Genomic DNA, 288,358 nt, shown 5'->3' with positions numbered 1-288,358 from the left:
TTTAGTTTAGCGAAAATAACTGGAAGGGAAATGATTATAGGTGGAGAGTTTTCTGCAGTCATGCTATTAAGATTTAAAATTTGGAAAATTAAACTTTATTTAAAATTTATAGTTATGTTGCAAAAACAAATTCGATTCTTATAATTTTAATTAGCCGACCAGTCTGTGTAGGGGGCAGGGAACTGTCCTTGCATCAGAAAGGTTCTGGGTTCGCATCCCGGGCAAGGCATGGATGTTTCTTTCCCTCTATCTGTGTTCTATGTCCTTTCTCCTTTGTGTGTGAATGTGACCCGCCCTATAAACGGGTTGTGGTAGTGTGACGTGGGCGACGCTGTTCCACCGCCGTGGCTTCGCCACAGGTGCCCACTAGGTAACGAAAAGATAATTAGCAGTTCTGGCACTTTCTGTGGCCAATGGACAATAGCTCCAAGTGCCCGCCATTAAAAAAAAAATAATAATAAATAAATAATTTTAATTATCATGATTTATATTCCATGGCGTGCTTTCAACAATAAATTAGATGCTGTCAATCTAATTATAACACTTACGAAACAATTATAAGAAAAACTGTCTTGTAGCCCTTGTCTTTATTTCAGCAATATTTGAAATGTTGCATTTTGTCAGAAATATAAGTTAAGATTTGAAAGTAATAGGGGGACTGGAAATTAATGTCGTTTTTCCTGCCCATTAAATGTTCGTTAGTCTTAAAAGCCAATTCATTCCTTTTCGATCCATGTCGATTAATTTTCTATCTGGTATTGAGAGGTTGTTACTAATGAGGGAGAATATATTATTGATTAAAAATAAAATCTTGATACGAAATATCAAATGCACCAAAAAGACATTACTTTCTGGTCCCCCTAATATTACAGATTAACCGACTTTAAAATCCCCGTTTTCTAAAATGTATAGGATTTACAAATATATTTTCATTATTTTATACAAACTCTAAAATCAATATTTTATATAATTACAAAAATACTGTATTTCGTAAACCTCGAATAACTCTCTATTATTAGATTACTGGCATCATCAGAAACACTAAGAAACTAGCAATGAAGTTTCTGAAAAAACATTCAAAAATTTACCTTTTTAAAAAAATTATTGTTAGAAAATCTCAGAGAGGGAAAACGTGGGTCATGACAGTGGATTGCAATGTTATTCCGAGTTATCCAGGTGTACCTCAACCTTCCAAAAAATTCTTTACTACTGTTTTTAATCATTATACTTAAAAAATGAGAAATGAAAGTTAGATATGGACTGGGCTACAAATAGATTTTGAATAGAAACCCACTAATTTACTAAGAATATTACTTTACTCTTAGGATATCTTAACTCCAATCTTACTTCTCTCCAATAGGATATCTTTACTTTCCTCCTTCTGTTTGTTATATGAAAATAAATGTAGCATATTTTGGTTATTACTAAACGAACCGAAGTATAAATTAATTCAAATTTTTCTTTTCAAATCTGGTATCATGCTTAATAATTTAAATAACTTTAAAATATTCCAATAACTGATATTTAAATAATGTAGTTGAAATTTTCCTGAAAAGCTTTAAATAGGAATAGTTAACAACAAATTTAACTGCAATCCAACTTAAAATTATTATTGTTATTTTTCTTCTTTTTTTCAAGTAACAACCGAATTTTAAAAATCATGAAAAATTTTGACCGCAATCAATATTATTGATCAATATTTTCCGACGTAAAGCTACCGGAAGGAATTAACGAATGAATCCAATACGAGGACAAAACTAATGAAATAAATTGTTCAATTATAGCAACAAAAAAAATTTACAAAATAGGACTAAATGTATCAAAAACAATGATAAGAGTACGTCTAAGAAAAGGAATAAGTATATCCAAAAATATTGCATAAGTATTTTCAAAAGAATGGTATGAGTATATCCGAAGAAATTGATTGAGCAATAGCTTAACTTTAAATTATTATAAATCTTGAAATTACGAAGCAAAAACAGATTTATTTCGTCAATTGATAACATTTTTCAACATTATTATAGGATCACTTAATACATTTGCGTCTTTTTGCTAAAGTTGAAAATTCATTTTAAATCAGAGTTTGCAAAAGAAGAACTAAGGAACTCATGGATCAAGTATTGGGAGAAATTTGACTTCGTGGGGGACTTTTTGATGAAACTAGATTTGCGTTACATGAAGAAGAATATCAAGAAAAACTCCCACTGTAAGCCTGATTGAAGAGGGACATTAACCAATGATTTGTCTATCACCGAGGATATTTTACCTCAACACTGTGGTCAGCGCGAGTCGGGTGCAAAATTCGAATCAACCAGCCATTGCCGGAATTTGAAACTGGTTCGCCTCATTGGGAGGCAAGTGCTCTATCCCCTGTCCCACAACTGATCTCCTATTTTTATTATCCTTTTGCTACCACTCAGCAAAGTCTTTCTCTACGATCGTTTTTAAGTAGGCATGAATGCATCTGCTATGCTAAGCTGGCCTGCACTCTCAGAAACCTAAAAACTGGTTCTTAAATTTCAAAATTAATACATAAAATTAAATATGCGGAGAATAGAAGTACTTCGCAGAGATTCTCTAATATTTTTTTTAAATAATTAGAAAGCTAATGAGGTGAGTTCTCGAATGCTCTTTTAAAAATGTTGCTACCAGTTTTTAGTTTTCTGAGGACCCTGGTTACCTCACGCAACGCGGCAGTGCAGTGGTCCACATGTCTCAGCAAAAAATGTGGTTTATGTAGATACTGTATCAATAATTTCCTTTCTACGATGTAGCTTGAGTTTTAAAATTACCACAAACGCTTGAATTCCGTAGAATGAGGCAAGAAAAAAGTTATATTATTATAATGTCACAGATGATAAGGCTTTACTTCCCCGTTACAAAATATATCTGTACAATTATACTAAAAATAACATAATATAAAATTACAAAGGACTGCGGAAAAAAATTTCAGTCTTTATGTTCCATTCTACTTTAATTTAACATAACCGAGAATAACTTTGCACAGTCAGAAAATTGAAATCAACGATAATCATCATATAATATGATTGGACTCCCATTTTTTATCAGAAACTTTCCATCTAGAATTTAATGAACATAAAATAAAAACAATTTGACTCAAATTCCATAATTCCAATTCTATGAATCAATAATTACTGAGTGATCCTTTATATCCTTGAATGACCTATTGAATACTTAGTTTTATCTAATACATAAAAAGTGAAAGCATGAAACCAATATATTTTAGTGGTAAATATTTTATGTTTCAAAAAAATATTGACAAAAAATTAATCACAATCTTCAATTAATAACAATCTTTAACAAAAAATTACTACACATGAAATTTTCGACCTACGAATGATATGCTCTTTTTTTTTAAATTTTATTAATAGTTTTAAGATGTTGGTGAGCTTATCTCTTCATTAAAAACTATCAATTTGATGAAAGATGTTCTATGTTACTCTTATGTTAGATGCTATAATATTCTAATTCAAACGCGTTTTTCTAAGAGCTATCTTTTTAAAGTTTTCAAGCATGTTTTTAAATAAGTTATGAACTAGCTACATTGTCCATAATAAATTCGCACATTACGTATCTTTTTTTAAAAAAATAATAAAGTAAATAATTCTTTTTATTACTTTTTTATAACACATTGCTTCGTTTCATTAGGAAAAAGCCGAACATTTATGTACTAAAGCGAGTAAACTATTTCGATAATTAACCTTAAAACAGAAAATTAAAAATTCTCTTTTAATATAATTTTTTTAATTTTATTTTTATTACAAAAATTTAAGCGCATCATATAATTTGCAACATAGAAGAAGTAAGAACCACTGATACTATCTCTTATATAGTTTTCAAATAAAACAAAATTCTTTGTACAAGTTAAAGAATTTTTCATTACTTATTTTGCGACCATTTAAAAACCATTTTTATTCAATCATTCCATGTCAACAACTACGTGTTTACTTAATTAAGCAACTATCGTAGTTATTTAATTAATTTATTCACTCTTTTTGTTTGATTCTTTTAATTTTCAAAACAACTCTGAAGAGTTGGGTTAAAAAGTGTTTAATTTAAATACTTCATAAAGCAGAAGAATAAGTAAAACAACTTATAAAAATTAAAATATATCATAAAAACTAGATAAGAAACATTCAAGTAATTTTCTCTAAAGAAATCATGTTTTATTAATACCCAAGTACAGATCTCGACAGTTTTCAGTTTATCTCTTTTTATTAGATATAATATTATCATTTTGATAATAATGCATTTCAAACAAACTCTACGTATTCCATGCATATTTTACCAAATAAAAATGTTTAGCGGGTAGTAAAAGGGTATCCTCTTTTCTCTATTATTTTATTCTCAGACTATTTACAATGACGCGGAAGTAACACTCCCTCCTCCTCCTAGTTGAGGGGAGAGTAAAACTGGTTCTTGACTCCCGACCCCCTAAGAATTGTTTCCAAACAAATGCCAAGAGGGATTTTGGAGACCAGTTTTTTAATGCTTTTGTAATTTATAATATTATTTTTATATTATTAGTTTATTTTATTATTAATATTTCATTATTTTCAGTTTATTTGACATTATTATTTTTTTATATTATTATTTTTATTTTCGTCTCAATGCTTTAGCATGAAAAGCATACTTATTAAAGTTAATTTTTAATATTTTTTTTTCCAAATTTTGTAAAAAACTTTAAAATTAAAATCTAATTTAATTTACTTTTTAATTCAAATATATGACACAAAATAAGATTCATCGAACATTTAGGTACTCATAATTACTTGAAATTATCTTCGAATAAAGATTTTTATGAATGTGTGTAAAAACTTTTCGAATAGCTTAGAAACTTCTCGAGATATAACAAGACACGTAAAAAAAAAAAATTAACGTTAAAGATTGCATTCCTACTTAAACTATGAGGGCCATATTTTCCATAGTGGCTACAAGGTGACCAGTGTCCTCAAAAAAACTAAACTGGTAGAAAATTTTTTTTAAAAGAACATTCTAAAATTTATCCTTTTACCTTTTCAATTGTTTCAAAAATATATACATCTTTTTCAGACACTCTCGACGAGGGGCTTCTGTTCTCAGAATATTTAATTGCAAAGGTTAATCATTGGGTTTTCAAATGCACATTTTTTAAAATTTTAGCAAAAGTTTTATTTAGTTTTCTGAGGACGCTGGTCAGCTAAGAATACCCTCCTGATCTTCAGAAATTCATCAGAAATCCAAATCCGATTTAAGAAAGGGTATACTTATTCAGAGAAAGTAAGTTTTTGTATCTAATTTCAAAACTTAAAATATAGTCTATGCTTAACTAGCTCTCAATACTGAATAATCCTAGCACATAAAATTGTAACCACTAGCCCGAAGTTATTCATTGAATTCGCAATTTCATTTTGCGCAATGTGCGCTTGAAGTTATCACAGGATTGCAAGAGTCTGGAAAATTTTACAAAGTGAAAGAAAATATTAAACGAAACAAAATTTTTCATTTTAATAAAATAAAAAAAATGGTCGTAAATCAAATATGTATGTTAAAATTGTTAAAATCTTATTTTGAAAGTGGAATTGAAATTGGTGAAATTTTAAACAACAGCATTTTTTAAATATTTCTGGACCATAGTCATCCTGCCGTAACAACACGGTTTACGAAGGTTAATAAAAAATTGCTACTAAGGAGAAATTTAAATTCAACAATATTACAGAGCCAGTTTTTTGATTTTTTTTATCCTTGTGGAATACTTCATTATTTATTAACTTTATTTACATTATTAAAAATCTTGGATTTTAGATTTACATTAAATTAGGGTGATGTAATGTTGCGATGTTAGTGTGATGCGTTAAAAAATAATTTCGTAAGAAAATTTCTTCGTTAATTAGTCGACTGTTTTATATTTGTCTGAACATTTTATACACAATAAAATTTTAAAAGCTAAGCTCGTTTGAAAAGAAAGTCTGCTTCAGAGATGTCTGCTCCGAATTTCTTCATTTTAAAGACCTTAAAATGAAAACCTGATACTAAACAGACACTTGAGATAAAAAATTGGGTAATTTTCCTAAAATACGCCTATTTAAAAATTATAAATGAATAAATTTGAAAAATTACTAATCCGATCTTACTTTACTTATGGATTGATCCATTACGACCTTATGGATTGATCCATTATTTCATCGACATCCTCTTATCTTAAATGAAAAATAAGCAATATAAAATTCATTTGTAATTTTCTTTTCCTTACACATTATTGGAACATTTTATATTTTTTATCGACAATATAGTACATCCATTCTTCATACAATTTAATGTACTTTAATAGAGTGATAAATCACGTTTTGAAAGAGTTACGGTCAGATGACTTCATAAAAATGAAAACAATAACTCATTTTGAAATTATACAAAGTAATTCAAAACTAGAAGAAATAATAACCTGGTTGGTTAACTCTAATTGGAAATACAATCCTAACTAGATACTTCTTAGAGTCTGACGCAGGTACTGCGTCAACAGTCACGCGCAAGGGCTGTTCGAAATGAAATTAAACTATGATTCTATCATTGGAAGAGAAAATATGGACTCATTTTGGATGAAGTTTGAAAATGCTAAGCTTAAATTAAATTATCATTTTCCTGTTTAAGATTTTATCCGAAGTTTCATATTTAAGGGGCTATTCTTACTGTATGCGAATATCCTATTGTAACAAGCAAGAAGTTTTTCTTGAAGCAGTTTCTAATAATTTTCACATGCACGATGAGAAACCAAATGCTAAGGAAATGGGCATTAAGTCGTGCTCAGAATCTGATGATGAGACAAGCAATGGCATGTCTTTCTGCATATGCGTTAGCATGTCTTCTAGGATCTAAGCAGTGCTCACGTTACGAAACTTACGGTAATTCCATCACTACTCAGAAAAATCATTGCTTGATTAAAGCAAGATCTTTGGTTTGGTTTGAATTTCTGTTGGATTCCTACTTTATTATCAATATTATTATACCTCTGACAATCGTTGCCGCTTGGGTCGCGATGTAGCATCTGCGTCAGCCCCTAGAAACCTTCTAGCAATGGATTTGTGTTTTCGACACCGCGTATTTGATTTCAAACTGTTAAATGTACAGTGTCACGTACTATTATGCATTCACAATATTTCATGAGGCTAAAAACCAGTATGATAATTAGATTACGTATGGTCACAATAGTTTATGTAGAGAGCGAACGAAAATTTAAGTTCTTTGATGTTAATTTCCTTTTCTGCATAGTATGCCATATCTCATGAACTATTTAATATCTTTGCACACTATTACTGACGGTCAAATATTGTTTAAATCATGAGGTATACAAATTTGTACATCATTTTCAAAGTACGTTGTTGTTATTCATAAAATACGAAATTTTGAGTGAAATCGGCTGAATCGTTTTTGAGTGATAAAAAATTGCTTTCCTAAATTTCATTTCTCTACTAAAACTAAAAGATGCCAAAATTTCTATCATACAAGTAAGACTCAGGAGGATTTTCACAAAAAACGCAAATTTCGAAAAATTTCTTCAAAAAATTTTAATAAGATAAATGGGGTGAACAAATTTAATGTTTAGTACACGAATTCTTCGCATAGTTTTATATAAAAAAAAAGTGCAGTTAGTTATGATTTTTGCAAATTGAATCAAGGAATTCAATAATTTGAGTTCAAAAGTTTATAAAAATTATATTTTAAATACTATTTCCCCGACTGTAAATCTTGTTATGTACAGTTAAAAATGATTTTATTTAATATAGCTAAATTAACACAGTTAAATTATTCCGATTTATTTACTAATGTAGCAAGACTTATTTTAAGAGACATATTTAAAGAATAAAAAAAACTCAATTAGTTAAAAAAAATGTTTTAAAAAATTCTTAAAAACCTAACAAATACCTGAAGTTACCCCACAAAATCTTTGTAAATGGGTTTTTTCTGGAATACAAATCCATTTTTTTTTTCAAACTATGTTTGAAAGCCAAGTGACTTTTTAAATAACACTTTTTTTTCTTTTTTTTTTACTTTTCTTATTTCCGTTTTAGACAGTATAACTTTGCATATCAGCCATAGTCCATAGTAGCCCAGTAAAAGCTGTTTTTTCTCTTTTCTTCTTCTTTTTTTTTTTTTTTTTAAATTTTTTTTTTTTACAAAAAAGTGTTACATTGTTGTTGCTCTGCTACACACATTTGTAGCAATAAAACATGTACAAGCCATATTTTTGCTAATTTTTAAAAACGTAGAATAGCTATAAGCATCAAAGCTACTTGATAGCTATAAGCATCAAAGAAGTTTAATTTTAAAGTAAGACTTCTACTAATATTTTAATATGCGTGAAGTATAGTATTTGTTAACAATTAAGGAATGCAAGAATTATTTTCTGAAATATTGAATTTAAGAAACACCGCAAAAATATTATGAGAATGTTGCTCTAATATTATTATTATTTTTTGATTTAACGTTCTAACTTGCCTTTTTTTAATCAAAAAATTATTTTCAACTTATGAGTAGCGAAACAATGAACTATGCGTACTTCTTATAAGAAAAAAAATAAAAAATAAAGTGTTTTTCTATCAACTTAATGTCAAAGTATTTACGCATATTTACAATTCTTAATCATTTATCGCATAATTGGTTTTTCTGTTATTTCCAACCTGTGTTAATACAATATAATAATAGTTTCTAATTTTATCGTAATCATTTTCCCCCAATCTTTTTAACATACAAAAAATTTTGGTCTGGAGATTTCCTAAAATATATGTTGAAGCATTACAACTTATACTAAATACTGTAAAATAATTTTTTAATCGTAATATTTATTCTTGAAACTACTATTTTTATTCATTCCAGTTAAACTGTTAAGAATTAAAACTTCCTAAATCATGAACATGATTATGTAAAAACGACTAGTTCTTAAACAAGGAAACTTTCATGTGAAACGCGAAAATTTTGTAGAAACAACGTGTAAACTTCCACAATAGTTTGAAACTTATTTGAATTGTAACTCACTGAAATTTTAATCGCTCCCACGAAGATAGCATTTGTACCCTGAAGGACTTCCGTAAATAAAGTTCAAAATATTTCTATGGTCTTTCCTTTTATTTTACTTACTATGATTTTTTATTAGACGTTCGGTGCAGCGTAACCCCTTTCAGCTTTTTCTCATCAAGCTTTAAATTCAGCCAGCTAAAATGTGATCCACAATACTTAAAGTTATGTTTCTTTAATTCTTAAAAAGAATTTATTTATTCTGCTACAATGCAGTTCAAGAATGGCAAGCCTATTGGGGAAAAGTGTCACAATCAGTAGGGGAAAAGATTATGCGTGACACAAAAAGAATTATAAAAATGTGAAAAATAATTATATACTCTGATCAGTCGCGTCTAAATACTTTCAAATCAAATAATTTACATTTAATTAGACTAAACATTTCAATTCGAAGAAAAGTATGCAAATCTAAATGAGCTTCGTTATTTATACTCCGTACTTTTAAAATTATATCTTGTAGAATTATCTATGATTTCTTTTTCAAAGTTTAAGAATCTGCTAAAATTATTATTGTTTTTTTTAAAAAATTATTACTTCAATTTTCAAATTAATTATAAGTTCAAAGATCCAATTTTTTTTTAATAAAATTTACTGTTGCTGATATTTTCAGAGGCATTGGTCAATATTTAACCACTCAAATATATTTCTTGAAAAATAAAAATTTATGCCCCCTGAAAATGCACATGCTGCCCCTGCATTTTTTTTTCTTTTTGCAGTTCCTTCAACTTCAATGCGAGCATATGTAAAATAAATACATAAGTAAATCAATAAAAAAATTAATTTTAAATAAAAAATTTTTAAATAAATAAATAATAAAAAGAATTGCAAGGAGCATGTTAGCACCTATTATTTCTTGCGTTGTGAAAAACTTGTGCTTAACCAATTCAATGAGAGCATTATTCTGCCTTACATTAATATCCTATCTAGATTGATTTAATAAGTTTACAAATTTTTAGTATAGAATGAAGTAAAAATGGCAACTTTTTGCTTAATTATGTTGACTGAGTTTGAGCGTTCCTAATTGTAGTTTCAACAATTCAATTTTAAGTCATTTCAATAATTCAATTTATTTTTGAAGAAGTTAAATTGGCATTTTATTAATGTATTTTTGAAGTTGGAATTTAAATGTCTACTTGTTACATGAGCTGGAATTTGTTGTTTCTTTTCTTATTTTTGTTCTCATTGCTGTGTTAAAGTAATGCATTCGAGTAAACAAATATAAGTGTAAAGAGTGATTTTCCTAATTTTCCATCAAATAAGAAAATATATGTTTATTCACACAGTTTTAAGTAATATGAAAGTCTCTCGAAAAGGAATTTCCAAAGGGTAAAGTACATGTGTTCTATTTCTACAAAAAGAGCTGGAATGCAGAAAGCGCGGGAATTTCTCCGAATCATCTTTTCAGGAATTAGGTAGGGTCCATCCATGTCCATCCAGCACCAACCTTTCTTTGCCCCAAAGCATGGGGGAGGGGAGACTTCCCTCTCTTTTCAAAATGAACCGTCAAAGAGAAGGGTCAAGCTGATAAATACTATAAGGACAGTGACCTTTCTGTCATAAATGCAAACAGTAAACACTTTCCCTTACACTGAATATTCTAATTGTTAATGAATAATGCTTCGACACCTTTAAAATTATAAATAAAAATGCCAGTATTTATCAATGTTTCGATTTTTTATTATAATTTATTTTATTATTATTAAAATTCTAGAAGCGCCAAACTTCCCAACTATTTCTACAATTTTTTAAATATCCGAGACCCTTTCAAAGATAATTTTTAAGCGAAACTATTATGTTTTTCTAGTTATCATTATTAGTTATTTTTTATCTAGTTATTATCTAGTTACTTTTTCTATACTGCGCACTAGAATAATTTAAAAAAATACTAGTTAAAAATGAAAAACGTCCTCATCTATATTTTGTAGACTTATATAAGACAGTGAGGGAAATGGCTAATTATAAAGCATAAGAAATAAAAAAAACAATTAAAAATTGCAATTATAGGGAGACAACAGGAGGCAAGGCAAGGAAAGGAAAAGGAAACGTTGCTTTAGTTATCTTATTTCCTAAAATATCTTTTTTTTTCTTTTACTTATATCTTATCTTATCTTATATATAGTGTTTTATATATAGTGTTTTATTTATAAGGATATCAAATTTTTTTCACAGTGAAATAAAATATAGACCCTTACGAAGTAATTAAAAAAAAATTTCCACTATATGCAAGGCAATGCACAAAATGAAATTTAGTATTTTTTTCTCTAAATTTGAATTCTCGAATGAAAAGTCTTAAAACTTTCATTTTATTTTGAATAAAAATCATTTTTAATTAAAATAATTCAACATTTCTAAAAAAAAAAGTTGCAAATAATCCCACAGAAATTTATCCCTACAACCAAACTTTAGAGCATGTATAAAGGCATGAATTTCGTGTTCTTAGGAAGCAAAACTTCAAATAATAATGTTTTTACATTCCAATAATCAGGAACTATTTAGCAGCTACTGTTAAAAAAGTAGAAACGTTTATATAATGTAAAGCATGTGAAGAAAATTTGAAAATCCTAATACATCAATTAAAATGCTAAAACTTTTCCCTCAACGAAATTATCACATTTTAAGCTACAATAAGATAACCAGGTCTTTCTTTTGAGCCGGACTTATTTATTTCATACTTTTTTCATTATTTTGTATTAATTTAGGACAAAATAAATGATTATAATATCGTGCCTTTTAATAATTTTTGGAAATAAAAAACAACATGAAACACCAGTTGTATTGAATTAAAGTCATTAGATCTAAGCTAAACAGTTAGCCATCGTAGAACTTTTTTTTACTTTACAGAATTAATAATCCATACATTTTTGAACATGAATAAAAAAAAAATGTCAGGCCACATTTTTTGGATTTTATATTTTTAACCAAATATAAATCCGATAAACTGACTTTTTTTTAGTAACTATTAAACTGTTTTTTACACTCAAAAAATACCAAAATATATTTTTGATCGTAATTAAAGCGTTAAAAATATATATACATAAGAGACACCGATGATCCATCTGGATCAAAAGGTTAAGAAACAATTATTTCTTAACCCTTTGATGCAGTTGGAAACAATTATATTAAGGAACAATTATATTGAAAAACAATTATTTCAAAGGGTTAAAACATCTTCCTTACATCGGAAAGGTTCTGGGTTCGAATACCGGACAAGGCAAGGATGTTTTTTTCATTTTCTGTGCTATCTGTCCTTACTATGGGAGCAACATTGGCTCACCTAATATGGTGCATTGGAGGAAAAAAATAATAAATATCTCAATCAACGCTTCTGTTTTGGATGTTCAACATTTTGTTACTCTACGTTTTGCTCTCAAAAACTATACGACTTAGAAGCGTGAAAGTTTAGCGATTTTTGTAGTGAACGGTAAGGTGTTTTTAGAATGACGCTTAGAATTTAGATCTATGGGTATTTAGAATGACGTAAATTTTGTGTTTCATAATTTTTGACTTATAATTGTGTATAAGAAAGGGGTAGGTTGTTTTGCTAACTGCAACAATATTATTCCAAGAAAAGAAAAAATTAGATAACAAAAGAAGCTAATAAACAAATCAACTCCATTATACCAAATGATGCAGAATAGTCCAGCCCAACAATCAGTTTTTGCGGCTAGTAAATATATTCCCACTTTGATTTTTGGATATTATTAAACTCCTTTTTTATATTACTCAGACTCAGATTTTAATATCTCAGAATGCTCTCAGCAGAAGAAAAGAAAATGTAATGTTTTTTATTAGTCTTTAACATTGTTAAGATTTTATTCTTTAGCATGCTTTTGTTTCACGAGTATGAGTATGAGTATCTTCCTTTTAATATTCTTTTGTTATGCTGGCATTCCTAAATGAAATTCTTGAATGAATTTAGTATTAACAAAATTTATTGTTTTATTTCATATTTTTATTTTAATTTATTTAATATTAATCCTTCAATATTTTTCATTTAATATTTGTTCGCATACTATTGCTAAAAAAACCTGGAAACCTGGAGTGGTAAGATCTTGCTGCAATGTAATAAATAGCTAAAATTTTAAATTTTCGTGTTCGTCGGGAGTTTTTTGCTATCTATATATTACACTGACTAATAAGATGAAAATAATTATAGTTACATGATGATTATTAAAATAATTTTTAAATTTTGGATAATTTAATAATACAATTTTAGAAATGTTTACAAAAAATTGGTATGTGATTCTCTAAAGTTGAAAAACAACAAACTATTGAACTATCAAATTAGTTATATCTTCTATTATATTGTTTTTAATCCCTTAAGGATGTAAATCGCGTGATTCTTTCTTCACTACCCACGGTATCAAAATTTTCTCTCTCTAGTACCCCAAAATCACAAAGGATGGGTTTTTTATACGTTAGACTCTTATTACATATTGTATTCATATGTATACATACTCTTTAGTGCGTATACTCTTGGAGTATTTCGGGCTGCAAAAGTTCTTTCTCATTTTGAATTCGGTTAATAATCAATATTTAGATTAAAAATTATATTGTCTCATGGGAAAAAATCTCAAAAGTTTCTAGGTATGTGTACGATGTATATTAACAATATTGATTTCTAATGATCCTTGATTCCCTAATATAACACCATTTAATATCTTTCAGTCGAAAGTTATTTAACAAGAGGCATTTTGTATTAGTAAGTGAGTGATCAATAAGAACAAATAAACTAATTACTATAATTTAGGAATATAGGAAATGAATTAATGAATGATTAGAAGGACCGGTAAATTTGCAATACGGCTATAAATCTGTGACGAAATCAATGTAATTCTGAATTGGAGAGGGGTCAGTGGCTCGTACTGGGTAAGGGAGTGAATCTGTGATTGAACTAATCAAAGAATATGCGATCAGTTTAAATTTGAATCAATTTGAAAATAAATGAATAGAAAGACTTAATGTAAATCTTCGAACGAATTTGGGAGGCCGCAAATTTTCTCGAACCTATTTTTATAACTAATTCCGCTAAATGAATTCACTAAGTTTAGTCGCAATGAACTTAGATAATAGTTAAAAACTAACTAGAATGTTCTAATCACATTGCTAGAAAGTTGTAATTTAATCGCTGAGTCAACCGTTAATGAATGTAGTTTTTAAAATAAATTGAAATAACTGGATCATCCATGAAAAATTTCAATTTTAGGTTTAAATTCATTATGGATGAATACATCATAAATATTAATTAAATGCTGATTTCGACTTAAATTTCTAAATCAGAATCTAAATTGTTCTAACTCAAGCATGATAAAAAGAAGTAAATTTAGTGTTTCCCGTAAAGTATATTTAGCTAATTATGAGATCTACTGAAATTTTCTTAATAGTGTCCCTCCGAAATACCTTGTTAGCCAACTCAATGCACGTTGCTGAAATATCTGATTTTAGAATTGTTATATATTAGTCTGAATTTACTTCAAATTTTTTTAAACAATTCTTAGAAAATTCGAAAATATGCCTGAAAATACCATTTATTTATATTTAGTTTTTTAACTTCAGGTTCATTCGTTCAACATTGATTTTCATTGCTTTTAAAACGTACATTTACTTTTTAAAAGGGATCTATACAATAGGTTTTCGAAGCGGATTCTGTGTGAGAGTATTTAAAAGAAACCCCTCTTGACTAACCAGATGGTATAATCTATTTGTCCACCTGTTGTTGGAAATATGTTGTATTCGTTTCGGGATTCAGAGCAGAAAAATAACACAATTAATGACTAATCACAGAGAAAGGAATTTTTAAAAAAAATCATTTTTTTATTTAATCTGAGAATTTTTAGCTCTCATACAGCATTTGTTCGGTTAGAATAGCACTGGGATTGATCGCATTAAATTTGTTCCTGTATTTTTAAAACATGCATTTTTAAAGTCCTCAGTTGCCGGCGTGTATTGCAGGAGTCCGCGGTTGCCGGGGTGTATAGTAGAAGTCCGCGGTTGCCGGGGTGTATAGTAGAAATACACAGTTGAATGAATGTATAAGTAGTTTTTGTTCATTGCTCTTCTTATTAGAAATAATTTCGCTGTTCTATATGTTTGCAGTAACACCTTGGTTGCTGATTTACAAAAATCTTAGATTTTAAGAGGTTTACATTCACATATTTAGCTTTCGGAAAAGAAACTAATAGAATATTTAAGAGTTTCCTTGATTTTGATACTTAAGCATTCCCCTTTCTTCATTCGCTACTTTGCAGTTGAAAACAACTTTAGTTATGGACATGTTATAAGTTTCATCAATAAAAAAATTAACACACTTCTTAACTAAATATTTAAAAAAATGACAAGCATAAACAAATTTTAAAAAAATTAACAAATTAAATAAACAAATTTTAAAAAAACTATAAATCATGAGAACAAAATATCCGTGATGCGCAAGGAACTCCAGTTTTATAGGAATGGTACTGTCATTGTAGTCTGCATTACGCGCACCGACCGCCTTTACTTCCCAAATAAGTTTATTTTTATTGATCTGAATCTGGATGAGCTTTAATGTGCGACCGAGTTTAGTGCCCTAACATAAGCAAAATAATGAAAAAGTATGGTATTTGAGAATTGAAGGGATGTATCTTAAATTTTAAGAAAATTTAATTTTTAAAAGCTATAAAATAGAGTCTATTTTGCCATATAGTTATTAATTTTCATTCGAGTTGTCATATTTCTAGGACCAAAAAGGTTTTAAAAAAATTCAGCATCTAAACACGAAATATATATTTTTTTTTTGCAATAACATTCAAATAAAATGTAAAACACAAAGTATAAGCATCTCCTAACTAAATGATTTAAAATTTAAATGACTTGGAACAGAGTAATTCTGTGAAAATGCATGCTATGCGACTTTTTCTACTGAAGGTCCTCGATTAGCTGTGTAAAGTGTGTATGTTGTGTATGGAAGTCCTCGCTTACCTTGCAAAATTGCCTACTTCGAAAAAATAAAAATATTTCAAATTTGAGCATAAAACTATTATCAACCATGTATTAGAATATATATACCCAAATTTTATCAAAATACACCCATTATTAACGGAGGTCCTCGGTCGCGGGTACCGGCACACACGTCCCCGGTTGCAGGCTCTTGCGTACCTGTGTGTGTGTGTGTGTGTGTGTGTGTGTGTGTGTGTGTGTGTGTGTGTGTGTGTGTGTGTGTGTGTGTGTGTGTGTGTGTGTGTGTGTGTGTGTGTGTGTGTGTGTGTGTGTGTGTGTGTGTGTGTGTGTGTGTGTGTGTGTGTGTGTGTGTGTGTGTGTGTGTGTGTGTGTGTGTGTGTGTGTGTGTGTGTGTGTTGGCAAGGGCCGGCAAACGAGGACACACATAGGCAATTTCACCGTCAAACGAGGACCTCGTGCCAACCGAGGACGTCCTCGGTTAGAAAATGGTATTTTCGTACTCAGGGGGTCATGAAATAGTCCCAGAAAAATTTTTAGCAAAATCTAATTTTGTCCTCGATTGGCAGCATTTATCAAAGTTGTGTATAAAGAGCCGAGTCGAAGTGTGTATGCGTGCAAAAACGACGTCCTCGGTTGGTCGATAAAACCACACGTTCAGCGGGGGTCCTCGTTTGCACTTAAAAACCGCCTTCTCGGAAACACACACCCCGGTCTTTTTCGTATTTAACGAATAAGTATGAAACAAATAAAGGAAATGCTTAAAACATATTTACGTACGATGTTAACTGATTTCATTTCATTTTTATCAGATAAATGTAGATGAAAGTTCATCAGTTAATGTATAGGAATAAATAATCGTTTCTATTTGAAATATTATCACATCCATATTAACTAGTAACTTTTCCTTAGTAACTTTTTTGGTATGTAAGAAATGCATAGAAACGTTTTCACGCAATTTTAAGAGAAATTAATGATTTTCTTTACTTTTATTTCTCCGAAAGTGTATGTATGTTTATAGCGAAGAACATGTTAATGAAAAATAATACCGTTAGCTAGTCATTATTAATTAAAATGCAGTAATTTAATGTTAAATTGTTATCTTAAAAAGCTCTCCTTTTTTAAATTATTTTTTTCTGTTAAATTCAGATGATTTTAACATGAATTACCTTTCAAAATAACAGCTTTTTAAAAATTCGCCTTACACATATTTTAATGTTTACACGCGTTTCGAAGAAAACCATTTTCTTAATTTTCTTGTATGATAAGACTTCTTTTAATAAATTGTAATCGAATTATTTTTATTTTGTTGGTAAAATAATCTAGTGATTACATTAGAAGCTTTTAAAAATTTATATCTGACATTTTCTTAGGACTAAAATATTATTTAAGTCTCTATTATTAATTAGAACTTATTGGAACTATACGTTCGAAAAAAAATAAAATTAAACATATTTTGTAATTAAATTTAATATTCGAAATAAATTGTTCTAAATAAAAAAAAACGATTAAGCTTTTTGCTTTTTAAATGGATTCTAATTGAGATTAAGCTGGAAATCAGTTTTAGATATTTTCTTCAAACTAGAACTTTATTATTTTAAAGAACTTAGCGAAAAACTTTCGTACACACAGCCTGCAATACATACAGCCAAGCGAGGACCTACAATACACACAGCCAATCGTGGACCTACAATACACACAGCTAATCGAGGACCTGCAATACACACAGCTAATCGAGGACCTACAATACACACAGCTAATCGAGGACCTACAATACACACAGCCAATCGCGGACCTTAATTACTCGCGGCTAATTGAGCTTTTTTAAGGGATAATGAGGAGTGTCTAATTTTATTAAGATTAGTGACTAATCATCCATATGATATTGACTTATACTTTAAGGCTTTGTTAGTGATATTTTTTCCATCAGACTTTAATTTAAATTAATTTTAAAATTGCAAACTAACTGAAAATGCTCTAATATTAACTAATGCTCGGCAATAATGCTCGGCAATAATAAAAATCAAGATCCTACTTTTTTCTTATCTCGTTTGAAGGTATCTTTATTCGGTTCTATTTTGATTACAGAGGTATTTAATATAAATTTATTGAAGATATTTCCAACTTTTTGAACTCTCACAAGCAGTCAAAAATATAAAATCAAAGACATAAAATAAAAGCTGAAGGTGGGGTCCCTTTATTATAATTTCTCATGATGTTATCTAATTACGCTACATTTTTTGATAAGCATGTTATCGGTTTACAATCAATAAACGATAATTAAGTTATATTTGCTTATAAATATTTTTTAAGTATAACTACTTCCTATTAACTAGAATAATAAATAGTTGAAAAACATGCAAAATAGTTGAGCAATATTAGAGAGTCATTTTTCGCACTATTTCTACACTTTTTCTTCAGTGAAAAACATTTAAAATATTTTTATAGTAGCAACAAATTAAGTAGATAAATTGGAGTAAATAATCAAACTAATTTATTACATTTAAATTCCAAAAAAAAATAAAATTAGAAATTGTTACATAAATAAAATTAATGTGGGAATTTCATTTATAGAGGATTTAAAAAAGAAATTCGGGATACTTTCATAATTATTTTTTTAATTTGATGCGGTAGCATAGCAAAAATGAATGCGTAGAAGTAATAGGGGTTGATGAGAGAATCGATCAGATCGAACAGATTTTATATATATATATCTGTTGGTTGGACGGTATTTCTATGATGGTTACATAACTTAAATTAGGAATAATATTCTTAATTTTTTTTTTAACAGTCGATGAACAGCCGACCCAATGTAGGGTATACGTCTACCATCTCCATATCCTTCCAATTTTTAACCCAAACCAGAAGACTAAGGAACTCATGGATCAAGTTTTGTGAGAAATTTTACTTCGTGAAGGGTTTTTTGAAGTAACTAGACCGCTATTGCGTTAGATGATGAGGAAAACCACGAAAACCTCTCGCAGTTGGACTAATTGCAAGGGGACTTTAACCCATTATCCGTCTACCACTGAGGATATTAACTCAGCTCTGAGGTCGGTGCGAGCCGGGTGCAAAATTGAAATCTACCAGGCATTGCCGGCATTCGAACCTGGTTCACCTCATTGGGTGGCAATCGTTCTATCCCCTGACCCCAACTGCTCTCCTAATTTTATTATCCTTTTGCTACCACTTAGTAAAGTTTTTCTCAATTATCATTTTTAAAGAGCCATGAATGCATCTGCTATGCTAATCTGGTCTACGCCCTTAGAAAGCTAAAACCTGGTTCTAAAATTTCAAAATTAGTGCATGAAATTAAATATTCTTACTAATCAAATAGAGCAAAATTAGATAGAACAAAAATACTTAGCAAAGGTTCTCTAATTATTTTTTGTAAATAATTGGAAAGATAAAGATGTGAGTTCTCGAATGCTCGTTTAAAAAGATTGCTACCGGTTTTTAATTTTCTGAAGAACCTGGTCACCTTACGCAAAGCCGCAGTGCAGTGGTCCACATACCTCTGCAAAAAATGTGGTTTATGTAGATAATATATGAACAATTTCTTTCCTAAGACATAATTTAAGTTTCAAAATTAACATAAATGCTTGAATTTCATAATTTCATAGAATGAGACAAAGATATATATATATATATATTTATATTATTATGACACAGATGATAACGCTTTACTTCTTCTTTACGAAATATATTTGTGCAATTATGCTGCAAATAACATAATGTAAAATTACAAGGGGCGAGAGAAAAAATTTTCAGTATTTATGTTCTATTTTTCTTTCATAATTCAGCATTAACCAAAAACAACTTTGCAGTGTAAGACAATTGAAATCAGCAATGGTCACCGTATAATATGAATGGCTTCCCATTTTTTCATCAGAAACTTTCCATCTCGAATTCACTGAACATAAAATAAAATAAAAATTTAATTCAAATTCCATAAGTCCAATTCTATAATTCCAAAATAACTGAGTGATCTTTTATATCCCTGAATGATCAATTGAACATTTAGTTTTATCTAATACATAATAAGTGAGAGCATGAAACCAATATATTTTAGTTGCAAATATTTTGTGTTTCAAAAAAATATTGCTTGTTAACAAAAAATTACTATACATGAGATTTTCTGCCTACGCATGATGTACTTATCTTTTTCTTTTAATTTTATCGATCGTTTTAAGATTTTTAGTTGATGAGCTTATCTCTTCATTAAAAACTATCAATTTTATAAAAGAATATTCTTATGCTAGATGTCAAACGCGTTTTTCTAAGAACTACCTTTTTAAAGTTTACAAGCACACTTTATTCTTTTGGATTATTTTACTGCTTATGCACATTGTTTACATTATTAAAAATCTTGGGTTTTAATTTTACAATCGAATAGTATTTCCTACTTATCTGCCATGCGCTAAAATGGTAGTTATTTAAATAATATATTTGATCGTTTTACTTGATTTTAACTACTTCAGGAGTTGAATAATAGTGTTTAAATTCTGCCTTATTACATTATACAGCAGTTAAAAATGTTAAAATATTTCTTAAATAACAATTTAAGAAATATCTATGATGAAAATATGGCTCCTAATTGCCTGTGTTTAAATCTAGATAAAAAAAATTTTCATTCTTCAGATATTATGTTTTCATTAAATATCATGGAAATAATAATATATATAAATTATTTTTATTAGCTGAGCATTTTTCTGAAGAAAAATGTTTACAATCCTCCTTGAAAGGGGGGGGATGGGAGCAAGGGGGTTGTGATTGTTTACAGTGAGAGACTAAACCATTCTTTGCCTGGAAGCTAAAAGGGGAGCGGAGTGATTAAACTGGTTCTTCACTGTGCACATACTCCTTTTGCACAAATGACTTTAAAGAGCTTCTTTTTTAAGTCCAAGAATTCCAAAATTTTATCGGAATTGGTATTACACACAAAGTGAATAAAATATTTCTTATTTTGCTGCAATCATAATCATTTTTTTTTTTCTATTTTTAATTCTTTGATGATGTATAACTGAGTTATTCGCCAATTTTGTCCATAAGGTTTTGACGTGGGAAGTACGTTTATAAGAATTAACTACAAATAATTCATTCCCCCCCCTTCAAATTTCCTAAAAATTACGGAATATGACATTCCAATTTTTAGTAACTTTCTTAAATCCCCGTATTTTGCAATAAATGCGGTTTTCTAACATTTAAGCACTAATGGAAAATAAAATATCAAATGCAACTGCTCTTCATAATTTTAGTTGAAACTATAAAATATGATAAATCAGTTACTTTAAATATTTACTAAAAATTTTAAAGAAATAAAAATAAATTTGTATAAAATTTATTAAAAAATGAACTTTGGAAATTAAAGACGATATTTATCCAAATCACACAATAGATGTGCTAAGAGATTTTTATCTAAAAATTAAATTGACTCGCTGTAAGTTTTTCGCAATTAAGATCTAGAAACAATTTTAAATATTCTGAAATGAAGCCTATTGTCTGATTCAACTGTAGATCAAATATTTAATCAAATTAACAAAATAGCGATATTTTTGTTTCATGAATACATCGTTATGCTTGATGAAGGAGAGAAAAAGGTAAAAATAACATAATTAAACGTAATATATTCAAAAAAAATTATGTAATAATTTGATAGTTCATATAAGCACTTTACATCACTTTTAAAATTAAACAACATAAACATACTCAGTTCCCCACCAACCCAAGGAACTAAAATTATGGTTTGTATAACCTAAAAATGAGACTTTAAGAGACACAGAAGTTCTAAAATGAATATATACATAAAATCGTCGTACCGTTAATCGTTGTATAAAAAAGTCGATTTCAAAAAAGTTATTGTCTCCAACAATGCAGTTTGAAAAATTTTTGTTTCGAATGTGCTTCTCATTTTCAAAACTTAAAAACGATTGGCTGAAATTTTGTAATATCAAAATTTTATTGATGCGCTCTTTAATTTTCGAGTTACTTCATGTAGAAATTAAAGAAATTTTTTGTAGGATTGTAATTTAGTTTAGCGAAAATAACTGGAAGGGAAATGATTATAGGTGGAGAGTTTTCTGCAGTCATGCTATTAAGATTTAAAATTTGGAAAATTAAACTTTATTTAAAATTTATAGTTATGTTGCAAAAACAAATTCGATTCTTATAATTTTAATTAGCCGACCAGTCTGTGTAGGGGGCAGGGAACTGTCCTTGCATCAGAAAGGTTCTGGGTTCGCATCCCGGGCAAGGCATGGATGTTTCTTTCCCTCTATCTGTGTTCTATGTCCTTTCTCCTTTGTGTGTGAATGTGACCCGCCCTATAAACGGGTTGTGGTAGTGTGACGTGGGCGACGCTGTTCCACCGCCGTGGCTTCGCCACAGGTGCCCACTAGGTAACGAAAAGATAATTAGCAGTTCTGGCACTTTCTGTGGCCAATGGACAATAGCTCCAAGTGCCCGCCATTAAAAAAAAAATAATAATAAATAAATAATTTTAATTATCATGATTTATATTCCATGGCGTGCTTTCAACAATAAATTAGATGCTGTCAATCTAATTATAACACTTACGAAACAATTATAAGAAAAACTGTCTTGTAGCCCTTGTCTTTATTTCAGCAATATTTGAAATGTTGCATTTTGTCAGAAATATAAGTTAAGATTTGAAAGTAATAGGGGGACTGGAAATTAATGTCGTTTTTCCTGCCCATTAAATGTTCGTTAGTCTTAAAAGCCAATTCATTCCTTTTCGATCCATGTCGATTAATTTTCTATCTGGTATTGAGAGGTTGTTACTAATGAGGGAGAATATATTATTGATTAAAAATAAAATCTTGATACGAAATATCAAATGCACCAAAAAGACATTACTTTCTGGTCCCCCTAATATTACAGATTAACCGACTTTAAAATCCCCGTTTTCTAAAATGTATAGGATTTACAAATATATTTTCATTATTTTATACAAACTCTAAAATCAATATTTTATATAATTACAAAAATACTGTATTTCGTAAACCTCGAATAACTCTCTATTATTAGATTACTGGCATCATCAGAAACACTAAGAAACTAGCAATGAAGTTTCTGAAAAAACATTCAAAAATTTACCTTTTTAAAAAAATTATTGTTAGAAAATCTCAGAGAGGGAAAACGTGGGTCATGACAGTGGATTGCAATGTTATTCCGAGTTATCCAGGTGTACCTCAACCTTCCAAAAAATTCTTTACTACTGTTTTTAATCATTATACTTAAAAAATGAGAAATGAAAGTTAGATATGGACTGGGCTACAAATAGATTTTGAATAGAAACCCACTAATTTACTAAGAATATTACTTTACTCTTAGGATATCTTAACTCCAATCTTACTTCTCTCCAATAGGATATCTTTACTTTCCTCCTTCTGTTTGTTATATGAAAATAAATGTAGCATATTTTGGTTATTACTAAACGAACCGAAGTATAAATTAATTCAAATTTTTCTTTTCAAATCTGGTATCATGCTTAATAATTTAAATAACTTTAAAATATTCCAATAACTGATATTTAAATAATGTAGTTGAAATTTTCCTGAAAAGCTTTAAATAGGAATAGTTAACAACAAATTTAACTGCAATCCAACTTAAAATTATTATTGTTATTTTTCTTCTTTTTTTCAAGTAACAACCGAATTTTAAAAATCATGAAAAATTTTGACCGCAATCAATATTATTGATCAATATTTTCCGACGTAAAGCTACCGGAAGGAATTAACGAATGAATCCAATACGAGGACAAAACTAATGAAATAAATTGTTCAATTATAGCAACAAAAAAAATTTACAAAATAGGACTAAATGTATCAAAAACAATGATAAGAGTACGTCTAAGAAAAGGAATAAGTATATCCAAAAATATTGCATAAGTATTTTCAAAAGAATGGTATGAGTATATCCGAAGAAATTGATTGAGCAATAGCTTAACTTTAAATTATTATAAATCTTGAAATTACGAAGCAAAAACAGATTTATTTCGTCAATTGATAACATTTTTCAACATTATTATAGGATCACTTAATACATTTGCGTCTTTTTGCTAAAGTTGAAAATTCATTTTAAATCAGAGTTTGCAAAAGAAGAACTAAGGAACTCATGGATCAAGTATTGGGAGAAATTTGACTTCGTGGGGGACTTTTTGATGAAACTAGATTTGCGTTACATGAAGAAGAATATCAAGAAAAACTCCCACTGTAAGCCTGATTGAAGAGGGACATTAACCAATGATTTGTCTATCACCGAGGATATTTTACCTCAACACTGTGGTCAGCGCGAGTCGGGTGCAAAATTCGAATCAACCAGCCATTGCCGGAATTTGAAACTGGTTCGCCTCATTGGGAGGCAAGTGCTCTATCCCCTGTCCCACAACTGATCTCCTATTTTTATTATCCTTTTGCTACCACTCAGCAAAGTCTTTCTCTACGATCGTTTTTAAGTAGGCATGAATGCATCTGCTATGCTAAGCTGGCCTGCACTCTCAGAAACCTAAAAACTGGTTCTTAAATTTCAAAATTAATACATAAAATTAAATATGCGGAGAATAGAAGTACTTCGCAGAGATTCTCTAATATTTTTTTTAAATAATTAGAAAGCTAATGAGGTGAGTTCTCGAATGCTCTTTTAAAAATGTTGCTACCAGTTTTTAGTTTTCTGAGGACCCTGGTTACCTCACGCAACGCGGCAGTGCAGTGGTCCACATGTCTCAGCAAAAAATGTGGTTTATGTAGATACTGTATCAATAATTTCCTTTCTACGATGTAGCTTGAGTTTTAAAATTACCACAAACGCTTGAATTCCGTAGAATGAGGCAAGAAAAAAGTTATATTATTATAATGTCACAGATGATAAGGCTTTACTTCCCCGTTACAAAATATATCTGTACAATTATACTAAAAATAACATAATATAAAATTACAAAGGACTGCGGAAAAAAATTTCAGTCTTTATGTTCCATTCTACTTTAATTTAACATAACCGAGAATAACTTTGCACAGTCAGAAAATTGAAATCAACGATAATCATCATATAATATGATTGGACTCCCATTTTTTATCAGAAACTTTCCATCTAGAATTTAATGAACATAAAATAAAAACAATTTGACTCAAATTCCATAATTCCAATTCTATGAATCAATAATTACTGAGTGATCCTTTATATCCTTGAATGACCTATTGAATACTTAGTTTTATCTAATACATAAAAAGTGAAAGCATGAAACCAATATATTTTAGTGGTAAATATTTTATGTTTCAAAAAAATATTGACAAAAAATTAATCACAATCTTCAATTAATAACAATCTTTAACAAAAAATTACTACACATGAAATTTTCGACCTACGAATGATATGCTCTTTTTTTTTAAATTTTATTAATAGTTTTAAGATGTTGGTGAGCTTATCTCTTCATTAAAAACTATCAATTTGATGAAAGATGTTCTATGTTACTCTTATGTTAGATGCTATAATATTCTAATTCAAACGCGTTTTTCTAAGAGCTATCTTTTTAAAGTTTTCAAGCATGTTTTTAAATAAGTTATGAACTAGCTACATTGTCCATAATAAATTCGCACATTACGTATCTTTTTTTAAAAAAATAATAAAGTAAATAATTCTTTTTATTACTTTTTTATAACACATTGCTTCGTTTCATTAGGAAAAAGCCGAACATTTATGTACTAAAGCGAGTAAACTATTTCGATAATTAACCTTAAAACAGAAAATTAAAAATTCTCTTTTAATATAATTTTTTTAATTTTATTTTTATTACAAAAATTTAAGCGCATCATATAATTTGCAACATAGAAGAAGTAAGAACCACTGATACTATCTCTTATATAGTTTTCAAATAAAACAAAATTCTTTGTACAAGTTAAAGAATTTTTCATTACTTATTTTGCGACCATTTAAAAACCATTTTTATTCAATCATTCCATGTCAACAACTACGTGTTTACTTAATTAAGCAACTATCGTAGTTATTTAATTAATTTATTCACTCTTTTTGTTTGATTCTTTTAATTTTCAAAACAACTCTGAAGAGTTGGGTTAAAAAGTGTTTAATTTAAATACTTCATAAAGCAGAAGAATAAGTAAAACAACTTATAAAAATTAAAATATATCATAAAAACTAGATAAGAAACATTCAAGTAATTTTCTCTAAAGAAATCATGTTTTATTAATACCCAAGTACAGATCTCGACAGTTTTCAGTTTATCTCTTTTTATTAGATATAATATTATCATTTTGATAATAATGCATTTCAAACAAACTCTACGTATTCCATGCATATTTTACCAAATAAAAATGTTTAGCGGGTAGTAAAAGGGTATCCTCTTTTCTCTATTATTTTATTCTCAGACTATTTACAATGACGCGGAAGTAACACTCCCTCCTCCTCCTAGTTGAGGGGAGAGTAAAACTGGTTCTTGACTCCCGACCCCCTAAGAATTGTTTCCAAACAAATGCCAAGAGGGATTTTGGAGACCAGTTTTTTAATGCTTTTGTAATTTATAATATTATTTTTATATTATTAGTTTATTTTATTATTAATATTTCATTATTTTCAGTTTATTTGACATTATTATTTTTTTATATTATTATTTTTATTTTCGTCTCAATGCTTTAGCATGAAAAGCATACTTATTAAAGTTAATTTTTAATATTTTTTTTTCCAAATTTTGTAAAAAACTTTAAAATTAAAATCTAATTTAATTTACTTTTTAATTCAAATATATGACACAAAATAAGATTCATCGAACATTTAGGTACTCATAATTACTTGAAATTATCTTCGAATAAAGATTTTTATGAATGTGTGTAAAAACTTTTCGAATAGCTTAGAAACTTCTCGAGATATAACAAGACACGTAAAAAAAAAAAATTAACGTTAAAGATTGCATTCCTACTTAAACTATGAGGGCCATATTTTCCATAGTGGCTACAAGGTGACCAGTGTCCTCAAAAAAACTAAACTGGTAGAAAATTTTTTTTAAAAGAACATTCTAAAATTTATCCTTTTACCTTTTCAATTGTTTCAAAAATATATACATCTTTTTCAGACACTCTCGACGAGGGGCTTCTGTTCTCAGAATATTTAATTGCAAAGGTTAATCATTGGGTTTTCAAATGCACATTTTTTAAAATTTTAGCAAAAGTTTTATTTAGTTTTCTGAGGACGCTGGTCAGCTAAGAATACCCTCCTGATCTTCAGAAATTCATCAGAAATCCAAATCCGATTTAAGAAAGGGTATACTTATTCAGAGAAAGTAAGTTTTTGTATCTAATTTCAAAACTTAAAATATAGTCTATGCTTAACTAGCTCTCAATACTGAATAATCCTAGCACATAAAATTGTAACCACTAGCCCGAAGTTATTCATTGAATTCGCAATTTCATTTTGCGCAATGTGCGCTTGAAGTTATCACAGGATTGCAAGAGTCTGGAAAATTTTACAAAGTGAAAGAAAATATTAAACGAAACAAAATTTTTCATTTTAATAAAATAAAAAAAATGGTCGTAAATCAAATATGTATGTTAAAATTGTTAAAATCTTATTTTGAAAGTGGAATTGAAATTGGTGAAATTTTAAACAACAGCATTTTTTAAATATTTCTGGACCATAGTCATCCTGCCGTAACAACACGGTTTACGAAGGTTAATAAAAAATTGCTACTAAGGAGAAATTTAAATTCAACAATATTACAGAGCCAGTTTTTTGATTTTTTTTATCCTTGTGGAATACTTCATTATTTATTAACTTTATTTACATTATTAAAAATCTTGGATTTTAGATTTACATTAAATTAGGGTGATGTAATGTTGCGATGTTAGTGTGATGCGTTAAAAAATAATTTCGTAAGAAAATTTCTTCGTTAATTAGTCGACTGTTTTATATTTGTCTGAACATTTTATACACAATAAAATTTTAAAAGCTAAGCTCGTTTGAAAAGAAAGTCTGCTTCAGAGATGTCTGCTCCGAATTTCTTCATTTTAAAGACCTTAAAATGAAAACCTGATACTAAACAGACACTTGAGATAAAAAATTGGGTAATTTTCCTAAAATACGCCTATTTAAAAATTATAAATGAATAAATTTGAAAAATTACTAATCCGATCTTACTTTACTTATGGATTGATCCATTACGACCTTATGGATTGATCCATTATTTCATCGACATCCTCTTATCTTAAATGAAAAATAAGCAATATAAAATTCATTTGTAATTTTCTTTTCCTTACACATTATTGGAACATTTTATATTTTTTATCGACAATATAGTACATCCATTCTTCATACAATTTAATGTACTTTAATAGAGTGATAAATCACGTTTTGAAAGAGTTACGGTCAGATGACTTCATAAAAATGAAAACAATAACTCATTTTGAAATTATACAAAGTAATTCAAAACTAGAAGAAATAATAACCTGGTTGGTTAACTCTAATTGGAAATACAATCCTAACTAGATACTTCTTAGAGTCTGACGCAGGTACTGCGTCAACAGTCACGCGCAAGGGCTGTTCGAAATGAAATTAAACTATGATTCTATCATTGGAAGAGAAAATATGGACTCATTTTGGATGAAGTTTGAAAATGCTAAGCTTAAATTAAATTATCATTTTCCTGTTTAAGATTTTATCCGAAGTTTCATATTTAAGGGGCTATTCTTACTGTATGCGAATATCCTATTGTAACAAGCAAGAAGTTTTTCTTGAAGCAGTTTCTAATAATTTTCACATGCACGATGAGAAACCAAATGCTAAGGAAATGGGCATTAAGTCGTGCTCAGAATCTGATGATGAGACAAGCAATGGCATGTCTTTCTGCATATGCGTTAGCATGTCTTCTAGGATCTAAGCAGTGCTCACGTTACGAAACTTACGGTAATTCCATCACTACTCAGAAAAATCATTGCTTGATTAAAGCAAGATCTTTGGTTTGGTTTGAATTTCTGTTGGATTCCTACTTTATTATCAATATTATTATACCTCTGACAATCGTTGCCGCTTGGGTCGCGATGTAGCATCTGCGTCAGCCCCTAGAAACCTTCTAGCAATGGATTTGTGTTTTCGACACCGCGTATTTGATTTCAAACTGTTAAATGTACAGTGTCACGTACTATTATGCATTCACAATATTTCATGAGGCTAAAAACCAGTATGATAATTAGATTACGTATGGTCACAATAGTTTATGTAGAGAGCGAACGAAAATTTAAGTTCTTTGATGTTAATTTCCTTTTCTGCATAGTATGCCATATCTCATGAACTATTTAATATCTTTGCACACTATTACTGACGGTCAAATATTGTTTAAATCATGAGGTATACAAATTTGTACATCATTTTCAAAGTACGTTGTTGTTATTCATAAAATACGAAATTTTGAGTGAAATCGGCTGAATCGTTTTTGAGTGATAAAAAATTGCTTTCCTAAATTTCATTTCTCTACTAAAACTAAAAGATGCCAAAATTTCTATCATACAAGTAAGACTCAGGAGGATTTTCACAAAAAACGCAAATTTCGAAAAATTTCTTCAAAAAATTTTAATAAGATAAATGGGGTGAACAAATTTAATGTTTAGTACACGAATTCTTCGCATAGTTTTATATAAAAAAAAAGTGCAGTTAGTTATGATTTTTGCAAATTGAATCAAGGAATTCAATAATTTGAGTTCAAAAGTTTATAAAAATTATATTTTAAATACTATTTCCCCGACTGTAAATCTTGTTATGTACAGTTAAAAATGATTTTATTTAATATAGCTAAATTAACACAGTTAAATTATTCCGATTTATTTACTAATGTAGCAAGACTTATTTTAAGAGACATATTTAAAGAATAAAAAAAACTCAATTAGTTAAAAAAAATGTTTTAAAAAATTCTTAAAAACCTAACAAATACCTGAAGTTACCCCACAAAATCTTTGTAAATGGGTTTTTTCTGGAATACAAATCCATTTTTTTTTTCAAACTATGTTTGAAAGCCAAGTGACTTTTTAAATAACACTTTTTTTTCTTTTTTTTTTACTTTTCTTATTTCCGTTTTAGACAGTATAACTTTGCATATCAGCCATAGTCCATAGTAGCCCAGTAAAAGCTGTTTTTTCTCTTTTCTTCTTCTTTTTTTTTTTTTTTTTAAATTTTTTTTTTTTACAAAAAAGTGTTACATTGTTGTTGCTCTGCTACACACATTTGTAGCAATAAAACATGTACAAGCCATATTTTTGCTAATTTTTAAAAACGTAGAATAGCTATAAGCATCAAAGCTACTTGATAGCTATAAGCATCAAAGAAGTTTAATTTTAAAGTAAGACTTCTACTAATATTTTAATATGCGTGAAGTATAGTATTTGTTAACAATTAAGGAATGCAAGAATTATTTTCTGAAATATTGAATTTAAGAAACACCGCAAAAATATTATGAGAATGTTGCTCTAATATTATTATTATTTTTTGATTTAACGTTCTAACTTGCCTTTTTTTAATCAAAAAATTATTTTCAACTTATGAGTAGCGAAACAATGAACTATGCGTACTTCTTATAAGAAAAAAAATAAAAAATAAAGTGTTTTTCTATCAACTTAATGTCAAAGTATTTACGCATATTTACAATTCTTAATCATTTATCGCATAATTGGTTTTTCTGTTATTTCCAACCTGTGTTAATACAATATAATAATAGTTTCTAATTTTATCGTAATCATTTTCCCCCAATCTTTTTAACATACAAAAAATTTTGGTCTGGAGATTTCCTAAAATATATGTTGAAGCATTACAACTTATACTAAATACTGTAAAATAATTTTTTAATCGTAATATTTATTCTTGAAACTACTATTTTTATTCATTCCAGTTAAACTGTTAAGAATTAAAACTTCCTAAATCATGAACATGATTATGTAAAAACGACTAGTTCTTAAACAAGGAAACTTTCATGTGAAACGCGAAAATTTTGTAGAAACAACGTGTAAACTTCCACAATAGTTTGAAACTTATTTGAATTGTAACTCACTGAAATTTTAATCGCTCCCACGAAGATAGCATTTGTACCCTGAAGGACTTCCGTAAATAAAGTTCAAAATATTTCTATGGTCTTTCCTTTTATTTTACTTACTATGATTTTTTATTAGACGTTCGGTGCAGCGTAACCCCTTTCAGCTTTTTCTCATCAAGCTTTAAATTCAGCCAGCTAAAATGTGATCCACAATACTTAAAGTTATGTTTCTTTAATTCTTAAAAAGAATTTATTTATTCTGCTACAATGCAGTTCAAGAATGGCAAGCCTATTGGGGAAAAGTGTCACAATCAGTAGGGGAAAAGATTATGCGTGACACAAAAAGAATTATAAAAATGTGAAAAATAATTATATACTCTGATCAGTCGCGTCTAAATACTTTCAAATCAAATAATTTACATTTAATTAGACTAAACATTTCAATTCGAAGAAAAGTATGCAAATCTAAATGAGCTTCGTTATTTATACTCCGTACTTTTAAAATTATATCTTGTAGAATTATCTATGATTTCTTTTTCAAAGTTTAAGAATCTGCTAAAATTATTATTGTTTTTTTTAAAAAATTATTACTTCAATTTTCAAATTAATTATAAGTTCAAAGATCCAATTTTTTTTTAATAAAATTTACTGTTGCTGATATTTTCAGAGGCATTGGTCAATATTTAACCACTCAAATATATTTCTTGAAAAATAAAAATTTATGCCCCCTGAAAATGCACATGCTGCCCCTGCATTTTTTTTTCTTTTTGCAGTTCCTTCAACTTCAATGCGAGCATATGTAAAATAAATACATAAGTAAATCAATAAAAAAATTAATTTTAAATAAAAAATTTTTAAATAAATAAATAATAAAAAGAATTGCAAGGAGCATGTTAGCACCTATTATTTCTTGCGTTGTGAAAAACTTGTGCTTAACCAATTCAATGAGAGCATTATTCTGCCTTACATTAATATCCTATCTAGATTGATTTAATAAGTTTACAAATTTTTAGTATAGAATGAAGTAAAAATGGCAACTTTTTGCTTAATTATGTTGACTGAGTTTGAGCGTTCCTAATTGTAGTTTCAACAATTCAATTTTAAGTCATTTCAATAATTCAATTTATTTTTGAAGAAGTTAAATTGGCATTTTATTAATGTATTTTTGAAGTTGGAATTTAAATGTCTACTTGTTACATGAGCTGGAATTTGTTGTTTCTTTTCTTATTTTTGTTCTCATTGCTGTGTTAAAGTAATGCATTCGAGTAAACAAATATAAGTGTAAAGAGTGATTTTCCTAATTTTCCATCAAATAAGAAAATATATGTTTATTCACACAGTTTTAAGTAATATGAAAGTCTCTCGAAAAGGAATTTCCAAAGGGTAAAGTACATGTGTTCTATTTCTACAAAAAGAGCTGGAATGCAGAAAGCGCGGGAATTTCTCCGAATCATCTTTTCAGGAATTAGGTAGGGTCCATCCATGTCCATCCAGCACCAACCTTTCTTTGCCCCAAAGCATGGGGGAGGGGAGACTTCCCTCTCTTTTCAAAATGAACCGTCAAAGAGAAGGGTCAAGCTGATAAATACTATAAGGACAGTGACCTTTCTGTCATAAATGCAAACAGTAAACACTTTCCCTTACACTGAATATTCTAATTGTTAATGAATAATGCTTCGACACCTTTAAAATTATAAATAAAAATGCCAGTATTTATCAATGTTTCGATTTTTTATTATAATTTATTTTATTATTATTAAAATTCTAGAAGCGCCAAACTTCCCAACTATTTCTACAATTTTTTAAATATCCGAGACCCTTTCAAAGATAATTTTTAAGCGAAACTATTATGTTTTTCTAGTTATCATTATTAGTTATTTTTTATCTAGTTATTATCTAGTTACTTTTTCTATACTGCGCACTAGAATAATTTAAAAAAATACTAGTTAAAAATGAAAAACGTCCTCATCTATATTTTGTAGACTTATATAAGACAGTGAGGGAAATGGCTAATTATAAAGCATAAGAAATAAAAAAAACAATTAAAAATTGCAATTATAGGGAGACAACAGGAGGCAAGGCAAGGAAAGGAAAAGGAAACGTTGCTTTAGTTATCTTATTTCCTAAAATATCTTTTTTTTTCTTTTACTTATATCTTATCTTATCTTATATATAGTGTTTTATATATAGTGTTTTATTTATAAGGATATCAAATTTTTTTCACAGTGAAATAAAATATAGACCCTTACGAAGTAATTAAAAAAAAATTTCCACTATATGCAAGGCAATGCACAAAATGAAATTTAGTATTTTTTTCTCTAAATTTGAATTCTCGAATGAAAAGTCTTAAAACTTTCATTTTATTTTGAATAAAAATCATTTTTAATTAAAATAATTCAACATTTCTAAAAAAAAAAGTTGCAAATAATCCCACAGAAATTTATCCCTACAACCAAACTTTAGAGCATGTATAAAGGCATGAATTTCGTGTTCTTAGGAAGCAAAACTTCAAATAATAATGTTTTTACATTCCAATAATCAGGAACTATTTAGCAGCTACTGTTAAAAAAGTAGAAACGTTTATATAATGTAAAGCATGTGAAGAAAATTTGAAAATCCTAATACATCAATTAAAATGCTAAAACTTTTCCCTCAACGAAATTATCACATTTTAAGCTACAATAAGATAACCAGGTCTTTCTTTTGAGCCGGACTTATTTATTTCATACTTTTTTCATTATTTTGTATTAATTTAGGACAAAATAAATGATTATAATATCGTGCCTTTTAATAATTTTTGGAAATAAAAAACAACATGAAACACCAGTTGTATTGAATTAAAGTCATTAGATCTAAGCTAAACAGTTAGCCATCGTAGAACTTTTTTTTACTTTACAGAATTAATAATCCATACATTTTTGAACATGAATAAAAAAAAAATGTCAGGCCACATTTTTTGGATTTTATATTTTTAACCAAATATAAATCCGATAAACTGACTTTTTTTTAGTAACTATTAAACTGTTTTTTACACTCAAAAAATACCAAAATATATTTTTGATCGTAATTAAAGCGTTAAAAATATATATACATAAGAGACACCGATGATCCATCTGGATCAAAAGGTTAAGAAACAATTATTTCTTAACCCTTTGATGCAGTTGGAAACAATTATATTAAGGAACAATTATATTGAAAAACAATTATTTCAAAGGGTTAAAACATCTTCCTTACATCGGAAAGGTTCTGGGTTCGAATACCGGACAAGGCAAGGATGTTTTTTTCATTTTCTGTGCTATCTGTCCTTACTATGGGAGCAACATTGGCTCACCTAATATGGTGCATTGGAGGAAAAAAATAATAAATATCTCAATCAACGCTTCTGTTTTGGATGTTCAACATTTTGTTACTCTACGTTTTGCTCTCAAAAACTATACGACTTAGAAGCGTGAAAGTTTAGCGATTTTTGTAGTGAACGGTAAGGTGTTTTTAGAATGACGCTTAGAATTTAGATCTATGGGTATTTAGAATGACGTAAATTTTGTGTTTCATAATTTTTGACTTATAATTGTGTATAAGAAAGGGGTAGGTTGTTTTGCTAACTGCAACAATATTATTCCAAGAAAAGAAAAAATTAGATAACAAAAGAAGCTAATAAACAAATCAACTCCATTATACCAAATGATGCAGAATAGTCCAGCCCAACAATCAGTTTTTGCGGCTAGTAAATATATTCCCACTTTGATTTTTGGATATTATTAAACTCCTTTTTTATATTACTCAGACTCAGATTTTAATATCTCAGAATGCTCTCAGCAGAAGAAAAGAAAATGTAATGTTTTTTATTAGTCTTTAACATTGTTAAGATTTTATTCTTTAGCATGCTTTTGTTTCACGAGTATGAGTATGAGTATCTTCCTTTTAATATTCTTTTGTTATGCTGGCATTCCTAAATGAAATTCTTGAATGAATTTAGTATTAACAAAATTTATTGTTTTATTTCATATTTTTATTTTAATTTATTTAATATTAATCCTTCAATATTTTTCATTTAATATTTGTTCGCATACTATTGCTAAAAAAACCTGGAAACCTGGAGTGGTAAGATCTTGCTGCAATGTAATAAATAGCTAAAATTTTAAATTTTCGTGTTCGTCGGGAGTTTTTTGCTATCTATATATTACACTGACTAATAAGATGAAAATAATTATAGTTACATGATGATTATTAAAATAATTTTTAAATTTTGGATAATTTAATAATACAATTTTAGAAATGTTTACAAAAAATTGGTATGTGATTCTCTAAAGTTGAAAAACAACAAACTATTGAACTATCAAATTAGTTATATCTTCTATTATATTGTTTTTAATCCCTTAAGGATGTAAATCGCGTGATTCTTTCTTCACTACCCACGGTATCAAAATTTTCTCTCTCTAGTACCCCAAAATCACAAAGGATGGGTTTTTTATACGTTAGACTCTTATTACATATTGTATTCATATGTATACATACTCTTTAGTGCGTATACTCTTGGAGTATTTCGGGCTGCAAAAGTTCTTTCTCATTTTGAATTCGGTTAATAATCAATATTTAGATTAAAAATTATATTGTCTCATGGGAAAAAATCTCAAAAGTTTCTAGGTATGTGTACGATGTATATTAACAATATTGATTTCTAATGATCCTTGATTCCCTAATATAACACCATTTAATATCTTTCAGTCGAAAGTTATTTAACAAGAGGCATTTTGTATTAGTAAGTGAGTGATCAATAAGAACAAATAAACTAATTACTATAATTTAGGAATATAGGAAATGAATTAATGAATGATTAGAAGGACCGGTAAATTTGCAATACGGCTATAAATCTGTGACGAAATCAATGTAATTCTGAATTGGAGAGGGGTCAGTGGCTCGTACTGGGTAAGGGAGTGAATCTGTGATTGAACTAATCAAAGAATATGCGATCAGTTTAAATTTGAATCAATTTGAAAATAAATGAATAGAAAGACTTAATGTAAATCTTCGAACGAATTTGGGAGGCCGCAAATTTTCTCGAACCTATTTTTATAACTAATTCCGCTAAATGAATTCACTAAGTTTAGTCGCAATGAACTTAGATAATAGTTAAAAACTAACTAGAATGTTCTAATCACATTGCTAGAAAGTTGTAATTTAATCGCTGAGTCAACCGTTAATGAATGTAGTTTTTAAAATAAATTGAAATAACTGGATCATCCATGAAAAATTTCAATTTTAGGTTTAAATTCATTATGGATGAATACATCATAAATATTAATTAAATGCTGATTTCGACTTAAATTTCTAAATCAGAATCTAAATTGTTCTAACTCAAGCATGATAAAAAGAAGTAAATTTAGTGTTTCCCGTAAAGTATATTTAGCTAATTATGAGATCTACTGAAATTTTCTTAATAGTGTCCCTCCGAAATACCTTGTTAGCCAACTCAATGCACGTTGCTGAAATATCTGATTTTAGAATTGTTATATATTAGTCTGAATTTACTTCAAATTTTTTTAAACAATTCTTAGAAAATTCGAAAATATGCCTGAAAATACCATTTATTTATATTTAGTTTTTTAACTTCAGGTTCATTCGTTCAACATTGATTTTCATTGCTTTTAAAACGTACATTTACTTTTTAAAAGGGATCTATACAATAGGTTTTCGAAGCGGATTCTGTGTGAGAGTATTTAAAAGAAACCCCTCTTGACTAACCAGATGGTATAATCTATTTGTCCACCTGTTGTTGGAAATATGTTGTATTCGTTTCGGGATTCAGAGCAGAAAAATAACACAATTAATGACTAATCACAGAGAAAGGAATTTTTAAAAAAAATCATTTTTTTATTTAATCTGAGAATTTTTAGCTCTCATACAGCATTTGTTCGGTTAGAATAGCACTGGGATTGATCGCATTAAATTTGTTCCTGTATTTTTAAAACATGCATTTTTAAAGTCCTCAGTTGCCGGCGTGTATTGCAGGAGTCCGCGGTTGCCGGGGTGTATAGTAGAAGTCCGCGGTTGCCGGGGTGTATAGTAGAAATACACAGTTGAATGAATGTATAAGTAGTTTTTGTTCATTGCTCTTCTTATTAGAAATAATTTCGCTGTTCTATATGTTTGCAGTAACACCTTGGTTGCTGATTTACAAAAATCTTAGATTTTAAGAGGTTTACATTCACATATTTAGCTTTCGGAAAAGAAACTAATAGAATATTTAAGAGTTTCCTTGATTTTGATACTTAAGCATTCCCCTTTCTTCATTCGCTACTTTGCAGTTGAAAACAACTTTAGTTATGGACATGTTATAAGTTTCATCAATAAAAAAATTAACACACTTCTTAACTAAATATTTAAAAAAATGACAAGCATAAACAAATTTTAAAAAAATTAACAAATTAAATAAACAAATTTTAAAAAAACTATAAATCATGAGAACAAAATATCCGTGATGCGCAAGGAACTCCAGTTTTATAGGAATGGTACTGTCATTGTAGTCTGCATTACGCGCACCGACCGCCTTTACTTCCCAAATAAGTTTATTTTTATTGATCTGAATCTGGATGAGCTTTAATGTGCGACCGAGTTTAGTGCCCTAACATAAGCAAAATAATGAAAAAGTATGGTATTTGAGAATTGAAGGGATGTATCTTAAATTTTAAGAAAATTTAATTTTTAAAAGCTATAAAATAGAGTCTATTTTGCCATATAGTTATTAATTTTCATTCGAGTTGTCATATTTCTAGGACCAAAAAGGTTTTAAAAAAATTCAGCATCTAAACACGAAATATATATTTTTTTTTTGCAATAACATTCAAATAAAATGTAAAACACAAAGTATAAGCATCTCCTAACTAAATGATTTAAAATTTAAATGACTTGGAACAGAGTAATTCTGTGAAAATGCATGCTATGCGACTTTTTCTACTGAAGGTCCTCGATTAGCTGTGTAAAGTGTGTATGTTGTGTATGGAAGTCCTCGCTTACCTTGCAAAATTGCCTACTTCGAAAAAATAAAAATATTTCAAATTTGAGCATAAAACTATTATCAACCATGTATTAGAATATATATACCCAAATTTTATCAAAATACACCCATTATTAACGGAGGTCCTCGGTCGCGGGTACCGGCACACACGTCCCCGGTTGCAGGCTCTTGCGTACCTGTGTGTGTGTGTGTGTGTGTGTGTGTGTGTGTGTGTGTGTGTGTGTGTGTGTGTGTGTGTGTGTGTGTGTGTGTGTGTGTGTGTGTGTGTGTGTGTGTGTGTGTGTGTGTGTGTGTGTGTGTGTGTGTGTGTGTGTGTGTGTGTGTGTGTGTGTGTGTGTGTGTATTTTTAAGGCATTTTAACTTTTACTCCACGTTGGTAAGTGCGTTTTCTATTTTTTTTTTATTTCAAACTCATTTTGAATTGTATTTTTATTTTTTAGAAATATCGACGCATTATAAAGAGTACTTTTTATCTTGGGAAAATTATTTTTAATTTTGAAATATTTTATTTACCATCGTAAAGTAATGCGTCCTAAAGAGAACTTCTACGCTTTCATATTAAAAATAATTTCTCGATAACCGGTTCCGAACCGGAGTTCGAATTCCAGCGATGGCTGATCGATACAAATCCGCATCCTGCTTGCACTGACCACAGTGTTGACGTGAAATATCCTCTGAGGTAGACGTTCTCGTGGTCTTCCTCTCCATGCAACGCAAATGCAGGTTAGTTCCATTAAAAACTCTTCCACGAAGGCAAATTTCTTCCAATACTTGATCCAGGAGTTCCCTTGTCTTCTGGATAGGGTTCAAAATTAAAAGGCTATGGAGTTGAACATTAGTAGTCGTGAACCCAAAAGAAATTGGGTCAGCTGTTCAACGACGGTTATAAAATAAATTAAAAAAGCAGGAGTGTGTGCAGTTTTGAGCGAGCTACTATACTCTTTAATGAGTACACGTGGCTTTCAAATTCGACTCTATTTGTTTCGGAGCTATTTTGACACATTTTTACTCAATTTTGAGAAACCATTTTTACAGTGCACTTAAATAGTTTTAAAAGATATATGGCAGTCATAAATGAATGCGAAATAGGAGAAAAGTTAAATATATACCTTTAGAAGAACATAAACATTTATCAGAAAGTCATTTACGTGGAACAAATAAATTCAACATTTTGAGAATTTCATAAAAAGAAAACCACATACCACATAAATCGTAATATCTACAACATGCAGGCGCTAGTCTAAATAATACTCGGTTTGCAATACAAGAAATTTGTTAAAAAACAAATTTGAACGGATATAGTAACTCTTGAAGCGTGAAAATAATAAAGCTTTTGTGTTTCAGTTTAGATGTTAGAGCCAAGAATGTTTTATTTTGCTATAAACCATATAATTCTTTCTTAGAATATAAAATAGTCACACACCCCGGTGGGTCCCATACAATAAAACGATTCATAAAATATATTTTTTTATTTTTGTATCTTTTTGTCTCCTAGATTCAATAATTTGTGTTAGAAAGAAATAGAAAAAGTTTGATATTAAAGATAAATATTTTTTGAAGACGCGTTTCTAAATATTTTGATTTCTTTCTATTATATGCGCATTCAAAACATCAGATACGTCAAAATATTGTATTTTTTTAAAAGAAAAGTGATGACTTAATGAACTTTATCTTAAATTTTCTGATATGTTTTTAAAAAAATATTTTACAGCTTGATTAACAAAATGAAGAAAAAACATTTTGAACTCTTCAAAGAAAGAAATAGAACTTTAGTAAGAAATAGAAAAGTTTGATATAAAAGATAAATATTTTTTGAAGACACGTTTCTAAATATTTTGAATTCTTTCTATTATACGCACATTCAAAACATCAGATATGTCAAAATATTGTATTTTTTTTAAAGAAAAGTGATGACTTAATGAACTTTATTTCAAATTTTCTGATATTTAAAAAAAACAAAAACATTTTACAGCTTGACTGACAAAATGAAGAAAAAACATTTTGAACTTTTCATTGAAAACATTTTCAACATCCGTTTTAATCATTTAAGCGCGGAATTATTCTTTAGACAAAGAGTATATAAGTATATTATATATATCACTTATATACTTACATATTCTTATATTATATACTTATATAATATATATATATATATATATAATATACATATATATATATATATATATATATATATATATATATATATATATATATATATATATATACATATATATATATAATATACATATATATATATATATAATATACATATATATATATATATAATATACATATATATATATATATAATATACATATATATATATATATAATATACATATATATATATATATAATATACATATATATATATATATAATATACATATATATATATATAATATACATATATATATATATATAATATACATATATATATATATAATATACATATATATATATATATAATATACATATATATATATATATATATAATATACATATATATATATATATATAATATACATATATATATATATATATAATATACATATATATATATATATAATATACATACATATATATATAATATACATACATATATATATAATATACATACATATATATATAATATACATACATATATATATAATATACATACATATATATATAATATACATACATATATATATATAATATACATATATATATATATAATATACATACATATATATATATAATATACATATATATATATATATATATATATATATATATATATATATATATATATATATTTACATATATATATATTATATACTTATATATACTCACTTATATATTCTTTGCTTTAGATATCCCCCAGCCCCATTATGCGGAATTAAAATCAAGCAAATGACGTGTGTATTTTACAGTGATTGACCAAAATTGGTGGTTGATGACTTCCACCAGTGAATGTTGACAATCACATAGTCGCTTTGGTAAATGTCCGAAATATATACTACATCTAATTAAGTGCCACTGCCTGGTATACATTTGCCCGGTATGGCTTAGATCAATGTTTTTTTAAGATTCAGTGCCACTGCCCGGTATCATTTTACTGGTACTGATGTTTCTCCTAAGCTATCCCCAGCAGATATTAAAATATCGAATAAATATAATAATATCAAATCGGATGTAACAAATATTTCGGACATTCACCAAAGCGACTATGTGATTGTTGACATTCACCGATGAAAGTCGACATTCTCTTGATTCCGTTCATTCTCGATAACGTATAGACGTCTAACGCAGGTCAAATGATGCTATTATAAACTTTACGAGAAACGAGGAAGGTTTGCATTTTTAATTAATTATAACTTAACAATTGATTTTTGAAAAGATTATTCTTATTATAAACTTATTAAAAAAACTGTCAAATTCTCAAAAAAATAATAAAACGTATAAGATACAATATAAGAAATTTTTTTTAATAATTTTTTAAAAATTGAAAACTTTCGAGCATTTTGTAAGATAATTTGACTATATTTTCATACATTTTTCTAAAGAAAAGCGGCAAAAATCCCACTCCTATTGCTCAGAGCTTCATGGTCCTTTTTTCGTACTTAAGCATTATACTATAGGTTTATTATTTCCTGAGGAAATAAGGTCCTCCAGATCCTGGTCTTCGTTAGGCACCTTAGTTATTTACTAGACGGTTTTATTTTTCTTACAAAAAACCGTAGCTCTGCTCTTTGCAGACGAATTATTTTAATGTCTCTTTCTTGCCAGGACATAGTTCTTCACTCAGATCAAATTTTAATAGTGAAATATATTTTTAAACAATAAATGTTGACTTGTATTGAGTAATTTTAGTAATTTAGTTCCTTTTTAAAATCTTTTATATACAAAATGAAATGATGACAAGAATTACCGAAAATACATAACTTTAAGAGTCTCAATTTTTTCCCTCTCAGTTTTGTACTTGAATATGCGAGATGCGAGTAAAATTCAGAATTAATAAGATTTAGCACTCTCGTAATACTTCACGCTTACGTACGTAGGGTTCTGCGCAGCGCTTTCGTTACTGAGTTTGCGCAGAATCTACGTACGAGAGAGTGTGGGATGTTTTGTGAGAGTGAAATTCTCCCTAAATATCTCTAATTTAAAGTTGAGATAAATAAAATTGATATTTCGAGCTTAGCTATTAAACAATTTATTTAACTCAAGATCGGTCTTTCAGCATACCCTAATGCAATGAAAATATTATTCATAATAATCTTCATCAAAATTATCGATATATCATCAAAATTATCGATATATCGACGATATCAAAATTATCGAGTGACAAGCAAAATAAATTAATCATTTTTATATACAAAATAAAATTGTGAGAAGAATCTCCGAAAATGTAAAACTTTAGAAGTCTCAAATTTTTTTGCTCCACACTGTACGTACTTGAATGATTGAAATACGAGTGAAAGGGCACCTCACGCTCACGTACGTAGGATCTGCGGAGCGCTTTTGCTATTGAGTTTGCGCAGAATCTACGTACGAGAGAGTGCGGGATGTTTTGTGAGAGTGAAGCTCTCCCTAAATATCTCTAATGACAGTTGGAAAAAAATAAAAATTGATATTTTGAGCTTGTTATTAACGAATTATTTAACTGAAGATCGGTCTTTCAACACACTCTAGTGCAATGAGAATATTATTCATAATCGCCTTCATCTAAATTATCGATATTAAAAGTAACTATCAAAATAAAGGTTACGAGAATTTTAGAAGAAAAGAAAAGTGTTATATCACTACCCCCAAATAAATAATGAAAATGGAGGTCAGAGTGATAAAAGAGCCGGCGCCAGCGCAATCACTCAACTTAAAAGCAATTACTAGAGTAATTACTATCCTTCTTATTCAACTGATTCAAGTATGATTATAGAAAAAGGAAAAGTGTAGCAACTTTATATTCACAAAACAATCTATTACTTCCAAAAAGTCAACATATACGCGTAATGAATATTAAAATAATAAACTATACTAAAAGTTTTTTAAATTTTTTTAAAATTTTTTTAGCATCCGTCGTTGAACAGTCGACCCAATTTTGGGTTTACGAATACTAATGCTCAACTCCGTAGCCTTGTAATTTTGAATCCAATCCAGAAGACAAGGGAACTCCTGGATCGAGTATTGGGAGAAATTTGCCTTCGTAGAGGACTTTTTGATGGAGCTAACCCGCATTTGCGTTACATGGAGAGGAAGACCACGAGAACCTCCCACGGTTTGCCTCACGGCAAGGGGACTCTAACCCATGATCCGTCTACCACTGAGGATGTTTCACGTCAGCACTGTGGTCGGTGCAAGCCGGATGCGGAATTCGTTTCGACTGGGATTCGAACCCGGTTCGTCTCATTGGAAGGCGAACGCTCTATCCCCTGAGCCATCGCGGCTCTATACTAACAGTTTGAAATGCATTGCTAAGTAGAAGTCAATTATTTCAATACTTTTAATATAATAAAAAAACTGGTTCGTTGCATTTACGGCTAACGATGCACCTGGCTGATAAAAATCTAGCATAGTTCAAAGCAAATAAGGCATAAATATATCATTATTTTACTGTATTTTTGTAAAAAGTGCAAAATAAAAAGCAGAATATTCTGATTAACTTTTGAGCTAATGATCGGATTTTTAGGTTCTAGGACTAAATCTTGATTGATCGAGTGTCTGATCTAAATGTGCTAATTAATTAGCGCTGGCGATATTTTAAATTTCAAAAACAGACACGATACTTTTTTTGAATAAACATACATTTCTTTTCGATGGATTCCGCTTCCTGAACCTCAAGATATCTGACGCAAGATATATCAAGATATCTTCCAAGATATATCTTGATATATCTTGGAAAATATGTTCCCTATAGTTCGATCAGGAGAGCGATCCAGTGACGACAGCCCTTAATGTTAATTTTACGTTTTGCGTATTTCGTAATATCTCAAGAATTTTCAAAGCGAATAAAAAAAAATAAAAAACTCAATGCAGAATATAATTTTTAACATTTATTTACTATTTTTTAACATTCCATTTAACAATGGTGAAGAAAACTTTGAATTATATGGTATACAACCTTTTGCATCATTTTAAGGAATAGAATTTCATATGACGAATTGCAAAATCTGAACCTAATCGGTCAATAAGTTCAAATTTTTAATGTTTTCAATTAGCTTAAAAAGTTCTCCAGATGTAACGAAATGCGCAAAAAGGTAAAATTAACAATAAGGGGTCAAAACTTTGGCACACCCTCCTGACCAAACTATTAGGACCATATTTCCCAGATTTCGGCTAATCCCTATAATTTGGGGATCAAAAACCCGAATCCGTTGTAAAAAAGTATGCTTATTTAGAAAAATTACATTTTTGTGTCTGATTTCGTAACTTGAAATATCGTCTGCACTTATTATACAGTATATTTGAGATCACCTCTTCGAACCATTAAGATTGAGTCCCAGAACGTGAAAATCCGATCATTAGATCAGAAGTTATTCAAGGTGGTCTGTTTTTTTTACGCACTGTACATCCTTTGCATAAAAAGAACTGAAATTGTTCCGACTTTTCTCGTATAAATTGGTGACGTCAATTGCTTTCTTCATCTCTTAGTTGTTCGACAGCTGCTCATAGATAAACACGCACGTTGTGTATTTTGTTAAGTTTGATTAATAATCATAAATAATTTGGAATCATCTTTATATAAACGAATTTTATAATTCTGTGCAAAAGTTTTCGATTCGCTTCTTGAGATTTGGCGAAATATGCAAAAATTAAAATGAATTACGGTTATTCCATGGTTTTGACAACTCTCCTCGTTAAAATATTGATACCATATTTTTCAGATTTCTGCTCTTCACACAGTATTTTGAGGGTTAAAAATTTTAATGAGTCGAAAAAGAGGTATGTTTATTCAGAGAAAGATGGGTTTTGTGTGCGATTTCGTAACTTAAAATATCGTCTGCTCTATTATCGTCTACAGTGAATTTAATCATTAGATCAATACTTGTTCAGGATGCTCCGTTCTTTATTTTACCCTCTGTACTTATTCAAATAAATTTAAATAATAAATAATTAAAATTGCATTCTTTTAATATAGGATATCTGGTATCACTTTGAGAAAGCTTTTATAATTTTTTAGAGACGTTGTTTTATAAAAATATTATTTTTACCGCTTGTAGACTTAGAAGATGGGAATTTATTTGAGCCTTTTTAAGAACAATAAGCATTTACATGAAATGCCGTTTTACCGTTTAGTAAACCTTTTATAATATGAAATTTCATCTTATAATTTGTATGAGGACTTAACAATGTGAAAAAACAAATTACCAAGTTTTTATTCAAACGAAAAAAAAATCATACGGTAAAAATAAATATTAAAATAAATACAAAAATAAATATAAAAAAGATTATCTATTTTAATCTTTTTTCTTTTTGACAGAGTACAATTATTGAAGGGAGGAAAACAGGGAAGACAAATTCTAAATATGCTTTTATTACTTCTTATATAAACTCTAAACTCACGGCAGCCCATAGAGGATCAAGACCTACTGTGATTATTTCAGTTTTCTTGACCTTGGGCTATAGGGTGCAGGAGCATGTTCTGGTCAGGAGATCAATCGAACGCGGAACCCCCAGTGTTCAGCTCCCAAGCATGCTTGGTACTCATTTATCGATCCACCGAACTATGAAAAGCTGAGTCAACCTTGCCCGGCCAGAGGATTGAACCCAGGACAAGTGGCACGGAAGCGCTCCCGCTCACCAACCGGGCTGTTGTTGTTGTTGTTGTTCATTTACGTCACACTAGGGCTGCACAATGGACTATTGGCGACGGTCTGGGAAACATCCCTGAGGATGATCCGAAGACATGCCATCACAATTTTGATCCTCTGCAGAGGGGATGGCACCCTCGCTTCGGTAGCCCGACGACGTGCACGCGAGGTCGAGCACTTTACGGTAGAACAGTTTAACGAGGACCAATACCGCACACCCTCGGTCCCTACGCAGGCTGATCCAAGTGGTCACCCAACCGCTCACTGACCGCAGCCAGTGATGCTTGACTTCGGTGATCTGCTGGGAACCGTGTCTTAACGATCAGTCCACTGCGGGACCACCCACCGGGGGTCACTTTTATATAATTTTCCAAATAAACTAATGGTGCATCTTAACTCTATTCGGCAGTGTATTTCAAAATGCAAGTCTGCCATCCAATCACAATATGATACAAAAGGAATGTGGTATTTTGGAGTCTCCATTTTATTTTTTTCTGATAGAACCAATTTTATACCAATTATGCAATTGGCATTATTCGAAAAATAGTTTAGTATTACACATTCGTCTGAATTTAGGCTTTTGATAAATATCTTTGATTTTACGTAACTTAAACTAAAAAACTATTTTAGCCGTGATGGTTCAGAGGATAGAGCATTCGCCTTTCAATGAGGTGAACCGGGTTCGAATCCCAAGGATGGTAGGTCGATACGAATTCCGCAACCGACTTGCATCGACCGCAATGCTGATGTAAAATATCTTCAGTGGTAGACGGATCATGGGTTAGAGTCCCCTTGTCATCAGGCTTACCGTGGGAAGTTTTCATGGTTTTCCACTCCATGTAACGCAAATGCATGTTAGTTCCATCAAAAAGTCCACCACGAAGGCAAATTTCTCCTAATACTTGATCTAAAAGTTCCCTTGTCTTCTGGATTGGGTTCAAAATTACAAGAATACGGAACTGAACATTTGCAGTCGTAAACCCAAATATTTGTGTCGGCTGTTCAACAACGATTATAAAAAAAAACTTTAACGTCATCCAAATCAGTTTTCATTAGTTTACACAGTAACAAACTAAAAAATTACCAATTTCGAAAAATTATCAATCACTTATTTCTCCGAATCAATTAAGCAACCCTTTTTTTTTCAATCTCTTCTAAAAGGCATAGTGCGGTCGCAAGACATCAAAATTTTCTTAAGTAGACACAAAATAAATAAAGAAGAAAAAACGCAAATAAAAAATTTTGCATAAAATCCAAATATGCTGCGGTAATTCTGTGGTAGTAGGCGAACGTTACGTTCGCCTAATACCACAGAATATTGCAGTTTTGCGAATTCCAAATGGTGTCATAAAACTTGAAGATCGTCAAAGATTACAAAATTAAAATTTTATTATTTATCTATCCTCTAATAAAAATTTAGGGAAATACAAATACTTTCAGATAAATAATAATACAATCTTGCAATTTTGAGATAAATAAAGGAAATATAAAAGCAAGCAGCATCCTTTTTCTTTTCCTTTCATTTCTTTTTTCATTGTCTAGTTCAATGATTAGTCAAAGATAACATTGATATTATATATATATATATATATATATATATATATATATATATATATATATATATATATATATATATATATATATATATATATATATAGTTTAGTATAGTATATATAGTTTTGACCCCTTAATGTTAATTTTATTTGTGTATTTCGTTGTATTTCGAGAACATATAAACAGAATTGAAAATTTTTTGCACACAATTATAAAACTCGTTTATCCAAAGATAAACCCATGCAAAAAATAACTTTAAAAGAATATTTATATTTTTTTATTATTTTATTTAATAAGGGTTGAAAAATTTTTGAATTGTAAGGTACACAATTTTTTTCATTATTTTAAAGAATATAATTTCGCATATCATTATATAAAATTTGAGCAAAATCGGTTGAATAGTTCATGAGAAATTGTGCTTCAAAAATTGCAGATATTTAAAATTCGGTTTCTCAGGAACTATTTGACCGATTTTGTTAAATTTTTTATTTTGCCTTGTAAAATTATGTTCTTTAAAATGATGCAAAAAATTGCGTACCTTTCAATTCAAAATTTTTTCGACCATTATTAAATAAAATACTAAATATTTACTAAAAGTTACATTTTGCATGAAATTTTCTTTGGATAAACGAGTTTTATAACAGAGTTCAAAATTCTTTCAATTGGGTTAAAAAGTTGTCGAGATGTGGAGAAGTACGCAAAAAGTAAAAGTAACTTTAAGAGTTCTCAATTTTGGAGCGCTCTTCTGACCAAACTATTGGGGCCGTATTTCCTATATTGAGGCTACCCCCTATATTTTGGGGATCAGAAATCCTAATCAGTTGAAAAACAGGTATATTAATTCAGCGAAAGCACATTTTTGTGTCTGATTTCGTAACTTTAAACATCGTCTGCCCTAAATAATTAGCGTATTCAAAGTCACCCACTCGAACCATTAAGTTTGAGTTAAGATCCGATCATTAGATGAAAAGTTATTCAGGGTGGTCCGTTTTTTTTTTTTTTTTTTTTTTTTGCGCACTGTTTGTAGATACAATCAGAGCCAGTAAAAAGGAAAAGGTACATCGGCATACTAAACAGATAGTTTCGATTTATGCGGTCTTACATTTACCAGAAATCATATATTACAGAAGAAAAAAAAGAAGCAGTTTACCAGGCTTATAATGTTACATTTCACAAAAACAGGGAAATTTCGATGAACTTAAGCAATAACAATACACAGTTCCCATGTCTTACAAGAAAAAAAAATCCTTACGCCTCTCTGCGTTTGGGTTTTTGTGGCCTAGCATTTCTCAGAAATCAAACATTGCATACAAAAAACAGTGTTCCAGTTTATGATGTTATATTTCACAAACATTAGAAAATCTCTATCAACCTAATCAATACCAAAACGCAGATTACAAGTCTTGCAAAAAGAAAAAAAAAATCCTTACGCCCGCTAAAGCAATTTCTGTCAGAAATTCAATGGAACAGCAGCTGTCAGAAACAGCAATCTCAATATTACGTTTTGGGTGTCATTTTATAACGGTGAATACATTGTTTTATTCATCTATCTTATTCCTCAGTAGCAATTTCGTTGGAGCGACTCAAAAACATAATCTAGCAACAGATAAGGTGGAAATTTACGAGAAAAAAATTGAGTGGGATTTAGTTTGAAACAACATGGGATGAACTTATTGAGATTATTTTATCATTTAGCAAGAATAAGTAGCAACTAACTACTTGTTTTTTCCTCCCACATAAAGAATAAAATTGTAGATGATGTCAAATCTGTGTACTTGGAAAACGCAAGATGGCAGATGGGGTGGAAATTCCCGTTGTCAGACAGTTTAAACACTTATAGAAAACTTGTAAAAAACGCGCAATTTCTTCTTAGGGTCAAGATTACAGGGTGACTCTTGTTTATCCTCAAATAAATTTGAATATTTTTTGCATAAGATGAAACCTCTACTCAATATTAAAACTGAGACTGATTTATAACTTGTTGGGTTGAGGTATTACTATCTTAATGGTTTTATCCTCTCTAATTATGATGGCGCCTTCTGCTTACATTTAATTTTTTTTTTTCATAACTTCTGACCACCCTAATTTACAATAACATATCTCAGATATTCTTTAGTTTATCTTTTATAATATTTTCATCACTGACCACTAAATAATTTAAATTTGTTTCCTTCCATTTGGAGGGAAAAAAATCAAATTTTTAATGCTAAGCAACTTGCATACACTCTAGGGTAGCGGTTCCTAATTTATTTTACCTATGGAACCCTAAATGATAAAATTTTCTGCGGAACCCCAACTGATTAAATAAAATATATGAAGATAACTGTGAAGGCATAAGCCAATAAAATACTATTTTATTTTGAAAATTTAATTATAGAAATGAATTTTTTAAATTTTCTCATCGTTAATTATCCTAAATTAGATTTTAAGAGTCATGATGGATCTGGGGATAGAGTGTTTGCCTTCCAATGAGGTTGACCGTATTCGAATCCCAGCGATGGCTGGGTGATACGAATTCCGCATCCAGCTTGCACCGACCACAGTGTTGACATAAAATATCCTCAGTGGTAGACGGATCATGGGTTAGAGTCCCCTTGCCATCAGACTAACCATGGGAAATTTTCGTGGTTTTCCTCACCAAGTAACGCTAATGCGGGTTAGTTCCATTAAAAAATCCTCCACGAAGGCAAATTTTTCCCAATACTTGATCCATGAGTTTCTTTGCACTTTGAATTGGTTTTAAAATTTCAAGTCTAAGGCTTTGAACATTAGTTGCCGTAAAAAAAAAAAAAAAAAAAAAAAAAAAAAAAAACACCAAAAAGTGGGTCGGCTGTTTAACGACGGTTATAAAAAAATAGATTTTAAGTCCTACAGTTAAATTCACAGTCCGGGAACTTTATCTAGAATTGTACTGAATCTGCTTTCGATGAATATCCATAAGCTGAAAACAAAAAGAAAGCAGAATTACGGATTTCTTTAAAAGGAAATCTTAAAAAAAAAAAAAAAAATATAGCAGAATTATGGATTTCTTTAAAAGAAAATCTTTTAAAAAAAAAAGAAAAAAAAAGAGCCGTTATAAATGCTGAAAATGGTTAACAGAGAAACATGTTTCTTTATTTGTGAATTTAGTTATTTTATACTGATTAGAAAAGCTGTATAAGAAATACTAAAGCAATTTTTTATAAATTAATGTCCATTTCATAATTACTTCAATATACAATTATTACATATATTATTTATTTCGAAAAAAAATTGCTATTTCTTTTTTTATTGGCATTCTAAATTTTATTAATTTCGAAAACACAACCGAAATATTAAACAGACAACGGATTATTGATTTGAGTTAAATATAATTTAAAATTTCAAAACAAATACTGGTTGAAAAAAGGAACTTCTATCTCTCGGAACCCCTCGACCTTTACCACGGAGCCCTGGGATTCAGCAGGAACACTATTTGGGAACAGCTACTTTAGTGTATATTGGTACGGAAAATCTTTTCATACAATTTGATATTTCTTATGAATGTACTTACGTCATAACAAATAAAAAGATTTTAAAGAAATGCACTTAAAAAGCATTTGCACTAGAATTTAATAAGCGTTTTTACAAGACCTTACAACATAAATGCATGTTTTTCAAATTTTTAATGATGCCTGTGAATAATCCTAAGCAATACACTCCTAAAAAACCATGAAACTATGAATTACGATTTATATTACAAAAGTTTTATAATGGTTTTGTTTTTACAATAGTAATTTTTAGATGGATTAAGAGCAAAAGCAGCTACATATCTTTTTCCACATTTCTTATTTAAAACCATTTTGAACATAGGTGTTAAATTAAGTTCTGCAACAAAACTAGTCCTCTTAAAGTAGGGAAGTAGTTACTACAATTCCGAAGTAGTTTGTAGTCAAAAAAAGTAATTGTAGTTAACTACATTTGTAACAAAGTAGTTGCAGTAAACTACAAAAATAATGTAGTTTTTCCGACCATTGAGTTTTGAAGAATATCCATTTTTCTTAACACGCATTTCAATCGATTCAATTGAATACGCTCTTTGAACCATTTAAAACCATTTTGAACGTAGGTGTTAAATTAAGTTCTGCAGCAAAACTAGTCTTCTTAAAGTAGGGAAGTAGTTACTACAATTCCGAAGTAGTTTGTAGTCAAAAAAAGTGGTTGTAGTTAACTACATTTGTAACAAAGTAGTTGCAGTAAACTACAAAAATAATGTAGTTTTTCCGACCATTGAGTTTTGAAGAATATCCATTTTTCTTAACACGCATTTCAATCGATTCAATTGAATACGCTCTTTGAACCATTTAAAACCATTTTGAACGTAGGTGTTAAATTAAGTTCTGCAACAAAACTAGTCTTCTTACAGTAGGGAAGTAGTTACTACAATTCCGAAGTAGTTTGTAGTAAAAAAAAGTAGTTGTAGTTAACTACATTTGTAACAAAGTAGTTGCAGTAAACTACAAAAATAATGTAGTTTTTCCGACCATTGAGTTTTGAAGAATATCCATTTTTCTTAACACGCATTTCAATCGATTCAATCGAATACGCACTTTGAGTTATGTTTATTTCTCAAACATGTTTGCGTCTAAAATATAAATGCACCTACAAAAAACATTTTTTTCTCGATTCAGGACCTCTATTAAACAGTGTTAACGTAGGTTTAAGAAACCTGTTTGAAAATTTCTAACAGCCAAAATAAGAAAATTGTTTAATTATTATTTCAATCCGTGAATAGCAGACAAATAAATACCGACTAAATGAAGATTTATCTGCCGTGCAATTATCTTGGAATAAATAGATAAATGATAAGTAATCAGACTGTCAGGTAACTCATTATGAGAATTATAAATAAAAGTGTTTTACACATACAAAACACCCAGCGTCCTAACTTTCGCAATTATATGATCAATGCGCTGTCGATGGCTGATCATTATTTAAATTAGGGGTTAAAATAATATTGAACTCTAGGCCTTGAGATAATGCAAAAACATACTGCTAACCAAACAAAAGTACTTTATTCAGTTTATGAAACCTTTTAATGCTAAATACCTATGATTATTATCCATTAAAATGGAATAATAATTATTTTAAAATCACTTAAAAAGAACTTACAAATTGTAAAATGTAAACCATATTGATTAATAGTAAAAGGTATTTCATCTAATAATCAGATTTTTATAGACTAAGTTCAGGGCTCAAATGGTTAATTTGGCTTTGGAAATAGGTGTTTTTGTAAATAGGTGAGAGATGTTTAATTACCTTTTTCCTAACTCCATAATTGATTGTTTTAAATCTTTTGGTCATTTATAACTTGAAATAATAGCTTCATTACAACATGCAGTATTATGAAAAATACAAAGTTACGCAATTATTATAATAGATAATTCATTTATACCTTTTGTACCTAGAGAAATATTGAAAAAAAAATAACTAAAATTAATTAACTAACGCTTCTTTAAATGTTAATAAAATAATAATTGATTTCAATTAGTTTTTTGAAATCACTTTTGAAATTATTTGTATTTCTATCCATGTTTGACATTTTTTTTGGTATTGTTAATGAAACAAAACTGTGTTAATGATATGCAAAAAATTAATTACTTTTACTTTGGGATTCCGTAGAGTTCTCTTTCTACAACAATAGAAGATTAATTATGTTATTTTTATTGTTCGTGAAGTAAACGAATGTTTTGATCAACAAGTTAACCAAAACTCTAATCTACATATAAGTTAAATAAAACTTAATTCAACAACCAAGTTAAGAGAACTTCTAATTAACACGAACATTAAATTACTCGATGGCTATAATTTTATTTAACTAAAATTCTAATCATCAAGTAAACTAAAATTCTAATCAGCAAGCTAACTGAAAGTCTAAAAAAGTTAGTTAACTAAAATTCTTGTGAACAAGAGAGTTAAACTACTTGTTGAATAGAATTTATTTGATGATTAGAATAACAGTTTACTTACATTTTAATTAAAAATTTTAGTTTACTTACTTGTTGATTACAGTTAACTAAAATTTCAATCAGGAATATAAACTAAAATTATAATCAAATAATTACGAGGGTTGTTTTTTGAGTAAAAGCTGTTTTGTTGAGTACGCTAATAGGTGACCCGTGTGTCGCAACGAGTGTTTGTATCGTATCCTGGTATTTCTTGGGAACAACTGCGCTCAGTTGCAGCTGCGCACTGTGGGCCAGAAGACCATGATCTTTGGCCAAAAGTCAAAAATTAAATTTTCAACTAAAATATGTGTAGGTAGTTTTATTATAGTCCAAATTAAATATTCATAATCATTCCAAACATTATAATTTACTTTTTGGACCGACGAGAGTACAATGTAATGAAATATAGGCAATTTTTTTTTTTTTAAAAGTAACTTTTAAATTTTTATTTCAGAAAAATATATATAGGAATTTCACCTAACTGTTACATTTTTATCAGAGTAATTAGTCTGAAATTATAGTACAATTTTTCAATTTGTTGGATTAGTTAATACTCTTGACAAACTTATAGTTTATATCTTATCATTGGACATTTTACAATGTTTGAATGACTTTCGAAACTTAGTTCCAAAAAGTTCCACGAGGTAATTAGCTAAACTTTTTTTTCTTGTCGTCTTTGATGTTTCTTCTTTCAAAAAAACCTGTCCATTTTGCCCGTATTGCAAAGGTGGACTATATATACGGAAAAAAAAAATTATGTTTTTTTCATGTTTTCGCTTTATTTTGTTCGCGCTATTTTGTAATATTACTTCGGATATATAATTTGTTTTTCATTTTTAATATAAAATTACGAAAATTATTATATTTTCATTGCTATATTTAGTTATTTAAACGTACTATATTATTATTATTTTTTTTTTTTTTTGCTCGCCATATTTCATCCGCCATTTTGTTTTTTGTGTATTTTTAGTGTATTTCAAAATTTCAACTATAAATTCAATTTACCTGCACATAAAAACCCCTAAATAAGAACCCCAAATTTTGATTTTTTTTTTTATCGAAATACTAATTTTGAAACGAAACCTTGGATGCTGGCCCACTGTGCTGCGTAAGTAAACAGTACAGTCAGTTTTGTGTTTTTAAAATGTTCAAATTTAACAAATTGCCCGCGACACACGAGATACGGTCAGTAATGAGTTTTTAGTAGGCAAAAAACTTGCCTGCTGCATACATTCACTGGCAGATTTGTGAAATTACGATTTGTGAAGTAACGAAAATTCACTGCCATGCTGACAGGGAAGTTTGTTACTTTATGACAATGAGTCTCTCCGCAGCTCAGATCCCAGCTTTATTGCACTCTTTTGGTTGGGAAGTTTTGCCCCACTTCTCTCTACAGCCCAGACCTCGTGCCGAGTGATTTTTATATTTTCCAATACTTCAAACATGATTTTGGCGGCAATCACAACAACGATAACGAATACGTGAAAACGGCTGTGACCTCTTGGTTAACGGTTCAGAGGATAGAGAGCTCGACTCCTAATAAGGAGCCCCGGGTTCAAAACACAGCGATGGCTGGTCAGTAGGGGAAAATTGAGCGTTCAACCCCACTTTTTTTACTATGGGATGAGCGTTCAACCCCACTTTGGGTCGATGTCCTCTTTTACTCTAGTTCTATGGGATGAGCGTTCAACCCCACTTCGGATCGATGACCTCTTTTACTATAGTTCTATGGGATGAGAGCTACACCCCACTTCGGATCGATGACCTCTTGTCTACGAGATCCCCTCTTTAGATAAAGTTTCATCAAAAGGAAGATTTTTATTATCTCTTCTTTGGAAAGTGGAAGAATTATTTTTATTTTCGGGACATAGAAATTTTTCGCAAACTAGTATATTTTATTATGCTTTCAATATTTAAATTAATTTGTGAATTATTATTTTCTCAATTAAGCATTATAATTTCAATGATTTAATTTTAAAAATGAGCCTTCAAAGATTACATTTTTATTAATTTTATACTATATAACTAAAAATTCTAAACTAATTAAATAGTTTCATGATCAGAATGTTTATATTTAATTAGTTTTCTTCAGTGAGTTCGCTAATGTGAAGAGGAACGTTTTTTTCCCCAAGGACTTAGAAATTTTTCGCAAGCCAGTATATTTTTCCTATGTTTTTATTATTCAAATTAATGTGGGAATTATTATTTTCTCATTAAAGCATTATAAAAACATTAATTTAATTTCTAAATGAACCATTCCTTAGAGATTAAATTTTTACCAATTTTAAATGATATGTCTAATAATTCTAAACTGATGAAATAGTTTATTAGTCAGAATGCTTGTATTTAATTAGTCGAGATATAGTAAATATGTAATAATCATTCTAAGAGTTCTAAGTATATGTAATAATCATTCTAAGAGAATATGTAATAATCATTCTATATATAATCAGTTGAAGAAAATGGTTTAAAAGTTCGAAAAAACTTGATGAATTTGTCTACTCATTATCAGTTATAAAGTGTAATTATTATTCATTAATATTTTAATGAAAACTAATTAAGTCACTAAAACTCGTAATTCATATTTTAATGAAAATCCGTTAAAACTCGTTTGATTAAGGCAGTTCTTGGAAATGTCGATGAAATACTAGCGTCTTTATCATTAACCTAAGAAAATTAAGTAAACTCATATCGTCACTCTGAAACTGAAGTTTTCGATAACTATGTCTTGTTTTTAATCATCTGCGTTCCAAAACACTTCAGATTGGTTGTTAATTTGAAGTTAGAAAAATATTCAAAATGTTTGTACTTTGAAAATTTCCAATGTTATTGGTACTTGGAAAATTTCTGAAGTTCTTCGTACTTTGCATAACTTTCAAATTGTTTTGAGTTAGAAAAATTTAAAATTTTTTTGTACTTAGAAATACCCTGAAGCTGTGTGAACATATAAAATTATTTTAGTTGATTAATACGGTACCCTGGTAGTTATAAATTTTCATTAAGCTTGATGGGAATTTGAAAAACTTTAAATTCGGATGTATTGTTGGTAGAAAATTTCCGAAGTTGGTTGTGCTTTGAATTATTTTTAAATTGTTTTAACTCCAAAATATTTTCGAAATTTTTGTCCTTAGAAATATTTTGTAGTTTTGTAAACATGTAAATTTTTGAAGCTGGAAAAAATGCATTTAAAAAGTAGCAAAAGTTTACATTTTAAGTAATTTTCAACTTGCTCCGGCTTAGAAAAATTTTACAATTATATGTAATTGAAAAAATTCTGAAGCTCTTTGAACATAGAAAAGTATTTTAGTAGAAAAGAAACGCGTTTATTTAAAATCACAGAAGTTTAGTCACGGAAAAAATTCGAAACTGTTTCGGATTTTGTAAAATCTTCTAATAATCTGCAGTTTTCTTCAGTGAGTTGATCGCTAATGTGATGAGGAACGTTTTTTTTCCTCAGGAAATTTTTCGCAAGCTAGTATACTTTTCCTATGTTTTTATTATTTAAATTAATGTGTGAATTATTATTTTCTCATTAAAGCATTATAAAAACATTAATTTAATTTCTAAATGAACCATTCCTTAGAGATTAAATTTTTACCAATTTTAAATGATATGTCTAATAATTCTAAACTGATGAAATAGTTTATTAGTCAGAATGTTTGTATTTAATTAGCTGAGATAGTATATATGTAATAATCATTCTAAGAGATAACTATACATATTCAGTTGAATAAAATGGTTTATGTTTTCATTACTTAAATTAATGTTCGAATTATTATTTTCCCATTGAAGCATTATAATAACATTAGTTTAATTTCTAACTGAACCCTTCTTTAGAGATTACATTTTTACCAATTTTAAATGATATGTCTAATAATTCTAAACTGATGAAATAGTTTATTAGTCAGAATGTTTGTATTTAATTAGCTGAGATAGTATATATGTAATAATCATTCTAAGAGATAACTATACATATTCAGTTGAATAAAATGGTTTATGTTTTCATTACTTAAATTAATGTTCGAATTATTATTTTCCCATTGAAGCATTATAATAACATTAGTTTAATTTCTAACTGAACCCTTCTTTAGAGATTACATTTTTACCAATTTAAAATGATATGCCTACTAATTCTAAACTGATGAAATAGTTTATTAGTCAGAATGTTTGTATTTAATTAGTCGAGATATAGTAAATATGTAATAATCATTCTAAGAGATAACTATATATAATCAGTTGAAGAAAATGGTTTATGAGTTCGAAAGAACTTGATGAATTTGTCTACTCATTATCAGTTATATAGTGTAATTATTATTCATTAATATTTTAATGAAAACTCGTTAATTAAGTCACTAAAACTCGTAATTCATATTTTAATGAAAATCGGATAAGAGTTTGGTGTTAAAAAATGTTAGATTTGATTCGACTTTTCAAATAATTTGCACTTTTAAAAAATTCCGAAGTTGTTGGAACTAGAAAATTATTTTAGTTGGAAAAAACAAGTATACAAGAAGTAACAGAATATATTTTTTTTCCAAATTGTTTTGACTTTGAAGTTTTTTAAAATTATTTATACTTTGAAATTATTTTGAATCGGATCGTGTTAGAAATATTCTGGAGTTACATGTACATAAAATTGTTTTTAGTTTGCAAAAATGGCTATATATCTAGCAGCAGGTGTTTGGTCGTGGAAAAGTTTTTGTAATTTGGAAAATTTTCAATTTCTTGGTTTTAAAAAAATTCTGAAGTTGTTGGTATTTCTAAATTTCTGAAGTTTTTTAAGAACAGGTATATTAAGAATCGCAGATGTTGTAAGTAATACTGTCGTACTGTTTGTAAAAACTCTTTGTACTTTGAAGAATTCTGATGTTGTTGGAACTTAGAAAATTTCTCAAGTTGTTTGCTCCTTAAAAAATTTTAAAATTGTCTTGACTTTGAAAAATTTTAAAATTGTTCGTACTTTGAAAAATTTTTACATTTTTCGTACTTCGAAAAGTTTCGATGGGAAATTCTGATTTCTTGAAAATTCTGAATTCTTCTTGTTTTGTACTTAGAATTGTTTTTGAATTCTTTGAACATAGAAAACTATTTTAGTTGGGAAAAATGGGTCTATAAGAAGTTGCAGTATATTTAAAATTGTTTAGACTTCGAAAAATTTTCAAATTATTTATACTCTGAAAAATTCTTACTCTGCAGGTTTTAGAAATATTCTGAAATTGTTTGAACCTAGAAACCTTTTTTTAGTTTTTTTTTTAAAAAAAAACCCAGATAAATAAAGAGTCGCAAAAGTTTGAAGTCTGAAAAATTTTCAACTTGCTTAGATTTTGAAAAAATATTCAAATAGTTTATACTAAGGAAGATTTCTAAAGATGAGTGAAGTCTATAAAACGTTTCAAATTTTTGTACTTAAAAATATTCGTAAGTTGTTTAAATGTAGAGTTTTCTTTTCCTTTAAGTTGGAAAAAAAACGGATTTATAAGGAGTAGCAGGTGTTTGGACGAGGAAAAATTTTTGAACTGTTTCGACTTTTAAAAGTTGTCAAATATTTCGTGCTTTGATAAATTCTGAAACTTTTGATTTTAGAAAAACTCTGAAGATGTTTAGAATCAGGAAAATTCTGAAGTTCTGAAAAAACGGATAAATAAGGAGTCGCAGAAGTTTGAAGTTAGAAAAAGTTTAAACTTTTAATACTTTGAAAATTCTGATGTTTTAGGTATTTAGAAAATTCTGAAGTTGTTTGTACTTTGAAAAACTTTTCTTTTTTTTGTACCTAGAAATATTCTGAGGATATGTGAATTTGAAAATTTCTGAAGTTGGCAAAAAGAAAATGTATATAAGGAGTTGCAGAATTTTAAAATTAAAAACTTTTTTTAACGTGTTTCAACTTTGATAAATTTTCTAATTCTTTGTACTTTGAACAATTCTTAATCTGTTGGTTTTAGAAAAGTTCTGATGTTGTTTGAACACAGAAAATTTTCTGAATGTGAAAAAAACTGCTGTATAACGTATAGCAGAAGTTTGTTCTTTGAAAAATTTTCTAATGTTTTGTAATGAGAAAAACTCGGATATGTTCATTACTTAGAAAAATTCAGAAAATGTTTTACCTTTGAATAATTTTCAAATTCTTTTGGCTTTGAAAAATTTTCAAGTCGCTTGTATTTTGTTTAAACATAGAAATTTATCTATGTCGGAAAAAGCAGCTTTATTACGCCTAGCAGAAGTTTGGTCTCGGAAAAGTTTCAATATGTTTCAGCTTAGAACATTTTTCAAATTACTTGCACTTGTTGGTTCTAAAGTTGTTGGTACTTGAAAATTTTTTTAAATTGTTTTAAGTTAAAACATTTAAAAAATTTCGCTACCTAAAATTATAATGAAGTTGTTTGCACTTTGAATAATTTTAAATTGCCTTGACTTCGAAAAACTTTAAAATATTTTTTCTCCGAAATATTCCAAAATTGTTTGAATATAACACAATTTTTGAAGTTGGAAAAAATGGGTATATAGCGAGTCAAGATGTTCGGTCTAGGAAAATTTTTCAAATTGCTTCGATTTTTGAAAATTTTTTTGAATTGTACGTACTTTGAGAAATTATGAAACTCATGGTATTTTGAAAAATTCTAAAGTTATTTGTACCTAGAAATTTTTTTAATTTGTTTTGATTTAATTTTTTGGTGATACTTTTAATGTTTTTGGTACTTTTAAAAATTCTGAAGCAGTTTGTACTTTGAATAATTTTAAAGAGCTTTAAGATTTACAGAACTTTCAGACTGTCAGTACTTAGAATTATATCTTAAGTTGTGTGAACTTAGAAAAATATTTCGAACTATTTGGACTTTAAAATATTATGATATTCTTTGAACGTAGAAAACCTTTTAAGTTGGAAAAAATGGCTATATGCTGAGAGTAATCAGTAATACCTAACGAGTGGGGTTGAACTCTGATCCCTGCTAGGGAAGCGGATTGTAGCTCTTGAGTCATTTTCAAACTGTTTTGACTTTAAAAACGCTTTCGAACCATTTGTATTTAGAAATATTTTGCAAATGTTGATACACAGAAATTTATTGAAGTCGGAAAAAACAGTTATATAACGAGTAGCAGAAGTTTGGTCTTGAAATGACACTGAATAATTTTCAAATTAGCATATAAGAAGTCGCAGAAATATTTTCAAATTATTTTGTCATCAAAAAAATTTTCAAAGTGTTAGTACTTGAAAAAAAAAATTTCTGATGTTATTGGAACTTTGAAAATTTCTAAAGTTGTTTGTACTTTGAATAATTACAAATTATTTAGACTTTCGTAAACTTTCAAAACTTTTGTTCTTAGAAATAATCTGAAATCGTTTGACCTTACACAATTTTTGAAGTTGGAAAAATTAGCAGATAACGACTCATACTTGCTTAGGTCTAGGAAAATGTTTCAAATTGTTTCGATTTTAGAACAATTTTCGTAACTTATGTACTTTGAAAAAGTATGAAGCTGATGGTAGTTTGAAACATTCTGAAACTTTTTTTAATCAAAACAATGAAACAGCATTAAAAATGGAAACAGCTTCAGAATGTTTCAAACTACCATCAGCTTCATACTTTTTCAAAGTACATAAGTTACGAAAATTGTTCTAAAATCGAAACAATTTGAAACATTTTCCTAGACCTAAGCAAGTATGAGTCGTTATCTGCTAATTTTTCCAACTTCAAAAATTGTGTAAGGTCAAACGATTTCAGATTATTTCTAAGAACAAAAGTTTTGAAAGTTTACGAAAGTCTAAATAATTTGTAATTATTCAAAGTACAAACAACTTTAGAAATTTTCAAAGTTCCAATAACATCAGAAATTTTTTTTTTCAAGTACTAACACTTTGAAAATTTTTTTGATGACAAAATAATTTGAAAATATTTCTGCGACTTCTTATATGCTAATTTGAAAATTATTCAGTGTCATTTCAAGACCAAACTTCTGCTACTCGTTATATAACTGTTTTTTCCGACTTCAATAAATTTCTGTGTATCAACATTTGCAAAATATTTCTAAATACAAATGGTTCGAAAGCGTTTTTAAAGTCAAAACAGTTTGAAAATGACTCAAGAGCTACAATCCGCTTCCCTAGCAGGGATCAGAGTTCAACCCCACTCGTTAGGTATTACTGATTACTCTCAGCATATAGCCATTTTTTCCAACTTAAAAGGTTTTCTACGTTCAAAGAATATCATAATATTTTAAAGTCCAAATAGTTCGAAATATTTTTCTAAGTTCACACAACTTAAGATATAATTCTAAGTACTGACAGTCTGAAAGTTCTGTAAATCTTAAAGCTCTTTAAAATTATTCAAAGTACAAACTGCTTCAGAATTTTTAAAAGTACCAAAAACATTAAAAGTATCACCAAAAAATTAAATCAAAACAAATTAAAAAAATTTCTAGGTACAAATAACTTTAGAATTTTTCAAAATACCATGAGTTTCATAATTTCTCAAAGTACGTACAATTCAAAAAAATTTTCAAAAATCGAAGCAATTTGAAAAATTTTCCTAGACCGAACATCTTGACTCGCTATATACCCATTTTTTCCAACTTCAAAAATTGTGTTATATTCAAACAATTTTGGAATATTTCGGAGAAAAAATATTTTAAAGTTTTTCGAAGTCAAGGCAATTTAAAATTATTCAAAGTGCAAACAACTTCATTATAATTTTAGGTAGCGAAATTTTTTAAATGTTTTAACTTAAAACAATTTAAAAAAATTTTCAAGTACCAACAACTTTAGAACCAACAAGTGCAAGTAATTTGAAAAATGTTCTAAGCTGAAACATATTGAAACTTTTCCGAGACCAAACTTCTGCTAGGCGTAATAAAGCTGCTTTTTCCGACATAGATAAATTTCTATGTTTAAACAAAATACAAGCGACTTGAAAATTTTTCAAAGCCAAAAGAATTTGAAAATTATTCAAAGGTAAAACATTTTCTGAATTTTTCTAAGTAATGAACATATCCGAGTTTTTCTCATTACAAAACATTAGAAAATTTTTCAAAGAACAAACTTCTGCTATACGTTATACAGCAGTTTTTTTCACATTCAGAAAATTTTCTGTGTTCAAACAACATCAGAACTTTTCTAAAACCAACAGATTAAGAATTGTTCAAAGTACAAAGAATTAGAAAATTTATCAAAGTTGAAACACGTTAAAAAAAGTTTTTAATTTTAAAATTCTGCAACTCCTTATATACATTTTCTTTTTGCCAACTTCAGAAATTTTCAAATTCACATATCCTCAGAATATTTCTAGGTACAAAAAAAAAGAAAAGTTTTTCAAAGTACAAACAACTTCAGAATTTTCTAAATACCTAAAACATCAGAATTTTCAAAGTATTAAAAGTTTAAACTTTTTCTAACTTCAAACTTCTGCGACTCCTTATTTATCCGTTTTTTCAGAACTTCAGAATTTTCCTGATTCTAAACATCTTCAGAGTTTTTCTAAAATCAAAAGTTTCAGAATTTATCAAAGCACGAAATATTTGACAACTTTTAAAAGTCGAAACAGTTCAAAAATTTTTCCTCGTCCAAACACCTGCTACTCCTTATAAATCCGTTTTTTTTTCCAACTTAAAGGAAAAGAAAACTCTACATTTAAACAACTTACGAATATTTTTAAGTACAAAAATTTGAAACGTTTTATAGACTTCACTCATCTTTAGAAATCTTCCTTAGTATAAACTATTTGAATATTTTTTCAAAATCTAAGCAAGTTGAAAATTTTTCAGACTTCAAACTTTTGCGACTCTTTATTTATCTGGGTTTTTTTTTAAAAAAAAAACTAAAAAAAGGTTTCTAGGTTCAAACAATTTCAGAATATTTCTAAAACCTGCAGAGTAAGAATTTTTCAGAGTATAAATAATTTGAAAATTTTTCGAAGTCTAAACAATTTTAAATATACTGCAACTTCTTATAGACCCATTTTTCCCAACTAAAATAGTTTTCTATGTTCAAAGAATTCAAAAACAATTCTAAGTACAAAACAAGAAGAATTCAGAATTTTCAAGAAATCAGAATTTCCCATCGAAACTTTTCGAAGTACGAAAAATGTAAAAATTTTTCAAAGTACGAACAATTTTAAAATTTTTCAAAGTCAAGACAATTTTAAAATTTTTTAAGGAGCAAACAACTTGAGAAATTTTCTAAGTTCCAACAACATCAGAATTCTTCAAAGTACAAAGAGTTTTTACAAACAGTACGACAGTATTACTTACAACATCTGCGATTCTTAATATACCTGTTCTTAAAAAACTTCAGAAATTTAGAAATACCAACAACTTCAGAATTTTTTTAAAACCAAGAAATTGAAAATTTTCCAAATTACAAAAACTTTTCCACGACCAAACACCTGCTGCTAGATATATAGCCATTTTTGCAAACTAAAAACAATTTTATGTACATGTAACTCCAGAATATTTCTAACACGATCCGATTCAAAATAATTTCAAAGTATAAATAATTTTAAAAAACTTCAAAGTCAAAACAATTTGGAAAAAAAATATATTCTGTTACTTCTTGTATACTTGTTTTTTCCAACTAAAATAATTTTCTAGTTCCAACAACTTCGGAATTTTTTAAAAGTGCAAATTATTTGAAAAGTCGAATCAAATCTAACATTTTTTAACACCAAACTCTTATCCGATTTTCATTAAAATATGAATTACGAGTTTTAGTGACTTAATTAACGAGTTTTCATTAAAATATTAATGAATAATAATTACACTATATAACTGATAATGAGTAGACAAATTCATCAAGTTCTTTCGAACTCATAAACCATTTTCTTCAACTGATTATATATAGTTATCTCTTAGAATGATTATTACATATTTACTATATCTCGACTAATTAAATACAAACATTCTGACTAATAAACTATTTCATCAGTTTAGAATTAGTAGGCATATCATTTTAAATTGGTAAAAATGTAATCTCTAAAGAAGGGTTCAGTTAGAAATTAAACTAATGTTATTATAATGCTTCAATGGGAAAATAATAATTCGAACATTAATTTAAGTAATGAAAACATAAACCATTTTATTCAACTGAATATGTATAGTTATCTCTTAGAATGATTATTACATATATACTATCTCAGCTAATTAAATACAAACATTCTGACTAATAAACTATTTCATCAGTTTAGAATTATTAGACATATCATTTAAAATTGGTAAAAATGTAATCTCTAAAGAAGGGTTCAGTTAGAAATTAAACTAATGTTATTATAATGCTTCAATGGGAAAATAATAATTCGAACATTAATTTAAGTAATGAAAACATAAACCATTTTATTCAACTGAATATGTATAGTTATCTCTTAGAATGATTATTACATATATACTATCTCAGCTAATTAAATACAAACATTCTGACTAATAAACTATTTCATCAGTTTAGAATTATTAGACATATCATTTAAAATTGGTAAAAATTTAATCTCTAAGGAATGGTTCATTTAGAAATTAAATTAATGTTTTTATAATGCTTTAATGAGAAAATAATAATTCACACATTAATTTAAATAATAAAAACATAGGAAAAGTATACTAGCTTGCGAAAAATTTCCTGAGGAAAAAAAAACGTTCCTCATCACATTAGCGATCAACTCACTGAAGAAAACTGCAGATTATTAGAAGATTTTACAAAATCCGAAACAGTTTCGAATTTTTTCCGTGACTAAACTTCTGTGATTTTAAATAAACGCGTTTCTTTTCTACTAAAATACTTTTCTATGTTCAAAGAGCTTCAGAATTTTTTCAATTACATATAATTGTAAAATTTTTCTAAGCCGGAGCAAGTTGAAAATTACTTAAAATGTAAACTTTTGCTACTTTTTAAATGCATTTTTTCCAGCTTCAAAAATTTACGTGTTTACAAAACTACAAAATATTTCTAAGGACAAAAATTTCGAAAATATTTTGGAGTTAAAACAATTTAAAAATAATTCAAAGCACAACCAACTTCGGAAATTTTCTACCAACAATACATCCGAATTTAAAGTTTTTCAAATTCCCATCAAGCTTAATGAAAATTTATAACTACCAGGGTACCGTATTAATCAACTAAAATAATTTTATATGTTCACACAGCTTCAGGGTATTTCTAAGTACAAAAAAATTTTAAATTTTTCTAACTCAAAACAATTTGAAAGTTATGCAAAGTACGAAGAACTTCAGAAATTTTCCAAGTACCAATAACATTGGAAATTTTCAAAGTACAAACATTTTGAATATTTTTCTAACTTCAAATTAACAACCAATCTGAAGTGTTTTGGAACGCAGATGATTAAAAACAAGACATAGTTATCGAAAACTTCAGTTTCAGAGTGACGATATGAGTTTACTTAATTTTCTTAGGTTAATGATAAAGACGCTAGTATTTCATCGACATTTCCAAGAACTGCCTTAATCAAACGAGTTTTAACGGATTTTCATTAAAATATGAATTACGAGTTTTAGTGACTTAATTAGTTTTCATTAAAATATTAATGAATAATAATTACACTTTATAACTGATAATGAGTAGACAAATTCATCAAGTTTTTTCGAACTCTTAAACCATTTTCTTCAACTGATTATATATAGAATGATTATTACATATTCTCTTAGAATGATTATTACATATACTTAGAACTCTTAGAATGATTATTACATATTTACTATATCTCGACTAATTAAATACAAGCATTCTGACTAATAAACTATTTCATCAGTTTAGAATTATTAGACATATCATTTAAAATTGGTAAAAATTTAATCTCTAAGGAATGGTTCATTTAGAAATTAAATTAATGTTTTTATAATGCTTTAATGAGAAAATAATAATTCCCACATTAATTTGAATAATAAAAACATAGGAAAAATATACTGGCTTGCGAAAAATTTCTAAGTCCTTGGGGAAAAAAAACGTTCCTCTTCACATTAGCGAACTCACTGAAGAAAACTAATTAAATATAAACATTCTGATCATGAAACTATTTAATTAGTTTAGAATTTTTAGTTATATAGTATAAAATTAATAAAAATGTAATCTTTGAAGGCTCATTTTTAAAATTAAATCATTGAAATTATAATGCTTAATTGAGAAAATAATAATTCACAAATTAATTTAAATATTGAAAGCATAATAAAATATACTAGTTTGCGAAAAATTTCTATGTCCCGAAAATAAAAATAATTCTTCCACTTTCCAAAGAAGAGATAATAAAAATCTTCCTTTTGATGAAACTTTATCTAAAGAGGGGATCTCGTAGACAAGAGGTCATCGATCCGAAGTGGGGTGTAGCTCTCATCCCATAGAACTATAGTAAAAGAGGTCATCGATCCGAAGTGGGGTTGAACGCTCATCCCATAGAACTAGAGTAAAAGAGGACATCGACCCAAAGTGGGGTTGAACGCTCATCCCATAGTAAAAAAAGTGGGGTTGAACGCTCAATTTTCCCCTACTCAGGGTTATAGTGTACCCTACCACAGGAAATAATTATAGGTCAATTAGGGGGTACACAGAGTGACCCTAAAGTTTACTATGTATGCCTATGCGAAATAAAGTGTTCTGAGAAGCTAAAAATGAGGAAATAAGCGTTCTAAAATGCTTTAAAAATTCAAAGACATTTTTCTATGTTAACTAACGGCACGGTATCGGACCTTAATATTGACCTATAATTTTTAAATTGGACCAGGTATTATATTACAGGGTAATAGTGTACCCTACCACAGGAAATAATTATAGGTCAATTAGGGGGTACACAGAGTGACCCTAAAGTTTACTATGTATGCCTATGCGAAATAAAGTGTTCTGAGAAGCTAAAAATGAGGAAATAAGCGTTCTAAAATGCTTTAAAAATTCAAAGACATTTTTCTATGTTAACTAACGGCACGGTATCGGACCTTAATATTGACCTATAATTTTTAAATTGAACCACGTATTATATTACAGGGTAATAGTGTACCCTACCACAGGATATAATTATAGGTCAATTAGGGGGTACACTATGTATATTTTAAATAGTGCATTAAAACAAGGAAATACGAAGACACTTTTCTATGTTAACTAACGGCACGGTATAGGACCTTAATATTGACCTATAATTTTTAAATTGGACCACGTATTATATTACAGGGTAATAGTGTACCCTACCACAGGAAATAATTATAGGTCATTTAGGGGGTACACAGCGTGACCCTAAATTTTACTATGTATGCCTATGCGAAATAGAGTGTTCTGAGATGCTTAAAAAGAAGAAATAAGCGTTCTAAAATGCTTTAAAAATTCAAAGACATCTTCCAATGGTTAACTAACGCAAGGCGCAATATCAGACCTTAATATTGACCCATAATATTTAAATTGGACCAGGTATTATATTACAGGGTAATAGTGTACCCTACCACAGAAAATAATTATAGGTCAATTAGGGGGTACACTATGTATATTTTAAATAGTGCATTAAAACAAGGAAATACGAAGACACTTTTCTATGTTAACTAACGGCACGGTATCGGACCTTAATATTGACCTATAATTTTTAAATTGGACCACGTATTATATTACAGGGTTATAGTGTACCCTACCACAGGAAATAATTATAGGTCAATTAGGGGGTACGCAGAGTGACCCTAAAGCTTACTATATATGCCTATGCGAAATAGAGTGTTCTGAGATGCTTAAAATGAAGAAATAAGCGTTCTAAAATGCTTTAAAAATTCAAAAACATCTTTCAATGGTTAACTGACGCAAGGCGCAATATCAGACCTTAATATTGACCCATAATATTTAAATTGGACCAGGTATTATATTACAGGGTAATAGTGTACCCTAATACAGGAAATAATTATAGGTCAATTAGGGGGTACACTATGTATATTTTAAATAGTGCATTAAAACAAGGAAATACGAAGACACTTTTCTATGTTAACTAACGGCACGGTATCGGACCTTAATATTGACCTATAATTTTTAAACTGGACCACGTATTATATTACAGGGTTATAGTGTACCCTAAAACAGGAAATAATTATAGGTCAATTAGGGGGTACACAGAGTGACCCTAAAGTTTACTATGTATGCCTATGCGAAATAAAGTGTTCTGAGAAGCTTAAAATGAGGAAATAAGCGTTCTAAAATGCTTTAAAAATTCAAAGACATTTTTCTATGTTAACTAACGGCACGGTATCGGACCTTAATATTGACCTATAATTTTTAAATTGGACCACGTATTATATTACAGGGTAATAGTGTACCCTACCACAGGAAATAATTATAGGTCATTTAGGGGGTACACAGCGTGACCCTAAATTTTACTATGTATGCCTATGCGAAATAGAGTGTTCTGAGAAGCTTAAAATGAAGAAATAAGCGTTCTAAAATGCTTTAAAAATTCAAAGACATCTTCCAATGGTTAACTAACGCAAGTCGCAATATCAGACCTTAATATTGACCCATAATATTTAAATTGGACCAGGTATTATATTACAGGGTAATAGTGTACCCTACCACAGGATATAATTATAGGTCAATTAGGGGGTACACTATGTATATTTTAAATAGTGCATTAAAACAAGGAAATACGAAGACACTTTTCTATGTTAACTAACGGCACGGTATAGGACCTTAATATTGACCTATAATTTTTAAATTGGACAACGTATTATATTACAGGGTAATAGTGTACCCTAATACACAGGAAATAATTATAGGTCAATTAGGGGGTACACAGAGTGACCCTAAAGTTTACTATATATGCCTATGCGAAATAGAGTGTTCTGAGATGCTTAAAATGAAGAAATAAGCGTTCTAAAATGCTTTAAAAATTCAAAGACATCTTTCAATGGTTAACTAACGCAAGGCGCAATATCAGACCTTAATATTGACCCATAATATTTAAATTGGACCAGGTATTATATTACAGGGTAATAGTGAACCCTACCACAGGAAATAATTATAGGTCAATTAGGGGGTACACTATGTATATTTTAAATAGTGCATTAAAACAAGGAAATACGAAGACATTTTTCAATGTTAACTAACGGCACGGTATCGGAACTTAATATTGACCTATAATTTTTAAATTGGACCACGTATTATATTACAGGGTAAAAGTGTACCCTACCACAGTAAATAATTATAGGTCATTTAGGGGGTACACAGCGTGACCCTAAATTTTACTATGTATGCCTATGCGAAATAGAGTGTTCTGAGAAGCTTAAAATGAAGAAATAAGCGTTCTAAAATGCTTTAAAAATTCAAAGACATCTTTCAATGGTTAACTAACGCAAGGCGCAATATCGGACCTTAATATTGACCTATAATTTTTAAATTGGACCACGTATTATATTACAGGGTTATAGTGTACCCTACCACAGGAAATAATTATAGGTCAATTAGGGGGTACACAGAGTGACCCTAAAGTTTACTATGTATGCCTATGCGAAATAAAGTGTTCTGAGAAGCTAAAAATGAGGAAATAAGCGTTCTAAAATGCTTTAAAAATTAAAAGACATTTTTCTATGTTAACTAACGGCACGGTATCGGACCTTAATATTGACCTATAATTTTTAAATTGGACCACGTATTATATTACAGGGTAATAGTGTACCCTACCACAGGAAATAATTATAGGTCATTTAGGGGGTACACAGCGTGACCCTAAATTTTACTATGTATGCCTATGCGAAATAGAGTGTTCTGAGATGCTTAAAATGAAGAAATAAGCGTTCTAAAATGCTTTAAAAATTCAAAGACATCTTCCAATGGTTAACTAACGCAAGTCGCAATATCAGACCTCAATATTGACCCATAATATTTAAATTGGACCAGGTATTATATTACAGGGTAATAGTGTACCCTACCACAGGATATAATTATAGGTCAATTAGGGGGTACACTATGTATATTTTAAATAGTGCATTAAAACAAGGAAATACGAAGACACTTTTCTATGTTAACTAACGGCACGGTATCGGACCTTAATATTGACCTATAATTTTTAAATTGGACCACGTATTATATTACAGGGTAATAGTGTACCCTACCACAGGAAATAATTATAGGTCAATTAGGGGGTACACAGAGTGACCCTAAAGTTTTCTATATATGCCTATGCGAAATAGAGTGTTCTGAGATGCTTAAAATGAAGAAATAAGCGTTCTAAAATGCTTTAAAAATTCAAAGACATCTTTCAATGGTTAACTAACGCAAGGCGCAATATCAGACCTTAATATTGACCCATAATATTTACATTGGACCAGGTATTATATTACAGGGTAATAGTGTACCCTACCACAGGAAATAATTATAGGTCAATTAGGGGGTACACTATGTATATTTTAAATAGTGCATTAAAACAAGGAAATACGAAGACATTTTTCAATGTTAACTAACGGCACGGTATCGGAACTTAATATTGACCTATAATTTTTAAATTGGACCACGTATTATATTACAGGGTAATAGTGTACCCTACCACAGGAAATAATTATAGGTTATTTAGGGGGTACACAGCGTGACCCTAAATTTTACTATGTATGCCTATGCGAAATAGAGTGTTCTGAGAAGCTTAAAATGAAGAAATAAGCGTTCTAAAATTCTTTAAAAATTCAAAGACATCTTTCAATGGTTAACTAACGCAAGGCGCAATATCAGACCTTAATATTGACCCATAAAATTTAAATTGGACCAGGTATTATATTACAGGGTAATAGGGTACCCTACCAAAGGAAATAATTATAGGTCAATTAGGGGGTACACAGCGTGACCCTAAAGTTTACTATGTGTGCCTATGCGAAAAAAAGTGTTCTGAGAAGCTTAAAATGAGGAAATAAGCGTTCTAAAATGCTTTAAAAATTCAAAGACATTTTTCTATGTTAACTAACGGCACGGTATCGGACCTTAATATTGACCTATAATTTTTAAATTGGACCACGTATTATATTACAGGGTAATAGTGTACCCTACCACAGGAAATAATTATAGGTCATTTACGGGGTACACAGCGTGACCCTAAATTTTACTATGTATGCCTATGCGAAATAGAGTGTTCTGAGATGCTTAAAATGAAGAAATAAGCGTTCTAAAATGCCTTAAAAATTCAAAGACATCTTCCAATGGTTAACTAACGCAAGGCGCAATATCAGACCTTAATATTGACCCATAATATTTAAATTGGACCAGGTATTATATTACAGGGTAGTAGTGTACCCTACCACAGGAAATAATTATAGGTCAATTAGGGGGTACACTATGTATATTTTAAATAGTGCATTAAAACAAGGAAATACGAAGACACTTTTCTATGTTAACTAACGGCACGGTATCGGACCTTAATATTGACCTATAATTTTTAAATTGGACCACGTATTATATTACAGGGTAATAGTGTACCCTACCACAGGAAATAATTATAGGTCAATTAGGGGGTACACAGCGTGACCCTAAATTTTACTATGTATGCCTATGCGAAATAGAGTGTTCTGAGATGCTTAAAATGAAGAAATAAGCGTTCTAAAATGCCTTAAAAATTCAAAGACATCTTCCAATGGTTAACTAACGCAAGGCGCAATATCAGACCTTAATATTGACCCATAATATTTAAATTGGACCAGGTATTATATTACAGGGTAGTAGTGTACCCTACCACAGGAAATAATTATAGGTCAATTAGGGGGTACACTATGTATATTTTAAATAGTGCATTAAAACAAGGAAATACGAAGACACTTTTCTATGTTAACTAACGGCACGGTATCGGACCTTAATATTGACCTATAATTTTTAAATTGGACCACGTATTATATTACAGGGTAATAGTGTACCCTACCACAGGAAATAATTATAGGTCAATTAGGGGGTACACAGAGTGACCCTAAAGTTTTCTATATATGCCTATGCGAAATAGGGTGTTCTGAGATGCTTAAAATGAAGAAATAAGCGTTCTAAAATGCTTTAAAAATTCAAAGACATCTTTCAATGGTTAACTAACGCAAGGCGCAATATCAGACCTTAATATTGACCCATAATATTTCAATTGGACCAGGTATTATATTACAGGGTAATAGTGTACCCTACCACAGGAAATAATTATAGGTCAATTAGGGGGTACACTATGTATATTTTAAATAGTGCATTAAAACAAGGAAATACGAAGACATTTTTCAATGTTAACTAACGGCACGGTATCGGAACTTAATATTGACCTATAATTTTTAAATTGGACCACGTATTATATTACAGGGTAATAGTGTACCCTACCACAGGAAATAATTATAGGTCATTTAGGGGGTACACAGCGTGACCCTAAATTTTACTATGTATGCCTATGCGAAATAGAGTGTTCTGAGAAGCTTAAAATGAAGAAATAAGCGTTCTAAAATTCTTTAAAAATTCAAAGACATCTTTCAATGGTTAACTAACGCAAGGCGCAATATCAGACCTTAATATTGACCCATAAAATTTAAATTGGACCAGGTATTATATTACAGGGTAATAGTGTACCCTACCAAAGGAAATAATTATAGGTCAATTAGGGGGTACACAGCGTGACCCTAAAGTTTACTATGTATGCCTATGCGAAAAAAAGTGTTCTGAGAAGCTTAAAATGAGGAAATAAGCGTTCTAAAATGCTTTAAAAATTCAAAGACATTTTTCTATGTTAACTAACGGCACGGTATCGGACCTTAATATTGACCTATAATTTTTAAATTGGACCACGTATTATATTATAGGGTAATAGTGTACCCTACCACAGGAAATAATTATAGGTCATTTAGGGGGTACACAGCGTGACCCTAAATTTTACTATGTATGCCTATGCGAAATAGAGTGTTCTGAGATGCTTAAAATGAAGAAATAAGCGTTCTAAAATGCCTTAAAAATTCAAAGACATCTTCCAATGGTTAACTAACGCAAGGCGCAATATCAGACCTTAATATTGACCCATAATATTTAAATTGGACCAGGTATTATATTACAGGGTAATAGTGTACCCTACCCCAGGAAATAATTATAGGTCAATTAGGGGGTACACTATGTATATTTTAAATAGTGCATTAAAACAAGGAAATACGAAGACACTTTTCTATGTTAACTAACGGCACGGTATCGGACCTTAATATTGACCTATAATTTTTAAATTGGACCACGTATTATATTACAGGGTTATAGTGTACCCTACCACAGGAAATAATTATAGGTCAATTAGGGGGTACACAGAGTGACCCTAAAGTTTACTATATATGCCTATGCGAAATAGAGTGTTCTGAGATGCTTAAAATGAAGAAATAAGCGTTCTAAAATGCTTTAAAAATTCAAAGACATTTTTCTATGTTAACTAACGGCACGGTATCGGACCTTAATATTGACCTATAATTTTTAAATTGGACCACCTATTATATTACAGGGTAATAGTGTACCCTACCACAGGAAATAATTATAGGTCATTTAGGGGGTACACTATGTATATTTTAAATAGTGCATTAAAACAAGGAAATACGAAGACCCTTTTCTATGTTAACTAACGGCACGGTATCGGACCTTAATATGGACCTATAATTTTTAAATTGTACCACGTATTATATTACAGGGTAATAGTGTACCTTACCACAGGAAATAATTATAGGTCAATTAGGTGGTAGACAGCGTGACCCTAAAATTTACTATGTATGCCTATGCGAAATAGAGTGTTCTGAGAAGCTTAAAATGAAGAAATAAGCGTTCTAAAATGCTTTAAAAATTCAAAGACATCTTTCAATGGTTAACTAACGCAAGGCGCGATATCAGACCTTAATATGGAACCATAATATTTCAATTGGCCCAGGTATTATATTACAGGGTAATAGTGTACCCTGCAACAGGAAATAATTATAGGTCAATTAGGGGGTACACTATGTATGTTTTAAATAGTGCATTAAAACAAGAAAATACGAAGACACTTTTCTATGTTAACTAACGGCATGGTATCGGACCTTAATATTGACCTATAATTTTTAAATTGGACCACGTATTATATTAAAGGGTAATAGTGTACCCTACCACAGGAAATAATTATAGGTCATTAAGGGGGTACACAGCGTGACCCTAAATTTTACTATGTATGCCTATGCGAAATAGAGTGTTCTGAGATGCTTAAAATGAAGAAATAAGCGTTCTAAAATGCTTTAAAAATTCAAAGACATCTTTCAATGGTTAACTAACGCAAGGCGCAATATCAGACCTTAATATTGACCCATAAAATTTAAATTGGACCAGGTATTATATTACAGGGTAATAGTGTACCCTACCAAAGGAAATAATTATACGTCAATTAGGGGGTACACAGCGTGACCCTAAAGTTTACTATGTATGCCTATGCGAAAAAAAGTGTTCTGAGAAGCTTAAAATGAGGAAATAAGCGTTCTAAAATGCTTTAAAAATTCAAAGACATTTTTCTATGTTAACTAACGGCACGGTATCGGACCTTAATATTGACCTATAATTTTTAAATTGGACCACGTATTATATTATAGGGTAATAGTGTACCCTAATACAGGAAATAATTATAGGTCATTTAGGGGGTACACAGCGTGACCCTAAATTTTACTATGTATGCCTATGCGAAATAGAGTGTTCTGAGATGCTTAAAATGAAGAAATAAGCGTTCTAAAATGCCTTAAAAATTAAAAGACATCTTGCAATGGTTAACTAACGCAAGGCGCAATATCAGACCTTAATATTGACCCATAATATTTAAATTGGACCAGGTATTATATTACAGGGTAATAGTGTACCCTACCCCAGGAAATAATTATAGGTCAATTAGGGGGTACACTATGTATATTTTAAATAGTGCATTAAAACAAGGAAATACGAAGACACTTTTCTATGTTAACTAACGGCACGGTATCGGTCCTTAATATTGACCTATAATTTTTAAATTGGACCACGTATTATATTACAGGGTTATAGTGTACCCTACCACAGGAAATAATTATAGGTCAATTAGGGGGTACACAGAGTGACCCTAAAGTTTACTATATATGCCTATGCGAAATAGAGTGTTCTGAGATGCTTAAAATGAAGAAATAAGCGTTCTAAAATGCTTTAAAAATTCAAAGACATTTTTCTATGTTAACTAACGGCACGGTATCGGACCTTAATATTGACCTATAATTTTTAAATTGGACCACCTATTATATTACAGGGTAATAGTGTACCCTACCACAGGAAATAATTATAGGTCATTTAGGGGGTACACTATGTATATTTTAAATAGTGCATTAAAACAAGGAAATACGAAGACACTTTTCTATGTTAACTAACGGCACGGTATCGGACCTTAATATTGACCTATAATTTTTAAATTGTACCACGTATTATATTACAGGGTAATAGTGTACCTTACCACAGGAAATAATTATAGGTCAATTAGGTGGTACACAGCGTGACCCTAAAATTTACTATGTATGCCTATGCGATATAGAGTGTTCTGAGAAGCTTAAAATGAAGAAATAAGCGTTCTAAAATGCTTTAAAAATTCAAAGACATCTTTCAATGGTTAACTAACGCAAAGCGCGATATCAGACCTTAATATGGAACCATAATATTTCAATTGGACCAGGTATTATATTACAGGGTAATTGTGTACCCTACCACAGGAAATAATTATAGGTCAATTAGGGGATACACTATGTATATTTTAAATAGTGCATTAAAACAAGGAAATACGAAGACATTTTTCAATGTTAACTAACGGCACGGTATCGGAACTTAATATTGACCTATAATTTTTAAATTGGACCACGTATTATATTACAGGGTAATAGTGTACCCTACCACAGGAAATAATTATAGGTTATTTAGGGGGTACACAGCGTGACCCTAAATTTTACTATGTATGCCTATGCGAAATAGAGTGTTCTGAGAAGCTTAAAATGAAGAAATAAGCGTTCTAAAATTCTTTAAAAATTCAAAGACATCTTTCAATGGTTAACTAACGCAAGGCGCAATATCAGACCTTAATATTGACCCATAAAATTTAAATTGGACCAGGTATTATATTACAGGGTAATAGGGTACCCTACCAAAGGAAATAATTATAGGTCAATTAGGGGGTACACAGCGTGACCCTAAAGTTTACTATGTGTGCCTATGCGAAAAAAAGTGTTCTGAGAAGCTTAAAATGAGGAAATAAGCGTTCTAAAATGCTTTAAAAATTCAAAGACATTTTTCTATGTTAACTAACGGCACGGTATCGGACCTTAATATTGACCTATAATTTTTAAATTGGACCACGTATTATATTACAGGGTAATAGTGTACCCTACCACAGGAAATAATTATAGGTCATTTACGGGGTACACAGCGTGACCCTAAATTTTACTATGTATGCCTATGCGAAATAGAGTGTTCTGAGATGCTTAAAATGAAGAAATAAGCGTTCTAAAATGCCTTAAAAATTCAAAGACATCTTCCAATGGTTAACTAACGCAAGGCGCAATATCAGACCTTAATATTGACCCATAATATTTAAATTGGACCAGGTATTATATTACAGGGTAGTAGTGTACCCTACCACAGGAAATAATTATAGGTCAATTAGGGGGTACACTATGTATATTTTAAATAGTGCATTAAAACAAGGAAATACGAAGACACTTTTCTATGTTAACTAACGGCACGGTATCGGACCTTAATATTGACCTATAATTTTTAAATTGGACCACGTATTATATTACAGGGTAATAGTGTACCCTACCACAGGAAATAATTATAGGTCAATTAGGGGGTACACAGCGTGACCCTAAATTTTACTATGTATGCCTATGCGAAATAGAGTGTTCTGAGATGCTTAAAATGAAGAAATAAGCGTTCTAAAATGCCTTAAAAATTCAAAGACATCTTCCAATGGTTAACTAACGCAAGGCGCAATATCAGACCTTAATATTGACCCATAATATTTAAATTGGACCAGGTATTATATTACAGGGTAGTAGTGTACCCTACCACAGGAAATAATTATAGGTCAATTAGGGGGTACACTATGTATATTTTAAATAGTGCATTAAAACAAGGAAATACGAAGACACTTTTCTATGTTAACTAACGGCACGGTATCGGACCTTAATATTGACCTATAATTTTTAAATTGGACCACGTATTATATTACAGGGTAATAGTGTACCCTACCACAGGAAATAATTATAGGTCAATTAGGGGGTACACAGAGTGACCCTAAAGTTTTCTATATATGCCTATGCGAAATAGGGTGTTCTGAGATGCTTAAAATGAAGAAATAAGCGTTCTAAAATGCTTTAAAAATTCAAAGACATCTTTCAATGGTTAACTAACGCAAGGCGCAATATCAGACCTTAATATTGACCCATAATATTTCAATTGGACCAGGTATTATATTACAGGGTAATAGTGTACCCTACCACAGGAAATAATTATAGGTCAATTAGGGGGTACACTATGTATATTTTAAATAGTGCATTAAAACAAGGAAATACGAAGACATTTTTCAATGTTAACTAACGGCACGGTATCGGAACTTAATATTGACCTATAATTTTTAAATTGGACCACGTATTATATTACAGGGTAATAGTGTACCCTACCACAGGAAATAATTATAGGTCATTTAGGGGGTACACAGCGTGACCCTAAATTTTACTATGTATGCCTATGCGAAATAGAGTGTTCTGAGAAGCTTAAAATGAAGAAATAAGCGTTCTAAAATTCTTTAAAAATTCAAAGACATCTTTCAATGGTTAACTAACGCAAGGCGCAATATCAGACCTTAATATTGACCCATAAAATTTAAATTGGACCAGGTATTATATTACAGGGTAATAGTGTACCCTACCAAAGGAAATAATTATAGGTCAATTAGGGGGTACACAGCGTGACCCTAAAGTTTACTATGTATGCCTATGCGAAAAAAAGTGTTCTGAGAAGCTTAAAATGAGGAAATAAGCGTTCTAAAATGCTTTAAAAATTCAAAGACATTTTTCTATGTTAACTAAAGGCACGGTATCGGACCTTAATATTGACCTATAATTTTTAAATTGGACCACGTATTATATTATAGGGTAATAGTGTACCCTACCACAGGAAATAATTATAGGTCATTTAGGGGGTACACAGCGTGACCCTAAATTTTACTATGTATGCCTATGCGAAATAGAGTGTTCTGAGATGCTTAAAATGAAGAAATAAGCGTTCTAAAATGCCTTAAAAATTCAAAGACATCTTCCAATGGTTAACTAACGCAAGGCGCAATATCAGACCTTAATATTGACCCATAATATTTAAATTGGACCAGGTATTATATTACAGGGTAATAGTGTACCCTACCCCAGGAAATAATTATAGGTCAATTAGGGGGTACACTATGTATATTTTAAATAGTGCATTAAAACAAGGAAATACGAAGACACTTTTCTATGTTAACTAACGGCACGGTATCGGACCTTAATATTGACCTATAATTTTTAAATTGGACCACGTATTATATTACAGGGTTATAGTGTACCCTACCACAGGAAATAATTATAGGTCAATTAGGGGGTACACAGAGTGACCCTAAAGTTTACTATATATGCCTATGCGAAATAGAGTGTTCTGAGATGCTTAAAATGAAGAAATAAGCGTTCTAAAATGCTTTAAAAATTCAAAGACATTTTTCTATGTTAACTAACGGCACGGTATCGGACCTTAATATTGACCTATAATTTTTAAATTGGACCACCTATTATATTACAGGGTAATAGTGTACCCTACCACAGGAAATAATTATAGGTCATTTAGGGGGTACACTATGTATATTTTAAATAGTGCATTAAAACAAGGAAATACGAAGACCCTTTTCTATGTTAACTAACGGCACGGTATCGGACCTTAATATGGACCTATAATTTTTAAATTGTACCACGTATTATATTACAGGGTAATAGTGTACCTTACCACAGGAAATAATTATAGGTCAATTAGGTGGTAGACAGCGTGACCCTAAAATTTACTATGTATGCCTATGCGAAATAGAGTGTTCTGAGAAGCTTAAAATGAAGAAATAAGCGTTCTAAAATGCTTTAAAAATTCAAAGACATCTTTCAATGGTTAACTAACGCAAGGCGCGATATCAGACCTTAATATGGAACCATAATATTTCAATTGGCCCAGGTATTATATTACAGGGTAATAGTGTACCCTGCAACAGGAAATAATTATAGGTCAATTAGGGGGTACACTATGTATGTTTTAAATAGTGCATTAAAACAAGAAAATACGAAGACACTTTTCTATGTTAACTAACGGCATGGTATCGGACCTTAATATTGACCTATAATTTTTAAATTGGACCACGTATTATATTAAAGGGTAATAGTGTACCCTACCACAGGAAATAATTATAGGTCATTAAGGGGGTACACAGCGTGACCCTAAATTTTACTATGTATGCCTATGCGAAATAGAGTGTTCTGAGATGCTTAAAATGAAGAAATAAGCGTTCTAAAATGCTTTAAAAATTCAAAGACATCTTTCAATGGTTAACTAACGCAAGGCGCAATATCAGACCTTAATATTGACCCATAAAATTTAAATTGGACCAGGTATTATATTACAGGGTAATAGTGTACCCTACCAAAGGAAATAATTATACGTCAATTAGGGGGTACACAGCGTGACCCTAAAGTTTACTATGTATGCCTATGCGAAAAAAAGTGTTCTGAGAAGCTTAAAATGAGGAAATAAGCGTTCTAAAATGCTTTAAAAATTCAAAGACATTTTTCTATGTTAACTAACGGCACGGTATCGGACCTTAATATTGACCTATAATTTTTAAATTGGACCACGTATTATATTATAGGGTAATAGTGTACCCTAATACAGGAAATAATTATAGGTCATTTAGGGGGTACACAGCGTGACCCTAAATTTTACTATGTATGCCTATGCGAAATAGAGTGTTCTGAGATGCTTAAAATGAAGAAATAAGCGTTCTAAAATGCCTTAAAAATTAAAAGACATCTTGCAATGGTTAACTAACGCAAGGCGCAATATCAGACCTTAATATTGACCCATAATATTTAAATTGGACCAGGTATTATATTACAGGGTAATAGTGTACCCTACCCCAGGAAATAATTATAGGTCAATTAGGGGGTACACTATGTATATTTTAAATAGTGCATTAAAACAAGGAAATACGAAGACACTTTTCTATGTTAACTAACGGCACGGTATCGGTCCTTAATATTGACCTATAATTTTTAAATTGGACCACGTATTATATTACAGGGTTATAGTGTACCCTACCACAGGAAATAATTATAGGTCAATTAGGGGGTACACAGAGTGACCCTAAAGTTTACTATATATGCCTATGCGAAATAGAGTGTTCTGAGATGCTTAAAATGAAGAAATAAGCGTTCTAAAATGCTTTAAAAATTCAAAGACATTTTTCTATGTTAACTAACGGCACGGTATCGGACCTTAATATTGACCTATAATTTTTAAATTGGACCACCTATTATATTACAGGGTAATAGTGTACCCTACCACAGGAAATAATTATAGGTCATTTAGGGGGTACACTATGTATATTTTAAATAGTGCATTAAAACAAGGAAATACGAAGACACTTTTCTATGTTAACTAACGGCACGGTATCGGACCTTAATATTGACCTATAATTTTTAAATTGTACCACGTATTATATTACAGGGTAATAGTGTACCTTACCACAGGAAATAATTATAGGTCAATTAGGTGGTACACAGCGTGACCCTAAAATTTACTATGTATGCCTATGCGATATAGAGTGTTCTGAGAAGCTTAAAATGAAGAAATAAGCGTTCTAAAATGCTTTAAAAATTCAAAGACATCTTTCAATGGTTAACTAACGCAAAGCGCGATATCAGACCTTAATATGGAACCATAATATTTCAATTGGACCAGGTATTATATTACAGGGTAATTGTGTACCCTACAACAGGAAATAATTATAGGTCAATTAGGGGGTACACTATGTATGTTTTAAATAGTGCATTAAAACAAGAAAATACGAAGACACTTTTCTATGTTAACTAACGGCACGGTATCGGACCTTAATATTGACCTATAATTTTTAAATTGGACCACGTATTATATTACAGGGTTATAGTGTACCCTACCACAGGAAATAATTATAGGTCAATTAGGGGGTACACAGAGTGACCCTAAAGTTTACTATGTATGCCGTTGCGAAATAAAGTGTTCTGAGAAGCTTAAAATGAGGAAATAAGCGTTCTAAAATGCTTTAAAAATTCAAAGACATTTTTCTATGTTAACTAACGGCACGGTATCGGATCTTATTATTGACCTATAATTTTTAAATTGGACCACGTATTATATTACAGGGAAATAGTGTACCCTACCACAGGAAATAATTATAGGTCATTTAGGGGGTACACAGCGTGACCCTAAACTTTACTATGTATGCCTATGCGAAATAGAGTGTTCTGAGATGCTTAAAATGAAGAAATAAGCGTTCTAAAATGCTTTAAAAATTCAAAGACATCTTTCAATGGTTAACTAACGCAAGGCGCAATATCAGACCTTAATATTGACCCATAATATTTAAATTGGACCAGGTATTATATTACAGGGTAATAGTGTACCCTACCACAGGAAATAATTATAGGTCAATTAGGGGGTACACTATGTATATTTTAAATAGTGCATTAAAACAAGGAAATACGAAAACACTTTTCTATGTTAACTAACGGCACGGTATCGGACCTTAATATTGACCTATAATTTTTAAATTGTACCACGTATTATATTACAGGGTAATAGTGTACCTTACCACAGGAAATAATTATAGGTCAATTAGGTGGTACACAGCGTGACCCTAAAATTTACTATGTATGCCTATGCGAAATAGAGTGTTCTGAGAAGCTTAAAATGAAGAAATAAGCGTTCTAAAATGCTTTAAAAATTCAAAGACATCTTTCAATGGGTAACTAACGCAAAGCGCGATATCAGACCTTAATATGGAACCATAATATTTCAATTGGACCAGGTATTATATTACAGGGTAATTGTGTACCCTACAACAGGAAATAATTATAGGTCAATTAGGGGGTACACTATGTATGTTTTAAATAGTGCATTAAAACAAGAAAATACGAAGACATTTTTCTATGTTAACTAACGGCACGGTATCGGACCTTAATATTGACCTATAATTTTTAAATTGGACCACCTATTATATTACAGGGTAATAGTGTACCCTACCACAGGAAATAATTATAGGTCATTTAGGGGGTACACTATGTATATTTTAAATAGTGCATTAAAACAAGGAAATACGAAGACCCTTTTCTATGTTAACTAACGGCACGGTATCGGACCTTAATATGGACCTATAATTTTTAAATTGTACCACGTATTATATTACAGGGTAATAGTGTACCTTACCACAGGAAATAATTATAGGTCAATTAGGTGGTAGACAGCGTGACCCTAAAATTTACTATGTATGCCTCAGCGAAATAGAGTGTTCTGAGAAGCTTAAAATGAAGAAATAAGCGTTCTAAAATGCTTTAAAAATTCAAAGACATCTTTCAATGGTTAACTAACGCAAGGCGCGATATCAGACCTTAATATGGAACCATAATATCTCAATTGGCCCAGGTATTATATTACAGGGTAATAGTGTACCCTACAACAGGAAATAATTATAGGTCAATTAGGGGGTACACTATGTATGTTTTAAATAGTGCATTAAAACAAGAAAATACGAAGACACTTTTCTATGTTAACTAACGGCATGGTATCGGACCTTAATATTGACCTATAATTTTTAAATTGGACCACGTATTATATTAAAGGGTAATAGTGTACCCTACCACAGGAAATAATTATAGGTCATTAAGGGGGTACACAGCGTGACCCTAAATTTTACTATGTATGCCTATGCGAAATAGAGTGTTCTGAGATGCTTAAAATGAAGAAATAAGCGTTCTAAAATGCTTTAAAAATTCAAAGACATCTTTCAATGGTTAACTAACGCAAGGCGCAATATCAGACCTTAATATTGACCCATAAAATTTAAATTGGACCAGGTATTATATTACAGGGTAATAGTGTACCCTACCAAAGGAAATAATTATAGGTCAATTAGGGGGTACACAGCGTGACCCTAAAGTTTACTATGTATGCCTATGCGAAAAAAAGTGTTCTGAGAAGCTTAAAATGAGGAAATAAGCGTTCTAAAATGCTTTAAAAATTCAAAGACATTTTTCTATGTTAACTAACGGCACGGTATCGGACCTTAATATTGACCTATAATTTTTAAATTGGACCACGTATTATATTATAGGGTAATAGTGTACCCTACCACAGGAAATAATTATAGGTCATTTAGGGGGTACACAGCGTGACCCTAAATTTTACTATGTATGCCTATGCGAAATAGAGTGTTCTGAGATGCTTAAAATGAAGACATAAGCGTTCTAAAATGCCTTAAAAATTCAAAGACATCTTGCAATGGTTAACTAACGCAAGGCGCAATATCAGACCTTAATATTGACCCATAATATTTAAATTGGACCAGGTATTATATTACAGGGTAATAGTGTACCCTACCCCAGGAAATAATTATAGGTCAATTAGGGGGTACACTATGTATATTTTAAATAGTGCATTAAAACAAGGAAATACGAAGACACTTTTCTATGTTAACTAACGGCACGGTATCGGTCCTTAATATTGACCTATAATTTTTAAATTGGACCACGTATTATATTACAGGGTTATAGTGTACCCTACCACAGGAAATAATTATAGGTCAATTAGGGGGTACACAGAGTGACCCTAAAGTTTACTATATATGCCTATGCGAAATAGAGTGTTCTGAGATGCTTAAAATGAAGAAATAAGCGTTCTAAAATGCTTTAAAAATTCAAAGACATTTTTCTATGTTAACTAACGGCACGGTATCGGACCTTAATATTGACCTATAATTTTTAAATTGGACCACCTATTATATTACAGGGTAATAGTGTACCCTACCACAGGAAATAATTATAGGTCATTTAGGGGGTACACTATGTATATTTTAAATAGTGCATTAAAACAAGGAAATACGAAGACACTTTTCTATGTTAACTAACGGCACGGTATCGGACCTTAATATTGACCTATAATTTTTAAATTGTACCACGTATTATATTACAGGGTAATAGTGTACCTTACCACAGGAAATAATTATAGGTCAATTAGGTGGTACACAGCGTGACCCTAAAATTTACAATGTATGCCTATGCGAAATAGAGTGTTCTGAGAAGCTTAAAATGAAGAAATAAGCGTTCTAAAATGCTTTAAAAATTCAAAGACATCTTTCAATGGTTAACTAACGCAAAGCGCGATATCAGACCTTAATATGGAACCATAATATTTCAATTGGACCAGGTATTATATTACAGGGTAATTGTGTACCCTACAACAGGAAATAATTATAGGTCAATTAGGGGGTACACTATGTATGTTTTAAATAGTGCATTAAAACAAGAAAATACGAAGACACTTTTCTATGTTAACTAACGGCACGGTATCGGACCTTAATATTGACCTATAATTTTTAAATTGGACCACGTATTATATTACAGGGTTATAGTGTACCCTACCACAGGAAATAATTATAGGTCAATTAGGGGGTACACAGAGTGACCCTAAAGTTTACTATGTATGCCGTTGCGAAATAAAGTGTTCTGAGAAGCTTAAAATGAGGAAATAAGCGTTCTAAAATGCTTTAAAAATTCAAAGACATTTTTCTATGTTAACTAACGGCACGGTATCGGATCTTATTATTGACCTATAATTTTTAAATTGGACCACGTATTATATTACAGGGAAATAGTGTACCCTACCACAGGAAATAATTATAGGTCATTTAGGGGGTACACAGCGTGACCCTAAACTTTACTATGTATGCCTATGCGAAATAGAGTGTTCTGAGATGCTTAAAATGAAGAAATAAGCGTTCTAAAATGCTTTAAAAATCCAAAGACATCTTTCAATGGTTAACTAACGCAAGGCGCAATATCAGACCTTAATATTGACCCATAATATTTAAATTGGACCAGGTATTATATTACAGGGTAATAGTGTACCCTACCACAGGAAATAATTATAGGTCAATTAGGGGGTACACTATGTATATTTTAAATAGTGCATTAAAACAAGGAAATACGAAAACACTTTTCTATGTTAACTAACGGCACGGTATCGGACCTTAATATTGACCTATAATTTTTAAATTGTACCACGTATTATATTACAGGGTAATAGTGTACCTTACCACAGGAAATAATTATAGGTCAATTAGGTGGTACACAGCGTGACCCTAAAATTTACTATGTATGCCTATGCGAAATAGAGTGTTCTGAGAAGCCTAAAATGAAGAAATAAGCGTTCTAAAATGCTTTAAAAATTCAAAGACATCTTTCAATGGTTAACTAACGCAAAGCGCGATATCAGACCTTAATATGGAACCATAATATTTCAATTGGACCAGGTATTATATTACAGGGTAATTGTGTACCCTACAACAGGAAATAATTATAGGTCAATTAGGGGGTACACTATGTATGTTTTAAATAGTGCATTAAAACAAGAAAATACGAAGACACTTTTCTATGTTAACTAACGGCACGGTATCGGACCTTAATATTGACCTATAATTTTTAAATTGGACCACGTATTATATTACAAGGTTATAGTGTACCCTACCACAGGAAATAATTATAGGTCAATTAGGGGGTACACAGAGTGACCCTAAAGTTTACTATGTATGCCGTTGCGAAATAAAGTGTTCTGAGAAGCTTAAAATGAGGAAATAAGCGTTCTAAAATGCTTTAAAAATTCAAAGACATTTTTCTATGTTAACTAACGGCACGGTATCGGATCTTATTATTGACCTATAATTTTTAAATTGGACCACGTATTATATTACAGGGAAATAGTGTACCCTACCACAGGAAATAATTATAGGTCATTTAGGGGGTACACAGCGTGACCCTAAACTTTACTATGTATGCCTATGCGAAATAGAGTGTTCTGAGATGCTTAAAATGAAGAAATAAGCGTTCTAAAATGCTTTAAAAATTCAAAGACATCTTTCAATGGTTAACTAACGCAAGGCGCAATATCAGACCTTAATATTGACCCATAATATTTAAATTGGACCAGGTATTATATTACAGGGTAATAGTGTACCCTACCACAGGAAATAATTATAGGTCAATTAGGGGGTACACTATGTATATTTTAAATAGTGCATTAAAACAAGGAAATACGAAGACACTTTTCTATGTTAACTAACGGCACGGTATCGGACCCTAATATTGACCTATAATTTTTAAATTGGACCACGTAATATATTACAGGGTTATAGTGTACCCTACCACAGGAAATAATTATAGGTCATTTAGGGGGTACACAGCGTGACCCTAAATTTTACTATGTATGCCTATGCGAAATAGAGTGCTCTGAGAAGCTTAAAATGAAGAAATAAGCGTTCTAAAATGCTTTAAAAATTCAAAGACATCTTTCAATGGTTAACTAACGCAAGGCGCAATATCAGACCTTAATATTGACCCATAATATTTAAATTGGACCAGGTATTATATTACAGGGTAATAGTGTACCCCACCAAAGGAAATAATTATAGGTCAATTAGGGGGTACACAGCGTGACCCTAAAGTTTACTATGTATGCCTATGCGAAATAAAGTGTTCTGAGAAGCTTAAAATGAGGAAATAAGCGTTCTAAAATGCTTTAAAAATTCAAAGACATTTTTCTATGTTAACTAACGGCACGGTATCGGACCTTAATATTGACCTATAATTTTTAAATTGGACCACGTATTATATTACAGGGTAATAGTGTACCCTACCACAGGATATAATTATAGGTCATTTAGGGGGTGCACAGCGTGACCCTAAATTTTACTATGTATGCCTATGCGAAATAGAGTGTTCTGAGATGCTTAAAATGAAGAAATAAGCGTTCTAAAACGCAAGGCGCAATATCAGACCTTAATATTGACCCATAATATTTAAATTGGAGTAGGTATTATATTACAGGGTAATAGTGTACCCTACCACAGGAAATAATTATAGGTCAATTAGGGGGTACACTATGTATATTTTAAATAGTGCATTAAAACAAGGAAATACGAAGACACTTTTCTATGTTAACTAACGTCACGGTATCGGAACTTAATATTGACCTATAATTTTTAAATTGGACCACGTATTATATTACAGGGTTATAGTGTACCCTACCACAGGAAATAATTATAGGTCAATTAGGGGGTACACAGAGAGACCCTAAAGTTTACTATGTATGTATATGCGAAATAAAGTGTTCTGAGAAGCTTAAAATGAGGAAATAAGCGTTCTAAAATGCTTTAAAAATTCAAAGACATTTTTCAATGTTAACTAACGGCACGGTATCGGACCTTAATATTGACCTATAATTTTTAAATTGGACCACGTATTATATTACAGGGTAATAGTGTACCCTACCACAGGAAATAATTATAGGTCATTTAGGGGGTACACAGCGTGACCCTAAATTTTACTATGTATGCTTATGCGAAATAGAGTGTTCTGAGAAGCTTAAAATAAAGAAATAAGCGTTCTAAAATGCTTTAAAAATTCAAAGACATCTTTCAATGGTTAACTAGCGCAAGGCGCAATATCAGACCTTAATATTGACCCATAATATTTAAATTGGACCAGGTATTATATTACAGGGTAATAGTGTACCCTACCACAGGAAATAATTATAGGTCAATTAGGGGGTACACTATGTATATTTTAAATAGTGCATTAAAACAAGGAAATACGAAGACACTTTTCTATGTTAACTAACTGCACGGTATCGGACCTTAAAATTGACCTATAATTTTTAAATTGTACCACGTATTATATTACAGGGTAATAGTGTACCTTACCACAGGAAATAATTATAGGTCAATTAGGTGGTACACAGCGTGACCCTAAAATTTACTATGTATGCCTATGCGAAATAGAGTGTTCTGAGAAGCTTAAAATGAAGAAATAAGCGTTCTAAAATGCTTTAAAAATTCAAAGACATCTTTCAATGGTTAACTAACGCAAGGCGCAATATCAGACCTTAATATTGACCCATAATATTTAAATTGGACCAGGTATTATATTACAGGGTAATAGTGTACCCTACCACAGGAAATAATTATAGGTCAATTAGGGGGTACACTATGTATATTTTAAATAGTGCATTAAAACAAGGAAATACGAAGACACTTTTCTATGTTAACTAACGGCACGGTATCGGACCTTAATATTGACCTATAATTTTTAAATTGGACCACGTATTATATTACAGGGTTATAGTGTACCCATCACAGGAAATAATTATAGGTCAATTAGGGGGTACACAGAGAGACCCTAAAGTTTACTATGTATACTTATGCGAAATAGAGTGTTCTGAGAAGCTTAAAATGAAGAAATAAGCGTTCTAAAATGCTTTAAAAATTCAAAGACATTTTTCAATGTTAACTAACGGCACGGTATCGGTCCTTAATATTGACCTATAATTTTTAAATTGGACCACGTATTATATTACAGGGTAATAGTGTACCCTACCACAGGAAATAATTATAGGTCATTTAGGGGGTACACAGCGTGACCCTAAATTTTACTATGTATACTTATGCGAAATAGAGTGTTCTGAGAAGCTTAAAATGAAGAAATAAGCGTTCTAAAATGCTTTAAAAATTCAAAGACATCTTTCAATGGTTAACTAACGCAAGGCGCAATATCAGACCTTAATATTGACCCATAATATTTAAATTGGACCAGGTATTATATTACAGGGTAATAGTGTACCCTACCACAGGAAATAATTATAGGTCAATTAGGGGGTACACAGCGTGACCCTAAAATTTACTATGTATGCCTATGCGAAATAGAGTGTTCTGAGAAGCTTAAAATGAAGAAATAAGCGTTCTAAAATGCTTTAAAAATTCAAAGACATCTTTCAATGGTTAACTAACGCAAGGCGCAATATCAGACCTTAATATTGACCCATAATATTTAAATTGGACCAGGTATTATATTACAGGGTAATAGTGTACCCTACCACAGGAAATAATTATAGGTCAATTAGGGGGTACACTATGTATATTTTAAATAGTGCATTAAAACAAGGAAATACGAAGACACTTTTCTATGTTAACTAACGACACGGTATCGGACCTTAATATTGACCTATAATTTTTAAATTGGACCACGTATTATATTACAGGGTTATAGTGTACCCATCACAGGAAATAATTATAGGTCAATTAGGGGGTACACAGAGAGACCCTAAAGTTTACTATGTTTGCCTATGCGAATTAAAGTGTTCTGAGAAGCTTAAAATGAGGAAATAAGCGTTCTAAAATGCTTTAAAAATTCAAAGACATTTTTCAATGTTAACTAACGGCACGGTATCGGTCCTTAATATTGACCTATAATTTTTAAATTGGACCACGTATTATATTACAGGGAAATAGTGTACCCTACCACAGGAAATAATTATAGGTCATTTAGGGGGTACACAGCGTGACCCTAAACTTTACTATGTATGCCTATGCGAAATAGAGTGTTCTGAGATGCTTAAAATGAAGAAATAAGCGTTCTAAAATGCTTTAAAAATTCAAAGACATCTTTCAATGGTTAACTAACGCAAGGCGCAATATCAGACCTTAATATTGACCCATAATATTTAAATTGGACCAGGTATTATATTACAGGGTAATAGTGTACCCCACCAAAGGAAATAATTATAGGTCAATTAGGGGGTACACAGCGTGACCCTAAAGTTTACTATGTATGCCTATGCGAAATAAAGTGTTCTGAGAAGCTTAAAATGAGGAAATAAGCGTTCTAAAATGCTTTAAAAATTCAAAGACATTTTTCTATGTTAACTAACGGCACGGTATCGGACCTTAATATTGACCTATAATTTTTAAATTGGACCACGTATTATATTACAGGGTAATAGTGTACCCTACCACAGGATATAATTATAGGTCATTTAGGGGGTACACAGCGTGACCCTAAATTTTACTATGTATGCCTATGCGAAATAGAGTGTTCTGAGATGCTTAAAATGAAGAAATAAGCGTTCTAAAACGCAAGGCGCAATATCAGACCTTAATATTGACCCATAATATTTAAATTGGAATAGGTATTATATTACAGGGTAATAGTGTACCCTACCACAGGAAATAATTATAGGTCAATTAGGGGGTACACTATGTATATTTTAAATAGTGCATTAAAACAAGGAAATACGAAGACACTTTTCTATGTTAACTAACGTCACGGTATCGGAACTTAATATTGACCTATAATTTTTAAATTGGACCACGTATTATATTACAGGGTTATAGTGTACCCTACCACAGGAAATAATTATAGGTCAATTAGGGGGTACACAGAGAGACCCTAAAGTTTACTATGTATGTATATGCGAAATAAAGTGTTCTGAGAAGCTTAAAATGAGGAAATAAGCGTTCTAAAATGCTTTAAAAATTCAAAGACATTTTTCAATGTTAACTAACGGCACGGTATCGGACCTTAATATTGACCTATAATTTTTAAATTGGACCACGTATTATATTACAGGGTAATAGTGTACCCTACCACAGGAAATAATTATAGGTCATTTAGGGGGTACACAGCGTGACCCTAAATTTTACTATGTATGCTTATGCGAAATAGAGTGTTCTGAGAAGCTTAAAATAAAGAAATAAGCGTTCTAAAATGCTTTAAAAATTCAAAGACATCTTTCAATGGTTAACTAGCGCAAGGCGCAATATCAGACCTTAATATTGACCCATAATATTTAAATTGGACCAGGTATTATATTACAGGGTAATAGTGTACCCTACCACAGGAAATAATTATAGGTCAATTAGGGGGTACACTATGTATATTTTAAATAGTGCATTAAAACAAGGAAATACGAAGACACTTTTCTATGTTAACTAACTGCACGGTATCGGACCTTAAAATTGACCTATAATTTTTAAATTGTACCACGTATTATATTACAGGGTAATAGTGTACCTTACCACAGGAAATAATTATAGGTCAATTAGGTGGTACACAGCGTGACCCTAAAATTTACTATGTATGCCTATGCGAAATAGAGTGTTCTGAGAAGCTTAAAATGAAGAAATAAGCGTTCTAAAATGCTTTAAAAATTCAAAGACATCTTTCAATGGTTAACTAACGCAAGGCGCAATATCAGACCTTAATATTGACCCATAATATTTAAATTGGACCAGGTATTATATTACAGGGTAATAGTGTACCCTACCACAGGAAATAATTATAGGTCAATTAGGGGGTACACTATGTATATTTTAAATAGTGCATTAAAACAAGGAAATACGAAGACACTTTTCTATGTTAACTAACGGCACGGTATCGGACCTTAATATTGACCTATAATTTTTAAATTGGACCACGTATTATATTACAGGGTTATAGTGTACCCATCACAGGAAATAATTATAGGTCAATTAGGGGGTACACAGAGAGACCCTAAAGTTTACTATGTATACTTATGCGAAATAGAGTGTTCTGAGAAGCTTAAAATGAAGAAATAAGCGTTCAAAAATGCTTTAAAAATTCAAAGACATTTTTCAATGTTAACTAACGGCACGGTATCGGTCCTTAATATTGACCTATAATTTTTAAATTGGACCACGTATTATATTACAGGGTAATAGTGTACCCTACCACAGGAAATAATTATAGGTCATTTAGGGGGTACACAGCGTGACCCTAAATTTTACTATGTATACTTATGCGAAATAGAGTGTTCTGAGAAGCTTAAAATGAAGAAATAAGCGTTCTAAAATGCTTTAAAAATTCAAAGACATCTTTCAATGGTTAACTAACGCAAGGCGCAATATCAGACCTTAATATTGACCCATAATATTTAAATTGGACCAGGTATTATATTACAGGGTAATAGTGTACCCTACCACAGGAAATAATTATAGGTCAATTAGGGGGTACACAGCGTGACCCTAAAATTTACTATGTATGCCTATGCGAAATAGAGTGTTCTGAGAAGCTTAAAATGAAGAAATAAGCGTTCTAAAATGCTTTAAAAATTCAAAGACATCTTTCAATGGTTAACTAACGCAAGGCGCAATATCAGACCTTAATATTGACCCATAATATTTAAATTGGACCAGGTATTATATTACAGGGTAATAGTGTACCCTACCACAGGAAATAATTATAGGTCAATTAGGGGGTACACTATGTATATTTTAAATAGTGCATTAAAACAAGGAAATACGAAGACACTTTTCTATGTTAACTAACGACACGGTATCGGACCTTAATATTGACCTATAATTTTTAAATTGGACCACGTATTATATTACAGGGTTATAGTGTACCCATCACAGGAAATAATTATAGGTCAATTAGGGGGTACACAGAGAGACCCTAAAGTTTACTATGTTTGCCTATGCGAATTAAAGTGTTCTGAGAAGCTTAAAATGAGGAAATAAGCGTTCTAAAATGCTTTAAAAATTCAAAGACATTTTTCAATGTTAACTAACGGCACGGTATCGGTCCTTAATATTGACCTATAATTTTTAAATTGCACCACGTATTATATTACAGGGTAATAGTGTACCCTACCACAGGAAATAATTATAGGTCATTTAGGGGGTACACAGCGTGACCCTAAATTTTACTATGTATACTTATGCGAAATAGAGTGTTCTGAGAAGCTTAAAATGAAGAAATAAGCGTTCTAAAATGCTTTAAAAATTCAAAGACATCTTTCAATGGTTAACTAGCGCAAGGCGCAATATCAGACCTTAATATTGACCCATAATATTTAAATTGGACCAGGTATTATATTACAGGGTAATAGTGTACCCTACCACAGGAAATAATTATAGGTCAATTAGGGGGTACACTATGTATATTTTAAATAGTGCATTAAAACAAGGAAATACGAAGACACTTTTCTATGTTAACTAACGGCACGGTATCGGACCTTAATATTGACCTATAATTTTTAAATTGTACCACGTATTATATTACAAGGTAATAGTGTACCTTACCACAGGAAATAATTATAGGGCAATTAGGTGGTACACAGCGTGACCCTAAAATTTACTATGTATGCCTATGCGAAATAGAGTGTTCTGAGAAGCTTAAATGAGGAAATAAGCGTTCTAAAATGCTTTAAAAATTCAAAGACATTTTTCTATGTTAACTAACGGCACGGTATCGGACCTTAATATTGACCTATAATTTTTAAATTGGACCAAGTATTATATTAGAGGGTAATAGTGTACCCTACCACAGGAAATAATTATAGGTCATTTAGGGGGTACGCAGCGTGACCCTAAATTTTACTATGTATGCCTATGCGAAATAGAGTGTTCTGAGAAGCTTAAAATGAAGAAATAAGCGTTCTAAAATGCTTTAAAAATTCAAAGACATCTTTCAATGGTTAACTAACGCAAAGCGCGATATCAGACCTTAATATGGAACCATAATATTTCAATTGGACCAGGTATTATATTACAGGGTAATTGTGTACCCTACAACAGGAAATAATTATAGGTCAATTAGGGGGTACACTATGTATGTTTTAAATAGTGCATTAAAACAAGGAAATACGAAGACACTTTTCTATGTTAACTAACTGCACGGTATCGGACCTTAAAATTGACCTATAATTTTTAAATTGTACCACGTATTATATTACAGGGTAATAGTGTACCTTACCACAGGAAATAATTATAGGTCAATTAGGTGGTACACAGCGTGACCCTAAAATTTACTATGTATGCCTATGCGAAATAGAGTGTTCTGAGAAGCTTAAAATGAAGAAATAAGCGTTCTAAAATGCTTTAAAAATTCAAAGACATCTTTCAATGGTTAACTAACGCAAAGCGCGATATCAGACCTTAATATGGAACCATAATATTTAAATTGGAATAGGTATTATATTACAGGGTAATAGTGTACCCTACCACAGGAAATAATTATAGGTCAATTAGGGGGTACACTATGTATATTTTAAATAGTGCATTAAAACAAGGAAATACGAAGACACTTTTCTATGTTAACTAACTGCACGGTATCGGACCTTAAAATTGACCTATAATTTTTAAATTGTACCACGTATTATATTACAGGGTAATAGTGTACCTTACCACAGGAAATAATTATAGGTCAATTAGGTGGTACACAGCGTGACCCTAAAATTTACTATGTATGCCTATGCGAAATAGAGTGTTCTGAGAAGCTTAAAATGAAGAAATAAGCGTTCTAAAATGCTTTAAAAATTCAAAGACATCTTTCAATGGTTAACTAACGCAAGGCGTAATATCAGACCTTAATATTGACCCATAATATTTAAATTGGACCAGGTATTATATTACAGGGTAATAGTGTACCCTACCACAGGAAATAATTATAGGTCAATTAGGGGGTACACTATGTATATTTTAAATAGTGCATTAAAACAAGGAAATACGAAGACACTTTTCTATGTTAACTAACGGCACGGTATCGGACCTTAATATTGACCTATAATTTTTAAATTGGACCACGTATTATATTACAGGGTTATAGTGTACCCATCACAGGAAATAATTATAGGTCAATTAGGGGGTACACAGAGAGACCCTAAAGTTTACTATGTATGCCTATGCGAAATAAAGTGTTCTGAGAAGCTTAAAATGAGGAAATAAGCGTTCTAAAATGCTTTAAAAATTCAAAGACATTTTTCAATGTTAACTAACGGCACGGTATCGGTCCTTAATATTGACCTATAATTTTTAAATTGGACCACGTATTATATTACAGGGTAATAGTGTACCCTACCACAGGAAATAATTATAGGTCATTTAGGGGGTACACAGCGTGACCCTAAATTTTACTATGTATGCTTATGCGAAATAGAGTGTTCTGAGAAGCTTAAAATGAAGAAATAAGCGTTCTAAAATGCTTTAAAAATTCAAAGACATCTTTCAATGTTTAACTAGCGCAAGGCGCAATATCAGACCTTAATATTGACCCATAATATTTAAATTGGACCAGGTATTATATTACAGGGTAATAGTGTACCCTACCACAGGAAATAATTATAGGTCAATTAGGGGGTACACTATGTATATTTTAAATAGTGCATTAAAACAAGGAAATACGAAGACACTTTTCTATGTTAACTAACGGCACGGTATCGGACCTTAATATTGACCTATAATTTTTAAATTGTACCACCTATTATATTACAAGGTAATAGTGTACCTTAAAACAGGAAATAATTATAGGTTAATTAGGTGGTACACAGCGTGACCCTAAAATTTACTATGTATGCCTATGCGAAATAGAGTGTTCTGAGAAGCTTAAAATGAGGAAATAAGCGTTCTAAAATGCTTTAAAAATTCAAAGACATTTTTCTATGTTAACTAACGGCACGGTATCGGACCTTAATATTGACCTATAATTTTTAAATTGGACCACGTATTATATTACAGGGTAATAGTGTACCCTACCACAGGAAATAATTATAGGTCATTTAGGGGGTACACAGCGTGACCCTAAATTTTACTATGTATGCTTATGCGAAATAGAGTGTTCTGAGAAGCTTAAAATAAAGAAATAAGCGTTCTAAAATGCTTTAAAAATTCAAAGACATCTTTCAATGGTTAACTAGCGCAAGGCGCAATATCAGACCTTAATATTGACCCATAATATTTAAATTGGACCAGGTATTATATTACAGGGTAATAGTGTACCCTACCACAGGAAATAATTATAGGTCAATTAGGGGGTACACTATGTATATTTTAAATAGTGCATTAAAACAAGGAAATACGAAGACACTTTTCTATGTTAACTAACTGCACGGTATCGGACCTTAAAATTGACCTATAATTTTTAAATTGTACCACGTATTATATTACAGGGTAATAGTGTACCTTACCACAGGAAATAATTATAGGTCAATTAGGTGGTACACAGCGTGACCCTAAAATTTACTATGTATGCCTATGCGAAATAGAGTGTTCTGAGAAGCTTAAAATGAAGAAATAAGCGTTCTAAAATGCTTTAAAAATTCAAAGACATCTTTCAATGGTTAACTAACGCAAGGCGCAATATCAGACCTTAATATTGACCCATAATATTTAAATTGGACCAGGTATTATATTACAGGGTAATAGTGTACCCTACCACAGGAAATAATTATAGGTCAATTAGGGGGTACACTATGTATATTTTAAATAGTGCATTAAAACAAGGAAATACGAAGACACTTTTCTATGTTAACTAACGGCACGGTATCGGACCTTAATATTGACCTATAATTTTTAAATTGGACCACGTATTATATTACAGGGTTATAGTGTACCCATCACAGGAAATAATTATAGGTCAATTAGGGGGTACACAGAGAGACCCTAAAGTTTACTATGTATGCCTATGCGAAATAAAGTGTTCTGAGAAGCTTAAAATGAGGAAATAAGCGTTCTAAAATGCTTTAAAAATTCAAAGACATTTTTCAATGTTAACTAACGGCACGGTATCGGTCCTTAATATTGACCTATAATTTTTAAATTGGACCACGTATTATATTACAGGGTAATAGTGTACCCTACCACAGGAAATAATTATAGGTCATTTAGGGGGTACACAGCGTGACCCTAAATTTTACTATGTATGCTTATGCGAAATAGAGTGTTCTGAGAAGCTTAAAATGAAGAAATAAGCGTTCTAAAATGCTTTAAAAATTCAAAGACATCTTTCAATGTTTAACTAGCGCAAGGCGCAATATCAGACCTTAATATTGACCCATAATATTTAAATTGGACCAGGTATTATATTACAGGGTAATAGTGTACCCTACCACAGGAAATAATTATAGGTCAATTAGGGGGTACACTATGTATATTTTAAATAGTGCATTAAAACAAGGAAATACGAAGACACTTTTCTATGTTAACTAACGGCACGGTATCGGACCTTAATATTGACCTATAATTTTTAAATTGTACCACGTATTATATTACAAGGTAATAGTGTACCTTAAAACAGGAAATAATTATAGGTTAATTAGGTGGTACACAGCGTGACCCTAAAATTTACTATGTATGCCTATGCGAAATAGAGTGTTCTGAGAAGCTTAAAATGAGGAAATAAGCGTTCTAAAATGCTTTAAAAATTCAAAGACATTTTTCTATGTTAACTAACGGCACGGTATCGGACCTTAATATTGACCTATAATTTTTAAATTGGACCACGTATTATATTAGAGGGTAATAGTGTACCCTACCACAGGAAATAATTATAGGTCATTTAGGGGGTACACAGCGTGACCCTAAATTTTACTATGTATGCCTATGCGAAATAGAGTGTTCTGAGAAGCTTAAAATGAAGAAATAAGCGTTCTAAAATGCTTTAAAAATTCAAAGACATCTTTCAATGGTTAACTAACGCAAGGCGCAATATCAAACCTTAATATTGACCCATAATATTTAAATTGAACCAGGTATTGTATTACAGGGTAATAGTGAACCCTACCACAGGAAATAATTATAGGTCAATTAGGGGGTACACTATGTATATTTTAAATAGTGCATTAAAACAAGGAAATACGAAGACATTTTTCAATGTTAACTAACGGCACGGTATCGGAACTTAATATTGACCTATAATTTTTAAATTGGACCACGTATTATATTACAGGGTAATAGAGTGCCCTACCACAGGAAATAATTATAGGTCATTTAGGGGGTACACAGCGTGACCCTAAATTTTACTATGTATGCCTATGCGAAATAGAGTGCTCTGAGAAGCTTAAAATGAAGAAATAAGCGTTCTAAAATGCTTTAAAAATTCAAAGACATTTTTCTATGTTAACTAACGGCACGGTATCGGACCTTATTATTGACCTATAATTTTTAAATTGAACCAGGTATTATATTACAGGGTAATAGTGTACCCAAACCAAAGGAAATAATTATAGGTCAATTAGGGGGTACACAGCGTGACCCTAAAGTTTACTATGTATGCCTATGCGAAATAAATTGTTCTGAGAAGCTTAAAATGAGGAAATAAGCGTTCTAAAATGCTTTAAAAATTCAAAGACATTTTTCTATGTTAACTAACGGCACGGTATCGGACCTTAATATTGACATATAATTTTTAAATTGGACCACGTATTATATTACAGGGTAATAGTGTACCCTACCACAGGATATAATTATAGGTCATTTAGGGGGTACACAGCGTGACCCTAAATTTTACTATGTATGCCTATGCGAAATAGAGTGTTCTGAGATGCTTAAAATGAAGAAATAAGCGTTCTAAAATGCTTTAAAAATTCAAAGACATCTTTCAATGGTTAACTAACGCAAGGCGCAATATCTGACCTTAATATTGACCCATAATATTTAAATTGGAATAGGTATTATATTACAGGGTAATAATGTACCCTACCACAGGAAATAATTATAGGTCAATTAGGGGGTACACTATGTATATTTTAAATAGTGCATTAAAACAAGGAAATACGAAGACACTTTTCTATGTTAACTAACGGCACGGTATCGGACCTTAATATTGACCTATAATTTTTAAATTGTACCACGTATTATATTACAGGGTAATAGTGTACCTTACCACAGGAAATATTTATAGGTCAATTAGGTGGTACACAGCGTGACCCTAAAATTTACTATGTATGCCTATGCGAAATAGAGTGTTCTGAGAAGCTTAAAATGAAGAATTAAGCGTTCTAAAATGCTTTAAAAATTCAAAGACATCTTTCAATGGTTAACTAACGCAAGGCGCAATATCAGACCTTAATATTGACCCACAATATTTAAATTGGACCAGGTATTATATTACAGGGTAATAGTGTACCCTACCACAGGAAATAATTATAGGTCAATTAGGGGGTACACTATGTATATTTTAAATAGTGCATTAAAACAAGGAAATACAAAGACACTTTTCTATGTTAACTAACGGCACGGTATCGGACCTTAATATTGACCTATAATTTTTAAATTGGACCACGTATTATATTACAGGGTTATAGTGTACCCTACCACAGGAAATAATTATAGGTTAATTAGGGGGTACGCAGAGTGACCCTAAAGTTTTCTATGTATGCCTATGCGAAATGAAGTGTTCTGAGAAGCTTAAAATGAGGAAATAAGCGTTCTAAAATGCTTTAAAAATTCAAAGACATTTTTCTATGCTAACTAACGGCACGGTATCGGACCTTAATATTGACCTATAATTTTTAAATTGGACCACCTATTATATTACAGGGTAATAGTGTACCCTACCACAGGAAATAATTATAGGTCAATTAGGGGGTACACAGCGTGACCCTAAAGTTTACTATGTATGCCTATGCGAAATAAAGTGTTCTGAGAAGCTTAAAATGAGGAAATAAGCGTTCTAAAATGCTTTAAAAATTCAAAGACATTTTTCTATGTTAACTAACGGCATGGTATCGGACCTTAATATTGACCTATAATTTTTAAATTGGACCACGCATTATATTACAGGGTAATAGTGTACCCTACCACAGGATATAATTATAGGTCATTTAGGGGGTACACAGCGTGACCCTAAATTTTACTATGTATGCCTATGCGAAATAGAGTGTTCTGAGATGCTTAAAATGAAGAAATAAGCGTTCTAAAATGCTTTAAAAATTCAAAGACATCTTTCAATGGTTAACTAACGCAAGGCGCAATATCAGACCTTAATATTGACCCATAATATTTAAATTGGAATAGGTATTGTATTACAGGGTAATAGTGTACCCTACCACAGGAAATAATTATAGGTCAATTAGGGGGTACACTATGTATATTTTAAATAGTGCATTAAAACAAGGAAATACGAAGACACTTTTCTATGTTAACTAACGTCACGGTATCGGAACTTAATATTGACCTATAATTTTTAAATTGGACCACGTATTATATTACAGGGTTATAGTGTACCCTACCACAGGAAATAATTATAGGTCAATTAGGGGGTACACAGAGAGACCCTAAAGTTTACTATGTATGTATATGCGAAATAAAGTGTTCTGAGAAGCTTAAAATGAGGAAATAAGCGTTCTAAAATGCTTTAAAAATTCAAAGACATCTTTCAATGGTTAACTAACGCAAGGCGCAATATCTGACCTTAATATTGACCCATAATATTTAAATTGGAATAGGTATTATATTACAGGGTAATAATGTACCCTACCACAGGAAATAATTATAGGTCAATTAGGGGGTACACTATGTATATTTTAAATAGTGCATTAAAACAAGGAAATACGAAGACACTTTTCTATGTTAACTAACGGCACGGTATCGGACCTTAATATTGACCTATAATTTTTAAATTGTACCACGTATTATATTACAGGGTAATAGTGTACCTTACCACAGGAAATATTTATAGGTCAATTAGGTGGTACACAGCGTGACCCTAAAATTTACTATGTATGCCTATGCGAAATAGAGTGTTCTGAGAAGCTTAAAATGAAGAAATAAGCGTTCTAAAATGCTTTAAAAATTCAAAGACATCTTTCAATGGTTAACTAACGCAAGGCGCAATATCAGACCTTAATATTGACCCACAATATTTAAATTGGACCAGGTATTATATTACAGGGTAATAGTGTACCCTACCACAGGAAATAATTATAGGTCAATTAGGGGGTACACTATGTATATTTTAAATAGTGCATTAAAACAAGGAAATACAAAGACACTTTTCTATGTTAACTAACGGCACGGTATCGGACCTTAATATTGACCTATAATTTTTAAATTGGACCACGTATTATATTACAGGGTTATAGTGTACCCTACCACAGGAAATAATTATAGGTCAATTAGGGGGTACGCAGAGTGACCCTAAAGTTTTCTATGTATGCCTATGCGAAATGAAGTGTTCTGAGAAGCTTAAAATGAGGAAATAAGCGTTCTAAAATGCTTTAAAAATTCAAAGACATTTTTCTATGCTAACTAACGGCACGGTATCGGACCTTAATATTGACCTATAATTTTTAAATTGGACCACCTATTATATTACAGGGTAATAGTGTACCCTACCACAGGAAATAATTATAGGTCAATTAGGGGGTACACAGCGTGACCCTAAAGTTTACTATGTATGCCTATGCGAAATAAAGTGTTCTGAGAAGCTTAAAATGAGGAAATAAGCGTTCTAAAATGCTTTAAAAATTCAAAGACATTTTTCTATGTTAACTAACGGCATGGTATCGGACCTTAATATTGACCTATAATTTTTAAATTGGACCACGCATTATATTACAGGGTAATAGTGTACCCTACCACAGGATATAATTATAGGTCATTTAGGGGGTACACAGCGTGACCCTAAATTTTACTATGTATGCCTATGCGAAATAGAGTGTTCTGAGATGCTTAAAATGAAGAAATAAGCGTTCTAAAATGCTTTAAAAATTCAAAGACATCTTTCAATGGTTAACTAACGCAAGGCGCAATATCAGACCTTAATATTGACCCATAATATTTAAATTGGAATAGGTATTGTATTACAGGGTAATAGTGTACCCTACCACAGGAAATAATTATAGGTCAATTAGGGGGTACACTATGTATATTTTAAATAGTGCATTAAAACAAGGAAATACGAAGACACTTTTCTATGTTAACTAACGTCACGGTATCGGAACTTAATATTGACCTATAATTTTTAAATTGGACCACGTATTATATTACAGGGTTATAGTGTACCCTACCACAGGAAATAATTATAGGTCAATTAGGGGGTACACAGAGAGACCCTAAAGTTTACTATGTATGTATATGCGAAATAAAGTGTTCTGAGAAGCTTAAAATGAGGAAATAAGCGTTCTAAAATGCTTTAAAAATTCAAAGACATTTTTCAATGTTAACTAACGGCACGGTATCGGACCTTAATATTGACCTATAATTTTTAAATTGGACCACGTATTATATTACAGGGTAATAGTGTACCCTACCACAGGAAATAATTATAGGTCATTTAGGGGGTACACAGCGTGACCCTAAATTTTACTATGTATGCTTATGCGAAATAGAGTGTTCTGAGAAGCTTAAAATAAAGAAATAAGCGTTCTAAAATGCTTTAAAAATTCAAAGACATCTTTCAATGGTTAACTAGCGCAAGGCGCAATATCAGACCTTAATATTGACTCATAATATTTAAATTGGACCAGGTATTATATTACAGGGTAATAGTGTACCCTACCACAGGAAATAATTATAGGTCAATTAGGGGGTACACTATGTATATTTTAAATAGTGCATTAAAACAAGGAAATACGAAGACACTTTTCTATGTTAACTAACTGCACGGTATCGGACCTTAAAATTGACCTATAATTTTTAAATTGTACCACGTATTATATTACAGGGTAATAGTATACCTTACCACAGGAAATAATTATAGGTCAATTAGGTGGTACACAGCGTGACCCTAAAATTTACTATGTATGCCTATGCGAAATAGAGTGTTCTGAGAAGCTTAAAATGAAGAAATAAGCGTTCTAAAATGCTTTAAAAATTCAAAGACATCTTTCAATGGTTAACTAACGCAAGGCGCAATATCAGACCTTAATATTGACCCATAATATTTAAATTGGACCAGGTATTATATTACAGGGTAATAGTGTACCCTACCACAGGAAATAATTATAGGTCAATTAGGGGGTACACTATGTATATTTTAAATAGTGCATTAAAACAAGGAAATACGAAGACATTTTTCAATGTTAACTAACGGCACGGTATCGGAACTTAATATTGACCTATAATTTTTAAATTGGACCACGTATTATATTACAGGGTAATAGTGTGCCCTACCCCAGGAAATAATTATAGGTCATTTAGGGGGTACACAGCGTGACCCTAAATTTTACTATGTATGCCTATGCGAAATAGAGTGCTCTGAGAAGCTTAAAATGAAGAAATAAGCGTTCTAAAATGCTTTAAAAATTCAAAGATATTTTTCTATGTTAACTAACGGCACGGTATCGGACCTTATTATTGACCTATAATTTTTAAATTGGACCAGGTATTATATTACAGGGTAATAGTGTACCCCACTAAAGGAAATAATTATAGGTCAATTAGGGGGTACACAGCGTGACCCTAAAGTTTACTATGTATGCCTATGCGAAATAAAGTGTTCTGAGAAGCTTAAAATGAGGAAATAAGCGTTCTAAAATGCTTTAAAAATTCAAAGACATTTTTCTATGCTAACTAACGGCACGGTATCGGACCTTAATATTGACTTATAATTTTTAAATTGGACCACCTATTATATTACAGGGTAATAGTGTACCCTACCACAGGAAATAATTATAGGTCAATTAGGGGGTACACAGCGTGACCCTAAAGTTTACTATGTATGCCTATGCGAAATAAAGTGTTCTGAGAAGCTTAAAATGAAGAAATAAGTGTTCTAAAATGCTTTAAAAATTCAAAGACATCTTTCAATGGTTAACTAACGCAAGGCGCGATATCAGACCTTAATATGGAACCATAATATTTCAATTGGACCAGGCATTATATTACAGGGTAATAGTGTACCCTACAACAGGAAATAATTATAGGTCAATTAGGGGGTACACTATGTATGTTTTAAATAGTGCATTAAAACAAGAAAATACGAAGACTCTTTTCTATGTTAACTAACGGCACGGTATTGCACCTTAATATTGACCTATAATTTTTAAATTGGACCACGTATTATATTACAGGGTTATAGTGTACCCTACCACAGGAAATAATTATAGGTCAATTAGGGGGTACACAGAGTGACCCTAAAGTTTACTATGTATGCCTATGCGAAATAAAGTGTTCTGAGAAGCTTAAAATGAGGAAATAAGCGTTCTAAAATGCTTTAAAAATTCAAAGACATTTTTCTATGTTAACTAACGGCACGGTATCGGACCTTAATATTGACCTATAATTTTTAAATTGGACCACGTATTATATTAGAGGGTAATAGTGTACCCTACCACAGGAAATAATTATAGGTCATTTAGGGGGTACACAGCGTGACCCTAAATTTTACTATGTATGCCTATGCGAAATAGAGTGTTCTGAGAAGCTTAAAATGAAGAAATAAGCGTTCTAAAATGCTTTAAAAATTCAAAGACATCTTTCAATGGTTAACTAACGCAAGGCGCAATATCAAACCTTAATATTGACCCATAATATTTAAATTGAACCAGGTATTGTATTACAGGGTAATAGTGTACCCTACCACAGGAAATAATTATAGGTCAATTAGGGGGTACACTATGTATATTTTAAATAGTGCATTAAAACAAGGAAATACGAAGACATTTTTCAATGTTAACTAACGGCACGGTATCGGAACTTAATATTGACCTATAATTTTTAAATTGGACCACGTATTATATTACAGGGTAATAGTGTGCCCTACCACAGGAAATAATTATAGGTCATTTAGGGGGTACACAGCGTGACCCTAAATTTTACTATGTATGCCTATGCGAAATAGAGTGCTCTGAGAAGCTTAAAATGAAGAAATAAGCGTTCTAAAATGCTTTAAAAATTCAAAGATATTTTTCTATGTTAACTAACGGCACGGTATCGGACCTTATTATTGACCTATAATTTTTAAATTGGACCAGGTATTATATTACAGGGTAATAGTGTACCCCACCAAAGGAAATAATTATAGGTCAATTAGGGGGTACACAGCGTGACCCTAAAGTTTACTATGTATGCCTATGCGAAATAAAGTGTTCTGAGAAGTTTAAAATGAGGAAATAAGCGTTCTAAAATGCTTTAAAAATTCAAAGACATTTTTCTATGTTAACTAACGGCGCGGTATCGGACCTTAATATTGACCTATAATTTTTAAATTGGACCACGTATTATATTACAGGGTAATAGTGTACCCTACCACAGGATATAATTATAGGTCATTTAGGGGGTACACAGCGTGACCCTAAATTTTACTATGTATGCCTATGCGAAATAGAGTGTTCTGAGATGCTTAAAATGAAGAAATAAGCGTTCTAAAATGCTTTAAAAATTCAAAGACATCTTTCAATGGTTAACTAACGCAAGGCGCAATATCAGACCTTAATATTGACCCATAATATTTAAATTGGAATAGGTATTATATTACAGGGTAATAGTGTACCCTACCACAGGAAATAATTATAGGTCAATTAGGGGGTACACTATGTATATTTTAAATAGTGCATTAAAACAAGGAAATACGAAGACACTTTTCTATGTTAACTAACGGCACGGTATCGGACCTTAATATTGACCTATAATTTTTAAATTGTACCACGTATTATATTACAGGGTAATAGTGTACCTTACCACAGGAAATAATTATAGGTCAATTAGGTGGTACACAGCGTGACCCTAAAATTTACTATGTATGCCTATGCGAAGTAGAGTGTTCTGAGAAGCTTAAAATGAAGAAATAAGCGTTCTAAAATGCTTTAAAAATTCAAAGACATCTTTCAATGGTTAACTAACGCAAGGCGCAATATCAGACCTTAATATTGACCCATAATATTTAAATTGGACCAGGTATTATATTACAGGGTAATAGTGTACCCTACCACAGGAAATAATTATAGGTCAATTAGGGGGTACACTATGTATGTTTTAAATAGTGCATTAAAACAAGAAAATACGAAGACACTTTTCTATGTTAACTAACGGCACGGTATTGCACCTTAATATTGACCTATAATTTTTAAATTGGACCACGTGTTATATTACAGGGTTATAGTGTACCCTACCACAGGAAATAATTATAGGTCAATTAGGGGGTACACAGAGTGACCCTAAAATTTACTATGTATGCCTATGCGAAATAAAGTGTTCTGAGAAGCTTAAAATGAGGAAATAAGCGTTCTAAAATGCTTTAAAAATTCAAAGACATTTTTCTATGTTAACTAACGGCACGGTGTCGGACCTTAATATTGACCTATAATTTTTAAATTGGACCACCTATTATATTACAGGGTAATAGTGTACCCTACCACAGGAAATAATTATAGGTCAATTAGGGGGTACACAGCGTGACCCTAAAGTTTACTACGTATGCCTATGCGAAATAAAGTGTTCTGAGAAGCTTAAAATGAAGAAATAAGCGTTCTAAAATGCTTTAAAAATTCAAAGACATCTTTCAATGGTTAACTAACGCAAGGCGCAATATCAAACCTTAATATTGACCCATAATATTTAAATTGAACCAGGTATTGTATTACAGGGTAATAGTGTACCCTATCACAGGAAATAATTATAGGTCAATTAGGGGGTACACTATGAATATTTTAAATAGTGCATTAAAACAAGGAAATACGAAGACATTTTTCAATGTTAAATAACGGCACGGTATCGGAACTTAATATTGACCTATAATTTTTAAATTGGACCACGTATTATATTACAGGGTAATAGTGTACCCTACCACAGGAAATAATTATAGGTCATTTAGGGGGTACACAGCGTGACCCTAAATTTTACTATGTATGCCTATGCGAAATAGAGTGTTCTGAGAAGCTTAAAATGAAGAAATAAGCGTTCTAAAATGCTTTAAAAATTCAAAGACATCTTTCAATGGTTATCTAACGCAAGGCGCAATATCAGACCTTAATATTGACCCATAATATTTAAATTGGACCAGGTATTATATTACAGGGTAATAGTGTACACTACCACAGGAAATAATTATAGGTCAATTAGGGGGTACACTATGTATATTTTAAATAGTGCATTAAAACAAGGAAATACGAAGACACTTTTCTATGTTAACTAACGGCACGGTATCGGACCTTAATATTGACCTATAATTTTTAAATTGGACCACGTATTATATTACAGGGTTATAGTGTACCCTACCACAGGAAATAATTATATGTAAATTAGGGGGTACGAAGAGTGACCCTAAAGTTTACTATGTATGCCTATGCGAAATAAAGTGTTCTGAGAAGCTTAAAATGAGGAAATAAGCGTTCTAAAATGCTTTAAAAATTCAATGACATTTTTCTATGCTAACTAACGGCACGGTATCGGACCTTAATATTGACCTATATTTTTTAAATTGGATCACCTAATATATTACAGGGTGTACACAATTACAATTGACCTATAATTAATTCCTTACCACAGGAAATAATTATAGGTCAATTAGGGGGTACACAGCGTGACCCTAAAGTTTACTATGTATGCCTATGCGAAATAAAGTGTTCTGAGAAGCTTAAAATGAAGAAATAAGCGTTCTAAAATGCTTTAAAAATTCAAAGACATCTTTCAATGTTTAACTAACGCAAGGCGCAATATCAAACCTTAATATTGACCCATAATATTTAAATTGAACCAGGTATTGTATTACAGGGTAATAGTGTACCCTACCACAGGAAATAATTATAGGTCAATTAGGGGGTACACAGCGTGACCCTAAAGTTTACTATGTATGCCTATGCGAAATAAAGTGTTCTGAGAAGCTTAAAATGAGGAAATAAGCGTTCTAAAATGCTTTAAAAATTCAAAGACATTTTTTTATGTTAACTAACGGCACGGTATCGGACCTTAATATTGACCTATAATTTTTAAATTGGACCACGTATTATATTACAGGGTAATAGTGTACCCTACCACAGGATATAATTATAGGTCATTTAGGGGGTACACAGCGTGACCCTAAATTTTACTATGTATGCCTATGCGAAATAGAGTGTTCTGAGATGCTTAAAATGAAGAAATAAGCGTTCTAAAATGCTTTAAAAATTCAAAGACATCTTTCAATTATTAACTAACGCAAGGCGCGATATCAGACCTTAATATGGAACCATAATATTTCAATTGGACCAGGTATTATATTACAGGGTAATAGTGTACCCTACAACAGGAAATAATTATAGGTCAATTAGGGGGTACACTATGTATGTTTTAAATAGTGCATTAAAACAAGAAAATACGAAGACACTTTTCTATGTTAACTAACGGCACGGTATTGCACCTTAATATTGACCTATAATTTTTAAATTGGACCACGTGTTATATTACAGGGTTATAGTGTACCCTACCACAGGAAATAATTATAGCTCAATTAGGGGGTACACAGAGTGACCCTAAAATTTACTATGTATGCCTATGCGAAATAAAGTGTTCTGAGAAGCTTAAAATGAGGAAATAAGCGTTCTAAAATGCTTTAAAAATTCAAAGACATTTTTCTATGTTAACTAACGGCACGGTGTCGGACCTTAATATTGACCTATAATTTTTAAATTGGACCACCTATTATATTACAGGGTAATAGTGTACCCTACCACAGGAAATAATTATAGGTCAATTAGGGGGTACACAGCGTGACCCTAAAGTTTACTACGTATGCCTATGCGAAATAAAGTGTTCTGAGAAGCTTAAAATGAAGAAATAAGCGTTCTAAAATGCTTTAAAAATTCAAAGACATCTTTAAATGGTTAACTAACGCAAGGCGCAATATCAAACCTTAATATTGACCCATAATATTTAAATTGAACCAGGTATTGTATTACAGGGTAATAGTGTACCCTATCACAGGAAATAATTATAGGTCAATTAGGGGGTACACTATGAATATTTTAAATAGTGCATTAAAACAAGGAAATACGAAGACATTTTTCAATGTTAAATAACGGCACGGTATCGGACCTTAATATTGACCTATAATTTTTAAATTGGACCACGTATTATATTACAGGGTTATAGTGTACCCTACCACAGGAAATAATTATAGGTCAATTAGGGGGTACGCAGAGTGACCCTAAAGTTTTCTATGTATGCCTATGCGAAATGAAGTGTTCTGAGAAGCTTAAAATGAGGAAATAAGCGTTCTAAAATGCTTTAAAAATTCAAAGACATTTTTCTATGCTAACTAACGGCACGGTATCGGACCTTAATATTGACTTATAATTTTTAAATTGGACCACCTATTATATTACAGGGTAATAGTGTACCCTACCACAGGAAATAATTATAGGTCAATTAGGGGGTACACAGCGTGACCCTAAAGTTTACTATGTATGCCTATGCGAAATAAAGTGTTCTGAGAAGCTTAAAATGAAGAAATAAGTGTTCTAAAATGCTTTAAAAATTCAAAGACATCTTTCAATGGTTAACTAACGCAAGGCGCGATATCAGACCTTAATATGGAACCATAATATTTCAATTGGACCAGGCATTATATTACAGGGTAATAGTGTACCCTACAACAGGAAATAATTATAGGTCAATTAGGGGGTACACTATGTATGTTTTAAATAGTGCATTAAAACAAGAAAATACGAAGACTCTTTTCTATGTTAACTAACGGCACGGTATTGCACCTTAATATTGACCTATAATTTTTAAATTGGACCACGTATTATATTACAGGGTTATAGTGTACCCTACCACAGGAAATAATTATAGGTCAATTAGGGGGTACACAGAGTGACCCTAAAGTTTACTATGTATGCCTATGCGAAATAAAGTGTTCTGAGAAGCTTAAAATGAGGAAATAAGCGTTCTAAAATGCTTTAAAAATTCAAAGACATTTTTCTATGTTAACTAACGGCACGGTATCGGACCTTAATATTGACCTATAATTTTTAAATTGGACCACGTATTATATTAGAGGGTAATAGTGTACCCTACCACAGGAAATAATTATAGGTCATTTAGGGGGTACACAGCGTGACCCTAAATTTTACTATGTATGCCTATGCGAAATAGAGTGTTCTGAGAAGCTTAAAATGAAGAAATAAGCGTTCTAAAATGCTTTAAAAATTCAAAGACATCTTTCAATGGTTAACTAACACAAGGCGCAATATCAAACCTTAATATTGACCCATAATATTTAAATTGAACCAGGTATTGTATTAAAGGGTAATAGTGTACCCTACCACAGGAAATAATTATAGGTCAATTAGGGGGTACACTATGTATATTTTAAATAGTGCATTAAAACAAGGAAATACGAAGACATTTTTCAATGTTAACTAACGGCACGGTATCGGAACTTAATATTGACCTATAATTTTTAAATTGGACCACGTATTATATTACAGGGTAATAGTGTGCCCTACCCCAGGAAATAATTATAGGTCATTTAGGGGGTACACAGCGTGACCCTAAATTTTACTATGTATGCCTATGCGAAATAGAGTGCTCTGAGAAGCTTAAAATGAAGAAATAAGCGTTCTAAAATGCTTTAAAAATTCAAAGATATTTTTCTATGTTAACTAACGGCACGGTATCGGACCTTATTATTGACCTATAATTTTTAAATTGGACCAGGTATTATATTACAGGGTAATAGTGTACCCCACTAAAGGAAATAATTATAGGTCAATTAGGGGGTACACAGCGTGACCCTAAAGTTTACTATGTATGCCTATGCGAAATAAAGTGTTCTGAGAAGCTTAAAATGAGGAAATAAGCGTTCTAAAATGCTTTAAAAATTCAAAGACATTTTTCTATGCTAACTAACGGCACGGTATCGGACCTTAATATTGACTTATAATTTTTAAATTGGACCACCTATTATATTACAGGGTAATAGTGTACCCTACCACAGGAAATAATTATAGGTCAATTAGGGGGTACACAGCGTGACCCTAAAGTTTACTATGTATGCCTATGCGAAATAAAGTGTTCTGAGAAGCTTAAAATGAAGAAATAAGTGTTCTAAAATGCTTTAAAAATTCAAAGACATCTTTCAATGGTTAACTAACGCAAGGCGCGATATCAGACCTTAATATGGAACCATAATATTTCAATTGGACCAGGCATTATATTACAGGGTAATAGTGTACCCTACAACAGGAAATAATTATAGGTCAATTAGGGGGTACACTATGTATGTTTTAAATAGTGCATTAAAACAAGAAAATACGAAGACTCTTTTCTATGTTAACTAACGGCACGGTATTGCACCTTAATATTGACCTATAATTTTTAAATTGGACCACGTATTATATTACAGGGTTATAGTGTACCCTACCACAGGAAATAATTATAGGTCAATTAGGGGGTACACAGAGTGACCCTAAAGTTTACTATGTATGCCTATGCGAAATAAAGTGTTCTGAGAAGCTTAAAATGAGGAAATAAGCGTTCTAAAATGCTTTAAAAATTCAAAGACATTTTTCTATGTTAACTAACGGCACGGTATCGGACCTTAATATTGACCTATAATTTTTAAATTGGACCACGTATTATATTAGAGGGTAATAGTGTACCCTACCACAGGAAATAATTATAGGTCATTTAGGGGGTACACAGCGTGACCCTAAATTTTACTATGTATGCCTATGCGAAATAGAGTGTTCTGAGAAGCTTAAAATGAAGAAATAAGCGTTCTAAAATGCTTTAAAAATTCAAAGACATCTTTCAATGGTTAACTAACGCAAGGCGCAATATCAAACCTTAATATTGACCCATAATATTTAAATTGAACCAGGTATTGTATTACAGGGTAATAGTGTACCCTACCACAGGAAATAATTATAGGTCAATTAGGGGGTACACTATGTATATTTTAAATAGTGCATTAAAACAAGGAAATACGAAGACATTTTTCAATGTTAACTAACGGCACGGTATCGGAACTTAATATTGACCTATAATTTTTAAATTGGACCACGTATTATATTACAGGGTAATAGTGTGCCCTACCACAGGAAATAATTATAGGTCATTTAGGGGGTACACAGCGTGACCCTAAATTTTACTATGTATGCCTATGCGAAATAGAGTGCTCTGAGAAGCTTAAAATGAAGAAATAAGCGTTCTAAAATGCTTTAAAAATTCAAAGATATTTTTCTATGTTAACTAACGGCACGGTATCGGACCTTATTATTGACCTATAATTTTTAAATTGGACCAGGTATTATATTACAGGGTAATAGTGTACCCCACCAAAGGAAATAATTATAGGTCAATTAGGGGGTACACAGCGTGACCCTAAAGTTTACTATGTATGCCTATGCGAAATAAAGTGTTCTGAGAAGCTTAAAATGAGGAAATAAGCGTTCTAAAATGCTTTAAAAATTCAAAGACATTTTTCTATGTTAACTAACGGCGCGGTATCGGACCTTAATATTGACCTATAATTTTTAAATTGGACCACGTATTATATTACAGGGTAATAGTGTACCCTACCACAGGATATAATTATAGGTCATTTAGGGGGTACACAGCGTGACCCTAAATTTTACTATGTATGCCTATGCGAAATAGAGTGTTCTGAGATGCTTAAAATGAAGAAATAAGCGTTCTAAAATGCTTTAAAAATTCAAAGACATCTTTCAATGGTTAACTAACGCAAGGCGCAATATCAGACCTTAATATTGACCCATAATATTTAAATTGGAATAGGTATTATATTACAGGGTAATAGTGTACCCTACCACAGGAAATAATTATAGGTCAATTAGGGGGTACACTATGTATATTTTAAATAGTGCATTAAAACAAGGAAATACGAAGACACTTTTCTATGTTAACTAACGGCACGGTATCGGACCTTAATATTGACCTATAATTTTTAAATTGTACCACGTATTATATTACAGGGTAATAGTGTACCTTACCACAGGAAATAATTATAGGTCAATTAGGTGGTACACAGCGTGACCCTAAAATTTACTATGTATGCCTATGCGAAGTAGAGTGTTCTGAGAAGCTTAAAATGAAGAAATAAGCGTTCTAAAATGCTTTAAAAATTCAAAGACATCTTTCAATGGTTAACTAACGCAAGGCGCAATATCAGACCTTAATATTGACCCATAATATTTAAATTGGACCAGGTATTATATTACAGGGTAATAGTGTACCCTACCACAGGAAATAATTATAGGTCAATTAGGGGGTACACTATGTATATTTTAAATAGTGCATTAAAACAAGGAAATACGAAGACACTTTTCTATGTTAACTAACGGCACGGTATCGGACCTTAATATTGACCTATAATTTTTAAACTGGACCACGTATTATATTACAGGGTTATAGTGTACCCTACCACAGGAAATAATTATAGGACAATTAGGGGGTACACAGAGTGACCCTAAAGTTTACTATGTATGCCTATGCGAAATAAAGTGTTCTGAGAAGCTTAAAATGAGGAAATAAGCGTTCTAAAATGCTATAAAAATTCAAAGACATTTTTCTATGTTAACTAACTTCACGGTATCGGACCTTAATATTGACCTATAATTTTTAAATTGGACCACGTATTATATTACAGGGTAATAGTGTACCCTACCAAAGGAAATAATTATAGGTCATTTAGGGGGTACACAGCGTGACCCTAAATTTTACTATGTATGCCTATGCGAAATAGAGTGTTCTGAGAAGCTTAAAATGAAGAAATAAGCGTTCTAAAATGCTTTAAAAATTCAAAGACATCTTTCAATGGTTATCTAACGCAAGGCGCAATATCAGACCTTAATATTGACCCATAATATTTAAATTGGACCAGGTATTATATTACAGGGTAATAGTGTACACTACCACAGGAAATAATTATAGGTCAATTAGGGGGTACACTATGTATATTTTAAATAGTGCATTAAACAAGGAAATACGAAGACACTTTTCTATGTTAACTAACGGCACGGTATCGGACCTTAATATTGACCTATAATTTTTAAATTGGACCACGTATTATATTACAGGGTTATAGTGTACCCTACCACAGGAAATAATTATATGTAAATTAGGGGGTACGAAGAGTGACCCTAAAGTTTACTATGTATGCCTATGCGAAATAAAGTGTTCTGAGAAGCTTAAAATGAGGAAATAAGCGTTCTAAAATGCTTTAAAAATTCAATGACATTTTTCTATGCTAACTAACGGCACGGTATCGGACCTTAATATTGACCTATATTTTTTAAATTGGATCACCTAATATATTACAGGGTGTACACAATTACAATTGACCTATAATTAATTCCTTACCACAGGAAATAATTATAGGTCAATTAGGGGGTACACAGCGTGACCCTAAAGTTTACTATGTATGCCTATGCGAAATAAAGTGTTCTGAGAAGCTTAAAATGAAGAAATAAGCGTTCTAAAATGCTTTAAAAATTCAAAGACATCTTTCAATGGTTAACTAACGCAAGGCGCAATATCAAACCTTAATATTGACCCATAATATTTAAATTGAACCAGGTATTGTATTACAGGGTAATAGTGTACCCTACCACAGGAAATAATTATAGGTCAATTAGGGGGTACACAGCGTGACCCTAAAGTTTACTATGTATGCCTATGCGAAATAAAGTGTTCTGAGAAGCTTAAAATGAGGAAATAAGCGTTCTAAAATGCTTTAAAAATTCAAAGACATTTTTTTATGTTAACTAACGGCACGGTATCGGACCTTAATATTGACCTATAATTTTTAAATTGGACCACGTATTATATTACAGGGTAATAGTGTACCCTACCACAGGATATAATTATAGGTCATTTAGGGGTACACAGCGTGACCCTAAATTTTACTATGTATGCCTATGCGAAATAGAGTGTTCTGAGATGCTTAAAATGAAGAAATAAGCGTTCTAAAATGCTTTAAAAATTCAAAGACATCTTTCAATTATTAACTAACGCAAGGCGCGATATCAGACCTTAATATGGAACCATAATATTTCAATTGGACCAGGTATTATATTACAGGGTAATAGTGTACCCTACAACAGGAAATAATTATAGGTCAATTAGGGGGTACACTATGTATGTTTTAAATAGTGCATTAAAACAAGAAAATACGAAGACACTTTTCTATGTTAACTAACGGCACGGTATTGCACCTTAATATTGACCTATAATTTTTAAATTGGACCACGTGTTATATTACAGGGTTATAGTGTACCCTACCACAGGAAATAATTATAGGTCAATTAGGGGGTACACAGAGTGACCCTAAAAATTACTATGTATGCCTTTGCGAAATAAAGTGTTCTGAGAAGCTTAAAATGAGGAAATAAGCGTTCTAAAATGCTTTAAAAATTCAAAGACATTTTTCTATGTTAACTAACGGCACGGTGTCGGACCTTAATATTGACCTATAATTTTTAAATTGGACCACCTATTATATTACAGGGTAATAGTGTACCCTACCACAGGAAATAATTATAGGTCAATTAGGGGGTACACAGCGTGACCCTAAAGTTTACTACGTATGCCTATGCGAAATAAAGTGTTCTGAGAAGCTTAAAATGAAGAAATAAGCGTTCTAAAATGCTTTAAAAATTCAAAGACATCTTTCAATGGTTAACTAACGCAAGGCGCAATATCAAACCTTAATATTGACCCATAATATTTAAATTGAACCAGGTATTGTATTACAGGGTAATAGTGTACCCTATCACAGGAAATAATTATAGGTCAATTAGGGGGTACACTATGAATATTTTAAATAGTGCATTAAAACAAGGAAATACGAAGACATTTTTCAATGTTAAATAACGGCACGGTATCGGAACTTAATATTGACCTATAATTTTTAAATTGGACCACGTATTATATTACAGGGTAATAGTGTACCCTACCACAGGAAATAATTATAGGTCATTTAGGGGGTACACAGCGTGACCCTAAATTTTACTATGTATGCCTATGCGAAATAGAGTGTTCTGAGAAGCTTAAAATGAAGAAATAAGCGTTCTAAAATGCTTTAAAAATTCAAAGACATCTTTCAATGGTTATCTAACGCAAGGCGCAATATCAGACCTTAATATTGACCCATAATATTTAAATTGGACCAGGTATTATATTACAGGGTAATAGTGTACTCTACCACAGGAAATAATTATAGGTCAATTAGGGGGTACACTATGTATATTTTAAATAGTGCATTAAAACAAGGAAATACGAAGACACTTTTCTATGTTAACTAACGGCACGGTATCGGACCTTAATATTGACCTATAATTTTTAAATTGGACCACGTATTATATTACAGGGTTATAGTGTACCCTACCACAGGAAATAATTATAGGTCAATTAGGGGGTACGCAGAGTGACCCTAAAGTTTTCTATGTATGCCTATGCGAAATGAAGTGTTCTGAGATGCTTAAAATGAAGAAATAAGCGTTCTAAAATGCTTTAAAAATTCAAAGACATTTTTTTATGTTAACTAACGGCACGGTATCGGACCTTAATATTGACCTATAATTTTTAAATTGGACCACGTATTATATTACAGGGTAATAGTGTACCCCATCACAGGATATAATTATAGGTCATTTAGGGGGTACACAGCGTGACCCTAAATTTTACTATGTATGCCTATGCGAAATAGAGTGTTCTGAGATGCTTAAAATGAAGAAATAAGCGTTCTAAAATGCTTTAAAAATTCAAAGACATCTTTCAATGGTTAACTAACGCAAGGCGCAATATCAGACCTTAATATTGACCCATAATATTTAAATTGGAATAGGTATTATATTACAGGGTAATAGTGTACCCTACCACAGGAAATAATTATAGGTCAATTAGGGGGTACACTATGTATATTTTAAATAGTGCATTAAAACAAGGAAATACGAATACACTTTTCTATGTTAACTAACGGCACGGTATCGGACCTTAATATTGACCTATAATTTTTAAATTGGACCACGTATTATATTACAGGGTTATAGTGTACCCTACAACAGGAAATAATTATAGGTCAATTAGGGGGTACACAGAGAGACCCTAAAGTTTACTATGTATGCCTATGCGAAATAAAGTGTTCTGAGAAGCTTAAAATGAGGAAATAAGCGTTCTAAAATGCTTTAAAAATTCAAAGACATTTTTCAATGTTAACTAACGGCACGGTATCGGTCCTTAATATTGACCTATAATTTTTAAATTGGACCACGTATTATATTACAGGGTAATAGTGTACCCTACCACAGGAAATAATTATAGGTCATTTAGGTTGTACACAGCGTGACCCTAAATTTTACTATGTATGCTTATGCGAAATAGAGTGTTCTGAGAAGCTTAAAATGAAGAAATAAGCGTTCTAAAATGCTTTAAAAATTCAAAGACATCTTTCAATGGTTAACTAGCGCAAGGCGCAATATCAGACCTTAATATTGACCCATAATATTTAAATTGGACCAGGTATTATAATACAGGGTAATAGTGTACCCTACCACTGGAAATAATTATAGGTCAATTAGGGGGTACACTATGTATATTTTAAATAGTGCATTAAAACAAGGAAATACGAAGACACTTTTCAATGTTAACTAACGGCACGGTATCGGACCTTAATATTGACCTATAATTTTTAAATTGGACCACGTATTATATTACAGGGTAATAGTGTACCTTACCACAGGAAATAATTATAGGTCAATTAGGTGGTACACAGCGTGACCCTAAAATTTACTATGTATGTCTATGCGAAATAGAGTGTTCTGAGAAGCTTAAAATGAAGAAATAAGCGTTCTAAAATGCTTTAAAAATTCAAAGACATCTTTCAATTATTAACTAACGCAAGGCGCGATATCAGACCTTAATATGGAACCATAATATTTCAATTGGACCAGGTATTATATTACAGGGTAATAGTGTACCCTACAACAGGAAATAATTATAGGTCAATTAGGGGGTACACTATGTATGTTTTAAATAGTGCATTAAAACAAGAAAATACGAAGACACTTTTCTATGTTAACTAACGGCACGGTATTGCACCTTAATATTGACCTATAATTTTTAAATTGGACCACGTATTATATTACAGGGTTATAGTGTACCCTACCACAGGAAATAATTATAGGTCAATTAGGGGGTACACAGAGTGACCCTAAAATTTACTATGTATGCCTATGCGAAATAAAGTGTTCTGAGAAGCTTAAAATGAGGAAATAAGCGTTCTAAAATGCTTTAAAAATTCAAAGACATTTTTCTATGTTAACTAACGGCACGGTATCGGACCTTAATATTGACCTATAATTTTTAAATTGGACCACCTATTATATTACAGGGTAATAGTGTACCCTACCACAGGAAATAATTATAGGTCAATTAGGGGGTACACAGCGTGACCCTAAAGTTTACTACGTATGCCTATGCGAAATAAAGTGTTCTGAGAAGCTTAAAATGAAGAAATAAGCGTTCTAAAATGCTTTAAAAATTCAAAGACATCTTTCAATGGTTAACTAACGCAAGGCGCAATATCAAACCTTAATATTGACCCATAATATTTAAATTGAACCAGGTATTGTATTACAGGGTAATAGTGTACCCTACCACAGGAAATAATTATAGGTCAATTAGGGGGTACACTATGAATATTTTAAATAGTGCATTAAAACAAGGAAATACGAAGACATTTTTCAATGTTAAATAACGGCACGGTATCGGAACTTAATATTGACCTATAATTTTTAAATTGGACCACGTATTACATTACAGGGTAATAGTGTACCCTACCACAGGAAATAATTATAGGTCATTTAGGGGGTACACAGCGTGACCCTAAATTTTACTATGTATGCCTATGCGAAATAGAGTGTTCTGAGAAGCTTAAAATGAAGAAATAAGCGTTCTAAAATGCTTTAAAAATTCAAAGACATCTTTCAATGGTTATCTAACGCAAGGCGCAATATCAGACCTTAATATTGACCCATAATATTTAAATTGGACCAGGTATTATATTACACGGTAATAGTGTACCCTACCACAGGAAATAATTATAGGTCAATTAGGGGGTACACTATGTATATTTTAAATAGTGCATTAAAACAAGGAAATACGAAGACACTTTTCTATGTTAACTAACGGCACGGTATCGGACCTTAATATTGACCTATAATTTTTAAATTGGACCACGTATTATATTACAGGGTAATAGTGTACTTACCACAGGAAATAATTATAGGTCAATTAGGGGGTACGCAGAGTGACCCTAAAGTTTTCTATGTATGCCTATGCGAAATAGAGTGTTCTGAGAAGCTTAAAATGAAGAAATAAGCGTTCTAAAATGCTTTAAAAATTCAAAGACATCTTTCAATGGTTATCTAACGCAAGGCGCAATATCAGACCTTAATATTGACCCATAATATTTAAATTGGACCAGGTATTATATTACAGGGTAATAGTGTACCCTACCACAGGAAATATTTATAGGTCAATTAGGGGGTACACTATGTATATTTTAAATAGTGCATTAAAACAAGGAAATACGAAGACACTTTTCTATGTTAACTAACGGCACGGTATCGGGCCTTAATATTGACCTATAATTTTTAAATTGGACCACGTATTATATTACAGGGTTATAGTGTACCCTACCACAGGAAATAATTATAGGTCAATTAGGGGGTACGCAGAGTGACCCTAAAGTTTTCTATGTATGCCTATGCGAAATGAAGTGTTCTGAGAAGCTTAAAATGAGGAAATAAGCGTTCTAAAATGCTTTAAAAATTCAAAGACATTTTTCTATGCTAACTAACGGCACGGTATCGGACCTTAATATTGACCTATAATTTTTAAATTGGACCACCTATTATATTACAGGGTAATAGTGTACAATACAACAGGAAATAATTATAGGTCAATTAGGGGGTACACAGCGTGACCCTAAAGTTTACTATGTATGCCTATGCGAAATAGAGTGTTCTGAGATGCTTAAAATGAAGAAATAAGCGTTCTAAAATGCTTTAAAAATTCAAAGACATCTTTCAATGGTTAACTAACGCAAGGCGCAATATCAGACCTTAATATTGAGCCATAATATTTAACTTGAACCAGGTATTATATCTGAGGGTAATAGTGTACCCTACCACAGGAAATAATTATAGGTCAATTAGGGGGTACACTATGTATATTTTAAATAGTGCATTAAAACAAGGAAATTCGAAGACACTTTTCTATGTTAACTAACGGCACGGTATCTGACCTTAATATTGACCTATAATTTTTAAATTGGACCACGTATTATATTACAGGGTTATAGTGTATCCTACCACAGGAAATAATTATAGGTCAATTAGAAGGTACACAGCGTGACCCTAAAGTTTACTATGTATGCCTATGCGAAATAAAGTGTTCTGAGAAGCTTAAAATGAGGAAATAAGCGTTCTAAAATGCTTTAAAAATTCAAAGACATTTTTCAATGTTAACTAACGGCACGGTATCGGACCTTAATATTGACCTATAATTTTTAAATTGGACCACGTATTATATTACAGGGTAATAGTGTGCCCTACCACAGGAAATAATTATAGGTCATTTAGGGGGTACACAGCGTGACCCTAAATTTTACTATGTATGCCTATGCGAAATAAAGTGTTCTGAGAAGCTTAAAATGAAGAAATAAGCGTTCTAAAATGCTTTAAAAATTCAAAGACATCTTTCAATGGTTAACTAGTGCAAGGCGCAATATCAGACCTTAATATTGACCCATAATATTTAAATTGGACCAGGTATTATATTACAGGGTAATAGTGCACCCTACCACAGGAAATAATTATAGGTCAATTAGGGGGTACACTATGTATATTTTAAATAGTGCATTAAAACAAGGAAATACGAAGACACTTTTCTATGTTAACTAACGGCACGGTATCGGACCTTAATATTGACCTATAATTTTTAAATTGTACCACCTATTATATTACAGGGTAATAGTGTATCTTTCCACAGGAAATAATTATAGGTCAATTAGGTGGTACACAGCATGACCCTAAAATTTACTATGTATGCCTATGCGAAATAGAGTGTTCTGAGAAGCTTAAAATGAAGAAATAAGCGTTCTAAAATGCTTTAAATTTCAATTGGACCAGGTATTATATTACAGGGTAATAGTGTACCCTACAACAGGAAATAATTATAGGTCAATTAGGGGGTACACTATGTATGTTTTAAATAGTGCATTAAAACAAGAAAATACGAAGACACTTTTCTATGTTAACTAACGGCACGGTATCGGACCTTAATATTGACCTATAATTTTTAAATTGGACCACGTATTATATTACAGGGTTATAGTGTACCCTACCACAGGAAATAATTATAGGTCAATTAGGGGGTACACAGAGTGACCCTAAAGTTTACTATGTATGCCTATGCGAAATAAAGTGTTCTGAGAAGCTTAAAATGAGGAAATAAGCGTTCTAAAATGCTTTAAAAATTCAAAGACATTTTTCTATGTTAACTAACGGCACGGTATCGGACCTTAATATTGACCTATAATTTTTAAATTGGACCACGTATTATATTACAGGGAAATAGTGTACCCTACCACAGGAAATAATTATAGGTCATTTAGGGGGTACACAGCGTGACCCTAAATTTTACTATGTATGCCTATGCGAAATAGAGTGTTCTGAGATGCTTAAAATGAAGAAATAAGCGTTCAAAAATGCTTTAAAAATTCAAAGACATCTTTCAATGGTTAACTAACGCAAGGCGCAATATCAGACCTTAATATTGACCCATAATATTTAAATTGGACCAGGTATTATATTACAGGGTAATAGTGTACCCTACCACAGGAAATAATTATAGGTCAATTATGGGGTACACTATGTATATTTTAAATAGTGCATTAAAACAAGGAAATACGAATACACTTTTCTATGTTAACTAACGGCACGGTATCGGACCTTAATATTGACCTATAATTTGTAAATTGGACCACGTATTATATTACAGGGTTATAGTGTACCCTACCACAGGAAATAATTATAGGTCAATTAGGGGGTACGCAGAGTGACCCTAAAGTTTACTATGTATGCCTATGCGAAATAAAGTGTTCTGAGAAGCTTAAAATGAGGAAATAAGCGTTCTAAAATGCTTTAAAAATTCAAAGACATTTTCTATGCTAACTAACGGCACGGTATCGGACCTTAATATTGACCTATAATTTTTAAATTGGACCACCTATTATATTACAGGGTAATAGTGTACCCTACCACAGGAAATAATTATAGGTCAATTAGGGGGTACACAGCGTGACCCTAAAGTTTACTATGTATGCCTATGCGAAATAAAGTGTTCTGAGAAGCTTAAAATGAAGAAATAAGCGTTCTAAAATGCTTTAAAAATTCAAAGACATCTTTCAATGGTTAACTAACGCAAGGCGCAATATCAAACCTTAATATTGACCCATAATATTTATATTGAACAAGGTATTGTATTACAGGGTAATAGTGTACCCTACCACAGGAAATAATTATAGGTCAATTAGGGGGTACACTATTTATATTTTAAATAGTGCATTAAAACAAGGAAATACGAAGACACTTTTCTATGTTAACTAACGGCACGGTATCGGACCTTAATTTTGACCTATAATTTATAAATTGGACCACGTATTATATTACAGGGTTATAGTGTACCCTATCACAGGAAATAATTATAGGTCAATTAGGGGGTACGCAGAGTGACCCTAAAGTTTACTATGTATGCCTATGCGAAATAAAGTGTTCTGAGAAGCTTAAAATGAGGAAATAAGCGTTCTAAAATGCTTTAAAAATTCAAAGACATTTTTCTATGCTAACTAACGGCACGGTATCGGACCTTAATATTGACCTATAATTTTTAAATTGGACCACCTATTATATTACAGGGTAATAGTGTACCCTACCACAGGAAATAATTATAGGTCAATTAGGGGGTACACAGCGTGACCCTAAAGTTTACTATGTATGCCTATGCGAAATAAAGTGTTCTGAGAAGCTTAAAATGAAGAAATAAGCGTTCTAAAATGCTTTAAAAATTCAAAGACATCTTTCAATGGTTAACTAACGCAAGGCGCAATATCAAACCTTAATATTGACCCATAATATTTATATTGAACAAGGTATTGTATTACAGGGTAATAGTGTACCCTACCACAGGAAATAATTATAGGTCAATTAGGGGGTACACTATTTATATTTTAAATAGTGCATTAAAACAAGGAAATACGAAGACACTTTTCTATGTTAACTAACGGCACGGTATCGGACCTTAATATTGACCTATAATTTTTAAATTGGACCACGTATTATATTACAGGGTTATAGTGTATCCTACCACAGGAAATAATTATAGGTCAATTAGGGGGTACACAGCGTGACCATAAAGTTTACTATGTATGCCTATGCGAAATAAAGTGTTCTGAGAAGCTTAAAATGAAGAAATAAGCGTTCTAAAATGCTTTAAAAATTCAAAGACATCTTTCAATGGTTAACTAACGCTAGGCGCAATATCAGACCTTAATATTGACCCATAATATTTAAATTGGACCAGGTATTATATTACTGGGTAATAGTGCACCCTACCACAGGAAATAATTATAGGTCAATTAGGGGATACACTATGTATATTTTAAATAGTGCATTAAAACAAGGAAATACGAAGACACTTTTCTATGTTAACTAACGGCACGGTATCGGACCTTAATATTGACCTATAATTTTTAAATTGTACCACGTATTATATTACAGGGTAATAGTGTACCTTACCACAGGAAATAATTATAGGTCAATTAGGTGGTACACAGCATGACCCTAAAATTTACTATGTATGCCTATGCGAAATAGAGTGTTCTGAGAAGCTTAAAATGAAGAAATAAGCGTTCTAAAATGCTTTAAAAATTCAAAGACATCTTTCAATGGTTAACTAACGCAAGGCGCGATTTTAGACCTTAATATGGAACCATAATATTTCAATTGGACCAGGTATTTTATTACAGGGTAATAGTGTACCCTACAACAGGAAATAATTATAGGTCAATTAGGGGGTACACTATGTATGTTTTAAATAGTGCATTAAAACAAGAAAATACGAAGACACTTTTCTATGTTAACTAACGGCACGGTATCGGACCTTAATATTGACCTATAATTTTTAAATTGGACCACGTATTATATTACAGGGTTATAGTGTACCCTACCACAGGAAATAATTATAGGTCAATTAGGGGGTACACAGAGTGACCCTAAAGTTTACTATGTATGCCTATGCGAAATAAAGTGTTCTGAGAAGCTTAAAATGAGGAAATAAGCGTTCTAAAATGCTTTAAAAATTCAAAGACATTTTTCTATGTTAACTAACGGCACGGTATCGGACCTTAATATTGACCTATAATTTTTAAATTGGACCACGTATTATATTACAGGGAAATAGTGTACCCTACCACAGGAAATAATTATAGGTCATTTAGGGGGTACACAGCGTGACCCTAAATTTTACTATGTATGCCTATGCGAAATAGAGTGTTCTGAGATGCTTAAAATGAAGAAATAAGCGTTCAAAAATGCTTTAAAAATTCAAAGACATCTTTCAATGGTTAACTAACGCAAGGCGCAATATCAGACCTTAATATTGACCCATAATATTTAAATTGGACCAGGTATTATATTACAGGGTAATAGTGTACCCTACCACAGGAAATAATTATAGGTCAATTATGGGGTACACTATGTATATTTTAAATAGTGCATTAAAACAAGGAAATACGAATACACTTTTCTATGTTAACTAACGGCACGGTATCGGACCTTAATATTGACCTATAATTTGTAAATTGGACCACGTATTATATTACAGGGTTATAGTGTACCCTACCACAGGAAATAATTATAGGTCAATTAGGGGGTACGCAGAGTGACCCTAAAGTTTACTATGTATGCCTATGCGAAATAAAGTGTTCTGAGAAGCTTAAAATGAGGAAATAAGCGTTCTAAAATGCTTTAAAAATTCAAAGACATTTTTCTATGCTAACTAACGGCACGGTATCGGACCTTAATATTGACCTATAATTTTTAAATTGGACCACCTATTATATTACAGGGTAATAGTGTACCCTACCACAGGAAATAATTATAGGTCAATTAGGGGGTACACAGCGTGACCCTAAAGTTTACTATGTATGCCTATGCGAAATAAAGTGTTCTGAGAAGGTTAAAATGAAGAAATAAGCGTTCTAAAATGCTTTAAAAATTCAGAGACATCTTTCAATGGTTAACTAACGCAAGGCGCAATATCAAACCTTAATATTGACCCATAATATTTATATTGAACAAGGTATTGTATTACAGGGTAATAGTGTACCCTACCACAGGAAATAATTATAGGTCAATTAGGGGGTACACTATTTATATTTTAAATAGTGCATTAAAACAAGGAAATACGAAGACACTTTTCTATGTTAACTAACGGCACGGTATCGGACCTTAATTTTGACCTATAATTTATAAATTGGACCACGTATTATATTACAGGGTTATAGTGTACCCTATCACAGGAAATAATTATAGGTCAATTAGGGGGTACGCAGAGTGACCCTAAAGTTTACTATGTATGCCTATGCGAAATAAAGTGTTCTGAGAAGCTTAAAATGAGGAAATAAGCGTTCTAAAATGCTTTAAAAATTCAAAGACATTTTTCTATGCTAACTAACGGCACGGTATCGGACCTTAATATTGACCTATAATTTTTAAATTGGACCACCTATTATATTACAGGGTAATAGTGTACCCTACCACAGGAAATAATTATAGGTCAATTAGGGGGTACACAGCGTGACCCTAAAGTTTACTATGTATGCCTATGCGAAATAAAGTGTTCTGAGAAGCTTAAAATGAAGAAATAAGCGTTCTAAAATGCTTTAAAAATTCAAAGACATCTTTCAATGGTTAACTAACGCAAGGCGCAATATCAAACCTTAATATTGACCCATAATATTTATATTGAACAAGGTATTGTATTACAGGGTAATAGTGTACCCTACCACAGGAAATAATTATAGGTCAATTAGGGGGTACACTATTTATATTTTAAATAGTGCATTAAAACAAGGAAATACGAAGACACTTTTCTATGTTAACTAACGGCACGGTATCGGACCTTAATATTGACCTATAATTTTTAAATTGGACCACGTATTATATTACAGGGTTATAGTGTATCCTACCACAGGAAATAATTATAGGTCAATTAGGGGGTACACAGCGTGACCATAAAGTTTACTATGTATGCCTATGCGAAATAAAGTGTTCTGAGAAGCTTAAAATGAAGAAATAAGTGTTCTAAAATGCTTTAAAAATTCAAAGACATCTTTCAATGGTTAACTAACGCAAGGCGCAATATCAGACCTTAATATTGACCCATAATATTTAAATTGGACCAGGTATTATATTACAGGGTAATAGTGTACCCTACCACAGGAAATAATTATAGGTCAATTAGGGGGTACACTATGTATATTTTAAATAGTGCATTAAAACAAGGAAATACGAAGACACTTTTCTATGTTAACTAACGGCACGGTATCGGACCTTAATATTGACCTATAATTTTTAAATTGGACCACGTATTATATTACAGGGTAATAGTGTACCCTACCACAGGAAATATTTATAGGTCATTTAGGGGGTACACAGCGTGACCCTAAATTTTACTATGTATGCCTATGCGAAATAGAGTGTTCTGAGATGCTTAAAATGAAGAAATAAGCGTTCAAAAATGCTTTAAAAATTCAAAGACATCTTTCAATGGTTAACTAACGCAAGGCGCAATATCAGACCTTAATATTGACCCATAATATTTAAATTGGACCAGGTATTATATTACAGGGTAATAGTGTACCCTTCCACAGGAAATAATTATAGGTCAATTAGGGGGTACACTATGTATATTTTAAATAGTGCATTAAAACAAGGAAATACGAAGACACTTTTCTATGTTAACTAACGGCACGGTATCGGACCTTAATATTGACCTATAATTTTTAAATTGGACCACGTATTATATTACAGGGTTATAGTGTATCCTACCACAGGAAATAATTATAGGTCAATTAGGGGGTACACAGCGTGACCATAAAGTTTACTATGTATGCCTATGCGAAATAAAGTGTTCTGAGAAGCTTAAAATGAAGAAATAAGTGTTCTAAAATGCTTTAAAAATTCAAAGACATCTTTCAATGGTTAACTAACGCAAGGCGCAATATCAGACCTTAATATTGACCCATAATATTTAAATTGGACCAGGTATTATATTACAGGGTAATAGTGTACCCTACCACAGGAAATAATTATAGGTCAATTAGGGGGTACACTATGTATATTTTAAATAGTGCATTAAAACAAGGAAATACGAAGACACTTTTCTATGTTAACTAACGGCACGGTATCGGACCTTAATATTGACCTATAATTTTTAAATTTGACCACGTATTATATTACAGGGTTATAGTGTACCCTACCACAGGAAATAATTATAGGTCAATTAGGGGGTACACAGAGTGACCCTAAAGTTTACTATGTATGCCTATGCGAAATAAAGTGTTCTGAGAAGCTTAAAATGAGGAAATAAGCGTTCTAAAATGCTTTAAAAATTCAAAGACATTTTTCTATGTTAACTAACGGCACGGTATCGGACCTTAATATTGACCTATAATTTTTAAATTGGACCACGTATTATATTACAGGGTAATAGTGTACCCTACCACAGGAAATAATTATAGGTCATTTAGGGGGTACACAGCGTGACCCTAAATTTTACTATGTATGCCTATGCGAAATAAAGTGTTCTGAGAAGCTTAAAATGAAGAAATAAGCGTTCTAAAATGCTTTAAAAATTCAAAGACATCTTTCAATGGTTAACTAGCGCAAGGCGCAATATCAGACCTTAATATTGACCCATAATATTTAAATTGGACCAGGTATTATATTACAGGGTAATAGTGCACCCTACCACAGGAAATAATTATAGGTCAATTAGGGGGTACACTATGTATATTTTAAATAGTGCATTAAAACAAGGAAATACGAAGACACTTTTCTATGTTAACTAACGGCACGGTATCGGACCTTAATATTGACCTATAATTTTTAAATTGTACCACGTATTATATTACAGGGTAATAGTGTACCTTACCACAGGAAATAATTATAGGTCAATTAGGTGGTACACAGCATGACCCTAAAATTTACTATGTATGCCTATGCGAAATAGAGTGTTCTGAGAAGCTTAAAATGAAGAAATAAGCGTTCTAAAATGCTTTAAAAATTCAAAGACATCTTTCAATGGTTAACTAACGCAAGGCGCAATATCAGACCTTAATATTGACCCATAATATTTAAATTGGACCAGGTATTATATTACAGGGTATTAGTGTACCCTTCCACAGGAAATAATTATAGGTCAATTAGGGGGTACACTATGTATATTTTAAATTGTGCATTAAAACAAGGAAATACGAAGACACTTTTCTATGTTAACTAACGGCACGGTGTCGGACCTTAATATTGACCTATAATTTTTAAATTGGACCACGTATTATATTACAGGGTTATAGTGTACCCTACCACAGGAAATAATTATAGGTCAATTAGGGGGTACGCAGAGTGACCCTAAAGTTTACTATGTATGCCTATGCGAAATAAAGTGTTCTGAGAAGCTTAAAATGAGGAAATAAGCGTTCTAAAATGCTTTAAAAATTCAAAGACATTTTTCTATGCTAACTAACGGCACGGTATCGGACCTTAATATTGACCTATAATTTTTAAATTGGACCACGTATTATATTACAGGGTAATAGTGTACCCTACCACAGGAAATATTTATAGGTCATTTAGGGGGTACACAGCGTGACCCTAAATTTTACTATGTATGCTTATGCGAAATAGAGAGTTCTGAGAAGCTTAAAATGAAGAAATAAGCGTTCTAAAATGCTTTAAAAATTCAAAGACATCTTTCAATGGTTAACTAGCGCAAGGCGCAATATCAGACCTTAATATTGACCCATAATATTTAAATTGGACCAGGTATTATATTACAGGGTAATAGTGTACCCTACCACAGGAAATAATTATAGGTCAATTAGGGGGTACACTATGTATATTTTAAATTGTGCATTAAAACAAGGAAATACGAAGACACTTTTCTATGTTAACTAACGGCACGGTGTCGGACCTTAATATTGACCTATAATTTTTAAATTGGACCACGTATTATATTACAGGGTTATAGTGTACCCTACCACAGGAAATAATTATAGGTCAATTAGGGGGTACGCAGAGTGACCCTAAAGTTTACTATGTATGCCTATGCGAAATAAAGTGTTCTGAGAAGCTTAAAATGAGGAAATAAGCGTTCTAAAATGCTTTAAAAATTCAAAGACATTTTTCTATGCTAACTAACGGCACGGTATCGGACCTTAATATTGACCTATAATTTTTAAATTGGACCACCTATTATATTACAGGGTAATAGTATACCCTACCACAGGAAATAATTATAGGTCAATTAGGGGGTACACAGCGTGACCCTAAAGTTTACTATGTATGCCTATGCGAAATAAAGTGTTCTGAGAAGCTTAAAATGAAGAAATAAGCGTTCTAAAATGCTTTAAAAATTCAAAGACATCTTTCAATGGTTAACAAACGCAAGGCGCAATATCAAACCTTAATATTGACCCATAATATTTAAATTGAACAAGGTATTGTATTACAGGGTAATAGTGTACCCTACCACAGGAAATAATTATAGGTCAATTAGGGGGTACACTATGTATATTTTAAATAGTGCATTAAAACAAGGAAATACGACGACATTTTTCAATGTTAACTAACAGCACGGTATCGGAACTTAATATTGACCTATAATTTTTACATTGGACCACGTATTATATTACAGGGTAATAGTGTACCCTACCACAGGAATTAATTATAGGTCATTTAGGGGGTACACAGCGTGACCCTAAATTTTACTATGTATGCCTATGCGAAATAGAGTGTTCTGAGATGCTTAAAATGAAGAAATAAGCGTTCAAAAATGCTTTAAAAATTCAAAGACATCTTTCAATGGTTAACTAACGCAAGGCGCAATATCAGACCCTAATATTGACCCATAATATATAAATTGGACCAGGTATTATATTACAGGGTAATAGTGTACCCTTCCACAGGAAATAATTATAGGTCAATTAGGGGGTACACTATGTATATTTTAAATAGTGCATTAAAACAAGGAAATACGAAGACACTTTTCTATGTTAACTAACGGCACGGTATCGGACCTTAATATTGACCTATAAGTTTTAAATTGGACCACGTATTATATTACAGGGTAATAGTGTACCCTACCACAGGAAATATTTATAGGTCATTTAGGGGGTACACAGCGTGACCCTAAATTTTACTATGTATGCCTATGCGAAATAGAGTGCTCTGAGATGCTTAAAATGAAGAAATAAGCGTTCAAAAATGCTTTAAAAATTCAAAGACATCTTTCAATGGTTAACTAACGCAAGTCGCAATATCAGACCTTAATATTGACCCATAATATTTAAATTGGACCAGGTATTATATTACAGGGTAATAGTGTACCCTTCCACAGGAAATAATTATAGGTCAATTAGGGGGTACACTATGTATATTTTAAATAGTGCATTAAAACAAGGAAATACGAAGACACTTTTCTATGTTAACTAACGGCACGGTATCGGACCTTAATATTGACCTATAATTTTTAAATTGGACCACGTATTATATTACAGGGTTATAGTGTATCCTACCACAGGAAATAATTATAGGTCAATTAGGGGGTACACAGCGTGACCATAAAGTTTACTATGTATGCCTATGCGAAATAAAGTGTTCTGAGAAGCTTAAAATGAAGAATTAAGCGTTCTAAAATGCTTTAAAAATTCAAAGACATCTTTCAATGGTTAACTAACGCAAGGCGCAATATCAGACCTTAATATTGACCCATAATATTTAAATTGGACCAGGTATTATATTACAGGGTAATAGTGTACCCTACCACAGGAAATAATTATAGGTCAATTAGGGGGTACACTATGTATATTTTAAATAGTGCATTAAAACAAGGAAATACCAAGACACTTTTCTATGTTAACTAACGGCACGGTATCGGACCTTAATATTGACCTATAATTTTTAAATTTGACCACGTTTTATATTACAGGGTTATAGTGTACCCTACCACAGGAAATAATTATAGGTCAATTAGGGGGTACACAGAGTGACCCTAAAGTTTACTATATATGCCTATGCGAAATAGAGTGTTCTGAGATGCTTAAAATGAAGAAATAAGCGTTCTAAAATGCTTTAAAAATTCAAAGACATCTTTCAATGGTTAACTAACGCAAGGCGCAATATCAGACCTTAATATTGACCCATAATATTTAAATTGGACCAGGTATTATATTACAGGGTAATAGTGTACCCTACCACAGGAAATAATTATAGGTCAATTAGGGGATACACTATGTATATTTTAAATAGTGCATTAAAACAAGGAAATACGAAGACACTTTTCTATGTTAACTAACGGCACGGTATCGGACCTTAATATTGACCTATAATTTTTAAACTGGACCACGTATTATATTACAGGGTTATAGTGTACCCTACCACAGGAAATAATTATAGGTCAATTAGGGGGTACACAGAGTGACCCTAAAGTTTACTATGCATGCCTATGCGAAATAAAGTGTTCTGAGAAGCTTAAAATGAGGAAATAAGCGTTCTAAAATGCTTTAAAAATTCAAAGACATTTTTCTATGTTAACTAACGGCACGGTATCGGACCTTAATATTGACCTATAATTTTTAAATTGGACCACGTATTATATTACAGGGTAATAGTGTGCCCTACCACAGGAAATAATTATAGGTCATTTAGGGGGTACACAGCGTGACCCTAAATTTTACTATGTATGCCTATGCGAAATAAAGTGTTCTGAGAAGCTTAAAATGAAGAAATAAGCGTTCTAAAATGCTTTAAAAATTCAAAGACATCTTTCAATGGTTAACTAGCGCAAGGCGCAATATCAGACCTTAATATTGACCCATAATATTTAAATTGGACCAGGTATTATATTACAGGGTAATAGTGCACCCTACCACAGGAAATAATTATAGGTCAATTAGGGGGTACACTATGTATATTTTAAATAGTGCATTAAAACAAGGAAATACGAAGACACTTTTCTATGTTAACTAACGGCACGGTATCGGACCTTAATATTGACCTATAATTTTTAAATTGTACCACGTATTATATTACAGGGTAATAGTGTACCTTACCACAGGAAATAATTATAGGTCAATTAGGTGGTACACAGCATGACCCTAAAATTTACTATGTATGCCTATGCGAAATAGAGTGTTCTGAGAAGCTTAAAATGAAGAAATAAGCGTTCTAAAATGCTTTAAAAATTCAAAGACATCTTTCAATGGTTAACTAACGCAAGGCGCAATATCAGACCTTAATATTGACCCATAATATTTAAATTGGACCAGGTATTATATTACAGGGTATTAGTGTACCCTTCCACAGGAAAAAATTATAGGTCAATTAGGGGGTACACTATGTATATTTTAAATAGTGCATTAAAACAAGGAAATACGAAGACACTTTTCTATGTTAACTAACGGCACGGTATCGGACCTTAATATTGACCTATAATTTTTAAATTGGACCACGTATTATATTACAGGGTTATAGTGTACCCTACCACAGGAAATAATTATAGGTCAATTAGGGGGTACGCAGAGTGACCCTAAAGTTTACTATGTATGCCTATGCGAAATAAAGTGTTCTGAGAAGCTTAAAATGAGGAAATAAGCGTTCTAAAATGCTTTAAAAATTCAAAGACATTTTTCTATGCTAACTAACGGCACGGTATCGGACCTTAATATTGACCTATAATTTTTAAATTGGACCACGTATTATATTACAGGGTAATAGTGTACCCTACCACAGGAAATATTTATAGGTCATTTAGGGGGTACACAGCGTGACCCTAAATTTTACTATGTATGCTTATGCGAAATAGAGAGTTCTGAGAAGCTTAAAATGAAGAAATAAGCGTTCTAAAATGCTTTAAAAATTCAAAGACATCTTTCAATGGTTAACTAGCGCAAGGCGCAATATCAGACCTTAATATTGACCCATAATATTTAAATTGGACCAGGTATTATATTACAGGGTAATAGTGTACCCTACCACAGGAAATAATTATAGGTCAATTAGGGGGTACACTATGTATATTTTAAATTGTGCATTAAAACAAGGAAATACGAAGACACTTTTCTATGTTAACTAACGGCACGGTATCGGACCTTAATATTGACCCATAATTTTTAAATTGGACCACGTATTATATTACAGGGTAATAGTGTACCCTACCACAGGAAATAATTATAGGTCAATTAGGGGGTACACAGTGTGACCCTAAAGTTTACTATGTATGCCTATGCGAAATAAAGTGTTCTGAGAAGCTTAAAATGAGGAAATAAGCGTTCTAAAATGCTTTTAAAATTCAAAGACATTTTTCTATGCTAACTAACGGCACGGTATCGGACCTTAATATTGACCTATAATTTTTAAATTGGACCACCTATTATATTACAGGGTAATAGTGTACCCTACCACAGGAAATAATTATAGGTCAATTAGGGGGTACACAGCGTGACCCTAAAGTTTACTATGTATGCCTATGCGAAATAAAGTGTTCTGAGAAGCTTAAAATGAAGAAATAAGCGTTCTAAAATGCTTTAAAAATTCAAAGACATCTTTCAATGGTTAACTAACGCAAGGCGCAATATCAAACCTTAATATTGACCCATAATATTTAAATTGAACAAGGTATTGTATTACAGGGTAATAGTGTACCCTACCACAGGAAATAATTATAGGTCAATTAGGGGGTACACTATGTATATTTTAAATAGTGCATTAAAACAAGGAAATACGAAGACATTTTTCAATGTTAACTAACGGCACGGTATCGGAACTTAATATTGACCTATAATTTTTACATTGGACCACGTATTATATTACAGGGTAATAGTGTACCCTACCACAGGAATTAATTATAGGTCATTTAGGGGGTACACAGCGTGACCCTAAATTTTACTATGTATGCCTATGCGAAATAAAGTGTTCTGAGAAGCTTAAAATGAGGAAATAAGCGTTCTAAAATGCTTTAAAAATTCAAAGACATTTTTCTATGTTAACTAACGGCACGGTATCGGACCTTAATATTGACCTATAATTTTTAAATTGGACCACGTATTATATTACAGGGTAATAATGTACCCTACCACAGGAAATAATTATAGGTCATTTAGGGGGTACACAGCGTGACCCTAAATTTTACTATGCATGCCTATGCGAAATAGAGTGTTCTGAGATGCTTAAAATGAAGAAATAAGCGTTCTAAAATGCTTTAAAAATTCAAAGACATCTTTCAATGGTTAACTAACGCAAGGCGCAATACCAGACCTTAATATTGACCCATAATATTTAAATTGGACCAGGTATTATATTACAGGGTAATAGTGTACCCTTAAACAGGAAATAATTATAGGTCAATTAGGGGGTACACTATGTATATTTTAAATAGTGCATTAAAACAAGGAAATACGAAGACACTTTTCTATGTTAACTAACGGCACGGTATCGGACCTTAATATTGATCTATAATTTTTAAATTGGACCACGTATTATATTACAGGGTTATAGTGTACCCTACCACAGGAAATAATTATAGGTCAATTAGGGGGTACGCAGAGTGACCCTAAAGTTTACTATGTATGCCTATGCGAAATAAAGTGTTCTGAGAAGCTTAAAATGAGGAAATAAGCGTTCTAAAATGCTTTAAAAATTCAAAGACATTTTTCTATGCTAACTAACGGCACGGTATCGGACCTTAATATTGACCTATAATTTTTAAATTGGACAACGTATTATATTACAGGGTAATAGTGTACCCTACCACAGGAAATATTTATAGGTCATTTAGGGGGTACACAGCGTGACCCTAAATTTTACTATGTATGCTTATGCGAAATAGAGTGTTCTGAGAAGCTTAAAATGAAGAAATAAGCGTTCTAAAATGCTTTAAAAATTCAAAGACATCTTTCAATGGTTAACTAGCGCAAGGCGCAATATCAGACCTTAATATTGACCCATAATATTTAAATTGGACCAGGTATTATATTACAGGGTAATAGTGTACCCTACCACAGGAAATAATTATAGGTCAATTAGGGGGTACACTATGTATATTTTAAATTGTGCATTAAAACAAGGAAATACGAAGACACTTTTCTATGTTAACTAACGGCACGGTATCGGACCTTAATATTGACCCATAATTTTTAAATTGGACCACGTATTATATTACAGGGTAATAGTGTACCCTACCACAGGAAATAATTATAGGTCAATTAGGGGGTACACAGTGTGACCCTAAAGTTTACTATGTATGCCTATGCGAAATAAAGTGTTCTGAGAAGCTTAAAATGAGGAAATAAGCGTTCTAAAATGCTTTTAAAATTCAAAGACATTTTTCTATGCTAACTAACGGCACGGTATCGGACCTTAATATTGACCTATAATTTTTAAATTGGACCACCTATTATATTACAGGGTAATAGTGTACCCTACCACAGGAAATAATTATAGGTCAATTAGGGGGTACACAGCGTGACCCTAAAGTTTACTATGTATGCCTATGCGAAATAAAGTGTTCTGAGAAGCTTAAAATGAAGAAATAAGCGTTCTAAAATGCTTTAAAAATTCAAAGACATCTTTCAATGGTTAACTAACGCAAGGCGCAATATCAAACCTTAATATTGACCCATAATATTTAAATTGAACAAGGTATTGTATTACAGGGTAATAGTGTACCCTACCACAGGAAATAATTATAGGTCAATTAGGGGGTACACTATGTATATTTTAAATAGTGCATTAAAACAAGGGAATACGAAGACATTTTTCAATGTTAACTAACGGCACGGTATCGGAATTTAATATTGACCTATAATTTTTACATTGGACCACGTATTATATTACAGGGTAATAGTGTACCCTACCACAGGAATTAATTATAGGTCATTTAGGGGGTACACAGCGTGACCCTAAATTTTACTATGTATGCCTATGCGAAATAAAGTGTTCTGAGAAGCTTAAAATGAGGAAATAAGCGTTCTAAAATGCTTTAAAAATTCAAAGACATTTTTCTATGTTAACTAACGGCACGGTATCGGACCTTAATATTGACTTATAATTTTTAAATTGGACCACGTATTATATTACAGGGTAATAATGTACCCTACCACAGGAAATAATTATAGGTCATTTAGGGGGTACACAGCGTGACCCTAAATTTTACTATGTATGCCTATGCGAAATAGAGTGTTCTGAGATGCTTAAAATGAAGAAATAAGCGTTCAAAAATGCTTTAAAAATTCAAAGACATCTTTCAATGGTTAACTAACGCAAGGCGCAATATCAGACCTTAATATTGACCCATAATATTTAAATTGGACCAGGTATTATATTACAGGGTAATAGTGTACCCTACCACAGGAAATAATTATAGGTCAATTAGGGGGTACACTATGTATATTTTAAATAGTGCATTAAAACAAGGAAATACGAAGACACTTTTCTATGTTAACTAACGGCACGGTATCGGAAATTAATATTGACCTATAATTTTTAAATTGGACCACGTATTATATTACAGGGTTATAGTGTACCCTACCACAGGAAATAATTATAGGTCAATTAGGGGGTACGCAGAGTGACCCTAAAGTTTACTATGTATGCCTATGCGAAATAAAGTGTTCTGAGAAGCTTAAAATGAGGAAATAAGCGTTCTAAAATGCTTTAAAAATTCAAAGACATTTTTCTATGCTAACTAACGGCACGGTATCGGACCTTAATATTGACCTATAATTTTTAAATTGGACCACCTATTATATTACAGGGTAATAGTGTACCCTACCACAGGAAATAATTATAGGTCAATTAGAAGGTACACAGCGTGACCCTAAAGTTTACTATGTATGCCTATGCGAAATAAAGTGTTCTGAGAAGCTTAAAATGAAGAAATAAGCGTTCTAAAATGCTTTAAAAATTCAAAGACATCTTTCAATGGTTAACTAACGCAAGGCGCAATATCAAACCTTAATATTGACCCATAATATTTAAATTGAACCAGGTATTGTATTACAGGGTAATAGTGTACCCTACCACAGGAAATAATTATAGGTCAATTAGGGGGTACACTATGTGTATTTTAAATAGTGCATTAAAACAAGGAAATACGAAGACATTTTTCAATGTTAACTAACGGCACGGTATCGGAACTTAATATTGACCTATAATTTTTCAATTGGACCACGTATTATATTACAGGGTTATAGTGTACCCTACCACAGGAAATAATTATAGGTCAATTAGGGGGTACGCAGAGTGACCCTAAAGTTTACTATGTATGCCTATGCGAAATAAAGTGTTCTGAGAAGCTTAAAATGAGGAAATAAGCGTTCTAAAATGCTTTAAAAATTCAAAGACATTTTTCTATGCTAACTAACGGCACGGTATCGGACCTTAATATTGACCTATAATTTTTAAATTGGACCACGTATTATATTACAGGGTAATAGTGTACCCTACCACAGGAAATATTTATAGGTCATTTAGGGGGTACACAGCGTGACCCTAAATTTTACTATGTATGCTTATGCGAAATAGAGAGTTCTGAGAAGCTTAAAATGAAGAAATAAGCGTTCTAAAATGCTTTAAAATTCAAAGACATCTTTCAATGGTTAACTAGCGCAAGGCGCAATATCAGACCTTAATATTGACCCATAATATTTAAATTGGACCAGGTATTATATTACAGGGTAATAGTGTACCCTACCACAGGAAATAATTATAGGTCAATTAGGGGGTACACTATGTATATTTTAAATTGTGCATTAAAACAAGGAAATACGAAGACACTTTTCTATGTTAACTAACGGCACGGTATCGGACCTTAATATTGACCCATAATTTTTAAATTGGACCACGTATTATATTACAGGGTAATAGTGTACCCTACCACAGGAAATAATTATAGGTCAATTAGGGGGTACACAGTGTGACCCTAAAGTTTACTATGTATGCCTATGCGAAATAAAGTGTTCTGAGAAGCTTAAAATGAGGAAATAAGCGTTCTAAAATGCTTTTAAAATTCAAAGACATTTTTCTATGCTAACTAACGGCACGGTATCGGACCTTAATATTGACCTATAATTTTTAAATTGGACCACCTATTATATTACAGGGTAATAGTGTACCCTACCACAGGAAATAATTATAGGTCAATTAGGGGGTACACAGCGTGACCCTAAAGTTTACTATGTATGCCTATGCGAAATAAAGTGTTCTGAGAAGCTTAAAATGAAGAAATAAGCGTTCTAAAATGCTTTAAAAATTCAAAGACATCTTTCAATGGTTAACTAACGCAAGGCGCAATATCAAACCTTAATATTGACCCATAATATTTAAATTGAACAAGGTATTGTATTACAGGGTAATAGTGTACCCTACCACAGGAAATAATTATAGGTCAATTAGGGGGTACACTATGTATATTTTAAATTGTGCATTAAAACAAGGAAATACGAAGACACTTTTCTATGTTAACTAACGGCACGGTATCGGACCTTAATATTGACCCATAATTTTTAAATTGGACCACGTATTATATTACAGGGTAATAGTGTACCCTACCACAGGAAATAATTATAGGTCAATTAGGGGGTACACAGTGTGACCCCTAAAGTTTACTATGTATGCCTATGCGAAATAAAGTGTTCTGAGAAGCTTAAAATGAGGAAATAAGCGTTCTAAAATGCTTTTAAAATTCAAAGACATTTTTCTATGCTAACTAACGGCACGGTATCGGACCTTAATATTGACCTATAATTTTTAAATTGGACCACCTATTATATTACAGGGTAATAGTGTACCCTACCACAGGAAATAATTATAGGTCAATTAGGGGGTACACAGCGTGACCCTAAAGTTTACTATGTATGCCTATGCGAAATAAAGTGTTCTGAGAAGCTTAAAATGAAGAAATAAGCGTTCTAAAATGCTTTAAAAATTCAAAGACATCTTTCAATGGTTAACTAACGCAAGGCGCAATATCAAACCTTAATATTGACCCATAATATTTAAATTGAACAAGGTATTGTATTACAGGGTAATAGTGTACCCTACCACAGGAAATAATTATAGGTCAATTAGGGGGTACACTATGTATATTTTAAATAGTGCATTAAAACAAGGAAATACGAAGACATTTTTCAATGTTAACTAACGGCACGGTATCGGAACTTAATATTGACCTATAATTTTTACATTGGACCACGTATTATATTACAGGGTAATAGTGTACCCTACCACAGGAATTAATTATAGGTCATTTAGGGGGTACACAGCGTGACCCTAAATTTTACTATGTATGCCTATGCGAAATAAAGTGTTCTGAGAAGCTTAAAATGAGGAAATAAGCGTTCTAAAATGCTTTAAAAATTCAAAGACATTTTTCTATGTTAACTAACGGCACGGTATCGGACCTTAATATTGACCTATAATTTTTAAATTGGACCACGTATTATATTACAGGGTAATAATGTACCCTACCACAGGAAATAATTATAGGTCATTTAGGGGGTACACAGCGTGACCCTAAATTTTACTATGCATGCCTATGCGAAATAGAGTGTTCTGAGATGCTTAAAATGAAGAAATAAGCGTTCTAAAATGCTTTAAAAATTCAAAGACATCTTTCAATGGTTAACTAACGCAAGGCGCAATACCAGACCTTAATATTGACCCATAATATTTAAATTGGACCAGGTATTATATTACAGGGTAATAGTGTACCCTTAAACAGGAAATAATTATAGGTCAATTAGGGGGTACACTATGTATATTTTAAATAGTGCATTAAAACAAGGAAATACGAAGACACTTTTCTATGTTAACTAACGGCACGGTATCGGACCTTAATATTGATCTATAATTTTTAAATTGGACCACGTATTATATTACAGGGTTATAGTGTACCCTACCACAGGAAATAATTATAGGTCAATTAGGGGGTACGCAGAGTGACCCTAAAGTTTACTATGTATGCCTATGCGAAATAAAGTGTTCTGAGAAGCTTAAAATGAGGAAATAAGCGTTCTAAAATGCTTTAAAAATTCAAAGACATTTTTCTATGCTAACTAACGGCACGGTATCGGACCTTAATATTGACCTATAATTTTTAAATTGGACAACGTATTATATTACAGGGTAATAATGTACCCTACCACAGGAAATAATTATAGGTCATTTAGGGGGTACACAGCGTGACCCTAAATTTTACTATGTATGCCTATGCGAAATAGAGTGTTCTGAGATGCTTAAAATGAAGAAATAAGCGTTCAAAAATGCTTTAAAAATTCAAAGACATCTTTCAATGGTTAACTAACGCAAGGCGCAATATCAGACCTTAATATTGACCCATAATATTTAAATTGGACCAGGTATTATATTACAGGGTAATAGTGTACCCTACCACAGGAAATAATTATAGGTCAATTAGGGGGTACACTATGTATATTTTAAATAGTGCATTAAAACAAGGAAATACGAAGACACTTTTCTATGTTAACTAACGGCACGGTATCGGAAATTAATATTGACCTATAATTTTTAAATTGGACCACGTATTATATTACAGGGTTATAGTGTACCCTACCACAGGAAATAATTATAGGTCAATTAGGGGGTACGCAGAGTGACCCTAAAGTTTACTATGTATGCCTATGCGAAATAAAGTGTTCTGAGAAGCTTAAAATGAGGAAATAAGCGTTCTAAAATGCTTTAAAAATTCAAAGACATTTTTCTATGCTAACTAACGGCACGGTATCGGACCTTAATATTGACCTATAATTTTTAAATTGGACCACCTATTATATTACAGGGTAATAGTGTACCCTACCACAGGAAATAATTATAGGTCAATTAGAAGGTACACAGCGTGACCCTAAAGTTTACTATGTATGCCTATGCGAAATAAAGTGTTCTGAGAAGCTTAAAATGAAGAAATAAGCGTTCTAAAATGCTTTAAAAATTCAAAGACATCTTTCAATGGTTAACTAACGCAAGGCGCAATATCAAACCTTAATATTGACCCATAATATTTAAATTAAACCAGGTATTGTATTACAGGGTAATAGTGTACCCTACCACAGGAAATAATTATAGGTCAATTAGGGGGTACACTATGTGTATTTTAAATAGTGCATTAAAACAAGGAAATACGAAGACATTTTTCAATGTTAACTAACGGCACGGTATCGGAACTTAATATTGACCTATAATTTTTCAATTGGACCACGTATTATATTACAGGGTAATAGTGTACCCTACCACAGGAAATAATTATAGGTCATTTAGGGGGTACACAGCGTGACCCTAAATTTTACTATGTATGCCTATGGGAAATAGAGTGTTCTGAGAAGCTTAAAATGAAGAAATAAGCGTTCTAAAATGCTTTAAAAATTCAAAGACATCTTTCAATGGTTAAATAACGCAAGGCGCAATATCAGACCTTAATATTGACCCATAATATTTAAATTGGACCAGGTATTATATTACAGGGTAATAGTGTACCCTTCCAAAGGAAATAATTATAGGTCAATTAGGGGGTACACAGTGTGACCCTAAAGTTTACTATGTATGCCTATGCGAAATAAAGTGTTCTGAGAAGCTTAAAATGAGGAAATAAGCGTTCTAAAATGCTTTTAAAATTCAAAGACATTTTTCTATGCTAACTAACGGCACGGTATCGGACCTTAATATTGACCTATAATTTTTAAATTGGACCACCTATTATATTACAGGGTAATAGTGTACCCTACCACAGGAAATAATTATAGGTCAATTAGGGGGTACACAGCGTGACCCTAAAGTTTACTATGTATGCCTATGCGAAATAAAGTGTTCTGAGAAGCTTAAAATGAAGAAATAAGCGTTCTAAAATGCTTTAAAAATTCAAAGACATCTTTCAATGGTTAACTTACGCAAGGCGCAATATCAAACCTTAATATTGACCCATAATATTTAAATTGAACAAGGTATTGTATTACAGGGTAATAGTGTACCCTACCACAGGAAATAATTATAGGTCAATTAGGGGGTACACTATGTATATTTTAAATAGTGCATTAAAACAAGGAAATACGAAGACATTTTTCAATGTTAACTAACGGCACGGTATCGGAACTTAATATTGACCTATAATTTTTAAATTGGACCACGTATTATATTACAGGGTAATAGTGTACCCTACCACAGGAAATAATTATAGGTCATTTAGGGGGTACACAGCGTGACCCTAAATTTTACTATGTATGCCTATGCGAAATAGAGTGTTCTGAGAAGCTTAAAATGAAGAAATAAGCGGTCTAAAATGCTTTAAAAATTCAAAGACATCTTTCAATGGTTAACTAACGCAAGGCGCAATATCAGACCTTAATATTGACCCATAAAATTTAAATTGGACCAGGTATTATATTACAGGGTAATAGTGTACCCTACCAAAGGAAATAATTATAGGTCAATTAGGGGGTACACAGCGTGACCCTAAAGTTTACTATGTATGCCTATGCGAAATAAAGTGTTCTGAGAAGCTTAAAATGAGGAAATAAGCGTTCTAAAATGCTTTAAAAATTCAAAGACATTTTTCTATGTTAACTAACGGCACGGTATCGGACCTTAATATTGACCTATAATTTTTAAATTGGACCACGTATTATATTACAGGGTAATAGTGTACCCTACCACAGGAAATAATTATAGGTCATTTAGGGGGTACACAGCGTGACCCTAAATTTTACTATGTATGCCTATGCGAAATAGAGTGTTCTGAGATGCTTAAAAAGAAGAAATAAGCGTTCTAAAATGCTTTAAAAATTCAAAGACATCTTCCAATGGTTAACTAACGCAAGGCGCAATATCAGACCTTAATATTGACCCATAATATTTAAATTGAACCAGGTATTATATTACAGGGTAATAGTGAACCCTACCACAGGAAATAATTATAGGTCAATTAGGGGGTACACAGTGTGACCCTAAAGTTTACTATGTATGACTATGCGAAATAAAGTGTTCTGAGAAGCTTAAAATGAGGAAATAAGCGTTCTAAAATGCTTTTAAAATTCAAAGACATTTTTCTATGCTAACTAACGGCACGGTATCGGACCTTAATATTGACCTATAATTTTTAAATTGGACCACCTATTATATTACAGGGTAATAGTGTACCCTACCACAGGAAATAATTATAGGTCATTTAGGGGGTACACAGCGTGACCCTAAATTTTACTATGTATGCCTATGCGAAATAAAGTGTTCTGAGAAGCTTAAAATGAAGAAATAAGCGTTCTAAAATGCTTTAAAAATTCAAAGACATCTTTCAATGGTTAACTAGCGCAAGGCGCAATATCAGACCTTAATATTGACCCATAATATTTAAATTGGACCAGGTATTATATTACAGGGTAATAGTGCACCCTACCACAGGAAATAATTATAGGTCAATTAGGGGGTACACTATGTATATTTTAAATAGTGCATTAAAACAAGGAAATACGAAGACACTTTTCTATGTTAACTAACGGCACGGTATCGGACCTTAATATTGACCTATAATTTTTAAATTGTACCACGTATTATATTACAGGGTAATAGTGTACCTTACCACAGGAAATAATTATAGGTCAATTAGGTGGTACACAGCATGACCCTAAAATTTACTATGTATGCCTATGCGAAATAGAGTGTTCTGAGAAGCTTAAAATGAAGAAATAAGCGTTCTAAAATGCTTTAAAAATTCAAAGACATCTTTCAATGGTTAACTAACGCAAGGCGCGATATCAGACCTTAATATGGAACCATAATATTTCAATTGGACCAGGTATTATATTACAGGGTAATAGTGTACCCTACAACAGGAAATAATTATAGGTCAATTAGGGGGTACACTATGTATGTTTTAAATAGTGCATTAAAACAAGAAAATACGAAGACACTTTTCTATGTTAACTAACGGCACGGTATCGGACCTTAATATTGACCTATAATTTTTAAATTGGACCACGTATTATATTACAGGGTTATAGTGTACCCTACCACAGGAAATAATTATAGGTCAATTAGGGGGTACGCAGAGTGACCCTAAAGTTTTCTATGTATGCCTATGCGAAATGAAGTGTTCTGAGAAGCTTAAAATGAGGAAATAAGCGTTCTAAAATGCTTTAAAAATTCAAAGACATTTTTCTATGCTAACTAACGGCACGGTATCGGACCTTAATATTGACCTATAATTTTTAAATTGGACCACCTATTATATTACAGGGTAATAGTGTACCCTACAACAGGAAATAATTATAGGTCAATTAGGGGGTACACAGCGTGACCTTAAAGTTTACTATGTATGCCTATGCGAAATAGAGTGTTCTGAGATGCTTAAAATGAAGAAATAAGCGTTCTAAAATGCTTTAAAAATTCAAAGACATCTTTCAATGGTTAACTAACGCAAGGCGCAATATCAGACCTTAATATTGACCCATAATATTTAACTTGAACCAGGTATTATATCTGAGGGTAATAGTGTACCCTACCACAGGAAATAATTATAGGTCAATTAGGGGGTACACTATGTATATTTTAAATAGTGCATTAAAACAAGGAAATTCGAAGACACTTTTCTATGTTAACTAACGGCACGGTATCTGACCTTAATATTGACCTATAATTTTTAAATTGGACCACGTATTATATTACAGGGTTATAGTGTATCCTACCGCAGGAAATAATTATAGGTCAATTAGGGGGTACACAGCGTGACCCTAAAGTTTACTATGTATGCCTATGCGAAATAAAGTGTTCTGAGAAGCTTAAAATGAGGAAATAAGCGTTCTAAAATGCTTTAAAAATTCAAAGACATTTTTCAATGTTAACTAACGGCACGGTATCGGACCTTAATATTGACCTATAATTTTTAAATTGGACCACGTATTATATTACAGGGTAATAGTGTACCCTACCACAGGAAACAATTATAGGTCATTTAGGGGGTACACAGCGTGACCCTAAATTTTACTATGTATGCTTATGCGAAATAGAGTGTTCTGAGAAGCTTAAAATGAAGAAATAAGCGCTCTAAAATGCTTTAAAAATTCAAAGACATCTTTCAATGGTTAACTAGCGCAAGGCGCAATATCAGACCTTAATATTGACCCATAATATTTAAATTGGACCAGGTATTATATTACAGGGTATTAGTGCACCCTACCACAGGAAATAATTATAGGTCAATTAGGGGGTACACTATGTATATTTTAATTAGTGCATTAAAACAAGGAAATACGAAGACACTTTTCTATGTTAACTAACGGCACGGTATCGGACCTTAATATTGACCTATAATTTTTAAATTGTACCACGTATTATATTACAGGGTAATAGTGTACCCTACCACTGGAAATAATTATAGGTCAATTAGGTGGTACACAGCATGACCCTAAAATTTACTATGTATGCCTATGCGAAATAGAGTGTTCTGAGAAGCTTAAAATGAAGAAATAAGCGTTCTAAAATGCTTTAAAAATTCAAAGACATCTTTCAATGGTTAACTAACGCAAGGCGCGATATCAGACCTTAATATGGAACCATAATATTTCAATTGGACCAGGTATTATATTACAGGGTAATAGTGTACCCTACCACAGGAAATAATTATAGGTCAATTAGGGGATACACTATGTATATTTTAAATAGTGCATTAAAACAAGGAAATACGAAGACACTTTTCTATGTTAACTAACGGCACGGTATCGGACCTTAATATTGACCTATAATTCTTAAACTGGACCACGTATTATATTACAGGGTTATAGTGTACCCTACCACAGGAAATAATTATAGGTCAATTAGGGGGTACACAGAGTGACCCTAAAGTTTACTATGTATGCCTATGCGAAATAAAGTGTTCTGAGAAGCTTAAAATGAGGAAATAAGCGTTCTAAAATGCTTTAAAAATTCAAAGACATTTTTCTATGTTAACTAACGGCACGGTATCGGACCTTAATATTGACCTATAATTTTTAAATTGGACCACCTATTATATTACAGGGTAATAGTGTGCCCTACCACAGGAAATAATTATAGGTCATTTAGGGGGTACACAGCGTGACCCTAAATTTTACTATGTATGCCTATGCGAAATAAAGTGTTCTGAGAAGCTTAAAATGAAGAAATAAGCGTTCTAAAATGCTTTAAAAATTCAAAGACATCTTTCAATGGTTAACTAGCGCAAGGCGCAATATCAGACCTTAATATTGACCCATAATATTTAAATTGGACCAGGTATTATATTACAGGGTAATAGTGCACCCTACCACAGGAAATAATTATAGGTCAATTAGGGGGTACACTATGTATATTTTAAATAGTGCATTAAAACAAGGAAATACGAAGACACTTTTCTATGTTAACTAACGGCACGGTATCGGACCTTAATATTGACCTATAATTTTTAAATTGTACCACGTATTATATTACAGGGTAATAGTGTACCTTACCACAGGAAATAATTATAGGTCAATTAGGTGGTACACAGCATGACCCTAAAATTTACTATGTATGCCTATGCGAAATAGAGTGTTCTGAGAAGCTTAAAATGAAGAAATAAGCGTTCTAAAATGCTTTAAAAATTCAAAGACATATTTCAATGGTTAACTAACGCAAGGCGCGATATCAGACCTTAATATGGAACCATAATATTTCAATTGGACCAGGTATTATATTACAGGGTAATAGTGTACCCTACAACAGGAAATAATTATAGGTCAATTAGGGGGTACACTATGTATGTTTTAAATAGTGCATTAAAACAAGAAAATACGAAGACACTTTTCTATGTTAACTAACGGCACGGTATCGGACCTTAATATTGACGTATAATTTTTAAATTGGACCACGTATTATATTACAGGGTTATAGTGTACCCTACCACAGGAAATAATTATAGGTCAATTAGGGGGTACACAGAGTGACCCTAAAGTTTACTATGTATGCCTATGCGAAATAAAGTGTTCTGAGAAGCTTAAAATGAGGAAATAAGCGTTCTAAAATGCTTTAAAAATTCAAAGACATTTTTCTATGTTAACTAACGGCACGGTATCGGACCTTAATATTGACCTATAATTTTTAAATTGGACCACGTATTATATTACAGGGAAATAGTGTACCCTACCACAGGAAATAATTATAGGTCATTTAGGGGGTACACAGCGTGACCTTAAATTTTACTATGTATGCCTATGCGAAATAGAGTGTTCTGAGATGCTTAAAATTAAGAAATAAGAGTTCAAAAATGCTTTAAAAATTCAAAGACATCTTTCAATGGTTAACTAACGCAAGGCGCAATATCAGACCTTAATATTGACCCATAATATTTAAATTGGACCAGGTATTATATTACAGGGTAATAGTGTACCCTACCACAGGAAATAATTATAGGTCAATTAGGGGGTACACTATGTATATTTTAAATAGTGCATTAAAACAAGGAAATACGAAGACACTTTTCTATGTTAACTAACGGCACGGTATCGGACCTTAATATTGACCTATAATTTGTAAATTGGACCACGTATTATATTACAGGGTTATAGTGTACCCTACCACAGGAAATAATTATAGGTCAATTAGGGGGTACGCAGAGTGACCCTAAAATTTACTATGTATGCCTATGCGAAATAAAGTGTTCTGAGAAGCTTAAAATGAGGAAATAAGCGTTCTAAAATGCTTTAAAAATTCAAAGACATTTTTCTATGCTAACTAACGGCACGGTATCGGACCTTAATATTGACCTATAATTTTTAAATTGGACCACCTATTATATTACAGGGTAATAGTGTACCCAACCACAGGAAATAATTATAGGTCAATTAGGGGGTACACAGCGTGACCCTAAAGTTTACTATGTATGCCTATGCGAAATAAAGTGTTCTGAGAAGCTTAAAATGAAGAAATAAGCGTTCTAAAATGCTTTAAAAATTCAAAGACATCTTTCAATGGTTAACTAACGCAAGGCGCAATATCAAACCTTAATATTGACCCATAATATTTAAATTGAACAAGGTATTGTATTACAGGGTAATAGTGTACCCTACCACAGGAAATAATTATAGGTCAATTAGGGGGTACACTATTTATATTTTAAATAGTGCATTAAAACAAGGAAATACGAAGACACTTTTCTATGTTAACTAACGGCACGGTATCGGACCTTAATATTGACCTATAATTTGTAAATTGGACCACGTATTATATTACAGGGTTATAGTGTACCCTATCACAGGAAATAATTATAGGTCAATTAGGGGGTACGCAGAGTGACCCTAAAGTTTACTATGTATGCCTATGCGAAATAAAGTGTTCTGAGAAGCTTAAAATGAGGAAATAAGCGTTCTAAAATGCTTTAAAAATTCAAAGACATTTTTCTATGCTAACTAACGGCACGGTATCGGACCTTAATATTGACCTATAATTTTTAAATTGGACCACCTATTATATTACAGGGTAATAGTGTACCCTACCACAGGAAATAATTATAGGTCAATTAGGGGGTACACAGCGTGACCCTAAAGTTTACTATGTATGCCTATGCGAAATAAAGTGTTCTGAGAAGCTTAAAATGAAGAAATAAGCGTTCTAAAATGCTTTAAAAATTCAAAGACATCTTTCAATGGTTAACTAACGCAAGGCGCAATATCAAACCTTAATATTGACCCATAATATTTAAATTGAACAAGGTATTGTATTACAGGGTAATAGTGTACCCTACCACAGGAAATAATTATAGGTCAATTAGGGGGTACACTATGTATATTTTAAATAGTGCATTAAAACAAGGAAATACGACGACATTTTTCAATGTTAACTAACAGCACGGTATCGGAACTTAATATTGACCTATAATTTTTACATTGGACCACGTATTATATTACAGGGTAATAGTGTACCCTACCACAGGAATTAATTATAGGTTATTTAGGGGGTACACTATGTATATTTTAAATTGTGCATTAAAACAAGGAAATACGAAGACACTTTTCTATGTTAACTAACGGCACGGTATCGGACCTTAATATTGACCCATAATTTTTAAATTGGACCACGTATTATATTACAGGGTAATAGTGTACCCTACCACAGGAAATAATTATAGGTCAATTAGGGGGTACACAGTGTGACCCTAAAGTTTACTATGTATGCCTATGCGAAATAAAGTGTTCTGAGAAGCTTAAAATGAGGAAATAAGCGTTCTAAAATGCTTTTAAAATTCAAAGACATTTTTCTATGCTAACTAACGGCACGGTATCGGACCTTAATATTGACCTATAATTTTTAAATTGGACCACCTATTATATTACAGGGTAATAGTGTACCCTACCACAGGAAATAATTATAGGTCAATTAGGGGGTACACAGCGTGACCCTAAAGTTTACTATGTATGCCTATGCGAAATAAAGTGTTCTGAGAAGCTTAAAATGAAGAAATAAGCGTTCTAAAATGCTTTAAAAATTCAAAGACATCTTTCAATGGTTAACTAACGCAAGGCGCAATATCAAACCTTAATATTGACCCATAATATTTAAATTGAACAAGGTATTGTATTACAGGGTAATAGTGTACCCTACCACAGGAAATAATTATAGGTCAATTAGGGGGTACACTATGTATATTTTAAATAGTGCATTAAAACAAGGAAATACGAAGACATTTTTCAATGTTAACTAACGGCACGGTATCGGAACTTAATATTGACCTATAATTTTTACATTGGACCACGTATTATATTACAGGGTAATAGTGTACCCTACCACAGGAATTAATTATAGGTCATTTAGGGGGTACACAGCGTGACCCTAAATTTTACTATGTATGCCTATGCGAAATAAAGTGTTCTGAGAAGCTTAAAATGAGGAAATAAGCGTTCTAAAATGCTTTAAAAATTCAAAGACATTTTTCTATGTTAACTAACGGCACGGTATCGGACCTTAATATTGACCTATAATTTTTAAATTGGACCACGTATTATATTACAGGGTAATAATGTACCCTACCACAGGAAATAATTATAGGTCATTTAGGGGGTACACAGCGTGACCCTAAATTTTACTATGCATGCCTATGCGAAATAGAGTGTTCTGAGATGCTTAAAATGAAGAAATAAGCGTTCTAAAATGCTTTAAAAATTCAAAGACATCTTTCAATGGTTAACTAACGCAAGGCGCAATACCAGACCTTAATATTGACCCATAATATTTAAATTGGACCAGGTATTATATTACAGGGTAATAGTGTACCCTTAAACAGGAAATAATTATAGGTCAATTAGGGGGTACACTATGTATATTTTAAATAGTGCATTAAAACAAGGAAATACGAAGACACTTTTCTATGTTAACTAACGGCACGGTATCGGACCTTAATATTGATCTATAATTTTTAAATTGGACCACGTATTATATTACAGGGTTATAGTGTACCCTACCACAGGAAATAATTATAGGTCAATTAGGGGGTACGCAGAGTGACCCTAAAGTTTACTATGTATGCCTATGCGAAATAAAGTGTTCTGAGAAGCTTAAAATGAGGAAATAAGCGTTCTAAAATGCTTTAAAAATTCAAAGACATTTTTCTATGCTAACTAACGGCACGGTATCGGACCTTAATATTGACCTATAATTTTTAAATTGGACAACGTATTATATTACAGGGTAATAATGTACCCTACCACAGGAAATAATTATAGGTCATTTAGGGGGTACACAGCGTGACCCTAAATTTTACTATGTATGCCTATGCGAAATAGAGTGTTCTGAGATGCTTAAAATGAAGAAATAAGCGTTCAAAAATGCTTTAAAAATTCAAAGACATCTTTCAATGGTTAACTAACGCAAGGCGCAATATCAGACCTTAATATTGACCCATAATATTTAAATTGGACCAGGTATTATATTACAGGGTAATAGTGTACCCTACCACAGGAAATAATTATAGGTCAATTAGGGGGTACACTATGTATATTTTAAATAGTGCATTAAAACAAGGAAATACGAAGACACTTTTCTATGTTAACTAACGGCACGGTATCGGAAATTAATATTGACCTATAATTTTTAAATTGGACCACGTATTATATTACAGGGTTATAGTGTACCCTACCACAGGAAATAATTATAGGTCAATTAGGGGGTACGCAGAGTGACCCTAAAGTTTACTATGTATGCCTATGCGAAATAAAGTGTTCTGAGAAGCTTAAAATGAGGAAATAAGCGTTCTAAAATGCTTTAAAAATTCAAAGACATTTTTCTATGCTAACTAACGGCACGGTATCGGACCTTAATATTGACCTATAATTTTTAAATTGGACCACCTATTATATTACAGGGTAATAGTGTACCCTACCACAGGAAATAATTATAGGTCAATTAGAAGGTACACAGCGTGACCCTAAAGTTTACTATGTATGCCTATGCGAAATAAAGTGTTCTGAGAAGCTTAAAATGAAGAAATAAGCGTTCTAAAATGCTTTAAAAATTCAAAGACATCTTTCAATGGTTAACTAACGCAAGGCGCAATATCAAACCTTAATATTGACCCATAATATTTAAATTGAACCAGGTATTGTATTACAGGGTAATAGTGTACCCTACCACAGGAAATAATTATAGGTCAATTAGGGGGTACACTATGTGTATTTTAAATAGTGCATTAAAACAAGGAAATACGAAGACATTTTTCAATGTTAACTAACGGCACGGTATCGGAACTTAATATTGACCTATAATTTTTCAATTGGACCACGTATTATATTACAGGGTAATAGTGTACCCTACCACAGGAAATAATTATAGGTCATTTAGGGGGTACACAGCGTGACCCTAAATTTTACTATGTATGCCTATGGGAAATAGAGTGTTCTGAGAAGCTTAAAATGAAGAAATAAGCGTTCTAAAATGCTTTAAAAATTCAAAGACATCTTTCAATGGTTAAATAACGCAAGGCGCAATATCAGACCTTAATATTGACCCATAATATTTAAATTGGACCAGGTATTATATTACAGGGTAATAGTGTACCCTTCCAAAGGAAATAATTATAGGTCAATTAGGGGGTACACAGTGTGACCCTAAAGTTTACTATGTATGCCTATGCGAAATAAAGTGTTCTGAGAAGCTTAAAATGAGGAAATAAGCGTTCTAAAATGCTTTTAAAATTCAAAGACATTTTTCTATGCTAACTAACGGCACGGTATCGGACCTTAATATTGACCTATAATTTTTAAATTGGACCACCTATTATATTACAGGGTAATAGTGTACCCTACCACAGGAAATAATTATAGGTCAATTAGGGGGTACACAGCGTGACCCTAAAGTTTACTATGTATGCCTATGCGAAATAAAGTGTTCTGAGAAGCTTAAAATGAAGAAATAAGCGTTCTAAAATGCTTTAAAAATTCAAAGACATCTTTCAATGGTTAACTTACGCAAGGCGCAATATCAAACCTTAATATTGACCCATAATATTTAAATTGAACAAGGTATTGTATTACAGGGTAATAGTGTACCCTACCACAGGAAATAATTATAGGTCAATTAGGGGGTACACTATGTATATTTTAAATAGTGCATTAAAACAAGGAAATACGAAGACATTTTTCAATGTTAACTAACGGCACGGTATCGGAACTTAATATTGACCTATAATTTTTAAATTGGACCACGTATTATATTACAGGGTAATAGTGTACCCTACCACAGGAAATAATTATAGGTCATTTAGGGGGTACACAGCGTGACCCTAAATTTTACTATGTATGCCTATGCGAAATAGAGTGTTCTGAGAAGCTTAAAATGAAGAAATAAGCGGTCTAAAATGCTTTAAAAATTCAAAGACATCTTTCAATGGTTAACTAACGCAAGGCGCAATATCAGACCTTAATATTGACCCATAAAATTTAAATTGGACCAGGTATTATATTACAGGGTAATAGTGTACCCTACCAAAGGAAATAATTATAGGTCAATTAGGGGGTACACAGCGTGACCCTAAAGTTTACTATGTATGCCTATGCGAAATAAAGTGTTCTGAGAAGCTTAAAATGAGGAAATAAGCGTTCTAAAATGCTTTAAAAATTCAAAGACATTTTTCTATGTTAACTAACGGCACGGTATCGGACCTTAATATTGACCTATAATTTTTAAATTGGACCACGTATTATATTACAGGGTAATAGTGTACCCTACCACAGGAAATAATTATAGGTCATTTAGGGGGTACACAGCGTGACCCTAAATTTTACTATGTATGCCTATGCGAAATAGAGTGTTCTGAGATGCTTAAAAAGAAGAAATAAGCGTTCTAAAATGCTTTAAAAATTCAAAGACATCTTCCAATGGTTAACTAACGCAAGGCGCAATATCAGACCTTAATATTGACCCATAATATTTAAATTGAACCAGGTATTATATTACAGGGTAATAGTGAACCCTACCACAGGAAATAATTATAGGTCAATTAGGGGGTACACAGTGTGACCCTAAAGTTTACTATGTATGACTATGCGAAATAAAGTGTTCTGAGAAGCTTAAAATGAGGAAATAAGCGTTCTAAAATGCTTTTAAAATTCAAAGACATTTTTCTATGCTAACTAACGGCACGGTATCGGACCTTAATATTGACCTATAATTTTTAAATTGGACCACCTATTATATTACAGGGTAATAGTGTACCCTACCACAGGAAATAATTATAGGTCATTTAGGGGGTACACAGCGTGACCCTAAATTTTACTATGTATGCCTATGCGAAATAAAGTGTTCTGAGAAGCTTAAAATGAAGAAATAAGCGTTCTAAAATGCTTTAAAAATTCAAAGACATCTTTCAATGGTTAACTAGCGCAAGGCGCAATATCAGACCTTAATATTGACCCATAATATTTAAATTGGACCAGGTATTATATTACAGGGTAATAGTGCACCCTACCACAGGAAATAATTATAGGTCAATTAGGGGGTACACTATGTATATTTTAAATAGTGCATTAAAACAAGGAAATACGAAGACACTTTTCTATGTTAACTAACGGCACGGTATCGGACCTTAATATTGACCTATAATTTTTAAATTGTACCACGTATTATATTACAGGGTAATAGTGTACCTTACCACAGGAAATAATTATAGGTCAATTAGGTGGTACACAGCATGACCCTAAAATTTACTATGTATGCCTATGCGAAATAGAGTGTTCTGAGAAGCTTAAAATGAAGAAATAAGCGTTCTAAAATGCTTTAAAAATTCAAAGACATCTTTCAATGGTTAACTAACGCAAGGCGCGATATCAGACCTTAATATGGAACCATAATATTTCAATTGGACCAGGTATTATATTACAGGGTAATAGTGTACCCTACAACAGGAAATAATTATAGGTCAATTAGGGGGTACACTATGTATGTTTTAAATAGTGCATTAAAACAAGAAAATACGAAGACACTTTTCTATGTTAACTAACGGCACGGTATCGGACCTTAATATTGACCTATAATTTTTAAATTGGACCACGTATTATATTACAGGGTTATAGTGTACCCTACCACAGGAAATAATTATAGGTCAATTAGGGGGTACGCAGAGTGACCCTAAAGTTTTCTATGTATGCCTATGCGAAATGAAGTGTTCTGAGAAGCTTAAAATGAAGAAATAAGCGTTCTAAAATGCTTTAAAAATTCAAAGACATCTTTCAATGGTTAACTAACGCAAGGCGCAATATCAGACCTTAATATTGACCCATAATATTTAACTTGAACCAGGTATTATATCTGAGGGTAATAGTGTACCCTACCACAGGAAATAATTATAGGTCAATTAGGGGGTACACTATGTATATTTTAAATAGTGCATTAAAACAAGGAAATTCGAAGACACTTTTCTATGTTAACTAACGGCACGGTATCTGACCTTAATATTGACCTATAATTTTTAAATTGGACCACGTATTATATTACAGGGTTATAGTGTATCCTACCGCAGGAAATAATTATAGGTCAATTAGGGGGTACACAGCGTGACCCTAAAGTTTACTATGTATGCCTATGCGAAATAAAGTGTTCTGAGAAGCTTAAAATGAGGAAATAAGCGTTCTAAAATGCTTTAAAAATTCAAAGACATTTTTCAATGTTAACTAACGGCACGGTATCGGACCTTAATATTGACCTATAATTTTTAAATTGGACCACGTATTATATTACAGGGTAATAGTGTACCCTACCACAGGAAACAATTATAGGTCATTTAGGGGGTACACAGCGTGACCCTAAATTTTACTATGTATGCTTATGCGAAATAGAGTGTTCTGAGAAGCTTAAAATGAAGAAATAAGCGCTCTAAAATGCTTTAAAAATTCAAAGACATCTTTCAATGGTTAACTAGCGCAAGGCGCAATATCAGACCTTAATATTGACCCATAATATTTAAATTGGACCAGGTATTATATTACAGGGTATTAGTGCACCCTACCACAGGAAATAATTATAGGTCAATTAGGGGGTACACTATGTATATTTTAATTAGTGCATTAAAACAAGGAAATACGAAGACACTTTTCTATGTTAACTAACGGCACGGTATCGGACCTTAATATTGACCTATAATTTTTAAATTGTACCACGTATTATATTACAGGGTAATAGTGTACCCTACCACAGGAAATAATTATAGGTCAATTAGGTGGTACACAGCATGACCCTAAAATTTACTATGTATGCCTATGCGAAATAGAGTGTTCTGAGAAGCTTAAAATGAAGAAATAAGCGTTCTAAAATGCTTTAAAAATTCAAAGACATCTTTCAATGGTTAACTAACGCAAGGCGCGATATCAGACCTTAATATGGAACCATAATATTTCAATTGGACCAGGTATTATATTACAGGGTAATAGTGTACCCTACCACAGGAAATAATTATAGGTCAATTAGGGGATACACTATGTATATTTTAAATAGTGCATTAAAACAAGGAAATACGAAGACACTTTTCTATGTTAACTAACGGCACGGTATCGGACCTTAATATTGACCTATAATTCTTAAACTGGACCACGTATTATATTACAGGGTTATAGTGTACCCTACCACAGGAAATAATTATAGGTCAATTAGGGGGTACACAGAGTGACCCTAAAGTTTACTATGTATGCCTATGCGAAATAAAGTGTTCTGAGAAGCTTAAAATGAGGAAATAAGCGTTCTAAAATGCTTTAAAAATTCAAAGACATTTTTCTATGTTAACTAACGGCACGGTATCGGACCTTAATATTGACCTATAATTTTTAAATTGGACCACCTATTATATTACAGGGTAATAGTGTGCCCTACCACAGGAAATAATTATAGGTCATTTAGGGGGTACACAGCGTGACCCTAAATTTTACTATGTATGCCTATGCGAAATAAAGTGTTCTGAGAAGCTTAAAATGAAGAAATAAGCGTTCTAAAATGCTTTAAAAATTCAAAGACATCTTTCAATGGTTAACTAGCGCAAGGCGCAATATCAGACCTTAATATTGACCCATAATATTTAAATTGGACCAGGTATTATATTACAGGGTAATAGTGCACCCTACCACAGGAAATAATTATAGGTCAATTAGGGGGTACACTATGTATATTTTAAATAGTGCATTAAAACAAGGAAATACGAAGACACTTTTCTATGTTAACTAACGGCACGGTATCGGACCTTAATATTGACCTATAATTTTTAAATTGTACCACGTATTATATTACAGGGTAATAGTGTACCTTACCACAGGAAATAATTATAGGTCAATTAGGTGGTACACAGCATGACCCTAAAATTTACTATGTATGCCTATGCGAAATAGAGTGTTCTGAGAAGCTTAAAATGAAGAAATAAGCGTTCTAAAATGCTTTAAAAATTCAAAGACATATTTCAATGGTTAACTAACGCAAGGCGCGATATCAGACCTTAATATGGAACCATAATATTTCAATTGGACCAGGTATTATATTACAGGGTAATAGTGTACCCTACAACAGGAAATAATTATAGGTCAATTAGGGGGTACACTATGTATGTTTTAAATAGTGCATTAAAACAAGAAAATACGAAGACACTTTTCTATGTTAACTAACGGCACGGTATCGGACCTTAATATTGACGTATAATTTTTAAATTGGACCACGTATTATATTACAGGGTTATAGTGTACCCTACCACAGGAAATAATTATAGGTCAATTAGGGGGTACACAGAGTGACCCTAAAGTTTACTATGTATGCCTATGCGAAATAAAGTGTTCTGAGAAGCTTAAAATGAGGAAATAAGCGTTCTAAAATGCTTTAAAAATTCAAAGACATTTTTCTATGTTAACTAACGGCACGGTATCGGACCTTAATATTGACCTATAATTTTTAAATTGGACCACGTATTATATTACAGGGAAATAGTGTACCCTACCACAGGAAATAATTATAGGTCATTTAGGGGGTACACAGCGTGACCTTAAATTTTACTATGTATGCCTATGCGAAATAGAGTGTTCTGAGATGCTTAAAATTAAGAAATAAGAGTTCAAAAATGCTTTAAAAATTCAAAGACATCTTTCAATGGTTAACTAACGCAAGGCGCAATATCAGACCTTAATATTGACCCATAATATTTAAATTGGACCAGGTATTATATTACAGGGTAATAGTGTACCCTACCACAGGAAATAATTATAGGTCAATTAGGGGGTACACTATGTATATTTTAAATAGTGCATTAAAACAAGGAAATACGAAGACACTTTTCTATGTTAACTAACGGCACGGTATCGGACCTTAATATTGACCTATAATTTGTAAATTGGACCACGTATTATATTACAGGGTTATAGTGTACCCTACCACAGGAAATAATTATAGGTCAATTAGGGGGTACGCAGAGTGACCCTAAAATTTACTATGTATGCCTATGCGAAATAAAGTGTTCTGAGAAGCTTAAAATGAGGAAATAAGCGTTCTAAAATGCTTTAAAAATTCAAAGACATTTTTCTATGCTAACTAACGGCACGGTATCGGACCTTAATATTGACCTATAATTTTTAAATTGGACCACCTATTATATTACAGGGTAATAGTGTACCCAACCACAGGAAATAATTATAGGTCAATTAGGGGGTACACAGCGTGACCCTAAAGTTTACTATGTATGCCTATGCGAAATAAAGTGTTCTGAGAAGCTTAAAATGAAGAAATAAGCGTTCTAAAATGCTTTAAAAATTCAAAGACATCTTTCAATGGTTAACTAACGCAAGGCGCAATATCAAACCTTAATATTGACCCATAATATTTAAATTGAACAAGGTATTGTATTACAGGGTAATAGTGTACCCTACCACAGGAAATAATTATAGGTCAATTAGGGGGTACACTATTTATATTTTAAATAGTGCATTAAAACAAGGAAATACGAAGACACTTTTCTATGTTAACTAACGGCACGGTATCGGACCTTAATATTGACCTATAATTTGTAAATTGGACCACGTATTATATTACAGGGTTATAGTGTACCCTATCACAGGAAATAATTATAGGTCAATTAGGGGGTACGCAGAGTGACCCTAAAGTTTACTATGTATGCCTATGCGAAATAAAGTGTTCTGAGAAGCTTAAAATGAGGAAATAAGCGTTCTAAAATGCTTTAAAAATTCAAAGACATTTTTCTATGCTAACTAACGGCACGGTATCGGACCTTAATATTGACCTATAATTTTTAAATTGGACCACCTATTATATTACAGGGTAATAGTGTACCCTACCACAGGAAATAATTATAGGTCAATTAGGGGGTACACAGCGTGACCCTAAAGTTTACTATGTATGCCTATGCGAAATAAAGTGTTCTGAGAAGCTTAAAATGAAGAAATAAGCGTTCTAAAATGCTTTAAAAATTCAAAGACATCTTTCAATGGTTAACTAACGCAAGGCGCAATATCAAACCTTAATATTGACCCATAATATTTAAATTGAACAAGGTATTGTATTACAGGGTAATAGTGTACCCTACCACAGGAAATAATTATAGGTCAATTAGGGGGTACACTATGTATATTTTAAATAGTGCATTAAAACAAGGAAATACGACGACATTTTTCAATGTTAACTAACAGCACGGTATCGGAACTTAATATTGACCTATAATTTTTACATTGGACCACGTATTATATTACAGGGTAATAGTGTACCCTACCACAGGAATTAATTATAGGTTATTTAGGGGGTACACAGCGTGACCCTAAATTTTACTATGTATGCCTATGCGAAATAAAGTGTTCTGAGAAGCTTAAAATGAGGAAATAATCATTCTAAAATGCTTTAAAAATTCAAAGACATTTTTCTATGTTAACTAACGGCACGGTATCGGACCTTAATATTGACCTATAATTTTTAAATTGGACCACGTATTATATTACAGGGTAATAGTGTACCCTACCACAGGAAATATTTATAGGTCATTTAGGGGGTACACAGCGTGACCCTAAATTTTACTATGTATGCCTATGCGAAATTGAGTGTTCTGAGATGCTTAAAATGAAGAAATAAGCGTTCAAAAATGCTTTAAAAATTCAAAGACATCTTTCAATGGTTAACTAACGCAAGGCGCAATATCAGACCTTAATATTGACCCATAATATTTAAATTGGACCAGGTATTATATTACAGGGTAATAGTGTACCCTTCCACAGGAAATAATTATAGGTCAATTAGGGGGTACACTATGTATATTTTAAATAGTGCATTAAAACAAGGAAATACGAAGACACTTTTCTATGTTAACTAACGGCACGGTATCGGACCTTAATATTGACCTATAATTTTTAAATTTGACCACGTATTATATTACAGGGTTATAGTGTACCCTACCACAGGAAATAATTATAGGTCAATTAGGGGGTACACAGAGTGACCCTAAAGTTTACTATATATGCCTATGCGAAATAGAGTGTTCTGAGATGCTTAAAATGAAGAAATAAGCGTTCTAAAATGCTTTAAAAATTCAAAGACATCTTTCAATGGTTAACTAACGCAAGGCGCAATATCAGACCTTAATATTGACCCATAATATTTAAATTGGACCAGGTATTATATTACAGGGTAATAGTGTACCCTACCACAGGAAATAATTATAGGTCAATTAGGGGATACACTATGTATATTTTAAATAGTGCATTAAAACAAGGAAATACGAAGACACTTTTCTATGTTAACTAACGGCACGGTATCGGACCTTAATATTGACCTATAATTTTTAAACTGGACCACGTATTATATTACAGGGTTATAGTGTACCCTACCACAGGAAATAATTATAGGTCAATTAGGGGGTACACAGAGTGACCATAAAGTTTACTATGTATGCCTAAGCGAAATAAAGTGTTCTGAGAAGCTTAAAATGAGGAAATAAGCGTTCTAAAATGCTTTAAAAATTCAAAGACATTTTTCTATGTTAACTAACGGCACGGTATCGGACCTTAATATTGACCTATAATTTTTAAATTGTACCACGTATTATATTACAGGGTAATAGTGTACCTTACCACAGGAAATAATTATAGGTCAATTAGGTGGTACACAGCATGACCCTAAAATTTACTATGTATGCCTATGCGAAATAGAGTGTTCTGAGAAGCTTAAAATGAAGAAATAAGCGTTCTAAAATGCTTTAAAAATTCAAAGACATCTTTCAATGGTTAACTAACGCAAGGCGCGATATCAGACCTTAATATGGAACCATAATATTTCAATTGGACCAGGTATTATATTACAGGGTAATAGTGTACCCTACAACAGGAAATAATTATAGGTCAATTAGGGGGTACACTATGTATGTTTTAAATAGTGCATTAAAACAAGAAAATACGAAGACACTTTTCTATGTTAACTAACGGCACGGTATCGGACCTTAATATTGACCTATAATTTTTAAATTGGACCACGTATTATATTACAGGGTTATAGTGTACCCTACCACAGGAAATAATTATAGGTCAATTAGGGGGTACGCACAGTGACCCTAAAGTTTTCTATGTATGCCTATGCGAAATGACGTGTTCTGAGAAGCTTAAAATGAGGAAATAAGCGTTCTAAAATGCTTCAAAAATTCAAAGACATTTTTCTATGCTAACTAACGGCACGGTATCGGACCTTAATATTGACCTATAATTTTTAAATTGGACCACCTATTATATTACAGGGTAATAGTGTACCCTACAACAGGAAATAATTATAGGTCAATTAGGGGGTACACAGCGTGACCCTAAAGTTTACTATGTATGCCTATGCGAAATAGAGTGTTCTGAGATGCTTAAAATGAAGAAATAAGCGTTCTAAAATGCTTTAAAAATTCAAAGACATCTTTCAATGGTTAACTAACGCAAGGCGCAATATCAGACCTTAATATTGACCCATAATATTTAACTTGAACCAGGTATTATATCTGAGGGTAATAGTGTACCCTACCACAGGAAATAATTATAGGTCAATTAGGGGGTACACTATGTATATTTTAAATAGTGCATTAAAACAAGGAAATTCGAAGACACTTTTCTATGTTAACTAACGGCACGGTATCTGACCTTAATATTGACCTATAATTTTTAAATTGGACCACGTATTATATTGCAGGGTTATAGTGTATCCTACCACAAGAAATAATTATAGGTCAATTAGGGGGTACACAGCGTGACCCTAAAGTTTACTATGTATGCCTATGCGAAATAAAGTGTTCTGAGAAGCTTAAAATGAGGAAATAAGCGTTCTAAAATGCTTTAAAAATTCAAAGACATTTTTCAATGTTAACTAACAGCACGGTATCGGACCTTAATATTGACCTATAATTTTTAAATTGGACCACGTATTATATTACAGGGTAATAGTGTACCCTACCACAGGAAATAATTATAGGTCATTTAGGGGGTACACAGCGTGACCCTAAATTTTACTATGTATGCTTATGCGAAATAGAGTGTTCTGAGAAGCTTAAAATGAAGAAATAAGCTTTCTAAAATGCTTTAAAAATTCAAAGACATCTTTCAATGGTTAACTAGCGCAAGGCGCAATATCAGACCTTAATATTGACCCATAATATTTAAATTGGACCAGGTATTATATTACAGGGTAATAGTGCACCCTACCACAGGAAATAATAATAGGTCAATTAGGGGGTACACTATGTATATTTTAAATAGTGCATTAAAACAAGGAAATACGAAGACACTTTTCTATGTTAACTAACGGCACGGTATCGGAGCTTAATATTGACCTATAATTTTTAAATTGTACCACGTATTATATTACAGGGTAATAGTGTACCTTACCACAGGAAATAATTATAGGTCAATTAGGTGGTACACAGCATGACCCTAAAATTTACTATGTATGCCTATGCGAAATAGAGTGTTCTGAGAAGCTTAAAATGAAGAAATAAGCGTTCTAAAATGCTTTAAAAATTCAAAGACATCTTTCAATGGTTAACTAACGCAAGGCGCGATATCAGACCTTAATATGGAACCATAATATTTCAATTGGACCAGGTATTATATTACAGGGTAATAGTGTACCCTACCACAGGAAATAATTATAGGTCAATTAGGGGATACACTATGTATATTTTAAATAGTGCATTAAAACAAGGAAATACGAAGACACTTTTCTATGTTAACTAACGGCACGGTATCGGACCTTAATATTGACCTATAATTTTTAAACTGGACCACGTATTATATTACAGGGTTATAGTGTACCCTACTACAGGAAATAATTATAGGTCAATTAGGGGGTACACAGAGTGACCCTAAAGTTTACTATGTATGCCTATGCGAAATAAAGTGTTCTGAGAAGCTTAAAATGAGGAAATAAGCGTTCTAAAATGCTTTAAAAATTCAAAGACATTTTTCTATGTTAACTAACGGCACGGTATCGGACCTTAATATTGACCTATAATTTTTAAATTGGACCACGTATTATATTACAGGGTAATAGTGTGCCCTACCACAGGAAATAATTATAGGTCATTTAGGGGGTACACAGCGTGACCCTAAATTTTACTATGTATGCCTATGCGAAATAAAGTGTTCTGAGAAGCTTAAAATGAAGAAATAAGCGTTCTAAAATGCTTTAAAAATTCAAAGACATCTTTCAATGGTTAACTAGCGCAAGGCGCAATATCAGACCTTAATATTGACCCATAATATTTAAATTGGACCAGGTATTATATTACAGGGTAATAGTGCACCCTACCACAGGAAATAATTATAGGTCAATTAGGGGGTACACTATGTATATTTTAAATAGTGCATTAAAACAAGGAAATACGAAGACACTTTTCTATGTTAACTAACGGCACGGTATCGGAGCTTAATATTGACCTATAATTTTTAAATTGTACCACGTATTATTCTACAGGGTAATAGTGTACCTTACCACAGGAAATAATTATAGGTCAATTAGGTGGTACACAGCATGACCCTAAAATTTACTATGTATGCCTATGCGAAATAGAGTGTTCTGAGAAGCTTAAAATGAAGAAATAAGCGTTCTAAAATGCTTTAAAAATTCAAAGACATCTTTCAATGGTTAACTAACGCAAGGCGCGATATCAGACCTTAATATGGAACCATAATATTTCAATTGGACCAGGTATTATATTACAGGGTAATAGTGTACCCTACAACAGGAAATAATTATAGGTCAATTAGGGGGTACACTATGTATGTTTTAAATAGTGCATTAAAACAAGAAAATACGAAGATACTTTTCTATGTTAACTAACGGCACGGTATCGGACCTTAATATTGACCTATAATTTTTAAATTGGACCACGTATTATATTACAGGGTTATAGTGTACCCTACCACAGGAAATAATTATAGGTCAATTAGGGGGTACGCAGTGTGACCCTAAAGTTTACTATGTATGCCTATGCGAAATAAAGTGTTCTGAGAAGCTTAAAATGAGGAAATAAGCGTTCTAAAATGCTTTAAAAATTCAAAGACATTTTTCTATGCTAACTAACGGCACGGTATCGGACCTTAATATTGACCTATAATTTTTAAATTGGACCACCTATTATATTACAGGGTAATAGTGTACCCTACCACAGGAAATAATTATAGGTCAATTAGGGGGTACACAGCGTGACCCTAAAGTTTACTATGTATGCCTATGCGAAATAAAGTGTTCTGAGAAGCTTAAAATGAAGAAATAAGCCTTCTAAAATGCTTTAAAAATTCAAAGACATCTTTCAATGGTTAACTAACGCAAGGCGCAATATCAAACCTTAATATTGACCCATAATATTTAAATTGAACAAGGTATTGTATTACAGGGTAATAGTGTACCCTACCACAGGAAATAATTATAGGTCAATTAGGGGGTACACTATTTATATTTTAAATAGTGCATTAAAACAAGGAAATACGAAGACACTTTTCTATGTTAACTAACGGCACGGTATCGGACCTTAGTATTGACCTATAATTTGTAAATTGGACCACGTATTATATTACAGGGTTATAGTGTACCCTATCACAGGAAATAATTATAGGTCAATTAGGGGGTACGCAGAGTGACCCTAAAGTTTACTATGTATGCCTATGCGAAATAAAGTGTTCTGAGAAGCTTAAAATGAGGAAATAAGCGTTCTAAAATGCTTTAAAAATTCAAAGACATTTTTCTATGTTAACTAACGGCACGGTATCGGACCTTAATATTGACCTATAATTTTTAAATTGGACCACGTATTATATTACAGGGTAATAGTGTGCCCTACCACAGGAAATAATTATAGGTCATTTAGGGGGTACACAGCGTGACCCTAAATTTTACTATGTATGCCTATGCGAAATAAAGTGTTCTGAGAAGCTTAAAATGAAGAAATAAGCGTTCTAAAATGCTTTAAAAATTCAAAGACATCTTTCAATGGTTAACTAGCGCAAGGCGCAATATCAGACCTTAATATTGACCCATAATATTTAAATTGGACCAGGTATTATATTACAGGGTAATAGTGCACCCTACCACAGGAAATAATTATAGGTCAATTAGGGGGTACACTATGTATATTTTAAATAGTGCATTAAAACAAGGAAATACGAAGACACTTTTCTATGTTAACTAACGGCACGGTATCGGAGCTTAATATTGACCTATAATTTTTAAATTGTACCACGTATTATTCTACAGGGTAATAGTGTACCTTACCACAGGAAATAATTATAGGTCAATTAGGTGGTACACAGCATGACCCTAAAATTTACTATGTATGCCTATGCGAAATAGAGTGTTCTGAGAAGCTTAAAATGAAGAAATAAGCGTTCTAAAATGCTTTAAAAATTCAAAGACATCTTTCAATGGTTAACTAACGCAAGGCGCGATATCAGACCTTAATATGGAACCATAATATTTCAATTGGACCAGGTATTATATTACAGGGTAATAGTGTACCCTACAACAGGAAATAATTATAGGTCAATTAGGGGGTACACTATGTATGTTTTAAATAGTGCATTAAAACAAGAAAATACGAAGATACTTTTCTATGTTAACTAACGGCACGGTATCGGACCTTAATATTGACCTATAATTTTTAAATTGGACCACGTATTATATTACAGGGTTATAGTGTACCCTACCACAGGAAATAATTATAGGTCAATTAGGGGGTACGCAGTGTGACCCTAAAGTTTACTATGTATGCCTATGCGAAATAAAGTGTTCTGAGAAGCTTAAAATGAGGAAATAAGCGTTCTAAAATGCTTTAAAAATTCAAAGACATTTTTCTATGCTAACTAACGGCACGGTATCGGACCTTAATATTGACCTATAATTTTTAAATTGGACCACCTATTATATTACAGGGTAATAGTGTACCCTACCACAGGAAATAATTATAGGTCAATTAGGGGGTACACAGCGTGACCCTAAAGTTTACTATGTATGCCTATGCGAAATAAAGTGTTCTGAGAAGCTTAAAATGAAGAAATAAGCCTTCTAAAATGCTTTAAAAATTCAAAGACATCTTTCAATGGTTAACTAACGCAAGGCGCAATATCAAACCTTAATATTGACCCATAATATTTAAATTGAACAAGGTATTGTATTACAGGGTAATAGTGTACCCTACCACAGGAAATAATTATAGGTCAATTAGGGGGTACACTATTTATATTTTAAATAGTGCATTAAAACAAGGAAATACGAAGACACTTTTCTATGTTAACTAACGGCACGGTATCGGACCTTAGTATTGACCTATAATTTGTAAATTGGACCACGTATTATATTACAGGGTTATAGTGTACCCTATCACAGGAAATAATTATAGGTCAATTAGGGGGTACGCAGAGTGACCCTAAAGTTTACTATGTATGCCTATGCGAAATAAAGTGTTCTGAGAAGCTTAAAATGAGGAAATAAGCGTTCTAAAATGCTTTAAAAATTCAAAGACATTTTTCTATGCTAACTAACGGCACGGTATCGGACCTTAATATTGACCTATAATTTTTAAATTGGACCACCTATTATATTACAGGGTAATAGTGTACCCTACCACAGGAAATAATTATAGGTCAATTAGGGGGTACACAGCGTGACCCTAAAGTTTACTATGTATGCCTATGCGAAATAAAGTGTTCTGAGAAGCTTAAAATGAAGAAATAAGCGTTCTAAAATGCTTTAAAAATTCAAAGACATCTTTCAATGGTTAACTAACGCAAGGCGCAATATCAAACCTTAATATTGACCCATAATATTTAAATTGAACAAGGTATTGTATTACAGGGTAATAGTGTACCCTACCACAGGAAATAATTATAGGTCAATTAGGGGGTACACTATGTATATTTTAAATAGTGCATTAAAACAAGGAAATACGACGACATTTTTCAATGTTAACTAACAGCACGGTATCGGAACTTAATATTGACCTATAATTTTTACATTGGACCACGTATTATATTACAGGGTAATAGTGTACCCTACCACAGGAATTAATTATAGGTCATTTAGGGGGTACACAGCGTGACCCTAAATTTTACTATGTATGCCTATGCGAAATAAAGTGTTCTGAGAAGCTTAAAATGAGGAAATAAGCATTCTAAAATGCTTTAAAAATTCAAAGACATTTTTCTATGTTAACTAACGGCACGGTATCGGACCTTAATATTGACCTATAATTTTTAAATTGGACCACGTATTATATTACAGGGTAATAGTGTACCCTACCACAGGAAATATTTATAGGTCATTTAGGGGGTATACAGCGTGACCCTTAATTTTACTATGTATGCCTATGCGAAATAGAGTGTTCTGAGATGCTTAAAATGAAGAAATAAGCGTTCAAAAATGCTTTAAAAATTCAAAGACATCTTTCAATGGTTAACTAACGCAAGGCGCAATATCAGACCTTAATATTGACCCATAATATATAAATTGGACCAGGTATTATATTACAGGGTAATAGTGTACCCTTCCACAGGAAATAATTATAGGTCAATTAGGGGGTACACTATGTATATTTTAAATAGTGCATTAAAACAAGGAAATACGAAGACACTTTTCTATGTTAACTAACGGCACGGTATCGGACCTTAATATTGACCTATAATTTTTAAATTGGACCACGTATTATATTACAGGGTTATAGTGTATCCTACCACAGGAAATAATTATAGGTCAATTAGGGGGTACACAGCGTGACCCTAAAGTTTACTATGTATGCCTATGCGAAATAAAGTGTTCTGAGAAGCTTAAAATGAAGAAATAAGCGTTCTAAAATGCTTTAAAAATTCAAAGACATCTTTCAATGGTTAACTAACGCTAGGCGCAATATCAGACCTTAATATTGACCCATAATATTTAAATTGGACCAGGTAATATATTACAGGGTAATAGTGTACCCTACCACAGGAAATAATTATAGGTCAATTAGGGGGTACACTATGTATATTTTAAATAGTGCATTAAAACAAGGAAATACGAAGACACTTTTCTATGTTAACTAACGGCACGGTATCGGACCTTAATATTGACCTATAATTTTTAAATTTGACCACGTATTATATTACAGGGTTATAGTGTACCCTACCACAGGAAATAATTATAGGTCAATTAGGGGGTACACAGAGTGACCCTAAAGTTTACTATATATGCCTATGCGAAATAGAGTGTTCTGAGATGCTTAAAATGAAGAAATAAGCGTTCTAAAATGCTTTAAAAATTCAAAGACATCTTTCAATGGTTAACTAACGCAAGGCGCAATATCAGACCTTAATATTGACCCATAATATTTAAATTGGACCAGGTATTATATTACAGGGTAATAGTGTACCCTACCACAGGAAATAATTATAGGTCAATTAGGGGATACACTATGTATATTTTAAATAGTGCATTAAAACAAGGAAATACGAAGACACTTTTCTATGTTAACTAACGGCACGGTATCGGACCTTAATATTGACCTATAATTTTTAAACTGGACCACGTATTATATTACAGGGTTATAGTGTACCCTACCACAGGAAATAATTATAGGTCAATTAGGGGGTACACAGAGTGACCCTAAAGTTTACTATGTATGCCTATGCGAAATAAAGTGTTCTGAGAAGCTTAAAATGAGGAAATAAGCGTTCTAAAATGCTTTAAAAATTCAAAGACATTTTTCTATGTTAACTAACGGCTCGGTATCGGACCTTAATATTGACCTATAATTTTTAAATTGGACCACGTATTATATTACAGGGAAATAGTGTACCCTACCACAGGAAATAATTATAGGTCATTTAGGGGGTACACAGCGTGACCCTAAATTTTACTATGTATGCCTATGCGAAATAGAGTGTTCTGAGATGCTTAAAATGAAGAAATAAGAGTTCAAAAATGCTTTAAAAATTCAAAGACATCTTTTAATGTTTAACTAACGCAAGGCGCAATATCAGACCTTAATATTGACCCATAATATTTAAATTGGACCAGGTATTATATTACAGGGTAATAGTGTACCCTACCACAGGAAATAATTATAGGTCAATTAGGGGGTACACTATGTATATTTTAAATAGTGCATTAAAACAAGGAAATACGAAGACACTTTTCTATGTTAACTAACGGCACGGTATCGGACCTTAATATTGACCTATAATTTGTAAATTGGACCACGTATTATATTACAGGGTTATAGAGTACCCTACCACAGGAAATAATTATAGGTCAATTAGGGGGTACGCAGAGTGACCCTAAAGTTTACTATGTATGCCTATGCGAAATAAAGTGTTCTGAGAAGCTTAAAATGAGGAAATAAGCGTTCTAAAATGCTTTAAAAATTCAAAGACATTTTTCTATGCTAACTAACGGCACGGTATCGGACCTTAATATTGACCTATAATTTTTAAATTGGACCACCTATTATATTACAGGGTAATAGTGTACCCTACCACAGGAAATAATTATAGGTCAATTAGGGGGTACACAGCGTGACCCTAAAGTTTACTATGTATGCCTATGCGAAATAAAGTGTTCTGAGAAGCTTAAAATGAAGAAATAAGCGTTCTAAAATGCTTTAAAAATTCAAAGACATCTTTCAATGGTTAACTAACGCAAGGCGCAATATCAAACCTTAATATTGACCCATAATATTTAAATTGAACAAGGTATTGTATTACAGGGTAATAGTGTACCCTACCACAGGAAATAATTATAGGTCAATTAGGGGGTACACTATTTATATTTTAAATAGTGCATTAAAACAAGGAAATACGAAGACACTTTTCTATGTTAACTAACGGCACGGTATCGGACCTTAATATTGACCTATAATTTGTAAATTGGACCACGTATTATATTACAGGGTTATAGTGTACCCTATCACAGGAAATAATTATAGGTCAATTAGGGGGTACGCAGAGTGACCCTAAAGTTTACTATGTATGCCTATGCGAAATAAAGTGTTCTGAGAAGCTTAAAATGAGGAAATAAGCATTCTAAAATGCTTTAAAAATTCAAAGACATTTTTCTATCTTAACTAACGGCACGGTATCGGACCTTAATATTGACCTATAATTTTTAAATTGGACCACGTATTATATTACAGGGTAATAGTGTACCCTACCACAGGAAATATTTATAGGTCATTTAGGGGGTACACAGCGTGACCCTAAATTTTACTATGTATGCCTATGCGAAATAGAGTGTTCTGAGATGCTTAAAATGAAGAAATAAGCGTTCAAAAATGCTTTAAAAATTCAAAGACATCTTTCAATGGTTAACTAACGCAAGGCGCAATATCAGACCTTAATATTGACCCATAATATTTAAATTGGACCAGGTATTATATTACAGGGTAATAGTGTACCCTTCCACAGGAAATAATTATAGGTCAATTAGGGGGTACACTATGTATATTTTAAATAGTGCATTAAAACAAGGAAATACGAAGACACTTTTCTATGTTAACTAACGGCACGGTATCGGACCTTAATATTGACCTATAATTTTTAAATTGGACCACGTATTATATTACAGGGTTATAGTGTATCCTACCACAGGAAATAATTATAGGTCAATTAGGGGGTACACAGCGTGACCCTAAAGTTTACTATGTATGCCTATGCGAAATAAAGTGTTCTGAGAAGCTTAAAATGAAGAAATAAGCGTTCTAAAATGCTTTAAAAATTCAAAGACATCTTTCAATGGTTAACTAACGCTAGGCGCAATATCAGACCTTAATATTGACCCATAATATTTAAATTGGACCAGGTATTATATTACAGGGTAATAGTGTACCCTACCACAGGAAATAATTATAGGTCAATTAGGGGGTACACTATGTATATTTTAAATAGTGCATTAAAACAAGGAAATACGAAGACACTTTTCTATGTTAACTAACGGCACGGTATCGGACCTTAATATTGACCTATAATTTTTAAATTTGACCACGTATTATATTACAGGGTTATAGTGTACCCTACCACAGGAAATAATTATAGGTCAATTAGGGGGTACACAGAGTGACCCTAAAGTTTACTATATATGCCTATGCGAAATAGAGTGTTCTGAGATGCTTAAAATGAAGAAATAAGCGTTCTAAAATGCTTTAAAAATTCAAAGACATCTTTCAATGGTTAACTAACGCAAGGCGCAATATCAGACCTTAATATTGACCCATAATATTTAAATTGGACCAGGTATTATATTACAGGGTAATAGTGTACCCTACCACAGGAAATAATTATAGGTCAATTAGGGGACACACTATGTATATTTTAAATAGTGCATTAAAACAAGGAAATACGAAGACACTTTTCTATGTTAACTAACGGCACGGTATCGGACCTTAATATTGACCTATAATTTTTAAACTGGACCACGTATTATATTACAGGGTTATAGTGTACCCTACCACAGGAAATAATTATAGGTCAATTAGGGGGTACACAGAGTGACCCTAAAGTTTACTATGTATGCCTATGCGAAATAAAGTGTTCTGAGAAGCTTAAAATGAGGAAATAAGCGTTCTAAAATGCTTTAAAAATTCAAAGACATTTTTCTATGTTAACTAACGGCACGGTATCGGACCTTAATATTGACCTATAATTTTTAAATTGGACCACGTTTTATATTACAGGGTAATAGTGTGCCCTACCACAGGAAATAATTATAGGTCATTTAGGGGGTACACAGCGTTACCCTAAATTTTACTATGTATGCCTATGCGAAATAAAGTGTTCTGAGAAGCTTAAAATGAAGAAATAAGCGTTCTAAAATGCTTTAAAAATTCAAAGACATCTTTCAATGGTTAACTAGCGCAAGGCGCAATATCAGACCTTAATATTGACCCATAATATTTAAATTGGACCAGGTATTATATTACAGGGTAATAGTGCACCCTACCACAGGAAATAATTATAGGTCAATTAGGGGGTACACTATGTATATTTTAAATAGTGCATTAAAACAAGGAAATACGAAGACACTTTTCTATGTTAACTAACGGCACGGTATCGGACCTTAATATTGACCTATAATTTTTAAATTGTACCACGTATTATATTACAGGGTAATAGTGTACCTTACCACAGGAATTAATTATAGGTCATTTAGGGGGTACACAGCGTGACCCTAAATTTTACTATGTATGCCTATGCGAAATAAAGTGTTCTGAGAAGCTTAAAATGAGGAAATAAGCGTTCTAAAATGCTTTAAAAATTCAAAGACATTTTTCTATGTTAACTAACGGCACGGTATCGGACCTTAATATTGACCTATAATTTTTAAATTGGACCACGTATTATATTACAGGGTAATAATGTACCCTACCACAGGAAATAATTATAGGTCATTTAGGGGGTACACAGCGAGACCCTAAATTTTACTATGTATGCCTATGCGAAATAAAGTGTTCTGAGAAGCTTAAAATGAAGAAATAAGCGTTCTAAAATGCTTTAAAAATTCAAAGACATCTTTCAATGGTTAACTAGCGCAAGGCGCAATATCAGACCTTAATATTGACCCATAATATTTAAATTGGACCAGGTATTATATTACAGGGTAATAGTGCACCCTACCACAGGAAATAATTATAGGTCAATTAGGGGGTACACTATGTATATTTTAAATAGTGCATTAAAACAAGGAAATACGAAGACACTTTTCTATGTTAACTAACGGCACGGTATCGGACCTTAATATTGACCTATAATTTTTAAATTGTACCACGTATTATATTACAGGGTAATAGTGTACCTTACCACAGGAAATAATTATAGGTCAATTAGGTGGTACACAGCATGACCCTAAAATTTACTATGTATGCCTATGCGAAATAGAGTGTTCTGAGAAGCTTAAAATGAAGAAATAAGCGTTCTAAAATGCTTTAAAAATTCAAAGACATCTTTCAATGGTTAACTAACGCAAGGCGCGATATCAGACCTTAATATGGAACCATAATATTTCAATTGGACCAGGTATTATATTACAGGGTAATAGTGTACCCTACAACAGGAAATAATTATAGGTCAATTAGGGGGTACACTATGTATGTTTTAAATAGTGCATTAAAACAAGAAAATACGAAGACACTTTTCTATGTTAACTAACGACACGGTATCGGACCTTAATATTGACCTATAATTTTTAAATTGGACCACGTATTATATTACAGGGTTATAGTGTACCCTACCACAGGAAATAATTATAGGTCAATTAGGGGGTACACAGAGTGACCCTAAAGTTTACTATGTATGCCTATGCGAAATAAAGTGTTCTGAGAAGCTTAAAATGAGGAAATAAGCGTTCTAAAATGCTTTAAAAATTCAAAGACATTTTTCTATGTTAACTAACGGCACGGTATCGGACCTTAATATTGACCTATAATTTTTAAATTGGACCACGTATTATATTACAGGGTAATAGTGTGCCCTACCACAGGAAATAATTATAGGTCATTTAGGGGGTACACAGCGTGACCCTAAATTTTACTATGTATGCCTATGCGAAATAAAGTGTTCTGAGAAGCTTAAAATGAAGAAATAAGCGTTCTAAAATGCTTTAAAAATTCAAAGACATCTTTCAATGGTTAACTAACGCAAGGCGCGATATCAGACCTTAATATGGAACCATAATATTTCAATTGGACCAGGTATTATATTACAGGGTAATAGTGTACCCTACAACAGGAAATAATTATAGGTCAATTAGGGGGTACACTATGTATGTTTTAAATAGTGCATTAAAACAAGAAAATACGAAGACACTTTTCTATGTTAACTAACGGCACGGTATCGGACCTTAATATTGACCTATAATTTTTAAATTGGACCACGTATTATATTACAGGGTAATAGTGTACCTTACCACAGGAAATAATTATAGGTCAATTAGGTGGTACACAGCATGACCCTAAAATTTACTATGTATGCCTATGCGAAATAGAGTGTTCTGAGAAGCTTAAAATGAAGAAATAAGCGTTCTAAAATGCTTTAAAAATTCAAAGACATCTTTCAATGGTTAACTAACGCAAGGCGCGATATCAGACCTTAATATGGAACCATAATATTTCAATTGGACCAGGTATTATATTACAGGGTAATAGTGTACCCTACAACAGGAAATAATTATAGGTCAATTAGGGGGTACACTATGTATGTTTTAAATAGTGCATTAAAACAAGAAAATACGAAGACACTTTTCTATGTTAACTAACGGCACGGTATCGGACCTTAATATTGACCTATAATTTTTAAATTGGACCACGTATTATATTACAGGGTTATAGTGTACCCTACCACAGGAAATAATTATAGGTCAATTAGGGGGTACACAGAGTGACCCTAAAGTTTACTATGTATGCCTATGCGAAATAAAGTGTTCTGAGAAGCTTAAAATGAGGAAATAAGCGTTCTAAAATGCTTTAAAAATTCAAAGACATTTTTCTATGTTAACTAACGGCACGGTATCGGACCTTAATATTGACCTATAATTTTTAAATTGGACCACGTATTATATTACAGGGAAATAGTGTACCCTACCACAGGAAATAATTATAGGTCATTTAGGGGGTACACAGCGTGACCCTAAATTTTACTATGTATGCCTATGCGAAATAGAGTGTTCTGAGATGCTTAAAATGAAGAAATAAGCGTTCAAAAATGCTTTAAAAATTCAAAGACATCTTTCAATGGTTAACTAACGCAAGGCGCAATATCAGACCTTAATATTGACCCATAATATTTAAATTGGACCAGGTATTATATTACAGGGTAATAGTGTACCCTACCACAGGAAATAATTATAGGTCAATTAGGGGATACACTATGTATATTTTAAATAGTGCATTAAAACAAGGAAATACGAAGACACTTTTCTATGTTAACTAACGGCACGGTATCGGACCTTAATATTGACCTATAATTTTTAAACTGGACCACGTATTATATTACAGGGTTATAGTGTACCCTACCACAGGAAATAATTATAGGTCAATTAGGGGGTACACAGAGTGACCCTAAAGTTTACTATGTATGCCTATGCGAAATAAAGTGTTCTGAGAAGCTTAAAATGAGGAAATAAGCGTTCTAAAATGCTTTAAAAATTCAAAGACATTTTTCTATGTTAACTAACGGCACGGTATCGGACCTTAATATTGACCTATAATTTTTAAATTGGACCACGTATTATATTACAGGGTAATAGTGTGCCCTACCACAGGAAATAATTATAGGTCATTTAGGGGGTACACAGCGTGACCCTAAATTTTACTATGTATGCCTATGCGAAATAAAGTGTTCTGAGAAGCTTAAAATGAAGAAATAAGCGTTCTAAAATGCTTTAAAAATTCAAAGACATCTTTCAATGGTTAACTAGCGCAAGGCGCAATATCAGACCTTAATATTGACCCATAATATTTAAATTGGACCAGGTATTATATTACAGGGTAATAGTGCACCCTACCACAGGAAATAATTATAGGTCAATTAGGGGTACACTATGTATATTTTAAATAGTGCATTAAAACAAGGAAATACGAAGACACTTTTCTATGTTAACTAACGGCACGGTATCGGACCTTAATATTGACCTATAATTTTTAAATTGTACCACGTATTATATTACAGGGTAATAGTGTACCTTACCACAGGAAATAATTATAGGTCAATTAGGTGGTACACAGCATGACCCTAAAATTTACTATGTATGCCTATGCGAAATAGAATGTTCTGAGAAGCTTAAAATGAAGAAATAAGCGTTCTAAAATGCTTTAAAAATTCAAAGACATCTTTCAATGGTTAACTAACGCAAGGCGCAATATCAGACCTTAATATTGACCCATAACATTTAAATTGGACCAGGTATTATATTACAGGGTATTAGTGTACCCTTCCACAGGAAATAATTATAGGTCAATTAGGGGGTACACTATGTATATTTTAAATAGTGCATTAAAACAAGGAAATACGAAGACACTTTTCTATGTTAACTAACGACACGGTATCGGACCTTAATATTGACCTATAATTTTTAAATTGGACCACGTATTATATTACAGGGTTATAGTGTACCCTACCACAGGAAATAATTATAGGTCAATTAGGGGGTACACAGAGTGACCCTAAAGTTTACTATGTATGCCTATGCGAAATAAAGTGTTCTGAGAAGCTTAAAATGAGGAAATAAGCGTTCTAAAATGCTTTAAAAATTCAAAGACATTTTTCTATGTTAACTAACGGCACGGTATCGGATCTTAATATTGACCTATAATTTTTAAATTGGACCACGTATTATATTACAGGGTAATAGTGTGCCCTACCACAGGAAATAATTATAGGTCATTTAGGGGGTACACAGCGTGACCCTAAATTTTACTATGTATGCCTATGCGAAATAAAGTGTTCTGAGAAGCTTAAAATGAAGAAATAAGCGTTCTAAAATGCTTTAAAAATTCAAAGACATCTTTCAATGGTTAACTAGCGCAAGGCGCAATATCAGACCTTAATATTGACCCATAATATTTAAATTGGCCCAGGTATTATATTACAGGGTAATAGTGCACCCTACCACAGGAAATAATTATAGGTCAATTAGGGGGTACACTATGTATATTTTAAATAGTGCATTAAAACAAGGAAATACGAAGACACTTTTCTATGTTAACTAACGGCACGGTATCGGACCTTAATATTGACCTATAATTTTTAAATTGTACCACGTATTATATTACAGGGTAATAGTGTACCTTACCACAGGAAATAATTATAGGTCAATTAGGTGGTACACAGCATGACCCTAAAATTTACTATGTATGCCTATGCGAAATAGAGTGTTCTGAGAAGCTTAAAATGAAGAAATAAGCGTTCTAAAATGCTTTAAAAATTCAAAGACATCTTTCAATGGTTAACTAACGCAAGGCGCGATATCAGACCTTAATATGGAACCATAATATTTCAATTGGACCAGGTATTATATTACAGGGTAATAGTGTACCCTACAACAGGAAATAATTATAGGTCAATTAGGGGGTACACTATGTATGTTTTAAATAGTGCATTAAAACAAGAAAATACGAAGACACTTTTCTATGTTAACTAACGGCACGGTATCGGACCTTAATATTGACCTATAATTTTTAAATTGGACCACGTATTATATTACAGGGTTATAGTGTACCCTACCACAGGAAATAATTATAGGTCAATTAGGGGGTACGCAGAGTGACCCTAAAGTTTTCTATGTATGCCTATGCGAAATGAAGTGTTCTGAGAAGCTTAAAATGAGGAAATAAGCGTTCTAAAATGCTTTAAAAATTCAAAGACATTTTTCTATGCTAACTAACGGCACGGTATCGGACCTTAATATTGACCTATAATTTTTAAATTGGACCACGTATTATATTACAGGGTAATAGTGTGCCCTACCACAGGAAATAATTATAGGTCATTTAGGGGGTACACAGCGTGACCCTAAATTTTACTATGTATGCCTATGCGAAATAAAGTGTTCTGAGAAGCTTAAAATGAAGAAATAAGGGTTCTAAAATGCTTTAAAAATTCAAAGACATCTTTCAATGGTTAACTAGCGCAAGGCGCAATATCAGACCTTAATATTGACCCATAATATTTAAATTGGACCAGGTATTATATTACAGGGTAATAGTGCACCCTACCACAGGAAATAATTATAGGTCAATTAGGGGGTACACTATGTATATTTTAAATAGTGCATTAAAACAAGGAAATACGAAGACACTTTTCTATGTTAACTAACGGCACGGTATCGGACCTTAATATTGACCTATAATTTTTAAATTGTACCACGTATTATATTACAGGGTAATAGTGTACCTTACCACAGGAAATAATTATAGGTCAATTAGGTGGTACACAGCATGACCCTAAAACTTACTATGTATGCCTATGCGAAATAGAGTGTTCTCAGAAGCTTAAAATGAAGAAATAAGCGTTCTAAAATGCTTTAAAAATTCAAAGACATCTTTCAATGGTTAACTAACGCAAGGCGCGATATCAGACCTTAATATGGAACCATAATATTTCAATTGGACCAGGTATTATATTACAGGGTAATAGTGTACCCTACAACAGGAAATAATTATAGGTCAATTAGGGGGTACACTATGTATGTTTTAAATAGTGCATTAAAACAAGAAAATACGAAGACACTTTTCTATGTTAACTAACGGCACGGTATCGGACCTTAATATTGACCTATAATTTTTAAATTGGACCACGTATTATATTACAGGGTTATAGTGTACCCTTCCACAGGAAACAATTATAGGTCAATTAGGGGGTACACAGAGTGACCCTAAAGTTTACTATGTATGCCTATGCGAAATAAAGTGTTCTGAGAAGCTTAAAATGAGGAAATAAGCGTTCTAAAATGCTTTAAAAATTCAAAGACATTTTTCTATGTTAACTAACGGCACGGTATCGGACCTTAATATTGACCTATAATTTTTAAATTGGACCACGTATTATATTACAGGGTAATAGTGTGCCCTACCACAGGAAATAATTATAGGTCATTTAGGGGGTACACAGCGTGACCCTAAATTTTACTATGTATGCCTATGCGAAATAAAGTGTTCTGAGAAGCTTAAAATGAAGAAATAAGCGTTCTAAAATGCTTTAAAAATTCAAAGACATCTTTCAATGGTTAACTAGCGCAAGGCGCAATATCAGACCTTAATATTGACCCATAATATTTAAATTGGACCAGGTATTATATTACAGGGTAATAGTGTACCCTACCACAGGAAATAATTATAGGTCAATTAGGGGGTACACTATGTATATTTTAAATTGTGCATTAAAACAAGGAAATACGAAGACACTTTTCTATGTTAACTAACGGCACGGTATCGGACCTTAATATTGACCCATAATTTTTAAATTGGACCACGTATTATATTACAGGGTAATAGTGTACCCTACCACAGGAATTAATTATAGGTCATTTAGGGGGTACACAGCGTGACCCTAAATTTTACTATGTATGCCTATGCGAAATAAAGTGTTCTGAGAAGCTTAAAATGAGGAAATAAGCGTTCTAAAATGCTTTAAAAATTCAAAGACATTTTTCTATGTTAACTAACGGCACGGTATCGGACCTTAATATTGACCTATAATTTTTAAATTGGACCACGTATTATATTACAGGGTAATAATGTACCCTACCACAGGAAATAATTATAGGTCATTTAGGGGGTACACAGCGTGACCCTAAATTTTACTATGTATGCCTATGCGAAATAAAGTGTTCTGAGAAGCTTAAAATGAAGAAATAAGCGTTCTAAAATGCTTTAAAAATTCAAAGACATCTTTCAATGGTTAACTAGCGCAAGGCGCAATATCAGACCTTAATATTGACCCATAATATTTAAATTGGACCAGGTATTATATTACAGGGTAATAGTGCACCCTACCACAGGAAATAATTATAGGTCAATTAGGGGGTACACTATGTATATTTTAAATAGTGCATTAAAACAAGGAAATACGAAGACACTTTTCTATGTTAACTAACGGCACGGTATCGGTCCTTAATATTGACCTATAATTTTTAAATTGTACCACGTATTATATTACAGGGTAATAGTGTACCTTACCACTGGAAATAATTATAGGTCAATTAGGTGGTACACAGCATGACCCTAAAATTTACTATGTATGCCTATGCGAAATAGAGTGTTCTGAGAAGCTTAAAATGAAGAAATAAGCGTTCTAAAATGCTTTAAAAATTCAAAGACATTTTTCTATGTTAACTAACGGCACGGTATCGGACCTTAATATTGACCTATAATTTTTAAATTGGACCACGTATTATATTACAGGGTAATAATGTACCCTACCACAGGAAATAATTATAGGTCATTTAGGGGGTACACAGCGTGACCCTAAATTTTACTATGTATGCCTATGCGAAATAAAGTGTTCTGAGAAGCTTAAAATGAAGAAATAAGCGTTCTAAAATGCTTTAAAAATTCAAAGACATCTTTCAATGGTTAACTAGCGCAAGGCGCAATATCAGACCTTAATATTGACCCATAATATTTAAATTGGACCAGGTATTATATTACAGGGTAATAGTGCACCCTACCACAGGAAATAATTATAGGTCAATTAGGGGGTACACTATGTATATTTTAAATAGTGCATTAAAACAAGGAAATACGAAGACACTTTTCTATGTTAACTAACGGCACGGTATCGGTCCTTAATATTGACCTATAATTTTTAAATTGTACCACGTATTATATTACAGGGTAATAGTGTACCTTACCACTGGAAATAATTATAGGTCAATTAGGTGGTACACAGCATGACCCTAAAATTTACTATGTATGCCTATGCGAAATAGAGTGTTCTGAGAAGCTTAAAATGAAGAAATAAGCGTTCTAAAATGCTTTAAAAATTCAAAGACATCTTTCAATGGTTAACTAACGCAAGGCGCGATATCAGACCTTAATATGGAACCATAATATTTCAATTGGACCAGGTATTATATTACAGGGTAATAGTGTACCCTACAACAGGAAATAATTATAGGTCAATTAGGGGGTACACTATGTATGTTTTAAATAGTGCATTAAAACAAGAAAATACGAAGACACTTTTCTATGTTAACTAACGGCACGGTATCGGACCTTAATATTGACCTATAATTTTTAAATTGGACCACGTATTATATTACAGGGTTATAGTGTACCCTACCACAGGAAATAATTATAGGTCAATTAGGGGGTACACAGAGTGACCCTAAAGTTTACTATGTATGCCTATGCGAAATAAAGTGTTCTGAGAAGCTTAAAATGAGGAAATAAGCGTTCTAAAATGCTTTAAAAATTCAAAGACATTTTTCTATGTTAACTAACGGCACGGTATCGGACCTTAATATTGACCTATAATTTTTAAATTGGACCACGTATTATATTACAGGGTAATAGTGTGCCCTACCACAGGAAATAATTATAGGTCATTTAGGGGGTACACAGCGTGACCCTAAATTTTACTATGTATGCCTATGCGAAATAAAGTGTTCTGAGAAGCTTAAAATGAAGAAATAAGCGTTCTAAAATGCTTTAAAAATTCAAAGACATCTTTCAATGGTTAACTAGCGCAAGGCGCAATATCAGACCTTAATATTGACCCATAATATTTAAATTGGACCAGGTATTATATTACAGGGTAATAGTGCACCCTACCACAGGAAATAATTATAGGTCAATTAGGGGTACACTATGTATATTTTAAATAGTGCATTAAAACAAGGAAATACGAAGACACTTTTCTATGTTAACTAACGGCACGGTATCGGACCTTAATATTGACCTATAATTTTTAAATTGTACCACGTATTATATTACAGGGTAATAGTGTACCTTACCACAGGAAATAATTATAGGTCAATTAGGTGGTACACAGCATGACCCTAAAATTTACTATGTATGCCTATGCGAAATAGAATGTTCTGAGAAGCTTAAAATGAAGAAATAAGCGTTCTAAAATGCTTTAAAAATTCAAAGACATCTTTCAATGGTTAACTAACGCAATTCGCAATATCAGACCTTAATATTGACCCATAACATTTAAATTGGACCAGGTATTATATTACAGGGTATTAGTGTACCCTTCCACAGGAAATAATTATAGGTCAATTAGGGGGTACACTATGTATATTTTAAATAGTGCATTAAAACAAGGAAATACGAAGACACTTTTCTATGTTAACTAACGGCACGGTATCGGACCTTAATATTGACCTATAATTTTTAAATTGGACCACGTATTATATTACAGGGTTATAGTGTACCCTACCACAGGAAATAATTATAGGTCAATTAGGGGGTACACAGAGTGACTCTAAAGTTTACTATGTATGCCTATGCGAAATAAAGTGTTCTGAGAAGCTTAAAATGAGGAAATAAGCGTTCTAAAATGCTTTAAAAATTCAAAGACATTTTTCTATGTTAACTAACGGCACGGTATCGGATCTTAATATTGACCTATAATTTTTAAATTGGACCACGTATTATATTACAGGGTAATAGTGTGCCCTACCACAGGAAATAATTATAGGTCATTTAGGGGGTACACAGCGTGACCCTAAATTTTACTATGTATGCCTATGCGAAATAAAGTGTTCTGAGAAGCTTAAAATGAAGAAATAAGCGTTCTAAAATGCTTTAAAAATTCAAAGACATCTTTCAATGGTTAACTAGCGCAAGGCGCAATATCAGACCTTAATATTGACCCATAATATTTAAATTGGCCCAGGTATTATATTACAGGGTAATAGTGCACCCTACCACAGGAAATAATTATAGGTCAATTAGGGGGTACACTATGTATATTTTAAATAGTGCATTAAAACAAGGAAATACGAAGACACTTTTCTATGTTAACTAACGGCACGGTATCGGACCTTAATATTGACCTATAATTTTTAAATTGTACCACGTATTATATTACAGGGTAATAGTGTACCTTACCACAGGAAATAATTATAGGTCAATTAGGTGGAACACAGCATGACCCTAAAATTTACTATGTATGCCTATGCGAAATAGAGTGTTCTGAGAAGCTTAAAATGAAGAAATAAGCGTTCTAAAAAGCTTTAAAAATTCAAAGACATCTTTCAATGGTTAACTAACGCAAGGCGCGATATCAGACCTTAATATGGAACCATAATATTTCAATTGGACCAGGTATTATATTACAGGGTAATAGTGTACCCTACAACAGGAAATAATTATAGGTCAATTAGGGGGTACACTATGTATGTTTTAAATAGTGCATTAAAACAAGAAAATACGAAGACACTTTTCTATGTTAACTAACGGCACGGTATCGGACCTTAATATTGACCTATAATTTTTAAATTGGACCACGTATTATATTACAGGGTTATAGTGTACCCTACCACAGGAAATAATTATAGGTCAATTAGGGGGTACGCAGAGTGACCCTAAAGTTTTCTATGTATGCCTATGCGAAATGAAGTGTTCTGAGAAGCTTAAAATGAGGAAATAAGCGTTCTAAAATGCTTTAAAAATTCAAAGACATTTTTCTATGCTAACTAACGGCACGGTATCGGACCTTAATATTGACCTATAATTTTTAAATTGGACCACGTATTATATTACAGGGTAATAGTGTGCCCTACCACAGGAAATAATTATAGGTCATTTAGGGGGTACACAGCGTGACCCTAAATTTTACTATGTATGCCTATGCGAAATAAAGTGTTCTGAGAAGCTTAAAATGAAGAAAAAAGGGTTCTAAAATGCTTTAAAAATTCAAAGACATCTTTCAATGGTTAACTAGCGCAAGGCGCAATATCAGACCTTAATATTGACCCATAATATTTAAATTGGACCAGGTATTATATTACAGGGTAATAGTGCACCCTACCACAGGAAATAATTATAGGTCAATTAGGGGGTACACTATGTATATTTTAAATAGTGCATTAAAACAAGGAAATACGAAGACACTTTTCTATGTTAACTAACGGCACGGTATCGGACCTTAATATTAACCTATAATTTTTAAATTGTACCACGTATTATATTACAGGGTAATAGTGTACCTTACCACAGGAAATAATTATAGGTCAATTAGGTGGTACACAGCATGACCCTAAAACTTACTATGTATGCCTATGCGAAATAGAGTGTTCTGAGAAGCTTAAAATGAAGAAATAAGCGTTCTAAAATGCTTTAAAAATTCAAAGACATCTTTCAATGGTTAACTAACGCAAGGCGCGATATCAGACCTTAATATGGAACCATAATATTTCAATTGGACCAGGTATTATATTACAGGGTAATAGTGTACCCTACAACAGGAAATAATTATAGGTCAATTAGGGGGTACACTATGTATGTTTTAAATAGTGCATTAAAACAAGAAAATACGAAGACACTTTTCTATGTTAACTAACGGCACGGTATCGGACCTTAATATTGACCTATAATTTTTAAATTGGACCACGTATTATATTACAGGGTTATAGTGTGCCCTACCACAGGAAATAATTATAGGTCAATTAGGGGGTACACAGAGTGACCCTAAAGTTTACTATGTATGCCTATGCGAAATAAAGTGTTCTGAGAAGCTTAAAATGAGGAAATAAGCGTTCTAAAATGCTTTAAAAATTCAAAGACATTTTTCTATGTTAACTAACGGCACGGTATCGGACCTTAATATTGACCTATAATTTTTAAATTGGACCACGTATTATATTACAGGGAAATAGTGTACCCTACCACAGGAAATAATTATAGGTCATTTAGGGGGTACACAGCGTGACCCTAAATTTTACTATGTATGCCTATGCGAAATAGAGTGTTCTGAGATGCTTAAAATGAAGAAATAAGCGTTCAAAAATGCTTTAAAAATTCAAAGACATCTTTCAATGGTTAACTAACGCAAGGCGCAATATCAGACCTTAATATTGACCCATAATATTTAAATTGGACCAGGTATTATATTACAGGGTAATAGTGTACCCTACCACAGGAAATAATTATAGGTCAATTAGGGGATACACTATGTATATTTTAAATAGTGCATTAAAACAAGGAAATACGAAGACACTTTTCTATGTTAACTAACGGCACGGTATCGGACCTTAATATTGACCTATAATTTTTAAACTGGACCACGTATTATATTACAGGGTTATAGTGTACCCTACCACAGGAAATAATTATAGGTCAATTAGGGGGTACACAGAGTGACCCTAAAGTTTACTATGTATGCCTATGCGAAATAAAGTGTTCTGAGAAGCTTAAAATGAGGAAATAAGCGTTCTAAAATGCTTTAAAAATTCAAAGACATTTTTCTATGTTAACTAACGGCACGGTATCGGACCTTAATATTGACCTATAATTTTTAAATTGGACCACGTATTATATTACAGGGTAATAGTGTGCCCTACCACAGGAAATAATTATAGGTCATTTAGGGGGTACACAGCGTGACCCTAAATTTTACTATGTATGCCTATGCGAAATAAAGTGTTCTGAGAAGCTTAAAATGAAGAAATAAGCGTTCTAAAATGCTTTAAAAATTCAAAGACATCTTTCAATGGTTAACTAGCGCAAGGCGCAATATCAGACCTTAATATTGACCCATAATATTTAAATTGGACCAGGTATTATATTACAGGGTAATAGTGTACCCTACCACAGGAAATAATTATAGGTCAATTAGGGGGTACACTATGTATATTTTAAATTGTGCATTAAAACAAGGAAATACGAAGACACTTTTCTATGTTAACTAACGGCACGGTATCGGACCTTAATATTGACCCATAATTTTTAAATTGGACCACGTATTATATTACAGGGTAATAGTGTACCCTACCACAGGAAATAATTATAGGTCAATTAGGGGGTACACAGTGTGACCCTAAAGTTTACTATGTATGCCTATGCGAAATAAAGTGTTCTGAGAAGCTTAAAATGAGGAAATAAGCGTTCTAAAATGCTTTTAAAATTCAAAGACATTTTTCTATGCTAACTAACGGCACGGTATCGGACCTTAATATTGACCTATAATTTTTAAATTGGACCACCTATTATATTACAGGGTAATAGTGTACCCTACCACAGGAAATAATTATAGGTCAATTAGGGGGTACACAGCGTGACCCTAAAGTTTACTATGTATGCCTATGCGAAATAAAGTGTTCTGAGAAGCTTAAAATGAAGAAATAAGCGTTCTAAAATGCTTTAAAAATTCAAAGACATCTTTCAATGGTTAACTAACGCAAGGCGCAATATCAAACCTTAATATTGACCCATAATATTTAAATTGAACAAGGTATTATATTACAGGGTAATAGTGTACCCTACCACAGGAAATAATTATAGGTCAATTAGGGGGTACACTATGTATATTTTAAATAGTGCATTAAAACAAGGAAATACGAAGACACTTTTCTATGTTAACTAACGACACGGTATCGGACCTTAATATTGACCTATAATTTTTAAATTGGACCACGTATTATATTACAGGGTTATAGTGTACCCTACCACAGGAAATAATTATAGGTCAATTAGGGGGTACACAGAGTGACCCTAAAGTTTACTATGTATGCCTATGCGAAATAAAGTGTTCTGAGAAGCTTAAAATGAGGAAATAAGCGTTCTAAAATGCTTTAAAAATTCAAAGACATTTTTCTATGTTAACTAACGGCACGGTATCGGATCTTAATATTGACCTATAATTTTTAAATTGGACCACGTATTATATTACAGGGTAATAGTGTGCCCTACCACAGGAAATAATTATAGGTCATTTAGGGGGTACACAGCGTGACCCTAAATTTTACTATGTATGCCTATGCGAAATAAAGTGTTCTGAGAAGCTTAAAATGAAGAAATAAGCGTTCTAAAATGCTTTAAAAATTCAAAGACATCTTTCAATGGTTAACTAGCGCAAGGCGCAATATCAGACCTTAATATTGACCCATAATATTTAAATTGGCCCAGGTATTATATTACAGGGTAATAGTGCACCCTACCACAGGAAATAATTATAGGTCAATTAGGGGGTACACTATGTATATTTTAAATAGTGCATTAAAACAAGGAAATACGAAGACACTTTTCTATGTTAACTAACGGCACGGTATCGGACCTTAATATTGACCTATAATTTTTAAATTGTACCACGTATTATATTACAGGGTAATAGTGTACCTTACCACAGGAAATAATTATAGGTCAATTAGGTGGTACACAGCATGACCCTAAAATTTACTATGTATGCCTATGCGAAATAGAGTGTTCTGAGAAGCTTAAAATGAAGAAATAAGCGTTCTAAAATGCTTTAAAAATTCAAAGACATCTTTCAATGGTTAACTAACGCAAGGCGCGATATCAGACCTTAATATGGAACCATAATATTTCAATTGGACCAGGTATTATATTACAGGGTAATAGTGTACCCTACAACAGGAAATAATTATAGGTCAATTAGGGGGTACACTATGTATGTTTTAAATAGTGCATTAAAACAAGAAAATACGAAGACACTTTTCTATGTTAACTAACGGCACGGTATCGGACCTTAATATTGACCTATAATTTTTAAATTGGACCACGTATTATATTACAGGGTTATAGTGTACCCTACCACAGGAAATAATTATAGGTCAATTAGGGGGTACGCAGAGTGACCCTAAAGTTTTCTATGTATGCCTATGCGAAATGAAGTGTTCTGAGAAGCTTAAAATGAGGAAATAAGCGTTCTAAAATGCTTTAAAAATTCAAAGACATTTTTCTATGCTAACTAACGGCACGGTATCGGACCTTAATATTGACCTATAATTTTTAAATTGGACCACGTATTATATTACAGGGTAATAGTGTGCCCTACCACAGGAAATAATTATAGGTCATTTAGGGGGTACACAGCGTGACCCTAAATTTTACTATGTATGCCTATGCGAAATAAAGTGTTCTGAGAAGCTTAAAATGAAGAAATAAGGGTTCTAAAATGCTTTAAAAATTCAAAGACATCTTTCAATGGTTAACTAGCGCAAGGCGCAATATCAGACCTTAATATTGACCCATAATATTTAAATTGGACCAGGTATTATATTACAGGGTAATAGTGCACCCTACCACAGGAAATAATTATAGGTCAATTAGGGGGTACACTATGTATATTTTAAATAGTGCATTAAAACAAGGAAATACGAAGACACTTTTCTATGTTAACTAACGGCACGGTATCGGACCTTAATATTGACCTATAATTTTTAAATTGTACCACGTATTATATTACAGGGTAATAGTGTACCTTACCACAGGAAATAATTATAGGTCAATTAGGTGGTACACAGCATGACCCTAAAACTTACTATGTATGCCTATGCGAAATAGAGTGTTCTGAGAAGCTTAAAATGAAGAAATAAGCGTTCTAAAATGCTTTAAAAATTCAAAGACATCTTTCAATGGTTAACTAACGCAAGGCGCGATATCAGACCTTAATATGGAACCATAATATTTCAATTGGACCAGGTATTATATTACAGGGTAATAGTGTACCCTACAACAGGAAATAATTATAGGTCAATTAGGGGGTACACTATGTATGTTTTAAATAGTGCATTAAAACAAGAAAATACGAAGACACTTTTCTATGTTAACTAACGGCACGGTATCGGACCTTAATATTGACCTATAATTTTTAAATTGGACCACGTATTATATTACAGGGTTATAGTGTACCCTTCCACAGGAAACAATTATAGGTCAATTAGGGGGTACACAGAGTGACCCTAAAGTTTACTATGTATGCCTATGCGAAATAAAGTGTTCTGAGAAGCTTAAAATGAGGAAATAAGCGTTCTAAAATGCTTTAAAAATTCAAAGACATTTTTCTATGTTAACTAACGGCACGGTATCGGACCTTAATATTGACCTATAATTTTTAAATTGGACCACGTATTATATTACAGGGTAATAGTGTGCCCTACCACAGGAAATAATTATAGGTCATTTAGGGGGTACACAGCGTGACCCTAAATTTTACTATGTATGCCTATGCGAAATAAAGTGTTCTGAGAAGCTTAAAATGAAGAAATAAGCGTTCTAAAATGCTTTAAAAATTCAAAGACATCTTTCAATGGTTAACTAGCGCAAGGCGCAATATCAGACCTTAATATTGACCCATAATATTTAAATTGGACCAGGTATTATATTACAGGGTAATAGTGTACCCTACCACAGGAAATAATTATAGGTCAATTAGGGGGTACACTATGTATATTTTAAATTGTGCATTAAAACAAGGAAATACGAAGACACTTTTCTATGTTAACTAACGGCACGGTATCGGACCTTAATATTGACCCATAATTTTTAAATTGGACCACGTATTATATTACAGGGTAATAGTGTACCCTACCACAGGAATTAATTATAGGTCATTTAGGGGGTACACAGCGTGACCCTAAATTTTACTATGTATGCCTATGCGAAATAAAGTGTTCTGAGAAGCTTAAAATGAGGAAATAAGCGTTCTAAAATGCTTTAAAAATTCAAAGACATTTTTCTATGTTAACTAACGGCACGGTATCGGACCTTAATATTGACCTATAATTTTTAAATTGGACCACGTATTATATTACAGGGTAATAATGTACCCTACCACAGGAAATAATTATAGGTCATTTAGGGGGTACACAGCGTGACCCTAAATTTTACTATGTATGCCTATGCGAAATAAAGTGTTCTGAGAAGCTTAAAATGAAGAAATAAGCGTTCTAAAATGCTTTAAAAATTCAAAGACATCTTTCAATGGTTAACTAGCGCAAGGCGCAATATCAGACCTTAATATTGACCCATAATATTTAAATTGGACCAGGTATTATATTACAGGGTAATAGTGCACCCTACCACAGGAAATAATTATAGGTCAATTAGGGGGTACACTATGTATATTTTAAATAGTGCATTAAAACAAGGAAATACGAAGACACTTTTCTATGTTAACTAACGGCACGGTATCGGTCCTTAATATTGACCTATAATTTTTAAATTGTACCACGTATTATATTACAGGGTAATAGTGTACCTTACCACTGGAAATAATTATAGGTCAATTAGGTGGTACACAGCATGACCCTAAAATTTACTATGTATGCCTATGCGAAATAGAGTGTTCTGAGAAGCTTAAAATGAAGAAATAAGCGTTCTAAAATGCTTTAAAAATTCAAAGACATTTTTCTATGTTAACTAACGGCACGGTATCGGACCTTAATATTGACCTATAATTTTTAAATTGGACCACGTATTATATTACAGGGTAATAATGTACCCTACCACAGGAAATAATTATAGGTCATTTAGGGGGTACACAGCGTGACCCTAAATTTTACTATGTATGCCTATGCGAAATAAAGTGTTCTGAGAAGCTTAAAATGAAGAAATAAGCGTTCTAAAATGCTTTAAAAATTCAAAGACATCTTTCAATGGTTAACTAGCGCAAGGCGCAATATCAGACCTTAATATTGACCCATAATATTTAAATTGGACCAGGTATTATATTACAGGGTAATAGTGCACCCTACCACAGGAAATAATTATAGGTCAATTAGGGGGTACACTATGTATATTTTAAATAGTGCATTAAAACAAGGAAATACGAAGACACTTTTCTATGTTAACTAACGGCACGGTATCGGTCCTTAATATTGACCTATAATTTTTAAATTGTACCACGTATTATATTACAGGGTAATAGTGTACCTTACCACTGGAAATAATTATAGGTCAATTAGGTGGTACACAGCATGACCCTAAAATTTACTATGTATGCCTATGCGAAATAGAGTGTTCTGAGAAGCTTAAAATGAAGAAATAAGCGTTCTAAAATGCTTTAAAAATTCAAAGACATCTTTCAATGGTTAACTAACGCAAGGCGCGATATCAGACCTTAATATGGAACCATAATATTTCAATTGGACCAGGTATTATATTACAGGGTAATAGTGTACCCTACAACAGGAAATAATTATAGGTCAATTAGGGGGTACACTATGTATGTTTTAAATAGTGCATTAAAACAAGAAAATACGAAGACACTTTTCTATGTTAACTAACGGCACGGTATCGGACCTTAATATTGACCTATAATTTTTAAATTGGACCACGTATTATATTACAGGGTTATAGTGTACCCTACCACAGGAAATAATTATAGGTCAATTAGGGGGTACACAGAGTGACCCTAAAGTTTACTATGTATGCCTATGCGAAATAAAGTGTTCTGAGAAGCTTAAAATGAGGAAATAAGCGTTCTAAAATGCTTTAAAAATTCAAAGACATTTTTCTATGTTAACTAACGGCACGGTATCGGACCTTAATATTGACCTATAATTTTTAAATTGGACCACGTATTATATTACAGGGAAATAGTGTACCCTACCACAGGAAATAATTATAGGTCATTTAGGGGGTACACAGCGTGACCCTAAATTTTACTATGTATGCCTATGCGAAATAGAGTGTTCTGAGATGCTTAAAATGAAGAAATAAGCGTTCAAAAATGCTTTAAAAATTCAAAGACATCTTTCAATGGTTAACTAACGCAAGGCGCAATATCAGACCTTAATATTGACCCATAATATTTAAATTGGACCAGGTATTATATTACAGGGTAATAGTGTACCCTACCACAGGAAATAATTATAGGTCAATTAGGGGATACACTATGTATATTTTAAATAGTGCATTAAAACAAGGAAATACGAAGACACTTTTCTATGTTAACTAACGGCACGGTATCGGACCTTAATATTGACCTATAATTTTTAAACTGGACCACGTATTATATTACAGGGTTATAGTGTACCCTACCACAGGAAATAATTATAGGTCAATTAGGGGGTACACAGAGTGACCCTAAAGTTTACTATGTATGCCTATGCGAAATAAAGTGTTCTGAGAAGCTTAAAATGAGGAAATAAGCGTTCTAAAATGCTTTAAAAATTCAAAGACATTTTTCTATGTTAACTAACGGCACGGTATCGGACCTTAATATTGACCTATAATTTTTAAATTGGACCACGTATTATATTACAGGGTAATAGTGTGCCCTACCACAGGAAATAATTATAGGTCATTTAGGGGGTACACAGCGTGACCCTAAATTTTACTATGTATGCCTATGCGAAATAAAGTGTTCTGAGAAGCTTAAAATGAAGAAATAAGCGTTCTAAAATGCTTTAAAAATTCAAAGACATCTTTCAATGGTTAACTAGCGCAAGGCGCAATATCAGACCTTAATATTGACCCATAATATTTAAATTGGACCAGGTATTATATTACAGGGTAATAGTGCACCCTACCACAGGAAATAATTATAGGTCAATTAGGGGTACACTATGTATATTTTAAATAGTGCATTAAAACAAGGAAATACGAAGACACTTTTCTATGTTAACTAACGGCACGGTATCGGACCTTAATATTGACCTATAATTTTTAAATTGTACCACGTATTATATTACAGGGTAATAGTGTACCTTACCACAGGAAATAATTATAGGTCAATTAGGTGGTACACAGCATGACCCTAAAATTTACTATGTATGCCTATGCGAAATAGAATGTTCTGAGAAGCTTAAAATGAAGAAATAAGCGTTCTAAAATGCTTTAAAAATTCAAAGACATCTTTCAATGGTTAACTAACGCAAGGCGCAATATCAGACCTTAATATTGACCCATAACATTTAAATTGGACCAGGTATTATATTACAGGGTATTAGTGTACCCTTCCACAGGAAATAATTATAGGTCAATTAGGGGGTACACTATGTATATTTTAAATAGTGCATTAAAACAAGGAAATACGAAGACACTTTTCTATGTTAACTAACGGCACGGTATCGGACCTTAATATTGACCTATAATTTTTAAATTGGACCACGTATTATATTACAGGGTTATAGTGTACCCTACCACAGGAAATAATTATAGGTCAATTAGGGGGTACACAGAGTGACTCTAAAGTTTACTATGTATGCCTATGCGAAATAAAGTGTTCTGAGAAGCTTAAAATGAGGAAATAAGCGTTCTAAAATGCTTTAAAAATTCAAAGACATTTTTCTATGTTAACTAACGGCACGGTATCGGATCTTAATATTGACCTATAATTTTTAAATTGGACCACGTATTATATTACAGGGTAATAGTGTGCCCTACCACAGGAAATAATTATAGGTCATTTAGGGGGTACACAGCGTGACCCTAAATTTTACTATGTATGCCTATGCGAAATAAAGTGTTCTGAGAAGCTTAAAATGAAGAAATAAGCGTTCTAAAATGCTTTAAAAATTCAAAGACATCTTTCAATGGTTAACTAGCGCAAGGCGCAATATCAGACCTTAATATTGACCCATAATATTTAAATTGGCCCAGGTATTATATTACAGGGTAATAGTGCACCCTACCACAGGAAATAATTATAGGTCAATTAGGGGGTACACTATGTATATTTTAAATAGTGCATTAAAACAAGGAAATACGAAGACACTTTTCTATGTTAACTAACGGCACGGTATCGGACCTTAATATTGACCTATAATTTTTAAATTGTACCACGTATTATATTACAGGGTAATAGTGTACCTTACCACAGGAAATAATTATAGGTCAATTAGGTGGAACACAGCATGACCCTAAAATTTACTATGTATGCCTATGCGAAATAGAGTGTTCTGAGAAGCTTAAAATGAAGAAATAAGCGTTCTAAAAAGCTTTAAAAATTCAAAGACATCTTTCAATGGTTAACTAACGCAAGGCGCGATATCAGACCTTAATATGGAACCATAATATTTCAATTGGACCAGGTATTATATTACAGGGTAATAGTGTACCCTACAACAGGAAATAATTATAGGTCAATTAGGGGGTACACTATGTATGTTTTAAATAGTGCATTAAAACAAGAAAATACGAAGACACTTTTCTATGTTAACTAACGGCACGGTATCGGACCTTAATATTGACCTATAATTTTTAAATTGGACCACGTATTATATTACAGGGTTATAGTGTACCCTACCACAGGAAATAATTATAGGTCAATTAGGGGGTACGCAGAGTGACCCTAAAGTTTTCTATGTATGCCTATGCGAAATGAAGTGTTCTGAGAAGCTTAAAATGAGGAAATAAGCGTTCTAAAATGCTTTAAAAATTCAAAGACATTTTTCTATGCTAACTAACGGCACGGTATCGGACCTTAATATTGACCTATAATTTTTAAATTGGACCACGTATTATATTACAGGGTAATAGTGTGCCCTACCACAGGAAATAATTATAGGTCATTTAGGGGGTACACAGCGTGACCCTAAATTTTACTATGTATGCCTATGCGAAATAAAGTGTTCTGAGAAGCTTAAAATGAAGAAAAAAGGGTTCTAAAATGCTTTAAAAATTCAAAGACATCTTTCAATGGTTAACTAGCGCAAGGCGCAATATCAGACCTTAATATTGACCCATAATATTTAAATTGGACCAGGTATTATATTACAGGGTAATAGTGCACCCTACCACAGGAAATAATTATAGGTCAATTAGGGGGTACACTATGTATATTTTAAATAGTGCATTAAAACAAGGAAATACGAAGACACTTTTCTATGTTAACTAACGGCACGGTATCGGACCTTAATATTAACCTATAATTTTTAAATTGTACCACGTATTATATTACAGGGTAATAGTGTACCTTACCACAGGAAATAATTATAGGTCAATTAGGTGGTACACAGCATGACCCTAAAACTTACTATGTATGCCTATGCGAAATAGAGTGTTCTGAGAAGCTTAAAATGAAGAAATAAGCGTTCTAAAATGCTTTAAAAATTCAAAGACATCTTTCAATGGTTAACTAACGCAAGGCGCGATATCAGACCTTAATATGGAACCATAATATTTCAATTGGACCAGGTATTATATTACAGGGTAATAGTGTACCCTACAACAGGAAATAATTATAGGTCAATTAGGGGGTACACTATGTATGTTTTAAATAGTGCATTAAAACAAGAAAATACGAAGACACTTTTCTATGTTAACTAACGGCACGGTATCGGACCTTAATATTGACCTATAATTTTTAAATTGGAACACGTATTATATTACAGGGTTATAGTGTGCCCTACCACAGGAAATAATTATAGGTCAATTAGGGGGTACACAGAGTGACCCTAAAGTTTACTATGTATGCCTATGCGAAATAAAGTGTTCTGAGAAGCTTAAAATGAGGAAATAAGCGTTCTAAAATGCTTTAAAAATTCAAAGACATTTTTCTATGTTAACTAACGGCACGGTATCGGACCTTAATATTGACCTATAATTTTTAAATTGGACCACGTATTATATTACAGGGAAATAGTGTACCCTACCACAGGAAATAATTATAGGTCATTTAGGGGGTACACAGCGTGACCCTAAATTTTACTATGTATGCCTATGCGAAATAGAGTGTTCTGAGATGCTTAAAATGAAGAAATAAGCGTTCAAAAATGCTTTAAAAATTCAAAGACATCTTTCAATGGTTAACTAACGCAAGGCGCAATATCAGACCTTAATATTGACCCATAATATTTAAATTGGACCAGGTATTATATTACAGGGTAATAGTGTACCCTACCACAGGAAATAATTATAGGTCAATTAGGGGATACACTATGTATATTTTAAATAGTGCATTAAAACAAGGAAATACGAAGACACTTTTCTATGTTAACTAACGGCACGGTATCGGACCTTAATATTGACCTATAATTTTTAAACTGGACCACGTATTATATTACAGGGTTATAGTGTACCCTACCACAGGAAATAATTATAGGTCAATTAGGGGGTACACAGAGTGACCCTAAAGTTTACTATGTATGCCTATGCGAAATAAAGTGTTCTGAGAAGCTTAAAATGAGGAAATAAGCGTTCTAAAATGCTTTAAAAATTCAAAGACATTTTTCTATGTTAACTAACGGCACGGTATCGGACCTTAATATTGACCTATAATTTTTAAATTGGACCACGTATTATATTACAGGGTAATAGTGTGCCCTACCACAGGAAATAATTATAGGTCATTTAGGGGGTACACAGCGTGACCCTAAATTTTACTATGTATGCCTATGCGAAATAAAGTGTTCTGAGAAGCTTAAAATGAAGAAATAAGCGTTCTAAAATGCTTTAAAAATTCAAAGACATCTTTCAATGGTTAACTAGCGCAAGGCGCAATATCAGACCTTAATATTGACCCATAATATTTAAATTGGACCAGGTATTATATTACAGGGTAATAGTGTACCCTACCACAGGAAATAATTATAGGTCAATTAGGGGGTACACTATGTATATTTTAAATTGTGCATTAAAACAAGGAAATACGAAGACACTTTTCTATGTTAACTAACGGCACGGTATCGGACCTTAATATTGACCCATAATTTTTAAATTGGACCACGTATTATATTACAGGGTAATAGTGTACCCTACCACAGGAAATAATTATAGGTCAATTAGGGGGTACACAGTGTGACCCTAAAGTTTACTATGTATGCCTATGCGAAATAAAGTGTTCTGAGAAGCTTAAAATGAGGAAATAAGCGTTCTAAAATGCTTTTAAAATTCAAAGACATTTTTCTATGCTAACTAACGGCACGGTATCGGACCTTAATATTGACCTATAATTTTTAAATTGGACCACCTATTATATTACAGGGTAATAGTGTACCCTACCACAGGAAATAATTATAGGTCAATTAGGGGGTACACAGCGTGACCCTAAAGTTTACTATGTATGCCTATGCGAAATAAAGTGTTCTGAGAAGCTTAAAATGAAGAAATAAGCGTTCTAAAATGCTTTAAAAATTCAAAGACATCTTTCAATGGTTAACTAACGCAAGGCGCAATATCAAACCTTAATATTGACCCATAATATTTAAATTGAACAAGGTATTATATTACAGGGTAATAGTGTACCCTACCACAGGAAATAATTATAGGTCAATTAGGGGGTACACTATGTATATTTTAAATAGTGCATTAAAACAAGGAAATACGAAGACATTTTTCAATGTTAACTAACGGCACGGTATCGGAACTTAATATTGACCTATAATTTTTACATTGGACCACGTATTATATTACAGGGTAATAGTGTACCCTACCACAGGAATTAATTATAGGTCATTTAGGGGGTACACAGCGTGACCCTAAATTTTACTATGTATGCCTATGCGAAATAAAGTGTTCTGAGATGCTTAAAATGAGGAAATAAGCGTTCTAAAATGCTTTAAAAATTCAAAGACATTTTTCTATGTTAACTAACGGCACGGTATCGGACCTTAATATTGACCTATAATTTTTAAATTGGACCACGTATTATATTACAGGGTAATAATGTACCCTACCACAGGAAATAATTATAGGTCATTTAGGGGGTACACAGCGTGACCCTAAATTTTACTATGTATGCCGATGCGAAATAAAGTGTTCTGAGAAGCTTAAAATGAAGAAATAAGCGTTCTAAAATGCTTTAAAAATTCAAAGACATCTTTCAATGGTTAACTAGCGCAAGGCGCAATATCAGACCTTAATATTGACCCATAATATTTAAATTGGACCAGGTATTATATTACAGGGTAATAGTGCACCCTACCACAGGAAATAATTATAGGTCAATTAGGGGGTACACTATGTATATTTTAAATAGTGCATTAAAACAAGGAAATACGAAGACACTTTTCTATGTTAACTAACGGCACGGTATCGGACCTTAATATTGACCTATAATTTTTAAATTGTACCACGTATTATATTACAGGGTAATAGTGTACCTTACCACAGGAAATGATTATAGGTCAATTAGGTGGTACACAGCATGACCCTAAAATTTACTATGTATGCCTATGCGAAATAGAGTGTTCTGAGAAGCTTAAAATGAAGAAATAAGCGTTCTAAAATGCTTTAAAAATTCAAAGACATCTTTCAATGGTTAACTAACGCAAGGCGCGATATCAGACCTTAATATGGAACCATAATATTTCAATTGGACCAGGTATTATATTACAGGGTAATAGTGTACCCTACAACAGGAAATAATTATAGGTCAATTAGGGGGTACACTATGTATGTTTTAAATAGTGCATTAAAACAAGAAAATACGAAGACACTTTTCTATGTTAACTAACGGCACGGTATCGGACCTTAATATTGACCTATAATTTTTAAATTGGACCACGTATTATATTACAGGGTTATAGTGTACCCTACCACAGGAAATAATTATAGGTCAATTAGGGGGTACACAGAGTGACCCTAAAGTTTACTATGTATGCCTATGCGAAATAAAGTATTCTGAGAAGCTTAAAATGAGGAAATAAGCGTTCTAAAATGCTTTAAAAATTCAAAGACATTTTTCTATGTTAACTAACGGCACGTTATCGGACCTTAATATTGACCTATAATTTTTAAATTGGACCACGTATTATATTACAGGGAAATAGTGCACCCTACCACAGGAAATAATTATAGGTCATTTAGGGGGTACACAGCGTGACCCTAAATTTTACTATGTATGCCTATGCGAAATAGAGTGTTCTGAGATGCTTAAAATGAAGAAATAAGCGTTCAAAAATGCTTTAAAAATTCAAAGACATCTTTCAATGGTTAACTAACGCAAGGCGCAATATCAGACCTTAATATTGACCCATAATATTTAAATTGGACCAGGTATTATATTACAGGGTAATAGTGTACCCTACCACAGGAAATAATTATAGGTCAATTAGGGGATACACTATGTATATTTTAAATAGTGCATTAAAACAAGGAAATACGAAGACACTTTTCTATGTTAACTAACGGCACGGTATCGGACCTTAATATTGACCTATAATTTTTAAACTGGACCACGTATTATATTACAGGGTTATAGTGTACCCTACCACAGGAAATAATTATAGGTCAATTAGGGGGTACACAGAGTGACCCTAAAGTTTACTATGTATGCCTATGCGAAATAAAGTGTTCTGAGAATCTTAAAATGAGGAAATAAGCGTTCTAAAATGCTTTAAAAATTCAAAGACATTTTTCTATGTTAACTAACGGCACGGTATCGGACCTTAATATTGACCTATAATTTTTAAATTGGACCACGTATTATATTACAGGGTAATAGTGTGCCCTACCACAGGAAATAATTATAGGTCATTTAGGGGGTACACAGCGTGACCCTAAATTTTACTATGTATGCCTATGCGAAATAAAGTGTTCTGAGAAGCTTAAAATGAAGAAATAAGCGTTCTAAAATGCTTTAAAAATTCAAAGACATCTTTCAATGGTTAACTAGCGCAAGGCGCAATATCAGACCTTAATATTGACCCATAATATTTAAATTGGACCAGGTATTATATTACAGGGTAATAGTGCACCCTACCACAGGAAATAATTATAGGTCAATTAGGGGTACACTATGTATATTTTAAATAGTGCATTAAAACAAGGAAATACGAAGACACTTTTCTATGTTAACTAACGGCACGGTATTGGACCTTAATATTGACCTATAATTTTTAAATTGTACCACGTATTATATTACAGGGTAATAGTGTACCTTACCACAGGAAATAATTATAGGTCAATTAGGTGGTACACAGCATGACCCTAAAATTTACTATGTATGCCTATGCGAAATAGAATGTTCTGAGAAGCTTAAAATGAAGAAATAAGCGTTCTAAAATGCTTTAAAAATTCAAAGACATCTTTCAATGGTTAACTAACGCAAGGCGCAATATCAGACCTTAATATTGACCCATAACACTTAAATTGGACCAGGTATTATATTACAGGGTATTAGTGTACCCTTCCACAGGAAATAATTATAGGTCAATTAGGGGGTACACTATGTATATTTTAAATAGTGCATTAAAACAAGGAAATACGAAGACACTTTTCTATGTTAACTAACGGCACGGTATCGGACCTTAATATTGACCTATAATTTTTAAATTGGACCACGTATTATATTACAGGGTTATAGTGTACCCTACCACAGGAAATAATTATAGGTCAATTAGGGGGTACGCAGAGTGACCCTAAAGTTTACTATGTATGCCTATGCGAAATAAAGTGTTCTGAGAAGCTTAAAATGAGGAAATAAGCGTTCTAAAATGCTTTAAAAATTCAAAGACATTTTTCTATGCTAACTAACGGCACGGTATCGGACCTTAATATTGACCTATAATTTTTAAATTGGACCACGTATTATATTACAGGGTAATAGTGTACCCTACCACAGGAAATATTTATAGGTCATTTAGGGGGTACACAGCGTGACCCTAAATTTTACTATGTATGCTTATGCGAAATAGAGTGTTCTGAGAAGCTTAAAATGAAGAAATAAGCGTTCTAAAATGCTTTAAAAATTCAAAGACATCTTTCAATGGTTAACTAGCGCAAGGCGCAATATCAGACCTTAATATTGACCCATAATATTTAAATTGGACCAGGTATTATATTACAGGGTAATAGTGTACCCTACCACAGGAAATAATTATAGGTCAATTAGGGGGTACACTATGTATATTTTAAATTGTGCATTAAAACAAGGAAATACGAAGACACTTTTCTATGTTAACTAACGGCACGGTATCGGACCTTAATATTGACCCATAATTTTTAAATTGGACCACGTATTATATTACAGGGTAATAGTGTACCCTACCACAGGAAATAATTATAGGTCAATTAGGGGGTACACAGTGTGACCCTAAAGTTTACTATGTATGCCTATGCGAAATAAAGTGTTCTGAGAAGCTTAAAATGAGGAAATAAGCGTTCTAAAATGCTTTTAAAATTCAAAGACATTTTTCTATGCTAACTAACGGCACGGTATCGGACCTTAATATTGACCTATAATTTTTAAATTGGACCACCTATTATATTACAGGGTAATAGTGTACCCTACCACAGGAAATAATTATAGGTCAATTAGGGGGTACACAGCGTGACCCTAAAGTTTACTATGTATGCCTATGCGAAATAAAGTGTTCTGAGAAGCTTAAAATGAAGAAATAAGCGTTCTAAAATGCTTTAAAAATTCAAAGACATCTTTCAATGGTTAACTAACGCAAGGCGCAATATCAAACCTTAATATTGACCCATAATATTTAAATTGAACAAGGTATTGTATTACAGGGTAATAGTGTACCCTACCACAGGAAATAATTATAGGTCAATTAGGGGGTACACTATGTATATTTTAAATAGTGCATTAAAACAAGGAAATACGAAGACATTTTTCAATGTTAACTAACGGCACGGTATCGGAACTTAATATTGACCTATAATTTTTACATTGGACCACGTATTATATTACAGGGTAATAGTGTACCCTACCACAGGAATTAATTATAGGTCATTTAGGGGGTACACAGCGTGACCCTAAATTTTACTATGTATGCCTATGCGAAATAAAGTGTTCTGAGAAGCTTAAAATGAAGAAATAAGCGTTCTAAAATGCTTTAAAAATTCAAAGACATCTTTCAATGGTTAACTAACGCAAGGCGCAATATCAGACCTTAATATTGACCCATAATATTTGAATTTAACCAGGTATTATATTACAGGGTAATAGTGTACCCTTCCACAGGAAATAATTATAGGTCAATTAGGGGGTACACTATGTATATTTTAAATAGTGCATTAAAACAAGGAAATACGAAGACACTTTTCTATGTTAACTAACGGCACGGTATCGGACCTTAATATTGACCTATAATTTTTAAATTGGACCACGTTTTATATTACAGGGTTATAGTGTACCCTACCACAGGAAATAATTATAGGTCAATTAGGGGGTACGCAGAGTGACCCTAAAGTTTACTATGTATGCCTATGCGAAATAAAGTGTTCTGAGAAGCTTAAAATGAGGAAATAAGCGTTCTAAAATGCTTTAAAAATTCAAAGACATTTTTCTATGCTAACTAACGGCACGGTATCGGACCTTAATATTGACCTATAATTTTTAAATTGGACCACGTATTATATTACAGGGTAATAGTGTACCCTACCACAGGAAATATTTATAGGTCATTTAGGGGGTACACAGCGTGACCCTAAATTTTACTATGTATGCTTATGCGAAATAGAGTGTTCTGAGAAGCTTAAAATGAAGAAATAAGCGTTCTAAAATGCTTTAAAAATTCAAAGACATCTTTCAATGGTTAACTAGCGCAAGGCGCAATATCAGACCTTAATATTGACCCATAATATTTAAATTGGACCAGGTATTATATTACAGGGTAATAGTGTACTCTACCACAGGAAATAATTATAGGTCAATTAGGGGGTACACTATGTATATTTTAAATTGTGCATTAAAACAAGGAAATACGAAGACACTTTTCTATGTTAACTAACGGCACGGTATCGGACCTTAATATTGACCCATAATTTTTAAATTGGACCACGTATTATATTACAGGGTAATAGTGTACCCTACCACAGGAAATAATTATAGGTCAATTAGGGGGTACACAGTGTGACCCTAAAATTTACTATGTATGCCTATGCGAAATAAAGTGTTCTGAGAAGCTTAAAATGAGGAAATAAGCGTTCTAAAATGCTTTAAAAATTCAAAGACATTTTTCTATGCTAACTAACGGCACGGTATCGGACCTTAATATTGACCTATAATTTTTAAATTGGACCACGTATTATATTACAGGGTAATAGTGTACCCTACCACAGGAAATATTTATAGGTCATTTAGGGGGTACACAGCGTGACCCTAAATTTTACTATGTATGCTTATGCGAAATAGAGTGTTCTGAGAAGCTTAAAATGAAGAAATAAGCGTTCTAAAATGCTTTAAAAATTCAAAGACATCTTTCAATGGTTAACTAGCGCAAGGCGCAATATCAGACCTTAATATTGACCCATAATATTTAAATTGGACCAGGTATTATATTACAGGGTAATAGTGTACTCTACCACAGGAAATAATTATAGGTCAATTAGGGGGTACACTATGTATATTTTAAATTGTGCATTAAAACAAGGAAATACGAAGACACTTTTCTATGTTAACTAACGGCACGGTATCGGACCTTAATATTGACCCATAATTTTTAAATTGGACCACGTATTATATTACAGGGTAATAGTGTACCCTACCACAGGAAATAATTATAGGTCAATTAGGGGGTACACAGTGTGACCCTAAAATTTACTATGTATGCCTATGCGAAATAAAGTGTTCTGAGAAGCTTAAAATGAGGAAATAAGCGTTCTAAAATGCTTTTAAAATTCAAAGACATTTTTCTATGCTAACTAACGGCACGGTATCGGACCTTAATATTGACCTATAATTTTTAAATTGGACCACCTATTATATTACAGGGTAATAGTGTACCCTACCACAGGAAATAATTATAGGTCAATTAGGGGGTACACAGCGTGACCCTAAAGTTTACTATGTATGCCTATGCGAAATAAAGTGTTCTGAGAAGCTTAAAATGAAGAAATAAGCGTTCTAAAATGCTTTAAAAATTCAAAGACATCTTTCAATGGTTAACTAACGCAAGGCGCAATATCAAACCTTAATATTGACCCATAATATTTAAATTGAACAAGGTATTGTATTACAGGGTAATAGTGTACCCTACCACAGGAAATAATTATAGGTCAATTAGGGGGTACACTATGTATATTTTAAATAGTGCATTAAAACAAGGAAATACGAAGACATTTTTCAATGTTAACTAACGGCACGGTATCGGAACTTAATATTGACCTATAATTTTTACATTGGACCACGAATTACATTGGACCACCATAATTTTTACATTGGATATTACAGGGTAATAGTGTACCCTACCACAGGAATTAATTATAGGTCATTTAGGGGGTACACAGCGTGACCCTAAATTTTACTATGTATGCCTATGCGAAATAAATTGTTCTGAGAAGCTTAAAATGAAGAAATAAGCGTTCTAAAATGCTTTAAAAATTCAAAGACATCTTTCAATGGTTAACTAACGCAAGGCGCAATATCAAACCTTAATATTGACCCATAATATTTAAATTGAACAAGGTATTGTATTACAGGGTAATAGTGTACCCTACCACAGGAAATAATTATAGGTCAATTAGGGGGTACACTATGTATATTTTAAATAGTGCATTAAAACAAGGAAATACGAAGACATTTTTCAATGTTAACTAACGGCACGGTATCGGAACTTAATATTGACCTATAATTTTTACATTGGACCACGAATTACATTGGACCACCATAATTTTTACATTGGATATTACAGGGTAATAGTGTACCCTACCACAGGAATTAATTATAGGTCATTTAGGGGGTACACAGCGTGACCCTAAATTTTACTATGTATGCCTATGCGAAATAAATTGTTCTGAGAAGCTTAAAATGAAGAAATAAGCGTTCTAAAATGCTTTAAAAATTCAAAGACATCTTTCAATGGTTAACTAACGCAAGGCGCAATATCAAACCTTAATATTGACCCATAATATTTAAATTGAACAAGGTATTGTATTACAGGGTAATAGTGTACCCTACCACAGGAAATAATTATAGGTCAATTAGGGGGTACACTATGTATATTTTAAATAGTGCATTAAAACAAGGAAATACGAAGACATTTTTCAATGTTAACTAACGGCACGGTATCGGAACTTAATATTGACCTATAATTTTTACATTGGACCACGTATTATATTACAGGGTAATAGTGTACCCTACCACAGGAATTAATTATAGGTCATTTAGGGGGTACACAGCGTGACCCTAAATTTTACTATGTATGCCTATGCGAAATAAAGTGTTCTGAGAAGCTTAAAATGAAGAAATAAGCGTTCTAAAATGCTTTAAAAATTCAAAGACATCTTTCAATGGTTAACTAACGCAAGGCGCAATATCAGACCTTAATATTGACCCATAATATTTGAATTTAACCAGGTATTATATTACAGGGTAATAGTGTACCCTTCCACAGGAAATAATTATAGGTCAATTAGGGGGTACACTATGTATATTTTAAATAGTGCATTAAAACAAGGAAATACGAAGACACTTTTCTATGTTAACTAACGGCACGGTATCGGACCTTAATATTGACCTATAATTTTTAAATTGGACCACGTTTTATATTACAGGGTTATAGTGTACCCTACCACAGGAAATAATTATAGGTCAATTAGGGGGTACGCAGAGTGACCCTAAAGTTTACTATGTATGCCTATGCGAAATAAAGTGTTCTGAGAAGCTTAAAATGAGGAAACAAGCGTTCTAAAATGCTTTAAAAATTCAAAGACATTTTTCTATGCTAACTAACGGCACGGTATCGGACCTTAATATTGACCTATAATTTTTAAATTGGACCACGTATTATATTACAGGGTAATAGTGTACCCTACCACAGGAAATATTTATAGGTCATTTAGGGGGTACACAGCGTGACCCTAAATTTTACTATGTATGCTTATGCGAAATAGAGTGTTCTGAGAAGCTTAAAATGAAGAAATAAGCGTTCTAAAATGCTTTAAAAATTCAAAGACATCTTTCAATGGTTAACTAGCGCAAGGCGCAATATCAGACCTTAATATTGACCCATAATATTTAAATTGGACCAGGTATTATATTACAGGGTAATAGTGTACTCTACCACAGGAAATAATTATAGGTCAATTAGGGGGTACACTATGTATATTTTAAATTGTGCATTAAAACAAGGAAATACGAAGACACTTTTCTATGTTAACTAACGGCACGGTATCGGACCTTAATATTGACCCATAATTTTTAAATTGGACCACGTATTATATTACAGGGTAATAGTGTACCCTACCACAGGAAATAATTATAGGTCAATTAGGGGGTACACAGTGTGACCCTAAAATTTACTATGTATGCCTATGCGAAATAAAGTGTTCTGAGAAGCTTAAAATGAGGAAATAAGCGTTCTAAAATGCTTTTAAAATTCAAAGACATTTTTCTATGCTAACTAACGGCACGGTATCGGACCTTAATATTGACCTATAATTTTTAAATTGGACCACCTATTATATTACAGGGTAATAGTGTACCCTACCACAGGAAATAATTATAGGTCAATTAGAGGGTACACAGCGTGACCCTAAAGTTTACTATGTATGCCTATGCGAAATAAAGTGTTCTGAGAAGCTTAAAATGAAGAAATAAGCGTTCTAAAATGCTTTAAAAATTCAAAGACATCTTTCAATGGTTAACTAACGCAAGGCGCAATATCAAACCTTAATATTGACCCATAATATTTAAATTGAACAAGGTATTGTATTACAGGGTAATAGTGTACCCTACCACAGGAAATAATTATAGGTCAATTAGGGGGTACACTATGTATATTTTAAATAGTGCATTAAAACAAGGAAATACGAAGACATTTTTCTATGCTAACTAACGGCACGGTATCGGACCTTAATATTGACCTATAATTTTTACATTGGACCACGTATTATATTACAGGGTAATAGTGTACCCTACCACAGGAATTAATTATAGGTTATTTAGGGGGTACACAGCGTGACCCTAAATTTTACTATGTATGCTTATGCGAAATAGAGTGTTCTGAGAAGCTTAAAATGAAGAAATAAGCGTTCTAAAATGCTTTAAAAATTCAAAGACATCTTTCAATGGTTAACTAGCGCAAGGCGCAATATCAGACCTTAATATTGACCCATAATATTTAAATTGGACCAGGTATTATATTACAGGGTAATAGTTTACTCTACCACAGGAAATAATTATAGGTCAATTAGGGGGTACACTATGTATATTTTAAATTGTGCATTAAAACAAGGAAATACGAAGACATTTTTCTATGCTAACTAACGGCACGGTATCGGACCTTAATATTGACCTATAATTTTTAAATTGGACCACCTATTATATTACAGGGTAATAGTGTACCCTACCACATGAAATAATTATAGGTCAATTAGGGGGTACACAGCGTGACCCTAAAGTTTACTATGTATGCCTATGCGAAATAAAGTGTTCTGAGAAGCTTAAAATGAAGAAATAAGCGTTCTAAAATGCTTTAAAAATTCAAAGACATCTTTCAATGGTTAACTAACGCAAGGCGCAATATCAAACCTTAATATTGACCCATAATATTTAAATTGAACAAGGTATTGTATTACAGGGTAATAGTGTACCCTACCACAGGAAATAATTATAGGTCAATTAGGGGGTACACTATGTATATTTTAAATAGTGCATTAAAACAAGGAAATACGAAGACATTTTTCAATGTTAACTAACGGCACGGTATCGGAACTTAATATTGACCTATAATTTTTACATTGGACCACGTATTATATTACAGGGTAATAGTGTACCCTACCACAGGAATTAATTATAGGTCATTTAGGGGGTACACAGCGTGACCCTAAATTTTACTATGTATGCCTATGCGAAATAAAGTGTTCTGAGAAGCTTAAAATGAGGAAATAAGCGTTCTAAAATGCTTTAAAAATTCAAAGACATTTTTCTATGTTAACTAACGGCACGGTATCGGACCTTAATATTGACCTATAATTTTTAAATTGGACCACGTATTATATTACAGGGTAATAATGTACCCTACCACAGGAAATAATTATAGGTCATTTAGGGGGTACACAGTGTGACCCTAAATTTTACTATGTATGCCTATGCGAAATAGAGTGTTCTGAGATGCTTAAAATGAAGAAATAAGCGTTCTAAAATGCTTTAAAAATTCAAAGACATCTTTCAATGGTTAACTAGCGCAAGGCGCAATATCAGACCTTAATATTGACCCATAATATTTAAATTGGACCAGGTATTATATTACAGGGTAATAGTGTACCCTACCACAGGAAATAATTATAGGTCAATTAGGGGGTACACTATGTATATTTTAAATTGTGCATTAAAACAAGGAAATACGAAGACACTTTTCTATGTTAACTAACGGCACGGTATCGGACCTTAATATTGACCCATAATTTTTAAATTGAACAAGGTATTGTATTACAGGGTAATAGTGTACCCTACCACAGGAAATAATTATAGGTCAATTAGGGGGTACACTATGTATATTTTAAATAGTGCATTAAAACAAGGAAATACGAAGACATTTTTCAATGTTAACTAACGGCACGGTATCGGAACTTAATATTGACCTTTAATTTTTACATTGGACCACGTATTATATTACAGGGTAATAGTGTACCCTACCACAGGAATTAATTATAGGTCATTTAGGGGGTACACAGCGTGACCCTAAATTTTACTATGTATGCCTATGCGAAATAAAGTGTTCTGAGAAGCTTAAAATGAAGAAATAAGCGTTCTAAAATGCTTTAAAAATTCAAAGACATCTTTCAATGGTTAACTAACGCAAGGCGCAATATCAGACCTTAATATTTACCCATAATATTTGAATTTAACCAGGTATTATATTACAGGGTAATAGTGTACCCTTCCACTGGAAATAATTATAGGTCAATTAGGGGGTACACTATGTATATTTTAAATAGTGCATTGAAACAAGGAAATACGAAGACACTTTTCTATGTTAACTAACGGCACGGTATCGGACCTTAATATTGACCTATAATTTTTAAATTGGACCACGTTTTATATTACAGGGTTATAGTGTACCCTACCACAGGAAATAATTATAGGTCAATTAGGGGGTACGCAGAGTGACCCTAAAGTTTACTATGTATGCCTATGCGAAATAAAGTGTTCTGAGAAGCTTAAAATGAGGAAATAAGCGTTCTAAAATGCTTTAAAAATTCAAAGACATTTTTCTATGCTAACTAACGGCACGGTATCGGACCTTAATATTGACCTATAATTTTTAAATTGGACCACGTATTATATTACAGGGTAATAGTGTACCCTACCACAGGAAATATTTATAGGTCATTTAGGGGGTACACAGCGTGACCCTAAATTTTACTATGTATGCTTATGCGAAATAGAGTGTTCTGAGAAGCTTAAAATGAAGAAATAAGCGTTCTAAAATGCTTTAAAAATTCAAAGACATCTTTCAATGGTTAACTAGCGCAAGGCGCAATATCAGACCTTAATATTGACCCATAATATTTAAATTGGACCAGGTATTATATTACAGGGTAATAGTGTACTCTACCACAGGAAATAATTATAGGTCAATTAGGGGGTACACTATGTATATTTTAAATTGTGCATTAAAACAAGGAAATACGAAGACACTTTTCTATGTTAACTAACGGCACGGTATCGGACCTTAATATTGACCCATAATTTTTAAATTGGACCACGTATTATATTACAGGGTAATAGTGTACCCTACCACAGGAAATAATTATAGGTCAATTAGGGGGTACACAGTGTGACCCTAAAATTTACTATGTATGCCTATGCGAAATAAAGTGTTCTGAGAAGCTTAAAATGAGGAAATAAGCGTTCTAAAATGCTTTTAAAATTCAAAGACATTTTTCTATGCTAACTAACGGCACGGTATCGGACCTTAATATTGACCTATAATTTTTAAATTGGACCACCTATTATATTACAGGGTAATAGTGTACCCTACCACAGGAAATAATTATAGGTCAATTAGGGGGTACACAGCGTGACCCTAAAGTTTACTATGTATGCCTATGCGAAATAAAGTGTTCTGAGAAGCTTAAAATGAAGAAATAAGCGTTCTAAAATGCTTTAAAAATTCAAAGACATCTTTCAATGGTTAACTAACGCAAGGCGCAATATCAAACCTTAATATTGACCCATAATATTTAAATTGAACAAGGTATTGTATTACAGGGTAATAGTGTACCCTACCACAGGAAATAATTATAGGTCAATTAGGGGGTACACTATGTATATTTTAAATAGTGCATTAAAACAAGGAAATACGAAGACATTTTTCAATGTTAACTAACGGCACGGTATCGGAACTTAATATTGACCTATAATTTTTACATTGGACCACGTATTATATTACAGGGTAATAGTGTACCCTACCACAGGAATTAATTATAGGTCATTTAGGGGGTACACAGCGTGACCCTAAATTTTACTATGTATGCCTATGCGAAATAAATTGTTCTGAGAAGCTTAAAATGAGGAAATAAGCGTTCTAAAATGCTTTAAAAATTCAAAGACATTTTTCTATGTTAACTAACGGCACGGTATCGGACCTTAATATTGACCTATAATTTTTAAATTGGACCACGTATTATATTACAGGGTAATAGTGTGCCCTACCACAGGAAATAATTATAGGTCATTTAGGGGGTACACAGCGTGACCCTAAATTTTACTATGTATGCCTATGCGAAATAAAGTGTTCTGAGAAGCTTAAAATGAAGAAATAAGGGTTCTAAAATGCTTTAAAAATTCAAAGACATCTTTCAATGGTTAACTAGCGCAAGGCGCAATATCAGACCTTAATATTGACCCATAATATTTAAATTGGACCAGGTATTATATTACAGGGTAATAGTGCACCCTACCACAGGAAATAATTATAGGTCAATTAGGGGGTACACTATGTATATTTTAAATAGTGCATTAAAACAAGGAAATACGAAGACACTTTTCTATGTTAACTAACGGCACGGTATCGGACCTTAATATTGACCTATAATTTTTAAATTGTACCACGTATTATATTACAGGGTAATAGTGTACCTTACCACAGGAAATAATTATAGGTCAATTAGGTGGTACACAGCATGACCCTAAAACTTACTATGTATGCCTATGCGAAATAGAGTGTTCTCAGAAGCTTAAAATGAAGAAATAAGCGTTCTAAAATGCTTTAAAAATTCAAAGACATCTTTCAATGGTTAACTAACGCAAGGCGCGATATCAGACCTTAATATGGAACCATAATATTTCAATTGGACCAGGTATTATATTACAGGGTAATAGTGTACCCTACAACAGGAAATAATTATAGGTCAATTAGGGGGTACACTATGTATGTTTTAAATAGTGCATTAAAACAAGAAAATACGAAGACACTTTTCTATGTTAACTAACGGCACGGTATCGGACCTTAATATTGACCTATAATTTTTAAATTGGACCACGTATTATATTACAGGGTTATAGTGTACCCTTCCACAGGAAACAATTATAGGTCAATTAGGGGGTACACAGAGTGACCCTAAAGTTTACTATGTATGCCTATGCGAAATAAAGTGTTCTGAGAAGCTTAAAATGAGGAAATAAGCGTTCTAAAATGCTTTAAAAATTCAAAGACATTTTTCTATGTTAACTAACGGCACGGTATCGGACCTTAATATTGACCTATAATTTTTAAATTGGACCACGTATTATATTACAGGGTAATAGTGTGCCCTACCACAGGAAATAATTATAGGTCATTTAGGGGGTACACAGCGTGACCCTAAATTTTACTATGTATGCCTATGCGAAATAAAGTGTTCTGAGAAGCTTAAAATGAAGAAATAAGCGTTCTAAAATGCTTTAAAAATTCAAAGACATCTTTCAATGGTTAACTAGCGCAAGGCGCAATATCAGACCTTAATATTGACCCATAATATTTAAATTGGACCAGGTATTATATTACAGGGTAATAGTGTACCCTACCACAGGAAATAATTATAGGTCAATTAGGGGGTACACTATGTATATTTTAAATTGTGCATTAAAACAAGGAAATACGAAGACACTTTTCTATGTTAACTAACGGCACGGTATCGGACCTTAATATTGACCCATAATTTTTAAATTGGACCACGTATTATATTACAGGGTAATAGTGTACCCTACCACAGGAATTAATTATAGGTCATTTAGGGGGTACACAGCGTGACCCTAAATTTTACTATGTATGCCTATGCGAAATAAAGTGTTCTGAGAAGCTTAAAATGAGGAAATAAGCGTTCTAAAATGCTTTAAAAATTCAAAGACATTTTTCTATGTTAACTAACGGCACGGTATCGGACCTTAATATTGACCTATAATTTTTAAATTGGACCACGTATTATATTACAGGGTAATAATGTACCCTACCACAGGAAATAATTATAGGTCATTTAGGGGGTACACAGCGTGACCCTAAATTTTACTATGTATGCCTATGCGAAATAAAGTGTTCTGAGAAGCTTAAAATGAAGAAATAAGCGTTCTAAAATGCTTTAAAAATTCAAAGACATCTTTCAATGGTTAACTAGCGCAAGGCGCAATATCAGACCTTAATATTGACCCATAATATTTAAATTGGACCAGGTATTATATTACAGGGTAATAGTGCACCCTACCACAGGAAATAATTATAGGTCAATTAGGGGGTACACTATGTATATTTTAAATAGTGCATTAAAACAAGGAAATACGAAGACACTTTTCTATGTTAACTAACGGCACGGTATCGGTCCTTAATATTGACCTATAATTTTTAAATTGTACCACGTATTATATTACAGGGTAATAGTGTACCTTACCACTGGAAATAATTATAGGTCAATTAGGTGGTACACAGCATGACCCTAAAATTTACTATGTATGCCTATGCGAAATAGAGTGTTCTGAGAAGCTTAAAATGAAGAAATAAGCGTTCTAAAATGCTTTAAAAATTCAAAGACATTTTTCTATGTTAACTAACGGCACGGTATCGGACCTTAATATTGACCTATAATTTTTAAATTGGACCACGTATTATATTACAGGGTAATAATGTACCCTACCACAGGAAATAATTATAGGTCATTTAGGGGGTACACAGCGTGACCCTAAATTTTACTATGTATGCCTATGCGAAATAAAGTGTTCTGAGAAGCTTAAAATGAAGAAATAAGCGTTCTAAAATGCTTTAAAAATTCAAAGACATCTTTCAATGGTTAACTAGCGCAAGGCGCAATATCAGACCTTAATATTGACCCATAATATTTAAATTGGACCAGGTATTATATTACAGGGTAATAGTGCACCCTACCACAGGAAATAATTATAGGTCAATTAGGGGGTACACTATGTATATTTTAAATAGTGCATTAAAACAAGGAAATACGAAGACACTTTTCTATGTTAACTAACGGCACGGTATCGGTCCTTAATATTGACCTATAATTTTTAAATTGTACCACGTATTATATTACAGGGTAATAGTGTACCTTACCACTGGAAATAATTATAGGTCAATTAGGTGGTACACAGCATGACCCTAAAATTTACTATGTATGCCTATGCGAAATAGAGTGTTCTGAGAAGCTTAAAATGAAGAAATAAGCGTTCTAAAATGCTTTAAAAATTCAAAGACATCTTTCAATGGTTAACTAACGCAAGGCGCGATATCAGACCTTAATATGGAACCATAATATTTCAATTGGACCAGGTATTATATTACAGGGTAATAGTGTACCCTACAACAGGAAATAATTATAGGTCAATTAGGGGGTACACTATGTATGTTTTAAATAGTGCATTAAAACAAGAAAATACGAAGACACTTTTTCTATGTTAACTAACGGCACGGTATCGGACCTTAATATTGACCTATAATTTTTAAATTGGACCACGTATTATATTACAGGGTTATAGTGTACCCTACCACAGGAAATAATTATAGGTCAATTAGGGGGTACACAGAGTGACCCTAAAGTTTACTATGTATGCCTATGCGAAATAAAGTGTTCTGAGAAGCTTAAAATGAGGAAATAAGCGTTCTAAAATGCTTTAAAAATTCAAAGACATTTTTCTATGTTAACTAACGGCACGGTATCGGACCTTAATATTGACCTATAATTTTTAAATTGGACCACGTATTATATTACAGGGTAATAGTGTGCCCTACCACAGGAAATAATTATAGGTCATTTAGGGGGTACACAGCGTGACCCTAAATTTTACTATGTATGCCTATGCGAAATAAAGTGTTCTGAGAAGCTTAAAATGAAGAAATAAGCGTTCTAAAATGCTTTAAAAATTCAAAGACATCTTTCAATGGTTAACTAGCGCAAGGCGCAATATCAGACCTTAATATTGACCCATAATATTTAAATTGGACCAGGTATTATATTACAGGGTAATAGTGCACCCTACCACAGGAAATAATTATAGGTCAATTAGGGGTACACTATGTATATTTTAAATAGTGCATTAAAACAAGGAAATACGAAGACACTTTTCTATGTTAACTAACGGCACGGTATCGGACCTTAATATTGACCTATAATTTTTAAATTGTACCACGTATTATATTACAGGGTAATAGTGTACCTTACCACAGGAAATAATTATAGGTCAATTAGGTGGTACACAGCATGACCCTAAAATTTACTATGTATGCCTATGCGAAATAGAATGTTCTGAGAAGCTTAAAATGAAGAAATAAGCGTTCTAAAATGCTTTAAAAATTCAAAGACATCTTTCAATGGTTAACTAACGCAAGGCGCAATATCAGACCTTAATATTGACCCATAACATTTAAATTGGACCAGGTATTATATTACAGGGTATTAGTGTACCCTTCCACAGGAAATAATTATAGGTCAATTAGGGGGTACACTATGTATATTTTAAATAGTGCATTAAAACAAGGAAATACGAAGACACTTTTCTATGTTAACTAACGGCACGGTATCGGACCTTAATATTGACCTATAATTTTTAAATTGGACCACGTATTATATTACAGGGTTATAGTGTACCCTACCACAGGAAATAATTATAGGTCAATTAGGGGGTACACAGAGTGACTCTAAAGTTTACTATGTATGCCTATGCGAAATAAAGTGTTCTGAGAAGCTTAAAATGAGGAAATAAGCGTTCTAAAATGCTTTAAAAATTCAAAGACATTTTTCTATGTTAACTAACGGCACGGTATCGGATCTTAATATTGACCTATAATTTTTAAATTGGACCACGTATTATATTACAGGGTAATAGTGTGCCCTACCACAGGAAATAATTATAGGTCATTTAGGGGGTACACAGCGTGACCCTAAATTTTACTATGTATGCCTATGCGAAATAAAGTGTTCTGAGAAGCTTAAAATGAAGAAATAAGCGTTCTAAAATGCTTTAAAAATTCAAAGACATCTTTCAATGGTTAACTAGCGCAAGGCGCAATATCAGACCTTAATATTGACCCATAATATTTAAATTGGCCCAGGTATTATATTACAGGGTAATAGTGCACCCTACCACAGGAAATAATTATAGGTCAATTAGGGGGTACACTATGTATATTTTAAATAGTGCATTAAAACAAGGAAATACGAAGACACTTTTCTATGTTAACTAACGGCACGGTATCGGACCTTAATATTGACCTATAATTTTTAAATTGTACCACGTATTATATTACAGGGTAATAGTGTACCTTACCACAGGAAATAATTATAGGTCAATTAGGTGGAACACAGCATGACCCTAAAATTTACTATGTATGCCTATGCGAAATAGAGTGTTCTGAGAAGCTTAAATGAAGAAATAAGCGTTCTAAAAAGCTTTAAAAATTCAAAGACATCTTTCAATGGTTAACTAACGCAAGGCGCGATATCAGACCTTAATATGGAACCATAATATTTCAATTGGACCAGGTATTATATTACAGGGTAATAGTGTACCCTACAACAGGAAATAATTATAGGTCAATTAGGGGGTACACTATGTATGTTTTAAATAGTGCATTAAAACAAGAAAATACGAAGACACTTTTCTATGTTAACTAACGGCACGGTATCGACCTTAATATTGACCTATAATTTTTAAATTGGACCACGTATTATATTACAGGGTTATAGTGTACCCTACCACAGGAAATAATTATAGGTCAATTAGGGGGTACGCAGAGTGACCCTAAAGTTTTCTATGTATGCCTATGCGAAATGAAGTGTTCTGAGAAGCTTAAAATGAGGAAATAAGCGTTCTAAAATGCTTTAAAAATTCAAAGACATTTTTCTATGCTAACTAACGGCACGGTATCGGACCTTAATATTGACCTATAATTTTTAAATTGGACCACGTATTATATTACAGGGTAATAGTGTGCCCTACCACAGGAAATAATTATAGGTCATTTAGGGGGTACACAGCGTGACCCTAAATTTTACTATGTATGCCTATGCGAAATAAAGTGTTCTGAGAAGCTTAAAATGAAGAAAAAAGGGTTCTAAAATGCTTTAAAAATTCAAAGACATCTTTCAATGGTTAACTAGCGCAAGGCGCAATATCAGACCTTAATATTGACCCATAATATTTAAATTGGACCAGGTATTATATTACAGGGTAATAGTGCACCCTACCACAGGAAATAATTATAGGTCAATTAGGGGGTACACTATGTATATTTTAAATAGTGCATTAAAACAAGGAAATACGAAGACACTTTTCTATGTTAACTAACGGCACGGTATCGGACCTTAATATTAACCTATAATTTTTAAATTGTACCACGTATTATATTACAGGGTAATAGTGTACCTTACCACAGGAAATAATTATAGGTCAATTAGGTGGTACACAGCATGACCCTAAAACTTACTATGTATGCCTATGCGAAATAGAGTGTTCTGAGAAGCTTAAAATGAAGAAATAAGCGTTCTAAAATGCTTTAAAAATTCAAAGACATCTTTCAATGGTTAACTAACGCAAGGCGCGATATCAGACCTTAATATGGAACCATAATATTTCAATTGGACCAGGTATTATATTACAGGGTAATAGTGTACCCTACAACAGGAAATAATTATAGGTCAATTAGGGGGTACACTATGTATGTTTTAAATAGTGCATTAAAACAAGAAAATACGAAGACACTTTTCTATGTTAACTAACGGCACGGTATCGGACCTTAATATTGACCTATAATTTTTAAATTGGACCACGTATTATATTACAGGGTTATAGTGTGCCCTACCACAGGAAATAATTATAGGTCAATTAGGGGGTACACAGAGTGACCCTAAAGTTTACTATGTATGCCTATGCGAAATAAAGTGTTCTGAGAAGCTTAAAATGAGGAAATAAGCGTTCTAAAATGCTTTAAAAATTCAAAGACATTTTTCTATGTTAACTAACGGCACGGTATCGGACCTTAATATTGACCTATAATTTTTAAATTGGACCACGTATTATATTACAGGGAAATAGTGTACCCTACCACAGGAAATAATTATAGGTCATTTAGGGGGTACACAGCGTGACCCTAAATTTTACTATGTATGCCTATGCGAAATAGAGTGTTCTGAGATGCTTAAAATGAAGAAATAAGCGTTCAAAAATGCTTTAAAAATTCAAAGACATCTTTCAATGGTTAACTAACGCAAGGCGCAATATCAGACCTTAATATTGACCCATAATATTTAAATTGGACCAGGTATTATATTACAGGGTAATAGTGTACCCTACCACAGGAAATAATTATAGGTCAATTAGGGGATACACTATGTATATTTTAAATAGTGCATTAAAACAAGGAAATACGAAGACACTTTTCTATGTTAACTAACGGCACGGTATCGGACCTTAATATTGACCTATAATTTTTAAACTGGACCACGTATTATATTACAGGGTTATAGTGTACCCTACCACAGGAAATAATTATAGGTCAATTAGGGGGTACACAGAGTGACCCTAAAGTTTACTATGTATGCCTATGCGAAATAAAGTGTTCTGAGAAGCTTAAAATGAGGAAATAAGCGTTCTAAAATGCTTTAAAAATTCAAAGACATTTTTCTATGTTAACTAACGGCACGGTATCGGACCTTAATATTGACCTATAATTTTTAAATTGGACCACGTATTATATTACAGGGTAATAGTGTGCCCTACCACAGGAAATAATTATAGGTCATTTAGGGGGTACACAGCGTGACCCTAAATTTTACTATGTATGCCTATGCGAAATAAAGTGTTCTGAGAAGCTTAAAATGAAGAAATAAGCGTTCTAAAATGCTTTAAAAATTCAAAGACATCTTTCAATGGTTAACTAGCGCAAGGCGCAATATCAGACCTTAATATTGACCCATAATATTTAAATTGGACCAGGTATTATATTACAGGGTAATAGTGTACCCTACCACAGGAAATAATTATAGGTCAATTAGGGGGTACACTATGTATATTTTAAATTGTGCATTAAAACAAGGAAATACGAAGACACTTTTCTATGTTAACTAACGGCACGGTATCGGACCTTAATATTGACCCATAATTTTTAAATTGGACCACGTATTATATTACAGGGTAATAGTGTACCCTACCACAGGAAATAATTATAGGTCAATTAGGGGGTACACAGTGTGACCCTAAAGTTTACTATGTATGCCTATGCGAAATAAAGTGTTCTGAGAAGCTTAAAATGAGGAAATAAGCGTTCTAAAATGCTTTTAAAATTCAAAGACATTTTTCTATGCTAACTAACGGCACGGTATCGGACCTTAATATTGACCTATAATTTTTAAATTGGACCACCTATTATATTACAGGGTAATAGTGTACCCTACCACAGGAAATAATTATAGGTCAATTAGGGGGTACACAGCGTGACCCTAAAGTTTACTATGTATGCCTATGCGAAATAAAGTGTTCTGAGAAGCTTAAAATGAAGAAATAAGCGTTCTAAAATGCTTTAAAAATTCAAAGACATCTTTCAATGGTTAACTAACGCAAGGCGCAATATCAAACCTTAATATTGACCCATAATATTTAAATTGAACAAGGTATTATATTACAGGGTAATAGTGTACCCTACCACAGGAAATAATTATAGGTCAATTAGGGGGTACACTATGTATATTTTAAATAGTGCATTAAAACAAGGAAATACGAAGACACTTTTCTATGTTAACTAACGACACGGTATCGGACCTTAATATTGACCTATAATTTTTAAATTGGACCACGTATTATATTACAGGGTTATAGTGTACCCTACCACAGGAAATAATTATAGGTCAATTAGGGGGTACACAGAGTGACCCTAAAGTTTACTATGTATGCCTATGCGAAATAAAGTGTTCTGAGAAGCTTAAAATGAGGAACTAAGCGTTCTAAAATGCTTTAAAAATTCAAAGACATTTTTCTATGTTAACTAACGGCACGGTATCGGATCTTAATATTGACCTATAATTTTTAAATTGGACCACGTATTATATTACAGGGTAATAGTGTGCCCTACCACAGGAAATAATTATAGGTCATTTAGGGGGTACACAGCGTGACCCTAAATTTTACTATGTATGCCTATGCGAAATAAAGTGTTCTGAGAAGCTTAAAATGAAGAAATAAGCGTTCTAAAATGCTTTAAAAATTCAAAGACATCTTTCAATGGTTAACTAGCGCAAGGCGCAATATCAGACCTTAATATTGACCCATAATATTTAAATTGGCCCAGGTATTATATTACAGGGTAATAGTGCACCCTACCACAGGAAATAATTATAGGTCAATTAGGGGGTACACTATGTATATTTTAAATAGTGCATTAAAACAAGGAAATACGAAGACACTTTTCTATGTTAACTAACGGCACGGTATCGGACCTTAATATTGACCTATAATTTTTAAATTGTACCACGTATTATATTACAGGGTAATAGTGTACCTTACCACAGGAAATAATTATAGGTCAATTAGGTGGTACACAGCATGACCCTAAAATTTACTATGTATGCCTATGCGAAATAGAGTGTTCTGAGAAGCTTAAAATGAAGAAATAAGCGTTCTAAAATGCTTTAAAAATTCAAAGACATCTTTCAATGGTTAACTAACGCAAGGCGCGATATCAGACCTTAATATGGAACCATAATATTTCAATTGGACCAGGTATTATATTACAGGGTAATAGTGTACCCTACAACAGGAAATAATTATAGGTCAATTAGGGGGTACACTATGTATGTTTTAAATAGTGCATTAAAACAAGAAAATACGAAGACACTTTTCTATGTTAACTAACGGCACGGTATCGGACCTTAATATTGACCTATAATTTTTAAATTGGACCACGTATTATATTACAGGGTTATAGTGTACCCTACCACAGGAAATAATTATAGGTCAATTAGGGGGTACGCAGAGTGACCCTAAAGTTTTCTATGTATGCCTATGCGAAATGAAGTGTTCTGAGAAGCTTAAAATGAGGAAATAAGCGTTCTAAAATGCTTTAAAAATTCAAAGACATTTTTCTATGCTAACTAACGGCACGGTATCGGACCTTAATATTGACCTATAATTTTTAAATTGGACCACGTATTATATTACAGGGTAATAGTGTGCCCTACCACAGGAAATAATTATAGGTCATTTAGGGGGTACACAGCGTGACCCTAAATTTTACTATGTATGCCTATGCGAAATAAAGTGTTCTGAGAAGCTTAAAATGAAGAAATAAGGGTTCTAAAATGCTTTAAAAATTCAAAGACATCTTTCAATGGTTAACTAGCGCAAGGCGCAATATCAGACCTTAATATTGACCCATAATATTTAAATTGGACCAGGTATTATATTACAGGGTAATAGTGCACCCTACCACAGGAAATAATTATAGGTCAATTAGGGGGTACACTATGTATATTTTAAATAGTGCATTAAAACAAGGAAATACGAAGACACTTTTCTATGTTAACTAACGGCACGGTATCGGACCTTAATATTGACCTATAATTTTTAAATTGTACCACGTATTATATTACAGGGTAATAGTGTACCTTACCACAGGAAATAATTATAGGTCAATTAGGTGGTACACAGCATGACCCTAAAACTTACTATGTATGCCTATGCGAAATAGAGTGTTCTGAGAAGCTTAAAATGAAGAAATAAGCGTTCTAAAATGCTTTAAAAATTCAAAGACATCTTTCAATGGTTAACTAACGCAAGGCGCGATATCAGACCTTAATATGGAACCATAATATTTCAATTGGACCAGGTATTATATTAAAGGGTAATAGTGTACCCTACAACAGGAAATAATTATAGGTCAATTAGGGGGTACACTATGTATGTTTTAAATAGTGCATTAAAACAAGAAAATACGAAGACACTTTTCTATGTTAACTAACGGCACGGTATCGGACCTTAATATTGACCTATAATTTTTAAATTGGACCACGTATTATATTACAGGGTTATAGTGTACCCTTCCACAGGAAACAATTATAGGTCAATTAGGGGGTACACAGAGTGACCCTAAAGTTTACTATGTATGCCTATGCGAAATAAAGTGTTCTGAGAAGCTTAAAATGAGGAAATAAGCGTTCTAAAATGCTTTAAAAATTCAAAGACATTTTTCTATGTTAACTAACGGCACGGTATCGGACCTTAATATTGACCTATAATTTTTAAATTGGACCACGTATTATATTACAGGGTAATAGTGTGCCCTACCACAGGAAATAATTATAGGTCATTTAGGGGGTACACAGCGTGACCCTAAATTTTACTATGTATGCCTATGCGAAATAAAGTGTTCTGAGAAGCTTAAAATGAAGAAATAAGCGTTCTAAAATGCTTTAAAAATTCAAAGACATCTTTCAATGGTTAACTAGCGCAAGGCGCAATATCAGACCTTAATATTGACCCATAATATTTAAATTGGACCAGGTATTATATTACAGGGTAATAGTGTACCCTACCACAGGAAATAATTATAGGTCAATTAGGGGGTACACTATGTATATTTTAAATTGTGCATTAAAACAAGGAAATACGAAGACACTTTTCTATGTTAACTAACGGCACGGTATCGGACCTTAATATTGACCCATAATTTTTAAATTGGACCACGTATTATATTACAGGGTAATAGTGTACCCTACCACAGGAATTAATTATAGGTCATTTAGGGGGTACACAGCGTGACCCTAAATTTTACTATGTATGCCTATGCGAAATAAAGTGTTCTGAGAAGCTTAAAATGAGGAAATAAGCGTTCTAAAATGCTTTAAAAATTCAAAGACATTTTTCTATGTTAACTAACGGCACGGTATCGGACCTTAATATTGACCTATAATTTTTAAATTGGACCACGTATTATATTACAGGGTAATAATGTACCCTACCACAGGAAATAATTATAGGTCATTTAGGGGGTACACAGCGTGACCCTAAATTTTACTATGTATGCCTATGCGAAATAAAGTGTTCTGAGAAGCTTAAAATGAAGAAATAAGCGTTCTAAAATGCTTTAAAAATTCAAAGACATCTTTCAATGGTTAACTAGCGCAAGGCGCAATATCAGACCTTAATATTGACCCATAATATTTAAATTGGACCAGGTATTATATTACAGGGAAATAGTGCACCCTACCACAGGAAATAATTATAGGTCAATTAGGGGGTACACTATGTATATTTTAAATAGTGCATTAAAACAAGGAAATACGAAGACACTTTTCTATGTTAACTAACGGCACGGTATCGGTCCTTAATATTGACCTATAATTTTTAAATTGTACCACGTATTATATTACAGGGTAATAGTGTACCTTACCACTGGAAATAATTATAGGTCAATTAGGTGGTACACAGCATGACCCTAAAATTTACTATGTATGCCTATGCGAAATAGAGTGTTCTGAGAAGCTTAAAATGAAGAAATAAGCGTTCTAAAATGCTTTAAAAATTCAAAGACATTTTTCTATGTTAACTAACGGCACGGTATCGGACCTTAATATTGACCTATAATTTTTAAATTGGACCACGTATTATATTACAGGGTAATAATGTACCCTACCACAGGAAATAATTATAGGTCATTTAGGGGGTACACAGCGTGACCCTAAATTTTACTATGTATGCCTATGCGAAATAAAGTGTTCTGAGAAGCTTAAAATGAAGAAATAAGCGTTCTAAAATGCTTTAAAAATTCAAAGACATCTTTCAATGGTTAACTAGCGCAAGGCGCAATATCAGACCTTAATATTGACCCATAATATTTAAATTGGACCAGGTATTATATTACAGGGTAATAGTGCACCCTACCACAGGAAATAATTATAGGTCAATTAGGGGGTACACTATGTATATTTTAAATAGTGCATTAAAACAAGGAAATACGAAGACACTTTTCTATGTTAACTAACGGCACGGTATCGGTCCTTAATATTGACCTATAATTTTTAAATTGTACCACGTATTATATTACAGGGTAATAGTGTACCTTACCACTGGAAATAATTATAGGTCAATTAGGTGGTACACAGCATGACCCTAAAATTTACTATGTATGCCTATGCGAAATAGAGTGTTCTGAGAAGCTTAAAATGAAGAAATAAGCGTTCTAAAATGCTTTAAAAATTCAAAGACATCTTTCAATGGTTAACTAACGCAAGGCGCGATATCAGACCTTAATATGGAACCATAATATTTCAATTGGACCAGGTATTATATTACAGGGTAATAGTGTACCCTACAACAGGAAATAATTATAGGTCAATTAGGGGGTACACTATGTATGTTTTAAATAGTGCATTAAAACAAGAAAATACGAAGACACTTTTCTATGTTAACTAACGGCACGGTATCGGACCTTAATATTGACCTATAATTTTTAAATTGGACCACGTATTATATTACAGGGTTATAGTGTACCCTACCACAGGAAATAATTATAGGTCAATTAGGGGGTACACAGAGTGACCCTAAAGTTTACTATGTATGCCTATGCGAAATAAAGTGTTCTGAGAAGCTTAAAATGAGGAAATAAGCGTTCTAAAATGCTTTAAAAATTCAAAGACATTTTTCTATGTTAACTAACGGCACGGTATCGGACCTTAATATTGACCTATAATTTTTAAATTGGACCACGTATTATATTACAGGGAAATAGTGTACCCTACCACAGGAAATAATTATAGGTCATTTAGGGGGTACACAGCGTGACCCTAAATTTTACTATGTATGCCTATGCGAAATAGAGTGTTCTGAGATGCTTAAAATGAAGAAATAAGCGTTCAAAAATGCTTTAAAAATTCAAAGACATCTTTCAATGGTTAACTAACGCAAGGCGCAATATCAGACCTTAATATTGACCCATAATATTTAAATTGGACCAGGTATTATATTACAGGGTAATAGTGTACCCTACCACAGGAAATAATTATAGGTCAATTAGGGGATACACTATGTATATTTTAAATAGTGCATTAAAACAAGGAAATACGAAGACACTTTTCTATGTTAACTAACGGCACGGTATCGGACCTTAATATTGACCTATAATTTTTAAACTGGACCACGTATTATATTACAGGGTTATAGTGTACCCTACCACAGGAAATAATTATAGGTCAATTAGGGGGTACACAGAGTGACCCTAAAGTTTACTATGTATGCCTATGCGAAATAAAGTGTTCTGAGAAGCTTAAAATGAGGAAATAAGCGTTCTAAAATGCTTTAAAAATTCAAAGACATTTTTCTATGTTAACTAACGGCACGGTATCGGACCTTAATATTGACCTATAATTTTTAAATTGGACCACGTATTATATTACAGGGTAATAGTGTGCCCTACCACAGGAAATAATTATAGGTCATTTAGGGGGTACACAGCGTGACCCTAAATTTTAATATGTATGCCTATGCGAAATAAAGTGTTCTGAGAAGCTTAAAATGAAGAAATAAGCGTTCTAAAATGCTTTAAAAATTCAAAGACATCTTTCAATGGTTAACTAGCGCAAGGCGCAATATCAGACCTTAATATTGACCCATAATATTTAAATTGGACCAGGTATTATATTACAGGGTAATAGTGCACCCTACCACAGGAAATAATTATAGGTCAATTAGGGGTACACTATGTATATTTTAAATAGTGCATTAAAACAAGGAAATACGAAGACACTTTTCTATGTTAACTAACGGCACGGTATCGGACCTTAATATTGACCTATAATTTTTAAATTGTACCACGTATTATATTACAGGGTAATAGTGTACCTTACCACAGGAAATAATTATAGGTCAATTAGGTGGTACACAGCATGACCCTAAAATTTACTATGTATGCCTATGCGAAATAGAATGTTCTGAGAAGCTTAAAATGAAGAAATAAGCGTTCTAAAATGCTTTAAAAATTCAAAGACATCTTTCAATGGTTAACTAACGCAAGGCGCAATATCAGACCTTAATATTGACCCATAACATTTAAATTGGACCAGGTATTATATTACAGGGTATTAGTGTACCCTTCCACAGGAAATAATTATAGGTCAATTAGGGGGTACACTATGTATATTTTAAATAGTGCATTAAAACAAGGAAATACGAAGACACTTTTCTATGTTAACTAACGGCACGGTATCGGACCTTAATATTGACCTATAATTTTTAAATTGGACCACGTATTATATTACAGGGTTATAGTGTACCCTACCACAGGAAATAATTATAGGTCAATTAGGGGGTACACAGAGTGACTCTAAAGTTTACTATGTATGCCTATGCGAAATAAAGTGTTCTGAGAAGCTTAAAATGAGGAAATAAGCGTTCTAAAATGCTTTAAAAATTCAAAGACATTTTTCTATGTTAACTAACGGCACGGTATCGGATCTTAATATTGACCTATAATTTTTAAATTGGACCACGTATTATATTACAGGGTAATAGTGTGCCCTACCACAGGAAATAATTATAGGTCATTTAGGGGGTACACAGCGTGACCCTAAATTTTACTATGTATGCCTATGCGAAATAAAGTGTTCTGAGAAGCTTAAAATGAAGAAATAAGCGTTCTAAAATGCTTTAAAAATTCAAAGACATCTTTCAATGGTTAACTAGCGCAAGGCGCAATATCAGACCTTAATATTGACCCATAATATTTAAATTGGCCCAGGTATTATATTACAGGGTAATAGTGCACCCTACCACAGGAAATAATTATAGGTCAATTAGGGGGTACACTATGTATATTTTAAATAGTGCATTAAAACAAGGAAATACGAAGACACTTTTCTATGTTAACTAACGGCACGGTATCGGACCTTAATATTGACCTATAATTTTTAAATTGTACCACGTATTATATTACAGGGTAATAGTGTACCTTACCACAGGAAATAATTATAGGTCAATTAGGTGGAACACAGCATGACCCTAAAATTTACTATGTATGCCTATGCGAAATAGAGTGTTCTGAGAAGCTTAAAATGAAGAAATAAGCGTTCTAAAAAGCTTTAAAAATTCAAAGACATCTTTCAATGGTTAACTAACGCAAGGCGCGATATCAGACCTTAATATGGAACCATAATATTTCAATTGGACCAGGTATTATATTACAGGGTAATAGTGTACCCTACAACAGGAAATAATTATAGGTCAATTAGGGGGTACACTATGTATGTTTTAAATAGTGCATTAAAACAAGAAAATACGAAGACACTTTTCTATGTTAACTAACGGCACGGTATCGGACCTTAATATTGACCTATAATTTTTAAATTGGACCACGTATTATATTACAGGGTTATAGTGTACCCTACCACAGGAAATAATTATAGGTCAATTAGGGGGTACGCAGAGTGACCCTAAAGTTTTCTATGTATGCCTATGCGAAATGAAGTGTTCTGAGAAGCTTAAAATGAGGAAATAAGCGTTCTAAAATGCTTTAAAAATTCAAAGACATTTTTCTATGCTAACTAACGGCACGGTATCGGACCTTAATATTGACCTATAATTTTTAAATTGGACCACGTATTATATTACAGGGTAATAGTGTGCCCTACCACAGGAAATAATTATAGGTCATTTAGGGGGTACACAGCGTGACCCTAAATTTTACTATGTATGCCTATGCGAAATAAAGTGTTCTGAGAAGCTTAAAATGAAGAAAAAAGGGTTCTAAAATGCTTTAAAAATTCAAAGACATCTTTCAATGGTTAACTAGCGCAAGGCGCAATATCAGACCTTAATATTGACCCATAATATTTAAATTGGACCAGGTATTATATTACAGGGTAATAGTGCACCCTACCACAGGAAATAATTATAGGTCAATTAGGGGGTACACTATGTATATTTTAAATAGTGCATTAAAACAAGGAAATACGAAGACACTTTTCTATGTTAACTAACGGCACGGTATCGGACCTTAATATTAACCTATAATTTTTAAATTGTACCACGTATTATATTACAGGGTAATAGTGTACCTTACCACAGGAAATAATTATAGGTCAATTAGGTGGTACACAGCATGACCCTAAAACTTACTATGTATGCCTATGCGAAATAGAGTGTTCTGAGAAGCTTAAAATGAAGAAATAAGCGTTCTAAAATGCTTTAAAAATTCAAAGACATCTTTCAATGGTTAACTAACGCAAGGCGCGATATCAGACCTTAATATGGAACCATAATATTTCAATTGGACCAGGTATTATATTACAGGGTAATAGTGTACCCTACAACAGGAAATAATTATAGGTCAATTAGGGGGTACACTATGTATGTTTTAAATAGTGCATTAAAACAAGAAAATACGAAGACACTTTTCTATGTTAACTAACGGCACGGTATCGGACCTTAATATTGACCTATAATTTTTAAATTGGACCACGTATTATATTACAGGGTTATAGTGTGCCCTACCACAGGAAATAATTATAGGTCAATTAGGGGGTACACAGAGTGACCCTAAAGTTTACTATGTATGCCTATGCGAAATAAAGTGTTCTGAGAAGCTTAAAATGAGGAAATAAGCGTTCTAAAATGCTTTAAAAATTCAAAGACATTTTTCTATGTTAACTAACGGCACGGTATCGGACCTTAATATTGACCTATAATTTTTAAATTGGACCACGTATTATATTACAGGGAAATAGTGTACCCTACCACAGGAAATAATTATAGGTCATTTAGGGGGTACACAGCGTGACCCTAAATTTTACTATGTATGCCTATGCGAAATAGAGTGTTCTGAGATGCTTAAAATGAAGAAATAAGCGTTCAAAAATGCTTTAAAAATTCAAAGACATCTTTCAATGGTTAACTAACGCAAGGCGCAATATCAGACCTTAATATTGACCCATAATATTTAAATTGGACCAGGTATTATATTACAGGGTAATAGTGTACCCTACCACAGGAAATAATTATAGGTCAATTAGGGGATACACTATGTATATTTTAAATAGTGCATTAAAACAAGGAAATACGAAGACACTTTTCTATGTTAACTAACGGCACGGTATCGGACCTTAATATTGACCTATAATTTTTAAACTGGACCACGTATTATATTACAGGGTTATAGTGTACCCTACCACAGGAAATAATTATAGGTCAATTAGGGGGTACACAGAGTGACCCTAAAGTTTACTATGTATGCCTATGCGAAATAAAGTGTTCTGAGAAGCTTAAAATGAGGAAATAAGCGTTCTAAAATGCTTTAAAAATTCAAAGACATTTTTCTATGTTAACTAACGGCACGGTATCGGACCTTAATATTGACCTATAATTTTTAAATTGGACCACGTATTATATTACAGGGTAATAGTGTGCCCTACCACAGGAAATAATTATAGGTCATTTAGGGGGTACACAGCGTGACCCTAAATTTTACTATGTATGCCTATGCGAAATAAAGTGTTCTGAGAAGCTTAAAATGAAGAAATAAGCGTTCTAAAATGCTTTAAAAATTCAAAGACATCTTTCAGTGGTTAACTAGCGCAAGGCGCAATATCAGACCTTAATATTGACCCATAATATTTAAATTGGACCAGGTATTATATTACAGGGTAATAGTGTACCCTACCACAGGAAATAATTATAGGTCAATTAGGGGGTACACTATGTATATTTTAAATTGTGCATTAAAACAAGGAAATACGAAGACACTTTTCTATGTTAACTAACGGCACGGTATCGGACCTTAATATTGACCCATAATTTTTAAATTGGACCACGTATTATATTACAGGGTAATAGTGTACCCTACCACAGGAAATAATTATAGGTCAATTAGGGGGTACACAGTGTGACCCTAAAGTTTACTATGTATGCCTATGCGAAATAAAGTGTTCTGAGAAGCTTAAAATGAGGAAATAAGCGTTCTAAAATGCTTTTAAAATTCAAAGACATTTTTCTATGCTAACTAACGGCACGGTATCGGACCTTAATATTGACCTATAATTTTTAAATTGGACCACCTATTATATTACAGGGTAATAGTGTACCCTACCACAGGAAATAATTATAGGTCAATTAGGGGGTACACAGCGTGACCCTAAAGTTTACTATGTATGCCTATGCGAAATAAAGTGTTCTGAGAAGCTTAAAATGAAGAAATAAGCGTTCTAAAATGCTTTAAAAATTCAAAGACATCTTTCAATGGTTAACTAACGCAAGGCGCAATATCAAACCTTAATATTGACCCATAATATTTAAATTGAACAAGGTATTATATTACAGGGTAATAGTGTACCCTACCACAGGAAATAATTATAGGTCAATTAGGGGGTACACTATGTATATTTTAAATAGTGCATTAAAACAAGGAAATACGAAGACATTTTTCAATGTTAACTAACGGCACGGTATCGGAACTTAATATTGACCTATAATTTTTACATTGGACCACGTATTATATTACAGGGTAATAGTGTACCCTACCACAGGAATTAATTATAGGTCATTTAGGGGGTACACAGCGTGACCCTAAATTTTATTATGTATGCCTATGCGAAATAAAGTGTTCTGAGATGCTTAAAATGAGGAAATAAGCGTTCTAAAATGCTTTAAAAATTCAAAGACATTTTTCTATGTTAACTAACGGCACGGTATCGGACCTTAATATTGACCTATAATTTTTAAATTGGACCACGTATTATATTACAGGGTAATAATGTACCCTACCACAGGAAATAATTATAGGTCATTTAGGGGGTACACAGCGTGACCCTAAATTTTACTATGTATGCCGATGCGAAATAAAGTGTTCTGAGAAGCTTAAAATGAAGAAATAAGCGTTCTAAAATGCTTTAAAAATTCAAAGACATCTTTCAATGGTTAACTAGCGCAAGGCGCAATATCAGACCTTAATATTGACCCATAATATTTAAATTGGACCAGGTATTATATTACAGGGTAATAGTGCACCCTACCACAGGAAATAATTATAGGTCAATTAGGGGGTACACTATGTATATTTTAAATAGTGCATTAAAACAAGGAAATACGAAGACACTTTTCTATGTTAACTAACGGCACGGTATCGGACCTTAATATTGACCTATAATTTTTAAATTGTACCACGTATTATATTACAGGGTAATAGTGTACCTTACCACAGGAAATGATTATAGGTCAATTAGGTGGTACACAGCATGACCCTAAAATTTACTATGTATGCCTATGCGAAATAGAGTGTTCTGAGAAGCTTAAAATGAAGAAATAAGCGTTCTAAAATGCTTTAAAAATTCAAAGACATCTTTCAATGGTTAACTAACGCAAGGCGCGATATCAGACCTTAATATGGAACCATAATATTTCAATTGGACCAGGTATTATATTACAGGGTAATAGTGTACCCTACAACAGGAAATAATTATAGGTCAATTAGGGGGTACACTATGTATGTTTTAAATAGTGCATTAAAACAAGGAAATACGAAGACACTTTTCTATGTTAACTAACGGCACGGTATCGGACCTTAATATTGACCTATAATTTTTAAATTGTACCACGTATTATATTACAGGGTAATAGTGTACCTTACCACAGGAAATAATTATAGGTCAATTAGGGGGTACACAGAGTGACCCTAAAGTTTACTATGTATGCCTATGCGAAATAAAGTATTCTGAGAAGCTTAAAATGAGGAAATAAGCGTTCTAAAATGCTTTAAAAATTCAAAGACATTTTTCTATGTTAACTAACGGCACGTTATCGGACCTTAATATTGACCTATAATTTTTAAATTGGACCACGTATTATATTACAGGGAAATAGTGCACCCTACCACAGGAAATAATTATAGGTCATTTAGGGGGTACACAGCGTGACCCTAAATTTTACTATGTATGCCTATGCGAAATAGAGTGTTCTGAGATGCTTAAAATGAAGAAATAAGCGTTCAAAAATGCTTTAAAAATTCAAAGACATCTTTCAATGGTTAACTAACGCAAGGCGCAATATCAGACCTTAATATTGACCCATAATATTTAAATTGGACCAGGTATTATATTACAGGGTAATAGTGTACCCTACCACAGGAAATAATTATAGGTCAATTAGGGGATACACTATGTATATTTTAAATAGTGCATTAAAACAAGGAAATACGAAGACACTTTTCTATGTTAACTAACGGCACGGTATCGGACCTTAATATTGACCTATAATTTTTAAACTGGACCACGTATTATATTACAGGGTTATAGTGTACCCTACCACAGGAAATAATTATAGGTCAATTAGGGGGTACACAGAGTGACCCTAAAGTTTACTATGTATGCCTATGCGAAATAAAGTGTTCTGAGAAGCTTAAAATGAGGAAATAAGCGTTCTAAAATGCTTTAAAAATTCAAAGACATTTTTCTATGTTAACTAACGGCACGGTATCGGACCTTAATATTGACCTATAATTTTTAAATTGGACCACGTATTATATTACAGGGTAATAGTGTGCCCTACCACAGGAAATAATTATAGGTCATTTAGGGGGTACACAGCGTGACCCTAAATTTTACTATGTATGCCTATGCGAAATAAAGTGTTCTGAGAAGCTTAAAATGAAGAAATAAGCGTTCTAAAATGCTTTAAAAATTCAAAGACATCTTTCAATGGTTAACTAGCGCAAGGCGCAATATCAGACCTTAATATTGACCCATAATATTTAAATTGGACCAGGTATTATATTACAGGGTAATAGTGCACCCTACCACAGGAAATAATTATAGGTCAATTAGGGGTACACTATGTATATTTTAAATAGTGCATTAAAACAAGGAAATACGAAGACACTTTTCTATGTTAACTAACGGCACGGTATTGGACCTTAATATTGACCTATAATTTTTAAATTGTACCACGTATTATATTACAGGGTAATAGTGTACCTTACCACAGGAAATAATTATAGGTCAATTAGGTGGTACACAGCATGACCCTAAAATTTACTATGTATGCCTATGCGAAATAGAATGTTCTGAGAAGCTTAAAATGAAGAAATAAGCGTTCTAAAATGCTTTAAAAATTCAAAGACATCTTTCAATGGTTAACTAACGCAAGGCGCAATATCAGACCTTAATATTGACCCATAACACTTAAATTGGACCAGGTATTATATTACAGGGTATTAGTGTACCCTTCCACAGGAAATAATTATAGGTCAATTAGGGGGTACACTATGTATATTTTAAATAGTGCATTAAAACAAGGAAATACGAAGACACTTTTCTATGTTAACTAACGGCACGGTATCGGACCTTAATATTGACCTATAATTTTTAAATTGGACCACGTATTATATTACAGGGTTATAGTGTACCCTACCACAGGAAATAATTATAGGTCAATTAGGGGGTACGCAGAGTGACCCTAAAGTTTACTATGTATGCCTATGCGAAATAAAGTGTTCTGAGAAGCTTAAAATGAGGAAATAAGCGTTCTAAAATGCTTTAAAAATTCAAAGACATTTTTCTATGCTAACTAACGGCACGGTATCGGACCTTAATATTGACCTATAATTTTTAAATTGGACCACGTATTATATTACAGGGTAATAGTGTACCCTACCACAGGAAATATTTATAGGTCATTTAGGGGGTACACAGCGTGACCCTAAATTTTACTATGTATGCTTATGCGAAATAGAGTGTTCTGAGAAGCTTAAAATGAAGAAATAAGCGTTCTAAAATGCTTTAAAAATTCAAAGACATCTTTCAATGGTTAACTAGCGCAAGGCGCAATATCAGACCTTAATATTGACCCATAATATTTAAATTGGACCAGGTATTATATTACAGGGTAATAGTGTACCCTACCACAGGAAATAATTATAGGTCAATTAGGGGGTACACTATGTATATTTTAAATTGTGCATTAAAACAAGGAAATACGAAGACACTTTTCTATGTTAACTAACGGCACGGTATCGGACCTTAATATTGACCCATAATTTTTAAATTGGACCACGTATTATATTACAGGGTAATAGTGTACCCTACCACAGGAAATAATTATAGGTCAATTAGGGGGTACACAGTGTGACCCTAAAGTTTACTATGTATGCCTATGCGAAATAAAGTGTTCTGAGAAGCTTAAAATGAGGAAATAAGCGTTCTAAAATGCTTTTAAAATTCAAAGACATTTTTCTATGCTAACTAACGGCACGGTATCGGACCTTAATATTGACCTATAATTTTTAAATTGGACCACCTATTATATTACAGGGTAATAGTGTACCCTACCACAGGAAATAATTATAGGTCAATTAGGGGGTACACAGCGTGACCCTAAAGTTTACTATGTATGCCTATGCGAAATAAAGTGTTCTGAGAAGCTTAAAATGAAGAAATAAGCGTTCTAAAATGCTTTAAAAATTCAAAGACATCTTTCAATGGTTAACTAACGCAAGGCGCAATATCAAACCTTAATATTGACCCATAATATTTAAATTGAACAAGGTATTGTATTACAGGGTAATAGTGTACCCTACCACAGGAAATAATTATAGGTCAATTAGGGGGTACACTATGTATATTTTAAATAGTGCATTAAAACAAGGAAATACGAAGACATTTTTCAATGTTAACTAACGGCACGGTATCGGAACTTAATATTGACCTATAATTTTTACATTGGACCACGTATTATATTACAGGGTAATAGTGTACCCTACCACAGGAATTAATTATAGGTCATTTAGGGGGTACACAGCGTGACCCTAAATTTTACTATGTATGCCTATGCGAAATAAAGTGTTCTGAGAAGCTTAAAATGAAGAAATAAGCGTTCTAAAATGCTTTAAAAATTCAAAGACATCTTTCAATGGTTAACTAACGCAAGGCGCAATATCAGACCTTAATATTGACCCATAATATTTGAATTTAACCAGGTATTATATTACAGGGTAATAGTGTACCCTTCCACAGGAAATAATTATAGGTCAATTAGGGGGTACACTATGTATATTTTAAATAGTGCATTAAAACAAGGAAATACGAAGACACTTTTCTATGTTAACTAACGGCACGGTATCGGACCTTAATATTGACCTATAATTTTTAAATTGGACCACGTTTTATATTACAGGGTTATAGTGTACCCTACCACAGGAAATAATTATAGGTCAATTAGGGGGTACGCAGAGTGACCCTAAAGTTTACTATGTATGCCTATGCGAAATAAAGTGTTCTGAGAAGCTTAAAATGAGGAAATAAGCGTTCTAAAATGCTTTAAAAATTCAAAGACATTTTTCTATGCTAACTAACGGCACGGTATCGGACCTTAATATTGACCTATAATTTTTAAATTGGACCACGTATTATATTACAGGGTAATAGTGTACCCTACCACAGGAAATATTTATAGGTCATTTAGGGGGTACACAGCGTGACCCTAAATTTTACTATGTATGCTTATGCGAAATAGAGTGTTCTGAGAAGCTTAAAATGAAGAAATAAGCGTTCTAAAATGCTTTAAAAATTCAAAGACATCTTTCAATGGTTAACTAGCGCAAGGCGCAATATCAGACCTTAATATTGACCCATAATATTTAAATTGGACCAGGTATTATATTACAGGGTAATAGTGTACTCTACCACAGGAAATAATTATAGGTCAATTAGGGGGTACACTATGTATATTTTAAATTGTGCATTAAAACAAGGAAATACGAAGACACTTTTCTATGTTAACTAACGGCACGGTATCGGACCTTAATATTGACCCATAATTTTTAAATTGGACCACGTATTATATTACAGGGTAATAGTGTACCCTACCACAGGAAATAATTATAGGTCAATTAGGGGGTACACAGTGTGACCCTAAAATTTACTATGTATGCCTATGCGAAATAAAGTGTTCTGAGAAGCTTAAAATGAGGAAATAAGCGTTCTAAAATGCTTTTAAAATTCAAAGACATTTTTCTATGCTAACTAACGGCACGGTATCGGACCTTAATATTGACCTATAATTTTTAAATTGGACCACCTATTATATTACAGGGTAATAGTGTACCCTACCACAGGAAATAATTATAGGTCAATTAGGGGGTACACAGCGTGACCCTAAAGTTTACTATGTATGCCTATGCGAAATAAAGTGTTCTGAGAAGCTTAAAATGAAGAAATAAGCGTTCTAAAATGCTTTAAAAATTCAAAGACATCTTTCAATGGTTAACTAACGCAAGGCGCAATATCAAACCTTAATATTGACCCATAATATTTAAATTGAACAAGGTATTGTATTACAGGGTAATAGTGTACCCTACCACAGGAAATAATTATAGGTCAATTAGGGGGTACACTATGTATATTTTAAATAGTGCATTAAAACAAGGAAATACGAAGACATTTTTCAATGTTAACTAACGGCACGGTATCGGAACTTAATATTGACCTATAATTTTTACATTGGACCACGAATTACATTGGACCACCATAATTTTTACATTGGATATTACAGGGTAATAGTGTACCCTACCACAGGAATTAATTATAGGTCATTTAGGGGGTACACAGCGTGACCCTAAATTTTACTATGTATGCCTATGCGAAATAAATTGTTCTGAGAAGCTTAAAATGAAGAAATAAGCGTTCTAAAATGCTTTAAAAATTCAAAGACATCTTTCAATGGTTAACTAACGCAAGGCGCAATATCAAACCTTAATATTGACCCATAATATTTAAATTGAACAAGGTATTGTATTACAGGGTAATAGTGTACCCTACCACAGGAAATAATTATAGGTCAATTAGGGGGTACACTATGTATATTTTAAATAGTGCATTAAAACAAGGAAATACGAAGACATTTTTCAATGTTAACTAACGGCACGGTATCGGAACTTAATATTGACCTATAATTTTTACATTGGACCACGAATTACATTGGACCACCATAATTTTTACATTGGATATTACAGGGTAATAGTGTACCCTACCACAGGAATTAATTATAGGTCATTTAGGGGGTACACAGCGTGACCCTAAATTTTACTATGTATGCCTATGCGAAATAAATTGTTCTGAGAAGCTTAAAATGAAGAAATAAGCGTTCTAAAATGCTTTAAAAATTCAAAGACATCTTTCAATGGTTAACTAACGCAAGGCGCAATATCAAACCTTAATATTGACCCATAATATTTAAATTGAACAAGGTATTGTATTACAGGGTAATAGTGTACCCTACCACAGGAAATAATTATAGGTCAATTAGGGGGTACACTATGTATATTTTAAATAGTGCATTAAAACAAGGAAATACGAAGACATTTTTCAATGTTAACTAACGGCACGGTATCGGAACTTAATATTGACCTATAATTTTTACATTGGACCACGTATTATATTACAGGGTAATAGTGTACCCTACCACAGGAATTAATTATAGGTCATTTAGGGGGTACACAGCGTGACCCTAAATTTTACTATGTATGCCTATGCGAAATAAAGTGTTCTGAGAAGCTTAAAATGAAGAAATAAGCGTTCTAAAATGCTTTAAAAATTCAAAGACATCTTTCAATGGTTAACTAACGCAAGGCGCAATATCAGACCTTAATATTGACCCATAATATTTGAATTTAACCAGGTATTATATTACAGGGTAATAGTGTACCCTTCCACAGGAAATAATTATAGGTCAATTAGGGGGTACACTATGTATATTTTAAATAGTGCATTAAAACAAGGAAATACGAAGACACTTTTCTATGTTAACTAACGGCACGGTATCGGACCTTAATATTGACCTATAATTTTTAAATTGGACCACGTTTTATATTACAGGGTTATAGTGTACCCTACCACAGGAAATAATTATAGGTCAATTAGGGGGTACGCAGAGTGACCCTAAAGTTTACTATGTATGCCTATGCGAAATAAAGTGTTCTGAGAAGCTTAAAATGAGGAAATAAGCGTTCTAAAATGCTTTAAAAATTCAAAGACATTTTTCTATGCTAACTAACGGCACGGTATCGGACCTTAATATTGACCTATAATTTTTAAATTGGACCACGTATTATATTACAGGGTAATAGTGTACCCTACCACAGGAAATATTTATAGGTCATTTAGGGGGTACACAGCGTGACCCTAAATTTTACTATGTATGCTTATGCGAAATAGAGTGTTCTGAGAAGCTTAAAATGAAGAAATAAGCGTTCTAAAATGCTTTAAAAATTCAAAGACATCTTTCAATGGTTAACTAGCGCAAGGCGCAATATCAGACCTTAATATTGACCCATAATATTTAAATTGGACCAGGTATTATATTACAGGGTAATAGTGTACTCTACCACAGGAAATAATTATAGGTCAATTAGGGGGTACACTATGTATATTTTAAATTGTGCATTAAAACAAGGAAATACGAAGACACTTTTCTATGTTAACTAACGGCACGGTATCGGACCTTAATATTGACCCATAATTTTTAAATTGGACCACGTATTATATTACAGGGTAATAGTGTACCCTACCACAGGAAATAATTATAGGTCAATTAGGGGGTACACAGTGTGACCCTAAAATTTACTATGTATGCCTATGCGAAATAAAGTGTTCTGAGAAGCTTAAAATGAGGAAATAAGCGTTCTAAAATGCTTTTAAAATTCAAAGACATTTTTCTATGCTAACTAACGGCACGGTATCGGACCTTAATATTGACCTATAATTTTTAAATTGGACCACCTATTATATTACAGGGTAATAGTGTACCCTACCACAGGAAATAATTATAGGTCAATTAGGGGGTACACAGCGTGACCCTAAAGTTTACTATGTATGCCTATGCGAAATAAAGTGTTCTGAGAAGCTTAAAATGAAGAAATAAGCGTTCTAAAATGCTTTAAAAATTCAAAGACATCTTTCAATGGTTAACTAACGCAAGGCGCAATATCAAACCTTAATATTGACCCATAATATTTAAATTGAACAAGGTATTGTATTACAGGGTAATAGTGTACCCTACCACAGGAAATAATTATAGGTCAATTAGGGGGTACACTATGTATATTTTAAATAGTGCATTAAAACAAGGAAATACGAAGACATTTTTCAATGTTAACTAACGGCACGGTATCGGAACTTAATATTGACCTATAATTTTTACATTGGACCACGAATTACATTGGACCACCATAATTTTTACATTGGATATTACAGGGTAATAGTGTACCCTACCACAGGAATTAATTATAGGTCATTTAGGGGGTACACAGCGTGACCCTAAATTTTACTATGTATGCCTATGCGAAATAAATTGTTCTGAGAAGCTTAAAATGAGGAAATAAGCGTTCTAAAATGCTTTAAAAATTCAAAGACATTTTTCTATGTTAACTAACGGCACGGTATCGGACCTTAATATTGACCTATAATTTTTAAATTGGACCACGTATTATATTACAGGGTAATAATGTACCCTACCACAGGAAATAATTATAGGTCATTTAGGGGGTACACAGTGTGACCCTAAATTTTACTATGTATGCCTATGCGAAATAGAGTGTTCTGAGATGCTTAAAATGAAGAAATAAGCGTTCAAAAATGCTTTAAAAATTCAAAGACATCTTTCAATGGTTAACTAGCCCAAGGCGCAATATCAGACCTTAATATTGACCCATAATATTTAAATTGGACCAGGTATTATATTACAGGGTAATAGTGTACCCTACCACAGGAAATAATTATAGGTCAATTAGGGGGTACACTATGTATATTTTAAATTGTGCATTAAAACAAGGAAATACGAAGACACTTTTCTATGTTAACTAACGGCACGGTATCGGACCTTAATATTGACCCATAATTTTTAAATTGGACCACGTATTATATTACAGGGTAATAGTGTACCCTACCACAGGAAATAATTATAGGTCAATTAGGGGGTACACAGTGTGACCCTAAAGTTTACTATGTATGCCTATGCGAAATAAAGTGTTCTGAGAAGCTTAAAATGAGGAAATAAGCGTTCTAAAATGCTTTTAAAATTCAAAGACATTTTTCTATGCTAACTAACGGCACGGTATCGGACCTTAATATTGACCTATAATTTTTAAATTGGACCACCTATTATATTACAGGGTAATAGTGTACCCTACCACAGGAAATAATTATAGGTCAATTAGAGGGTACACAGCGTGACCCTAAAGTTTACTATGTATGCCTATGCGAAATAAAGTGTTCTGAGAAGCTTAAAATGAAGAAATAAGCGTTCTAAAATGCTTTAAAAATTCAAAGACATCTTTCAATGGTTAACTAACGCAAGGCGCAATATCAAACCTTAATATTGACCCATAATATTTAAATTGAACAAGGTATTGTATTACAGGGTAATAGTGTACCCTACCACAGGAAATAATTATAGGTCAATTAGGGGGTACACTATGTATATTTTAAATAGTGCATTAAAACAAGGAAATACGAAGACATTTTTCTATGCTAACTAACGGCACGGTATCGGACCTTAATATTGACCTATAATTTTTACATTGGACCACGTATTATATTACAGGGTAATAGTGTACCCTACCACAGGAATTAATTATAGGTTATTTAGGGGGTACACAGCGTGACCCTAAATTTTACTATGTATGCTTATGCGAAATAGAGTGTTCTGAGAAGCTTAAAATGAAGAAATAAGCGTTCTAAAATGCTTTAAAAATTCAAAGACATCTTTCAATGGTTAACTAGCGCAAGGCGCAATATCAGACCTTAATATTGACCCATAATATTTAAATTGGACCAGGTATTATATTACAGGGTAATAGTTTACTCTACCACAGGAAATAATTATAGGTCAATTAGGGGGTACACTATGTATATTTTAAATTGTGCATTAAAACAAGGAAATACGAAGACATTTTTCTATGCTAACTAACGGCACGGTATCGGACCTTAATATTGACCTATAATTTTTAAATTGGACCACCTATTATATTACAGGGTAATAGTGTACCCTACCACATGAAATAATTATAGGTCAATTAGGGGGTACACAGCGTGACCCTAAAGTTTACTATGTATGCCTATGCGAAATAAAGTGTTCTGAGAAGCTTAAAATGAAGAAATAAGCGTTCTAAAATGCTTTAAAAATTCAAAGACATCTTTCAATGGTTAACTAACGCAAGGCGCAATATCAAACCTTAATATTGACCCATAATATTTAAATTGAACAAGGTATTGTATTACAGGGTAATAGTGTACCCTACCACAGGAAATAATTATAGGTCAATTAGGGGGTACACTATGTATATTTTAAATAGTGCATTAAAACAAGGAAATACGAAGACATTTTTCAATGTTAACTAACGGCACGGTATCGGAACTTAATATTGACCTATAATTTTTACATTGGACCACGTATTATATTACAGGGTAATAGTGTACCCTACCACAGGAATTAATTATAGGTCATTTAGGGGGTACACAGCGTGACCCTAAATTTTACTATGTATGCCTATGCGAAATAAAGTGTTCTGAGAAGCTTAAAATGAGGAAATAAGCGTTCTAAAATGCTTTAAAAATTCAAAGACATTTTTCTATGTTAACTAACGGCACGGTATCGGACCTTAATATTGACCTATAATTTTTAAATTGGACCACGTATTATATTACAGGGTAATAATGTACCCTACCACAGGAAATAATTATAGGTCATTTAGGGGGTACACAGTGTGACCCTAAATTTTACTATGTATGCCTATGCGAAATAGAGTGTTCTGAGATGCTTAAAATGAAGAAATAAGCGTTCTAAAATGCTTTAAAAATTCAAAGACATCTTTCAATGGTTAACTAGCGCAAGGCGCAATATCAGACCTTAATATTGACCCATAATATTTAAATTGGACCAGGTATTATATTACAGGGTAATAGTGTACCCTACCACAGGAAATAATTATAGGTCAATTAGGGGGTACACTATGTATATTTTAAATTGTGCATTAAAACAAGGAAATACGAAGACACTTTTCTATGTTAACTAACGGCACGGTATCGGACCTTAATATTGACCCATAATTTTTAAATTGAACAAGGTATTGTATTACAGGGTAATAGTGTACCCTACCACAGGAAATAATTATAGGTCAATTAGGGGGTACACTATGTATATTTTAAATAGTGCATTAAAACAAGGAAATACGAAGACATTTTTCAATGTTAACTAACGGCACGGTATCGGAACTTAATATTGACCTTTAATTTTTACATTGGACCACGTATTATATTACAGGGTAATAGTGTACCCTACCACAGGAATTAATTATAGGTCATTTAGGGGGTACACAGCGTGACCCTAAATTTTACTATGTATGCCTATGCGAAATAAAGTGTTCTGAGAAGCTTAAAATGAAGAAATAAGCGTTCTAAAATGCTTTAAAAATTCAAAGACATCTTTCAATGGTTAACTAACGCAAGGCGCAATATCAGACCTTAATATTTACCCATAATATTTGAATTTAACCAGGTATTATATTACAGGGTAATAGTGTACCCTTCCACTGGAAATAATTATAGGTCAATTAGGGGGTACACTATGTATATTTTAAATAGTGCATTGAAACAAGGAAATACGAAGACACTTTTCTATGTTAACTAACGGCACGGTATCGGACCTTAATATTGACCTATAATTTTTAAATTGGACCACGTTTTATATTACAGGGTTATAGTGTACCCTACCACAGGAAATAATTATAGGTCAATTAGGGGGTACGCAGAGTGACCCTAAAGTTTACTATGTATGCCTATGCGAAATAAAGTGTTCTGAGAAGCTTAAAATGAGGAAATAAGCGTTCTAAAATGCTTTAAAAATTCAAAGACATTTTTCTATGCTAACTAACGGCACGGTATCGGACCTTAATATTGACCTATAATTTTTAAATTGGACCACGTATTATATTACAGGGTAATAGTGTACCCTACCACAGGAAATATTTATAGGTCATTTAGGGGGTACACAGCGTGACCCTAAATTTTACTATGTATGCTTATGCGAAATAGAGTGTTCTGAGAAGCTTAAAATGAAGAAATAAGCGTTCTAAAATGCTTTAAAAATTCAAAGACATCTTTCAATGGTTAACTAGCGCAAGGCGCAATATCAGACCTTAATATTGACCCATAATATTTAAATTGGACCAGGTATTATATTACAGGGTAATAGTGTACTCTACCACAGGAAATAATTATAGGTCAATTAGGGGGTACACTATGTATATTTTAAATTGTGCATTAAAACAAGGAAATACGAAGACACTTTTCTATGTTAACTAACGGCACGGTATCGGACCTTAATATTGACCCATAATTTTTAAATTGGACCACGTATTATATTACAGGGTAATAGTGTACCCTACCACAGGAAATAATTATAGGTCAATTAGGGGGTACACAGTGTGACCCTAAAATTTACTATGTATGCCTATGCGAAATAAAGTGTTCTGAGAAGCTTAAAATGAGGAAATAAGCGTTCTAAAATGCTTTTAAAATTCAAAGACATTTTTCTATGCTAACTAACGGCACGGTATCGGACCTTAATATTGACCTATAATTTTTAAATTGGACCACCTATTATATTACAGGGTAATAGTGTACCCTACCACAGGAAATAATTATAGGTCAATTAGGGGGTACACAGCGTGACCCTAAAGTTTACTATGTATGCCTATGCGAAATAAAGTGTTCTGAGAAGCTTAAAATGAAGAAATAAGCGTTCTAAAATGCTTTAAAAATTCAAAGACATCTTTCAATGGTTAACTAACGCAAGGCGCAATATCAAACCTTAATATTGACCCATAATATTTAAATTGAACAAGGTATTGTATTACAGGGTAATAGTGTACCCTACCACAGGAAATAATTATAGGTCAATTAGGGGGTACACTATGTATATTTTAAATAGTGCATTAAAACAAGGAAATACGAAGACATTTTTCAATGTTAACTAACGGCACGGTATCGGAACTTAATATTGACCTATAATTTTTACATTGGACCACGTATTATATTACAGGGTAATAGTGTACCCTACCACAGGAATTAATTATAGGTCATTTAGGGGGTACACAGCGTGACCCTAAATTTTACTATGTATGCCTATGCGAAATAAATTGTTCTGAGAAGCTTAAAATGAGGAAATAAGCGTTCTAAAATGCTTTAAAAATTCAAAGACATTTTTCTATGTTAACTAACGGCACGGTATCGGACCTTAATATTGACCTATAATTTTTAAATTGGACCACGTATTATATTACAGGGTAATAATGTACCCTACCACAGGAAATAATTATAGGTCATTTAGGGGGTACACAGTGTGACCCTAAATTTTACTATGTATGCCTATGCGAAATAGAGTGTTCTGAGATGCTTAAAATGAAGAAATAAGCGTTCAAAAATGCTTTAAAAATTCAAAGACATCTTTCAATGGTTAACTAGCCCAAGGCGCAATATCAGACCTTAATATTGACCCATTATATTTAAATTGGACCAGGTATTATATTACAGGGTAATAGTGTACCCTACCACAGGAAATAATTATAGGTCAATTAGGGGGTACACTATGTATATTTTAAATTGTGCATTAAAACAAGGAAATACGAAGACACTTTTCTATGTTAACTAACGGCACGGTATCGGACCTTAATATTGACCCATAATTTTTAAATTGGACCACGTATTATATTACAGGGTAATAGTGTACCCTACCACAGGAAATAATTATAGGTCAATTAGGGGGTACACAGTGTGACCCTAAAGTTTACTATGTATGCCTATGCGAAATAAAGTGTTCTGAGAAGCTTAAAATGAGGAAATAAGCGTTCTAAAATGCTTTAAAAATTCAAAGACATCTTTCAATGGTTAACTAACGCAAGGCGCAATATCAAACCTTAATATTGACCCATAATATTTAAATTGAACAAGGTATTGTATTACAGGGTAATAGTGTACCCTACCACAGGAAATAATTATAGGTCAATTAGGGGGTACACTATGTATATTTTAAATAGTGCATTAAAACAAGGAAATACGAAGACATTTTTCAATGTTAACTAACGGCACGGTATCGGAACTTAATATTGACCTATAATTTTTACATTGGACCACGTATTATATTACAGGGTAATAGTGTACCCTACCACAGGAATTAATTATAGGTCATTTAGGGGGTACACAGCGTGACCCTAAATTTTACTATGTATGCTTATGCGAAATAGAGTGTTCTGAGAAGCTTAAAATGAAGAAATAAGCGTTCTAAAATGCTTTAAAAATTCAAAGACATCTTTCAATGGTTAACTAGCGCAAGGCGCAATATCAGACCTTAATATTGACCCATAATATTTAAATTGGACCAGGTATTATATTACAGGGTAATAGTTTACTCTACCACAGGAAATAATTATAGGTCAATTAGGGGGTACACTATGTATATTTTAAATAGTGCATTAAAACAAGGAAATACGAAGACATTTTTCAATGTTAACTAACGGCACGGTATCGGAACTTAATATTGACCTATAATTTTTACATTGGACCACGTATTATATTACAGGGTAATAGTGTACCCTACCACAGGAATTAATTATAGGTCATTTAGGGGGTACACAGCGTGACCCTAAATTTTACTATGTATGCCTATGCGAAATAAAGTGTTCTGAGAAGCTTAAAATGAGGAAATAAGCGTTCTAAAATGCTTTAAAAATTCAAAGACATTTTTCTATGTTAACTAACGGCACGGTATCGGACCTTAATATTGACCTATAATTTTTAAATTGGACCACGTATTATATTACAGGGTAATAATGTACCCTACCACAGGAAATAATTATAGGTCATTTAGGGGGTACACAGTGTGACCCTAAATTTTACTATGTATGCCTATGCGAAATAGAGTGTTCTGAGATGCTTAAAATGAAGAAATAAGCGTTCTAAAATGCTTTAAAAATTCAAAGACATCTTTCAATGGTTAACTAGCGCAAGGCGCAATATCAGACCTTAATATTGACCCATAATATTTAAATTGGACCAGGTATTATATTACAGGGTAATAGTGTACCCTACCACAGGAAATAATTATAGGTCAATTAGGGGGTACACTATGTATATTTTAAATTGTGCATTAAAACAAGGAAATACGAAGACACTTTTCTATGTTAACTAACGGCACGGTATCGGACCTTAATATTGACCCATAATTTTTAAATTGGACCACGTATTATATTACAGGGTAATAGTGTACCCTACCACAGGAAATAATTATAGGTCAATTAGGGGGTACACAGTGTGACCCTAAAGTTTACTATGTATGCCTATGCGAAATAAAGTGTTCTGAGAAGCTTAAAATGAGGAAATAAGCGTTCTAAAATGCTTTTAAAATTCAAAGACATTTTTCTATGCTAACTAACGGCACGGTATCGGACCTTAATATTGACCTATAATTTTTAAATTGGACCACGTATTATATTACAGGGTAATAATGTACCCTACCACAGGAAATAATTATAGGTCATTTAGGGGGTACACAGCGTGACCCTAAATTTTACTATGTATGCCTATGCGAAATAGAGTGTTCTGAGATGCTTAAAATGAAGAAATAAGCGTTCTAAAATGCTTTTAAAATTCAAAGACATTTTTCTATGCTAACTAACGGCACGGTATCGGACCTTAATATTGACCTATAATTTTTAAATTGGACCACGTATTATATTACAGGGTAATAATGTACCCTACCACAGGAAATAATTATAGGTCATTTAGGGGGTACACAGCGTGACCCTAAATTTTACTATGTATGCCTATGCGAAATAGAGTGTTCTGAGATGCTTAAAATGAAGAAATAAGCGTTCTAAAATGCTTTAAAAATTCAAAGACATCTTTCAATGGTTAACTAACGCAAGGCGCAATATCAGACCTTAATATTGACCCATAATATTTAAATTGGACCAGGTATTATATTACAGGGTAATAGTGTACCCTTCCACAGGAAATAATTATAGGTCAATTAGGGGGTACACTATGTATATTTTAAATAGTGCATTAAAACAAGGAAATACGAAGACACTTTTCTATGTTAACTAACGGCACGGTATCGGACCTTAATATTGACCTATAATTTTTAAATTGGACCACGTATTATATTACAGGGTTATAGTGTACCCTACCACAGGAAATAATTATAGGTCAATTAGGGGGTACGCAGAGTGACCCTAAAGTTTACTATGTATGCCTATGCGAAATAAAGTGTTCTGAGAAGCTTAAAATGAGGAAATAAGCGTTCTAAAATGCTTTAAAAATTCAAAGACATTTTTCTATGCTAACTAACGGCACGGTATCGGACCTTAATATTGACCTATAATTTTTAAATTGGACCACGTATTATATTACAGGGTAATAGTGTACCCTACCACAGGAAATATTTATAGGTCATTTAGGGGGTACACAGCGTGACCCTAAATTTTACTATGTATGCTTATGCGAAATAGAGTGTTCTGAGAAGCTTAAAATGAAGAAATAAGCGTTCTAAAATGCTTTAAAAATTCAAAGACATCTTTCAATGGTTAACTAGCGCAAGGCGCAATATCAGACCTTAATATTGACCCATAATATTTAAATTGGACCAGGTATTATATTACAGGGTAATAGTGTACCCTACCACAGGAAATAATTATAGGTCAATTAGGGGGTACACTATGTATATTTTAAATTGTGCAATAAAACAAGGAAATACGAAGACACTTTTCTATGTTAACTAACGGCACGGTATCGGACCTTAATATTGACCCATAATTTTTAAATTGGACCACGTATTATATTACAGGGTAATAGTGTACCCTACCACAGGAAATAATTATAGGTCAATTAGGGGGTACACAGTGTGACCCTAAAGTTTACTATGTATGCCTATGCGAAATAAAGTGTTCTGAGAAGCTTAAAATGAGGAAATAAGCGTTCTAAAATGCTTTTAAAATTCAATGACATTTTTCTATGCTAACTAACGGCACGGTATCGGACCTTAATATTGACCTATAATTTTTAAATTGGACCACCTATTATATTACAGGGTAATAGTGTACCCTACCACAGGAAATAATTATAGGTCAATTAGGGGGTACACAGCGTGACCCTAAAGTTTACTATGTATGCCTATGCGAAATAAAGTGTTCTGAGAAGCTTAAAATGAAGAAATAAGCGTTCTAAAATGCTTTAAAAATTCAAAGACATCTTTCAATGGTTAACTAACGCAAGGCGCAATATCAAACCTTAATATTGACCCATAATATTTAAATTGAACAAGGTATTGTATTACAGGGTAATAGTGTACCCTACCACAGGAAATAATTATCGGTCAATTAGGGGGTACACTATGTATATTTTAAATAGTGCATTAAAACAAGGAAATACGAAGACACTTTTCTATGTTAACTAACGGCACGGTATCGGAGCTTAATATTGACCCATAATTTTTAAATTGGACCACGTATTATATTACAGGGTAATAGTGTACCCTACCACAGGAAATAATTATAGGTCAATTAGGGGGTACACAGTGTGACCCTAAAGTTTACTATGTATGCCTATGCGAAATAAAGTGTTCTGAGAAGCTTAAAATGAGGAAATAAGCGTTCTAAAATGCTTTTAAAATTCAAAGACATTTTTCTATGCTAACTAACGGCACGGTATCGGACCTTAATATTGACCTATAATTTTTAAATTGGACCACCTATTATATTACAGGGTAATAGTGTACCCTACCACAGGAAATAATTATAGGTCAATTAGGGGGTACACAGCGTGACCCTAAAGTTTACTATGTATGCCTATGCGAAATAAAGTGTTCTGAGAAGCTTAAAATGAAGAAATAAGCGTTCTAAAATGCTTTAAAAATTCAAAGACATCTTTCAATGGTTAACTAACGCAAGGCGCAATATCAAACCTTAATATTGACCCATAATATTTAAATTGAACAAGGTATTGTATTACAGGGTAATAGTGTACCCTACCACAGGAAATAATTATAGGTCAATTAGGGGGTACACTATGTATATTTTAAATAGTGCATTAAAACAAGTTAATACGAAGACATTTTTCAATGTTAACTAACGGCACGGTATCGGAACTTAATATTGGCCTATAATTTTTACATTGGACCACGTATTATATTACAGGGTAATAGTGTACCCTACCACAGGAATTAATTATAGGTCAATTAGGGGGTACGCAGAGTGACCCTAAAGTTTACTATGTATGCCTATGCGAAATAAAGTGTTCTGAGAAGCTTAAAATGAGGAAATAAGCGTTCTAAAATGCTTTAAAAATTCAAAGACATTTTTCTATGCTAACTAACGGCACGGTATCGGACCTTAATATTGACCTATAATTTTTAAATTGGACCACCTATTATATTACAGGGTAATAGTGTACCCTACCACAGGAATTAATTATAGGTCAATTAGGGGGTACGCAGAGTGACCCTAAAGTTTACTATGTATGCCTATGCGAAATAAAGTGTTCTGAGAAGCTTAAAATGAGGAAATAAGCGTTCTAAAATGCTTTAAAAATTCAAAGACATTTTTCTATGCTAACTAACGGCACGGTATCGGACCTTAATATTGACCTATAATTTTTAAATTGGACCACCTATTATATTACAGGGTAATAGTGTACCCTACCACAGGAAATAATTATAGGTCAATTAGGGGGTACACAGCGTGACCCTAAAGTTTACTATGTATGCCTATGCGAAATAAAGTGTCCTGAGAAGCTTAAAATGAAGAAATAAGCGTTCTAAAATGCTTTAAAAATTCAAAGACATCTTTCAATGGTTAACTAACGCAAGGCGCAATATCAAACCTTAATATTGACCCATAATATTTAAATTGAACCAGGTATTGTATTACAGGGTAATAGTGTACCCTACCACAGGAAATAATTATAGGTCAATTAGGGGGTACACTATGTGTATTTTAAATAGTGCATTAAAACAAGGAAATACGAAGACATTTTTCAATGTTAACTAACGGCACGGTATCGGAACTTAATATTGACCTATAATTTTTAAATTGGACCACGTATTATATTACAGGGTAATAGTGTACCCTACCACAGGAAATAATTATAGGTCATTTAGGGGGTACACAGCGTGACCCTAAATTTTACTATGTATGCTTATGCGAAATAGAGTGTTCTGAGAAGCTTAAAATGAAGAAATAAGCGTTCTAAAATGCTTTAAAAATTCAAAGACATCTTTCAATGGTTAACTAGCGCAAGGCGCAATATCAGACCTTAATATTGACCCATAATATTTAAATTGGACCAGGTATTATATTACAGGGTAATAGTGTACCCTACCACAGGAAATAATTATAGGTCAATTAGGGGGTACACTATGTATATTTTAAATTGTGCATTAAAACAAGGAAATACGAAGACACTTTTCTATGTTAACTAACGGCACGGTATCGGACCTTAATATTGACCCATAATTTTTAAATTGGACCACGTATTATATTACAGGGTAATAGTGTACCCTACCACAGGAAATAATTATAGGTCAATTAGGGGGTACACAGTGTGACCCTAAAGTTTACTATGTATGCCTATGCGAAATAAAGTGTTCTGAGAAGCTTAAAATGAGGAAATAAGCGTTCTAAAATGCTTTTAAAATTCAAAGACATTTTTCTATGCTAACTAACGGCACGGTATCGGACCTTAATATTGACCTATAATTTTTAAATTGGACCACCTATTATATTACAGGGTAATAGTGTACCCTACCACAGGAAATAATTATAGGTCAATTAGGGGGTACACAGCGTGACCCTAAAGTTTACTATGTATGCCTATGCGAAATAAAGTGTTCTGAGAAGCTGAAAATGAAGAAATAAGCGTTCTAAAATGCTTTAAAAATTCAAAGACATCTTTCAATGGTTAACTAACGCAAGGCGCAATATCAAACCTTAATATTGACCCATAATATTTAAATTGAACAAGGTATTGTATTACAGGGTAATAGTGTACCCTACCACAGGAAATAATTATAGGTCAATTAGGGGGTACACTATGTATATTTTAAATTGTGCATTAAAACAAGGAAATACGAAGACACTTTTCTATGTTAACTAACGGCACGGTATCGGACCTTAATATTGACCCATAATTTTTAAATTGGACCACGTATTATATTACAGGGTAATAGTGTACCCTACCACAGGAAATAATTATAGGTCAATTAGGGGGTACACAGTGTGACCCTAAAGTTTACTATGTATGCCTATGCGAAATAAAGTGTTCTGAGAAGCTTAAAATGAGGAAATAAGCGTTCTAAAATGCTTTTAAAATTCAAAGACATTTTTCTATGCTAACTAACGGCACGGTATCGGACCTTAATATTGACCTATAATTTTTAAATTGGACCACCTATTATATTACAGGGTAATAGTGTACCCTACCACAGGAAATAATTATAGGTCAATTAGGGGGTACACAGCGTGACCCTAAAGTTTACTATGTATGCCTATGCGAAATATAGTGTTCTGAGAAGCTTAAAATGAAGAAATAAGCGTTCTAAAATGCTTTAAAAATTCAAAGACATCTTTCAATGGTTAACTAACGCAAGGCGCAATATACAACCTTAATATTGACCCATAATATTTAAATTGAACAAGAAATTGTATTACAGGATAATAGTGTACCCTACCACAGGAAATAATTATAGGTCAATTAGGGGGTACACTATGTATATTTTAAATAGTGCATTAAAACAAGGAAATACGAAGACACTTTTCTATGTTAACTAACGGCACGGTATCGGAAATTAATATTGACCTATAATTTTTAAATTGGACCACGTATTATATTACAGGGTTATAGTGTACCCTACCACAGGAAATAATTATAGGTCAATTAGGGGGTACGCAGAGTGACCCTAAAGTTTACTATGTATGCCTATGCGAAATAAAGTGTTCTGAGAAGCTTAAAATGAGGAAATAAGCGTTCTAAAATGCTTTAAAAATTCAAAGACATTTTTCTATGCTAACTAACGGCACGGTATCGGACCTTAATATTGACCTATAATTTTTAAATTGGACCACCTATTATATTACAGGGTAATAGTGTACCCTACCACAGGAAATAATTATAGGTCAATTAGGGGGTACACAGCGTGACCCTAAAGTTTACTATGTATGCCTATGCGAAATAAAGTGTTCTGAGAAGCTTAAAATGAAGAAATAAGCGTTCTAAAATGCTTTAAAAATTCAAAGACATCTTTCAATGGTTAACTAACGCAAGGCGCAATATCAAACCTTAATATTGACCCATAATATTTAAATTGAACCAGGTATTGTATTACAGGGTAATAGTGTACCCTACCACAGGAAATAATTATAGGTCAATTAGGGGGTACACTATGTGTATTTTAAATAGTGCATTAAAACAAGGAAATACGAAGACATTTTTCAATGTTAACTAACGGCACGGTATCGGAACTTAATATTGACCTATAATTTTTAAATTGGACCACGTATTATATTACAGGGTAATAGTGTACCCTACCACAGGAAATAATTATAGGTCATTTAGGGGGTACACAGCGTGACCCTAAATTTTACTATGTATGCCTATGCGAAATAGAGTGTTCTGAGATGCTTAAAATGAAGAAATAAGCGTTCAAAAATGCTTTAAAAATTCAAAGACATCTTTCAATGGTTAACTAACGCAAGGCGCAATATCATACCTTAATATTGACCCATAATATTTAAATTGGAATAGGTATTATATTACAGGGTAATAGTGTACCCTACCACAGGAAATAATTATAGGTCAATAAGGGGGTACACTATGTATATTTTAAATAGTGCATTAAAACAAGGAAATACGAAGACACTTTTCTATGTTAACTAACTGCACGGTATCGGAAATTAATATTGACCTATAATTTTTAAATTGGACCACGTATTATATTACAGGGTTGTAGTGTACCCTACCACAGGAAATAATTATAGGTCAATTAGGGGGTACGCAGAGTGACCCTAAAGTTTACTATGTATGCCTATGCGAAATAAAGTGTTCTGAGAAGCTTAAAATGAGGAAATAAGCGTTCTAAAATGCTTTAAAAATTCAAAGACATTTTTCTATGCTAACTAACGGCACGGTATCGGACCTTAATATTGACCTATAATTTTTAAATTGGACCACCTATTATATTACAGGGTAATAGTGTACCCTACCACAGGAAATAATTATAGGTCAATTAGGGGGTACACAGCGTGACCCTAAAGTTTACTATGTATGCCTATGCGAAATAAAGTGTTCTGAGAAGCTTAAAATGAAGAAATAAGCGTTCTAAAATGCTTTAAAAATTCAAAGACATCTTTCAATGGTTAACTAACGCAAGGCGCAATATCAAACCTTAATATTGACCCATAATATTTAAATTGAACCAGGTATTGTATTACAGGGTAATAGTGTACCCTACCACAGGAAATAATTATAGGTCAATTAGGGGGTACACTATGTGTATTTTAAATAGTGCATTAAAACAAGGAAATACGAAGACATTTTTCAATGTTAACTAACGGCACGGTATCGGAACTTAATATTGACCTATAATTTTTAAATTGGACCACGTATTATATTACAGGGTAATAGTGTACCCTACCACAGGAAATAATTATAGGTCATTTAGGGGGTACACAGCGTGACCCTAAATTTTACTATGTATGCCTATGCGAAATAGAGTGTTCTGAGATGCTTAAAATGAAGAAATAAGCGTTCAAAAATGCTTTAAAAATTCAAAGACATCTTTCAATGGTTAACTAACGCAAGGCGCAATATCATACCTTAATATTGACCCATAATATTTAAATTGGAATAGGTATTATATTACAGGGTAATAGTGTACCCTACCACAGGAAATAATTATAGGTCAATTAGGGGGTACACTATGTATATTTTAAATAGTGCATTAAAACAAGGAAATACGAAGACACTTTTCTATGTTAACTAACGGCACGGTATCGGAAATTAATATTGACCTATAATTTTTAAATTGGACCACGTATTATATTACAGGGTTGTAGTGTACCCTACCACAGGAAATAATTATAGGTCAATTAGGGGGTACGCAGAGTGACCCTAAAGTTTACTATGTATGCCTATGCGAAATAAAGTGTTCTGAGAAGCTTAAAATGAGGAAATAAGCGTTCTAAAATGCTTTAAAAATTCAAAGACATTTTTCTATGCTAACTAACGGCACGGTATCGGACCTTAATATTGACCTATAATTTTTAAATTGGACCACCTATTATATTACAGGGTAATAGTGTACCCTACCACAGGAAATAATTATAGGTCAATTAGGGGGTACACAGCGTGACCCTAAAGTTTACTATGTATGCCTATGCGAAATAAAGTGTCCTGAGAAGCTTAAAATGAAGAAATAAGCGTTCTAAAATGCTTTAAAATTCAAAGACATCTTTCAATGGTTAACTAACGCAAGGCGCAATATCAAACCTTAATATTGACCCATAATATTTAAATTGAACCAGGTATTGTATTACAGGGTAATAGTGTACCCTACCACAGGAAATAATTATAGGTCAATTAGGGGGTACACTATGTGTATTTTAAATAGTGCATTAAAACAAGGAAGTACGAAGACATTTTTCAATGTTAACTAACGGCACGGTATCGGAACTTAATATTGACCTATAATTTTTAAATTGGACCACGTATTATATTACAGGGTAATAGTGTACCCTACCACAGGAAATAATTATAGGTCATTTAGGGGGTACACAGCGTGACCCTAAATTTTACTATGTATGCTTATGCGAAATAGAGTGTTCTGAGAAGCTTAAAATGAAGAAATAAGCGTTCTAAAATGCTTTAAAAATTCAAAGACATCTTTCAATGGTTAACTAGCGCAAGGCGCAATATCAGACCTTAATATTGACCCATAATATTTAAATTGGACCAGGTATTATATTACAGGGTAATAGTGTACCCTACCACAGGAAATAATTATAGGTCAATTAGGGGGTACACTATGTATATTTTAAATTGTGCATTAAAACAAGGAAATACGAAGACACTTTTCTATGTTAACTAACGGCACGGTATCGGACCTTAATATTGACCCATAATTTTTAAATTGGACCACGTATTATATTACAGGGTAATAGTGTACCCTACCACAGGAAATAATTATAGGTCAATTAGGGGGTACACAGTGTGACCCTAAAGTTTACTATGTATGCCTATGCGAAATAAAGTGTTCTGAGAAGCTTAAAATGAGGAAATAAGCGTTCTAAATGCTTTTAAAATTCAAAGACATTTTTCTATGCTAACTAACGGCACGGTATCGGACCTTAATATTGACCTATAATTTTTAAATAGGACCACCTATTATATTACAGGGTAATAGTGTACCCTACCACAGGAAATAATTATAGGTCAATTAGGGGGTACACAGCGTGACCCTAAAGTTTACTATGTATGCCTATGCGAAATAAAGTGTTCTGAGAAGCTTAAAATGAAGAAATAAGCGTTCTAAAATGCTTTAAAAATTCAAAGACATCTTTCAATGGTTAACTAACGCAAGGCGCAATATCAAACCTTAATATTGACCCATAATATTTAAATTGAACAAGGTATTGTATTACAGGGTAATAGTGTACCCTACCACAGGAAATAATTATAGGTCAATTAGGGGGTACACTATGTATATTTTAAATTGTGCATTAAAACAAGGAAATACGAAGACACTTTTCTATGTTAACTAACGGCACGGTATCGGACCTTAATATTGACCCTTAATTTTTAAATTGGACCACGTATTATATTACAGGGTAATAGTGTACCCTACCACAGGAAATAATTATAGGTCAATTAGGGGGTACACAGTGTGATCCTAAAGTTTACTATGTATGCCTATGCGAAATAAAGTGTTCTGAGAAGCTTAAAATGAGGATATAAGCGTTCTAAAATGCTTTTAAAATTCAAAGACATTTTTCTATGCTAACTAACGGCACGGTATCGGACCTTAATATTGACCTATAATTTTTAAATTGGACCACCTATTATATTACAGGGTAATAGTGTACCCTACCACAGGAAATAATTATAGGTCAATTAGGGGGTACACAGCGTGACCCTAAAGTTTACTATGTATGCCTATGCGAAATAAAGTGTTCTGAGAAGCTTAAAATGAAGAAATAAGCGTTCTAAAATGCTTTAAAAATTCAAAGACATCTTTCAATGGTTAACTAACGCAAGGCGCAATATCAAACCTTAATATTGACCCATAATATTTAAATTGAACAAGGTATTGTATTACAGGGTAATAGTGTACCCTACCACAGGAAATAATTATAGGTCAATTAGGGGGTACACTATGTATATTTTAAATAGTGCATTAAAACAAGTTAATACGAAGACATTTTTCAATGTTAACTAACGGCACGGTATCGGAACTTAATATTGACCTATAATTTTTACATTGGACCACGTATTATATTACAGGGTAATAGTGTACCCTACCACAGGAATTAATTATAGGTCATTTAGGGGGTACACAGCGTGACCCTAAATTTTACTATGTATGCCTATGCGAAATAAAGTGTTCTGAGAAGCTTAAAATGAGGAAATAAGCGTTCTAAAATGCTTTAAAAATTCAAAGACATTTTTCTATGTTAACTAACGGCACGGTATCGGACCTTAATATTGACCTATAATTTTTAAATTGGACCACGTATTATATTACAGGGTAATAATGTACCCTACCACAGGAAATAATTATAGGTCATTTAGGGGGTACACAGCGTGACCCTAAATTTTACTATGTATGCCTATGCGAAATAGAGTGTTCTGAGATGCTTAAAATGAAGAAATAAGCGTTCAAAAATGCTTTAAAAATTCAAAGACATCTTTCAATGGTTAACTAACGCAAGGCGCAATATCATACCTTAATATTGACCCATAATATTTAAATTGGAATAGGTATTATATTACAGGGTAATAGTGTACCCTACCACAGGAAATAATTATAGGTCAATTAGGGGGTACACTATGTATATTTTAAATAGTGCATTAAAACAAGGAAATACGAAGACACTTTTCTATGTTAACTAACGGCACGGTATCGGAAATTAATATTGACCTATAATTTTAAAATTGGACCACGTATTATATTACAGGGTTATAGTGTACCCTACCACAGGAAATAATTATAGGTCAATTAGGGGGTACGCAGAGTGACCCTAAAGTTTACTATGTATGCCTATGCGAAATAAAGTGTTCTGAGAAGCTTAAAATGAGGAAATAAGCGTTCTAAAATGCTTTAAAAATTCAAAGACATTTTTCTATGCTAACTAACGGCACGGTATCGGACCTTAATATTGACCTATAATTTTTAAATTGGACCACCTATTATATTACAGGGTAATAGTGTACCCTACCACAGGAAATAATTATAGGTCAATTAGGGGGTACACAGCGTGACCCTAAAGTTTACTATGTATGCCTATGCGAAATAAAGTGTCCTGAGAAGCTTAAAATGAAGAAATAAGCGTTCTAAAATGCTTTAAAAATTCAAAGACATCTTTCAATGGTTAACTAACGCAAGGCGCAATATCAAACCTTAATATTGACCCATAATATTTAAATTGAACCAGGTATTGTATTACAGGGTAATAGTGTACCCTACCACAGGAAATAATTATAGGTCAATTAGGGGGTACACTATGTGTATTTTAAATAGTGCATTAAAACAAGGAAGTACGAAGACATTTTTCAATGTTAACTAACGGCACGGTATCGGAACTTAATATTGACCTATAATTTTTAAATTGGACCACGTATTATATTACAGGGTAATAGTGTACCCTACCACAGGAAATAATTATAGGTCATTTAGGGGGTACACAGCGTGACCCTAAATTTTACTATGTATGCTTATGCGAAATAGAGTGTTCTGAGAAGCTTAAAATGAAGAAATAAGCGTTCTAAAATGCTTTAAAAATTCAAAGACATCTTTCAATGGTTAACTAACGCAAGGCGCAATATCAAACCTTAATATTGACCCATAATATTTAAATTGGAATAGGTATTATATTACAGGGTAATAGTGTACCCTACCACAGGAAATAATTATAGGTCAATTAGGGGGTACACTATGTATATTTTAAATAGTGCATTAAAACAAGGAAATACGAAGACACTTTTCTATGTTAACTAACGGCACGGTATCGGAAATTAATATTGACCTATAATTTTTAAATTGGACCACGTATTATATTACAGGGTTATAGTGTACCCTACCACAGGAAATAATTATAGGTCAATTAGGGGGTACGCAGAGTGACCCTAAAGTTTACTATGTATGCCTATGCGAAATAAAGTGTTCTGAGAAGCTTAAAATGAGGAAATAAGCGTTCTAAAATGCTTTAAAAATTCAAAGACATTTTTCTATGCTAACTACCGGCACGGTATCGGACCTTAATATTGACCTATAATTTTTAAATTGGACCACCTATTATATTACAGGGTAATAGTGTACCCTACCACAGGAAATAATTATAGGTCAATTAGGGGGTACACAGCGTGACCCTAAAGTTTACTATGTATGCCTATGCGAAATAAAGTGTTCTGAGAAGCTTAAAATGAAGAAATAAGCGTTCTAAAATGCTTTAAAAATTCAAAGACATCTTTCAATGGTTAACTAACGCAAGGCGCAATATCAAACCTTAATATTGACCCATAATATTTAAATTGAACCAGGTATTGTATTACAGGGTAATAGTGTACCCTACCACAGGAAATAATAATAGGTCAATTAGGGGGTACACTATGTGTATTTTAAATAGTGCATTAAAACAAGGAAATACGAAGACATTTTTCAATGTTAACTAACGGCACGGTATCGGAACTTAATATTGACCTATAATTTTTAAATTGGACCACGTATTATATTACAGGGTAATAGTGTACCCTACCACAGGAAATAATTATAGGTCATTTAGGGGGTACACAGCGTGACCCTAAATTTTACTATGTATGCCTATGGGAAATAGAGTGTTCTGAGAAGCTTAAAATGAAGAAATAAGCGTTCTAAAATGCTTTAAAAATTCAAAGACATCTTTCAATGGTTAAATAACGCAAGGCGCAATATCAGACCTTAATATTGACCCATAATATTTAAATTGGACCAGGTATTATATTACAGGGTAATAGTGTACCCTTCCAAAGGAAATAATTATAGGTCAATTAGGGGGTACACAGTGTGACCCTAAAGTTTACTATGTATGCCTATGCGAAATAAAGTGTTCTGAGAAGCTTAAAATGAGGAAATAAGCGTTCTAAAATGCTTTTAAAATTCAAAGACATTTTTCTATGCTAACTAACGGCACGGTATCGGACCTTAATATTGACCTATAATTTTTAAATTGGACCACCTATTATATTACAGGGTAATAGTGTACCCTACCACAGGAAATAATTATAGGTCAATTAGGGGGTACACAGCGTGACCCTAAAGTTTACTATGTATGCCTATGCGAAATAAAGTGTTCTGAGAAGCTTAAAATGAAGAAATAAGCGTTCTAAAATGCTTTAAAAATTCAAAGACATCTTTCAATGGTTAACTAACGCAAGGCGCAATATCAAACCTTAATATTGACCCATAATATTTAAATTGAACAAGGTATTGTATTACAGGGTAATAGTGTACCCTACCACAGGAAATAATTATAGGTCAATTAGGGGGTACACTATGTATATTTTAAATTGTGCATTAAAACAAGGAAATACGAAGACACTTTTCTATGTTAACTAACGGCACGGTATCGGACCTTAATATTGACCCTTAATTTTTAAATTGGACCACGTATTATATTACAGGGTAATAGTGTACCCTACCACAGGAAATAATTATAGGTCAATTAGGGGGTACACAGTGTGATCCTAAAGTTTACTATGTATGCCTATGCGAAATAAAGTGTTCTGAGAAGCTTAAAATGAGGAAATAAGCGTTCTAAAATGCTTTTAAAATTCAAAGACATTTTTCTATGCTAACTAACGGCACGGTATCGGACCTTAATATTGACCTATAATTTTTAAATTGGACCACCTATTATATTACAGGGTAATAGTGTACCCTACCACAGGAAATAATTATAGGTCAATTAGGGGGTACACAGCGTGACCCTAAAGTTCACTATGTATGCCTATGCGAAATAAAGTGTTCTGAGAAGCTTAAAATGAAGAAATAAGCGTTCTAAAATGCTTTAAAAATTCAAAGACATCTTTCAATGGTTAACTAACGCAAGGCGCAATATCAAACCTTAATATTGACCCATAATATTTAAATTGAACAAGGTATTGTATTACAGGGTAATAGTGTACCCTACCACAGGAATTAATTATAGGTCATTTAGGGGGTACACAGCGTGACCCTAAATTTTACTATGTATGCCTATGCGAAATAGAGTGTTCTGAGATGCTTAAAATGAAGAAATAAGCGTTCAAAAATGCTTTAAAAATTCAAAGACATCTTTCAATGGTTAACTAACGCAAGGCGCAATATCATACCTTAATATTGACCCATAATATTTAAATTGGAATAGGTATTATATTACAGGGTAATAGTGTACCCTACCACAGGAAATAATTATAGGTCAATTAGGGGGTACACTATGTATATTTTAAATAGTGCATTAAAACAATGAAATACGAAGACACTTTTCTATGTTAACTAACGGCACGGTATCGGAAATTAATATTGACCTATAATTTTTAAATTGGACCACGTATTATATTACAGGGTTATAGTGTACCCTACCACAGGAAATAATTATAGGTCAATTAGGGGGTACGCAGAGTGACCCTAAAGTTTACTATGTATGCCTATGCGAAATAAAGTGTTCTGAGAAGCTTAAAATGAAGAAATAAGCGTTCTAAAATGCTTTAAAAATTCAAAGACATCTTTCAATGGTTAAATAACGCAAGGCGCAATATCAGACCTTAATATTGACCCATAATATTTAAATTGGACCAGGTATTATATTACAGGGTAATAGTGTACCCTTCCAAAGGAAATAATTATAGGTCAATTAGGGGGTACACAGTGTGACCCTAAAGTTTACTATGTATGCCTATGCGAAATAAAGTGTTCTGAGAAGCTTAAAATGAGGAAATAAGCGTTCTAAAATGCTTTTAAAATTCAAAGACATTTTTCTATGCTAACTAACGGCACGGTATCGGACCTTAATATTGACCTATAATTTTTAAATTGGACCACCTATTATATTACAGGGTAATAGTGTACCCTACCACAGGAAATAATTATAGGTCAATTAGGGGGTACACAGCGTGACCCTAAAGTTTACTATGTATGCCTATGCGAAATAAAGTGTTCTGAGAAGCTTAAAATGAAGAAATAAGCGTTCTAAAATGCTTTAAAAATTCAAAGACATCTTTCAATGGTTAACTAACGCAAGGCGCAATATCAAACCTTAATATTGACCCATAATATTTAAATTGAACCAGGTATTGTATTACAGGGTAATAGTGTACCCTACCACAGGAAATAATAATAGGTCAATTAGGGGGTACACTATGTGTATTTTAAATAGTGCATTAAAACAAGGAAATACGAAGACATTTTTCAATGTTAACTAACGGCACGGTATCGGAACTTAATATTGACCTATAATTTTTAAATTGGACCACGTATTATATTACAGGGTAATAGTGTACCCTACCACAGGAAATAATTATAGGTCATTTAGGGGGTACACAGCGTGACCCTAAATTTTACTATGTATGCCTATGGGAAATAGAGTGTTCTGAGAAGCTTAAAATGAAGAAATAAGCGTTCTAAAATGCTTTAAAAATTCAAAGACATCTTTCAATGGTTAAATAACGCAAGGCGCAATATCAGACCTTAATATTGACCCATAATATTTAAATTGGACCAGGTATTATATTACAGGGTAATAGTGTACCCTTCCAAAGGAAATAATTATAGGTCAATTAGGGGGTACACAGTGTGACCCTAAAGTTTACTATGTATGCCTATGCGAAATAAAGTGTTCTGAGAAGCTTAAAATGAGGAAATAAGCGTTCTAAAATGCTTTTAAAATTCAAAGACATTTTTCTATGCTAACTAACGGCACGGTATCGGACCTTAATATTGACCTATAATTTTTAAATTGGACCACCTATTATATTACAGGGTAATAGTGTACCCTACCACAGGAAATAATTATAGGTCAATTAGGGGGTACACAGCGTGACCCTAAAGTTTACTATGTATGCCTATGCGAAATAAAGTGTTCTGAGAAGCTTAAAATGAAGAAATAAGCGTTCTAAAATGCTTTAAAAATTCAAAGACATCTTTCAATGGTTAACTTACGCAAGGCGCAATATCAAACCTTAATATTGACCCATAATATTTAAATTGAACAAGGTATTGTATTACAGGGTAATAGTGTACCCTACCACAGGAAATAATTATAGGTCAATTAGGGGGTACACTATGTATATTTTAAATAGTGCATTAAAACAAGGAAATACGAAGACATTTTTCAATGTTAACTAACGGCACGGTATCGGAACTTAATATTGACCTATAATTTTTAAATTGGACCACGTATTATATTACAGGGTAATAGTGTACCCTACCACAGGAAATAATTATAGGTCATTTAGGGGGTACACAGCGTGACCCTAAATTTTACTATGTATGCCTATGCGAAATAGAGTGTTCTGAGAAGCTTAAAATGAAGAAATAAAGTTTCTAAAATGCTTTAAAAATTCAAAGACATCTTCCAATGGTTAACTAACGCAAGGCGCAATATCAGACCTTAATATTGACCCATAATATTTAAATTGGACCAGGTATTATATTACAGGGTAATAGTGTACCCTACCACAGGAAATAATTATAGGTCAATTAGGGGGTACACAGTGTGACCCTAAAGTTTACTATGTATGCCTATGCGAAATAAAGTGTTCTGAGAAGCTTAAAATGAGGAAATAAGCGTTCTAAAATGCTTTTAAAATTCAAAGACATTTTTCTATGCTAACTAACGGCACGGTATCGGACCTTAATATTGACCTATAATTTTTAAATTGGACCACCTATTATATTACAGGGTAATAGTGTACCCTACCACAGGAAATAATTATAGGTCAATTAGGGGGTACACAGCGTGACCCTAAAGTTTACTATGTATGCCTATGCGAAATAAAGTGTTCTGAGAAGCTTAAAATGAAGAAATAAGCGTTCTAAAATGCTTTAAAAATTCAAAGACATCTTTCAATGGTTAACTAACGCAAGGCGTAATATCAAACCTTAATATTGACCCATAATATTTAAATTGAACAAGGTATTGTATTACAGGGTAATAGTGTACCCTACCACAGGAAATAATTATAGGTCAATTAGGGGGTACACTATGTATATTTTAAATAGTGCATTAAAACAAGGAAATACGAAGACATTTTTCAATGTTAACTAACGGCACGGTATCGGAACTTAATATTGACCTATAATTTTTACATTGGACCACGTATTATATTACAGGGTTATAGTGTACCCTACCACAGGAAATAATTATAGGTCAATTAGGGGGTACACAGAGTGACCCTAAAGTTTACTATGTATGCCTATGCGAAATAAAGTGTTCTGAGAAGCTTAAAATGAGGAAATAAGCGTTCTAAAATGCTTTAAAAATTCAAAGACATTTTTCTATGTTAACTAACGGCACGGTATCGGACCTTAATATTGACCTATAATTTTTAAATTGGACCACGTATTATATTACAGGGTAATAGTGTGCCCTACCACAGGAAATAATTATAGGTCATTTAGGGGGTACACAGCGTGACCCTAAATTTTACTATGTATGCCTATGCGAAATAAAGTGTTCTGAGAAGCTTAGAATGAAGAAATAAGCGTTCTAAAATGCTTTAAAAATTCAAAGACATCTTTCAATGGTTAACTAGCGCAAGGCGCAATATCAGACCTTAATATTGACCCATAATATTTAAATTGGACCAGGTATTATATTACAGGGTAATAGTGCACCCTACCACAGGAAATAATTATAGGTCAATTAGGGGGTACACTATGTATATTTTAAATAGTGCATTAAAACAAGGAAATACGAAGACACTTTTCTATGTTAACTAACGGCACGGTATTTGACCTTAATACTGACCTATAATTTTTAAATTGTACCACGTATTATATTACAGGGTAATAGTGTACCTTACCACAGGAAATAATTATAGGTCAATTAGGGGGTACACAGCGTGACCCTAAAGTTTACTATGTATGCCTATGCGAAATAAAGTGTTCTGAGAAGCTTAAAATGAAGAAATAAGCGTTCTAAAATGCTTTAAAAATTCAAAGACATCTTTCAATGGTTAACTAACGCAAGGCGCAATATAAAACCTTAATATTGACCCATAATATTTAAATTGAACCAGGTATTGTATTACAGGGTAATAGTGTACCCTACCACAGGAAATAATTATAGGTCAATTAGGGGGTACACTATGTGTATTTTAAATAGTGCATTAAAACAAGGAAATACGAAGACATTTTTCAATGTTAACTAACGGCACGGTATCGGAACTTAATATTGACCTATAATTTTTAAATTGGACCACGTATTATATTACAGGGTAATAGTGTACCCTACCACAGGAAATAATTATAGGTCATTTAGGGGGTACACAGCGTGACCCTAAATTTTACTATGTATGCCTATGGGAAATAGAGTGTTCTGAGAAGCTTAAAATGAAGAAATAAAGTTTCTAAAATGCTTTAAAAATTCAAAGACATCTTTCAATGGTTAACTAACGCAAGGCGCAATATCAGACCTTAATATTGACCCATAAAATTTAAATTGGACCAGGTATTATATTACAGGGTAATAGTGTACCCTACCAAAGGAAATAATTATAGGTCAATTAGGGGGTACACAGCGTGACCCTAAAGTTTACTATGTATGCCTATGCGAAATAAAGTGTTCTGAGAAGCTTAAAATGAGGAAATAAGCGTTCTAAAATGCTTTAAAAATTCAAAGACATTTTTCTATGTTAACTAACGGCACGGTATCGGACCTTAATATTGACCTATAATTTTTAAATTGGACCACGTATTATATTACAGGGTAATAGTGTACCCTACCACAGGAAATAATTATAGGTCATTTAGGGGGTACGAAGCGTGACCCTAAATTTTACTATGTATGCCTATGCGAAATAGAGTGTTCTGAGATGCTTAAAAAGAAGAAATAAGCGTTCTAAAATGCTTTAAAAATTCAAAGACATCTTCCAATGGTTAACTAACGCAAGGCGCAATATCAGACCTTAATATTGACCCATAATATTTAAATTGGACCAGGTATTATATTACAGGGTAATAGTGTACCCTACCACAGGAAATAATTATAGGTCAATTAGGGGGTACACAGAGTGACCCTAAAGTTTACTATGTATGCCTATGCGAAATAAAGTGTTCTGAGAAGCTTAAAATGAGGAAATAAGCGTTCTAAAATGCTTTAAAAATTCAAAGACATTTTTCTATGTTAACTAACGGCACGGTATCGGACCTTAATATTGACCTATAATTTTTAAATTGGACCACGTATTATATTACAGGGTAATAGTGTGCCCTACCACAGGAAATAATTATAGGTCATTTAGGGGGTACACAGCGTGACCCTAAATTTTACTATGTATGCCTATGCGAAATAAAGTGTTCTGAGAAGCTTAGAATGAAGAAATAAGCGTTCTAAAATGCTTTAAAAATTCAAAGACATCTTTCAATGGTTAACTAGCGCAAGGCGCAATATCAGACCTTAATATTGACCCATAATATTTAAATTGGACCAGGTATTATATTACAGGGTAATAGTGCACCCTACCACAGGAAATAATTATAGGTCAATTAGGGGGTACACTATGTATATTTTAAATAGTGCATTAAAACAAGGAAATACGAAGACACTTTTCTATGTTAACTAACGGCACGGTATTTGACCTTAATACTGACCTATAATTTTTAAATTGTACCACGTATTATATTACAGGGTAATAGTGTACCTTACCACAGGAAATAATTATAGGTCAATTAGGGGGTACACAGCGTGACCCTAAAGTTTACTATGTATGCCTATGCGAAATAAAGTGTTCTGAGAAGCTTAAAATGAAGAAATAAGCGTTCTAAAATGCTTTAAAAATTCAAAGACATCTTTCAATGGTTAACTAACGCAAGGCGCAATATAAAACCTTAATATTGACCCATAATATTTAAATTGAACCAGGTATTGTATTACAGGGTAATAGTGTACCCTACCACAGGAAATAATTATAGGTCAATTAGGGGGTACACTATGTGTATTTTAAATAGTGCATTAAAACAAGGAAATACGAAGACATTTTTCAATGTTAACTAACGGCACGGTATCGGAACTTAATATTGACCTATAATTTTTAAATTGGACCACGTATTATATTACAGGGTAATAGTGTACCCTACCACAGGAAATAATTATAGGTCATTTAGGGGGTACACAGCGTGACCCTAAATTTTACTATGTATGCCTATGGGAAATAGAGTGTTCTGAGAAGCTTAAAATGAAGAAATAAAGTTTCTAAAATGCTTTAAAAATTCAAAGACATCTTTCAATGGTTAACTAACGCAAGGCGCAATATCAGACCTTAATATTGACCCATAAAATTTAAATTGGACCAGGTATTATATTACAGGGTAATAGTGTACCCTACCAAAGGAAATAATTATAGGTCAATTAGGGGGTACACAGCGTGACCCTAAAGTTTACTATGTATGCCTATGCGAAATAAAGTGTTCTGAGAAGCTTAAAATGAGGAAATAAGCGTTCTAAAATGCTTTAAAAATTCAAAGACATTTTTCTATGTTAACTAACGGCACGGTATCGGACCTTAATATTGACCTATAATTTTTAAATTGGACCACGTATTATATTACAGGGTAATAGTGTACCCTACCACAGGAAATAATTATAGGTCATTTAGGGGGTACGAAGCGTGACCCTAAATTTTACTATGTATGCCTATGCGAAATAGAGTGTTCTGAGATGCTTAAAAAGAAGAAATAAGCGTTCTAAAATGCTTTAAAAATTCAAAGACATCTTCCAATGGTTAACTAACGCAAGGCGCAATATCAGACCTTAATATTGACCCATAATATTTAAATTGGACCAGGTATTATATTACAGGGTAATAGTGTACCCTACCACAGGAAATAATTATAGGTCAATTAGGGGGTACACAATGTGACCCTAAAGTTTACTATGTATGCCTATGCGAAATAAAGTGTTCTGAGAAGCTTAAAATGAGGAAATAAGCGTTCTAAAATGCTTTTAAAATTCAAAGACATTTTTCTATGCTAACTAACGGCACGGTATCGGACCTTAATATTGACCTATAATTTTTAAATTGGACCACCTATTATATTACAGGGTAATAGTGTACCCTACCACAGGAAATAATTATAGGTCAATTAGGGGGTACACAGCGTGACCCTAAAGTTTACTATGTATGCCTATGCGAAATAAAGTGTTCTGAGAAGCTTAAAATGAAGAAATAAGCGTTCTAAAATGCTTTAAAAATTCAAAGACATCTTTCAATGGTTAACTAACGCAAGGCGCAATATTAAACCTTAATATTGACCCATAATATTTAAATTGAACAAGGTATTGTATTACAGGGTAATAGTGTACCCTACCACAGGAAATAATTATAGGTCAATTAGGGGGTACACTATGTATATTTTAAATAGTGCATTAAAACAAGGAAATACGAAGACATTTTTCAATGTTAACTAACGGCACGGTATCGGAACTTAATATTGACCTATAATTTTTACATTGGACCACGTATTATATTACAGGGTAATAGTGTACCCTACCACAGGAATTAATTATAGGTCATTTAGGGGGTACACAGCGTGACCCTAAATTTTACTATGTATGCCTATGCGAAATAAAGTGTTCTGAGAAGCTTAAAATGAGGAAATAAGCGTTCTAAAATGCTTTAAAAATTCGAAGACATTTTTCTATGTTAACTAACGGCACGGTATCGGACCTTAATATTGACCTATAATTTTCAAATTGGACCACGTATTATATTACAGGGTAATAATGTACCCTACCACAGGAAATAATTATAGGTCATTTAGGGGGTACACAGCGTGACCCTAAATTTTACTATGTATGCCTATGCGAAATAGAGTGTTCTGAGATGCTTAAAATGAAGAAATAAGCGTTCTAAAATGCTTTAAAAATTCAAAGACATCTTTCAATGGTTAACTAACGCAAGGCGCAATATCAGACCTTAATATTGACCCATAATATTTAAATTGGACCAGGTATTATATTACAGGGTAATAGTGTACCCTTCCAAAGGAAATAATTATAGGTCAATTAGGGGGTACACAGTGTGACCCTAAAGTTTACTATGTATGCCTATGCGAAATAAAGTGTTCTGAGAAGCTTAAAATGAGGAAATAAGCGTTCTAAAATGCTTTTAAAATTCAAAGACATTTTTCTATGCTAACTAACGGCACGGTATCGGACCATAATATTGACCTATAATTTTTAAATTGGACCACCTATTATATTACAGGGTAATAGTGTACCCTACCACAGGAAATAATTATAGGTCAATTAGGGGGTACACAGCGTGACCCTAAAGTTTACTATGTATGCCTATGCGAAATAAAGTGTTCTGAGAAGCTTAAAATGAAGAAATAAGCGTTCTAAAATGCTTTAAAAATTCAAAGACATCTTTCAATGGTTAACTTACGCAAGGCGCAATATCAAACCTTAATATTGACCCATAATATTTAAATTGAACAAGGTATTGTATTACAGGGTAATAGTGTACCCTACCACAGGAAATAATTATAGGTCAATTAGGGGGTACACTATGTATATTTTAAATAGTGCATTAAAACAAGGAAATACGAAGACATTTTTCAATGTTAACTAACGGCACGGTATCGGAACTTAATATTGACCTATAATTTTTAAATTGGACCACGTATTATATTACAGGGTAATAGTGTACCCTACCACAGGAAATAATTATAGGTCATTTAGGGGGTACACAGCGTGACCCTAAATTTTACTATGTATGCCTATGCGAAATAGAGTGTTCTGAGAAGCTTAAAATGAAGAAATAAAGTTTCTAAAATGCTTTAAAAATTCAAAGACATCTTTCAATGGTTAACTAACGCAAGGCGCAATATCAGACCTTAATATTGACCCATAAAATTTAAATTGGACCAGGTATTATATTACAGGGTAATAGTGTACCCTACCAAAGGAAATAATTATAGGTCAATTAGGGGGTACACAGCGTGACCCTAAAGTTTACTATGTATGCCTATGCGAAATAAAGTGTTCTGAGAAGCTTAAAATGAGGAAATAAGCGTTCTAAAATGCTTTAAAAATTCAAAGACATTTTTCTATGTTAACTAACGGCACGGTATCGGACCTTAATATTGACCTATAATTTTTAAATTGGACCACGTATTATATTACAGGGTAATAGTGTACCCTACCACAGGAAATAATTATAGGTCATTTAGGGGGTACGAAGCGTGACCCTAAATTTTACTATGTATGCCTATGCGAAATAGAGTGTTCTGAGATGCTTAAAAAGAAGAAATAAGCGTTCTAAAATGCTTTAAAAATTCAAAGACATCTTCCAATGGTTAACTAACGCAAGGCGCAATATCAGACCTTAATATTGACCCATAATATTTAAATTGGACCAGGTATTATATTACAGGGTAATAGTGTACCCTACCACAGGAAATAATTATAGGTCAATTAGGGGGTACACAGTGTGACCCTAAAGTTTACTATGTATGCCTATGCGAAATAAAGTGTTCTGAGAAGCTTAAAATGAGGAAATAAGCGTTCTAAAATGCTTTTAAAATTCAAAGACATTTTTCTATGCTAACTAACGGCACGGTATCGGACCTTAATATTGACCTATAATTTTTAAATTGGACCACCTATTATATTACAGGGTAATAGTGTACCCTACCACAGGAAATAATTATAGGTCAATTAGGGGGTACACAGCGTGACCCTAAAGTTTACTATGTATGCCTATGCGAAATAAAGTGTTCTGAGAAGCTTAAAATGAAGAAATAAGCGTTCTAAAATGCTTTAAAAATTCAAAGACATCTTTCAATGGTTAACTAACGCAAGGCGCAATATCAAACCTTAATATTGACCCATAATATTTAAATTGAACAAGGTATTGTATTACAGGGTAATAGTGTACCCTACCACAGGAAATAATTATAGGTCAATTAGGGGGTACACTATGTATATTTTAAATAGTGCATTAAAACAAGGAAATACGAAGACATTTTTCAATGTTAACTAACGGCACGGTATCGGAACTTAATATTGACCTATAATTTTTACATTGGACCACGTATTATATTACAGGGTTATAGTGTACCCTACCACAGGAAATAATTATAGGTCAATTAGGGGGTACACAGAGTGACCCTAAAGTTTACTATGTATGCCTATGCGAAATAAAGTGTTCTGAGAAGCTTAAAATGAGGAAATAAGCGTTCTAAAATGCTTTAAAAATTCAAAGACATTTTTCTATGTTAACTAACGGCACGGTATCGGACCTTAATATTGACCTATAATTTTTAAATTGGACCACGTATTATATTACAGGGTAATAGTGTGCCCTACCACAGGAAATAATTATAGGTCATTTAGGGGGTACACAGCGTGACCCTAAATTTTACTATGTATGCCTATGCGAAATAAAGTGTTCTGAGAAGCTTAAAATGAAGAAATAAGCGTTCTAAAATGCTTTAAAAATTCAAAGACCCTAAATCAATCAATGGTTAACTAGCAATGGTTAACTAGCGCAATCAATGACAATCAATGGTTAATGACAATCAATGACAATATAATTAATGACAATATAATCAATGACATCAATCAATGACATTATAATCAATGACAATATAATCAATGACAATATAATTAATGACAATCAATGGTTAACTAGCGCAAGGCGCAATATCAGACCTTAATATTGACCCATAATATTTAAATTGGACCAGGTATTATATTACAGGGTAATAGTGCACCCTACCACAGGAAATAATTATAGGTCAATTAGGGGGTACACTATGTATATTTTAAATAGTGCATTAAAACAAGGAAATACGAAGACACTTTTCTATGTTAACTAACGGCACGGTATCGGACCTTAATACTGACCTATAATTTTTAAATTGTACCACGTATTATATTACAGGGTAATAGTGTACCTTACCACAGGAAATAATTATAGGTCAATTAGGGGGTACACAGCGTGACCCTAAAGTTTACTATGTATGCCTATGCGAAATAAAGTGTTCTGAGAAGCTTAAAATGAAGAAATAAGCGTTCTAAAATGCTTTAAAAATTCAAAGACATCTTTCAATGGTTAACTAACGCAAGGCGCAATATCAAACCTTAATATTGACCCATAATATTTAAATTGAACCAGGTATTGTATTACAGGGTAATAGTGTACCCTACCACAGGAAATAATTATAGGTCAATTAGGGGGTACACTATGTGTATTTTAAATAGTGCATTAAAACAAGGAAATACGAAGACATTTTTCAATGTTAACTAACGGCACGGTATCGGAACTTAATATTGACCTATAATTTTTAAATTGGACCACGTATTATATTACAGGGTAATAGTGTACCCTACCACAGGAAATAATTATAGGTCATTTAGGGGGTACACAGCGTGACCCTAAATTTTACTATGTATGCCTATGGGAAATAGAGTGTTCTGAGAAGCTTAAAATGAAGAAATAAAGTTTCTAAAATGCTTTAAAAATTCAAAGACATCTTTCAATGGTTAACTAACGCAAGGCGCAATATCAGACCTTAATATTGACCCATACAATTTAAATTGGACCAGGTATTATATTACAGGGTAATAGTGTACCCTACCAAAGGAAATAATTATAGGTCAATTAGGGGGTACACAGCGTGACCCTAAAGTTTACTATGTATGCCTATGCGAAATAAAGTGTTCTGAGAAGCTTAAAATGAGGAAATAAGCGTTCTAAAATGCTTTAAAAATTCAAAGACATTTTTCTATGTTAACTAACGGCACGGTATCGGACCTTAATATTGACCTATAATTTTTAAATTGGACCACGTATTATATTACAGGGTAATAGTGTACCCTACCACAGGAAATAATTATAGGTCATTTAGGGGGTACGAAGCGTGACCCTAAATTTTACTATGTATGCCTATGCGAAATAGAGTGTTCTGAGATGCTTAAAAAGAAGAAATAAGCGTTCTAAAATGCTTTAAAAATTCAAAGACATCTTCCAATGGTTAACTAACGCAAGGCGCAATATCAGACCTTAATATTGACCCATAATATTTAAATTGGACCAGGTATTATATTACAGGGTAATAGTGTACCCTACCACAGGAAATAATTATAGGTCAATTAGGGGGTACACAGTGTGACCCTAAAGTTTACTATGTATGCCTATGCGAAATAAAGTGTTCTGAGAAGCTTAAAATGAGGAAATAAGCGTTCTAAAATGCTTTTAAAATTCAAAGACATTTTTCTATGCTAACTAACGGCACGGTATCGGACCTTAATATTGACCTATAATTTTTAAATTGGACCACCTATTATATTACAGGGTAATAGTGTACCCTACCACAGGAAATAATTATAGGTCAATTAGGGGGTACACAGCGTGACCCTAAAGTTTACTATGTATGCCTATGCGAAATAAAGTGTTCTGAGAAGCTTAAAATGAAGAAATAAGCGTTCTAAAATGCTTTAAAAATTCAAAGACATCTTTCAATGGTTAACTAACGCAAGGCGCAATATCAGACCTTAATATTGACCCATAATATTTAAATTGGACCAGGTATTATATTACAGGGTAATAGTGTACCCTACCACAGGAAATAATTATAGGTCAATTAGATGATACACTATGTATATTTTAAATAGTGCATTAAAACATGGAAATACGAAGACACTTTTCTATGTTAACTAACGGCACGGTATCGGACCTTAATATTGACCTATAATTTTTAAACTGGACCACGTATTATATTACAGGGTTATAGTGTACCCTACCACAGGAAATAATTATAGGTCAATTAGGGGGTACACAGAGTGACCCTAAAGTTTACTATGTATGCCTATGCGAAATAAAGTGTTCTGAGAAGCTTAAAATGAGGAAATAAGCGTTCTAAAATGCTTTAAAAATTCAAAGACATTTTTCTATGTTAACTAACGGCACGGTATCGGACCTTAATATTGACCTATAATTTTTAAATTGGACCACGTATTATATTACAGGGTAATAGTGTGCCCTACCACAGGAAATAATTATAGGTCATTTAGGGGGTACACAGCGTGACCCGAAATTTTACTATGTATGCCTATGCGAAATAAAGTGTTCTGAGAAGCTTAAAATGAAGAAATAAGCGTTCTAAAATGCTTTAAAAATTCAAAGACATCTTTCAATGGTTAACTAGCGCAAGGCGCAATATCAGACCTTAATATTGACCCATAATATTTAAATTGGACCAGGTATTATATTACAGGGTAATAGTGCACCCTACCACAGGAAATAATTATAGGTCAATTAGGAGGTACACTATGTATATTTTAAATAGTGCATTAAAACAAGGAAATACGAAGACACTTTTCTATGTTAACTAACGGCACGGTATCGGACCTTAATACTGACCTATAATTTTTAAATTGTACCACGTATTATATTACAGGGTAATAGTGTACCTTACCACAGGAAATAATTATAGGTCAATTAGGTGGTACACAGCATGACCCTAAAATTTACTATGTATGCCTATGCGAAATAGAGTGTTCTGAGAAGCTTAAAATGAAGAAATAAGCGTTCTAAAATGCTTTAAAAATTCAAAGACATCTTTCAATGGTTAACTAACGCAAGGCGCGATATCAGACCTTAATATGGAACCATAATATTTCAATTGGACCAGGTATTATATTACAGGGTAATAGTGTACCCTACAACAGGAAATAATTATAGGACAATTAGGGGGTACACTATGTATGTTTTAAATAGTGCATTAAAACAAGAAAATACGAAGACACTTTTCTATGTCAACTAACGGCACGGTATCGGACCTTAATATTGACCTATAATTTTTAAATTGGACCACGTATTATATTACAGGGTTATAGTGTACCCTACCACAGGAAATAATTATAGGTCAATTAGGGGGAACACAGAGTGACCCTAAAGTTTACTATGTATGCCTATGCGAAATAAAGTGTTCTGAGAAGCTTAAAATGAGGAAATAAGCGTTCTAAAATGCTTTAAAAATTCAAAGACATTTTCTATGTTAACTAACGGCACGGTATCGGACCTTAATATTGACCTATAATTTTTAAATTGGACCACCTATTATATTACAGGGTAATAGTGTACCCTACCACAGGAAATAATTATAGGTCAATTAGGGGGTACACAGCGTGACCCTAAAGTTTACTATGTATGCCTATGCGAAATAAAGTGTTCTGAGAAGCTTAAAATGAAGAAATAAGCGTTCTAAAATGCTTTAAAAATTCAAAGACATCTTTCAATGGTTAACTAACGCAAGGCGCAATATCAAACCTTAATATTGACCCATAATATTTAAATTGAACAAGGTATTGTATTACAGGGTAATAGTGTACCCTACCACAGGAAATAATTATAGGTCAATTAGGGGGTACACTATTTATATTTTAAATAGTGCATTAAAACAAGGAAATACGAAGACACTTTTCTATGTTAACTAACGGCACGGTATCGGACCTTAATATTGACCTATAATTTGTAAATTGGACCACGTATTATATTACAGGGTTATAGTGTACCCTATCACAGGAAATAATTATAGGTCAATTAGGGGGTACGCAGAGTGACCCTAAAGTTTACTATGTATGCCTATGCGAAATAAAGTGTTCTGAGAAGCTTAAAATGAGGAAATAAGCGTTCTAAAATGCTTTAAAAATTCAAAGACATTTTTCTATGCTAACTAACGGCACGGTATCGGACCTTAATATTGACCTATAATTTTTAAATTGGACCACCTATTATATTACAGGGTAATAGTGTACCCTACCACAGGAAATAATTATAGGTCAATTAGGGGGTACACAGCGTGACCCTAAAGTTTACTATGTATGCCTATGCGAAATAAAGTGTTCTGAGAAGCTTAAAATGAAGAAATAAGCGTTCTAAAATGCTTTAAAAATTCAAAGACATCTTTCAATGGTTAACTAACGCAAGGCGCAATATCAAACCTTAATATTGACCCATAATATTTAAATTGAACAAGGTATTGTATTACAGGGTAATAGTGTACCCTACCACAGGAAATAATTATAGGTCAATTAGGGGGTACACTATGTATATTTTAAATAGTGCATTAAAACAAGGAAATACGAAGACATTTTTCAATGTTAACTAACGGCACGGTATCGGAACTTAATATTGACCGATAATTTTTACATTGGACCACGTATTATATTACAGGGTAATAGTGTACCCTACCACAGGAATTAATTATAGGTCATTTAGGGGGTACACAGCGTGACCCTAAATTTTACTATGTATGCCTATGCGAAATAAAGTGTTCTGAGAAGCTTAAAATGAGGAAATAAGCGTTCTAAAATGCTTTAAAAATTCAAAGACATTTTTCTATGTTAACTAACGGCACGGTATCGGACCTTAATATTGGCCTATAATTTTTAAATTGGACCACGTATTATATTACAGGGTTATAGTGTACCCTACCACAGGAAATAATTATAGGTCAATTAGGGGGTACGCAGAGTGACCCTAAAGTTTACTATGTATGCCTATGCGAAATGAAGTGTTCTGAGAAGCTTAAAATGAGGAAATAAGCGTTCTAAAATGCTTTAAAAATTCAAAGACATTTTTCTATGCTAACTAACGGCACGGTATCGGACCTTAATATTGACCTATAATTTTTAAATTGGACCACCTATTATATTACAGGGTAATAGTGTACCCTACCAATGGAAATAATTATAGGTCAATTAGGGGGTACACAGCGTGACCCTAAAGTTTAATATGTATGCCTATGCGAAATAAAGTGTTCTGAGAAGCTTAAAATAAAGAAATAAGCGTTCTAAAATGCTTTAAAAATTCAAAGACATCTTTCAATGGTTAACTAACGCAAGGCGCAATATCAAACCTTAATATTGACCCATAATATTTAAATTGAACCAGGTATTGTATTACAGGGTAATAGTGTACCCTACCACAGGAAATAATTATAGGTCAATTAGGGGTACACTATGTATATTTTAAATAGTGCATTAAAACAAGGAAAAACGAAGACACTTTTCTATGTTAACTAACGACACGGTATCGAACCTTAATATTGACCTATAATTTTTAAATTGGACCACGTATTATATTACAGGGTTATAGTGTATCCTACCACAGGAAATAATTATAGGTCAATTAGGGGGTACACAGCGTGACCCTAAAGTTTACTATGTATGCCTATGCGAAATAAAGTGTTCTGAGAAGCTTAAAATGAGGAAATAAGCGTTCTAAAATGCTTTAAAAATTCAAAGACATTTTTCAATGTTAACTAACGGCACGGTATCGGACCTTAATATTGACCTATAATTTTTAAATTGGACCACGTATTATATTACAGGGTAATAGTGTACCCTACCACAGGAAATAATTATAGGTCATTTAGGGGGTACACAGCGTGACCCTAAATTTTACTATGTATGCTTATGCGAAATAGAGTGTTCTGAGAAGCTTAAAATGAAGAAATAAGCGTTCTAAAATGCTTTAAAAATTCAAAGACATCTTTCAATGGTTAACTAGCGCAAGGCGCAATATCAGACCTTAATATTGACCCATAATATTTAAATTGGACCAGGTATTATATTACAGGGTAATAGTGTACCCTACCACAGGAAATAATTATAGGTCAATTAGGGGGTACACTATGTATATTTTAAATTGTGCATTAAAACAAGGAAATACGAAGACACTTTTCTATGTTAACTAACGGCACGGTATCGGACCTTAATATTGACCTATAATTTTTAAATAGGACCACGTATTATATTACATGGTAATAGTGTACCCTACCACAGGAAATAATTATAGGTCAATTAGGGGGTACACAGTGTGACCCTAAAGTTTACCATGTATGCCTATGCGAAATAAAGTGTTCTGAGAAGCTTAAAATGAGGAAATAAGCGTTCTAAAATGCTTTTAAAATTCAAAGACATTTTTCTATGCTAACTAACAGCACGGTATCGGACCTTACTATTGACCTATAATTTTTTAATTGGACCACCTATTATATTACAGGGTAATAGTGTACCCTACCACAGGAAATAATTATAGGTCAATTAGGGGGTACACAGCGTGACCCTAAAGTTTACTATGTATGCCTATGCGAAATAAAGTGTTCTGAGAAGCTTAAAATGAAGAAATAAGCGTTCTAAAATGCTTTAAAAATTCAAAGAGATCTTTCAATGGTTAACTAACGCAAGGCGCAATATCAAACCTTAATATTGACCCATAATATTTAAATTGAACAAGGTATTGTATTACAGGGTAATAGTGTACCCTACCACAGGAAATAATTATAGGTCAATTAGGGGGTACACTATGTATATTTTAAATAGTGCATTAAAACAAGGAAATACGAAGACATTTTTCAATGTTAACTAACGGCACGGTATCGGAACTTAATATTGACCTATAATTTACATTGGACCACGTATTATATTACAGGGTAATAGTGTACCCTACCACAGGAATTAATTATAGGTCATTTAGGGGGTACACAGCGTGACCCTAAATTTTACTATGTATGCCTATGCGAAATAAAGTGTTCTGAGAAGCTTAAAATGAGGAAATAAGCGTTCTAAAATGCTTTAAAAATTCAAAGACATTTTTCTATGTTAACTAACGGCACGGTATCGGACCTTAATATTGACCTATAATTTTTAAATTGGACCACGTATTATATTACAGGGTTATAGTGTACCCTACCACAGGAAATAATTATAGGTCAATTAGGGGGTACGCAGAGTGACCCTAAAGTTTACTATGTATGCCTATGCGAAATAAAGTGTTCTGAGAAGCTTAAAATGAGGAAATAAGCGTTCTAAAATGCTTTAAAAATTCAAAGACATTTTTCTATGCTAACTAACGGCACGGTATCGGACCTTAATATTGACCTATAATTTTTAAATTGGACCACCTATTATATTACAGGGTAATAGTGTACCCTACCAATGGAAATAATTATAGGTCAATTAGGGGGTACACAGCGTGACCCTAAAGTTTAATATGTATGCCTATGCGAAATAAAGTGTTCTGAGAAGCTTAAAATAAAGAAATAAGCGTTCTAAAATGCTTTAAAAATTCAAAGACATCTTTCAATGGTTAACTAACGCAAGGCGCAATATCAAACCTTAATATTGACCCATAATATTTAAATTGAACAAGGTATTGTATTACAGGGTAATAGTGTACCCTACCACAGGAAATAATTATAGGTCAATTAGGGGGTACACTATTTATATTTTAAATAGTGCATTAAAACAAGGAAATACGAAGACACTTTTCTATGTTAACTAACGGCACGGTATCGGACCTTAATATTGACCTATAATTTGTAAATTGGACCACGTATTATATTACAGGGTTATAGTGTACCCTATCACAGGAAATAATTATAGGTCAATTAGGGGGTACGCAGAGTGACCCTAAAGTTTACTATGTATGCCTATGCGAAATAAAGTGTTCTGAGAAGCTTAAAATGAGGAAATAAGCGTTCTAAAATGCTTTAAAAATTCAAAGACATTTTTCTATGCTAACTAACGGCACGGTATCGGACCTTAATATTGACCTATAATTTTTAAATTGGACCACCTATTATATTACAGGGTAATAGTGTACCCTACCAATGGAAATAATTATAGGTCAATTAGGGGGTACACAGCGTGACCCTAAAGTTTAATATGTATGCCTATGCGAAATAAAGTGTTCTGAGAAGCTTAAAATAAAGAAATAAGCGTTCTAAAATGCGTTGAAAATTCAAAGACATCTTTCAATGGTTAACTAACGCAAGGCGCAATATCAAACCTTAATATTGACCCATAATATTTAAATTGAACCAGGTATTGTATTACAGGGTAATAGTGTACCCTACCACAGGAAATAATTATAGGTCAATTAGGGGTACACTATGTATATTTTAAATAGTGCATTAAAACAAGGAAAAACGAAGACACTTTTCTATGTTAACTAACGGCACGGTATCGAACCTTAATATTGACCTATAATTTTTAAATTGGACCACGTATTATATTACAGGGTTATAGTGTATCCTACCACAGGAAATAATTATAGGTCAATTAGGGGGTACACAGCGTGACCCTAAAGTTTACTATGTATGCCTATGCGAAATAAAGTGTTCTGAGAAGCTTAAAATGAGGAAATAAGCGTTCTAAAATGCTTTAAAAATTCAAAGACATTTTTCAATGTTAACTAACGGCATGGTATCGGACCTTAATATTGACCTATAATTTTTAAATTGGACCACGTATTATATTACAGGGTAATAGTGTACCCTACCACAGGAAATAATTATAGGTCATTTAGGGGGTACACAGCGTGACCCTAAATTTTACTATGTATGCTTATGCGAAATAGAGTGTTCTGAGAAGCTTAAAATGAAGAAATAAGCGTTCTAAAATGCTTTAAAAATTCAAAGACATCATTCAATGGTTAACTAGCGCAAGGAGCAATATCAGACCTTAATATTGACCCATAATATTTAAATTGGACCAGGTATTATATTACAGGGTAATAGTGTACCCTACCACAGGAAATAATTATAGGTCAATTAGGGGGTACACTATGTATATTTTAAATTGTGCATTAAAACAAGGAAATACGAAGACACTTTTCTATGTTAACTAACGGCACGGTATCGGACCTTAATATTGACCTATAATTTTTAAATTGGACCACGTATTATATTACATGGTAGTAGTGTACCCTACCACAGGAAATAATTATAGGTCAATTAGGGGGTACACAGTGTGACCCTAAAGTTTACTATGTATGCCTATGCGAAATAAAGTGTTCTGAGAAGCTTAAAATGAGGAAATAAGCGTTCTAAAATGCTTTTAAAATTCAAAGACATTTTTCTATGCTAACTAACGGCACGGTATCGGACCTTAATATTGACCTATAATTTTTTAATTGGACCACCTATTATATTACAGGGTAATAGTGTACCCTACCACAGGAAATAATTATAGGTCAATTAGGGGGTACACAGCGTGACCCTAAAGTTTACTATGTATGCCTATGCGAAATAAAGTGTTCTGAGAAGCTTAAAATGAAGAAATAAGCGTTCTAAAATGCTTTAAAAATTCAAAGAGATCTTTCAATGGTTAACTAACGCAAGGCGCAATATCAAACCTTAATATTGACCCATAATATTTAAATTGAACAAGGTATTGTATTACAGGGTAATAGTGTACCCTACCACAGGAAATAATTATAGGTCAATTAGGGGGTACACTGTGTATATTTTAAATAGTGCATTAAAACAAGGAAATACGAAGACATTTTTCAATGTTAACTAACGGCACGGTATCGGAACTTAATATTGACCTATAATTTTTACATTGGACCACGTATTATATTACAGGGTAATAGTGTACCCTACCACAGGAATTAATTATAGGTCATTTAGGGGGTACACAGCGTGACCCTAAATTTTACTATGTATGCCTATGCGAAATAAAGTGTTCTGAGAAGCTTAAAATGAGGAAATAAGCGTTCTAAAATGCTTTAAAAATTCAAAGACATTTTTCTATGTTAACTAACGGCACGGTATCGGACCTTAATATTGACCTATAATTTTTAAATTGGACCACGTATTATATTACAGGGTTATAGTGTACCCTACCACAGGAAATAATTATAGGTCAATTAGGGGGTACGCAGAGTGACCCTAAAGTTTACTGTGTATGCCTATGCGAAATAAAGTGTTCTGAGAAGCTTAAAATGAGGAAATAAGCGTTCTAAAATGCTTTAAAAATTCAAAGACATTTTTCTATGCTAACTAACGGCACGGTATCGGACCTTAATATTGACCTATAATTTTTAAATTGGACCACCTATTATATTACAGGGTAATAGTGTACCCTACCAATGGAAATAATTATAGGTCAATTAGGGGGTACACAGCGTGACCCTAAAGTTTAATATGTATGCCTATGCGAAATAAAGTGTTCTGAGAAGCTTAAAATAAAGAAATAAGCGTTCTAAAATGCTTTAAAAATTCAAAGACATCTTTCAATGGTTAACTAACGCAAGGCGCAATATCAAACCTTAATATTGACCCATAATATTTAAATTGAACCAGGTATTGTATTACAGGGTAATAGTGTACCCTACCACAGGAAATAATTATAGGTCAATTAGGGGTACACTATGTATATTTTAAATAGTGCATTAAAACAAGGAAATACGAAGACACTTTTCTATGTTAACTAACGGCACGGTATCGAACCTTAATATTGACCTATAATTTTTAAATTGGACCACGTATTATATTACAGGGTTATAGTGTATCCTACCACAGGAAATAATTATAGGTCAATTAGGGGGTACACAGCGTGACCCTAAAGTTTACTATGTATGCCTATGCGAAATAAAGTGTTCTGAGAAGCTTAAAATGAGGAAATAAGCGTTCTAAAATGCTTTAAAAATTCAAAGACATTTTTCAATGTTAACTAACGGCACGGTATCGGACCTTAATATTGACCTATAATTTTTAAATTGGACCACGTATTATATTACAGGGTAATAGTGTACCCTACCACAGGAAATAATTATAGGTCATTTAGGGGGTACACAGCGTGACCCTAAATTTTACTATGTATGCTTATGCGAAATAGAGTGTTCTGAGAAGCTTAAAATGAAGAAATAAGCGTTCTAAAATGCTTTAAAAATTCAAAGACATCTTTCAATGGTTAACTAGCGCAAGGCGCAATATCAGACCTTAATATTGACCCATAATATTTAAATTGGACCAGGTATTATATTACAGGGTAATAGTGTACCCTACCACAGGAAATAATTATAGGTCAATTAGGGGGTACACTATGTATATTTTAAATTGTGCATTAAAACAAGGAAATACGAAGACACTTTTCTATGTTAACTAACGGCACGGTATCGGACCTTAATATTGACCTATAATTTTTAAAGTGGACCACGTATTATATTACATGGTAATAGTGTACCCTACCACAGGAAATAATTATAGGTCAATTAGGGGGTACACAGTGTGACCCTAAAGTTTACTATGTATGCCTATGCGAAATAAAGTGTTCTGAGAAGCTTAAAATGAGGAAATAAGCGTTCTAAAATGCTTTTAAAATTCAAAGACATTTTTCTATGCTAACTAACGGCACGGTATCGGACCTTAATATTGACCTATAATTTTTAAATTGGACCACCTATTATATTACAGGGTAATAGTGTACCCTACCACAGGAAATAATTATAGGTCAATTAGGGGGTACACAGCGTGACCCTAAAGTTTACTATGTATGCCTATGCGAAATAAAGTGTTCTGAGAAGCTTAAAATGAAGAAATAAGCGTTCTAAAATGCTTTAAAAATTCAAAGAGATCTTTCAATGGTTAACTAACGCAAGGCGCAATATCAAACCTTAATATTGACCCATAATATTTAAATTGAACAAGGTATTGTATTACAGGGTAATAGTGTACCCTACAACAGGAAATAATTATAGGTCAATTAGGGGGTACACTATGTATATTTTAAATAGTGCATTAAAACAAGGAAATACGAAGACATTTTTCAATGTTAACTAACGGCACGGTATCGGAACTTAATATTGACCTATAATTTTTACATTGGACCACGTATTATATTACAGGGTAATAGTGTACCCTACCACAGGAATTAATTATAGGTCATTTAGGGGGTACACAGCGTGACCCTAAATTTTACTATGTATGCCTATGCGAAATAAAGTGTTCTGAGAAGCTTAAAATGAGGAAATAAGCGTTCTAAAATGCTTTAAAAATTCAAAGACATTTTTCTATGTTAACTAACGGCACGGTATCGGACCTTAATATTGACCTATAATTTTTAAATTGGACCACGTATTATATTACAGGGTTATAGTGTACCCTACCACAGGAAATAATTATAGGTCAATTAGGGGGTACGCAGAGTGACCCTAAAGTTTACTATGTATGCCTATGCGAAATAAAGTGTTCTGAGAAGCTTAAAATGAGGAAATAAGCGTTCTAAAATGCTTTAAAAATTCAAAGACATTTTTCTATGCTAACTAACGGCACGGTATCGGACCTTAATATTGACCTATAATTTTTAAATTGGACCACCTATTATATTACAGGGTAATAGTGTACCCTACCAATGGAAATAATTATAGGTCAATTAAGGGGTACACAGCGTGACCCTAAAGTTTACTATGTATGCCTATGCGAAATAAAGTGTTCTGAGAAGCTTAAAATAAAGAAATAAGCGTTCTAAAATGCTTTAAAAATTCAAAGACATCTTTCAATGGTTAACTAACGCAAGGCGCAATATCAAACCTTAATATTGACCCATAATATTTAAATTGAACCAGGTATTGTATTACAGGGTAATAGTGTACCCTACCACAGGAAATAATTATAGGTCAATTAGGGGTACACTACGTATATTTTAAATAGTGCATTAAAACAAGGAAATACGAAGACACTTTTCTATGTTAACTAACGGCACGGTATCGAACCTTAATATTGACCTATAATTTTTAAATTGGACCACGTATTATATTACAGGGTTATAGTGTATCCTACCACAGGAAATAATTATAGGTCAATTAGGGGGTACACAGCGTGACCCTAAAGTTTACTATGTATGCCTATGCGAAATAAAGTGTTCTGAGAAGCTTAAAATGAGGAAATAAGCGTTCTAAAATGCTTTAAAAATTCAAAGACATTTTTCAATGTTAACTAACGGCACGGTATCGGACCTTAATATTGACCTATAATTTTTAAATTGGACCACGTATTATATTACAGGGTAATAGTGTACCCTACCACAGGAAATAATTATAGGTCATTTAGGGGGTACACAGCGTGACCCTAAATTTTACTATGTATGCTTATGCGAAATAGAGTGTTCTGAGAAGCTTAAAATGAAGAAATAAGCGTTCTAAAATGCTTTAAAAATTCAAAGACATCTTTCAATGGTTAACTAGCGCAAGGCGCAATATCAGACCTTAATATTGACCCATAATATTTAAATTGGACCAGGTATTATATTACAGGGTAATAGTGTACCCTACCACAGGAAATAATTATAGGTCAATTAGGGGGTACACTATGTATATTTTAAATTGTGCATTAAAACAAGGAAATACGAAGACACTTTTCTATGTTAACTAACGGCACGGTATCGGACCTTAATATTGACCTATAATTTTTAAATTGGACCACGTATTATATTACATGGTAATAGTGTACCCTACCACAGGAAATAATTATAGGTCAATTAGGGGGTACACAGTGTGACCCTAAAGTTTACTATGTATGCCTATGCGAAATAAAGTGTTCTGAGAAGCTTAAAATGAGGAAATAAGCGTTCTAAAATGCTTTTAAAATTCAAAGACATTTTTCTATGCTAACTAACGGCACGGTATCGGACCTTAATATTGACCTATAATTTTTAAATTGGACCACCTATTATATTACAGGGTAATAGTGTACCCTACCACAGGAAATAATTATAGGTCAATTAGGGGGTACACAGCGTGACCCTAAAGTTTACTATGTATGCCTATGCGAAATAAAGTGTTCTGAGAAGCTTAAAATGAAGAAATAAGCGTTCTAAAATGCTTTAAAAATTCAAAGAGATCTTTCAATGGTTAACTAACGCAAGGCGCAATATCAAACCTTAATATTGACCCATAATATTTAAATTGAACAAGGTATTGTATTACAGGGTAATAGTGTACCCTACCACAGGAAATAATTATAGGTCAATTAGGGGGTACACTATGTATATTTTAAATAGTGCATTAAAACAAGGAAATACGAAGACATTTTTCAATGTTAACTAACGGCACGGTATCGGAACTTAATATTGACCTATAATTTTTACATTGGACCACGTATTATATTACAGGGTAATAGTGTACCCTACCACAGGAATTAATTATAGGTCATTTAGGGGGTACACAGCGTGACCCTAAATTTTACTATGTATGCCTATGCGAAATAAAGTGTTCTGAGAAGCTTAAAATGAGGAAATAAGCGTTCTAAAATGCTTTAAAAATTCAAAGACATTTTTCTATGTTAACTAACGGCACGGTATCGGACCTTAATATTGACCTATAATTTTTAAATTGGACCACGTATTATATTACAGGGTTATAGTGTACCCTACCACAGGAAATAATTATAGGTCAATTAGGGGGTACTCTATGTATATTTTAAATAGTGCATTAAAACAAGGAAATTCGAAGACTCTTTTCTATGTTAACTAACGGCACGGTATCGGACCTTAATATTGACCTATAATTTTTAAATTGGACCACGTATTATATTACAGGGTTATAGTGTACCCTACCACAGGAAATAATTATAGGTCAATTAGGGGGTACGCAGAGTGACCCTAAAGTTTACTATGTATGCCTATGCGAAATAAAGTGTTCTGAGAAGCTTAAAATGAGGAAATAAGCGTTCTAAAATGCTTTAAAAATTCAAAGACATTTTTCTATGCTAACTAACGGCACGGTATCGGACCTTAATATTGACCTATAATTTTTAAATTGGACCACCTATTATATTACAGGGTAATAGTGTACCCTACCAATGGAAATAATTATAGGTCAATTAGGGGGTACACAGCGTGACCCTAAAGTTTAATATGTATGCCTATGCGAAATAAAGTGTTCTGAGAAGCTTAAAATAAAGAAATAAGCGTTCTAAAATGCTTTAAAAATTCAAAGACATCTTTCAATGGTTAACTAACGCAAGGCGCAATATCAAACCTTAATATTGACCCATAATATTTAAATTGAACCAGGTATTGTATTACAGGGTAATAGTGTACCCTACCACAGGAAATAATTATAGGTCAATTAGGGGGTACACTATGTATATTTTAAATAGTGCATTAAAACAAGGAAATACGATGACACTTTTCTATGTTAACTAACGGCACGGTATCGGAAATTAATATTGACCTATAATTTTTAAATTGGACCACGTATTATATTACAGGGTTATAGTGTATCCTACCACAGGAAATAATTATAGGTCAATTAGGGGGTACACAGCGTGACCCTAAAGTTTACTATGTATGCCTATGCGAAATAAAGTGTTCTGAGAAGCTTAAAATGAGGAAATAAGCGTTCTAAAATGCTTTAAAAATTCAAAGACATTTTTCAATGTTAACTAACGGCACGGTATCGGACCTTAATATTGACCTATAATTTTTAAATTGGACCACGTATTATATTACAGGGTAATAGTGTACCCTACCACAGGAAATAATTATAGGTCATTTAGGGGGTACACAGCGTGACCCTAAATTTTACTATGTATGCTTATGCGAAATAGAGTGTTCTGAGAAGCTTAAAATGAAGAAATAAGCGTTCTAAAATGCTTTAAAAATTCAAAGACATCTTTCAATGGTTAACTAGCGCAAGGCGCAATATCAGACCTTAATATTGACCCATAATATTTAAATTGGACCAGGTATTATATTACAGGGTAATAGTGTACCCTACCACAGGAAATAATTATAGGTCAATTAGGGGGTACACTATGTATATTTTAAATTGTGCATTAAAACAAGGAAATACGAAGACACTTTTCTATGTTAACTAACGGCACGGTATCGGACCTTAATATTGACCTATAATTTTTAAATTGGACCACGTATTATATTACATGGTAATAGTGTACCCTACCACAGGAAATAATTATAGGTCAATTAGGGGGTACACAGTGTGACCCTAAAGTTTACTATGTATGCCTATGCGAAATAAAGTGTTCTGAGAAGCTTAAAATGAGGAAATAAGCGTTCTAAAATGCTTTTAAAATTCAAAGACATTTTTCTATGCTAACTAACGGCACGGTATCGGACCTTAATATTGACCTATAATTTTTAAATTGGACCACCTATTATATTACAGGGTAATAGTGTACCCTACCACAGGAAATAATTATAGGTCAATTAGGGGGTACACAGCGTGACCCTAAAGTTTACTATGTATGCCTATGCGAAATAAAGTGTTCTGAGAAGCTTAAAATGAAGAAATAAGCGTTCTAAAATGCTTTAAAAATTCAAAGAGATCTTTCAATGGTTAACTAACGCAAGGCGCAATATCAAACCTTAATATTGACCCATAATATTTAAATTGAACAAGGTATTGTATTACAGGGTAATAGTGTACCCTACCACAGGAAATAATTATAGGTCAATTAGGGGGTACACTATGTATATTTTAAATAGTGCATTAAAACAAGGAAATACGAAGACATTTTTCAATGTTAACTAACGGCACGGTATCGGAACTTAATATTGACCTATAATTTTTACATTGGACCACGTATTATATTACAGGGTAATAGTGTACCCTACCACAGGAATTAATTATAGGTCATTTAGGGGGTACACAGCGTGACCCTAAATTTTACTATGTATGCCTATGCGAAATAAAGTGTTCTGAGAAGCTTAAAATGAGGAAATAAGCGTTCTAAAATGCTTTAAAAATTCAAAGACATTTTTCTATGTTAACTAACGGCACGGTATCGGACCTTAATATTGACCTATAATTTTTAAATTGGACCACGTATTATATTACAGGGTTATAGTGTACCCTACCACAGGAAATAATTATAGGTCAATTAGGGGGTACGCAGAGTGACCCTAAAGTTTACTATGTATGCCTATGCGAAATAAAGTGTTCTGAGAAGCTTAAAATGAGGAAATAAGCGTTCTAAAATGCTTTAAAAATTCAAAGACATTTTTCTATGCTAACTAACGGCACGGTATCGGACCTTAATATTGACCTATAATTTTTAAATTGGACCACCTATTATATTACAGGGTAATAGTGTACCCTACCACAGGAAATAATTATAGGTCAATTAGGGGGTACACAGCGTGACCCTAAAGTTTACTATGTATGCCTATGCGAAATAAAGTGTTCTGAGAAGCTTAAAATGAAGAAATAAGCGTTTTAAAATGCTTTAAAAATTCAAACACATCTTTCAATGGTTAACTAACGCAAGGCGCAATATCAAACCCTAATATTGACCCATAATATTTCAATTGAACCAGGTATTGTATTACAGGGTAATAGTGTACCCTACCACAGGAAATAATTATAGGTCAATTAGGGGGTACACTATGTGTATTTTAAATAGTGCATTAAAACAAGGAAATACGAAGACATTTTTCAATGTTAACTAACGGCACGGTATCGGAACTTAATATTGACCTATAATTTTTAAATTGGACCACGTATTATATTACAGGGTAATAGTGTACCCTACCACAGGAAATAATTATAGGTCATTTAGGGGGTACACAGCGTGACCCTAAATTTTACTATGTATGCCTATGGGAAATAGAGTGTTCTGAGAAGCTTAAAATGAAGAAATAAGCGTTCTAAAATGCTTTAAAAATTCAAAGACATCTTTCAATGGTTAAATAACGCAAGGCGCAATATCAGACCTTAATATTGACCCATAATATTTAAATTGGACCAGGTATTATATTACAGGGTAATAGTGTACCCTTCCAAAGGAAATAATTATAGGTCAATTAGGGGGTACACAGTGTGAC

This window comes from Parasteatoda tepidariorum, unplaced genomic scaffold, assembly GCF_982258835.1.
Source record: "Parasteatoda tepidariorum strain Cologne lab strain unplaced genomic scaffold, Ptep-v5.0 scaffold_12, whole genome shotgun sequence".
NCBI classification, from domain to species: Eukaryota; Metazoa; Arthropoda; class Arachnida; order Araneae; family Theridiidae; genus Parasteatoda; species Parasteatoda tepidariorum.
Note: the sequence above shows the minus strand (reverse complement) of the source record.